Genomic DNA, 288,358 nt, shown 5'->3' with positions numbered 1-288,358 from the left:
GTGCTATGCAGTTTGGCCTCCCTGCTTACAAAAATATTGCAGCCAATTAACTGGCCAATAATTTATTTTGAGTATAGCAAGATTTGATTTTATGCCTTTCTTGGTTATAAATTGCCAAGAACAGAAAACTATACAAACATCAGGTTAATGCAGAAAGTTGTTGAACTTACCATCTTGCATTGAAGATTCTTAAGAGAGGCACATCACTCCTTTTCCTAACAGCATTCACCATTTTTGCCACATGTTTATTTCAGTTATCATGCAAAGGTGGCAACAGTGGTACTGTAATATCTTAAGAAAGGGGGCCATTTTAATTTTTATACAAAGCAAATACAAAAGCTAACATATTCCAACTTTCCTTTCCTTTCCTTATCTCCTAAATCTCCTTTCAATCTGATACTGACCATTTACCTTCAAGCATGTTGGGACAACACTGAGCTACTGACCCAATTGACGTATCACACATTCTGCTGCATTTGTCGCTCTGTGCCGTTATCTGTGAGCTTAGAGCACATCCATGCAAGGTTTGTACATCAAGTATGTGTGGCTCAAGTGTACTAGTGCTGACAGGTAAGTACAATACACAAACAATTAATTGGAGTATGTGGAATATGAGCACTTTAAACTTTTCAGTGGAGTGCCCCCACAGTAGGGATTTTCCCCCGGTTTGTGTTTATAAATTAGCTGCTGCAATGGAAGAATCCAGATTAGTATTACAGTATAGGGAGAGACTTAATCCTTTCTTTTGGCAAAGTCCCGGCCCAGATTCCCTTCCCCTGGAATTCCATTTGCTCTGATAGGAAAGCTTCATTGGCATTAGTGACAATTTTCTTCATGAGTAAATAGAAGTTGCACAAACTGGGTGGATCCACATCTGGACTGAGATGTGGAAAAAAAGTTTAAATCTGATTTGTATTATCCTTCCTTCATAAATGCTTAGTAGTAAGCACTAACAAACATGTGTGGACCAGTTGTGTATTTCATCTTTTTTTTAAGTTTGGCTTTACATTTACACTTAAGAGTTCTCTGCAATTAAGGGAATCACTAATGTACCAACTTTTTCAGGCTGGGGAAGAGGCTAATTGAAGTGGTGGCAGTGACAGCTTCTTGAGTTTCCTGATTAAGCAGAGACTGTAGAAGAAATATAAGGCAGCCAACAAGTGAACAAATAGGGAGATCTAACATGAGCCAGTGGAGTTTATTGGAAAAGTTTAATGGGGAGTCTTAGAAAAAAAAATCCTCTAAATAAAAGTAGCTAACCTGAGAGCTTAAGAGAAAACAAAAGGAAATATGAGCCTTTCTATTACTGTAGCTGCACCTCACAAGGAACGATAAAAATATTTTTGGCCAAAGCATGGAAAGTTTGATTAGGATGACTTTACACTGTTCTTTGAGAGTGGGTGATGAAAAATAAGTTAGGGATCTCAGATAAACACTTGTAAACTGTAGAATGAAATAGGACTGAATCAGAAAGAACACAGGTTTATGAAGTTCATGACCTTCATTTTCTATACAGTGATGCTCACAGTATGGAAAATAAGATGATCTTGAATTCTTATCACAAGAAAGCAAACACAATTTATTAGGTACTAGAGTTCTGATGGGATCTGTCTCATGAGTGGAATATAGTTTGTTCAAAAGGAACAAAAGCAGTAAAAAGGGAATAGCAGTTGCAATGTTCAGTAAATCCTAGCAAAGTTGAAAATAACAGTAGTTGGATTACAATAGATAGAAGAACGTATAAAAGCAATATGGCATCTGCTACCACCCACCCACCCAACAGGACTGAACAAGTCATTCCAAAAGCTATTTGCAGAGGTGTGGACTTTGGAGTACTTTAATTATCCTGACAACTGTTACGATATTAACTCTGCTAAACATGGTCTTTCCAGGAAATTCCTGGCTTGTCTTGTAGGCAACTTTTTCTTTAGGTGGGAAGAGAAAAGGGGAAATGATCAGTTATCTTTGAGCAGAAACTAACCAAAAGGGAAGACTTAGTCAAGTGAATCCAAATATTTCCCTAGGAGCATATGGGGAAAGTAACCATACCACATGGAATATTAGAGCTTTTAATTTTAAAGAAAATTTAAAGCTAACTTTTTTCAAATGTATATCTTGGATTTCAAAAAAAGAGAGATTTTTTATATAAACTCAGAACAATGATAAATAGGATTTCACTGCAGGAAAAGTGGAAAACAAACTCACTTTAAGAGGAAGTTCCTAAAAAAGATGATATTAAATTATTATTATTATTATTATAGAGAAAAAATGGGGGATAGCAGGAGAAGCCAGTGTGAGAAACAGTTTAGTGAAAATCCAAAACCAAAAAAGTGCATGTCTGATGGAAAGAGAGCCAGGGTCTCAAGGAAGAGTACATGTAGTAGCAAGAAAGTTAACGCTCAGAACAAGGATAGGGAAAGTTGCTAAGAAGAAGGAAAACAACTTATTTCTACATGGTAAAAGAAAAAGGATAGACAGACTTAAGTGACTCAAGGCAGAGCTACCTGCTCCACCAAGAAGTGTTGACGAGCAAAATGAAGGGACAGAGTTGAAGACTGTGATGGAAGTATATTCAGGGAACACCTCTAGCTCACTCTGAATGAGTTTAAATCTCCAGGATCAAATGAAAGGCTTTATAGAGCTCTGCAGAAACTAGTTGTTGGTGTAACTGAACCTTAAACACTTAGAGAACAATACAGAAGTTAGCCTGGATTTCTGAAGATGGCTTGCCCAACCTCACTCTAACCTTAAGCCTTAATCAATTTTGACAGTGCTATACTTCTTTATTTCAGCAAAGCATCTGATAAAATGCTCCATGGTATTAAGATTAGGAAGCTGGGTGTGAAGTAGTTGGCATAACAATTAAGTGGATTCACAGCTGGTTCATAAAATTTATTATTGATTTATTTGATTTTGGCACAACCCAACTCCAGAGTGAGCCTGGGTCACTCACAATATAGAACAGAATACAAATACAACAGCATAAATAAAAAAATACAGTAAGAGAAATATCATAATGGCAATCTGGATGACATAAACACAAAAACAAAAAATATCAATAATCTCTAACAAGGGGGTTTCCATCCACCCTACTCCAAGGCCTAGGAGAACAACCAGGTCTTTAAGGCCTTCCTGAACACCATCAAGTGGGAGTTGTCTGGATCTCAGGGGTTAAAATAATAAACAGGCTTATTTATTATTATTAATGACTCCATATTAATGTCAAGTGAGGTATCAAGGTGGGTGCCACAAAGTTCAATCCTGGGCCCTCTACTCTTCCACATTTTTATGATTTGAATGAAAAGGTGAATGGAATCTAAATCTATAGTATTGTTTGTTATTGAAAATTAAAAATATTGCTAAGGTGCACATTAGTTACTTCTAACAATTCTAGAATGAAGAATGGGATATCCCATATTAATAAATCCATAGCAAAAGATCTTGAAGAATATTACATATGTTTATTATGATCTTAAGATGAGTCTTATTCAATGAAATTTTTTCTTAATATTTACTGAACATCACATATAATGTTTTAAAAGGGTTGGTTGTTAACTTCATTGTGCTGGGGGTGTAAAATGGGTGGAAAGAAAGTTATATCTGTAATATGGGCTTCTCCCACTATTTAGGTTTAATATCTGTGAATGTGTTAACATTGTGTGACAGAGATCATCATAGTTTAAAGATGGGAATGAACTCTTGAATTGCATTCCATACAACTGAAATGTGTCACCATAGGAAGAATGATGGATTTATTGAGTGGGTAGGGTCAGCAAAAGTTTCCATTTTGGAAGGACACACAACCCACAATGTACAATACTGGATTGCTAGTTTGTGTTTACATTCTGTTTGATTTCTTCCTCTGGGACATCCAGGAACTCTGGAAGGGACTTCCCCCTGCGCATTGCAGATTCATGGAAGCCACTTCCTGTAGGTCACTGGAAGAACCACGGGAGGTTTCCGCTCAGGCTTAGAGTAACAGGAAGTGAAGCAAGATGAGATTCTCACTTTCCACTTTAGAAGGAGGAAGCCGGGCAGCACTGCCCTGCAAAGCAGCTTTGAAGGGGAGCTTAGCCGGAAGCTTTGTGGAAGCTTTGCACAGTCCTAGTAAAAAGCCATTTCTCTCTCCTCTCCTCCCCAGCTTTCTTTTAGAAATGGCTGCAGGGCATTTTCAGGTAGGTACTTTTATATTCTGGGTTTTCCAAAAAAAAAAAAAGAAAGAAAGAGCATTATATTTTGTGGTTTTTAGACAGTTTTAGATGGACATGTGAAGGATCAGTCAATCCTTCTGTGGGAACAAAGCATTTTAACTTTTAACTTTCTGACCAATCTGGGGTGTTTTTTGGTATAAAGACATCCTTTACAAATCTGTGGTTAACACACACACACACACACACAAGCACAAACACATTGGCTAATACAAACTGCAAATAAGTTGAGCTGCTGAGCTTGCCGATTGGAAGGTCGGCAGTTCGAATCCGGGTAATGGGGTGAGCTCCCGTTGCTAGTCCCAGCTCCTGCCAACCTAGCAGTTCAAAAACATGCAAATGTGAGTAGATTAATAGGTACCGCTTCGGCGGGCAGGTAACAGCGTTCCGTGTAGTCATGCCGGCCACATGACCACGGAAGTATCTACAGACAAACACCGGCTCTTCAGCTTTGAAATGGAGATGAGCACCGCCCCCTAGAGTCAGACACGACTGGACTTAATGTCAAGGGAAACCTTTACCTTTACCTAACCTGCCAGATTATAAATACTTTTTTTAAAATTTTCACTATGTTTAATGGTATCTGTTAGGAAGACTACTGTTTCAAGCAGCATTTTGTTGTGCGGATGGTTCCTAAAAACAGGTACATTATGCTTAATCTGTGTTGATTTGGAGACAGACGGTAAAGTAGGGCCCTTCAAAATGTAGCAGCACAATGCAATGAACCTTTACGGTTCTGTTCAGTACATCTCCATTCACCTCCTCTTCCTTTGATTAAAGAGTCCCTGGATCCAGTTCCCTACTTTTTCAGAACATGCCCTGCAGTCACTCCACTCCCCTGCTTCATGAAGACATAGAATGGTCAGCTTTAGCTGTTGGATGGCACAAATCTCTGCAGGGGTGGAAGACTGATTAAAATGGTTCAGTCTAGTGTTTAATGAAACTGGATAGTTCCTGAATGGGTCTGGAGAGCTTCCCAACACATCTGTGATGATACTGTTAAACCTTGGCTAATCTGTGGCATACAGCAACAGTCTGGGTGGCCGACTTTGTGACTCCTTAAATGCCCCCTTTTCTCTAATCTAACAGAACCAGATCAGTTCCTTGGTTTAACAGGGAGTTGAACCTGGAGAAACACTTAAGCCAGCAGCTAGAGCTCAAATGGAGGAGATCCTGGACTGAATAAGCATAAATGTTGAATCCTGTTCTGTAGCATCTTATGCTCTGCCTTCAAAGTCAGAATTGTAGGTGGCTCACTTTATCCACTTTTACTTGCGGAGAAAGTCAACTGATCTGCTCAATTTGGACTCCACTTTCGAGGCCTGTAACAGTGATATATCCTCAGCAATTGTCTTATTATTCTGAATACCTTTCAGGGTATAGATCTAATGGACTAAGGACTACTGTGGTGGTGGTTTACTACCTTTTCATCTAGAGTGCCATAAACAAAATGTGCTTTAACTCCATTGTTCTGGGTGTCATGTATCAAGGAGATGTCAGCCATTAAACAATGCTTCATCCTCTATTGATTTCTGCCATTAACCCACTATACCAGACTTCTGTCTACTGATCTAACATACACATTTCCACCTATCCCTTTTTTCGTCAATGAAAGAACTCCACAGTACAGATAAGATTTGGTACTTATAAACAGCAATTGTCATGGTAAATCAGTACCTGAATGGAAGTGCATATAAGGCCTTGATTTTTATCATGGAATAAACCCAGGAAATAACTATACTTGATAAATATACATTTTTCCCTAAGTGCTAATGATTACAGGTAAATTACAGGTTACCTATTACAGGTTAGGAAAAGAAGTATGTATCAATACATGATCATATAAAATGATTATTATTAACAACCCAAAAAGAATTGTGCTTTGATAAGAAATTTTATTCTTGTGGCTTTGGTTCTTTTTGCAGAACTCTGTTTTAGCTAACACAATAAATAAAATTATGCAGGGAAAAAAGGAAAATTGTGGCTGGCACCCAGTATCATGTTGGGTGCAACTATGCATGTATTCAGTAAAGGTAAAGGTAAAGGTTTCCCTTGACGTAAAGTCCAGTCGTGTCCGACTCTAGGGGGCGGTGCTCATCTCCGTTTCAAAGCCTTGGAGCCGGCGTTGTCATAGACACTTCCGGGTCATGTGGCCAGCATGACTCACGGAACGCCGTTACCTTCCCGCCAAAGCGGTACCAATTAATCTACTCACATTTGCATGTTTTCGAACTGCTTGGTGTGCAGAAGCTGGGACGAGCAACGGGAGCTCACCCCGCCGCGCAGTTTCGAACCGCCGACCTTCTGATCGACAGCTCAGCGGTTTAACCCGCAGCACCACCGCGTCCCTATGCATGTATTCAAAATGCATATAATTTAAATAGGGCTGAAGTTTTAAATAGAGATGTTCAATCCTTGAAAAGAGGTGTTTTGCAACATGCAAGATTGTGTACAAATTACATCTCTTCAAATCAATAAAGCAGCCACAATTTCTTCCAGGAAGGTTCAGCTGCTTTGTAAGTCACTCCAGTTGTGTCCACATGTGGTACTTCAGTACACATCTTTTCTTGGTGGGGGGGAGACATTCCTCTTTTTTCTCCATTCTTTCAATCACAGGCCAGATAACAGGTGAGAGACAAGAAAAGATAAGGTGGCTGACAAATCAGGAGGGTTGTGGTATAGACAGTTGTAGAGGATGATAGGTATATGGGAGGGAGAGAGAGGAAAAGATGGATTGTAGACTGTAATATTCACCTGGACATTGACTGTGATGATTACAAGCTACAGGTAGTCCTCGCTTAACAACTGCCTCGTACAGTGACCGTTTGCAGTTACGATGGTGATGAAAAAGTAACTTTACAACCAGTCCTCACATTTATGACCTTCATAGATCTGTAAAGCAAAGGAAAGCTGAAGAAAGATTGTAAGCACAGTCACGGTTTCACTCAGCGATCGCTTTGCTTAACAACCAAGTTGCTGGTCCCAATTGTGGTTGCTGAAGGAGGACTACCTGTAATGTAGCTTGTAATTAAATATAGAAAATAGACGTGGGTAACAGATTTCCAGGGAAGAAATGGCAAACTGAAGACAGCTCCCTAAAAGCAGAGCCAACGACCAAGGCGGAATGAAGTGCCAACGAGTAGACTGCCTCTTCATAATTCCTCTCCAGACAAGGAGAGGACTTGAGATCATCCACAAGTGCTCCAGACAGTTGCTCCTCAGGAGGAGACCACAAGACAGTGGTCTCTGGTAGGTTTAGAGCTCTGAGAGACGATGGAATAGCCATCTTGCTCAAACCATGGTCAGTACCTTCAAAAGGACAGTGGGTTCACATACTTCCTTTTCTAATCACTTTCAGAAATTGCTTGTTAACTGCTTTTCAGCTGTTAGGAACCTTTGGATTGACAAGTCTGAAAACACTGGGTGAGCTTCCTTCAATCCTTAGCAAAAGAAGTTTTAAATACAAGTTTAAAGACTTAAAATAAATATTGGGGGGGGGAATAAACAGCAAAAGGGTTATTAGAACTTTGATTTTGGAAAATTACAAATGGACTAATCCAGATGGATTTGAAATAAGATTTTGGAATTAATTGTAGGAATTCTTTCCATGGGAAAATGCTTTTGGTTTGAATTCTTTTAGAAAAAACATGATGGGATGGGACTTTGAAGGTTGGGCATTAGAGGGAACTAGAAGGAACTAAAGATTACAATTAAAGGAGAAGAACACTTAAATTTGACTTATTGATACAGAATGGAGCAAAATATTTTAACATTGGAGATATTGAAGGATATTTTTTAACAGTGGACCCAGAAGTTAATTTTAAGAGTGCCTGCCTCTATAGATAGACTGTGTTTAAAAGATATTATGGAAGAGGAACAAATTTTACCGGATAAGACAAACTGATCTGAAAGCGGATTTAAAAATGACAGGCTACAAGAATGATATGGAAAAGTTGCTACACTGGACATACGAAAGAAACTGGCTGATGTCTTAATAATTAAAAGGGATATGCAAATTACAAACCATGAGAGTGACCTGGATAACTTTCCTATATTGGATTTACAAAAGAGACTTGTTAAAGCTTTGAAGAATGTTGTGAGAAGGGACAAAGAAAAAATGAAAAAAAACAAGTTCTAGGACATTATTTGAAGGGTCTAAAGATCAAGATTGTTAAATGTAAAAGGAAGGAATATAAAGTTGGTTTATTTAATCAAAGATAAAATAGATATGTTATCTTTGGTAACCCTTAATGGACTTTTGCTATTCAGGACTGAAACATCAAGGCTTTAAGGATTCATTTGTTGTATTTTAAGAGAAGGTGGTAAGTTACTAAAATTGTTTATACTTGTGATGAAGGAGATGTTATTTCCTTATATATTTATTTTCTTTTTCTTTATTATATTATTTTTTCTTTTCTATTTTTTTCTATTTTCTTTTTCTTTTCTGTACCTTCTATTTTTTCTTTTTATTCTTTTATTTTTTTAGTTTATATTCATTTTCATCATTGTGATTGTAATTTTTAATATAAAAAAAGAAAATAGACATGGGTAATAGGTAATTTCAAAGGTTGTATCTGGAGTTTTTGGAATGGCCTGATTTGCTCTGGATTGCATATTTCCCCATTTCAACTGCATCTGAATCTACAGGAGGGCTAAACAAAAATAATTCATCCCATTGTCTAGCAATAAAAGCCACACAAAAGCAAAAAGTTAAAGCTGTTTTTGTTTTATTTCGATCTGATTTTCAGCAGTATGGTATGATAATCTTCAGGTAAGCTACAAACTTCATTGAAAACAGTACATGGAGTTTTAAGCTATCACTGTTACCTTTCAGATGAGAGGTTGAAGGATTATTGTGCAAGAAGTTCTTTTCTGCAAGATGATGATGATGATGATGATGATGATGATGATGATGATGATGATGATGGTGGTGGTGGTGGTGGTGGTGGTGGTGGTGTCTTTTCCTGAATGTGGTGGAGGTAACTGTTATGGGTTGAAAGAGAAGAGCATAACTTGCTGCTCTTTGCTATCTACTTCTGTTGAAAGTTGTAGTGTGAAACTGGTAGATATTGTGCCCTAAGCTTTGGGATTCTGGGCAAAGAACTAGCAGTGCTGAAGAAGGCATGGACTGAAGTGAAACATTGCTAGAAATAGACATGCAAAGCACCCAACCTGTGATGCTCCTTGGTATATTGTCACTAGAGGTCCAAGTGTCTCATTAACTTGAAGCACCTTCTCCAATTTTGGTTGGTTCCTTACCTTCCTCCTTTCCTGTATAACAGTAGTCTGGCCACAGGGGTTCATCCTCTGGTAAACACCAGGATTTCTATAATGCAGTGTAATTTCTATGAATTATGGTATATAGGGCTGTCTTTGAAAATAGTTGGGATACTTCAGTTAATACAATAATATTGGGCTGCTAGAATTCTGGTACAGTTTTTTCCAACCTGACATGTTCCGTGTCTGTTGGGGCTGCAACTTCCAAATTTCTCAATTGATATATAAGTATTGATTATTAATTTTATTTATTTTACACAATTGGTATGTATTCATATATTTGGTTTATTTATGTGGTTTATCTACTGTCTGAAACTAGTTATATCCCACCATTCGACTCAGACAAGGAGTAGATACTCAAAGATACTTAAAAAGTCTAGGTGGAACCATATTATATCTGTTCTGAGTAGCTACCTAATTGCTATTGACCCAATTTAATTTGTTGGAGCATACTTTAAAAACAGTACATGGCATAAATTCCAAATATATGAAAGAAACTTTACCCTCAGGTTGAAAATTAACATTGCAGAAGGTGCATCTCATTGTTTAATCTATAGGAAAGGTGTGTTTTATATATATAGCAAAGAGAAAGCTTTCATTCTGGTGGCACCACAACTTTGGAATTCCTTTTTAAGGAAAATTCTTCTGACGCTAACACAATATTGTTTTGGAAGCCAAGTTTGCTTTTGCACTGGTCAGGAGCTTGCCTGTTTTTCTTCTGTTTTATGACACTGTTCCTAATATTCATTTAAATAACGTATTGATTTCAATTTATTGTGCATACTGTCTAGAAGATGCTGCCTCTATATTTAGTAAATAAATTATGACATAAGAGATTTTAATTACTCCATTTTAAAAACTTTTTTGGTTGGATTAAAAAAATAGATAAAACTGCATGACATTGACAGGATAATGCATCCTGGCCACTGTATTACTCATGTAATAGATTCATTATGAAATAGACAGAAAAAGAGATCCCTCAGAGTCGTCAAGCACTTCAGGATTTCTACCACATCTCCTGCTTGGCCCAAGTTGGCCAAAGATAACTGGTATCATCAACATGATAATCTCTCACTCCAAGCTGACTGATGATCTCTCCCACCAGCTTCATGTAGGTCTTAAAGAGAATAGGACAGAGGGCCAAGTCCTAGGGCACCCACATCAGAGTGCCTAAGGATTCAAACACTTCTTCCCTACCATCACAGATGGGAATCCCACTCAGAAAAGAATAGAATTACTGCAAAATAGTATCTCAAAAATTGTTCAGCTGTGATATTGAGTAGTTTAACAGAGACAAGGCAAGTACACCATTTTCATTCACCTCCTGCTGTAGGTCATCCATAAGAACAACCAATTATCCAAGGATCTGAATATTATGTCATCAGTCAACAGTCAGCATTTTCTATACAGTCACTGTGTATATACACAATTTCAATTAATATGTGAAAACTTATTTATGTAATAAAGCAGACTCACTGCTGGACATGGTGGTGAGCAGATGCTGAAAATGGTAGTAAGACTAATGTTCTATAAAGTTAGATGGTTGGTAGATTTAGGATTTTCTAATTGTATAAGTGTAATTTTTGTGACTGAAAATACATCATGTGAAAGGTGAAAGGTCCCCTGTACAAGCACCGAGTCATGTCTGACCCTTTGGGGGGACGCCACTTTTGCAATGTTTTCTTGGCAGACTATAGCGGGGTGGTTTGCCATTGCCTTCCCCAGTTGTCACCTTCCCCAGCAAGCTGGGTACTCATTTCATCAACCTCAGAAGGGTGGGAGGCTGAGTCGACCTGAGCTGGCCACCCGAGAATCCAGCTTCCACTGGGATCGAACTCGGGTCGCGGGGAGATTTTCGGTCGGCACCACTCTGTGCCATACGAGGCCCTAAATACATCAATCAGTTATTTTTTTCTATTGTGTAATTTTAACTTTATTTGTTAACGTTATATGGTGTTGGACCATACCCTGATGGGAGGGACCATTATAAATAATTTTTGCGTGTTTGTGTTAAAGAGCCAGAGAGAGGTGAGCTAGTGGGATAACATAGCATGGAATGAGTTGGTATACAATGGCAATCTCACCACAGCTGACAATAAGCAGCAGTTGTTAAAAAAGGGGAGCAATATACCAGAGTCAGATATCTTTCAGTTGCTTCATATGCTTCTCTGGAGTGTGGCAGTTACTTCAATAATGGAGACTAGCTATAGCATCACTATAAAGCTATTGTTTTCATTCTCCCGAATTTATTATGTTACACTTTCTTGGTTTCATTGGAGGAAGCTCTGGATAGAAAAGATTTCAGATTACGTTCAAGTTCCATTTAGCCTCCTGTATCAAACTGGCGGGGTGCTTTTTCAGCACTCTGTCACTGGATCACTTGCCTTTTAAATGTTTCACTTTGACTTGTCTTGCTAAGTTCCTGGATGCACACTTATCCCACAGCAGCAGCAGGCTTCCCTCCTTCCCCCTTGGGCTGGAAGCTCCTCGCTCAGGGCAACAGAGCAGCTCTAGACCCGTACTTTGGCTTACACTGTCCGCTAGCCCAAACAGATCCCTGCTTCATTTGCCCAAACTGAAGATCACAAACAAATGGATCACAACTGAAGATCACAAACATTCACACCTGAATGTGTGAATGGCTTACAGATCCATGGCAGCAACAGGCAAATTATTCTAACCTTTGTCCAATCTGACGGAAGGCTTCTAATCTAAGTAAATATGAATTCTACACTTCACCATCATATCCTCAGCCTTAGTTAACAGTTTTAGAAAGCATTTTTAAGAAAACTGCAAGCAGATAGAGCTCAAGCATGTGCTACCATTATTTTCTCATTAGAGTGTTTAGTGTGCTTTATTTGGGGCTGACTGCATAATTCTGCCTTTAATAATTTTGCTTCAAGCTTTGTAAATATGAGCATTATTGAGAGGAAATAAATGTAAATAAATAAGTATCTAGAAGGCAATAAACTGAAGCCACTGTAGAACAATCTGAGGATTCTGCAAAATCAGGATTCCCTTATTTAAACAAAACCTACTTTTTAAAACCTTCCGATTAAATAACTATTCCTTCCCTTTCCCTAATATCTTTGGAAAGTGTATTCCTGGGTCAAGATGTGATTGGCTAGAAGAGTCCTTATAAATTGAGTGGCTAAACAAAATATGAATGCAGACAATTAGTTGCTAAGCAATAGCACATCCAGGATACATTAGGGCTTAAAAGTAATTTGCAGCTGTCTCAAAGTTACCATGTACCAAGCAGAGGGTTGGACTACATGGCTTCTGAGGTCCTGTCCAATTCTGTGCTCCTATGTCGAATTCTGTGATTCTATGTCAAAAATCCTGTGAATTTCTTCTACACAAAATCATTTGTATAGAATAATTTATACCAAACTATACGAATTCTGTTCCAACTCCCAAGCTGGGTCAACAACTCCAGGCACATATGAAGAACTGTCATTATCTGGGGGATGACTTAGAACTCTTTCTGGCAGCCAGATTCACGTTCTTTACTGCCATACTTGAACTGTCATAGATTAGACTGTCCCCACATGCTACTTTTACTGAGCCTGAGCATAGAGGCTGGGTAGTGTTGCTACCCTCACAAAAATTAATGGGGGGGGTACTTTGGGGGCAGTAGTTGGTGGAATCCATGAAAGCCAGCTGGGTGACCTTGGGCCAGTCACTCTCTCTCAGCCCAATTCACCTCACAGGGTTGTTGTTGTGGGGAAAAGAGGAGGAGGAAGGCGTATTAGGGATGTTTGCCACCTTGAGTTATTTATTAAAAAAACTAATAAAGGCAGGATAAAAATAAAATAAATAAATCTTTCCCCCTTCCACCTTGTGTCCCCTACTGATGGGAAAATCTGCCACTGACTGCTTTCCTGAATGTGATGGGGGAGGAGTTGGAGGTTCAAGGCTTATGTTTTATTATCTACTACTATGTACCCTTTCTGATTGGGCAATCTATCTCCCAAGAAATTGATAATCTATTTCATAGATGCTGCCATCTAGAGTCAGCAAGATTACCTCAAATAGTCTAGACCAGACAAATACTTAGTATTTACACATACATACATTTATACATTTATACACAGATACATTTATACATAGATACTAATGCCTGGATTGGGATGGCTGGCTCAGGATGTTTTCAAAGCATCAGCAGCATTCACAGCAGGGGGTGTCGTGACTGGCAAGATGGCAGGGGGAGTGTTGCAGTGCGAGCCCCACCCCTTTTACACCTGGGTGCAGCTACACACAGAGAAAAGACGTATTTTGACTTTTTAAAGGTGTTATGTCATATTTCTGCTTAATTTTGTAACAAACGTCATATGTTGGTCTATTTTGGTCATTGGCAACCCTCCTGATAGGCCAGCAAGTTTGAGCCAGCAAAGAAAGTGAGAATTTGCCTGTTTTTTTCCCCCCTTTTTCTTATTCGCTCCACAACTCAGGGAGGTGTGTATGTGAGAGAGACAGAGAGAGACAGAGAGAGAGAGAGAGGTGGGAACAAAGGCTTCTCCCCTGACCAGGCCTGAAAAAAGGTGAGAATTTGCCTGGTTTTTTTTTTTCTTATTTGCTCCCCAACTCAGGGGTGCGTGTGAGGGAGGGAGGGAGAGGGAAAAGGTTTCTCCCCTGACCAGGCCTGAAAAAAGGTGAGAATTTGCCTGTTTTTTCTTTTTCTTATTTGCTCCCCAACTCAGGACTCTCTCTCTCTCTCTCTCTCTCTCTCTGTGTGTGTGTGTGTGTTAGAGAGGGAGAGCAATCTTTTTTAAAATGACTTCAGCAGGCAGAGGCTTCTCCCCTGACCAGGCCTGAAAAAAAGAGTGAGAATTTGTTTTTCTTTTTCTCATTTGCTCCCCAACTTGGGTGTGTGTGTGTGTTCGAGGTGGTAGAGTCATGTGAGAGCTGCAATCTGATTTCAACATGCCTAAAAGTAGATGTTCAGTGAGTGTGAAATTACTGCATCTTGTTCAAGATTTGGGGAGCAGATTTTTAGTAGCAATGGTAATATTTTGTTTTGTAAATTGTGTGAAGTTAAGGTATCGGCCCAAAAGCATTTTAATATTCAACAACATTGTGACACTGCGAAACACAAGAGTTGTTTAGCAAGATTTACCTTCAATGAGAATAGGCAATGTCTCCTTTTCAAGAGAGCTGCTTCTTCAACTGCAGGTTCATCAAATACCCAGTCAGAATTTTGTAAGGATCTCTGTACAATGATGGTTACTTCAAATATTCCCTTAAGAAAATTAGGTAGTGGTAGCCTCAGGCGTTTTTTTGGAGAAGTACACCAGTCACTCGATTCCAAAGGAATCAACTGTAAGGAAAAATTACATCTCTGCCTGCTATGAAGATGTGTTAGAAAAGATAAGATCTGCTGTTGACAAAAATAAGACATGGGTTTCAATAGATGAAACAAGTGATGTAAATGGAAGATATGTAGCCAATGTTATTATCGGCACTCTGAAATGTGACAAGCCTGGTGAAGTATTTCTTCTAACATGTGAAACTCTACAAAAAGTAAACAATTCCACTATTGCTATGCTCTTTGACAATTCTATGAAACTACTCTGGCCAGATGGTTTAAAAAGGGGAAATACCCTTCTCTTTGTAACAGCTGCCGCTCCATACATGACTAAAGCAGCCAAGGGACTTAAACTTTTTTATCCAAAAATGATCCATATCACAAGCTGTTAGGATAGAGACTGAGTCTGAGAATGATGAGGACAGCCCGGAAAAACCTCTAAGCCAAACCGAGGAAAAAACGGAAGAAGACTTACGAGGGAAGAAAAATCTCGAGGGGGAAGAAGCAGAACAGCTGACAAGGCCAGGCAGTGAATCAGGTTCGCCAACGCCAACCAGTGTGCGAGAGCGACACGTGGCAAGGAGGGCCGAACAACGAGAAGCCCGATTGGCTCTCAATCGGCAATGGAGCAATCTTGCAGCCTATAAAAGGCAAATGAACACTCAGAAGGGCGCCGGAGACAACCGATCCTTTAAACCGCCTCACAAATTCTCCTCAGTACCTTCAGAATCAGTTCTAGACTCGGAAAGCGATCTTAATCCTGATAACCCTGGTATTCCTGTAACGTCCTCAATCCTCCCACCTACTTCTTCAGTCACTTTAAATCCTTCAACCGCAACTCCATGAATTAATTCCCTCAGTAATCACTGCTGCTTCTCGAATTCAGAAATCTCCTCAGCGGTGAAGCCTCAGAGCTGTCCATTCCTGACTGTTGACAACCGTCCACTCCTACATTCAGCTCTGTCACAATTAATTTGTATTCTACACCTCAGCTTATGTAAACTTACCTTAGTTTCTCTCCGAACCACCACTGTCTTCGTCTCATAAATTCTATGTCAAGCCAGAATTATGTAAACTTACCATCGCTCCATCTAGTTCCTTACTCTTTTAATCGGATTTCCTGCCTCAGATTCTACACTGCGTCAAGCAATCGGAGCTGCCTGTTATTACCTCAGAGTTAACAGCTCCTAATTTTCAACCAATTAGTAACTCTGCACTACGCAATTAATTGATGTAATCTTGTTTGTATTGCCTGTTGCTTATAACTCTCTCTATTGCTATTTTAAATTGGGGAATTTATTACCAGAGTTAATTACCTGGTTAGTAGTATTTCATTGCTTGTTACATTCATAATTTCTATATGATCTACAGCTTGCTAAAAGAAATTAATAAGTTTCAGTTTTATTATTATTAGAATTTCGGTTAATGTAAATTTTTGTTCAATAAAGAATTTGAATTCATAGTCAGATAGTTAAACAGGACACATGCCTTGCACACGGTTTACACAGTGGCCGAAGAGATTCGAAGCAACTATCCTGATGTAGATAAGATAATTTCGAATGGGAAAAAAATGTCCATTAAAGCTCCACTTCGAGTACAAAAGCTCAAAGAAATTACTCCTACTTTGGCTCTCCCTCCCCAATCTGTCATGACACACTGGGGGACTTGGCTGGATGCGGCTATGTATTATTTCACAAATTATGCTTCCTTGCAGCGGATAGGTAAAGAATTTGACTGTTGTGAACCTTCCTCCATCAAGATTGTGCAAGATTCCTTTTCTGAAGCCTTGGCTGAAAACTTAGCATACATAGGATCTCACTTCAGTGGATTATCAAAAGCAATCACCCGCCTTGAGACTGTAGGAGTGGAACTTAGTGATGCACTGAACATTGTAAAACAAACAGAGTGATTTAAAGCAAGCAAAGGGGAAAGAGGCTGAAAAAATCAGTGATAAACTGCAAAGAGTGCTGCAATCTAATCTGGGTTATTCAACACTTTGCAAAATAAGTAACGTTCTAAATAGACTTGAAGCAAAATTTGAAGACTTCAAGCCAGAATTTTCTCCAGATGAGTTTGCTTTTTTCAAATTTGTTCCTATAACCTCTTGTGATGTCGGAGTTTTTCCACGTATAAGAACATACTGGTGGGCAACAGAAGGAGTTTAGAGTTTGATAACTCCAAGGTGCACGTGGCCATCCAATGCAATTCTGCTGTTAATGAATACTAATCCAAGGATGACCACTTTACTCTCAAAATGCTCATTTGATTCCTTCAATACTAGCACTTCTGCACTGGAAGTGAAGAAGAATAAACCTTTTAATTTGTGTGTGTATGTGTGTGTGTGTGTATGTGTTTGTCTGTGCAAGCACAGATTTTTAAAAATTGGGTGCTGATTTCAGAAAAATTGTAAAGTCATATTTTTGCTTTAAAAGTCATATTTTTGGTTTGATTGGTCATATTTAAATGGTTTTAAGGTCATAAATGCTTGCATATTTCTAACATTTTTAGGTCATAGAAATCCTTACCCTACTGATCATATTTGGAAAGAGACACCACTGGTCCCTGGACTCTCAGATTTTCAGGTGTGGGTAGGCCATAAAAACTGCTGTAATAATTTCTTTTGCAATGTGCATTTCAAGATATTATTGTTATTGTTATTTTCCCCACAATAACAAATAACAAATAACAACAACCCTGGGAGGTGGGTTGGGCTGAGAGAAAGTTACTGGCCCAAGGTGACCCAGCCAGGAATGAAACTCACCATATCCTGGTTTCTAGGCCAGCACCTTCACCGCCACACCATACTGGCTCTCTGTACCAAACTGTATATTGCATTTGCCATCACAACCATTTTCTGATGACAGCTTGAATAATTCCAGCTAGAAAATTGATAGGGAGAATAGAGAAGCCACTGAAATAGTAGAGGATGCTCATTCGTATTTCATCAAGTTAAAAGGCTGTGTGCTTGCTGTTGCACCTGGGGTTGCATTTTTGCATCTCCATCTGAGCAGCTACTCCCATGCAGCAGCACCTAGGTCTCCGTGGAGATAGTGAACATCCTTAGTCAGCAGCACATAGTAAATGAATTGTTGCATTTTTGAGATAGCAGGTATAGCTTTGTGCTGCTAATTTTTCAGATCCAATCAAACTTGCTCCCTTCATAGTTCTTCACCACTTTTTCATTTCCTTCCATAATTATATAAGGGACGGTTCACAAGGGCATTAGGTCAACAAGATTTTTAAATCATTGAAGAATGGAAAGATGTTTTATCTGCCTTTTGATTGTATACAACTGTTGCAGGATAAAGAAGACACAGAAAATTTGGGAGTAGAAGAGATGAGAGAAGACTTCAAATTCATTTGTCTGAAGAACTGTCTGCATCTCCAAGAAAATACCCATAGAAACAAACAACGTCAGCTACTACTTTTTTAAGAAAAAAAAAGTGAAAATGTTTTATGGATCAATTAAGACATCATAATTTGGGATTTCCATTTTTTTCCAGTAATGTATTACTTATAACTCTTATAGTGCTTTACGTCAGAGTTTTCATTTCAATTTTAGTTAATAGTATCCTTTTTTTAATTTTTGTACTGACAGAAATGTAACTATTTCTGACCTCACATCTTAGATTTTTCATGTCATGGAATCTCTTGATCCTCTCTGTGCTACTACACCATTTAGTGACCATTCTGAATGAACTGCTTGGCAATATGCTGAGCCAAGTTGCCATCCCTTCTTTATTCCCACTCTTCCAATAACGCTAAGTGGTTCTGAATTGTATTTGCCTGCCAGGAAATAGACATCACTAACAGAAAAGCCTTCCAAAGTACGATGGGTAGTTACAGTGCAGATGGGAAGATTTTGGATATCCTCCAGATAATCCAAAGAAATGGAGGAGGGGGAGGCATACTGAAATGTGAGTATCAAATAAATATTACTAGATAAAAGCAGCTGATGAAAAACTACATGGGAAACAATTCAATTAATTCTTTCAAATAAGTTCTCTGTGGTTACTGCTAATGCACCACTTTCCTATTATGTGAGTCCCTTACAGACACAGTACATTTATCTGCATATCTCCAATGTGAGTAAACTCATAATAAATGCAAGAAACTGTCTGAAAATTAATTCAGTTAATTGATTAGCATAATATTAGCATATAAGAAAAATACCTTTTCACCACATCACATAATTTATGAAACACAGCTATCAGAAAACACAAATATGCATTGTTAACTTTCAAGAAGGCAAACAACTGGGGATATTGCCCTCCTGATCAGCTTGTGGTCTTAGAAATTTGAATGTCTATGATTTGCAATAAAAGTTGAACTAAATGGATCTTAGGACTCCTTCAGAAAGCTTCTTCATGTATGTTTTCTCACGTTTCCCAATTCTCAGATACTAACCTATTGGTTACTAACGTGGGCATTGCCTTCATTTTTAAAAATCTACTTTTATGTGCTTGGATGAAGTTAAACAATGAATGTATTTCTTTTCCTGCATGAGCACTTAGACAGACATGTATTGGATAAATACACTGCCAAAATCATAGGCTTTATATTTCAGATTTTGCTTGATACTAATAACAGACTTGGTGGAATAGTCTTTGCCCTCCTCCTTTTCTATGTGCAAAGACTTTTTGGTTAAACAGAAGCACTCTGTTGTGTGAAATTCCACCTGCAGCTTGGAGTGCTATTATGCACTCAAAGCTTTCATGTGTCAGTGTGAACTGGGATTGTGTCAGCCCTTCTAGGTAGGCCAGGCCAGGAGACAGGCACCACAAGAAATACTGGAACGCTACTTTACTGAGATAGACCAGTGTTTCTCAACCTTGGCGAGTTGAAGATATGTGGACTTCAATTCCCAGAATTCCCCAGCCAGCATGGCTGGCTGGGGAATTCTGAGAGTTGAAGTCCACACATCTTCAAGTTGTCAAGGTTGAGAAACACTGAGATAGACTATAATAGCAGAATCTTGGCAGCTTGACAGCCCTCCCTCTCACTCCAAAGAGAGTCAAGTGGGACAGCTTTAAGTTTCTTTCTCATGCTTTCTTGTGTGCCCACGCTGACTCATGTTTTGCTAAGGCTCTGGGCGTACCTTCTCTGCATGCATATCTACAGCTTGAGATAGGGTCAAAGTATTCACTCTTGCCTAGAAGTTATCAGAAAACTGGACAGTTGATCAGAATCCCCGAATCAATAATTTTTCTTGCTCATTAGAAGCAACTATGGCAATGCTAGCAGTGGTGAATGTGTTTGGGGAGAAGGGTTGGCTTAGCACAAGGTACAATCCATCCACTGGGCTCTGTAAGTCATTATTTCTAAAGAATCATCTCCAAGTGGGGACTACTACAGAAAGTAATGGAGGAATTCATTACAAACACTGTGGGATGAAATACTGTTTTCTTAGCCTTGTAGCATGTATCTACTTTTCTAAACATTTATATATTTGCATGTTCATAATTGGGTCAATACCCCCTCTCCTCATTTAGCGACAATTAATTCCTTAAATTGGAAGTGATGTGGTCACTAAGCGAACCACATGACTGAGAGAGAGAAAGGCTGCAAAGATCTCTGGTTGCTGTTGTCTCATATAAATTTCCCTCATACAGCTACACTAGCTCTCACTCTGGCATGCGCTGCTGTCAGGTGCAGAAATTTGGGCATAAGTGCATGCACTGGTTGGAAAACAATTTTTTAAAACATTTTTACCATCATATTTGTGAATGGTCGCTAAGTGAGTTAGCTGCTAAATGAGGAGTGGCTGTAGTTAATACTTTTTTCCTGTTGATTTCTTTAGAAATGAGAAAAGAGGGTACGTAAAAGGAATCCTAATACATAACTTACTTTTGGTCTGGCCTTTTTATAGGAAATTAAAGAATTAACTTTAAAAAGGCTCTTCAGCCTCTCCTCCTTTTTATGCTATATTGTTAAGTCCAGCACACTCTGCCTTGCATTTAATTTAATTTATTTAGGCACCACCCAACTCCAGGCAACTCTGGGTGGTTCACAATGCAACAACAATAAAATACAATATAAATAATAGCAAACAAAACAAAAAAAGAACAAGAATAGTTCTACATCTGCAAATCATTAGTACCATCACATCCTCTGAAGCTTTCATTATTTTTTTTTAATATATTACCACTCTCTTCTAGTAGCTGTTCCCTACATGTGTTGGACTTCAGTTTCCATAACACCCAGCCATTAAGTTTGGAGCAGCTCTTCCGTGTATTTCTGCTAATGAAAGAGATGAGAAATCCATCATACCTTCCATTTTGAAGCAAACAGAGCAGGAAGGAGGCTCTATAATGTCTCTTAGGCTGAATATCCAAACTTGAGTAAATGTCCCTGAATTCATTGGGACTTCTTTTGAATTAAACTTTTATAAGTATATTACCTTTTTCTTTAACAGGGAAACAGCAACAATACAGTAACATCTATTCAGTTTAATTATTGAGTCCCATAATCCTCAGCTCTATGCAAGAACCACATTTGTAGAATTATATTTAGTGTGCTTATTTGGCAAAATATATCCCATATTGGTTATAGCAAGGTAAAATAATAATTATGTCATCTTTAAGAATGCCTAGTAGTTATGTCAAGAGCCAGTTTGGTGTAGTGGTTAAGGCACCAGGCTAGAAACCTGGAGACCATGAGTTCTAGCCCTGTCTTGGGCACAAAGCCAGCTGGGTGTCGTTGGACTTTCTTTCTCTCAGGCAATGGCAAACCACTTCTGAAAAACCTTGCCAAGAAAACTGCTGGGACTTGTCCAGGCAGCCTCCAAGAATTGGACACAATTGAATGGATTAAAAAAAATTAGTTATGTAGTTATAACTTGTGCAATTGATTGGTTAGCTTACTAAATATTGGATAATAGCAAGAATACATCAGGTCCCCTAACTTGAATGCCTATGCATGGATCGTAATTAGAAATCACTATCCCATTAGGGACTCTTGTAGTAAAAATGAAACAACAGAATCTTCTGTTTCTGATTTTGTGTGGATGGACAAAAATAAATTGTCCAGAGATCTGATTGATTCTCTGGGTAGTTTCCTTTGTATATTCAGTGTGTGCTTGCCAGGGATACCAGAATCAATTAGAATTTAACAAGGGTAACTCCAAAAGCCTTCTACTAAGGTTTATGCACTGTACTTAAAAGAAATTGTATAACATTAATAGTGTGCTAAACTAGAATTCAACTATGCATGCACATATCTGCTTTCTTATTCTTTACATTTGCTAGCTAGAAGCCTAATATCTTTTTCTCAGCAAAACCCCATTATTGATTCAGAAACCACATTAATTGGGATTACCAACCTAATAAGAAAAAGAGTGAGAGAAAGGTGTGTGGCAAGGCTATACTTTTTTATTATGATTATCAGCATTCACAAGGTAAAATTGGGCTGGGTGATTTGCTGTTGATCAGCATGATTTCAAACTCCTAATAGTTTAACAGAAGTCGTAACAACAAGGCTGTTTTCCTCTTCAATCAGGCTGGTGAAAGTAAAAAAAGCTTGAGAAAAAACATGAGTAGATTTGTACATGAAAGGATAGTTCTCTAAATTACAGTTTTGATAATGAAGGTGAATTCTTAGGATCAGGAGCAGTTTTCAATAATTCTATGTCTCCTTTCAAAGGCGACATATAATTTCATCTGATTTTGCTTTGTGGACTTCAGTGTTTTAGGGCATAGCTACACTTTCCAGTGAAGCTGCTCCTGCTCTGCATTCTTGCTGATTTGACTCTAAACTGGCTTAAGAAAATTCTGCCCAGACTGGCAGCAACTTGGAAGCTTGGCATTCAGAGAAATCAGCCCTCAATAGACTCACAGAGGTAAACCTCATTCACACACCCTTCAAAAGAGACAATACAAAAAACTAGGAAGGAATCAAAAACACATCCCCTCCAGCATCCAACACCTAGGGATTAACACTAGACAAACAATCCAGCAGAAAACAATACCCTAATCAAGGAACTACCAAGGAAAAAACCACACCCCCACCAACACTGGCAGGGCAAGATACCCTCCAGTGGTTTGGGGGCTGGGTGTGAAACACTTCTATCCCAAGAGAATGGAAAAATGGTAAAACAATGCACCACTGGACCTTTTCTTTATAACAAAAAAAAAGGCACATTGAGAGCTTGAGGGGAAAATAGCATTAAAAACATTTCTGCCAGGCTTTAAATCTGCAAGTGTGATAACCCTGTGCTATTATAGCCCTAATGGTAAAAAGCAGCTTTAAAGTTATTAGAGAGCATGGTAAGCTTTGACTCAGTTCAAGGGGCAGTCCTTCCTCTGCAAAGTAGCCAGTGAATTGCTAAGATTAGCCTGCAACAAACCAAAGCTTGCTATCTGTGCCATAACCTGGAAAAAGTATACTTCGGAAGTGAAGCAGAGAAATATGCCCAGGTCAGTTTGATGATTAGTGGGGGATTAATAGTCTGACATCGTTCAGAAACAGTTGCCTGCCTGTTCTAGTGATGGGACAGTATGGATAAGCCTTTAGTGAAAAGCAAATCTGAAACTGAAAGTCTGCCAACCCTGAATTAGGCCATATTATTATTATTATTATTATTATATATGAAAATGCAAGTGAACACTCATAAAATATCTACTTATCCATTTTAGGAGAATGGAGATGCCATCCCAGCTCTATATGAATAAATTCTGGATTATCTCTGAATTGTGAGAAGTATGTTTCCTAATTAGAATTATTGGCCCATCAGCATTTGCGTCTTACTCTGTAGAATATATGTGGTACGCAGTGCCTTTTTATTTATGATCTAAAATAAAGTGGGGTTTTTTCATCTATAATCATATTCCAAAATAATCATCAGATACTAGCCTGAGTGTTCTTGCTGCATATGTTTTTTGGGGCACGGTAGCTGCATGAATATTCTTGCACATACAAAAAGCTCCTTTGGAGCCATTACACAGTTCACACAAGTGAAGATTATCTAGTTGAGTAATGCAGCTAAGTCCCAGAATAGCTCAAGACTGTTGGTAATTGCAGATGTCTTTCCTTTGCAAATACAGACCAGGATAGTCAATGTCACATAATAATGAAAGAATTGTATTTCTCTTCATTTAAGGCTCTGCATTTAATTTGCATATCTCCTGTGTTATAATAAAAGTTGCAGGAAAAGGAAATTGGCTAGGGACATAACGTTTGGTTACCATTCAAGTGATTGATCTCTGTGCATAAAAGAAATGTGTTACAGGAAATGTAGAATAGAAATTATTTTAAAAACTGAAAGAAGGTGTGATTCAAAACAAGAATCTGTCATTGCTCGGCTACCGTTTTAACATTTCTTTAAACCAGAGCTGCTTTTTTTCTGAATTTTACTGCATTAGAATATTAAGCAGGGTTTTAAAAAAAACATTCCCCTTGACTGAATCACTAACACAAAGAGCTATTTGTTTTTCATTTCTCATCCACTCTCTAAACTGGAGCAGAGGAGTGTGAGACTCAAGAGCAAATTTCAAGGGTCCTGCAGCCCCTGACCCACCCTCAGAATGTGCTCTGAATGCTTTGCCAATCTCCCCACTCAGCCACCAGATGTGTGACTCTGCTGGGGGAGAAGAACAGAGGGAAATAGTGTCACACACTCCAAAGGCAGCTTGCCTCTTGCACAGTACCCTCACTTTTACTCTGAAATAGGCAGCGTCTCTCCAAAAGGCCGTAGCTGTGGACTAAGTTGTGAAAACACTTAAGGGATACTAATGCTGCTATGGTTTGTGGATGCAACGTGCACTGTCCATAATTGCTTGGCTATAGCATTCCTAGCCTGAGCCCTCCAGATGCATTGAATTGTATTAAAAATATTGGCTGCAGGAGTACTACAACATAACTGGAAGGCACCAAGATGGAGAAAGCTGCGCTAAGAATCTGCTGCTATGTTTAAAATATAATGTTCAGTAATTGGCAGTCTAATATTAAATAAAAAAATAAATCTAGTGAGTAACTGGGAAATTAACCAAAGGACTGAATTGCAGAGCAGTGTGGACAGAAGAAGGACTATAAAATTATAGAGAAAACTTGTTTTGATCTAATTTTCCTTTATAAACTTGACGAGTACCAAAAGTACTATCTCACAACAGTAAAAGCTAAGAGCATGATCCAGCTTGGATTAAAAACTACAGGTAGTTCTCGATTTACAACCACAATTGGGACCGGAACTTTGGTCGCTAAGTGATGTGGTCATTAAGTGAGGCACTATGTGACCACGCCTGATTTTACAACTTTTTGCTGTGGTCATTAAGCAAATCACATCATTAAGCGAATCTGGCTTCCCCCATTGATTTTGCTTGTCGGAAGCTGGTTGGGAAGGTCACAAATGGCAATCACATGACCCCAGAATGCTGCAACTGGTGTAAATACATGCTGGTTGCCAAGCGCCCGAATTTTGATCACATGACCATGGGGATGCTGCAATGGTCGTTAAGTGTGAGGACTTGTCATAGGTAATTTTTTTCAATGCTGTTGTAACTTCAAACAGTCACTAAACAAATGGTCATAAATCAAGGACAACCTGTATATTAAGTACTAGTAAGATACTTTAAATAGGATAAATTAAATTCCTCCTTAAATATTCTACATCTAAGTGACCACAAGTAAAATTTTTGGCTAGATTGTTTCTTAAACTTCTAAATATAAATAGTGGAAATTATGATTGATCAAACCTGGTTAGATCAGATTAGGACTCAATACCTAATATTAGTCTTTCATTTACACTAAGAATTAAATGATCTATACTGCCAAAGATATTTGGAGATGGAATCTCAGTTCTACCTCCCCCAAATCTGTTTTATATATGCTACATCAGAGAGAAAGAGAGAGAGAGATCGGGGTTCAAATCCTGGCTGGTACCTACTTTACCAGCAGGGGTCCTTGGGCAAAAGCCCCCTAACTCTTCACCTGCTTACCTTGAATATGAGAGTGACACAAACTAAGAGTCATGCGGGCTCAGATGTCATCCGGATTAACAAGGTCCATGACAGATGTTGGGGAACTAGGACAATCTAACAATAAGTGGAACAAACCATACATGGATGAGACAAGAGAACCTGGAAGACCAATTACCAAGGCTCAGTGGAGAAGTACCATCAGATAGTATGCTAGAAGATGCCAACAGAGCCCTCACGACAATCCCTACTACCACCATAACTCAAACCAGTGAACTGGCATATGCTACAGCCACTGTAATCCTGGAAATGCTTGGCTACACAGTCAAGAACAGCAGTACATACCTCCCCCCCCCCAGAAAACAAGGTTGGGGGCTAAGATCAAGGCAATCTGGAGAGAAGTTAGTCAGCTGGTGGAACTACAGAAGGGTGTGGTGAACAAAGGCTCACAGCACTGGCTACCAGGCTAAGTGTGAAGATTGTAATGCCTTAATCCTATTGCCTAAGAACTTTTGCCATAAGCCATTAAGGATAGGATAAAAGTCTTTATTAGGATAATAGAACAGGTGACCGCAAAGCCGGTCAAAGCCTTGAATAAACTTTGTGTGCCAAAAACAGCTCGTTCAAACAGTCTGTACACCCCTCAACCCCCCTCTGCCTGCACATCACAGCCTGGTACTAGTCCATCGTTCCTTGCCTGATTCTCCCCCCTTCCTTTGAAGATTTACAACCATTCCCTAACAGCCTCAATTTGTTTTCCTTTGATAAGGAGTTCTTCCCAAACAATCCCAGTGCCTTTGGAATGCAGGCGGTGCTCTTGCTTGCTGCTTCAGTTTCACATTCCTAATTTCAGCGTCGCTCTATCTAACTTTCTACATGTTAGAGTTTTACATTCAGACACTTATTGTGCCTGAATACTGAACTCTGATATTAAGGAGACACACTAGAGAAGCAGAGGCCAAGGAGATAAATGCCCTGTTCACCAAAGAACCATCCAAGGTGTACTCCCAACTGCAGTGCAACAACACAGTGCCAGCAGAGCCACCAACAGCAGAAACTGAACAGTACTGGAAGAACATATGGGAGAAAGAGAAGACACACAACACCAGTGCAAAGTGGCTGCAGGGCCTGAGAGCAGACCACAGAAATCTCCCAGAGCAGGAACCAGTCACCATCACAGTGGCAGACATCCAACAGCGGTCAAGAACATGAAGAGCTGGACAACACCTGGCCCAGACACGATCCACACCTACTGGCTAAAGAAACTAACAGCAGTGCATGAACACCTAGCAGCACAGATGAACCAGATGCTAGCAGCAGGATCCCACCCACTGGCTAACACAAAGAAGGACAAGGTAGGACAGTGCTGATCATGAAAGACCCCCCACAAGGGAACAGCACCAGCCAACTACCGGCCAGTAACCTGCCTCCCCACAACATGGAAAGGCCTATCAGGCATCATAACCGCCAAGCTACAGGACAATAAGGGCCAGCACCTGAGCACAGTTCAGAAGGGCATTGGGAACAACACCAGAGGCTTAAAATAGCAGTTGCTAGAGCAGTCAACAGAGACTCAAGGTCTAGACAGACCGAGCACAGCCTGGATTGACTATAGGAAAACCTACAATCCAATGCCACACACATGGATTTGTGAATGCCTGGTTCAAAGTCAACAGGACACTAAGGACCTTCCACAAGAACTCAATGGGCCTGTGGAAGGGATTAATACCAGACAAATAATCAAGCAGAAAACAGTACCATAATCAAGGAACTACCAAGGAGAAAATCACACACCACCAAATGCATGCAGGACAGTCCAATTACCAAACAATTTAGAGGTACAAGTTCGGAGTCAGAATCTGACCATACCTTTCATTTCAATCTCGCTGGTATGAGTATGGATAAAAATAAGCCATTTCACATGGAGACTTCCTTAACGTTATAGTGATTCTTACAACAATCAGAGAATTCATGGAACAGATGGTTTTCCTTAATTTAATGCTGCATTAATGTAATCTGCCCTAGCACATCCTAAACCAGATCAGGAATTATGGAATTTGTTCTGTTAATTAAAGACAGGAAAATATAACTGGCTGATATTAACATCCAAACAAGTTTTTGCCAAGTGTAAAATCATATAATGTTCGTGTGTATGAATTTACATATATAAGATTCATCCCTGCCAACACCAACTAAAAGATTTAATTTATCTTGGTGGGACTTATTTCTGAATGGGTATGCACAGTTGTGTTTGAAAATTTGCACATGATTTGGGTATATGGCTATAGTCTCAAGAATGGCAAATCTAATAATTGAGGAACATCAGAGAATATTTCTAAATTCAAATGCTTCCCAATATGTTCAGTAAAATAGTTCAAACTTTAAACAATTCATTTAACAAATTCAGCAAGAGATTTTTAAACACTGCCTGTTGCAGTGATTTTGAATATAGATACCCAACATCGTACAATGTCCTCCAAATTTTTTCATGGATACATATATAATAAACACAATTAATGTATTCAAGTAATTTCTTTGGGCACTAGCAAAAATGCAACAAATTCTAATTATTTTACATGAGGAAAATTAATCATTCACTTCAAAGCACAGACTGTAAAGTGCAAAATTAAATGAAGCCCCAAATGTGTTAGCTATGCAGCTTTAATATCACAGGTTTTTATTACATTTGTCTGCATGACCAATGCCTTTATCTGGGAAAAGCAGGGAAATTCTTATCCATGGGACTCATACCTCACCAGAGCAACAAGGCTTCCATTATCAGCAATGGTCTGGGGCTCTTCTCAACTGCAGTCTATGGATGATGGAGAGTAAGTAGGTTCAGTGACAAACCATGTGCCATGATGCAAATAGTATAACTTACAGACTTGCTTCAGACATCAGGACGCAAGTATGTAAGGGTGGGATTTGCATCATGATGTCACTGTGTGTGTGTACGTCATCATTTTTCCATTATTGTGGCTTGTTGCAAACACCATTGATACAGTGTCTTGAATTGCTCAAGAAATAGTAGGGAATTAAATACAGCTTTGGGGTTGTGGGAACATTCAATTCTGCTAGCTTACAAAGCAGATGTGGCCCAAACAGAGTAGACAGTTGAATTCCAAATTGCTGTTCTTAAGAGACTACAATTATAGAATTAGCAACAAAGAAAGAATAAAGAGAAAGAATACGTTCAAAAAAAGGGTGGAACATATCTTGATTGGCTTCCTGGAAGGATTATGATATTACGGCCCTTGGTACAGCTTGCCAGGAATTTCTCTCTCTGTATATTAAATAGTCCAGCAAAAGGTGCTCCTGAAAGTAATCTTGCATACTGGGGGGTCCAAGGATCAAGTACAGTGGATTATATGCTGATATCATGCATATTAATAGGGACGCAGTGGCACTGCGGGTTAAACTGCTGAGCTGCTGAGCTTGCCAATCGGAAGGTTGGCGGTTCGAATCCACGTGACAGGGTGAGCTCCCGTTGCTAGTCCCAGCTCCTGCCAACCTAGCAGTTCGAAAACACGCAAATGTGAGTAGATTAATAGGTACCGCTTCGGCAGGCGGGTAATGGCGTTCTGTTTAGTCATGCCAGCCACATGACCACGGAAGTGTCTACGGACAAACACTGGCTCTTCAGCTTTGAAATGGAGATGAGCACCGCCCCCTAGAGTTGGACATGACTGGACTTAACGTCAAGGGAAACTTTTACCTTTACGTTTACCTATCATGCATATTATTGAATATGGTAGTCACATTTAAAGTTGGGTTTTGGCCAGACAGTGAGCACCTCCTTTTATTTGTATTTCTGGATTCCAGCCTCTGCCAAGTCAATGCTAAGAGTAACGAGGATACCAGCAGAGCTAGAATTAGCCACAAGGTTAATGGAGTGCAAAGTGGGCACAGGCAGTACAACTATCATTATCCTCAGATGATCTCTCCCAAACTCAGGAATACCTGCTATCAACTACTAAACCTGGAAAGGCCCTAGCCTCAAGTATTACAGATACCAATTTTGTTATTTTCTCCAGAGTATCTCTGATTAGCAACCAGAAGACATCTTCCTATGGTGAAGAATGTATCAGAACTCAAAACTTAACAAAAAGAACAAAGGGGAACTGAGTGACAGTAGTGCAAGAAAGGAACACACAAAACTTTGTATATAAAATGGAAAAGGTTCCTGAGCCATCATTACATGTATCAAGTTACTATCTGGAGGCTCAGATGGAGATAGCAATTTTCCTATATTAAGCACAGTGGCCAGGCACTCAAAGTTCTCTGAGCTGCCTTGAGACAGGGTAACTAACTTGAGCTTCTGGCTTCAGAACTGCTGTAAGAGAATACCTTGACTTTTGCAATCAAAGCACAAGCTTTCTATGAGGAAAGGGCATTGATGCTTGGAGTTCAACAAAAATAGGTCACGTATAGTTCATTATTGTAAAACCATGACTTGATGGCAGACAAAAGCTACTATCACCTTTTTCGTACTAACGAAGTCCTCTGGAAGCTCTGCTGAGGCCTGAGAACTGCCTGGTCTTCATCCATTAATTCCCACTATCTCACTAAATTCAGGCATTCCCCGTGATATTAGATTCCAGAATGACCATCACATGAATACCTGCCATTTTTATGTCATCCAATTACTTCAAGCTGCTGAGCTGTGTAGGAGGAAGACAAGATGGATGACAAAAGGCATCCCCCTGGAGGATATAGCCAAAAAATAAGTGATGTTTATGATCTTTTTACTGTAGTTCCAATGACAAATAATTAAAACAATTTTAATTCGAACAAGAGATAAAAGGCTTTGATTAGAGTTCAAAGCAGGCATAGTTTCAAAACTTGGAAAAACTTTTTTTCAGGTTCTGTATGAGTATAAAAAACCTTGGGTGCTACCCAAATATATCAGAAATCCATATTTCTCAGTGTAGCAAACATCTTGGACTTCCTCAGTAAACGCTGGGAAGTGCTTAACGCAAAATGTATTTTGAGTCCTGGTTACTGCATTTATACAATTTCTTGGTTAAAGGAGGGAAGTGGTTTGCCACTGCCCTCTTGCCAACCGCCCAAGGGGTCTGTCGTCCAGTGATTAACTGCAGCTAACCCTGCTTAGTTTTCAAGTTCACAAAGGTTGGCTATGGACTGTAATCTAGGAGCTATGGGCTGCTTGGTGTTGAGCATGAAAGACAGAAGAGAAAAACAAATTGGAAAACAGAAAAAAAACTTGTTTCCTAAGTCAGGAAGGATTTATTTGGAAATGGTTTGGCTCTTTGGTAGCTTTGACTATAGCTTCAGTCAAATAGCCACCTGGAAATTTATTCGGAAATTTTATAATTAATGCATTAATTTGTCCAGTTTGGGGAGTTTTTTGTTGTTTATATGTGGGGTTTTTTTTCCTTTCCCTCATTCACACTACTCTTTGTGTTCATTGGCTGAAAGTACTATCTTACTATCCCAAATTTAATATCCTGTATTTAAGTGTCTTTTGATACCAAATGTGGGAGGGCATAAAAGTATAGATTATGACAACCATGTTTATCAGTTGTTCCTGCTAGTGGCTTTCTTTGACAGATAGTCAAACAGCTGTCAATTTCTGTTTCTACTGCACAGATTGTAGACAGTGTTATCTTTCCCTAAGATTAGGAAGTACTTAGCCATACAATCAGGTCTTTCCACAGTGTTTAATTAGCCATTATAAAAGACTTCTGCACAAAGAACAGGATTCTCACAGCCTATTCTTGTGTTATGCTGCTTATTAAGTAATTAGTTGGCACAGACAAACATCAGTCTGTTAAAGTGAAGCATTAAAAACCCAGTTCTGTCAAATAATTTCATAAGGGTTTGCACTATGGAATGCTTTACACCAACACAACGCAGGATGACAACATTCCCATAACGAGACCAAACATAAAACAACAGGTATGAGAACATTAAAGAGAAAGCATGACATTATTGCAAACAGAAACTGACCAACAATTTAAATATCTTTCACTTTTTTTTTTTTTACCAGAAGGAAGGGATATTGTTTTGGTGCAAAACAAGCTGACTGGTTGGCAGATGAAGATCAGCTGTTGTTCAGCTATAGAACCAACAGTTATAGACTCAGACATGTAAACATATCTAATCTGCTCAATCCTTGTTGTATTTTAATTGTGACATCCAAAGACTGGGTATTGTCAGGCTGATTGTCTAGAAAAGGCCTCTGACTGAAATATATAATTTGCCTTTTTTATATATACAGAATTATACTAATAAACAAAGTAAATATCTATCCAGCCTAATCTAGCCCACTGCTGATCATATTGACAGATTTTTCAGGATCTCAAAGCCAATTCACTTTATTTGCTACATGTATTTATTTACTAGCTTTTTATTTGGGTTTTCCTTGGTGGCATATATAATATGCCCTCCTCCTATCTGTCTTCCCCTACAGTAACAGCCCTGTGAGGCAGCTGAGGATGACAGACAGTGATGACTCAAAGTCACTCAGTGAGAACCTATAGATGATGGCGTATGGTCACCACACTGTCACTACATCAAACTGATCTTGGTGAAGTGCATGCCAAATTGTCCATTGATTATAATGAAGGTTATGAAGGTAGATAGTTTACATATTATTTGTACCAAAAAACCATACTAGTTTTTTTCAACAGAAGCCAAATGTATCCTTTAAAATCATTTGGTTCTGGCATTGCACAACTTCAGGTATTGCTCTAGGAGTGGGAAGATCTGGGTTCTAGCTCATCTTCAGCCATTTTCTAATAAACAAGAACAAGAAGTATCATTTGGTATGCCAGTATATTTTTTGACAGCAAGGGCAGCGTCAGCCCTGCAAGGGAAACCAGACCAGAAATCAATTCCACAGGAAGGCTAAAACTATTTTTACTGAGAAAGATAACAGAATCTTGCAAGTCAGATTGTGTTTGTGGCTTCCTTTTTATACACCAGTGAATCAGGGCAACATTTGCCTGATTCGCTTCCAAATGTTATCTCATTTCTCTGGACTTAAAGCATGTTTCAGCCCCTTTCGCCTAGGTAATCTTGCATATTTCCATCTCTACAGTCAGGAATCTTTTCCCTTATTTAAAAAAAAATTCAAATGCAGGCACAGATTTTGCCACAGGTAGTCCTTGGGTTACGATAGCAATTGGGATCAGGATTGCTGTTACTAAGCAATGTGATCATAAAGCACAATGTCATGTGACCACATCACTTAGCAACAATCCCAGCAGTCCCAGTTGCCATCATAACCCCAAGATGCACAGGTTAAGCGGGAAGTGGCGGGAATCCCAGGTAAGGAGTGTGGGGGTGCTGCAGGAGGGTAGGGAGTGCCACAGGAGGGTGGGGGATGCTGTGGGGGGATGGGGGAGGCCGGGGGAGGGCTTGGGAGGCCCAGCGCAGGCCATGCATGATGCAGGAAGGTGTGGCAGGGTGCAAATGCAGGAAGGCTAGGGGTTGGGTGGCATGGCACAGCATGAGCGCAGGAAGTCTGGGGGAGACTTACCAGAGTGACATGTGACCTTCCCTGCCAGCTTCCCCATTGACTTTGCTTGAGGGAAGCCAGCAGAGAAGGTTGCAAATGGCAATCATGTGACCACAGGATGCTGCAACTGTCGTAAGTGTGAGCTGGTTGCCAAGTGCCTGAATCATGATCACGTGATCGCAGAGATGCTGTGGCAGCCAGAACTTTGAGGACTGGTGGTAAATACTACTTGTTCAGCGCCTTTGCAACTTCAAACTGTTGCTGAACGAGTGGTCAGTAAGCAAGGACTGTAGTGTAAAATGAATGTGTATCACATCTGATCATAATGTCAAATGGGAACAAAGAAATCAGCTTGCTTGTGAATCCCTGATTAGACCATCTGAGAGCAAGAACATGAGGAAGTCTGCTGAATCAGATCTCAGGCCAATCTAGACCAGTTTTCTAACTCAAGATGCTTGAAGGAAGATCATCAAGAGGATAAAAGCCCAAGGCATCCTTCTATTCATGTTCTCTGGCAGTTAGTATTTAGATGCATTTTCCATCTCATATGTCTCAAGTACTCAAAATGGAGGAAAGAAACTTGTTCAGATTCTATCTTCCTTATACCCATGGGGTTGCACAATATTTTCCGCCTATGTGCACATCACAGGACAATCTGTTGCCCTCCAGATTTTGACTAAAGCTTCCATCAACACTGGCAGTGTCTGATGGAAGACAACAGCTGGAAAATCCATTTTCCTACCTATGCTATAGAAAAACTGCATTTGAACATTTTATATCCAAAAGTAATATTCTTAGTTATTTGTAGTAAAGAATTCTGAACCATAATAGACCAGAATGATCTCTTCCTTGTGGATGTTTTCTACAGATTTTGACTTGGACAATCAATCAATCAATCAATCAATCAATCAGTTCTTCTGTTTCGGAGGTTAATGGAGACTTACAATCTTTTTCTGAATATATGATTGCAGGAGAATGACATCTTTTGGAGCAATGTCATTTGAGGTGGGGTTTAACTGGATGTCTACTATGATGACAACTCTAATTTTTTTTAACATGGAAACAAGACTATTGTATCTTGCAAATACTGGTACTGCTTTCATGGAAATAAGCTTTCTCATTCAGTTCAATAGTAAATCTGATCCATAAACACCAGAGTAAAAATCTCAATAATTATTTAGCAGATTTGATTACATTTTGACAGATGCATCAAGGCAGAATATAGCCCCACATGACCCTATGTACCCTTCAATGAATTTGGCTTTTGAGCCAGAAGAGAACTGGGATGGTCATTTTCAAATATTCTATTTTCATGGATTCTTTTCGACATCCATTTTAAAAACTTGACTAACTGCTGAAGGAGATAATTACATGGCATGTTACATGGAGAAGCTGAAAATTCTCAGGAATGTACATTTGGTTTTAGGAGTTCTCGCCAGACCAGTCAATCTGCTTTCTCTGGTCATTCATTTTGCCCCAGAAATGAGCCCTTCACAATCCTTGCCTGGATTTGTGATTACTAATCTTCTTAGTGAAACTTTAATGATGAGCTTTGGAGACATTTCAGGACTTCCCAGAACAGGATTAGCAACAGTTTTCAGAGGACTGTTATAGAGATTTCTATACATATTATTACTCTATATTATATCTATGATCCTGGATAATTTTCTAAGGCTTATTTATTTTGAATCAGAATGACTTATTTTGAATGTCATTAATGTTGTTTTACAGCCACTCAAAAACAGATCATAGTCATTACTTGATAAATATAAGCAAATTCTTCACTAAGTATTTTAGTTCCCTGTATTTTTCAAACAAAGGAGTGATTTTTGTAATGTATAGATGCCAAGCATAAATTATGGTATGTACATATTGATTGAAAATCACTCCCTGGTACAGTATATATTGCATAAAAGGCCATTAAAGGATTTACTTACAAGAACAGCTAGATTATACTTCAGATAGTTTTCATACATAAAGAAAGTAATTTTGTTAGGCATTCATTCACCAAGCAAATGCAAATTACATCTAAAAAGTTCACTTGAGTTTAAGAAATTCTACAGAAAGACTCATTTACAAACTCAAGCAATGCATAAGGTGGGAAATAAGTTAAAGATCTATTTATGCACATTCATTGACATACAGTGCTGTCTTCATTTACATGCTCCCCAAGGAAAAAAGCCCCTGAATGCTATGGGAATTTGCCTGCAAACACACTACACTCAGCTGAAAGATAAAAGTTACAACTCAGGTTCAAACTATTACAACAGTCAACATGCCCTTCTTTAGACAAACGGTCTTTAATCTTACTGTAGAAAATGACATTTCATGGCCAATCCAGGTGTGAATAGCTCTCCTATGGTCAGCAGGCTGGCCAGCTTGTCTGCCAGTCTTTCCTTGAACCTTTCAGATGAGTCATCTGACCCATAATAGCCCCACAGCTTTAAGTGGTAGAGCCCCAGGTAATCTATTTCTTAACAGAAACCTTTTGCAGATCCAGTGACTGGTAATTTGATCTTTATTTAATTAAGCTTTTCTAATATACTTTTTAGCCCATAGAATCCCCTGGATCCTCAAGGCAGGTAATGTCAATTTCTATGCCCATTTTATGAAGTGAATTATTATATCTTTTGTTAACACGTGGCAAAATTTCAGGGCATTTAATGAAAAAGAAGGGTCTAAACCTGTCTCTCATGGGCACCAAACACAATTATATGCATGTTAGCATATAAAGGTAGTGTCCACTTGGTGGTGTTTCCCCTTAAGGAAGCATATACAGAATTGTAGAAGGACTTTTAAAAAGAGCAGTTTAAACAAGAGTAAAGTGTAACCAGCTCTTATTTAAGTAGTACTGAAGCAGAAAGCTAGTAGTACTGCTTCTTATATGTATTTGTTTTCTGAAAGCTGTATACAGGCAGTCCTTGCTTACCAACTGCCTTGTTCAGCGACCATTCAAAGTTATGATGGTGCTGAAAAAATAACTTTACAGCCAATGCCCACATTTACAATCTTTGCAGCGTCCCTCAGTCATGTGATCAGTCAGTATGTGTGGTCATGTGCTTGACCTGTTGTTTTTCTTTTTTCCCCCCTTGCAGAACGGAGAGATTGGCAAGGAAGGGATTACAAGAGAGTAAGCAGGCACACAATGGGGAAAACAACTGAGCTGTTTGCGTAGTATGCTCGCAGCTGCGAGCACCCGGGCATTGGTTTTGATGTGTATTCCCCATTGTGTGCCTGCTCACTCTCTTGTAATCCCTTCCTCTACAATGAATGTAAATACAAACATTCATCCCCTTCTTGCTAATTATCCCAGGGCCGGGGTGAGCGTTCCAGAGGGCGGGGGAGTGGGGAAAAGGAAAGCACAGTTGCGGTCACGTGATTTCCCACTTAGCAACTTTGCTTTGCTTAGCAACAAGTTGCCAGTCCCAATTGTGGTTGCTAAATGAAGACTACCTGCATTATCAAATAAAAACATTTACAGAATAATCCATTTTTATAAGTAAACAAAATAAAAATTATCTTGGAGAAAGAAATCACACTTCTCACTCCCCCTCCCTGCCCCTGACAAATTAACTAACAAGGGTTATTTCCCACAATAGAAAGTTTTAAAACAATGCAAATAGGCTTCTGAAAGGTAAACTAAGGATTCTCTAAGTGAAGATATTTCCAGTTTGCTCTATGGCCAGAAACGCTTGGAAAATATCAACATAACAGTAAGAGAGCTAGCAAGTGATTAGCATTCTGGATGGCAGAAGGAATGCATAAAAACCTGCCTAAGGTCATGCAGATTTATATGGACCTGGGAGATTTTGCAATGGCTCCCTTACTGTGGTTAATATCATTCCCTCTTGTTTGTGTACTTCTTTATAGTTATTTTTTAATTGTGATTGTTTTTTAGGTATTTGTTTTTTAATTGTGTAGTATACTGCCCAGAGTCACTTTTATGTGAGATGGGCAGGTATATAAATATGATAAATAAATAAATAATCTTCATTCCACTTGTAGGGTTTTTTTTAACTAAAAGCATTAAAATGCAATATATGTTAATATAGCGGTGTTAGAACTACTGAATACATTAATAGTGATGTTCACAAAAATCTTATCCAAATTTCTTATATTTGGTAATTCTGAACTATTTGTAGTTTCTCAGGTAAAACTCTTACTTTTGCTTCTTGTCTGTCAAGCTTCTTTTACACTATTGTGTTTACTCAACTGATTTTAATTTTCAGCTTTGTTCCTGTTCTTCCCCCCTTATATTTAACAATGTACAATAGTTCATATACAGACTGATATATAGGAGGTAGATAAGGCAGAAAGGAGGGTAACCATGTAAGTTATATGCTCTAATTATGCTTTCAACTGTGTGGAATGAAAAGGTTGTATCTTGAATAGCTGCTAATTGGAAAACGATATTCTGATAACTTCTTGATTATCCATTGTGGGTAACTAAATTATTTCTTCCTGAAAAGCAAGCAGAGGATGCTTCAAAGACTGTGTAAGACATATAAGATAGGCCACTAAGTGAGTCACACAATAAGTTAACTGGGCTGCTAACAAGAGTTTGGCAGCAGAGTTTGGCAAAGATCAAGAGAAAAGTGCCTAACAAATTTTCTTCTTACTGGACAATACATAACTACCTACTTTCTACTGGTAATGTCCAAAATAAAAAATATATATAAAATATGGGAAGACATATCTCTGCAGTTGTGATACACAAGGCTTATGACATGCTTTCCTATTGATAAAAACCTGACGTTTGTTTACAGCAATTGCAAACTTACAGTGGTCACTGGAGAGTAACAGAACCAGCAATTGGCTACTCTTCACAAAAGATTATGAAGATTTCTTGAACCAAAGAAAGATAATGCTATAGGACGACCCTTGCTGATAAAATAGGTTCTGAAGAACAAGAGAACCATGCCGAGAGGCTGAATGATCAGAGGGGATACAACTGCTTTCTGGAACAGGATGAAAGGAAAAGTTGTTGTAAATGTATGCACCCTATATTTAGGAACAGTGTGCTGGCCAGAACCAATGACTTGTGAAATATACTGCCCTCCTGAATAGGGATGTGACACAATAGCAGCACAGAGAATTATTCATTCCTGCTCATTCTTGTGGAGACTAATGACTTTGCCAACTTGGACAGTGAAGGACCAGAAAGGAAGCTCAAGAACCTGGACAGGAGGTGTCAAGTGGTGTTTTCATTATTTGTCTATTCGATGACAAAGGATCAGGATGGGAGCAAAAAATATTGCAGATGAACAGAAAAATTCTACAGGCTACAGAAAAGATATTGCTGTAATACTTGGCTCCTGGGAACAAAGCATACATCTTCTGAATTGACTCCTGGCATGAGATAGTTTGCATTTCACGAGCACTAGGAAAAATATGTTTGGCTGAACTGTGGCAAGCTTGATCAGGAGGGCATTAAACTGAATCCTAAAGTTAAACATCACAAAAAGATTGGTGCATGTTGGAGAAATGAAAAAGTGTATCTGTTTCTTGGATATATATCCCACCTTTTCTTCAGGAGCTCAAGGCAGCACACACAGCGAGCTTCATCCTTCCACTTTACCCACAACAACCTTATGAGGTGGGTTGGGCTGAGAGAGAATGACTATAAGCTTCTGTGGCCAAGGGTGGACTGGAATCTGAATTAGGCCCTTCCCCTGGGCCTTATCCAACACCTTAACTATCACACCATAATGACATATACTGGAGCCTCTTAAGCCATGCAATTTAAGTTATACAGTTCATGAGCGTTGTTGTTTATACACTAAAAAAGGTAAAGGTTTCCCTTGACATAAAGTCCAGTCGAATCCGACTCTAGGGGGCGGTGCTCATCTCCGTTTCTAAGCCATGGAGCCGGCGTTGTCATAGACACTTCCGGGTCATGTGGCCAGCATGACTCGGAACGCCGTTACCTTCCCGCCGAAGCGGTACCTATTGATCTACTCACATTTGCATGTTTTCGAACTGCTAGGTGAGCAGGAGCTGGGACGAGCAACGGGAGCTCACCCCGCTGCGCGGTTTCGAACCGCCGACCTTCCGATCGGCAGCTCAGCGGTTTAACCCACAGCGCCACCGCGTCCCTGTTTATACACTACTGGGTATGAAAAATAAACATAAATTATATTAAGCCAGAATGGAAATACAAATATAATGGAGATCTAAAGGGCTGTTCCATGATTGGAATATTGCAAGGGAAGTGTACAGTTTGTTAAAATAATCAAAATAGAAGAAATAAAAGAGCACTTTAGTTGCACTTCCCTTCTACAAAGAAATCCCAAGGAAATGAATTTCTTGTTGCTGGGTAAAAATAAGCAGAAGTAATAGTAAACACAGACAGCGTCTATTCAAATAAGGAGGTTTTGCCTTTGAAAGGAGATCTTTCAAAAAATAGTGATGGGGGACATTAATAACACTGATAACTGTTCAAAGGGGAAAAAAACATGTAAAAGGGAAAAAGGGACAGATAACCAAAGAAGAGTATGTTAGCCTGTTTCCAGAAAAACTGAAGTTAAAATTAAACTAAAATTAGTGGTGATGGTGGAGGAGGAGGAGGAAGGGAGCAACATCTTCTTCAGATATCTTCAAAGTAAAAGGAACAGAAAAACAATATACTGTATAACATGGGCAGAACTATTTTGGCTCAGACTGTTTTAAAAAAAAGATGATTTGCATCAGAGAGCTATAAAATGCAGGGTAATGCAGCAGGATTGCAGTTTGAACTTTATGGGGGCATAGTCAGAAAACACTTTTGAACACTAATCCAAAAACAGCTTTCCTCTTCCTCTTGAAACATTAAAGAGCATTCTCTAGAGAACACTAGTGAGATCTCTGGGGAGTGCCTTTTTCAATGAAGTCGAAGAGAAATATATTTGACCAAGTTTTAGAGCTTGTTTTACTTTTGATATTGCCAGCCAGCCACTTTTTCATTAGGTAACATAATATGTTTGCATTAAGTGTTATGTTGTATATGTGTAGTATCAGTGTATGACTGAACATTTCATTTTAGAAAGCTTAACTGCAAGCATACTGACAGACCGACATACTGTAGGTGTGCTAGGTTTACCCCTGAGTGTTCAGTTATTGACATGGGATCTAAACAATAATCTTTCCACCTGTTAACTAAAATCCTCAGGGACAAGGTGCTAAAGCAGTCATTGTTACTGAAGGAAAATAAACTATGCTTGATCCAGACGACACAAGTGCTTTTAGTCAAAGGCTGGTCAAGAAGTTGCTATCTCCATTTACTGTTATTCTGGAAGAAATGATAGGATACCAATCAGATATTTTCCCTAGTTTGCTTCAGCTATGTAACGCCTACAAGAACTGATGACAGATTAACCTGGGTAACAGATTTATCAAGACAGGTAGGCCTGACCTTGAGATACACTGTACATTACCTCTCTTGGGGTAGCCTGTAGTCCCTCCAGACCTTAAAAATTGCACTACTAATCAGACAAATACACCCATTCATGTAAAAAAAGAAACCCAGCCTGTCAGGAAACTGGATAACAAGACTACCACTCTGCAGATGGTCCTATAGCAGTCCTTCTCCCTCCACTCGCCAGTCATGGGTGTAAGAATTATGGGTTACCTTGCAGGTTGGTACAACACGGGTTTTCAGCCACCATCCCTTTTTTGCAATAAACATGGGTTTCCATCTGTATGCATTCACTGCATATTTTTAAAATGCTTTTTAAATGTTTAGAAACTCAGAAAAAATACCCATTGTTAAATGTCTAACCCTGTCTAGCATGTTCTCAAGGTAGCTATCAAAAGTTAAAACAAAAACAATGAAAAAAATGGCTTTCTCTGCTGCTATATGAGAACACACTGATTTCTGAGCAGGTGCATGTTGTGCTGCCTCAGCATAAAGGCCAACATTGAGATGGGATGGAAAGGACAGACCAAGAGCAAAGAGAAAGGAAAAGGTCCAGCCTCAATTCATACCGTGCACACAGATGTCACAAATGCCCACTTTTAGGCATTACTTAGAATGCTGGATCATTTCAGTAGATTTTCTGGGTACAGTTATTCCTAAAATACCTTATTACTCCTAAAATGACTGTGTCCAAGACATTATGCATAATAGATTACCAATCTTATCAGAACAGACTGAAGATATGTGAACAGACATAGTGTGAATGCAGTTCCCTTGCCAGCCAACAGAACTCAGGCATTCCCTACGGACATTGCCTTGTGCAGACCACAGAGGTTCCCATTCCACATTCCCTCAAGTGACCGACAGTCTCTGTCATGTACACAAAGGCAAATAACCCCAGTCCCTCTGTGAGGCACAGAGGAAAAACAGGTTATTTTACAACAACTTAAGGCAGGATTTGTGGAAAAGCTGTGCCCTCGGATTGGGAAAACTGGGGAACTCAGCCTCTGAGTAAAGTTTGGAATTTCCAAGAAACTGGCATTTGAGTAAAATTAAAGCAGAGAAATAGAAACTGAGGAAATAAGGAATTTGAAAGGAATTTTGGTTCTTTCTCCTGTGTGCTGCTAAATATCATTGTAGTTATTTCCCTGTATAAGTTATATAATTAGTTGCTTAAACCTCAGCTTGGATTCCTACTTCAGGCTGTGTCCCAGATTTTTTTCTCTGTGGAAATCCTCTGTTGATCTATAACACTAATTAGGAACTCTATTTGCGGCCTGCCTGGAGTATCTTCCTTCCTTCCTTCCTTCCCCATAATAGATCTACTTCACTACTCATTTTTTTAATATTTAAAGTTTTTAAAGGGGTTGCATTTAAATTTTCATCTTAGAATAATGTTAAATTATATTTAATGTTAAATTATATTTAAGATTGGTCTATCTCCCATGGGGAGGGCTAAACCATCCAGCTACACACCTTTACCCTATAGAGCACTATTGAATTTGTTGTATTTTGCACCTCTTAATTGCTAGAAAGATAGCATAGTTTGTGGGAGCTCTATCTCTTACATACTATGGTGAGAGGGAAGATGTCAGGTGAAAACAGGTGAGATTAGTAGAAGCTACACAGGCACAACCCCAAAGAAGGCAGATCAAAGTGTGAAGAGGTTTGACACATCCAGCCTTTCTCCTTTCAGGCACAACCATTCTACCATAAAGAATACCACATGCCTACCTCTAAAACTATATAATGGGGTCACCTTCATAACTGCTTCTGAGTTTCCAGAGGTACCATATCAATGGTTTTTATGCAAGATAAACATTCTGCAATATGCTTTTGGGCTGATTTAGCTAAGCAGTTTTTGTGTTCTTATGCTTGGTTGGGAAATCTGCTTTGCAATATTATGCTAAATGTCAGAGAATTTCCATTTTTAGAATGATTATGTGTACTATCTTGGTTTTGTTTAGCATAGGAGATGCACATTTCAAACAGTGTCTTTAAACAGTAACGATAGAATTGGTCATGGTTACTTTCCCATTCTTGAATGGGTTATATACATAAATTTTTGCAATATTTCAATAGCAAAAGTTGATGCAATACAACTTTTGAATTATACATTCCTCCCAGCTTTGTATACACAAGTCACAACTGGGTCACTGGGAGCTGTTGGAAGGACCTGAGTAAGCAACAGGTTTAAAATGAGTGTTGTGAGATAATATTAAAGTATGTGTGCTACTATTTTCTTAAAATACTGTGCCGTGCTTAATTTTTTTGTATTTTTTCAGAACCATGTTGTTCTGAAGTTGACTATCATACAAATAATTGAATCGAGTAACAGAGATGCAGAAATTCCTTTCCGTCCAATAACCAGGTCAAAAACTGCATTAAGGGTCAGATCATAATACTTTTATTAATGCTCCAAAGTAATTTATAGGGTGTTCAATTCACAGCCTTTAATCTTTTTTTTAATCTCTTCAATTGTGTCTGATTCTCGGAGAGCGCCTGGACAAGTCCCTGCAGTTTTCTTGGCAGGCTTTTCAGAAGTGGTTTGCCCTTGCCTCCTTCCAAGCCTGGGAGAGTGACTGGCCCAAGGTTCCCCAGCCGGCTTTGTGCCTAAGGCGGCACTAGAACTCAGGGTCTCCCGATTTCTAGCCTGGTGCCTTAACCACTACACCAAACTGGCTCTTTAATCTATTACTCAGTACCAAGGGCATCCTCCTGCTTTTCCCTTGTGCTTACTCTGGGATTTACTTTATGTTCAGAATTCCTGGTGGCGGTCTCTGGCTAGCAGAGTGATTCCTGAGATAACAAAATCACGTTTAATCTCTGCCGGGTTTTGGAATTGCTATGGCATCTGATGTGCAACTCTTTAAATGTGCATAATACTAGCACTTTGCCATATGCTTAGTACTTTAAAAGCAATTAAGCCACATGCTTTTTGCTTCCAATTTGCTTTCACACATATTTTTCCAAGATGCCACAGTAATCTGGTGTTTTACTTTGAAAAAGAATGACTGTTTATCATAATTGTTCTCAGCTGTGGAACTTATCCCAATGTTATTTTAGCAATTGCAGAGCATTTCCTCACCAGCAGTCCTTGGTGGAACTCGGCTCTTGCTGTGGCAACTGAAAGAGCTGCCAGCATCGGGAAGCATTGTCTTGACTCGCTTTATTCCTTTGTATTTTTGTACTAGCTGGCATTTGACAGTACAAAAAAGGAGCAGGATAAGCGAGCTTCAGTCATGGTCTAGGATGAGGCATGATCAGTGTCACACAAGCAGGAGGTAAAATTAGTGATGGCTGACCATTCCAGTGATGCTGTAAATCACTAGGGATGAAAAGCTCTGGCAGCACAGCAGTTCTGATTTTGTATAAAGAGTTAGTGATTTGCTGCAAATCCCTTCCTGAAGGTTAGATGTTACTGCAGCAGAGAATTAAAGATTTTAACTGCAGGAGCATTTTTGCTTACCGCAGCACGTTCCATTTCATATTGGGGGAAGGGTTGGGCAAAAGAGTGTAGAGATTTGCATAGCAGGGATGTGTCTGTGTGTGTGTGTGTGTGTGTGTGTGTCAGTCCAAACCAATCCACTGAAGAATGAAGGCGTCTTCCTTAAAGTTTGTTTGTTTGTTTATTTAATTGATATCACCACCCATCTCCCCCAATGGGATAGTCTGCCACACAGATCCAGTGCAGGTTGTTCGATGGATGTTACTTGACTTCCCAGTCCATCGCTCAGAATGGACTGGGTCCAAAAACATAAATTCAAGCAACATGGTCCTTCAGTCACTTCATATTATTTCCAAATGTAATGCCAATTCATTAATTAAAACACTAAATAATGACCTAAACTGTTAAGATTTAGCATTCCCCCCTGGCAATCATATATAGCAGGGGCATAAGTAGGGCATTCTGGCCCTCCTCCCTCCCCACCTCCCTCCCCACCTCCCTCTCCTCACCATTCCTCAGCTGCAGGTCCTCTTGAGGTCCTGCACACACAACCAGTTTTGCTGAGGCATAGTGTAAGGAGAGCCCAAGGCCCCAAGGTAGCTGCTTCCCCTTCCTTGGCTGTTTGTAGGACCCCTCATATGTAGAACTCCCCAAAGTCAAAACATCCAAAAACTTTAACATCAATGGGCCAATCACTTCCTCAGGAGGGAGGGAAACCCTGCTGGAGAAAAAAGAGGATTTATTTATTTATTTATCAAATTTCGCCACCACCCATCTCCCCCAAAGAGGGGACTCTGGGCAGTTTACAATAAAGCTAAAAGAATAAAATACAATGAGGATGCATTTTAAATGTAGCATTCAAAGAAGTAATAACCCTTCTTCATACACTGAGATGACCAGACAATTCAGTTTAGTGTATACATCAAAATACTATAGTAATAAACAAACACACTGCCACTAAATGTCATCCAGCTTGTGAACTCTCATTTCTCCAGGCATTAAATATTTTTAGTGCTGTTTACATCTGTCCATATTATCTGGTGATACTTTACCAATTATTCTGCTGATGTTTCAGATCTTATTTTCAGATTTAAATTTCTGCATTTTATTCTTTTAATAAAACAATGGAGAATGCAAAGTATGAGTAAGCATCAAGTAAAACTTGTTACTAATTTTCATTCATTTGCATATTTATTGTCAATCAGTAATTTCCCAAGAGTCCCAACTGAACAGTGCAGAAACAAAACAAAACTCTGGAATTTAATGCTTGGAGGGATTTCTCTGAAATGAAGCAGGTTTGAGTAATGTCAAACACTTCCTGTTCCCTACTGTGCTGTTATGTTGTGTGCAAAATGATTTTATTAATTCATCCACTCTTTTGTTAGATTTATATCCCACCTTTTTTTTCAGAAGCTCAAGGCAGCATTCATAGCACTTCCTCCTGAGGAAGTGATTGGCCCAAAGTCACTCAGGGATCTTCTATCCACCACAGATATAATCAGATGTCCCTTTTGCACAGGCAATACCCCTCTGTTGCTGGTGAAATGGAAACTTTGGAATGGGGGTCAGTAATTTTTTCTGTAAAGGGCCAGATGGTAAATATTTTAGGCTTTGCAGGCCAAGAGGTAAAATCAAGAATATTATGTAGGTACTTACATAACAAAAGAGAAAATACATTTCTACATCTTTTTTATTGACAAATTCCCTCCCTCCACCTCCCTGGCACCCCAGTGCAGCAGTTTATATTCTCTGCATCAAAGCTGCCATCTAATGACTGCAAACAGTTCAGATTTTACAGTTCTGTTGTAATAGTCCTAACAGTCTACAGGAAGTCCTTGCTTAACCATTTGTTTAGTGATGGTTCGGGAGTTGGGCAATGGCCACCTTCTTAAATATCACACGGAAATACATTCACCCAGCTGAATGGAGATCAACATTTAGGAGAAATCTTCTTTCTTTCTCCAGGCTAATTTTACATTTGATTAAGGGTGAACCCATGTGGCTTGAAGGTTGCAGGTTCCATCCCAAGACCCCATTTACAGCTTCACAAAAATGGCTGGACTTTAGCAGGGTTTTCCTTTCATCCCTTCAAGTTAAGGGTTAGAACGGGAGTGGAAAACCATTCCATCTTGAACATCACCCAACCCACTGAAAAGGCCTGCAATCTCAGCTCCACCCCTTCATTTTAGCATCACATCTGCAAATCATAGAGTCCTTGAGTCCAGTCCTTTGCTTACTGCTCAAATCCAATTTAAAGCATCTCATGTTGAAAACTACTGCCTCATTCAGTTTCTTATCAACTGTATTCTGATTTTTTAAAGTGCTATCAACAAACCAGATATCCTCATTCTACACCTGTGCATTTAATTTGTCTCCAATATGAAGAGCTTTGTATTTTGTGCTCCCTAAAATGTTGTGCACCCTTGCACGCTAATACAGCCAGGCAGCATTTGTTAAGAAAACAAAATGAGCAATATAACTTCTCCCAGATTTCTTTGCTTTGTAGAATTATATACAGTATAGGTTTTGTAGATACTTCCTTGTGTTTCCAGCATATTTAGCTTCTTTTTTTAATAAAGTGATTAGCGGGTTTAACTAGAAACTGCTGCAATTTATTCTAGACTTTATTAAGTACAACAAGAGAACAAACAACCAGGGACAAGAGAGGCTGTGGATGAGAATTAAGTGAGATGTCAGGCAACTAAATGAGATTATACTCATCTCTTCTCTCCTTGGTAGTTTGATAGGCTGCAGAGGGAGGATGGGGTACAAAGTTGTACCCCCTAGTTGTACAATGAGAGCCAGTTTGGTCTAGAGGTTAAGGCAATGGGCTAGAAACCAGGAGACCAAGAGTTCTAGTCCCGCCTTAGGCATAAGAGACGGCTGGGTGACCTTGGGCCAGTCCCTCTCTCTCAGCCCAACTCACCTCACAGGGTTGTTGTTGTGGGGAAAACAGGAGGAGGAAGGAGTATTAGGCATGTTTGCCACCTTGAGTTATTTATAAAAATAATAAAGACAGGATAGAAAATAATTTTTTTTAAAAAGGCTGCAGGTTTCTGCTTAGCTTTTATCTTCAGAAGCAATACAGCAAGTCATTGTTCTGCACACAGCCTGCCCTCATTCTTCTTCTTTCACACTATAATAGTAAATTGACAGGCCTAACTTAACTCACTTGGCTACCAAAACCTAGCTTAGGCAGGATATGCATTACTGACATAAAGAGACATCCAACCATGGTTGCACCAAAGATCAGGATAGACTTTATATTGTCTTGATAATGGCCAGTGACACTAGTAAGGTTTTTATGTCCATGAGGTTGGAAAGCAGAGCAGATATTTTCACTCCCTTGACACTCTTAAGAAAAAGATCTCAACTTCCTTGTTTTATCCTTTCTGGCGTACTTAAATGGGGGGCAATACAGCAAATCAGAGCTTGAAGTGCCAGAAAAATTTTTTCCTCTCCATGGATTTTCCAGTAAATTAATTAACAGCCTAGCTAAGGACAACAGCAGAAAACAGTCCCCATTCCTCTTGTCACTTAATTTCCTTTCTTCATGTGATTTCCAAATTAAAGATTCTCTTCCTTGTATTTAATGAGAGATGTTTGTCTGCATCAAGGGGTTAGGGCTGAGCAGCTTTCACTTGGACCCACATATGACAGCTTGAACTTTATTACAAGTTTTTGTTATGAACCTGGCCAGCAGTCAGGACAGACATCATTCAAGTGGCACAGGACAGGTAATTAGCCTGGCTTCTCACAGAGCAGCTCCAGATAGTTATCACCTTTCCCAGACTGAATGATGAAAGCAAAAAATGTGGCTGCCTAATTGGAACAGCCTCAGAAAAACACTGCAAAGTGCTATGTTATTAGCCACCCAGAATCCCTTGGTGACTGGAGGGCCATATAAATTGAATAAAACAAAACAAAATTTCTCTCTGAAGTAGTAAACCTGCAGTTGAGCCACTCCATTTTGGACAGGAAGCTGCATATACAGAGAGGTTCATATGATGAAAGGTTGTGTCCTAGCTTTTTCCTTAGCATTCTAGTTTGCTGAACACAGAGAATTTTGCATACAGAGATGTTCAGCTGTACAGGCCAGGAAAAAAATTATAGCAACTTACTGAGAAATAGCCAGGATCTTGGACCATTAACAAGATCTGTTGTTTGGTCCTATCCGTGAAAAGCACTATCTAGGCTCTAGGCAGCAGCACCTCATGATTTTGGACTGCTGTTGTTCCTCTGGTCACTGCAGCTTACTTTTTTTATAGAAATGATTATTAGCTAAGACAGAAATCCTAAACTGAATTTCACCATCTTGGCTGTGAAATCAAGCAGAACACAGAAAATAGCTTATGACAAAGAGTCTACTTACACAGATACAAAAATGGCATGCATGCAAAATTAATCGGTTTTCTTGTCAGCACTGCAAGGACAAAAATATCAAATGTTTATAATTTTTTTAAATGATCTTAAAACCCAGATGTGGAAGCTACTCAGTAAGAGCCATTGAGAATTCAGCCATCACTGTCTGCTCAGCCTCACCTTAACCACCTTTACTTAATATAAATCTAGAATGGGCAAAAGACCTTCAGATGAATCAAAAGACCAACATGGATCAGCGAGATGATGAAAAGGGTTATTTAAAAGCCTTGAAACTGCAACATTTGTATTAGTGGTAACGGACAATGCTTAAACTGAATTTTATAACTAGGGAATGATAAAACATTTGGCGTTTTTCTGACAAAAAAGATGTGGCATTTTGAAGCCTTGTTTTTGAATGATACTGTTATCAATTCACATGTCACAAAAATCTGAGTCAATGAATACTACTTGAGAGACAGTCAGAAATAAACAAAGATAGTATTCAACGTAACAGATAAGTTTATGACTGCCATGAACCTAAGAAACTGTTGTGACTTGAGGATAACTTATTTATCCTATTATTTATTTATTATTATTTATCTATTGGGAAGGGCTGCAGAAGCAGGTTCAAATAGGAACAAAACTGTGGTAGTTATAAACAAATCAGAAGCAATCTCTTCAATGGGAATGACATCTCTTACTCTACCTCCCAGGAGGTATAACTTGGAGCTTTCTGTAATCTAGGAAGCTAAACTCTGTGAGAAGCCCAGAGAAATCGTCAAATGGCAGCTGCCGAAAGAGCCAATACAGTTTGGGGCTCTGCTGACAGAAGTATCTTGTCAAGATCATGGGAAATGACAATACTGCTCGCAAGAAGGATGTTAGGAACTGGAAGGAGGGCAGATAAGAGCGGTACGGATGGTAAGAGGCTTGGAGGTTAAATCCTACCAAGAGCGGTTAAAGGAACTTGGAACATTTAGCCTAAAAAGAGAAGGCTCAAGTGGGACATGATAGCAATCTTCTCACACTTGAAGGGCCGTCACAGGGAAGAGGGTGTGGATTTACTTTCCAGAACACCCAAAGGTAAGACAAGACCCAATGGGTGGAAGCTTTACAGTGAGAGATCCAAACTATTTCCTGACTATGACAGCCATTAAGCAATGGAACAGCCTGCCTCCTGACCTGGTGGGCAAGGCCGCAACTAGGGTGTCACCTGGAGCAAACATGGATTCCGCATCCATTTTGGCGCCCCCCCAGCACTCATTTTGGTGCCCTCCCAGGGCTCATTTTGGTGCCCCACCAGCGCACCTGGGGCACATGCCCCGGTTGCCCCTCCCCCCCGGTTGCAGCCCTGCTGGTGGGTCTCCATCACTGGAAGTTTTCCAGCAAAGATTGGACAGCCAGTTATCTGGGGTGGTATGAGGATTCCTGACTGGGCAGGTGGGGTGGACTAGAAGACCTCCAAGATCCCTTCCAATCCTATATAATGCAGGAGAATGCAATTGCCTTTGGTGAAGGCAGTCCACAGATACCCCACGGCCTCTGCAGAAAGACACTGGTTAGGAAACAAGGGATAGGAAAACTGACTACACAGCAGTGGCTCACTTTCCCCTTAAACAGGTTGGGACTCCACATTAGACAACAATTTAACAGATTACTGTTTGTAATAACGTATTTACAGGCAGCCAGAATGAGTAGAAATGGAGGAAACAATATGAAATTCAGTGTCATAATTTTTATCTTTGGTCGAGAAAACATCAATTTAAATACCAGATTTTTCACCCAAAAGTTAAATGTGAAAGAAACGTGCATTGCAACTATTTGAGAGACAAGTCCACTTAACCGTATTCTATTACTCTAAATCCGGGAAAAAATGTTCAACAGAAAGCTATTTTTGGTTAACTTACGACTCTAAGAGTATAATTACGGCACAAAATACAGTTTCGACGGGTCTATTCTGTTGGTTTCTAAGTCTCAGTGCAAGAGCAGGTTTAAAATGCGGATGCTTGCTGACGCTCACGTGCACTATCACATGGCGACCCGTGTCGCAAATATGGCCCGGGCAGCCCTGTGGCTTTCAAGGGGGTAGAAAGAAAAGAACCAACCTGGCGGCACGAGGGTGGGGGCGTCGCTCCACCCCCAAGGGGCGTCTCCCCGCGGTCGGCGGCGTCTCTCGTGAGCGCCTGCGGGGCGGCCCCTGAGCAGACCGCTGGCAGGTAGGCGAGCGGCGGCTGCCGCGGCTCGCCTGGAAATGGGGCGAGGAGGGGAGCGGGGGAGGCCGTAGCAGCTACCTCTGTAGCTCTGCTGCGGCGGGAGCAACAAGTGAAGCCGCGTCACGTCCGAGGAGCCATCGGCGGAGGGCTTTGCCTTTCGGCTCCGATTTTTGTTCAGGCCCAACCTGGATGTTGAGATCCTGGGCATACGTAGATTTTGCAGTATGAATCTCTTATCCTCGACTTCGGTGCGTTCCAAGTTCAGCTTCCCTCTGTCCTGACCATATCAATTAGAAGTGAGTTTGCTTTTTTAAAATTTAAGTTGAATGGCCATGCAGTTCCAAGACAAGGTGAGAGCATTTTGGAACTGAAGACGGTAGAAAATGAACTTAGGCATGACATGCAAAGAACGGGCTTTACCGCTGACCTGCGGCTTTTCTTGAGACACCCTACTATTTTCTAGCAGTGGACTCAAATCCAGTGAAATATAAATGTCTCCCAAAATGTCTTCCCCTAGGTGGGAGGAAGTCAGGAGCCAAACAGTAAAGAGCATGATTTGAGGACAACACTTAAGGTCGCCGGCAGGTTCTAGTCTCTGACTCATCAGCTTGCCCAAACTTTTGCCTCTGCTTCATTTTGCATTTTTGGTGATAGTACCTCAGGAACACAGTAAATAGGGATGTGTGAACTAAACATTTTCTGCATGTATAGAAACATGATGTGGGTCATAGTTTTTAGCACAACTTTAATTAGCATGGAAGTAAGATTCCTGCCAATTTAGAAATGACTTGGCTTTAATTTTTTCCTCATGAATAACTGAAGGGGAAAGAAAGATAAACAAATTAAGAAATCCCATGTATAATATAATGGAAAAAGGTGAAAGGTCCCCTGCGCAAGCACCGAGTCATGTCTGACCCTTTGGGGGGATGCCGCTTTCGCAACATTTTCTTGGCAGGCTATAGCAGGGTGGTTTGCCATTGCCTTCCCCAGTCATCACCTTCCCCAGCAAGCTGGGTGCTCATTTTACCGACCTCGGAAGGATGGAGGGCTGAGTCGGCCTGAGCCAGCTACCCAAGAATCCAGCTTCCGCTGGGATCGAACTCGGGTCGTGGGGAGAGTTTTCGGTTGCAATACTGCTGCCTACCACTCTGCGCCACCCAAGGCTGTATGCACTGTATAATATAATAGCTATAATAAATGTGTATGAACATTTTTTTTTTTAATCTGTTCAGTCGTGTTCGATTCTCAGACTGCCTGGACAAGTCCCTGCAGTTTTTTTGGCCAGGTTTTTCACAAGTGGTTTGCCATTGCCTTCTTCCTCCGGCTGTGTGTGTGTGACAGGCCCAAGGTCACCCAGCTGGCTTTGTGCCTAGGGCAGGACTAGAACTCATGGTCTCCTGGTTTCTAGCTGAGTGCCTTAACTATTAGACCAAGCTGGCTGTTTGGCATAACAATAATTGGTTGCTAAATCACCAACTCTGGACTTCAAAAATAAAAAGCTGGAGATGCTTCCAACTAGCAGTTGGCTGGTGGTGGTCTTGGCAGCTATGGAAAGATTTCAGGAGAGCCCACTTTGTTGCAGTTAAGTAGGGAGTTCTACTGCTCCCACCCTTTTGCTTTTCCACCAATTGTTAAAGACCTGGTTGTTCTCCCAGGTCTTGGGTTAGGATGGTGGCTGAACCCCTTTGGTTTGGGGTTCTGCCTTCCAGTTAGCTATGTTCTTTTTCTCTGATGTATATTGTTTTTTCTAACTGCAAGCCACCCAGTGTCACTGTGGAGCCAGGTAGCCTTGAAATAGAAATAATAAACAAACACCTACCTAGGATTGTAATGGTAGTTATTTCCCAATATATGACACATACATTAGTAGATGTTGTCCTAACACTACAGAAAGATAATTCAAAGAAGGATCAGACATAGGCATTCCATGTTGTGAATCAGAATTCTGCCAACAAGGTCAACATTCTGCCATCAAAATAAATAGGCAAGTAAAAAGCACTACATAGTTTCCCTTTACCTGCAATCCCCCTTGGGGAATTTGCAAAATATTGCCTTATTTAGGCAAGGCTGGTAGTGTAGATGGGACTTCTGGTGGCTCAACTTTGGCTTGTCCAGAAAGAGGACCACATGCTGAATTCATGCATGGGCTGAACCCAGCCACTGAAGTTTGTAAACTATGGTTTATTTTGGCATATAGTACAGATGAAGGCATTTATGTTTTCCAAACTGTGCTTAAATAAACTATGGATTATCACTATCCTCGCTTGGATGAGTTGGGTTCTCTCAAGGCCAATCTGCCTCATGTTGTTGAGGAAATAAAATTAGGGAAGATCCTTGTCAGAGAACAGGCAAATATATATGCAGAAAATAGATTTGGTTTTGTTACCTCTGCAAACATTTAAAAAAGACTAGGAAAAAGGATGTTCAAAGAATTACATGGAGGCTAAAAGCTCACCAGAGCTTTCTGTATTCCGTACCCTGGGCATTAGAGTACTGTTTACACATCACCAAAAAGGAAGACAAAAAAGGATGGCTATTGGTAATAATTTTGAATCACCTATAGGTATGAAACAGCATTGAAAATACTTTCAAAATATCATAGGGTTATTTTTATGTTTTTCCCATTTTTGTTAAGGTGTTGGTCTTTGTAGATGGAATGAAATTACTTTTCACTGAATATGACATCATGAATGTAGATGTAGATGAGCTTTCTACTGTCAATAAAGGACACAAAGTTCATGAACATTTTTACTTATTATTACAAGTAAAGCAATTCTAAACCTGGGTTTCAGTCTTTCTGATGGCTGTAGTGAAATTAAAAGTGTTACTTTTGGATGGACTGTGCCCAGCATAATCAAACCCACGTTCTCCAATCTGCTTCACATTTAATCTGTTTATGTATGTACATTTCCAGGTCCAAACTGCTTTGCAGGAACCACCATCATTCCGGCCGGCATCGAAGTCAAAGTGGATGAGTGCAACATCTGTCACTGTCATCACGGGGACTGGTGGAAGCCTGCTCAGTGTTCCAAACGTGAATGCCAAGGCAAGCCAATGGCATAGGGCAAAACCCCAAGCAATGATGTTTGCATACCCATTGTGACAGCTTCCCATGTTAAATCTGCCAGCTGCAGTTGGGTCACCAGCAAAACCTTTTAGGGTTAAATAAGACTATTTTACCTGTGAGCTTGTTCTCTCACTCTTTTCCTCTGAGAAAATCTATATGGATGCCTGACATTACAGCAAGCAACACGGATTGGTAAAGTAGGTCAGGAGAGGAATGTTCTACAGAGCTTCTTTTTCTGGTGATGGGTTATGTTTTCTCCACCACGTGGGGATAATTGGAAAGAAATATGTATACTGTAATAGAAATCAAGCTAAAGCCAACCAGTGTAAGCAGTCAATGTTCTTGAAGGAGATTATACAACCTAAGAAAGTCAACGGTCAAGATCATCTCTCAGCAACACATGCCAGTGTCACTCTGTTGCATTATCGTTTCCCCACCTCTTTGGTTCTAGGCAAGGAGGAAGAAGCTGCAGCTTCCTAGAGAGTCGCTTTTCCCTACTCCATCAGACACAACATGCCTATTCAGGTTAATTTCAGTGACCATTACTGCCTTTTTTGTTCTCTCACCACCTTTGTATAATAGCGCAAATGTAGAAATCAACTGGTCTTAAGAGATAATATGTACATCTCTACTGGAAGAAACCATCTGACATGGAGTTGCGATTCACGATTATCCAAGTGTTACTTATCAGCACAAGATATTTTTGTAACATTTAACACTGAATAACATCCCTATAAATTGAATGGGGTGGGGTGGGGTGGGGGTCACACAAGAGATTTATTTGACCAGGATGTCTGGAAACCAAGATACAATCTAATCCTATTTTATTGACTCAAGAGCCCAAAGAAAATTAACTCTGCAAGTTCCCTGAATTAAATTTGTTTTTCATTTTTCCTCACAATGTACATTTCTAACTCCAGTGAAGATGTCCTCCTTGCTTGAGCTTACAAAAGCATATATTTGGGGCTAAATTAATACAAGCTTTTGTCCATTGCTCCATTTTCTCCTAGGTAAGAATATCTCAAGAAATAAACATCAAGGTCTAATTTAAATTTTGCAATTTCTTGGAAAATGTTGAGAGCATTTCCCATATAATAGTTTTCTTTGGGACATTAGTATAGATAACAAAATGTTCCATGGAGGGAAAATTGTGTTAACTGGAAAGTGACTGAAACACCAAAGTCACAGAAACGTGTACTATATAATTAAATTTTCAATCTTCTATCAACCATTTTACTGAGTAGGCAAAATGAGTCACACCCTGTTTGTGCAACCTGCAGAGCTCCTAGAAAGGATGTCAGTAACCACCATGGAACAGCAATGTGATTTCACATTTTTTTTCCACCAGGAATGCAGACACTTGCTTAACATATCAAACTCATAACATATCAAAATACACTTAACCTCCCTGCCCCCCTTTTTTTAATCCAGGCTCTATCCATATATGGCTTCAAGCAAATGAAATATTGCTTGCTTCTGTGTTAAGAGGTTATAGTACACACGAAGTGCAGATAATCATGTTTTACACCCTAAGAGTAGAATTAGGTATTAAAGCAAGAAGATACACCCTATAAACAAAAGTATAAAATGTAAAGTTAATAGCTACTTAATTACGGGAGCAGTAATGGCTGAAAGTTAAGCTCAAAGTTCCACATTTTAGCAGTTCAAATAAATTGTGTCAATGGTAAATTTAAGTTGGGATCTTCTGCTTTTTATTTACTCTAATCCCCATAGTTGCCAATTGTTTTTAGCAATTGGAAAGTCCAGCCACAGCTCCAGTTTTTATGTAATTTGACCTTAAGAGTGTATGAAATAAACACCAAATGCCATGTAGGTTTCAGCTAGCACCTTACCTTGAGTGTTGTGGATTCTCATCCATAAGCTTTTTTCTGTGTTTTAGTGCCCTTCATATGGAAGCACTGATAGGGGCTTTATCCTATTATATGAGCCAGCTAATGTGGCTTCTCATACTAATAGGAAGCCTTAAAAGCAACAGTGCTCTGACATGAGAGAGACCTATACCTGCTCTGTTCAGCTGACATCATACCAGGCAACTCAGGTTTAATAAACTAATTTGAAGAATGGTTGGCAGCTGTGGCCATGAATTCATGAATGCAGTTTAGTAAAATCATTCACGTGTCATTTTTCTTCCCTACTAGCCATCTTTCCACAAGGAGCAGAGATATTCCCATTCCATAAGAAATTCATTCTCTGTTTTTGCTGCTGCTTAACTACAAATAAGCTAAAGCACATCTTTGAATAAGAAATCACATACCTGGGCTTTTGAGAAACCATAAGAATGCTAATTAGAGCTATACATTATTGCAACCTATCTTTTATTAATAAACTCCCAAATATTTGGGGGAAGAGAGAAAAAATAATTGGCTAAGGTCCATCAAAGGGGTTCAGAGAGTTTATTGAGGCTGAGAAGTTTGAATTTACACAAAGTAAACTTTAGAGAGGAGAATGCACTGGAAGGTAGTTATGTATTACCGCACAGAGAAGACTTGTTAACAAGAAGTCTTTGCCTAGAATGTAATTACCATGAGCTACTGTGAGGGGCATTTCATAATATCAAACGAGGTTCAGAGTTACCACCTTACAATTTGGGAACGAGCATTTATTTTTGATTCATTTGCCTTTCTGCATGGAAAGAGTCATGTGAAAACTTGCTTGTAGAGCTTCATTGAGGCTTGAGCCAGAATTACAGTATATATTTTGTTGCCTCACTAGAAGGCCAGCTTGAGAGGCATTATAATTATATTCTTTTGCAAGGAGACATTTAAAAAGTCCTCACTTATGCAGGAGGCACTATTTTATAACACCATAAGTGGTAAATGACCCTTGAATGCCATTCTTGCTTCACAGGATTTTGGATTATCTATTCGTATCAGTCAGAAATTATTAAGGAACTTAAATTAATTAGCACTGCTTTGGGCTTTTCTCTTCAGTCCAATTTTCCCCTTGCTTCCTAGGCCTCCTTTTAGTCTACCCCTCTTGACATTGATCAGTTAGCTCCGCTTTTGCCCTCAGCTACCTCTCTGGGAAGAAAGGAAGCCATACAATTTTGGCTTATTTTTCCCAGTGGAGGAAAAGGCAACTTTTGGCTTCAGATGGCTCAACAGCTGTGCCTCTTTCCCAAATCCTCCTCCTGTTATCCATGCAGTATCTAGACCAGCTTTAAATCTACCAACTTCTGGGATCTGCTCACCTTTTTCACAGCCAGATGATCCTGGGAAAAGATGCAGCTGCTTTAAAGAGTCATCAACAGGTTCTGTGAGACCACCTCTGTGTGCATCAAAGCACCTCTTCAAATTTGAAACCCTTCACAGCCCTAGGGGTTTTTCCTGTTACTCTGAGAACCAATCGGAACAGTAAAAAAAAAAATAACACCAGGCCTTTTTTTAAAAGAAAGTCATGTGGCAAGTGCACCAGGTCTGAATGCTATTGAAAAGACCACTGATTAAATGCTTTATGCAGTAAAAAAATAAAATTCCATGTCAATAGCACATCAATCAGACTGACTTCTATCCTTTTTATTGCATTATATGTACAGCAAGATTTTCTTAATATGGAGAAAGCCTTTTAACATGCTATTCCCATCTGAATGGACTTGTCTGGAAAAGCTGTACTGTAGGATTTTTTTGTGTGTAATACTGGATTTTAAGGAAATCATCAACTGCACTTGGAAAACATGGATAGTCACCCTTGCTTTTATGTCATACACCATTTCTGTGGCACGTGAAAGCCAAAGATATTCATATTTTCCCTATATTTAGAATTCAATAATTAAAATAGGCTGGATTGATTTTATTAAAAGTCTTGTGCTGTGCTCTTAAGGGTTAGGGTTATTCTCTTTTTTCCATCTTCCCTGGAGTAGGCTGCCAGGTCTAGTGAACTGGTAAGAAAGCTCTGCCTTAGTCATTTCCAGTCCTTCTACACTACAGATAATAGCTACACTGTGTTGTTCAAGCTGCTATGAATAATTGCTATGTCATATGTTTGTACATAAATGTCTTGCTTGATTGAAGAATTACTCATGACTGACTCTCAAGCATAGTGTGAGTTTCAACTAATCAAAAAAGTATGTTGGCAACTTACAAACGTTGGCCATGTATACTGATCATTCTGAAATTTTAATTTATGTATTTCTTTCACATCATGCTTTCCTGGCATGGAAATCAAGTGTTCTCCCCTTCAGTTACTGACCAGACACTATCTGCTTAGTTCCAGCACAGATACTCTAGCATGTGCCTTCAGATCATACCCTGGATGAGCAGGCATGAAGGAAATTCAACAGTTACCCTAGTAGAAAGGATGGAGAAGCTGATTGTCCTTTTGCACAGCTTCTTCCACCTGAGGTCCTTCAGGTATTCTGTACTACAAAGTCCTACCCTACTAGACCATTGGTCACTGATGGGAGCTTACTGGAATCCTAGAAGGACTGAAGGAACATTGCTTACCACAAGCTCTGGAGCTCAAGAAGTTCCCCAAGCATGTGCATCTGAATAAACGTACCTACCATTATATAGAGGTGGATCCAGTGCAGAGTGAGGCTCCAGAAATTTGTACATACATATACATGCCATAGCATAGGGCCAGATCATTATGTTGGTATAATTTGATCTACCTGTTTTGAATAAAGCTGTGCTGTATCCTACTTGCTTGGAGATCAGATTAAGTAGTTAAACTGCTAATGAAACAGAGGGACCTGTATTCTTCATAAAGAGGATACCTGTCAGATTTTTTACACTTTTAAACAATAGTGTGCCTGAAAACTAGTGAAAACAAAACACGCTACTGTAAAAAAAAGGACTCTAAAAACAATATTTGAAAAACTATATTATTAAAATATTTTGTTAAATATAAAATGTTATCCAGCAAATGTCTCCTGTGTTCTTCCTTGCACTACACCTATAGGCTCCTCTTTTCAATTTCACATGAGTGCTGTGGGAAAAACACCCACTTAAGAAAGAACCAAAATATTTGGAGAAAGACACAACAAAATACATTGTATTGGAATGCACAACTACAGTGATCACTGGACTCTCGTCAGAAGAATGGGAAAGAGGCACAAGGTCCCCAAGGTTACAGGTTATATACCCTCTAGAAATGATACATAGCAATTACAAGATCAGTTTAAGTTATAAAACAACCTTTATTGCAGGAATGTAGGATCTGATAACAACATGGGTGATCCTGCTAAGGGGTGACCCATGCCTCTACATTTTGCCCTTCTTTTTGTTTTTCAAATAATTTTTAATTAAAAGCTTTAAAAAGAAGATAAAAACTAACAAGAACTAATATAAAGTAAAGAAAAGAAAAGGAAGAAAGGAAGGAAAAGAAAAAAGACAAAAGTGCAAAAAGAAAGATGAAAAGAAACAAAAGTAGCTTCCAATTTTCTTTACAGCAAATACAAGTATGGTTACAAAATTACATCTTACTCTATAGTTACAAAAAGAAAAGCTCTTTTTTTCTATTATCTATTTTTTCTAGTCATCGAAACCACATATCATAAATTCATTTTTGTCTGTTTCATGTAAAAAGTCTATAAGGGATTTCCAGTCAACAATAAACATAGAAACAGTCCTCAAATTATGACCACAATTGGGACTGGAATTTCCATCACTAAGCGATGTGGTCGTAAAGTACAATGTCATGTAACTGCATTGCTTAGTGATGGCAATCCCGGCACTCTCATTAAGTAAATTTGGTTGTTAGCCGAGGACCCACCCCAATCCAAGCCATTCCAGGCTTGGTCCCTCATAGCCCCGAGCCTCAGTAAGGTAAGGGACTGCCTCCAACTGCCCCACCCCCCTATCTCCCCCTCATCTCTGCCCTTTTGGCCACCCTTCACCCTGCCTTGCAGGGCAGCAAGCAGCCCTGGAACCATGCAACCCTGGGGCTGCTTGCCACTCTCTGGTTCAGGGGCTTCTTTGCTTGCTGCAGCTTTGGGGCTGTAAGAAGCTCCTGAGTCACAATACAGCGTGAGGGTGTCCCAGGAAGCCGCAGCCACTCCAGCCCAGTCCCAGCTCCAGTCGCCCTTGCCACCACGCCTTTCGCCGTCCCAGCTGACCTTTGCCATCTTGCTCCTTCTGCTGACAAGGTGTGCCTGGCCTAGCACTTTGCGCCAAGAAGCCCCTTTGCGCTGCACTGCTGGACCGGACCAGGGCTGGGCTTTGCATTGTGCTGTGGCTCTGGGGCTTTGCAGGAGGAAGAAACAGCCAGCAACTTCCAATATGAGCTGTGGAACATGTGCTGGAAGCACCCCGGAGAGTCTGCCAAGAAGCCCCAGAGCTGCATGGTTCTGGGGCTGCTTGCTGCCCCACAAGCCAGGGTGCAGGGTGGCCAGAAGGGCAGAGATGGGGGGGAGTTAAGTTGGTGGACAGTTGAAGTGCCCCTGCGGTCATAAGTGTGGGTGGGCTGCCAAGTGCCTGAATTTTGATCACATGACCACGGGGTGGGGGGGCTGCAATGGCCATAACTTCAGGAACCAATTGTAAGTCCATTTTTTCAGCACCATTGTAACTTTGGTCGCTGAATGGTCATACATTGAGGGCTACCTGTATTATCTTTTCTCCGGTCAAGGAAGTCAGTTTGGCCATCTCTGCAAGTTCCATTATCTTTCATCAACCATTCCTCCATTGTGGGTAGTGCTGAATCTGGCCACTCTTGAGCATATAATAATCTCACTGCAGTTGTCATATATAAAAACAAAGTTCCATGACTTTTTTCCAGCTGTCTGTTCATTAATCCCAGAAGAAAAACTTCTGGTTTCAATTGTATATTAGTCTTTAAAATATTCTGAATTAATCTTTAAAATCTTCTGAATTTGTGTATTCTTCACAACTTTAAAATTTACAGATTTAATTTATATTCTTTTGTGGATGGAAGTTGTCTTGAAATGAATGCTTCCAAAGCTATTCAGATTCTCTTTTCTTAATGTTCTCATCCTTTTTGATTAATTGTAGCACTGGGTTTATCAGACCCATTAATTGTTTTTCTCATTTAGATCTTTCAAAGGTGCAGTTGCTGATGGAATTTAATTGTTTAACCCACAATCAATAGCAATTAAGAGCTCTTTTTAAATCTCATTGAAAGGGTTGTCTTCGGTTGTCCCTTTGATCTCAAGGGTCAAAGTACCGATCTAGGACCACAAACATCTCTGGAGTTGCATTTTATTGATAAGAATTAAATTAAAAGTCATGCTAAAATGCTACATGGAGAATCTGCCTAGTAAGAAAGCAGCTTTTCTCCAAATCTCCTTTTGGAAACTAAACTGAATCAGATCAAATAGTTCCTGGAGTAGGTTGGCTATTTCCAGAGCCTCAGCTCCCACCCCTGAAGCATCTGATAGCCTCTGGACACCCCTAATTTCCTCCTGTTAGTAGACAAAGCAATAAAAGATGTGGAATAAAGGAAAGAAAATAGTTTTTTTGCCTTTCCCTCCTGTTGATTCAAACCAGGATTGTCCTTTGGGTGAGATGATTTCTCTATCTTCATATCTAGAATAGGTTTAGTTTTGCCCAAAAAGTCAGAGGAAGATATTTGAGAACTCATTATAAATTTATCTTAAATTTTAAAATCTCATTATTTAATAAATTTGTTCCCATCTCTTAATATGAGCGGACTATGGATAAAAAAAATCAGAATATAAATTGAAATTGTTATCATCAATATATTGTTCAGAATAAACTTGCTGAATGCAAATAATAGGCAGGGGCTTTAATCTAGCTCAAGTTTTTGTGACATGGATCTGAGGGCTCACATTTTATCACTTCAGATGGCTGGTGAAGGCCTACAGGTTAAAGGGTCCTCTAGTTTAGCAGAAAAACAGAAACTAAAGTCCAACCACCACCCTAGGATAAAACTCTCCATCTGTCATCTAATTCAACAGTAATGTTTAAAAACTAATGTATAATGCTTCAAAAACCAAACTACAGTAACAAGAAAGTCATTATATAATCCTACACTACATAAACCATTAAGGCTTTGTTCTGTATAGAAGTTATCCATGAATATTGCCTTTCTCTTTCATGTTGATTTGGGTCTCAGGAGAGATTTCATGCAAGCTGACATTCAATAGAAGCTCTTCCCCAATCACTTGAGAGATCTCTTTCCAAAATTCACCTCCCATAGTAATTTTACAGGCAGAAATGCCCTTCCTCCACTCTAGTCCATCACAGGACAGAAAACTAAACAAACTCTTTACAGTTTACACGACATACAGTATATGAGGGATTTCTTTTATTACAAACTCTGGCTTTTGAAGCTTGAAGCCATTCTGAAGCCATTTTTTAAAAAATCGCATAGTATATCACTATAGAGTTCAGCACATTTTTCTGGCAGCTGCAAGACAGGAAGAGATTCAAAACCCATTCTAATATATAAAAAGGGATGCCTGCATGCTTTTAATCTTCTTTATGGAAAAATTGTGTAAAGGTATGTAAGTTAATCCTTGTAGTATATTCAGCTATATGAGGATACATAATTGGAGAGGTACACTTCTGGAATTCTCAAAGGTGATTTTACAATGCCCCAATACAGTAAAAAAAGGCACAATAGAGCTTTCACAAGCATCAACTTTCATCCATTGCTCCTGCCTGAGGCAGAAGTACAGCATTTCTCTACTCTTCTTGTATTTGTATTTGCAGTTGCAGTTTTAGTGTAAATTTCAATGAACATATTACAACACATGACTTAGCATAAGTGGTATTACTGTGCAGGAGATGAGGTGTTGATATTGCTTCTGCTAAAAGACAGCTGGACAGAGGGAAAGGGAAAGGAGACAGGAGTGAGAATAAAAGTGGCACCATGTCACTAGCTGAAGATCACCCTGTCTAGATGTTAGATGCATTTACTATGTCATTCGTCTCCCTTATCAGTTAAGAAATACAGTTCTTCTGGGTAATTCAGAAGATGAGAGGGCAGAAATACAGTGCAGAATTGATGAAACAGAATGCTATTGTTTCAAGGCCTTGTCCATCCTGCCTGGGGCTGTGGAAGATCCAGCAACATCTGTAAGGCAACAGGTTCTCTACAGATATATTGATTCTTGTGCCTTGTAAGATGACATAGAAGTCCAGAGAGGGTCAAATAATGTTTCTGATACTATGAACTGTAACCCATTAATTAATTAATTACTTAATTAATTAAGCAAGCTAGGGAAAGGCAACAAAATGTGGTCCTCAGTGTGCAGCTGAATTCTAACTTCCATTAGCCTGCCCTCCCATAACATCTTGATGGCTGCAAATTACCTCCCCGGCCTAACCCGTTTGAGAAAGCTGATCCCTATCTTGTTCAAGTTGCAAAACAATTTGATTCAATTCAACCCTGCCTATAATTGAAAGGACTCTACTGATTGTGAGTACTGGTTATATTGCGTTCTCTCTCTCTCTCTCTCTCACACACACACACACACAAATGCAGCTTACATTTAAATAAAAGTCTTACATGGTAATGCTTCAGAATGTGATTTATTATTTGTGATATAGAAAACACTAAAAGTGAATGAATCTCTCCCAATGGAAACATAGAAATCATGATTATAGACAAAAGTAATCCCTTTAAATAAGTTTAATGACAATCTTAATTTCACCATGTACAAAAAGGAAAAAAAATCTTTGATAATTTTAGCATGCTGAAGCTCATATTAGGATCACAGTAATCAGAATAGTACTGACTGAGCTTTCTGGGGATTTCATAGGATTTCAGGGCAGAATGACCATAATCTCAGTATATCCAATAATACTTGATGCAGTTTACAGAAACACCAACAAAAAAAGGGACCCCCCCTAATATCAACATACAATAGATTATGGGAATCTGGGTCTACAGTTATTATTATTTTTAAAAATATACATTTTAAGAGTTGAGAAGTAACTCAATTTTAGTATACATACTTCTCTACGAATAAGTCTAAGATTTAAACAAAAATGTCTATTTTTTGTTTCAGCATGTAATTAAAGCATCTTTTAATAACATTTCAGTGAAAGTGAAATCCAAACGATTATGTTATCACAATGCTGGGAAAATCATTTCTTAACAGGTAAGAGTTGAAATGACATCACACAGTTGATAAGCCACCTGGAGGGTGCTTCCCAAACCTTTCCTTGACGAACTTTCTGTGGTTTGTAGTTAGAAGAGGCATCATAGATTATATATTGTGTGCAGAAACTCTGGTCAGAACTAATGTCAGCATGATAGGCTACCGTATTGATTGTCTGTGTCACATCATTATCTGACTTAGGCTTCCTCATGAGAATCTGTCCCCCTCCAGCTTTCACCAATTCTTTGAGGTCATCTTTCTCGTGCTCTTTAAATATTCCCAGGAAATAGAAGTAGCAGCCATCAAAAAGTTTTGGCAACTGAAATAAAGAACAGATTGTTCTTATCTATACAGCTGACAATTCTGAGATGAAGCCGTAATTTCTTATTTATTGAACCTCTGTAATCAATTCTTTTGTCATGCCCCAGTCTGAATATTAGTTTAACTAGTTTCTGTTGATCTGTGAGCTAACTGCAACAAATAATACAGTTTTTGTATGGCATGTAAAATACCAAATCAACCAGGAGCAAACTAAGAATTAGCAGCTGTTGAAAGGAAGTGGGTAAGGGTAGAAAGCCCGGAACTGACAAAAATGGGAAAGAAAGCTCATCAACAACAAACAAGGAGCCAAGAGGAGTACTTCCAAAGGAGGAAGCAGACATGTAGTCTAAAAAAAGGAGTCAACAGTCCTGCAGACGGAAGAAATGGGATCAGGATAGCAGAAAACAAGAAGGTCTTGTTTTCACAAGAGGTTTTTGGAACAGTTGTGCTGTAGAAAAGAGGGATAGGAAATAGATCAAATAGGCCAAAAAAAAAAATCATGTGGAACTTTGCTACAGAAAAAGCTGTTGGAAACAGGTGGAGGTAATGGAACTTCATATATGGATTAAAAATAATCTTTGTGCATGTGTCTAATCTTAATTAACAAATAATTAAAAAATATTACTAAATGTGGGGGGGGGGACCAAACTGAAGATTCAGTAGGACATGTTGACTATATTTTTCATTTTCGCATGCAAATGTACACAGGGGAAGGGATGAGGCTTTCAAAACGTTTTGCAAACCACAAACACGGATGTACTAAAATTTATGAAGGATGAATCCAAGGTAATAGCTGTCTATATTTTTCCAAATATTTGGAAAATATTTAGCAGTACTTATTGACAATAGAAATCCATTTATGGTTAGAAATTACTTTTCTAATTTAATTTAGCTGTCAATCATCTCTCAAAACCAAATTCTGGAACGAAGCACTATTCCTCCCTTATTTGGAAAAAAAGTAAAATGATAAAAATTCCAAGCTATAACACCAAAGTAACTGAAACATTAGCAAAGAAGTCCTCACAAGCTGTTCCTTGTTCAGCCGGCCTTGTCGAGGACCACCATCTATTTCATATTTCTCTTCTTGTTCCCAAGCTCTTCTCTTCAAGCTGGCCTCTACCCCTATAAGTAGGAAAACAAAGTTTAAGAAAAAAAAATGCGGTTGTTTCCTGCAAACTCAGAAGTTATTTGGGGGAGGGGAGTCAACTGAAGGACTAGGCAAAAAATTATGAAGACAACGCATGGCCAGAAGATGACTGGCTGATGATCTTCCAGCCTCTGTTTGAAGACCTCTAGCAAAAGAGAGGTCTCATATAGCCACCTCTTCCACTGATTGATAGCTCATAAAGTCGAGAGGTTCCTCCTGCTATCTAGTCTGAACCTCCTTTCTTGTAATTTTAACCCAATGGTTCTGGTCCTACCCTCTGGAGCAATAGAGAATAAGTCCACTCCCTCTTCTGGGTAACAACCTCCAGATATTTAAAGACTACTATTGTATTTCATCTCAGTTTTCTTTTCTATAGGCTAAATATACCCAGATTCTTTAACCATTTCTCATAAGTCTTGGTTTCCAGATTCTTCACTATCTTGGTAGCTGTTTCTGAATTCACTCCATTTTGTCAACTGTCCTATTTGAACCTGGTGCCCAGAACTGGACAGAGTACTCCAAATGGAGTCTGACCAGGACACAGTAGAGTGGGGCAATTACTTTCCATGATCTGGACTCTATGCTCTCGTTAATGCACCTGAAGATAGTGTTTAGCAGCCGCATCACACTGCTGGGTCATGCTTAATGTAGTTGACAAGGACACCAGCTCTCTTTCACATGTACTACTGCCAAGCCAGGTCTCCCTCAGCCTATACTTGTATCTCTCATTTTTCCTACACAGATGCAAAACTTGAAATTTCTCAATTAAATTGCGGCTCACAGCAACTAAACAAAGAAATCACAATAAAATCAATAAAAGATAAAGATAAAAGACGGCAGGTACAATGAAGCAAGGTGTCTTGCTCTCCTCACCAAAGGCCTGGTCTTCACAGCTCTTCTAAACAACAGCAGAGTGGAGAAATCTAATTTTTATAACAATCCTCTAAGATAGATTTCTGTTATCCTATTGTGTATAGGAATTTTACCAGAGAGAATGTTTCCAAAATGGCCAGACAAATTAGGATACCGTTGCTTATTTCAAAAGATTAATTCTCTCTCTTTTCCAAAGGCTAGTATTTACTCTTTCAACTTGCATACCCATTTTATTTTTACAATACTGTTAACCTACCCTGGCAAAATCAGAGCAGATTATGATTCTTATTTATTGCTATCTTGCAAGCAGTTTTCGATAATCAATTACAATTAATGCACACTGTACATGTTTTGTACTGATCTCAAAACAAAACTGTACACAAAACTGCCTCAAGCTTGGAATAACTATTCTAAGCTTGGAATTGTTCAGGTTCAGAACATTTTGAACTTTAGGGTTATTGCTTCTGAGAAGTGTTTGAAAAACAGAATCTGTGCTACATTGCTGTTATCTTTGGGCCATCTCAAACATACGTTTTTCTTAAGTACCAAAATAAGTTAATTACTTACACATAAATGTCAAGATCCAACATCCAGTTAAAACTGCCAGCATGCACTTCATAGTAGCTCGCACAGGATACGCAGGAACAACAACGTGTGTCACTACAATGAGAGTTTGCTAAAATGTTTAAACCGCAGGATGAATTCTTCCCTGTGTAAAGAAACCACAACTGATCCTTCACACCCAAAGGATAATTCAATTTTACGGCCGCTAGCCTACAACACAAGCAGAGTAGTTCCCACGAAAGGGAGAGAGGCATGGGCAGTTGCTCAAGGGCTCCCTGAATGGGAGAGGAAGGATTTAGGAAGACAGGGAAACAGGAACTTGTCAGATGTGAGCAGACAAGTATATGGACCCATTGCCATTATTTTCAAGTTTTCAACCTCTGAGAAATGGTTACCAGAACATCTTCAGTTGCTGTTGTATACACTACGCTTGAGCTTAGCCAAAAGGCCGAGAAGTGATAAACCCTGATGATTTGAGGAGGAAAGTAATGATGTGTATCTTTTTGGTCCTTCTTACCAGTATGTTACAATTATCGTTACATTCCCAATCTACTCTATAATCCAATAGCTAAAACTCTGTAGTTACAACGTTACTTTAAAAAGTTCCAAAATATTAGAAACCAGTGTGCTTAAATTACAGGGAAGTAGAATTAAATTGGACATTAGGAAAAACTTAATAGTAAGAGCTGTTCAATATAGCAAGAACTGCCTCAGGAGATGATGGACTCCCATTTGCTGGGGTTATTTACACAGAGGCTGAATGGTCTTCTATCAGAGATAATAGCAGATTCCTATACTGGAGAGAGTGAGACTAGATAACCTCAAGTTTATGGTTAAAAAAAAAAGAAATTAAAAAAAGAAACATGCTAGTAATAAATAGCACAGGAAACTTAAAATGCACTCTTCCACTATACAGCAGGCACTTAAAATCAAATTAAAAAAACATGTTCATAGAAATGCCGAGGAAGAAGTCCTGGAGCTGAAAACACATTAGCATTTTATTCTGTTCTAGCTTCATACATTGCTCCATTTGATAGGGGCACTCAGATAAGGGAGAATACATTCCATGAGATTCCCTGGCTTCAAGGAATTCAAGGCTGTAAAAATCAGCACAAAAACCTTGAATTGAACCCAGAATGAGAACAGAAGCCAGTAGAACTACAAAGCATTGTCCTAATATGATCATATTATGCAATCCAGTTAGAAAATGTTCAGTTGTTTTGAACTGATTGAAACTTCCAAACTGTCTTCAGGGATAATTTGCCAAACTCCTTTTTCCAAAGGAGAGATATTCTTCACAAAAGGTGGCCCTGGCTGTGCCGGTGCAAAGTAAGGTGCTGTGAAAGAAGGCCCCAGCCGCTAGTGACATGTGGTGCAGCAGGCACAGTGGCAGGCAGGACAGGTGGCAGGTGGCAAAAAGGCAGAGGTGGGGGGAGACAGGTCGGGGGGAGTTGAAATAGAGGCAACCCCTTACCTTCTTCCAAGAATGGCTTGGATCTGGGTGGGTCCTCGCCTAATGACCACATGGGATTCAATCAATGACAGCAACTGGGACTGCCACAACTGCCATCGCTAAGTGCGGGCGGTCATGTGATTTTTGCTTAACAACTGTGTCACTTAGCAACTGAGTTGCCAGTCCCTAATAGGATCATTAAGTGAGGACTACCTGTAAATTTCAATTAGAGGTCTCTTGGATTGCACAACTCACAAATTATATTAGGAGTTGTGGTCTCCCTGTTTCTTGGCAAACTGTCTCTGGAAAACAAGTCAAAAAGATTGCCACACAAAGAATTTTGCATATAGAAGCTCAGAGAGATATACAGTAGTTACCCTCAATAAGGCTGGCACATTGAAATGGATGAGCTGATATAAACGCACCTTCCAAATTGCAAAAAGTTTAAATACAGAAGTGCCCAAGAATCTTAGGGGGGTATTTACTTAAGCAAGATTTGAGCAGCTGGACACAATGGTTAAATATGGAAGGTTTAACCAAGTTCCTTATGACAAGTGTACATGTATTTGTAGAACTCCAGAGACAGAGGACATAGTTCAGACATTATTTGAATGCCAACTGTATAAGAAAGAGAGAGATCAGTATTTTGGATCCCACATTAGACAAATACCCTACTGGGATCCATACATTAAAACAACGTATTTAATGTGTGGCCAGAACCCAAATATTACATATAACATGGCCCTTCATCTGAACGTAACAGTACAGTACAGCACTCCCTAAATTGTAGGAGTATATATATATAGTGTATGATGAGTACATGACAAGAGAAAAGGCAAATATATACACACAGTCCACGCAATTATACACAAAACTTTTGCAGGGATACAGCAGTAGCCTCATAACGGGATGTCCAGTACAGGGAGCAAAAGTTACCTGCGTCTGTAGCATTTCTTAAGCTACATGCGCTTCCTGGGTGGTGCTAAATGGGTGACAGTGATTTGATGCAGCCGTACTGCCCCTCTGGGCCTCATGGCCATGACAATCAGAAGTGTACAAATTGTAGGAGCGATACAGAAATATGATTTGTATTTCCTTTTAGTTTTGCCTTTTACTCTGTTTTGTTATACATGGTCTTGTATTCTGCTAAGCAACTAGATTCTATGGTCAAATATGGATGATTCCACCAAGTGCCTTACCTTGAGAGAACATGTGTTTGTGGAGCATCTGAAATAGAAGACACTGTGCAGGTCTTAATTAACTGCCAACTATATGCCCCAGCAAGGGCTCAGTACCTCCAGACACTACTTGACAGAACCGTATATTGGGACTATAACAAACAACTATGTTACTTCCTCCAGGGCACAAATACATATGTGGTCGATAGAACTGTTATAGTTAGGGCTGTCCAATTGAGAACACAATTTATAGAACACATTGGGGTGGCATGTAAAGGTGATGAATTCATCTAAACATATATTGTTTTTGTATTTTATTACTCATTTTATTATACAGTATTTTACACTTTTATCTTACTCTTTTATCTCTTTTTTACCCTACTGTATTTTATCATATTTTATCTCACCTTAGTATAGTACATAAATATATGTACTATATTTTATTGTGGCTGATGCCCAACTTTTTGATATGGTCAACTGACTAATCAATAAAGTTGTATTACATTACATTGTATTCTGCTATGGCCTTATGGCTAAACAATAAAATATTATTATTTTAAATAAAGCTTACAACTTACCACAGCTGTTAAACTCTGTACATATTCTAGCCTTCAGAACTGTAGCCAATTTGCTTAACAGTAGTTGTTGACCTGGATCAAGACCACTCCCAAGGAGAACAACAGGCTCTTTTTTACAGTAATTTAGGTTTATGGACTAAAGACAAAAGAGAGAAACATTACATTCCAAACAGTCTATATTTCTTTCTCCTTTTTTAAAAAAATAACAAAGCAAACTTTACTCAACAGTTCTATTACATAAGAAAGAACTATTTCAAAATGAGCTTAATTTGTGGTATAATTTAATAAAATAGCATTAATAGGATTTTATATTTTATATTGCATTTTATATTTGTAATGTGTTTGATTTTTATGAGATTTTAATGTTTATTGTTGTAGCTTGATTTTATTGTAAGCTGCCCAGAGTCCCTCTTTTGGGGGAGATGGGCAGTAATAAAATTTGAATAATAATAAATACATTTTATGATTATCAAAGTCATTTCAGTTGGCTTTGATAATCATAAAATCCTATTAATGCTATTTTATTAAATATATTTCACCTATTTTTATCTGTGTCCTGAAATTACACCACAAATTAAGCTCATTTTGAAATAGTTCTTTCATATCTATATCTATATCTATATCTATATCTATATCTATCTATATCATGCCTATATCTGTATCTACAGATTTTAAAAATAATAAAAGATAATACAAACTGAAATAAGAGAGAAAAGATAGAAATAAAGGAAATAAAAAGAACAAAGGAAAACAGGAGGGAAAAGGAAAACAACAACAAAAAAACAGTATTTAAAGAAGTGACTTCCTATCTTCATCACAAGTACAAACAAACTTAATATTTTTCCACCCCTTAAAAAGTTACATACATGGATCACTTCCCATAACCCATCCCTTATCCATCCACAAATCCATGGACCATTAATGTTTCTGTCCAGATGACAGCAAAAATTCTGTAAAGGGTTTCCAGAATTTTATAAAGATATGTCTTATTTTAACCCTGGTCAAACAAATTGATTTTGTATTCCTTTCTTTTGCTTCTAACAATCTTAGTCCTTAATTCATTCAGATGCTGTCGCAGGATCTGATCTCCTTTCAATTTTTCTTTCTCCCATCTCAAAGGTTTCTTCAAGTTTTTAAGAACCCTTGTAAATCCAGTAAAAAGTCATTATCCAGATCATTTTCTTGGCTTATCATTTACATTTTCATTTTGACTGTCATCTCTGTTTTATAATCTAGAATTCCTTTATTTTCCAGTATTTCTGCATCAGGTAATATTTGTTTATCCCCTTCATCCTGTTGGTCTTCCAAAATATTCTCTTTCACATCTTTCATTTCTTCTTTAAAATCTTTTGCATCCATATAAGCAAACATTTTTGCTGACATTGTAGCTACTAGTTTCTGACCCTATTCTTCAAAAATCTCCTGAAATGTCTCAAATGTCATAGCATTGTCTGACATTTTGTAGTTCTCGAAAGGCAGGCTTTTCTCTTCCCCCGCCCTTCCTTTCTCTTGTCTGAAGTCTCTAGTCCCCTCTAGGGTTGCATTTCTAAAATTGCAAAATCTCAAATTTCTATTGGTTTTTTTTCTAATAGACTAAACAATTTATGTTCCCACAAAGGTACTGTTTTATTTAATTATTTCCCAAATCTTTTAGCAAAAGTCCTAATATTCCAAAGTTGTCTGGTCTCTTAATTCATTTGTAACTTTCTTAGATTAAGTTCTTATTAAGCTTTTTGCTGTTTACTTCAATTTCTTTAAATTCTTTAGGCTGTAAGTTAATTTGTCTTTTGTACTGGAACAAAGGTTAACTCACAAGGTGGTTTTTCAAACTTGTTGCTTTGAAGATCTCTTTCAACTTTAAAGTAATTTTATTTCAAAGTTGTTTAGAAAGTGAGGCTTAACAAACCTAATGTCCCTAAAAGGCTCCACTGTGGTTGAGAACTTGATGGCTTCCCTCAACTCCTGGCACTCAGACTCACAGGAAACTGCTGTTCTGCAGTCTCCTCATGAGGAGCTCCTGTCCAGAGCACAAGTGGCGATCTCTCGTCCTCTCCGTTATCAGGAGAGGTTCTATTAGACTGGTTCATTGCCAGTCTGTTGGTCCTGGCCGTAGTGTTGTCTCCGCTCCTCTGGAGACATCTAGTTTACCATTTTCTCACTCAGAAGGCACACTCTAGACTATCAAAGCCATTTCTTGTTACTTAAGATATCTCCCATAATTGGATAGAGAAAACTGTTCATGGGACTCTGAAAAACTAGCCCAGAGTCATTTCCTGTGAGATGGATGGCCATATAAATTTGACTGATAAATAAATAAACCTGATTATACCTTCAGCAATTCAGTTGGTTCCAGGAACATGGCCAACTAGGGTACAGCTTTCTTATAACTTCAAAAAACAAAACAAAACACCTTCAAACAGTTGAAGTGTTGCATTTTTGTTGTTGTTTTAGCTCTATATGTAAATGTAATTTTTGTACATAACACAGTCTGATCTTATGTACTCTAATTGTGAAGCCCTTATGGTAGATTAGCACAACTTTAATATGGAACTGAAAGAGTTAAGATGGAACAGACTTTGTTATTAATACTGGTCATTCTGAATATAAATGATTTATTTTTGTCTTGCAAGAACTAGGTTCTCTGCATTGCCACCTGCCACTTTCTACAATCAACTCCAATCTGTGGCTGTAGAGGGTAAATGCTTGCCACTGGGAGCTTCTGCTGCAGAGACATACACCAGGAGATTTAGAGTATGGAAAATCATGGTACTAAATGTTGGGGTGATTTTATATATCCTTGCATTATTGTTTTTCAATTGTACAATTGACTGGCAATTATTTGATATGAAGTTGCATACCATTGCTGCAGGGATTACATTATATTACTGTAGCATTTCCTAACTCATAGTCCGTGGATCAGCGATGGCCTGTGAGAGTTTTGCAGTTAGTTTGAGGAGAAAATAATCAATATAATTACCCTGTGTACTACTTACGTATTATATTAAGGATTATACTATTCACAATGTAACTTGTTTCACATTGTTGTGTAAATATCTTTTATTATCTGGATGTACCCAGGGGCATTTTTGCATGATAGCAATCCAAACTCACATCTTTTGCAAACTTGGCGCTTAGAGCATGGGAGACCATGTTTCTACCTCCCCATTGGAAACAAAGTATAATACACCCAATCTTCAAAAAGGGCAATAGGCTAATTATTGTCCAATTAGTTTGCTAGATATCTCTTCTAAGATTTATGCCAGACAACTTCTGAATAAATTAGAAGATTGGGAGGAAGAAACAAAATTCTTCCATCCAAAACATTAGGATTTTGAAAAGGACACCGCATAGCAGATCACCAAGTCACTTTGAAGGTTCTTATTCAGAAATATACCAATGGACATACAAAACAACTCTATGTCAGAGTTACCTTATCTCCTCCTTTGATTTAATTGACATGTCTTAACTATGGGAGGAACTAGCAAGGACAGACATCAATAGGTGCTTTCTTAAATTAATAATTGAATTACATAGTGACATTACAGCCAGAGTAAGAATGGGCCCACAAGGGTCCTTATCAGACCCTATTTAATTGGAGAGAGGAGTCAAACAAGGCTGTTTACTTGCTCCTTTCTTATTTAACTTTTATATTAATGATATCATAGCAGCCATGAAGTCACAAAGTTCCCCCCCCCTCAGTAAATGGACAGAAAATGTCAATGTTAATGTACACCCACAACATGGCTTTTATTTCCTGTACCAAGATTGGCCTTAGAAGAGTATGGGTCAGACCAGCTGATTACTGTGAACCAGCTGATTAGTGAGGATAAATTATAACAAAATAAAGGTGGTAGTCTTTGGCAGAAGTAATACTAAATACAGATGGACAATTAATGCCCAATAAATAGAGCAATGCCCCTCTTTTAAATATCTAGGCATCACTTTTTATAAGTCCCTTATATGGAAAACACATTTATCTACTTTCTTAGCAACTGCCCAATGTAAAGTGGGCACTATACTAAAGTTTTTCTATTCTGAATGAAGGCAGCTGGTAGCCCCTGAACTTTGAATATTCCAGGGCAAGGTGCTCTATGGGGCTGAGATCTGGGAGTGGGATGAGAAAGTTATTGCCCAAGTAGAAGTAGTCCAAAACAATTTTATAAGGAAGATTTTGGGCCTCGCCCACTGCTTATCTAAGGATGGAGGTAGGGCTGTCTTCCATCACTGTTAGAGTAGATCTTGCATGGTTGGGGCATTATAAGAAACTAGAAACCCTTCCAGAATCTCACTTCGCCAAACTGTTTTCTCCCTTACACAGTTGGGAATCACTGGACCAAAGTTTTGTTGCACATCCTACAAGTGTGTTCCCTACCACCTTTGGGAGAACTTAGCTCTTAGAACAGAGAAAATATTAGAGCTAAGCTTTTTGAAAGGGATGCCAATAAAGATGCCACTACAGTATAGTCATCCAAATTTTAATCTTGGTAACATCACTATAAAAAACATAGAAGCCTCTCCCAGTACCTGGTTAATATTACCAGTTCTTCACTGAGAAGGGCTTTTACATTCCTCTGCCTGCAAACCATGCCCTCAGCCTATCTTGGGGAGATTTTTTTAAGCGCCCTATTGCACCACGTCTCTGTCCTTGTGGTGTTGGTCAAGTGTCAGATGTTATTTACTGTATCCTCCACTGCCCCATTTACAGTGAGTTCAGGGCCAAATTATTGATGGTAGTTAAACTCAAGGGCTTGGACTTTGAACAACTGAACTAACTTCTTGTAGTTGTGTTTCCAACTATTAGTAGTCAGGTTGCTACTTTTGCTCTGTTGTCATTTAAACTTAGAAAAATATTGAAGTTAGTTGTAACTCTGACTTTATCTTGCTTTAACTTTCTTATATCTAACACTCCTTTATTATTTCATTTTATAATCTTATTATTCTATTGTATTTTTTGCTATGCTATATTGTTATGACCTATGGTTACAACAATAAGCTTACTTACTTGCATGGGAGACCAAAATTAATTTGTTTCTTTTATCAGGCAGTGGTTCTCTATGGTTTAATGAATACATAGTGGTCACATAAAAGGAAAGGTTGAGAACCTCTGTTTTATATCTTCTTTCTTATTGTATTATAATTTCTTATTTCCTATGACTTAGGTACTTTGATAAAATAGTGAGAAGCATTAGAAATAATATTGTTGAGATTAATACATTGCCCTCACTTAACAAAGCTAGCTTTACATCATTCTAAACTGTAGTTTGAAATGAAATGAAATGAAGTAATACGTACTTGTACATACTGAATAACTGAAGTTGAATCATTCTTCACTGGTAGCGTTAGGAGGGATTTCATCTCTTCTGTTTCAGCATAATCCACAGGTTTGTGACCATATATATTACTAGTAAAAGAAGCACAGGAAGTAAACAAGGGGTGAGACTAGATTACTAATCACCTGATTTTAACTGCACTGTAGGATTTTTATCTTCTTCATACACTATTTCTGGGAAAAACTGCATAAAAAACTATTAAACCACTAACATTTATGATAGATGTATAAAGAACAGGAAACAAATAGAAAAAGGAGGCAACACATGAAGATTGCAAACTTCTAACTAAGCAGGTCCTTTTAGAGATCTCACATTATGCACTGACCAGTTTCAACATGGTGATTGGAGTAATACCAAAATCAGTGGAAATAAAATTTCTACCATGAATTAAAGACTTTCTTCCCTCTCATCATGGCCATGCCTGCTTTTTTTCTGAACTAATTTGTGCAGCTTATTTACAAGGAAATACGGAACTCCAAAGAAACTACCACCTAGATTGCCATATACTCTTATCTATCACAAATAATTGCTCTTGGTCTGTTATTGTTTACTCCCAGGTATAGTTTCCTGTGAACTTGGTTGCTTTACTACCTTCCCTCAAATGTGTCCGGCTGGGTTTCAGGCGTGGCACCAGCCGAGACACCAGGGCAGGGGAGGAGGGGTGGCAGTTGTCATCCGAGAGTCTCTGGTGGCCTTCAGGGGCCCTGCTCCACAAGTGGCTGGTTGTGAGACCCTGTTCTTCAAGTTGGGCTCCCGAGAACAGTTGGGAGTGTTGCTACTGTACCAGCCTCCCTGCTGCGTAGCAACCTCCCTGCCTGAGCTGCTGGAGGCAGTGGAATCCCCCAGACTTATGGTTCTGGGAGACTTCAATCTGCCTTTCCTGGGGTGGGCCTTGGAGGCAGCTTGGGAGTTCATGGCAACCATGGGCCTGTCCCAGATTATTCTGGACCCGACTCGAGACAGTGGCCTCACTCAGGACTTGGTTTTCTTGTTGGAGCAGTGGCAATGTAATCTGAGGGGAGAGCCACATCTGTCCCCATTGTCATGGTCAGATCACATCCTGGTGACCCTGAGATTCTCCTATGCTGCCCCCCTCTGGAGGGAGGCAGGACCTATTCGGTTAGTCTGCCCCCGGCAACTGATGGACCCAGTGAGGTTTCAGAGGGAGCTGGGGTTATACCCGAGGATCTGCTGCACAGTCCAGCAGAGGCCCTGGCCACTACCTGGAATAGGGAGGTGGCCGGGGCCTTGCACAGGATCGCGCCTATGCGGCCTCTCTTGCCTCATCCTACCTGACACTCCCAGTTTACGGAGGAGTTGAGGGTTTTGAAGAGGCTTAAGAGACGTCTAGAGCACCGCTGGAGGAAGACAAAGACTGAATCCGACTGAACACAGGTTAGAGCCGCTGTTAAGGCCTACCTTGTGGCAGTAAGAGCGGCGAAACGCCAATATTTCTCCGCTCTTACTGCATCCACAGAATGCCGCCCCACAGCTCTGTTCAAGATCACACATACCCTTTTGGGGAAGATGGGCCCAGTGGCCCACCTACAGGGCCGTGCGGAAGAGTTTTCTGAGCATCTGCAGGATAAAATCGCTCGGATTCACTCCAAGTTGGACTCCAAGCATGAAGCAGGATCCGTGGAGATGCTGAGGGAACATTCTTGCCCAGTTATCTGGGAACAGTTTGATCCTGTTGTACCCGAGGAAGTGGACAGGATCCTCCAGATTGTGAATGCCACCATCTGTCATTTAGATCCATGTCCCTCCTGGCTGGTGAAGGCAGCCCGGGAGGTGACATGTGGTTGGGTCCAAGCGATGGTTAATACATCATTGGGAGAAGGGGTGTTTCCGGCTGCCTTTAAGGAGGCGCTGGTGCACCCGCTCCTCAAGAAGCCATTGCTGGACCCAACTGTGCTGGACAATTTTCGTCCATTCTCCCACCTCCCCTTTTTAGAGAAGGTGGTGGCGTTACAACTCCAGAGAATTCTGGATGAAACAGATTATCTGGACCCCTTTCAGTCAGATTTCAGGCCAGGATATGGGACAGAAACTGCATTGGTCGCACTTATGGATGATCTCTGGCAGGAGCGGGATGGAGGTAGTGCATCCATCCTGTCTCTTCTTGACCCTCAGCGGCTTTCCATACCACTGACCATGGTATCCTTTTGGGATGGCTCAGGGAGTTGGGGGTGGGCAGCATGGTTTTGCGCTGGTTCACCTCCTTCCTCCAGGGCCGTTCCCAATCGGTGGTGATTGGGAGTGAGAGATCCAACCCTCGGCCCCTCCATTGTGGGGTGCTGCAGGGTTCGGTTCTCTCTCCTCTCTTATTTAACATCTGCATGAAACCACTGGGTGAGATCATCCGTCACCATGGGATGAGATATCATCAGTATGCTGATGATAGAGGTATCATCAGTATGCTGATGATACCCAATTATACATCTCCATCCCGGGTGAGGTAAGTGATGCAGTGACTGCCCTGTCTCAGTGCCTGGGGGCTGTGGGGGCCTGGATGGGGAACAACAGGCTTCAGCTGAACCCTGGTAAGACGGAGTGGCTGTGGGTTGACGGCTCCTCCGTTTCCAGGAAATTGTCATCTTTAGTTCTGGATGGGGTGGCACTGCCCCAGACAGACCTGGTGCATAATCTGGGGGTTATTCTGGACTCACAACTCCTGCTCGCAGAGCAGGTGGCAGTCGTGGCCAGGAGGGCCTTTGCTCACCTTTGGGTTGTGTGCCAGTTACACCCGTTCCTGGAGTGAGAGGCCCTCCGAACAGTCACTCATGCCCTTGTCATCTCCCATATCAATTACTGCAATGTGCTCTACATGGGGCTACCCTTGAAGAGTATCCAGAAGCTTCAGCTGGTCCAGAATGCAGCCGCGCGGGTTATTTTTGGTGCCCCTAGATCGGCACATATAACACCTTTACTGAGCGAGCTGCACTGGGTACCAGTTTGCTTCCGGGTCCAATTCAAGGTGTTGGCTTATGACCTTTAAAGCCCTACATGGCATGGGGCCAGGCTACATGAGGGACCGTCTCATCCCCACATTGACCTGCCCCACCCGGTCAGGCAGAGAGGGCATGTTACGGACCCCGTCGATAAGAGAATTCCATCTGGTGGGGTCCAGGAAGCAGGCCTTCTCTGCAGTTGCCCCCGCCCTTTGGAACATCTTGCCCCCAGAGGTGAGGCAGGTGCCTTCACTTCCGACCTTCAGGAGGGCCCTGAAAACCTGGTTCTGCTGCCTTGCGTGGGGTGGGAAGGTGGGCAACCATTCATGGGGTTGGCTTGTGCCTTAGACCCCCTCCCACCTGATCAGAATTTTTAACCTCTTTTATACTTATTTATATTGTATTTTATATTCGTAAATTGTTTTTATAAGATCTTAATTGTTTATTATTATAAACAATTAATTTTATTGTAAACCGCCCAATTGGGGGAGATGGGCGGTAGCAAAATTTGAACAACAACAACAACAACTTAGGCTGACATTTCATTTTACTGCTCTGCTGACCTCCAGTGAACAGATACATGGTAAAAGTCATCTGGTGAAACCAGCAAAGCATACAGGTAGTCCTCAACTTATGACCACAATTGGGACCTGAATTTCCATTGTAAGTTGTCGCGGTTGTAAGTCGAGTCTCCATGTGGACCTGATTTTACCACCATTTTATGGCAATCGTTAAGTGAATCCAACTTCCCCAGTGGGTGTTTTTTGCTGGAAAATGGCAAAAAAGTTGCAAAACATGATCATGTGACACTGCAACTAGTTGTAAATGCAAGCCAGTTGCCAAGCGCCCGAAATGGATCATGTGACCGTGGGGGTGGGGGTGCAACATTCTGCGATGCTCAGAAGTGCTTTATAGGCCATAAAGCACCCATTCTGAGGCTGCTGTAACTTCAGACGGTCATTCTGAGGCCGCTGTAACTTCAGACGATTGTAAGTCGAGGACTACTTGTAAATCCTTGTTTCACTCAAAAGAATCTCATCAAACCAGTAAGAGCTTATTATCAGGGGAGGCACTTGATCTTTTGCTAATTTAAGTTAGAAATAGGGAATTTTCTTATTTCTTCCTTTTCTTCCCTTCCTGGAGAGTACACTGAGTTAGTGACATTCTGACATCACTAGAGTGGCTGAGACAAAGATTATTGGACTTGTCTCTTTAGCTTTGGGTTTTCTTCTAAGATCACAAAATCTACCAGGCTCAAGGCTTCCTTTGATACCTTAACCCCCATGGAAGTTAAACCTTTTGAGTTTTCAGTTCTGAGAGATTCTAGGGATTCCTTACAGAGTCCAAACAATTCAGCACTGTCCATCCTATGGGGAGATGAAGATATGGGAGACTGTAGGTACTTGTCCACCCTGTTTGAGGGTAGGGACTGCTGGGCTTGGAAGCCTTGTGCTATGACTGTACAACACAAACCTGAATGAACTATACCCGTCCATCTGCAACTGCTTCAAAGCAGACATCAGTGCCTTGACATCACAGTTGGAAACATGCAGAGAAAGCCTTGTTTTTTCTAGTATTTTTTTAAATTGTGTCTTCTGTTGAAGAAAAATTCTACCAAAATCAAAGAGCAGAATCCAACAACATCTTCCATATTTCCTTCCTTTTCCTCACTTTGTTCCCCTATTTTCTTAAATCAATTTTAGAAAGGTAATCACTAAGTTTCAATATAAAGTTTCAGAGAAGCTTCCTTTTCCATATCTCTGATGCAAAGAATTTGGATGCAGTGTAAAATCCTATAGGAATCCCCATTCCTCTTCTGCAATCTTATAACCAAAGAATATTAGATAAGCATTCTCTTCAGTCCCTCACAGTGAAATGGCAGACCCAGATACAGCCTGAATAAGAGATGTGGACAGTGTTGAGGTTAATAATTGGAAAACCAAGCTGATTTCCCCTTGCTTCAGTCAGTGGAGATTGATAATTTTGTTGATTCATTTGTTCCAACACTTTATTTGGGTGATCTATGTTTAACTTTCTTGAAGAGTTTCAGTTTTCCAAATCAAAGGATTCTAAAACTTGATAGGGCTATAGGGCTCATTTGTTAAAGGTACTGATGAACTTAACAAACTGAATGACTATTCTCTCCACCTCTCCATTCAGCCATATCATTGGCAAGCTCTTCAGAATTCTAATAAACAATCCCTATGGCCCTGTACATTTAAATTCACTTAAATTATATGGATTGTTTGCTTATAATGTTTCTATCAAACTCAGTGTTGCCACTTCATTTTGCTGTTCACATTTGCCTGGTGGATTGAAAATAATATAATAAAATTTAATCAATGTCTAATACAGATATAGGATGGAGGGAATCTGGCTTGATAATCATACATGTGAAAAGAATCTTGACTGTGGCTGGTCACAGGCTAAATTTGAATCAGCAATATGTTGTGGCTGCTAAAAAGGAAAATGTAATTCTTGGCTGCATCAACAAAAGTGTAGTTTCTCTTGCTGCATTCTGCTGTCCAATTCCTTCTCAAGAAATGTTAAGAGTTCTAGGTTCCATAGAACCACCCCCACCCACGGTCACATGATCACATTTCGGGCGCTTGGCAACTGGCTCGCATTTACGACAGGTTGCAGTGTCTTGTGGTCATGTGATCATGAGTTGCAACTTTTTTGCCATTTTCCAGCAAAAAACACCCACCAGGAAAGCTGGATTTATTGCACTGGAACAGGTTCTGAGAATGGCAGCATAGATAATTAGAAGACTGGGAACTAAATTTTAGGATAAAATACTAAAGAAAGTAGATGTGTTTAGTTATGAGGAAAAAAATGACTGATATGACAGTTTTCAAGTATTTGAAAAGGTGTCCCTCAAGATGATGATGATGATTATCCTGCCTTTTATATATTTTGGTCAGTCAAGGTAAGGTTAAGACCTATTCGCTCCCATCCTAGAATACAGGACATGGAATAATAGTCTTAAGAATGGCACAGCCTGATCAAATATTAGAAAAACCTTATCAGCAAGAGCTGTCTGCCAGTAAAAGCCATTACGAAGGAAGGTGGCAACTTCCCTTTGCTGAATGTTTCCAGCAGAGGCTGAACAGCTGTTTCTTGAGGATGCTTTAATTTTGATTCCTGCACTGAGCAAGGGGGTTGGATTCAACGGCCCTTCCAACTGTATGATTTTATGGCAATTCGTTAAAAAGTGTTTTGAAGAAGTCTCTGTAGAAAGGAAGTTTGTTTGCAAGTAGAGACATCATTGTCAATTGCATACTCATCTGAATCAGTTATATTGTCAACAGCTTGTCTGGCAAATGTATTCCAGGAAGCTGATACCTCAGTGTAACTATTCCTATTTATAAACAAACAAACAAAAAAAAGTAAACATATTCTAAAAGTTTCAGGCCTGTTAGGTCACACTGCATCTGAATTGTATGGTAACTGGTACACATCTTCTACATAAGATGAAAGAATGGAAGGAAGTAAATGAAGACTTCAGAAAAAGAGCACCAATGATCAGTTTTGCCTTGTAGCAATTAGCTGTGAATACAAAAACATGTGAGGCATAAAGACGTGCTGCTTTTGTGGATTTATCATCTGCATTTCACTTTGTGAATAGGTAAAGATTGTGGACAACATTGTTAAACATATATGAACTTAAATTACTGATTTTGATGTAGAAACTACATCATTATATAATTATTTGCAGATGAAACTGGAGCCTTTCCTTTCTATTGGTAGAAATAAAAACTGATAGATAGGTTTCAACAGGGATGCATTTGGGCCTACTTTCTTTCCAGATTAAATATTAACAATGTATATCGGAATGTTCACATCTGTCTTTTTGTTCATCAGCAATAAAATATCAGAATAAATCAGTTCTCATTTCATTCATCCATCCATTCGTTTGGCTGCCCAACTACCAAAGGCACTCTGGGTGGGTAAAAATAGAATAAAATTACAATCCATAAAGCAATAAACAAATTGAGGTGCCTAAAAAATCTCCATAAAAACAGATACATCCGCACCAACATCAGAGCTCCTTTAAAACCCTGGCCCCACTGCCTGGCAGAACAGCCAGATCTTCACAGCTTTCTGAAAGGCAAGCAGAGTCAGGGTCGACTGTCCCACAAAACAGGCATGACAAAGAAGGCACGCTTCTGAGGACACTGTTTCACCAATGGGACCTGGAGCACACCCACTCTGGACATATGGACATAATGGACATATGGACTTCAGTTACCAGAATTCCTCAGGCAGCATGTAGATTGCTAAGAATTCTGGAATTGGCCCATACATCTGGAGGGTGCCCAGGTTGGGGAAAGCTGTTTGAGAATACAACCTTGTTCCAACATCTATAATAATACAATATGGCCAACCTACATTAAAAATTTATATAGGGAAAGCAATCATTCAAATTTATCTGGCACACAGATATAAGGAGCAAATAAATGCCGGCCTGAAACTTTACGAAACAATTTCTCAGTAATAATATCACAGACAAAGACAGGTCTATTATCTGTTAAGATAAGAATCAACAAGTCAACTTTGCATTAATATGGTAGGCTGATTCAGATTCAGAACACCACTGCTGTGCCTTATGGTATTTAGAAACAGTTGAGGGGCTGGGCACAGATTTGAAAAACATATTTCAATGTTATACATATTCTTCCTCATTCCCCTTCACAATCACTGTTCATTTATCCCATGATTAGATTGAATGAATGAAGTTCCACATCTGGAGCCAGAAGTATTTTTTTCTTCCTTTATCAGATTTATATCCTGCCTTTTCATTCAAGAGCTTAAGGTGGCATATACAGCATCCCTTTGCTCTTTTTCCCCACAACAGCACTCCCCTCTCTGCTGACAGAGGATGACTGGCCAAAGTCACCCCATGAGAATCTATGGCTGAGTGAAGCAGAAGCTGGGTCTCCCCACCCCTAGTCCAACACCTTCATCAGTACATCACACTGGCTATGTTATGCGGTTATATGTATAATTATGATTTGGCCGTTAACACAAGGATTATAAAATACTTACAGATTTTTATATTGTATGTGTCCCTTAAAAATCACAAAAAACAATTTTATATCCACAGCCTAACTCTTCTATGTTGAAGGGTCATTTCTCTTCCATGTTGAAGGGTCATTTATCAGGCTTCAAATTTATTTAAGACTTCAAATAATTCCCTATGCAATGATTGATGGGAGGCATGCTCAGACTTCCTGAATGCCATTTATGATTTTGTGGAAATGGAGCTATTGAAAATCTTTCCCATTATCTACTTTGCTATGAGATTTATGCTGACTCTAGGGAAAAAACAGTCTCATTTTATCCAGTAAAGGAAAAACATTTGGTAGAGCAGTTAGTCATCAACCTTTCAGACATGAAGGTTCTTCTGTCACCTATGAGAGAGCAAATTTTTGCCTTCTTTATTTGAACAAAATAGCAGCAGATTAAAAGGTGAGGAGCACAATGGGTAGAATAAAATAACAATGAACCCATGCTTCCAGAAAAGCATGAGCTGCAATTTTCAATACACTTTAGGCTAATTTTCATAGAATAATTTCCATTACAACATTTTCTGTTGCCCTAGAAAATTGTCTAATTCAGTATGTTCATTTTATTTTTATTTAATGATAGGTATACCCTATTATTTTTTTTCACATTACACTACAAGCATTTCACCAGAAACACCTGAGGGAAAAACTTTAAACATGCTTAATGTGGTTTAAATATTATACATATACATTTTTTAATGTAAAGATTTATAAAGACAATGGCACTTTGCCATATGTTACTTGAAAATTTGCCCCCAAGAATTGAAATTATTGATAGACTAATACTTGTTAGGAACCCCAAACTATGCATGCTCTGTTGATAACCACATATCTATTTCAGAGTTCAGTCCTTTTCACTGAGATATATCTATTTTTGGGGGTTTCTTTGAGTCAGTGTTGACTCCTGGCAACTGCCTGGACTAGTCCCTGAAGTTTTCTTGGCAATATTTTCAGAAATGGTTTGCCCTTGCCTTCTTCCTCGTGCTGGCCCAAGGTCACCCAGCTGGCTTTGTCCCTAAGGAGGGACTAGAACTCACAGTCTCTTGTTTTTTAGCATGGTGCCTTAGGACATCTTAATTTCACTGTCACTATTTATTCCATATTTACAAACGAACTTATGAAACTGAATTTTTCCCTACAGGTTATTTTGCTCTGTATTTGGATTTTTTAAAATCGAAAATTGGCCTTTATCTAGGAGGAGGAAAAAAAAATTCTGGGGAAAACAGCAACATTCCAAATGAATGTAATCCAGAGGAAAATATTACTCTGGTAGCTAACATGTCTGTCTGGGTGGGAATGAGATGAAAGAGTAGAGAATATGTGACTGGGTCATTTGAATGTGAACGGTGACTGCTTGATAGCATCCACTCAGAAAAAATGTCTTCTTCAAATACATGATTTAAGCATAAGCCTATTCATATATACACACATGGAAAAGGAATGAATACAAATCTTTAAAAAGACAGTTTACAATGAAATAATAAAGGAATTAGTGAAGGATAAAAAGGTGATTAGAGTTTCTGAATGTAGGATAGACATTTATCTGATGGTGCCAAGAATGGATCTTGGGGAAAAATGAACATGGGAAAAAAGGAAAGAAACAAGAGTAAAAACGAAATGACTGAAGGAGGAGAAAGTATGGGTCTTATATGAAAAAAAATATTAGAAGACAGATTACTCTCCCAACAGAATGAACAGAAAGTGAGCATGAGAAAGAAGGATATGGAAGCTGCTTGGAGTTTAGGATACGGGTGAACCAGGGCTAAACAAGAGACCTCCAAAAAATGAAGAGAAATGACTTGGGGTGAAACTGAAGGGGTGGAATGCTAGAAATATTTTAGAAATGTGTATAGGAAAGACAGTCCTATGCCAAAGAGTAGAACTGAAATGAAAGCTATAAGTATTAGTGCCCAAGAAAGAAACTGATATAAAGGAAGTCATGAATTCTGTGAGAATGTTGAAAAATGGTAAGGCTCTAAGTGTAGATGAAGTAATTGGAGAAATATTAAAATATGGATGTGGTTTATGGAGCAGCTTTATAACCTGTATTACTGGCCAGGCAGGATGGGCTTGCTTCAGGTCCCGTTGGCCACAGAATGCTAGTTGGGGGGGCCTAGAAGACCTGCCTTTTCTGATGTAGTGCCCACCTTATGGAACATTCTGGCTCCAGAGATCAGGATGGCCCTGACTCTGCTGGTCTTTCATAAGGCCCTAAAATCCTGATTGTGGGCCTGGGCCTGGGGCCCCAAGCGTATGCAGGGACCTGCTTCTTTGTTGTGCTGGTGATTTGGGCTGTTGTTTCTCAGCTGTAATATTTTAACTATTATAACATTTGTTATTGTTTTTATTTTAATTCTGTTCGCTGCCCAGGGTCACTCATTAAGATGGGGGGCCATATATATTGGATAAACAAACAAACAAACAAACTTGTTTAATCTGCTTGTGAAGACTGAATCTATGCCTGACAACTGGAAAAATGCCATAACTATTCCTCTAGATAATGGGAAAAATCGTACAGGGAAGTGTGCCTGGGAAGGTGTTGGGCAGCATTCTGACTGAAAGGATACAAGAGAGGAAAGTGAGCAACTCTGGAAAGTACAATATGGCTTTATGTCACAAAGAGGATGTGCACACCAGATGCTTGCTCTTTGGCAAATCCCTGACAAATGTATGAATGTGAGAAAACAAATGTATATTTGGTTTTTAAAAAGCATATGTTAAAGTGAATAGGCCTGAGTTATGGAATGTTTTGTGGAACTGCCCAGAGTCCCTCCACTCAGAGGAGATGGGTTGTGACAAATTTGATAGATAGATAGATAGATAGATAGATAAAATAAAATAAAATAAAATAAAATAAAATAAAATACATAGTTAAAGGTGGTAAGAGCAATACATATGGTAGTTAAGCATGTATGCAAATAAATAAAATGCTTAGTGAATGGTTCAACATTGAACAGGGAATAAGACAGATTTATGATATGCCCTTGATACCTGAATGTATTCAGGGATTATTGTATATGGAGTGCTTGTGCTTAAATCAGAGGTGTGTTGTTTGGGATTGCAACTGTATGTATATTTTTGTGTGCAAATGATAATTTGTTGGCAGAGAACCCGAATAATTTGCAGCAAATGTTAAACTGAAGGATGTAATGAGATATATCTGTAAACTAAGGCATTAAGGAGCAAGGTAGTTGTGGCTGACAAAGAAAATGGGGTGAATGATTGCAAATTATACATAACTCATGAAAAACTAGAGCTAGTACATGAATTTGTGTATTTCAGACAGTGAAACAGACATAGCAATTGTCAGATATGCAAATGGTCATAGGTAGCATGTGACCTATAGTGAAGAATGATGCTTATCAAAAGAAACCAAAATAGCTGTGTATAACAGCATGCTTCTGCCCATTTTGTCATATGGAAGTGAGAACTGGGTATGTTAAAAAACACAAAAAGCAAGTTAGTTGTGCTGGAAATGGGGTATCTGTAAAGTAAAACAAGAGATAAGAATGAATGGGTACTGAATGAATGAGGATTGAATATAAAAGTGAGTGACCAGCATGAAAGAAGTACTTTGAAGCAGTATGGTTATATAGAGAGAAGTAATGAGGATTGATTTACAAAACAGCTAGATTAAGAACAAGTCAAGAGAAAGTGTGTGTAAAACCAAAACAATTGTGGCTGGATGTAGTTGATGAGATCTTGGAGGAAGAGAAGTTTAAAGAAAGAAGTGCTGCATGGACATATGGAAGCAAGATGGCATGCATAGAGCAAGTAAACGGTGTTGATAAGCTATATTTTCTTCCCTTTTGTAATCTCATGCCTTTGATTTCTTTGGTTTACTATGTTTACTACTTTTCTGCCCTCTGCATAGAGATTCTTATCCTGAAACTGTCCCTGCCACAGTCAGATCACGCTCTTGGTAGCTAACAATGCAGCATACCATAACATAATCCAAACCATGTAACTAAAACATCCATGGGGAAGGATAATTTAAATTAAAAACTAAACCAATAATTTATACAGAATTTGAGGTATCACAAGACAACACAGTATCAACACAATACCAATATAGCAACAGGGAGATGCATGTCTCACTCTCCATAAACTCTCTGGAAAGGTCCATTTTTAATCCCTTCCAGAAAGACAGTGAGATGGGGATAAATCTCATCTTAATTGTAATTGCCAGAGATTATATTAAGTATCTAGGACTTTATATCCCTAAAATATTTCTAAATATGTGGAAGTAAATATGTTTTAGAGAATGTTGCCTTAGATATTAATAGCTGGATCAAAATTCCATTGTGTTGCTGGGGTAAAATTAATGTTATTAAAATCAATATTGCGGCAAGGTTCTTGCAATCTATGTATTAAGAGATATTCCAGTGTTAATCCCAAATAAATATTTTCTTTGGATAGATAAGTCATTGAGGAAATGTATATTGCAAAACAGACCACTTAGGATTCAGTTAGTTAAACTGACATTATCTATTGAGGACAGTGGTGATTTTCGAAAATATCATTGGGCTTATACTTTATCAATTAAATCTACTCTATATGGAACAGACACCTGTTAGAACCTCAACCTTCCTCTGTGGAAAGTCTTTACGTATTTCCATTAAGGTCCTGGTAATTGGTAGGGTCAATATATACTGTAGCAGATTAAGTATTTTGTTCCCTGATTTACGAGCAGCCAGACATGTTTAGGTCTTGTTGGGTTGTAGATTGGGTTTTGATGTTGAGGTTCATGAATATTCAATTCTATGGAAAAACTCTATCCTAAAAATAGAAGGCAAAACTTAGAAGATGTTGGTGGAACATCTTACTATTTTAAAGATTTTTCTCAGCTTCTGTCTCCCTAACTCACAAGAGTGGAAATATATTCAATTCAAGCCTATTTTTAATGTCTCAATATGGACCAGATGCTTGGGCTGCATCCGAGAAACTCAAGGCGTTAATTTATTTGATGGAGTTGATGCTTGAAATTAAAACCACATCTTTTTGTATCAAAAACTAAAAAACATGTTTAAAGTTGACATTTAGGACATTTATGCTTCATGGATTAAAGAAGTGAAACACCCAATAAGGGAACATCAATGGTTGCAGGTTTTAAAAAATGTTAAATTTGCTTTAATGGATTTAAAATTAAAACTAATTCATCAAAATATCTTATTTCAAGTTTACTGGACACCCCAAAGAATGTATTCGAAAGGATGGACATCACTCTTTGTTGGCATTATAAAAAATTTGATGGACCGTTTGACCTATATGATTTGGTCCTGTGAATCATTCACATCCTTTTGGAAATATATTTTAATGTACATAAAAAGATTTATGGGTTTTTTTTAGTATTAAACATACTAATATTATGTTAAATTATGGCTATGTTTAAGGAGTTATGGTTGTGTCAGGCCTAGAGTGTTGCTAAGGGAAGTATTTTGAGAACTTGAAAAATTAGTAATTTTTCTGATATTAAGGATTGGATTCAAGAGATGTGTGACTTACCCATTTTTGAAAAGACAATTTTATCTGTTAATAAAATGACTCAATATGTTTTTCTATGGCATAGATTTTATGATATTTTGCAAAGTTAGACAATCATTAATTAATATAATTTCCCCCTAAGGTAGATTCAGGAATCTCTCATAAATAAATAAATAAATAAACAAATAAACACATTTGATTAATATGTGACTTATATCAATAGTTTCCCCCTTTTCTGTTCCTTGTTTGTTTCTTCTTCTTTTTGTAGTTTTTCATGTATTTCTTTCCTGGATTTTTTTTTATTTTGTAGTTTTTCTATTTCTTTCTGTAAAACTTGTTAAGAAATAAAGAATATAAAGTCTTTAAAAATTAAAACATATTGTTCATCAATGAAGGTTACATGGAATGTTAATTACAATTTCAGAAGCTATTTTGAATAAATAAGTATTTTGGTTCCAATCTTATACATGTATCTGGAATTAAATCCCATTTTACTGTCTTGATTTCTAAGTAGGCATATGTAAGACTGCATTGCTGCTGGATAAGAACACTGATAATTTTAGATAAGACTTTTTGAGGCAATATAATTTTATAGGCAGAGATTCATGAATAGAATATTCCCATAAAATGATCTTCTAACCCAAAGGAGAAATTAATCAGTGTTAGATTTGACTGGGTTTCCATCTTATTTTTTAAATTTCCATGGGATTTCACCGACCATGTTAAATTGACTTTAACTCACAGGGAAGTTTTTTCATTGAACAATTACATACTAGTGACTGTTTCCTTGAAGTGGTTTGACTCCTAATGACATTATGTACATGACCACATGGTTTTGCTTTGACAAAGGTGGAACTGCTTTCTCCAGTTTTGTTTCCATAACCTTTTGGATCTGGTACAGCAGGCATGCTCCAAATTCCATAGTCAAAATTGTATTTATTATCTTGATGTGCCTTTTCTGTGGCCATTCTTCCCCTGTGGACTAGTATTACACACACACACACCCTACACCTCCTGCCAAAAGACTGCATGGCTCCAGCCAAGTTTTCATTTAGGAAAGCCCTTAGAATGTGGCTCTTTCAACAGGCCCATGAGCCCTGGGATTTTACTTCTTGGCTCTAGGTGTTTCCTACCCTGGTATAATATTATATGTTGGGTTTAAATGTTTTCTGCTTGTTTTATTGTTTTAATTGCCTAAAGTCACTTGGACAATTAAGGCAGCTTATAAATTGAACAAATGAATAAATGATTATTTCTCCCAGGGCTTCATATAGATGTTACGCAAAATAGGGAGAGGGTTTTGCCCTGAGGTTCTTCACATCAGCATCTTGATCCCTTTTCCACCACTGCTGACAGGAACCACTGAAGGCAATGCCTCCACCCCCACCCAGGGCCGCAACTAGGGTCTGTGTCACTTGGGACAAACATGGATTCCACACCCATTTTGGCGCCCCCCCAGCGCTCATTCTGGCGCCCCCCCAGCACGGCGCCCGGGGCACATGCCTCACTTGCCCCCTCCTAGTTGCGGCCCTGTCCCACCCCCCATCCTGGAAAGCAGTCAGTGATGGCAAGGGCAAATGAAAGATTTAAGAGGACTAGAAGGGTTGCATTCTCCCCATCAAATATGACCATGTAGGTGATCCACAAGAGTGACCAATGCAGTTCCTGTCCTATGCCCAGTCCTGAAACCAAACTGGCAAGGATTTAGGTAATCTGCTTCCTCCCAGAGCCTTTGTAACCAGACCTAACCACTTTCTTCAGAACCTTTCCCAAAAAGGGAAGGTTAACAATGGGATAGAAGTTGTCCAATATTGCCAGGTCTAGAAATGGCCCCTTCAGGATGGGAGAATCCTGAAACCTCTCTTTTAAAAGGCTTGCAGTACCCCTCGCCCCCACAAAGAAGCATTCATAATTTCCCTGATCTGGCTCCCAAGCTTGAATAAGTTGGGCAAGGCAGGGATTCAGCTCACAAGGGGAGAATTCTTGCTGCAAAGTACCTTTCCACTTTTTCAGGATCCACAGAGTCAAACACATTCCCAGGTAATCTCAAAGATTTCACTCCAGTCATCTGATATCAAGCTCCAAGGGGATAAGATGGATGGATGGATGAGCTACAATTCTCCAAAAGGCTTGCAGCTAGAAGGTATCTAAGCAAAGCACTGGCAAAGGAAAGCAGCATTATCTGATCTTAAAAAATGTTTCCAATAGCTTTCAAAAAGCAGATTCAAACTTTTTGGCTTCAGATTCATTCTTTTCTAAAATTCATTCAAATTCATTCATTGCTAAAAAATAAGGAAGCAAGACAGCTTTTACTAAAGTTAATCACATTGTGCATGGAGGAAAAGATGGAAAAAGAGCCAATTTGAATGAAATATGTTATGAACGCAAATGCCAAGAGTTAATTTTTCACGTCACTTGGCCAGCTGTGAAGCAAGACAGGCAGGAAATTCAAGGGAGCAAACACAGACAAAAGCTATAAAATATAAATTAGCTTATGCAGAAGATTAACTTTAAAAAAATCAACTAGGCCAAGCAGAGCAATTAATAGGACCACCGATTCATTTAATAGTTTCTGCTGGTGGTTTGATGTGTTTTGCTAGTCAGAGAAAACTTTTAAAAAGTAGGACCTTGCAGATTCCAAGGGAGACATATCTTTGTTATTGTCAAACTGGACCTCTTGAGTCAGCCCACAGAGATTTTTCCCTATCCTATTTAATTAATTGTCCAAACACATTTTTCCAATAAAATATTGGAAGCAGAGAATCAAATAAGACAAGCTTGTTTAAAGCTTATAAGACCAGTCAGCAACTTTTCAGGTGGTAAACACCATTGTGAAATTTGGCACAGTTCCATGGGTGCCCATTTTTTAAACTTAAAGCAACATAAATAAATAAATAAATAAGCAAGCAAGCAAGCAAGCAAGCTTGCAAATTCTCATGTAAAAACACAGATCTTGTGAAATTTCAGTCAATATACACAGCCACATATTCTTGCTAGTCACAAGCATTATGTGGTATTGTGAGTATCAGAGAAGCTACGGGCACCGTTCCAATCCCTAATTTTATTTGTTTGTTTACAAGATTTATAAACCTCCTCACTCCAGAACTTCCAGGCAGTAACAAAGTCACATTATATAATTTTGTAAATAGGTGTGGTCACCAGTTCTATATCACAAACTGCCTACCTCAGTCTCCAGCTCTCTTAGGCTGCTGTAAAGACCACAAGCTAAAAGCAGCCCTGGACGCATGGAGCTTCTTCCCCCCACAATATCTAAACAGCATGCTAACATACACACACGCGCACACACCTCTCTACATCCGCACATATTGTAAAATCCATACTAAATTCAGAAGAATTTCAGATGAGCTTTTCAAGCTGCAAGAGAAAACAGTATAAAACCGAGGAATATCTATACAGTATGCTACAATTCATCATCTGTGAATGGTATATCAGATTCGTATTTCCTCATTACTACTAAGGAGAAGTTGATCAAAAGTTACTGATTAACTGATGTCACTAAGAAGCAGCCAAAGAAGAAAACTTCCTCACAATCTCTATTTCAAACATAAAAAGCATCAGATTAATTGTTCGACGGTCCAAATTTTCAGAGGAGGAGATACTTGACAAAAATACACCAGCTTCAGCATACAGAATGTATCTCATACACATTCTGGTTTTCTGATTAAACAGGATCTTTACTCACAAAGACAATTATATTCTCATTCAAACTGCAGAGGTTTAAGGCTCTTAACTCTAATTTTGTCCCTTCACAAAATTGGCCTGACTGTGGGGGGAAGAGAGTCAGATTTTTAGGGTATGCTAGAAATGTCCTAAGCCTCCACAAAGGCTGTGGGGCACTATGTGGCCCCAAGTTGCCACTCCATGCTCTACAGATTGCCAGTGCTGGTTAAATACAACATCTTTATTTTTGAAACTGCAGTTAGGATGAGCACAATACAGAAGACAGACATTTTGACTCAGATGAGGGAGATATGGATTCAAATTCTAATTAAAATCTTGGGGAAACTTAGAGAATTCCATTTTTTGCAAAGGTTTGTTCTCTGTAGTGGTAAGTTTTGACTGCCCATTCAGATGGTAGCTAAGAGTTCACAACATGTGCTCCTCCATACAAATAAACAAAGCACTATCAATAAAAAATTAGATGCCAAAGGGTATTCTTCTAGAATATAGGGATGCAAAAACAACAACCCTCAATTCATTTGTTTAAAAATAGATAAAGCGCTCTTAGTTACTCACACTGCATCTTGAGAAGCTCCATGCAAAAGCAACAGTTCCACAATTTCTCTATGTCCATTCCTGACAGCATCATGAAGTGGCATATCATTCTGATACCCAGTCACATTCAGCAGTGCCCCATGTCGTAGGAGTAACTCAGCTACCTGCTTATGTCCATGATTACAAGCTTCATGCTAAATGTTGAATTGGGTAAAAGCAACACAGAAGTGATAGAATAAGAATTGGCTTAATTAAAAACTAAAGTTTGACAAAGCAGGAAAATTATGCCCCTTAATTAATTAATTAATTAATTAATTAATTGATTTCATTCATTCATTCATTCATTCATTCAAACTGAGACTGACTCCCAGGTAGCTTACAGCTATAAGTAATCATTCTAGGGATCTTTGCTATGAGCAATGGAAAAAGCTGATGTTTGAACTTCATCTGGCAGAAAAAAAGTGAACACAATAGCTCTCAGTAATATATTTTCACAGTTTCCAGAGTCAGCTTAGACTTTTAACATCCATTTCTTTTGCTTATGAAAATGCAATACCAATTCACTAGAAGAAGACGACACTGCTTTGTTCAGACACAACAAAGTAGGAACAAATAACAGGAAAAGCAAGAGAAAGAAGATCTCAAAACTGTTTGAGTTTATTAAAGCAAATGCAGTTTTTCCTTCTTCAGGGCAATCTGAGACAAAAAGTTGATCTAAATCACCCCTTGTGTCACTTAGTGTCAACAAGAGTGAGACAAAGAACAAAGGAAGAAGGGAAAGAATGAACCATTTAAATTACCAGTGGTGTCCAACCAGCATAGTCTTTAATGTTGGGATCAGCTCCTTTTTTCAACAAGCCTTCAACAGCAGAAAGATCCCCCTAGAAAAAGGAAATAAAAACATAAAGCATTAAAGGTTATTAAACTTTAATAAACTATTTAAGTTTATTGAAGAAATATAAACCCAAAATAAAAAAATAGGAACACCAGTAAGGGAAGAAGGAATCAAAGATCCAAGAGACAAAAAGTAAAAATGAGGAAGTTTTTTTAGACAGATTTTTAAAAATCACTCTTTGTATTGAATAATGCTAAATACATGCTGCAGATAAAGGAATTAACATTCTGATTTCTGAGCAGTTTTGTTTATTTCCTTCATCTAGGGAATTATGCAATTGTTACAATCCCTTCTTACTCCTCTTTTGAAATTAAATTTCCCTCTCTATTAATGAAAAATGCCTGAAATAAAGAGGGTCAAAGAATGCAAGTCTGGGATAAAATTATGCATCACAAACATGATAAAAATATGATTACCCAAATTAACTGCAATCATGCTAACTGACCTGTGGCAGAACTAACACATACAGCCACTGCTGATTTTCAGCCACAGGCCTGGCTACACTCAGAGTCCGCAGTCCAGTTTACAACACCTGTCAGTCTCCTGTCCTCTCCCAAAACAAGTCTAGCAATCACTAATGTAGAAATATGCATTACAGTCTTGCTAAATAATCCCATTTATTTAATTATACCTTTTTCTATCCTGCCCCTAATTAAACTCAATCCCAGGTTGGGTAATATCAATGCTAGAACAGTCATCAATAAAATCATCAATGCATCAATTAAATCAGCCAGTATAGAAAAGAAACAGCACAGATTAGATTCCAATATATTCGAGATTGTAATACTAGCTACTTAAATGCCTGGGTAATGATGCAAGGCCACATCTTGTATTACCATTGAGTGTATATTCCCTTAAACCGCTGAGCTGTCGATCGGAAGGTCGGCGGTTCGAAACCGCGCGGCGGGGTGAGCTCCCGTTGCTCGTCCCAGCTTCTGCACACCAAGCAGTTCGAAAACATGCAAATGTGAGTAGATTAATTGGTACCGCTTCGGCGGGAAGGTAACGGCGTTCCGTGAGTCATGCTGGCCACATGACCCGGAAGTGTCCTATGGACAACGCCGGCTCCAAGGCTTTGAAACGGAGATGAGCACCGCCCCCTAGAGTCGGACACGACTGGACTTTACGTCAAGGGAAACCTTTACCTTTACCTATGGGGCAAGAAGATAGGATAAAAGAGGCTTCTCCCTTCCCATGCATACAAGATAGGCATTTCTGCAGGCATGTGGGCTATGTAGCAGTCCTAGCATTTGAATTAAAACCATTCACTGTTTTTAATGCTTTTTACACATGCACACATACACACAGCCAGCATGAACTTGCACTGATTTACTCTCTAATTTCAGAGATGCAATTTCTGGAGGATCTGGGGAAAGCAAAATGGGGGGTTGAGGGCTGCAATTTTCCCAGCCGTGTGTGTGTGTGTGTGTGTGTGTGTGTGTGTGTGAGAGAGAGAGAGAGAGAGAGAGAGAGAGAGATGCCTTCAAGTCAGTTTTTTTTTACTCCTGGTGACTGCCTGGGCTAGTCCCTGCAGTTTTCTTGGCAAGGATTTTCAGAAGTGGTTTGCCATTGTCTTCCTTCCTAGGGCTGACAATGAGCGACTGGCCCAAGGTCACCCAGCCGGCTTTGTATCTAAGGCGGGATTACAACTCACAGTCTCCTGGTTTGTAGCCTGATGCCTTAACCGCTACACCAAACTGGCTCTCTAAATAATTGATTTTTTGTTTTTGTTTATTCGTTCAGTCGCTTCCGACTCTTCGTGACTTCATGGACCAGCCTACGCCAGAGCTTCCTGTCGGTCGTCAACACCCCCAGCTCCCCCAGGGACAAGTCCGTCACCTCTAGAATATCATCCATCCATCTTGCCCTTGGTCGGCCCCTCTTCCTTTTGCCTTCCACTCTCCCTAGCATCAGCATCTTCTCCAGGGTGTCCTGTCTTCTCATTATGTGGCCAAAGTATTTCAGTTTTGCCTTTAATATAATTCCCTCAAGTGAGCAGTCTGGCTTGATTTCCTGGAGGATGGACTGGTTTGATCTTCTGGCAGTCCAAGGCACTCTCAGAATTTTCCTCCAACACCACAGTTCAAAAGCATCGATCTTCCTTCTCTCAGCCTTCCTTATGGTCCAGCTCTTGCAGCTGTATGTTACTACTGGGAACACCATTGCTTTAACTATGCGGACCTTTGTTGCCAGTGTGATGTCTCTGCTCTTAACTATTTTATCGAGATTTGTCATTGCTCTTCTTCCAAGGATTAAGCGTCTTCAGATTTCCTGACTGCAGTCAGCATCTGCAGTAATCTTCGCACCTAGAAATACAAAGTCTTTCACTGCTTCTACGTTTTCTCCTTCTATTTGCCAGTTATCAATCAAGCTGGTTGCCATAATCTTGGGTTTTTTGAGGTTTAGCTGCAAGCCAGCTTTTGCACTTTCTTCTTTCACCTTCATCATAAGGCTCCTCAATTCCTCTTTGCTTTCATCCATCAAAGTGGTATCATTTGCATATCTGAGATTGTTAATGTTTCTTCTAGCGATTTTAACTCCAGCCTTGGATTCCTCAAGCCCAGCATGTCGCTAAATCAATCAAAGATTGCTTGTTATGGGGGCTAGGAAAGTATTCTGGAGGCAGGGCTGTTTTTCACAGGCAACTAGGACATGAGTACTGGCTATCCAGATCAGGAGCCTGTGGACAGGAAACACAAAGTGAGAACTGCCTGGGGAAGAAGCACTGAAGGATCCTCTTGATGTTCGGCTTGGGAGCAGAAAGCTGTCAAAACTCCTTTCTTACTTTCAGATCTCAATAAGAATCACAGTCTAGGAACTTGCCTAAGTTATTAAATGAGAAGAGAACATGAATAATCTTGTTTTGAAAATCAGATAGTTATTTCTTTGAGCTATCACTCAGCTATATTTTAGACTTCAACTTAAGAGTCACATCTGTCAGTTCTAATAATTTAGACCTATAATGTACAGGTTAGAACAGGTCAACAAGCCACTAAAAAGATAGTTATTTTAACCTATGAAAGTCAAGGAGTACAGTGAAAAAATGGGACTAAGATCAAACATAAAGAAGATCAAACTAATGACAACAGGTATTAGAATTCACAATGAAGATATTGCAGTGGTGGATAGCTTCTGCTTTTCAATGATCAACAGTAAAGGAACCAGCAATCAAGAAACACACTGCAGACTAGCTGTAACGGTTGCCTAATCCCAAATACTCAGTCTCACAAGCTCGGGCTTAAAGATAACTGATTTATTAAAGGAATAGTATGCAAATACAGAGAAAGCTGAGAATGAGCAAAAGCGCGCCAAATACAAACTTAAAAGCCTTGCCTGTAAGCAAGTTCCGCCCCATCCCTCGTCAGGACGCTCCCCCTCCCAGGTGCTAGAAGCCGTTAGACGCGCCTGGGAAAGTAACCTTGAGCAGGAGCGCAAACCCAAACATACATTCCAAGCCCTCAAAACAACGGAGGGTGAAGGAATGGAAAAACCCCGGGTGAAGGAACACGGAACAGAAGAGGACATGTGAAACGTTACAATGTTAACAGCACATTGAAATGAGAACATGACACTAGCACTTGGTAGCAGTGAAGGCCTTGGAAAAGATATTCAGATGCTGGGATATGCGCTACTGATGAAGATCAGAATCATGCAGCCAATGACCTTTGTGACTCTCTAATGGAGCAAAAGTTGGACGTTGAAGAAATAGGATAGAGTATTGATGTTTATGAATTTTGGTGTTGGAGAAGACTCCTGAGAGTACCATGGACAGCCAAAAAAAGAAACAAATCAATCATCAAATAAATCAATCCAGTGTTCTACGGAATAGATAAAAACCCAGGCTGTGGCCAAAAATGCCTTTACTGGTTTCAGCACAAGAAGCATTTTATAGAAAAGAAACAGCCAGCCAAAAAAAAAAAAAAAAGTTAGCATATCAAGATTTATTAGTACAGGAACATGGGGAGCTTAAAATGAAGTCAAGAGAACAATTGACTGCAGAGAGATTTAGTTTTCATATGCACAATTGAGAGATTTAATATAAATCAAAAAGTAATTGAAATGGAAAAACATAAAATGGAATTTGAAACTGAACTGTGTACAAATGATGAACACGTGATTGCTAAATATACAAACTTTTGCTCAGATTTGAAATGGAAAAAGTTAAAGAGCGCATGATAAAATGGGCTAAGAATTTTGATTATAATATACAGATGGACCAATGGGAGAGAATGTGATTAAAAGGACTGAAATTCACATTGTGTTACAATTTAAGAGAGCGCTTTTACAAAATGATGTACCATTGATACATGTCACCAGAGAAATTATCCAAGATGTATAAAGGTACTTCTAAAATAGTGTTGGAAATGTGGAAAACATGAAGGGTCATTTTACCATTCGCGGTAGACTTGTGAAAAAAGAAAAAAGAAAAAAAAAAGGATACAAATACATATAACGATACAAAGAATTCTAAAGACTAATATTCAGATAAAACCAGAACTTTCTTTCTTTTTACTGTGACTTATGGATAGCCAATTAGAAATGACCTATGGAAGACTGGTTTTGTACATGGTAACTGCAGCGAGACTATCACAGGCACAAAAATGGAAGAATATTGAAATACCCACAATGGAGGAATGGATTGTGAAGATGACAGAATTTGCAGAAATGGAGACACTGATCAGTGATAAGACAACAAGTACCTTTATTAAAGACTGGAAACCCCTTATGGACTTTTTGCTGAAAATGGAAAGAGAAAAACTGGTGATTTATGGATTTGCTGATTAAAAAGGATTAAATATAGGAAGAAGGGAATTATGATGTAAGTTTAAAAGAGGGAGGAGAGAGATTAAGTTTGTTGGTAACTGCTGTGAAGATCAGAAGTCGCTTCTTCATATATCTTTTTTTTTTAATTTGTACTACTTTTCACATTTTAATCTTACTCCGTATCATTTGAGGTTTATCTTTTATTTCTGTAAAAATCTTTAATAAAAATTATATATATAAAAAAGGATCCTTTCTAGAGAGGGCATAGCTTGATTTGCTATGAATTTGTGCTCAAAAACTGCCATTCAATGAACTCTTGTGTCTCTATTTCAGTTCAGCAGCCAGGTTCCTGACCTCACAAGCAGCTTTCTATCTCGTGCTGTTTATTCTAATGCTGTCTTACATTATAAACTATTTTCCAGACTTCTTACCCTTATTTTTCCTTGCACAAAAGTTAACTGTTGGCAGTCTGTCCGAGGAACATGAAATCCAAGAAACAGTGCTCTATATTAACTGTAATGACTGTTGAACTCTGAAGAAAAGAACTGATTTCTTACTCTGTGGTAACCGTATCCGCCAAAACTGCAGAAAATCTCCCCTTGAATCAAGCTCAGTTCCCGGCAACTACATGATCTCATCCACACTTGTTTTCTTGGCAGCAGTATGGAAACGGTTTCCTGTTACCATCTTTCAGACTGGCTTTCAGCACCCTGGTCTAGCTTATGCCCTGGAATTCCACTGCTGTCCCTGCACAAATGCTAAGGAGGTCTAACTCTTTTTACCTTCCAAGCCCAGATCAGGTCAGCCAGGTGCTGTTGCTACCTGCTGAAACATCCACACTTAATAAACTTCATTTGCGGTAGATGTTAGGTAGTGCTTCCATCTATGAAACGGGCCTGGATACTTGAGAACTTTAAGTTTGATCTGTGGGTAGTTATCAGCGTTAACACAGATACAGAGAGTCTTATCTCAATACAAAAGAATACAGATCTGCAAGGGTCTGAGATCTTCTAAAACTGTGGGGTACATTTCCACCTAAATGGGGAAAAAAAAATCCAAAGTACTCCTTGGCCACTGCCGTAGCTGCAAGACACCCGGCCTTCTCTGTGTACAGTATCAAAAAGCATGGAACTGAAAAGCAGAATCATGAATCATTTTGCAAAACCACTTTTACTGCTTCTTGGAACGTGTGAACCAACAACGAGACTAGTTAGAGGTGTTAGCTTCTCAGCGACTTTATCCATAGATCTCTTGCTTTATTTGGTTTCAGAACAATATTTTAGAGCAGGCTTTTGGTGCGGTTGCTCCATGATCCAGTTCAGTGTATCCATATACAAGACGAGCTTTCTATTTATTTACACACTTACACAAAGTAGAGCAATTCTTGCAAAAGATCAAGAGTGCATGACATGTTTGCAGGAAGGAAAGTTAGAGATTTTGTCTAGCATGAAGCTGTTTTTAAACTATTCATTTTACTTTTAATGAGTAATAAAAAACATGGATTCCAGTTTACTATGCAAATAGCTACACTTGTTTCAATTTATTAATGCAGTTCAACTGCAAACTCATCGAACTTTGGAATCCTTTTTCAGAGCCAATGTGCTTTTGGAATATTTATGATGAGTGTCAAAGCTGTAAAATGGGAAAGACCACCCTGCAATTCCAGTTTAGATTGATCTAGGATACGCCAACACATTCGATTTTAAAAGCCTTTAACAGTCTTTCTTTAACAATTGAAAAGTACAACTCATTTAATTTTCATTAAGTCTGGTGTATTAAGCCTTACAAACTAATGAAAATAATATAGATTTATTTGATAATTAATGAAGTCCCAGAAGAATTAAACGTAACTTCCATTTACACTCCCATGAGATTGTTTCTATTATACTGACAAGCTTAATTGGGTAAGAAATTCAGAAAACATTTACAGCTATTTAACAGTGCAATCCAAATGGAACGATCTATGGCTGGGTGGGGAACAGGATGGAACAGGAAACTTTTCCTGCTAGCTAATTCCAGACCTTTCAAGACAGTGTCTTTCCCCAAAGTGCTGTATGTATGCCTTTTGGTTTTTACTATGTACATGTCTACTTGCTGTTTTTAGACTTCAGTTTGTATACCGTCCACGATTACTCATGTGACTGGGGTGGCATATATAGGTTGATAGAAATTATCATCCTTCTCCCTCATAAAAGGGTTTATCGTGCTTTAAAAGTAGTCTTGGACATTTTTCTTTTCTTTTCCATTTTCACAAGTAAAAAGTTATTTTAAAAATTTAAGGAATTAACTGGGTAAAAGCTGACTATAAATGAAATCACAGTTGGACTGTATGAAATAAAACCACATGTCAATTCCACCTGTGATTATGCTAGCAGAAGTTCTTGATCAGCCTTATCAGCAAAGCCAGGCTAACAAGGGAATCCAGAAAAGGCTAAAGAGGGAAGAACCAATTCCTGCCACATTTAAACTCCCTTCAGACAAGAGATACTTAGACAAAGGGCAGCCCTAATTAATTACCAACAAATTTAATCCAGTGGGGACTAAAAGAAACAAACGAACAAACAAAAATCCTAATTTCCCTCTTAAAGCACCCCCATCCTGAATGGCAGGATTCGGCAGCCTACTGTCAACTTAGCTGGCCTCATTTTGGCCGGTTAAGATTGGGGCTATGCAAATCTTTCAAAACTGCTAAAGTAACTGTGTCCATTTCCAGATGCTGCTCTCATCTGGTCTGTATGTATGTGCAGACACAGCCACTTTCGTTTACTGATTTAGGCTCAGTGAAGTGGCTAATATAACAACCTGTAATTTTTGACTTGGTTTGGCAACAACTGCATATTGGTAATAGCAACCTCTTCCTTTCCCAAATTTATGGTACGTGCAGAAAATATGTGAGAAAAGCATTTATAGGAGGTGCAACCGCAGCTTTATTTGTTGTCACCCCCATCCATCTTTGGAAAGAACTAGGAGAAAGGAATTCCATCATATTACATAGCAGAAAACACCTGCAAAATTTGAGAGACTTGGTTCCTTGAATTTCACTTCTAAAAATCACATGAGAAATGGCCTTAGAATTCCAAAACTGAAATAGCAAGGTTTTGTTCATTTATAAAACCATCTTGTGTTTTCTTGCACAAAGGCAATCTAATACTACTGTAAATTACAACTGCTGGTTGCTCTAGCTCCATGAATCTCCATGTCCTGCTCATTCATTTAGTGTGAGTTTATTACCTAATCAGTAATCAATAATGATTCAATTCACATAATACTCCAAAGCAAAGTTTTGAGCATCCTGAATGTGAGTGTGCACACTCCTGACTCTTATGGACTATTCTGAGTCCATACCTTCCGCAACTGTTCATGGATGCTGTCACCAGGCATAGCCATCATACCCGTTGGGAAATGAAGACTAGCAAGCAGAGGACTTAGAAAGGAACAACACTAAAATTCCCCTGTGATTCCCATCCTCCTTGAGGTCCCTCGGCCACTCCATTCTCCACCCCATGGTTCTTACATGAACAGGACAACACTCTGCCGCTTGTTACTGAGAATCCTAAGAGCATAATGATAATGCACAAGGGCCTGTGATGCTTGTCCTTGTCCCATCTGATGCAGGAAACAACAGAAAGAGAGGAAGAGAGTAGAGGCTGGAACAAATAGGTAAGCAATGGAGAGCTGTTGCTGACAGAGTACTTCCAGAGTAGGAAAATCACTTCAGATGCTTTTTAGACATGTGTGTCCCAAGCAAGCCTGCTAACGTTTTCCTCTTATACAAGATGTGGAACTATTTTGGTTCCTTCGACATTCTAGAAGGAACAAATAATACTGATATTTAACCAGAAAAAATGAACAAAGCAGTACAGTGAACCGTACAATGAACTGATCAGCCATGACTCAGAACCTGTGTTTAGGGGGGAAAATATGCACGCTTCCTTCCATCTAGTTAGGGTATATGCAGAATGGTCTCTACCCTTTTTCATAGGTCAGAAACATGAATATTTATCTAGGGTCATACAGGAAGATCCAGGAAGAATACATTATTTAGAACTCTAACTTCATTTTTCTTATCTAATGTATTTGCAAAACCAATTAATTACCTAGATTTATGTGACTTTCCTCCAAAAAGCAGAGTAATAGAAAAATAATGCAACTGCTCACATTTCTCACTCCCACCATTATTATACTGTTCTTCAAAATATACAGCTATATTGCAAATCTGAGGGAAAGAGATTTTCATTAAAAGAAAGCTGCTATACCAAGTTGTTTTCCAGAATAGCCTACAGTACTTCAGCATCTTTCTTTACAAATAACTCTACAGAAAAAGTCCAGGGATAATTTCTGTGTGGCATTTCAATGATTTCAGAATGCTGATTTCAATGAACCAAAACTAAATCCATCTAAGTAGATACACCCCATCATACAATTTTGTCCCACAACGAATAATAAATTATTTCAGGTAGGGAATTTATATGCAATAATGCATAGATTCTATTTCCAATTAAAACAAAACATTTGGTTACACAAACATCCAGTAAAATTGGTTATACACATACAGCAAACTATACCAGATGCAGCAGTGAAGGGATCAACCAAATTTTCAGGCCCTGGGCAAAACTGCCCAATGTTACTTGAGAGTCTATATTCCCTTCCTGTGAATAGCCTGAAATCTCACAAGACAGCCAATATTGAAAGATTTTGTAAGCTTTGATAACCTTGAAATTTGCCATTTTTATTTTTTTTCAAGCTGAGGCAGCTGATGTGCAATTTGGGGATCTCCTGGACTCGCAATCCTCACTGGAACAGCAGATAGAAGCCGAGGCCAGGAGAGGCTTTGGCCAGCTCAACTATGAGTAACTATGAAACTCATTTCTATAGTGCTGAAATGTGATTTGACACCACACAGATTCACGCCTTTCTTATCTCTCTGCTAGGCTACTGCAATTTACTTGGGGTGGGGTGGGGGAGCAGGCCTTGAAGACTCAGAAATTGCAGCTGGCCCAGAATGCAGATGTCCCCTTGCTGAGGCTAGCCCGTTCAGCTCTGGGCCTAATTCAAGAGGCTTGCAGTTCCCTATAAAGCCCTATATGGCTTGAGCCCTTTTTAACTTTGGGGCTGTTTTCTCCAGGTAGCTTTGCTAGCCCACACAGCCTAGCAGGGAGCAGATGCTCTGGGTTTTTACCCGGGGAGAACCAAAGGATATGCTTCTCAGTGGCAGCATTTGGTATCTTTTTCTCCCCAAGGACAAATTGGTCCCCAATCTTTTGCCCTTCAGGAAATTGGTAAAGAGGATTCTCTTCTGTAGGGCAGAGGGAAGTGAACGTTTTAATTAGTACATCAACAGATGTCATACAAATGGGAGCTACACACACGAGCACACACACACACTAAGGCTATGCAAATCCTTTGGAAGATGTGCTTTGCAACCTGCAGGAACAAGTATGAAGCATTTCTCTTCTAATCACTGAAACAGCTGTACATGCACTCCCAATGTGGAAAAGCATTTCTTTGAAAGACTTTACATGACTCTAATATACAGAGAGAGACAGAAAGCATGTATGCATGCATTTACTATAGTGCGGTATCTCTGAAAAATAGGGAACTTAGACTCTGTTACACGGATTTAACGATTTAGAAATATCCCTTGCTCTTTTGTAATAGAGAAACAGAAAAATTATGTTGTTCTATACAGAAAAAAATTGCAAGAGCAGAGGTTAGCTTACCTCAATGGAAGCAGTATGAAGTAAAGACTCCCCTTTATAGTTTCTCTTGGCTGATATATTATTGGGAGACTTTTTGAGGAAGGCCCCCCTTTCAGCACAATTTCTGGACAGAGGTTGCACTTCTGGAACTTCTGGATCACTGGCATGTGGAAAATCTTCCGAGTTTCTCAGAGGTGATGAGATTCCAGCCAACGGTAGAGATGGGGAAGAAACTGCACAGTCCCCAAAGGGAGAGGCCGCCACAGGGGAATTCCCAGGCAACTGCGGTGGGGCCCCTTTTGGCAGTCGTGATTTCCGGCGGCGGGTCAGCTCTTTCCTTTTGCAATGCTTAGACAAAGAAATTGGAGATCCGGCAGGCTGCCTGCTACACTTTAACCGAGCTGTTTTCCTTGCCAAGGAAAGCCACTCTTCAGAAGTCAGATCTCCCCCAACAACGTTGGACACAGCAGAAAAGTTATAATTGCTGGTCTTCTCTACAAGTTTCACAGATCTACCACCACTTGTAATGAGTTCACTCGCATTCTCTGCAAGGTCTGTCCCGGTTATCAGCCTCACTCCTGAGGTATTTTTTGAGCCAGACCTGGGGATTGAATCTTTGCTTTCATTTAGGCTCATTTTATGCCTCCCACTGGAGTTTTCCTGCTGGCCCCTGAAGGAGTCCCTCTGTTTGTTGAGGTCTGTTGAAGTCTTTTTTCTTGGCTCCTTCTTACATTCCTGCCGAGGTGTCTTTTCCTCTCTGAAAGGCTTCTGATGAGGAGGCGAAGAAAGAAAGTCATAGACGGAGGTTAAGTTACAAGGCCAGCTATCTTTGACTGGTTTCTTCATCTGCTCTAGTTTCTTTGGGCTCGTCTTCAGGGTGAATCTCATCCTCTTACTGTGAGGACTGAACTTCATTTTTATTTGTTTCTTTTTAGCTTCTGCCTCTCCAGCTTGCTTTCCCAAAGGAGACAGGTTATCTGCAGGGCCTGACAAGGAAACAGAAGGAAGGGAGAAAAAACATTAACAGTTGTGTTATATGTGAACCGCAACAACTTTAACTCTTACTGGTGGGATTATCTGTATCTACACTCTCACTTCAGGCCGCAGTTATGATGAAATGCTTCTCCATCTGCCAACAATCTCTGGCATGCTAGTTTTCTGTATGTAAAAATTTCTGTCCCATTTCTCCACAGTTCCTTATCATGTTTGGGTATGACATCTGACCAAAATGTCTGCGAAGAATCAGAATAGTTTCACACACCCATACATATAAAGCTAGTTTCCATGCAAGATCATATCACAACTCAGCACTACAGAGATGAGTATTGTGGTCCCCCACAGTACAGTATGTCCTGTTCTTCCTCCTCTTACCTAGATAACTACTTTCAGGTTTGCAGCAAAACGTATGTTGCCATTACGTTAAAGTAAGGTTTGCCTCCAAACAAAAAGCATAGGAAGGAGGATAGGGCTGTTGTTCAATGGTACAGCCCATTCTTTACTTACAGAAGATATGAGTTTGGTCCTAGTCTATCCAGGCAAGCCTCCGGAAGATATCTCTTGATATGCCTAGCCAGCCACTGCCAGTCTGGTGAGCTTCATAGACCACTGCTCTAACTGTAGATGTGTATGTTCAGCATTTCAGCAGAGGATTCATATCTCCATTCAGTTGGAACTCATCACATTATGCAATTCTTCTAGGGATATTCTGTAGCTTCCAGTACTCTATGCAGCTCATGTACTGTCAGTCTCTTCTCCTTTCACCAAACTCGCCCAGCATTGTAAGCTTTTCCATGGATGCAACAGCACCCATGGTATATATAGTACCATGCATATCTGTCTCAGTGTCACCTCTGAACATTCATGATACATGTTCTCTCTATCTAGTTTTAGGACTTGTGTGAGGAGATCACATTTTAGGTCATATTTATGCAGAAATACTGAAAATTCAAAAGGGTTCACCAACTTTTAAGCATCATCGTACTTCCATTACTACAAACAACCATAGAAGCTCAAATACTACATAAGTATCTTGCCTATTGCAAAACTTTTTAAAAAGTGAAAGGCAAGGACATCATATATTATGGAAGGTTTTAACTACTTAATATACTGGGACATGGACATCCAAGTTGAAATATGCAATACTTTAAAAATTGGAATCCATTGAGACTAACTGAATTTAACATTACTTACACCACACTGCATTAAAATCCCAGTTATGTATTTTTAGGGTATTTTATTAACAAGTTAATGTAACCAGAGGAATAAAACGTATAAACATTTCATTTAAAAGAAAGATTAAAATTACTATAATCAAACTACAATGGCCCTTGGCTCCTCTTAATGCATTTGTGCTCAACGGCTCTTATTTTAATTTTCTATTGTAGGTATTTTATTTTTATGGCTGAAAATCTCTTTGATTTGTGTCTCAAGGGCAGCATATGCAATCTAAATTTGCAGAGTAAATTAATAGAACATAGGGCATCATGTTGTAACTTTCGTAACATCCTATACAAAATTGAATATATTAGATTTAACACAAATTTGATATTTGTTGATAAAGGATGTTGCATAGATAAGTTATTAACATAGCTCAAAGCAATGATGACCAATTAATGTAGAAACCTTTCATTGGTACATTTAGTCTCGCCTATTAAAGCATTGGCTGGAAGCCATGGGTAGTACAAAACAGAAAGAAAAAACAAGACATTGTTCCATCACTAGGAAAAGTTTAAATAATATCTTCCAGTCTAACAATAGCATCTGCGAAGCCTGATTGCCAACAAGCTTAGAAACACTCTACAGATGATATTTACTCCTCTTATTCTCTATTTACCTTCGTCAAAAATAATTGCAAAATATTTACCTGGATATAAATATTCATATCCAGAAAACAGGAAGGGGATTGCTGTCAACTTTGTTTTTAAATGCCTGCATTTGTAAGCAAATATTTTTATTCTTCACCAAAACCACACATTTGCAGAGACTCTGTACATTTTAGCCATTAGTGAAAGATATGTATATTTAAAAGAAATTATGCATGGTTTTATTCAGGCATCGTATCCATCTTTGGCTAAAGAAGCTGAGCTGCAATTTGGTACAATGGCCAAATTAAGAAAATTAACATTTGTCAAGAGCAAAAAGAGATTTTTTTTTTAAAGGATAAGATTTGTGCTAATGGGTTCATATTTAATGCCTGAATTGACAAATTGTACTTGCAGTTATAAACCTGCTGCACAATGGAAATGGGGAGAAGCTTTCAAGACAGAGAAGGCCAAAATTGTTTGTATTGATGTGTACTGATGATGCATATTTAGCTCCATAAAGTACTACACCTAGAAAATACAGTTTTGATCTCTCTCAGGAAAGAGTCATTTGGAGTCAGCTGTTCAGAGGCAGCCAAGAATATGGGATATTTATTTCTCAATATCTTTGGATTACGCCTTTTTGGAATACATGCTGGATTAAACGAGCTGACCAAGCAGAAGACTTCCAGCTTTTTAAGGCAAACATAAAACCAAAGTTCAAGGTCCAGGACATCAGGCTAATTAATAGAAAATGAGCACCTATAGTCTTTTTCAAACATGATCTTCACCAGCTGGCTGCTACTACCCCACATTCTGTTCTTCCAAACATCTCCTCACTGAATACTGTGTTCTCTCTCCTCTAGAGATACACTCTTCACCTTACAGCTCTGATTACATGGCACTAACTGCTATAAACTGGAAGATGATTAAAAGCAGTGAAAGAACTCAATATTCCCTAATGCACCTTTGACTCCAGAAACTGCATTCACCAATCCATTCTAGATACGAATGGTATAGTAAAATATCTGAACACATACCTATTTCCACGATGTTTAGTCTGGCCTTAACCTCAACACAAAACAAAAGTGTGTTTATTACATGAATATCAACTCTTCAAAAATGAGGTTTACTAAATTTAGTAACGATTTCCTAATTTTCAATAGTTAAAAAAGACCTGAATAACTGAATACGATTATTAACATTAACACAGGAAAGGATTTATTTACAGTTGTTAGGTAATAAAACCCATCTACCAAAAAATTCTGTATTATTAGATTTAATAACCCTTTCAATAATTTAATTTTTAAAAATAACTTTTGCCCAGACTGAAAAGTAATACAACAAAGTCACCTCGCACTGGTATTTAATATAATTCTTGAATTTTAAAATACTTCAAAGCAGAAAAATGAGAGCTACAAATATTCATAGCTAAAACATTGATTACCTTTAATTTTCCTCTAATGCACAAGTTAAAAAGTCCAAGGCATTTTTAAAAAAACAATTAACTGTCATTATTCTGTATCAAAAGATGATAATGATGCATACTATGTGCCACTGAATTTATTCCCTATTTTGGATTTTGAGAAATTGGTCCTACATATTAAAAAAACAAAGAGAACTACTTTGATACTATTTATGTAATATTAGTACCTTCACAAAATATGATTAATTTATGTGCTAAGCATTCAAAATTGAGGGGAAATAAAGATTAGGAGAAATTTCCAGCTTTTTAAACATTTGTTTTGAAAACCTTATCAAATAACAGAAAAGCATTAAAACTGCCATCTCTGTATCTCAACCAAGCAAGATAAAATTAGGACCATTTATTTATTGTAGTCCTGTCTGCCTGGATTAGAATGCACCTACTCATTCTGTTTATCTACCTATTTTAGGTAGCTAAAAAATATTTAAGTGCTTCATTAGAGTGAAGAAAAGGGTAGTTAAAAATAGCTGTCAGACAATGAATACGTAAAAAGACCCAAAAGTATTGGAAAGATATACATAACAGCATTCAGAAATTTTTAGGGATCAAATTTGAAATGAAACCACATTTTTTTTTCTAGGTATAATTCCAGAACACATCTGCAAAAAATGCCATAATTTATCAAAATACATGCTTATGGCTGCGAGGACAAGCTTTGCACTACATTGGAAAATTTGATGGCGATATCTGATGGAGAAAACATGCAGCGATAGTGAAATTAACAGTATGTGTGTGTATGTCTGTGTGCACGCACACACACACAACAAAAGTTCAGTTAAATTTAAGCAAGAATGGCTTCCGTATATATTATATATTATGCAGCAAGATACATAAAAGCTCTTGGATTCTAAAGTCTAGGCCAATAGGTACTGCAAATCAGTTGGAGTATAAAGAAGGGGGAAGTCAGAAATTAATTATTTATCTATATTATTTATAGGGGTGTTTTGTTTTTTGAACATTTATAAATAATAATATAGTGGAGATTTTGGCATTAAGCTTAAAACTGTATACTTCTTTTTTATATCATGAAAACAACTCAATGTGTTTGGTATCTTTTATTAATGTTATATTGAGCATTAATTGAATATTTTCAGTAATTATCTGTCTACTTGCAGATAAAAATGTATTTTCAAAAAAGATATTGTCTGAAATATTTTTTCAAAAAAAAAATCCTGTCAGACAATTACTTCTTTTTAAAATACATAGAACCAGAATAAACTTTGGAATTTCACCCTGAAAACATTCCTATAAATCAATGCTCTTTAACCCTAGTATGCAACATTCATTATGACACGCAATAAATAGATTCTTCCTAATTACTCTCCTTAATTGCACTAATTATGCTCTTCAGAAGGAGCAGGAAGACCCAGGTTCTAGTCCACCTCAGCTATGGAAGCTCCCTGGTGACTTTGGCCTAGTCCCATGTCGCTCACCCCAACCACCTCACAGGGCTTTTGTTGTGGGTAAAAACAGGAAGAGGGAGTGCTATCTATGCTACCTTAAGATCAGAATAAATAAAGTAATTCTAATTCTCATAAATAAATAATAAATATATACAAGTAATAAGATTCACTTGAAAAGGTAAGTATACATACAATGAATGAGATTAGATAAGACAGACAGACAGACAGACAGACAGACCCAACCTTGGAGGAAGGAGAACTACTGCAACACCATCCAAACCACCCCCAACCTTTAAACTGGTCCAGAAGTATACCATGATCAGTGGTGTTGAGCACCAAGAAATAAGGCAGGCCAAGGTGAATGTACCACCCCCATCTTGGTCCCTCACTGAAAGTGGTTAAACCTATCTGGGCCTTGCTAGACAGAAAATTGAAATTTGATATTTCTTCTTGGAAGAAATTGACAGTTTGGAATAATTATTTTAAAAGGACTGGCAATACATGGGTGATTTTTGTTTTTAGTCATTACTTTCATTTGGTAGTTGTTCTTAATTAGATTATTTTTGGTATTCTGATCTTTAGTTGAATGGATTAATAAGTGGGATATTGGCACTTATACCTATATCAGATCATTCCATAACTCTCAATTACTACAACAAATGTTCCATTCTTTTCTAGATGACATTTAATTAAATCTTTATCTTAATGAAGCAGATGCAACATGAAACTGAACAACGATAGACTTTTGTACTGGTGTCTGCAATGCCTTTATGGCATGTGTGCACAGACACACAAAATAGCTTTTGCTTCATGGAAAAAGAAAGCCCAAAAAGTGAACCAAGAGCTCCTGAATGAAAGGCAGAATATAAATATAACAAATATATTTGGAAAAAAATGTAAGGCACTTTGAAGCATGTATGTGAAATGACCTACATCAGATTTATACAAAGTTTTTATGAGTACTAAAAACAGGAGTTTAATTCCCTTTTGAAACAGATGATTCACTGAATGGTATAAAGCAAAGATACTGGAAGGGAGGTGAAAAATCTGACAGATTATTAGCCTCTTGGCTGCAACAACTGCAACAGTTTTGATTATTAAAGACACCCAGGATAAAATGCACAATGAGTCTGAATAAATCAACAATCTATTTTTACTCTTGACTATAATGAATACTAAGTTAGATGTAATATAGAAATGAATGCATTTTTTTTATAATATTGGTCTCATGTACAATCAAGCTGCCTAATTAGCTGCTCCTTTATGTCTCTCCAAGAAATAAGATACCAATAAATCCATGAAAACAGAAAAAAGTTCCTGGTCTGGATAGTTATCCTACAGAGTGGTAGATGACATTTATTTGTTTGTTTGTTTGTTTGTTTTTCAAATTTCTATTACCGCCCATCTCTCCCAAAAGGGGGAGTCTGGGCAGTTTACAATAAAATCAGAAATTAAAAGCATATAAATTACAATATACCAACCAATGAATAAAGATAAAATAGATATAAAATCCAAGAGGCAACGATCTTAATTGTTAGGGAGAGATCTATGATACTAGCCACCTCCAAGAAGAACTGGTGCCCCTCCCACTCCAGGCGAGGCGGCAGAACCTGGTTTTCAAGTTCTTCCGGAAGGCTGGAAGCGAAGGGGCCTGCCTCACCTCTGGGAGCAGAATGTTCCAGAGGGCGGGTGCCACTGCAGAGAAGGCCTGCCTTCTGGACCCCACCAAGTAGAATTCCCTTACCGGTGGGGTTCGCAGCATGCCCAAGCTGCATGACCAGGTGGATTAGATGAGACGGTTAAGGGGGTGAGACGGTCCCTCAGGTAACCTGGTCCCATGCCATGTAGGGCTTTAAAGGTCATAACCAACACCTTGAATTGGACCTGGAAACAAACTGGCACCCAGCGCAGCTCGCACAGCAGTGGTGTCACATGTTATTGGGGCACCAATAACTGCTCATGCGGCCACATTCTGGACCAGTTGAAGCTTCCAGATACTCTTCAAGGGTAGCCCCATGTAGAGCGCATTGCAATAGTCTATGTGGGAGATGACCAGGGCATGAGTGACTGTTTGGAGGGCCTCTTGATTCAGGACATACACTGAGTTTTGCCTAATATTACTGGAGGTTTATCATTTTGTCTTTTAAAATAAGTTCTTTTCCCACTTCCTTTAAAGACCTACATACCTGTGATATTGAAGTCTGATTAAGTCTCTGCCAACTGGATTAGTGATAATCCAAATTCAATGTTAAATGCTGACACAAAAATATAGAGAAAGAATCTGGTATATAGACTATATTGTCAAGTGTCTAATAATATTAATTTTTGTACTTGATATTCTGTATATATAAGTAGTCCTCACTTAATGATGGTAATTGGATCCAGAATTCCCATTGCTAAGCAATGCAGTTGTAAAGTATGATGTCACGTGACTGTGCCACTTACTAATGGTAGTTCTGGCACTTCTTGTTGTCATCATTAAGTGAATCCCATGCCGTTGTTAAGTGCGATGCCACGTGGTCACTATTTGAAACCTCCTGCCAGCTTCTCCATTGACTTTGCTTGTTGGAAGCCAGAAGTGAAGGTCGCAAATGGTGATCATGTGACCGTGGGATGCTGCTATGTTGTAATTGCGAGCCACTTGACAAACGCCCAGATCGCAATCATGTGACTGTGAGGATGTTGTGACCGTTGCAAGTACAAGGACTGGTCATAAGGACCATTCATTCAGTGTTGTTGTAAGTTCGAACGGTTGCTGAACAAGTGGTTGTTAAGCGAGGACCACCTGTACATTCAGCAAAGTTGAATATCAGCAGAAGTGGTTTCATCTTACACAGAAAAGGCCTTTCATATAGTGCAGTAGAAATTTCTGAAAAAAGTTCTCCTTCAGTATGGATTGATCAACTGATCAATTGGATCAATATATGGTACTCTGCTCCACAGAACTTGTGAAGGACATCCCTTTTCTGCTCTTATTTTTAGCTGGTTTTGGAATTGTGATTAGACAAAAGTGGAACATCTGGGGTATAACTGTGGCTGAAGTTGAATATAAATGTTATATACTAATGATATATCACATTTTATTTTTAATATAAAAATTTGATATTGTGCTGCAGTTTAAAGACCTCATGAGTTATTACAAGAGGATTTTGGTTTGCCTTTTAGGTAAAGAGCACGAAAAAGCAAATAAAACATCTCTTGATTTCACAATTTGATCTTGATACATTAGCAGGGTCTAAACTCCCAAATTATTAGCAGTAGAAGTATTAAAAGTCCTTTAAGATTATTCTAAATCTACAGTATTTTTAATTGTTCTTTTAAAAACCAATTACTATTACTAAGCAGATATTAGTCATTTACAAGAACTCTAGAATACAGAGATGGGCTGTCCTATATTAATCAATAAATAGCCAAGAGTCCAAAAGAATATTAAGCATATTTCTTATGGTTTTAAAATGAAATTAATTCAAGGAAAGATTATTTTCCATGTTTACTGGATTCCCCAGAGAATGCTTTAAAAGGGGTAGCTATTGAATTGATAATGCCTAAGTATAATACTTGCACATTTGCTCATATGATAAAGGCTTATCGTATAATTGCCCCCTTTTGATTTAATTTCCATAAGACTATTAATACAGTGTTACAGTGAATGTATTTTTGAATTCTATTCCAAAAATATGGAATATCATTTTTTAAAAATCTTATTATATAAAGAATTGTGGAATATCAAGCATTGGGAACAGCAAAAAAAATAAAATAAAATCATGCTTCAATGTTGAAAAAAATGTGACTCCAAATTTAAAATATGTATACACTTTTGTTTTTAGGAGCTAGCATTACACTATATTATACTACATTCAATGTAGTATAATAATATCACTATTATTTTCTATGGCCAAGCTGTAATGATTTATTTAAAACCAGGCTGAATGATTTCTTGCATGAAATATGTTTTTTCTGTTTTTTCTGATTTTTTGTTCTTTTTTAATATATACAAGTGAACATTTTTTAGAAAGAGTACACACTAATACAGGAAAAAGATGATTGATCTGCAAGAGATTCTGCAAGAAGTTTTGTAAGTCTCCAGATGCAATAGAATTACTCATGAATAATGACTATTAAAAGAATACATCACATACAAATATGCAATACATTCAGCTACCTTGAACTTAAGTCTGCAATGAAAAATTATGTAGAAACCCATCCTCCATCATAAAGAACGGGGAAGTTAACTGATCACAAGACAGATGGTCAACTTGTGGAGGTTAATATGCACAATGGGCAAGCTAACCTCAGAACCTTCAGCATAAGAATCCAACAACCTATTTTTGCATTGGCAGTCATTTATACAATGCAACACTTCTATCTAGATTTGGCAGATCTTTGTGAATTATAGCATTAGACTTTCCCTTTTATTTTACTGAACATCTCACTGGATTTTGGAAAAGAGAAAAATACATTTGGATTCTGCAGTAAATTCCCAAAACGTTGCATTAAATTGTCCTTTGCAATAAGATCTTTTTGTTCTTTCAAACTACATCATTCCAGATTTCAAAAAAGCATTATTTCACTTACCTGAGAAGTCCTTGTCCTGCAGAGTTTGCAGTTTGCTGTAGAGTTTGATGATGTTGTCTAGCTTCCTGTTTATTTTCACATCTTTTTTCATGGCTGGCACCTGACATATTGGGCAAGCTGTGCCAGTACAGTTGCCTACACAAGTTCTGAAAAACATAAACAGGAGATTTTCACATGGACAACAAGCAACAATTTCTAACATGTGGTTAAAGAAGTCTTTACCTTAGAAATTAAGAATACATAAGAACAAGACAATCATTTACAATTCACTTAAAATGTAGAAGTCTTCACTGATAGCTCGAATAGGTTAATAGTTTGATACATTGGCTATCTTCACACATCACACTAAACTTTAATTTAGAACAAAATGCACAAGAAGAAATTATAGACAGGAAGACAACGTTTGCATGCTCCCTTCTTATGTGTGGATCATATATTTTAACTTTCAGGTGTCACCAGGCACAATTAACTGAGGTTATCTATTTCAAACACGCTAGCTTCATACTTGCTTCTGAAGCTAACTTGTTTATATGAACCACAGTTAGTGATTATTACAATCCCTGGATCAAACAAGAAACTCACTGTAGTCAAAACAAATCAGTCATGGTTCTCTGAAGCTCTATTTCTGATACTTCGTATTGTTAAAAACAATGTCAGCTCAGCTGCTAACAGGTTGCAGTATATTAGGAAATTGTGGGTTCACTTTATTTCATTCAGTATTTAACAATGGTTAAAATGTATTCAACTTATACAACATCTCAGTACTTCATTAGAGAGCCAGTTTGGTGCAGTGGTTAAGGTATCAGGCTAGAAACCGGGGACCATGAGCTCTAGTCCCACCTGAGTCACAAAGCCACTGGATGACCTTGGGCCAGTCGCTCTCTCTCAGCCCTAAGAAGCAGGCAAGGGCAAACCACTTCTGAAACACCTTGCCAAGAAAAATGCAGGGACTTGTCCAGGCAGTCTGAGTCAGACACGATTGAACGGATAAAACAAAATACTTCATTGGTATGAAAACTATACAGTTGCTTTGAATATTACAGTAGGTTTTGTTTTTAATAATATGTTTTAGCAAGATAAACATGTTATAAATGAATTTTAAAGACAACTAAATCTGCTTCAAACAAAAAGCAAACTTTTGTTTTCTGTTAGAAGCCCTGGTTCAGGAACTGTGCCGAAAGTGGTCATGATCCAGCTAAGAATTAAGTACATTTTAAGTCTGACCAAAATAACAGAAAATCAGATGTAAGTTATCAATGAGGTGTTGAAATGCTTAATTTTTGATAAAATACATCTTAAATGTTTTATAATTAGGCTGAAGAAGTTTTGAGATATAAAATCTGCAAATTAGATTTTTAATTCCCATCCTATGTAATGAGCTCTGGTTAACTTTTAGAATGAGAAAGGACTTTGTAAGGTCCTATTGTGTAAGGTAAAAGAAAGCATAAAGACAGATACTAGAAAAGAGACTCTCTGCTCAGGGAAAAGCCATCTCTGCATTAAGATAAACTGTTCAATTTTCTTATTGTGCCTACAGAGTATCCTTAGCTAAGGCTTTTCAGACTTATTCCCAACAATTAGAATCACAGTGGTGGAAAAGGCAATTTTATGTCACTGAGTTTTTTTCAATGCAAGAATCCAAACTCAATCATCTCAGACAGATGGCTGTTTTGCTCTAATTGAGCATATCCAATACGGAGGAGCTCACCTCCTCGCTGCTTAATTGGTTCCACTGTCATACAGTTCATTCAGTTAGAAAGCTTTTTCTACGTTGATTAGAATCTGACTTCCTATAATATAAATCCATTATTCCAGTTTCTGCACTATGGAAAGAGAGAGAACATGTCTTGGCCTTGTGTGATGTCCTTTCAGGTATTTGAAGAATGCTATCATATCCTCAGTTGTCATTTCTCAAAGCCAAACACAGATACCTTCTTCAATCTCTCTTCATAGGACTCCATTTCTACTCTCCTGATCATCCTTGACAAGCTTCTCTGAGCTTGTTCCAGTTAATCCAGGGTTTCTCAGTCAAGGTTCCATGGAATCCTAGGGTTCTATTAGAGGTCACTAGGGGTTCCCTGGGAGATCACGATTTATTTAAAAAATTATTTCAAATTTGGGCAACTTCACATTAAAGAGGTAAGTTTCATTCTTTATTTTTAGTTTAAGAACACTGTTAACACATATATACAGGCCTACACATGAAACGAATATAATTGTTTTGTAACTTCTGGCCTATACTTGAGCCTGAATGCGCAGGGGTTCCCCAAGGCCTGAAAAATATTTCAAGGGATCCTCCAGGGTCAAAAAGTTGAGAAAGGCTGAGTTAATCTGAAACGTACTTAGTGTGGTACCCAGAATCAGATACACCACCAAGGTGAGATCTGACTCAAGCAACATTTCCTTCCTGTAATTTGGACACTTTCTGTTGTTGAATGGCATTTGTGATTTTTGCAGCCACATCAGATTGCTGGCTCACATTCAACTGACTATTGATCTTGGTCTATGACCATAAATAACTGAACAATAAATCATGTACTATCATTAATAAGCCCCCATGTGCATTTGATGTTTGCTTAAGTGAGTATGTCTCCATTTGTCTTTTAAATTTTATCCTTTTGCTTCATCCCATTTTTCTACCTTATCAAGATCAGTTTAAATTTTATTTATAAAATAAAATTATACTTTTTACTTATATAAAATTATTTATACTCTAGATTAGCTATCCCACCCAATTGTGTGTAACATGCAAATCTTATAAGCATTCCTTCCAACTCTCCAAGTCATTAATACAGATATTGAAGAGTTGTCAGCCTTACAAGTAGATGGCCCAGAACTGAAACTGGAGGCACCCTCTTGATATTTATCTCCAATTTGATGAGGAACTATTTATGAGCACTCTTCCAGTGTTATCTGGAACCCAATCAGCCCTTGCTTAACTAGCTTGCTAATCAGCATATCATGCAGAAAATGTTTTACTGAAATCAAGATATATTATGCCTACAAAATTCCTACAATCTATTAATGAAGTTAACCAATTGAAGAGCCAGCTAAGATTAAACTGACATGCTGATTGCTGGCAAACATGACTTTTTGCCACATTGTTTTCAAGATGCTTAGAGAATGAGCTCTTTACAGTCTTCTCTAGGATTGTCCCAGGTATTACTGTACAACAGATTTTTAAATATATATATATATATATTCATATATTCATATCTATATCTATATTCCCCATTGTGTGCCTGTTTACTCTCTTGTAATCCCTTTGTCTCCAATTTCTCTGCTTTGCAAGGGAGAAAAAATGAAAAACAACAGGTCAGGCACAAGACAATATGTACGTACTGTAATGGCAATCATGTGACTGAGGGATGTGGCAAGGTCATCAATACAGACATTGGTCATAAAGTTATTTTTTCTGCACTGCCATGATTTTAAATGGTCACTGAACAAGGCAGTTGGTATGCAAGGACTACCTGTAGTTTGTATATATAGGCTTTGAGTGCTTCATGAATATTGTGGTAATAGGGTGATGATTCCAGAAGAAGTGTGTGTGCGTGTGGTGGGAGGTATTTAAATGGAAAATAGGTACATCAAGCCTAAGGTAAAGGTAAAGGTTCCCATTTAGTCATGTCTGACACTAGGGGGCGGTGCTCATCTCTGTTTCTTAGCTGAAGAGCCAGTGCCGTCGGAAGACACTTCCACAGTCTTGCGGCCAGCATGACAGGCACGGAACGCTGTTACCATCCGACCGAAGTGGTCCCTATTTACCTACTTGCATTTGCATGCTTTCGAATTGCTAGGTTGGCAAGAGCTGAGGCAAGTGCGGGAGCTCACTCTGTCATGTGGGGTTAGGATCTGGAACCGCCAAACTTGCGACCTCCCGGTCGACAAGCCTGACATCTTAACCACTGAGCCACCATGCCCCATATACATCAAGCCTAGCAGAGGCTTAAATAATTTTATCTTGATTTCATCTACAATGGCAAAAAGGAAAAAAAGCACCACAGCAAACCAGTCTTTTGATGAGAGGGACAGGTACACACAAGAAGATATAGTTGTATGCTGCAGCCACAAATTAAAAACAACATATTAAAGGATATTTAGAGAAACTTCAGACTAAAAACATGATGAAAATAGACAAGTTTGGGAGAAGATTCTTAACAGCTTATTATGTCATGACTCACAGACAGAAGACATGTTCGCAACTTCCTAGGTTCACAGGTTTCTTCAGAATGTTACTGCTGTCAAGAGAACAGATTAGATAGAATTATTTCTGTCCTAAATATTAGAATCAACACATTTCTAATGCTTCCCCAAGATAAATATCAAGATAAACAAGCTATAATAAACAATGTTTTCTTCTACATAAAACATAAAAGAAAAAAACTGTATATTAAGAAAAAATGGTGTTCATTCGTTTCTACTAAAATAACGTCACTCCAGGCAGCTGCTTGTTAGGAGAAGCTTTCCATGCAAAGGATTCCACCTCCAATATAACAAAACATGGCTGGCAATGTGGTGTCAAGGATGAGCTGTAAATCCCATGGGCGTGCTTTTAGAATCTGGAGGACTGTTTAGGCTTCCCTCTAAAGCAGAAGCAAATGGGTTTACAATAATTAAAGAAAGCTTTGTTTGGTTATGTCAAGGCACCTCAAACTCATTAGATTTCTTAACTGCTTGAAATAGACAAGGGATTTTAATCTGTTTTGGTTGGGAGCATATCTGGAATTTTGAAATTATATTGTTGGCTCACTCACCCAATGGCTACACAGTGACTCCAGCCGGTTACAAAACACCCATTTAGTAGCAGCAAAGCAGTTAAATTACTTGCTACCATTCCCTCTAACCGCCCACTGCTATTGATCAAATGGGCACATCACCCCCCAGTCCTCTTTTAATAAGCAACACCTTGTTATTTTTACTTTTTCAAAATGTCTCCAGGGAATATTCAGAATTTAGAAGCACTGCTGAAAATAATGATTATGCATCAGGCTGGTACTTTGCAGTACATTAGCTTCCTAATTATTATTATTTAATTAAAAGAATTTGAAAAATAAGATCAGGTGAGGCCCAGGGTCCAGTAGGAACAGAGGGATCCACAAAATCCCTATTAAAGACCCAGAAAGTAGAGTCTTCTATGTGCTCTCTCACAATCAATTCATTACAACATTGTTCAGAATATTTCTCATGGTATATTCTTTGGTATAATTGGAATAATTTGGAATAGCACTCAATTAAAGTAACCCCATCCAAAATTATAAAGCTTCCATTTCAAGGAGAACCAAATCTTAAAAACAAAAACTGAAAGAATTTTGCTTGCAGTACATCCCTTGCTGAGAGCCAGTTTGGTGCAGTGGTTAAGGCACCAGGCTAGAAACTGGGAGACCGTGAGTTCTAGCCCTGCCTTGGGCACAAAGCCAGCTGGGTGACCTTGGGCCAGTCACTCTCAGCCCTAGGAAGCAGGCAATGACAAACCACTTCCAAAAAACCTTGCCAAGAAAATTGCAGGGACCTGTCCAGGCAGTCACCAGAAGTCAACACTGACTTGAATGCACCAAAAACCAAACAAAAACAAACCAGCAAATAAAAACATCCCTTGCTAACAGCCAGATACTGTCTGTGCCACTTGATTCTGCTAAAAATGCCACTTGCTGAACATTTTATATGGAGCAGGAAAAGGCTGGAGTAGATCAATACATATGATGCAGCCTCAAATTAAGAACGCTATTGACAAGCTTTACACAACTCATTAAACAATATGGTCTGTTGGCACAAGTAAGTTAGGATGACCAGTTCTGGGCTGCAAATATCCGGACCACCACTGGATAGCAGCAAAGGGATGTACTTCTTTGCTTGCCATCCTCTGGATGTTTGCAGTCGTGACCTGTTAGCCCTGTCTTAGCATGATGTGTGAAACACAATTATAAAAATTTACTCCATAAACTGTGATTAAGAAAACCACTGCCTCGTTGTTTAGTCATTAATTTCAAACGTGCAACCCTTTTGAAAGAAGTGCCCGTTGACCGAACCGTTTGTATACGTCAAATAACCATTTTCACTTAATGGGACTGTATTTCCAAATCTTTTTTCCCCATCCAAAGCCTCTCTACCATCCCTTCCGTCCTCCTTTTGTTCAGGGTAATCGGTTACCAAAGGGAGCAGCTCAGGCACTCCGCCAACCGCCTCAAAGCCAGCCGCGTCTCCTTCCACGGGATTCCGGGCTGCGGATGCTGCTCCTGCGCCATACAGCCGGCGGGCTCATTACCGGAACGGCTCCGGAGTTTACCGGGCCGCATAATTCTTTCCTTCCCGCCCAGCTACAGGCCAGAGGACAAGACATCCAGCCCCAAAGAGCTGGTTCAAATTCTGCGCTTTCCGGCTTCCGCAAGATGCGCATGTCAGTTGCCGAGGGCGCACGCGTGGGACTGTAGAGAGGACAGAGATTAATATTCTTAGGGATTCTGTTGCTCGGTTTCCTGGCCCGGCTTCAAGCTTCCTTTTTTAATTGGCCCCTGGAAATAATATAAAAAAAAGTGATTTCATCCTTATGACAATTATAATCCCCGCTTAGTTAACGGAGGGAAGAAAGGGCCAGTGACACATATAAATTATCTCTACGGTGCATTAGGCGCGGAGCGATTACAAAAAACCTTCGCTCCGCCTTCGGCATCCGCGCGGGAAAGCCCTACGAAGGGAACGTTCCCGGGCCCCGGAAAATTTTGCGTGTGTACGCATGCGTGTGCGATGACGCTGCCGTCTTGCGCCTCTGTTTGATTGTTTCATTAACTTGCTGGGACCGTGTGATGGTTTGCTCGTTTGCAGGTTTATTGAGAAGGAAGTTCCTTTGTGTCTGTTCTTTTGATCGTGGAAATGAAGTGAGCGCGTATGCAGAAAGAACGGAATTTGCTTCCGTTCGTTTGTGGTGTTAAGCCAGCCCCGTGTGGCTTTTTTCCGAATACTTTCGTTAATTGTTGTAAAGCTGAATAACGCAGAAGTGGTCTTCTAAGTTTTGAGCTAACAAGATTTTTTTCCCGCAAACGACAATTTAAGAAAAATACAAGAGAGACATCTTTTGAGAGGACAAAAGATACCATAATCTCTGGTAACATTTATTGATGTCTGGAAACGCGTGCATTTTGTTACAGTTGCAGATTCTGTGCGTGGTAAAGTGTTCCTTCCAGCAGCATTATTTATTTATTATTTTATTTATCAAATTTTATCACTGCCCATCTCCCTCCCAAGGAGGGACTCTGGGCGGTTATAGTTTAATAATGAGTGTAATAACCACATATATAATCAGTATTCCTCACCATACCTTTGTTTGAGGTAGTCTGAAATCCCAGCATGAAATTAACGGATTCTGCCGTGGCTTCACGCTCCGCCTAATGAACCGTGCTCAATTGATTAGTCCATGAGCCCCGATGGCAGCTGGGCCTGCCTCTGGAGGCCACCTGCTGGGCACGCACAGTAGCAGGCTCCCTTGTGCAGCTGCTTGGCCATGGTGAGGACAGGCTGCTGCTGGTCTTAGGACGTTTCTGGACATTTAAAAAAGGAACCTGACAATATGACTTCCACCTTTATCTGCAATTGCAGAGCTGTAGGTATCTTATTAGACATGAAGGCTGGTCACTCTCTCAACCCAATCCACCTCACAGGGTTGTTGTGGGGAAAATAGGAGGTGGGAGCATTATATACTGTATGTGACTTCGAACTGTACAAAATAGCAGCAGGATATCAATCCAATAATTATAATACAGTGCTATACAACATGATAAAATAACATGATATTTCAAACACTGGTACTTTTTCACTGATTACACTACAACTGATATTTATATTTATTGAATTTATTAATTTGATTTACATCACTTCCCTTTTACATCTCGCCATTGTGACTCTGGAAAAGTTTTTTGTACTGTTTTTATGTGGTCTTAGCTGTCCAGAGTCACAATAAGCAGCTGGATAGCGTAGTGGTTAGAACGCCACCTTTGGAGTGGGAGACCGGGGTTCAAATCCTGGCTGTACCTACCTTACCAGTAGGGGTTCTTGGGCAAAGACCCCCTAACGCTTCACCTGCCTACCTCAAATATGAGAGTGAAACATGCTGGCTTGGATGTCACCCAGATTAACAAGGTCCACGTCAGATGTTGGGGAATCAGGACAATTTGACAATAAGTGGGCTACTGGAACAAACCATACATGGACGAGACAAGAGAACCTGGAATTGATGGGATGCTACTACAACAGCAGACCTAATGAAAGGGGATATATGAAACGCATGAGGGAACTATGGATGGACAGAAGACCTGCATCCACACTAACTGAGAAACAGCTAGTTACCCAACGCTTCAACATAGTGAAGAGGAAGCTGCTCTCACAACTTGAGATACACCAACTACACATTATATCCCAGACTCAAGAAGATCCGGAAGAACAACTGGAGGTGCAGCCAACACCTGAAGCTGGAATGTTGCTGCCACCCCCTCCATTACAGAGCACAGCAGCTGATGTGAGGCAAAACATCATGGATAAACTAGCTACAGTCAACTCTTGAGACCAATTATCAAGGCTCAGTGGAGAAGTACCATCAGATAGTATGCTAGAAGATACGCTACAGGTGCCGTAATCCTGGAGAAGCTTGGCTATACAATCAAGAAGAACAGCAGTACGTACCCTCCTCCACCCCCCGGAAAATGAGGTTGGAGGCTAAGATCAAGGAAACTCGGAAAGAATTTAGTCAGCTGGTGGAGCTACAGAAGGGTATGGAGATTAAGGATACAACTCGGCTACTGAAAAAGTACAAGGGCTCGACTCCATCTGAAGCCCTACAGACTGCTAAACAAAGGCTCACAGCACTGGCTACCAGGCTAAGGAGACACACTAGAGAAGCAGAGGCCAAGAAGATAAATGCCCTGTTCACCAAAGAACCATCCAAGGTGTACTCCCAACTGCAGTGCAACAACACAGTGCCAGCAGAGCCACCAACAGCAGAAACTGAACAGTACTGGAAGAACATATGGGAGAAAGAGAAGACACACAACACCAGTGCAAAGTGGCTGCAGGGCCTGAGAGCAGACCACAGAAATCTCCCAGAGCAGGAACCAGTCACCATCACAGTGGCAGACATCCAACAGCGGGTCAAGAACATGAAGAGCTGGACAGCACCTGGCCCAGACACGATCCACACCTACTGGCTAAAGAAACTAACAGCAGTGCATGAACACCTAGCAGCACAGATGAACCAGATGCTAGGGGCAGGCTCCCACCCAGACTGGCTAACACAAGGTAGGACAGTGCTGATCACAAAAGACTCCAACAAGGGAACAACACTGTCCAACTACTGGCCAGTAACCTGCCTCCCCACAACATGGAAAGTCCTATCAGGCATCATAACTGCCAAGCTACAGGACCATAAGGGCCAGTACCTGAGCACAGCTCAGAAGGGCATTGGGAACAACACCAGAATCTCCAAACACCAGTTGCTCATAGACAGAGCAGTCACCTGAGACTCAAGGTCTAGACAGACCAATCTGAGCACAGCCTGGATTGACTATAGGAAAGCCTTTGACTCAATGCCACATACATGGATCTGTGAATGCCTGGCACTATACAAAGTCAACAGGACATTCAGGACCTTCCTCAAGAACTCAATGGGACTGTGGAAGACAACACAGGAAGTCAACTCAAGGCAGCTTGCACAAGTGGCTATCAAGTGTGGCATATACCAAGGTGATGCAGTGTCCCCACTGCTGTTCTGCATGGGCTTGAACCCCCTCAGCCAGTTTATCATAAGAACTGGCTATGGATACAAGTTCAAGAGTGGAACTACCATCAGCCACTTCCTCTGCATGGATGACATCAAGCTATATGCTAAGAGTGAACGAGACATCGACTCACAGATCCACCTGACATGGATCTACAGTGAGGACATTGGGATGTCATTCAGACTAGAGAAGTGTGGCCAGATGGTAGTAAAGAGAGGGGAGGTACTTAAGACTGATGGGGTGGAACTACCAGCAAGCCACATAGCAGACATACAGACCAGTTACAAGTACCTTGGTATCCCACAGTCACATGGGAACCATGATGAGGAAGCAAGGAAGACAGCAACATCCAAGTACCACCAAAGGATAAGACAGGTCCTGAAGGGCCAGCTCAGTGGGAAGAACAAGATCCATGCCATCAACATGTATGCCCTGCCAATCATCAGATACCCTGCCGATACAGTAAGCTGGCCAAAGGAGAACATGGAGGCTGCTGATGTGCAGACTGTGCAGAGAAGCCTGAGAGACAGTCCAACACATAGTGGCAGGATGTAAGATGCAGGCAGGAACAGCATACGCTGAACGGCACAACCAAGTAGCTGGCATTGAGTACAGGAACCTCTGCGCAGAGTATGGGTGAGACCCTCCCAAGTCCAGATGACAGAAGGTTGTGGAGAATGACAGGGTTAAGATCCTGTGGGACTTCCAGATCCAGACAGACAGGCAGGTACTGGCCAATCAACCAGCAAGGACCAGAAGACAGTGGTAGTGATAGATGTAGCAGTGCCAAGTGAGAGCAACATCAGGAAGAAGAAGTATGAGAAGCTGGAGAAGTACCAGGGCCTGAAGGAGGAACTAGAGAGGAGGTGGAAAGTGAAGGCCAAAGTGGTCCCAGTGGTGGAAGGAGCCCTCGTGGCTGTGACTCCCAAGCTGAGAGAGTGACTCCAACACTCTCTGTCCAGAAGAGTGCAGTGCTAGGAACAGCTAAGATACTGCGCAGAACCCTCAAACTCCCAGGCCTCTGGTAGAGGACCCGAGGTTGAGGAAGACATACCACCCATAGGGGTGAGAAGGGAATCTTTTTTATATATCTGGCCTATAATGACAGCTGAGGCAAGACTCCAATGCACAATAAAATGACCACAACATATGGGCTTTGAACTAACTTCCTGCCTCCCATGCCTGGGAACACATCCAAGTCTTTAGGGATGGTGTTCCAAAAGATATTATAAAAACAGTGCATGGTGCATTCTGTTTATTAATGTGTCCACTAAACACCAATTTTGTTTGAAAAAGTGCTGCCACATAGCAGTGCCTCAGAAATAGAATTGATTAAATCCTATACAATATTACAGTATATGATCACAGAAAACACAATTATTCTAATCCATTTTATAAGAATCAATTTTCTAAATGGAAGAAAGACAATGAAAATATTTCCTCATCTCCAGTTGGTGGAGAGAGGTGTTTGAAATTAAATTCATTGTTTGAAGAAGTTCTAAGAATTAAACATTTTAAGTGCTTGATCCAATAATATGGCTAACAATTTAATTCACACTATTATCTATGTACCCAGTGTCTTTTGCTTCTCACAGAGCCAGATTCATCCTGCTGCTACACAGGCACTTCCTCCATTCCAGCATCCAAACAGCTGCAAGAGGTGGTAAAATAAACAGTGTAGCAAATCCAAGTTTAAGCAAAATTTAAACTTGAGTATTAAACTGCATAATTGCTTTTTTGGATAAAAGGGACAAAAATTGAGTGGAAAATAAAAACAGTCTGTTTTCAATACCCATATTTAGTGCTTGAAAAAGCTGTATGTTACAGCATTATTAACATGTATTTTTCTATACATCTCATTTATCAAATTATGGGCATTTTATTTTTTTTTGCAGTAACATTTCATGGTTCAACCCATCCTATTTTTTTAACTGAATAGTTTTTTTTAAAGACACTTTTGTAGAAACCTGCATATACAAACTTCTTCCGTATATTTGTAATTACTGAAGCATACAAAGCAGTTTATAGGAGAATTTATCACTTTCAGATAGAAATACCCTAAGCCCAATAAAAGATAGAATGGGGATGCCAAAAGTAATTTATAACAGGCTCACTGACATTTTGTGTCATGAAATCCTACCTCAAGTCATAAATCTCTATACAAATGTGTTTAGAGCAGGCAAGTTATTCTTAGAGGGAGCTTCATCATAAGAATTTTGTGATGCAGAGCAGTAAAATCTAGTTGACAATATTCCTTAAATAACAACTGTCAGTAGAACGTAACAAACAGCTCCCACTACACAAGCAATGGAGACTTATTATATTACATTATTTTGCAGTTGAGGACCACAGTTACTGAAGAGAAATCTATATATAGACAAATAAGTAAAAAATGAATTCATAACGAGTATATATCTTTAATTAAAATGTCAAGAAACCAGAACTTTTCTTGCTGAGACTAATGTACAGACAACTAGAAAAGACTTATGGATGATTGTTTTTGTACGTGGTAACTTCAGCGAGACTATTACATGCACAAAGATGGAAAGACTCTGAAATACCCACAATGGAGGAATGGGTGGTGAAGATGACAGAATTTGCCGAGATGGCAACATTGACTTGTTTGATTAGGGAAAAGATAATAGCTACATTTATTAGTGACTGGAAACCCTTTATGGACTTTTTGCTGAAAATGGAAAAAAATAACTTGTGATTTATGGGTCTGACGATTAGGAAGGGTAGAGTAGGAAAAGAAGGGAGCCATGATATAATCTTAGGATAAAGTATAAATGCATTCATAACTGCTGTAAAGATTGTACCTTTTTTCTTTTCTTTTTCTTTCTTTTTCTTTCTTTTCTGTCTCTTTTATTTCTTGCTTATTTTATCCCTTTCCTTTTTATTTTCTAAATTTGTATTGTTTTTACTCTAAAATATCCCTTCAATAAAAATTAATTTAAAAAATGAATTCATAACTACTGTAGTATGTATCTCTAATTAAAATGTCAAGAGAATAAATATGATATGTGAAAGACCTATCAGCGAAAAGGAGGAGAGTGCCTTCTTCCAAACTACTATGGCTGGCTGTTAGGGTGAGATTATTAGAACAGTCCACCAGGCTGTGTACATATGTAACAGTCTCTTTCCCCTACCAGAAGCATAGACACTCCCACACAGCAGTGTTACATCTTCCTTCCAGTAATGTGGAAGAAAGAATACTAAATTGATGAGTCAACATAAACAACTAGCATGGGAAAAAATATTCCAAACAAACCTTTATATAAGGTGAGGTTTAAGCTCAGATCCTTCTGTTGATCATTATCAAAGATCTGTTGTTTCAGCTCCAGCAAGGTACTTTCAAGGCCAAGCAAAGTCAAGAATTGAATCAATAAGCCATAAAATTTTAAATCCTGGTCAATAATCCATTTCTTCCATGCTGAAATAAAGTTAACTTGTAGACTCAGAGACCTGTCAGTGAAGATTAATTTGAGCCAGAATTTGGGGGCAATGGAGCCTTGATATAGTTTAGACCAGCTTTTAGTTGTAGATGGGGACTCACCTAGGAACTTGCAGCTTAAAAATTGCACCGAATAGCTTCTCAAGGGCTTACATCTTAGTAATTGGGGATTGTGCTCCATATAACAAATAACTAATTACTTTTGTTCTGAAAATATTTATTGTGGTAGATGGATATTTGCTGTTGTTCCACTTGGCATAACACAAAATAACATTTGCAGCATGAGCCTAAACATAGTCAACCCTTAGTTGATCTGAAATATCTGATGACTAGAAGGAGACACCCAAGTGTTGAAATGCCTTAATTTGATCAATAGAGAAATAACTGACTTTTCAGGAGTAATGGAAATGGCAAACTTTTTAGAAGTTTTCTCTATCTGTAGAGAAAAGCTGCATAATCAAAATATAACAGAACCAAAACAGGTTGGTTGCCCAAGTCAAAACCTGAACCAAATACTTAATATGAAATTTAAAAGACGGAGAGCCAAGAAGCATCCTTGTTTAATCCATTTTTGAATAAGAGTAGAAGAATTTTTAAAAATGGGGCCCACCATTCCACAGGAGCCTTGGGCCTTGGTCAGGTCAACTCTAGTTGCTTTGCATTTTTCACTTATAAAATTGCTACATCTTTGAGGGAGAGACAGAAAAAAATAGCAAAAGATTCAGGGTATAATTCCACAGGAACTTAGTGACCAACCCTTAGCTAAATGGCCCTAAAATGTTCAACTCAGATCTCAAAAGAAATAGGGGTAGGTGGTTCAGCTAGAGCTTTTGGGGAGAAAGGTGCAACAAAATGCCAGAAAGCAGAATTCTGTATCTGAGTGAACATCTACCAATTATTGCATTGGGCTTTCAGCTGTTTTCTTTTTGGCAAGCCATCATCAGATTTTATTTCCTTGCAAGAAACAACTCCCACAGCAAGTAGTACTAGTTCTGAATGCTCTCTGGTTCTATTTCTTAATTGAAATCTTCTTGATATTATTAATTAAAAGTGGGGCCCACAGATGGGAACTGTTTAAACACCTTTCCGTTTATTTGGATATATTGTAATGTTTTTAAAACAGTTGCTCATTAAGTGACAGGATAACCATCGGTTTCTTAGAAGGAAAATAGCTTAAACACAAAAAAAGAGGAGAGGAAAAGAGGAAAGGGTGATTAAAGATTGTAACGCATAAAATGGGAAGAACAGACAAAATATTTTTATTAGAGAGCTAGTTCATCTATATTCTCAAGTGCAGCCTTTATATAATCTTTCTAGAGGAAATAACACTGTTTTGTATTAGAATCATAAAATCCTAGGACTGGAAGGGATCGCTTAGCCATTGAGTCCAACCCCCAGCTCACCGAAAGCAACCTGGGGACGTGAGTCTCATGATTGGAACACTGTATTGCAATTGAAGAAATCAACTTGCTCAAAAAGAAGAGAAGAAATAGAAAAAGTGAATGAGTTGCACCATATCTATCTGTTCTTGCTCTGAAATCCATTTGGGTTAAAATAATTGAGGAGTGCATAACAACAGAACTGTTGGTGCTTAGTATCACCCATCCAGCCAAGGAGGGTATGGTTGATGCCTTCCAAAAGCAAATTGTTGATCTTTTGTGGAGATTCGAAACAATAATGAAGGGGACTTCAATTATCCCAACACCTTTTCAGTCAGAAATGCCAAGGATAATCCTCCAGATAATTCTTGTTGACAACTTTCTTCAACAGTGGCTGTAGAAGTCACAGGAGGATCAAATATTCTTGACTTGATATTAAGACAGTCTTTTAAATCCACCTCTTTACCAATTAGTGAACTCTTGGAACAATTTAAGTTCTTCCCAGAACAGTTGAAACAGTATATTTGTTTCAGTTTTTACCTAATTTCATTTACTGATTCATTCACAAGCTTATCAGGAATGGAAGTAATAAATTAATGAAGGTAGCTCACAATCACCAAAGCATCAGAAAGAAACTGCTTTGAAGCAAGAAAACAATCTTGCCTTTCTTTGCAGTTTCATTCTCTCACACATTATTCATGATTATAAAGCAAAGACAATTTTGGTGCAGCAGGTTAGGAGATAAATAGAGTGCCAGGAAAGGCAGACAAGTAAATCTATCACCAGTACTTCTTTGCTATAACCTGGATATTAATACTGGATTTTACACTTTATTTTACTTCAAAACTGTGAGGGACACTCAAAAAGAGAGTATTTCAAGAAATCACATCTTTCAAATATTAGCTGTGAATTTGTTCAATTTTAAATTATAATAGACATTTATTTCTTTACTAAACTACCATCCTCATAGTGAATAAATGCAATTATATTCAGATTTTATATCTGCCACAAATTCATTGAAGTAAGTTGTGGGCATTATAATGTTTATTATTTATTTATTATTCAAATTTCTATCACTGCCCATCTCCCCCCGAAAAGGGGGACTCTAATGTTTACCTTTCTGGCAGAATATTTGCTGGGGTGAGAAGATAGTGGATATGATGTACTATGGATTCAAATACCGGAACAAACTGCTGAGTATTATTAGTTTAACATTTTTTAAAGATTTTTTATCTTGCCTTTATTATCTTTATAAATAACTCAAGGTGGAGAACATACCTAACACTCCTTCCTCCTCCTATTTTCCCCACAACAACAACAACCCTGTGAGGTGGGCTGGGCTGAGAGGGAGTGACTGGCCCAAGGTCACCCAGCCTTTCATGCCTAAGGCGGGACTAGAACTCTCGTACCACGCCTGATTGGCTCTTGGTCTAAGCAAGAGGGACTGGCCCAAGGTCACCCAGCTGGCTTCCGTGCTTGAGGCAGGACTAGAACTCTCGGTCTCCTGGTTTCCAGCCTGGCTCCTTAACCACTAGACCAAACAATTTCTCACAGAGCAGTAAATTGTATATGGTTTTAAATTCAGCATATGTGAAATCAAAAAAGAAAAGGTCAACTAGTCAGAATCATTAGAGAACAATTTTCATTGAGGCTTATAGCCATAGGAAAATGGTACAGTATATCAGCAGTATAGGAACACTTGTGCATGACCTAACTTGACTTCAGTAATTCTAACTTTGCAACAATTATAGAAGAAATTCCAAGAAGAAGCAGTACAATTAATTTAACTTAACAGGCTTGGAAATTGACTCAAATGCAGCAGGTTATGGAATCCAAATAGGATTTAGTAGACAATCAGATTAGTTCTTAGGGGTGGGCATTTGTATCTGACAAAGTCTTGTATAATTGGAATGGGATTTAGCTAAAGCTGTAGTCCATTTCAGAGACAAAACTACCCATCTTTTGCTTTTTTGCAGTTGTTTACTGTAACAGCAGTTTACTGCACAACATTTTACCATGTAAAAGTTGGATACCCAGCTAGAATCCTTCTATTTTAGCCCATTTAAAATCTTTTCATGGTGCAGGCTTCTTTGTAAAACAGAATGGCTTCATATCATTTCCACAGATGTCTTCTGGGATACCTGCATTTTCAGTCAGGTCCTGTAGACACAATGGGCCACCTTGCACCTTATTGTATGGTATCACATCTCTTCAAATACCAAAGGTAATTACTGTATGCAAGAAGAGCATCCAGCATTGAAGATTGTAAGAGCTGCTACTTTTTAGTTCTTAGAGAATATGTATCCCCAGAGCTATCAGAATGGTATATACAGCCCACCTTCCCTTAAGCACAGATAGCCAGATGTTATTCTATGGGGCTCAAACCCTCTACCAGAAATTGGACCTTTGCACTTTAGATGGGTATATACAGTGGATTAGCTTTAGATGCTATCTAGATCCTGGCGCTCAGTGTTGGTAGGAAGGGATGTCTTAAAAGCTCTGGTTAGAATGGTACATCGAGTCCACCTTCCTTTGAACTCTCAGAGTGGAATAACATCTGGCTACCTGTGTCTGAAGATTTCCAATAAGGATGAAACTGGTAATATGGTGCCTTCCAGTGTATAACATGTATCCCCAGATGAATCTGAAGACTCTTGTCAACAGAGTAAAGATCAAGTCTGTCATCTAGAGACTAATCATGCTGCAGTTGTGCTTAATGACAGTAAGTGTGTGTGATTTCTTTTCAGTTGAGACTAATTGACAGGTGATTAAAAAGAACGTAGAGCAACTGGTAGTAGTTTTGCAGGCTTTAATGGCTGAAAATTAATTGATAAATCAAGCCTGCCACTGCAATAACATGACAAGTGTGAGAGCTCAGAATTGCATCAGAAATCCATTGCATAACCAAGTATTACTGGTAAGAGAACTTTTTAGGATACTCTCTTCATGCCTAAGGTGTGTGGTGTTTTTACTACTTGTATGTGCAGCCTAATACAGATTCAAATAGTTATCTGGAACAGTTTTGTTAATTGCCCAGGCTGAGAAAATGCAAAATAGGTTCAACAAACAGAAGCCCTTCTTAATTGGATGTTGTGAGGATTAGACAGGGAATTTCTTATGCATGCTGGGGAGGCTATCTAAAAGCTGTGTTACAGAAACATAAGATGGTGAAACCCTAAGCTGGGCAAGCAGGATTGCATCCATCTCCTGGCAGAGGAGATGCTGTTGGGTGGTAGAGGAGGAGGACAAGTTCCAGGAGATCCCACAACCTTGACTAGTATTGTTTCACTTTGGGGGAAAGGGGGGATATGGAGCAAGGGCTATCTGGTCCCAAACAAGAAAAGACTCTAGGGACCAGGCGAGCAAGGGTGGCAAAAAGTGGAGGCATCAGCTAAAGCACAAAAGGTTGCTAAGTTATCGTTTGTAAAGTCAGTAACTGAGCTGTCCTGGAAATGAAGGGTGGGGAGGACCAGGCAGTGATGGTTGCCAAACAAGGAATCAGAACTCTGGATACAACAGGTGTGGTGGATGCCTTTGACATCTCAAAAGAGTTTGTTTGTCCAAAACATCAGTATTGATGAGAATCTTCTGGGCTCAAAGGTAGTACTACCTGCACAACTGAAATTGGATGAGATAATTAATGATGCAACTAAAGAAAAATGGCAAAAAGCAGAAACGGTTTCTGGGAAGCAGCTGATAGTCTGACAGAAAACATTATAAATCCCGTTGGCTGGCATCTGGGGATACCACATCTGTGGAAGTTAAGTAATAAATTAAACCCCTTGCAAAACATCTTTCCTCCACAGGGTCATCCCATCTGGCACTTGCCAAGCAGGCGAGAGAGAAGGATACGTAATCCCCACCAACCAATGAATCTGACCTCTCTAAAACTCCTACACTGATGCTGTTGCCTAGTAGGGCAATGCATTGTCTGTAACCCCAAAAACCCAAGCTTGGGAACTGCAACAATGCAACCGTTTGTCTTTTCTTTGTTTCTTCCTCCTATGGAACTCTGCTGTCAAATTCTGGTTAGCTTTCTTTGTTTTGCTCATCATCTCTCCCTCCCCGCAGTTTCCATCCCTAAATACCCCAGTTCTTCTGAACATGTGTGTGCCTACATTCACCCTTAAAGGAATATATGTTATTTATTATGCCTCTGAAATGGACAGGATATACTGGTAATGGGGGACAGACCAGCCACCCTGATATCTGCTAGAAAAGGAACCCAGCTCTCATGCTGACAACTTCATTTTTCAGCAGGTGAAAGAAGAAACAAGCGGGTCAGCTATCCTGGACCAACAGAGAAGAATTGATTGATGGATGAAAATACCAGATACCTTTGTGGCCTGTGACCCCCTCGTGTTGGAGGGAAGGTAGCTAGGGGAGGAAAAGCTGAGAGAAGTCCGTCACATTGCTTGGAGTTTAAGAAGGCTGGTTTTAAAGAACTCAGGTGGAGGCAGCATCCCATGGCTTGAAATCCTAAAGTATATACCCAGTAAAAGTGAGAAGATCTGGAGAAAGTGAATACTGAGGGCCCAGGCAGAAAAGATCCCCATGAGAAGGAAAAATGCAAAAAGCCTTAAGAGATGCAAAAAGGAGATGTACTGGAAATGGAAGCCAGAGACTGTTGGACTGGAGTCAGAAAGGCTAAAGGTGAGCTGGTGAGGAATAGGAGGAGACAGGGTTGGGACTTGGCTAAGGCCTCTCACAACACCGAGCAGGACAGTTTCATACCTGGAATAGAACAGGTAGGTTTCAACCCATTTTAATTCTGGGCCTCCCTGAAGCTTTTATTACAGCCTCGTTCTTTAACACACTGATGTGACAGAAAAGATAGCAGAGCTGGGGAGGGAACCATTCATGTTTTACATAAAATGCCATGGCAGGGAATAGAGAAATGGACAGCATTGAGTGCACTGATCAACAGATCTGTTCTGAAATCTCACTGATCCTGGTGATCAGGCCACTTGTGAACCTCCCAGCAGTCTTGACAGTAGAGAGATCTTGGAAGAAAGATCCTTTGCCTACCATTCCTTTCATTTCATTGTTTCTCAGTGTTTTGTACTGAATGCTTATCTAATGATACTGTGTTAGTTGCAAGATTAAGTGAGCTATCCTGCCAACTGATTTATTCTACCAGTACGTTCATCCCTTATGCTGCTTATATTCCAATTCACTGAGCATTCAGGGAGGGTATGATCTCTTTTGTATGAAATCCACTCACCTAGTTGACTCAAATTTGGCAAAGTGTGCCCCACAAGAGACTCCGTAATTGCCAGAAATGTAATATTCTTAGGTTCCAGCCAATTCAAGTAAGATTTCAAAGAAAAGTTCTGCTTAATTTGGTAACCCTCTGCCCTTCATAATATTCTACCTTATCTGCAAGTGGCATCCTATTTGCTAAAAACCAAAAAAAAGTTACAGCCATTTGTGTTTTCCTTACGTTAGCCTATGGGAGAATGGTGCTATACAATCCAGTAGCACTTCTGGCTTGTGGAACCTCTCCTTATGAAGCCTGTGAATCCAATTGCTGGGAGGATGCACCTCATTGGACTCAGCACAAGAGTTTTTCCATTTTCCTTTGTAGCTCATATGACAGCAGGAGCAGTGAAAGGATCATGGGGTTATTTTTCCCCACCAGTGGACAAATGAAATATTCACTGGGAGAAACATGTGCTGCATTGCACATGGGCTTGGACTAGATGACCTTGAAGGTCAATTGGAACTGTACGATTTTATGATCACTGGATGGTTGGGTTGTGCAAATGGAAAAGCCATCGGCACTTGCTTTCCTGCCACAGGTGGGAGGGATAAAGAAGCAGGGAATCCACCAATCGGGAGCTGTGGTAACCTCCATCCAGACAGAACACCTGGCTGGCATCATTGCCAAAGCCTAAAATCTGTGATTTCATTTCCAACTGGTAGCAACATGGGAGACAAGCAGCTTAAGGCTGCTGTGCAAAGTTGCCCTAAGTAGCTGAAATAAGGCTATTTAATGAAGTAGTAATTTGAGGGCTGTATCTTCAAGTAAGAATTTCTTCTTTAGAGAGCTGCTACTATTGTATTTATTTGTGAGATTGATAAACCACCTCACTTCAAAGGCTATAATCTTTATCTCAAAATTGTTATAACAGCAGAGTTTTTGAATCACAAACCCTGTGTGGCTCAGGATTTTTCCTTTCACATCTGACATTTCTTTGTGCCACTGCTTTGAAGAATGGCAGTATTTCTCTGTCTTTTCCAGAGAATATACGCATGAAAAGTCTTTTATGCATTAGCGACTGGAAAAATGATGATATGCCATTATTAAAATGGGGAAAATAATACAATATTGTGAGTTTTAAAAGTCTGAAACCAAACAATGATTTGTTATCTTGTTATTCTTATTTTGTGTAAGGTTTTCTTGAGAGCCAGTTTGGTGCAGAGGTTAAGGCATCAGGCTAGAAAACAGGAGACCGGAGTTCTAGTCCCGCCTTAGGCACAAAGCCGGCTGGGGGACCTTGGGCCAGCCACTTTCTCTCAGCCCTAGGAATGAGGCAATGGCAAACCACTTCTGAAAACCTTGCCCAGAAAACTGCAGGAACTTTCCAGGCAGTTTCTGAGAACTGGACACGATGGAGTCAACAAAAAAATTCTTATACCAAGGAATAGGATACATGCATATTTGATTTAATCACCTTCAGACCTGCTGGCATACTAGTCAGAGCACTGCATACTAGTCACTAATCTTCAGTGCTGAGAAGAATATCCATAAAGATAGATTTATAAATGCATACTGTACAGATAAAAAGTTTATGAACTGAGACCAAATAGGATGTCCCTCCTGAAGCTCACTAGCCAATGAAAGCAGTGAAGGGTTGCCAGAAGCAGGTCCTGGGTGGTCTGCAGCCTCCCTCTCTCACTTGGACAGTTTCTGTATCTTTTGTACCTGTGAAGTTCTGTTCTGAGGAGAAAGGCCCTGCCTCCTGCAGGAGTCTTCATTTTGTCCTAGAATTCATCCGTTCCAAATATCTGACATGCTGCCATTGAGACCTGTCCCCTCTTTGAGACTGATTCACCTAAACCAGTAAGAATTTATCAATACAATGTGCCAGAAGGGAATTGAGTGGCTTTGCATTTGATGTGCAAGGTCAAAGAGAAAATGTAAGAAAGCTCATTGTTTCTGCATCGTGACAGCTGCAGCAGAACAAGAATAGGGCACTGGGTTTCGTTCATAATGAAACTTGCATGTTAATAACTATTCTGCGTGGCTGAAACAGATTTTGAATCTGTTTCCTGATGAAAGAGTCATTGAGGACGTAATTGTATATGCCTGGAAATGCAAATCGAACTCAAAATCGGTAGAAATGTTTTTTTTCTTTGTTTTGTATGGGCACTTTCCTGGATACATAAATATTTATAACTGTACAGGGTGCTCCTTTTCCTTGATTAACTTGCATACCTCCTAGAATAATGGCAGTTTAAGTCCCTGCAAATCCTCCATGGCATTGTATGGGCAAGTTGCTGGCACACTGCTTCAGTAGCTTGCTTGCGGTTTGTGACTGACCGTGCGGCGGACGTTGGCTGATTCCATTAGCACGACTGCAGGCCCGGCCCCTGGATATGAGGTCTTAGTGGTGCTTCTTCAATCATGGGTCCCCAGTATGGTGCCTGCAATACTTGAATTGGGAGAAAAGCTTTACCTCAAAAACTCTCCTCCTCTCAAGAAAATCTGACAGGGACTTGATTCCCAACACCAGAAAGAACATTTGAGATAGCAGGATCTAAAGAAAACTCCCTGTTGGAAAAATGCTCTTTACTGTATTTTATTTTCCTATTCCTTCCCACTTGACCTCTCTTTTCATTTGTCACATTTTTCAGATGCTTTCACTGTCTCTGATGCTCTTTTCTCTGGCAGAGAGGAGTTTTTCCCCACTTTTTTCTAGTTTGAAAGGGATAATTTTCCATCTTACCAGGATTATGATAAATAATTCAAGTCACACATAGTGTCTGAATGAGCAACTGTACTTTAATGGAAATCAAATGTTCAATAAAGTTTCTGTCCAACTAACTTTCAGAAATTGTACATTTTTTCATTTCATTTTTCATTATTTTCAAAGTTTCTGAAATAATGTAGATTCCTTATCTTTGGACTTTTCAAGAAGGAGGTAAAAGTTATACCAATCTGCATAAAATAGACCTTTCCATTTTGTTTCCCTAATAGTTTAAATTCATAAATTATCTTTTCCATAAAACCTAAGTTCTAAATTCTGGTGCACCAAACCTTTGATGAAACCCCTTTCATGTACTTCTAGTACTGACCCATAGCTTGCCTTGCTGCTGTTAATAAAAAGAGAAATAATCTAACATTTTGCTTTTTTCCCCCCTTTCTTAAATATTTGTTCTCTATACTAAATATATTTAAAAGTTTGAGGTGTGGTGTTTTTATTTGTCAGATTTATATCCCACCTTTTCACTCAAGAACTCAAGAACTCAAGGCAGTATCCATAGCATACTCTCCTCTTATTTTTCTCCACAACAACCCTACGAGGTAGGCTGAGAGAGTGTCATGGTTCCTGTTCCAACGTTCCAACGTTCCTGTGAACATCATAACCAGTTCCCATGCCATGCTGGTGCTGACACGTGCTTCTGTTTGGGAGGGCGCTGCTCTTGTTCTTTGTACCAGGCACTTTGTAATGTCTATTTGGGTTCTCTCGCCTGTTCAAGGACACTTTCCCGAAGACTGGCAGGAACCGTTAGGAACACCTGCAGGCTGCAGGGAGTGGACTCTTTCTGACTCGGGGGGGAGGGATTGGAACTGTCTAAGCTTTAATTGTTTGAAAGACCTGCACTTTTGCCATTCTCAGCTCTGCTCTTGAACTTGCATACTATCCAGTAATAAATAAGATATCCATAAGCTTCTTGTGTGAGTCTGGTTGGAAACTTGGGTAGGCGTTCATCACAGAGAGACTGACTGGCCCAAAGCCATCTAGGGACGCTCCATGGCTAAGGGTGGACTAGACCCTGGGTCTTCTTGTTCCTATGCCTTAACCAGTGATCAAACGTGCCTTCAGAAAGGCTTCTGATCAAAATGTCTGTAGAAAACGAACGTAAGTCCCCATTTGCTGGTATCTTCTCCTATATAAAACTGAATAGTGATTGTCCTATGAGAGATTTCTATCAGTGTAAAATACAATCTATAAAATATTTTAATTTAGTATTTATTTTACATTTCGTATATTTTTGCTGATAACAAAATTGAGGTTTTCCTCACTCCAAATGCAAATAATGTCTGTTCCTTAATTTCAGCCACAGTATCTATTCAATCCTTCTTCACTATTTCTTCAGGGGCTGTAGCAGTCTTGCCATAGTGTCCTTGGGTATTGGTATATTTCTTCCTAGACACGCAATTTTCTTATAAGCTAATGGGGCATTCATTAGTTTAAGTAAATGCTTGGTGTATGTGGGAATGTATAAACATATAATAGTTCTGATTTCTTATGATTCTGATGGCCCTGACACCAAGGCAAAATTCTGAAAGTCTTTCGGATTTGGCACTGCTTGTTAAGATTATAGATTCTGCAGAAAAAGTTAGGAAATACTCTACTCCATAATTTTAATATCCCTATCTTTCTTGTTTGCACATAGGGTGACCAAGATGATTTGATGATAAATGTAATTAATAGTGGTTACAGTGGATATCTCTTTTTCACCTTTTTTTCTTCTTAGCTGATCAGATTATTTTCTTTGGTGTGAATGTTTTAATGATCCTTAACTGACTCATAATACCTTTCATTACTCACTTAATTGCTTCCCATTGAATTAAAATAGATGTTTCAGCTAAATCATTTTCTTTTAACCAGTTTATTAAAATTCTATTAATATTTCCCTTTGTTGATTGGATTATAGGATGGGATTAAATTTCTCAAAATAAAAAAAAATGCCTACCTACCACTGGCTGCATTTCCATTAAATAGTATGATCTGTAATTCAGATATGCCCAGTTGTGGCTCTTTGTACTGTTTAATAGTGATTTCGATTCACATATAATCTACAGAGAATAAAGGTTAAAAGTTCCCAGTGTTTCTCTTTAACTATTTAAATTTGATTATATCTTACACTTCTTTCCCTCTATTGATCTCTTTTCAGTTTATACCTGTTGCTTTAATATTTACATCTCCCCCACTATTAGATTTTACAAGTTAATTTTTTTTTTTTACTTTCTTACCATTTTCTGTGAGAACTGGGTTTGTGCAGTGGTCTTGGTGAATAAACTGATGCAAACGTGTACACTTTTCCATTTAAACAAATAAATACGTATGTTTAACATATATATACGCATATTCTCTCTCATATTTAAAAACTATATTGTTTGATAAGAACAGTAACCCCCTTAATTGTTTGACCCTGGAGCAAAATACTGTTTGCCATAATATTTATTCCACCCAACTTAAAAAAAAATTATTGAAGCATAAGTACACATCTTAAATAAAAAATATTTTATAATTTGGTATTTTTTTAGTGTATTTCCTTAAATTTTAACATTAAAAGATGTTACTCCAAACACCTCCACCATCATAATAAACTATTTACAAGCTTCACATACTTCTGAAGTCTAAAATTTAAACATTTGTTCCATTACTAAACTGCCTAGCAAGCGATAGATTTGACTGAGTTGCTTAAATCCCAACCACCTAGTAGCTCCCCCTCTCCCATTCCCCATTACGCAATATTATATTTCCAATCTCAGAAATCACTCTTACTGTTATGAGAGCCAAGACACACATCAACTATATGGTCCCAACACAAAAACTGAAGTTGCTGTTTGCCTTGCTAAGTACATTTATTACACATAAAGGCGCAAGGGAGGTAAAGTCTCTCCCTAAATTTTATCTCTGCAGTGCAGCTAGTTACTTCTTTTTATAATTACTAAATAAATATAAGTGACTGTTAACAAAAGTTTTGAAGTGCTTTGAACAAAGTAACCTGGTGTTTTTACTTAATTAAATTGTTTTTTGGTGATGTCTCCTAAAAGCTGAGATTGTTTGTAGTTTATATCTAGAAACTAGAATATAAAGGGGTGGGAGTCATAAGATCATTGGCGAGTAACGAATTGGCAGCTAATGGACTGAATACAGCTGCAAAGTGAAGTGTTTTAGAAATTACTAATTTAGCAAAGAAACAAAAGAAATACAGGCATAAAGGAAAAGAAAAACTGAACAAAGGAAACAAGACCCATTCTTTTCAGTGTTCCATGCCAATGTATAAAGTATGAGTAACAAACAAGATGAGCTGGATTTTGTGGAGCACAAAGGCAAGTTTTATATAGTAGGGATTATAGAAACGTGGTGGGATGACACACCTGTGGAACATTGGGCTTGTTGGGTACACTTTGTTTCAGAGGAACAGGCAGCACAAGAGAGCAGGTTGTATGTATCAGGGATGAACTTACTTGTACAGACTCCACTGGACTGATGGTCCAGTGTTGGAGTGTTGAAGCAACTGGGTTAAAAAAAAGGGGGGGCAAGCTAACAGAAGTGGGGGTCTTGCTTGGAGTCTGCTACAGGTCACCAGTCAGAAAAGATAGATGAAGACGTACTTAATCAGGTAACTGAAGCTTTAAAAAATAATGAAGTAGTGGTGATGGAGGATTAAACTCCCCAGGCTTTTATTGGAAGACTAATTCTGTTAAAAATGTCAGATACATTCTTGACTTGCATTGGTAATAATTCTATTCTATTTCAAAAGGTTGAGGTGGGCAGTGAGGGGAACCATGCACTGTTTAACAAAAAGCTTGGTTTAAAAGAAAAAAGTAAAAGGATTATTTTTGTAAGTAAAAAAGAAATAGTAAGAAGATGCCTTCAAAGACTTACAGTATAGCCAGCAGGTACTGTATTTGAAAAAGAAATTAAAGAGATATCTAGGAGATATCTAGAGGAGCCAACATGGTTGATTGGACAACTTACAAATGAGCTGAGACCAAAGAAGGATGCTTAATGAGAATGGACAGAAGGACTAATAGCCAAGGAAGTATGCAAAGCTTTTCAGCTCAGAAATGTAGGAATGAAGTCAGGAAAGCAAAGGTGGAAAATAAACTGAGGCTAGCAAGAGAGGCAAAATCCAGCAAAGAGGATTTCTTTAAATATTTCAAGAGTGGGAGGAGGACAAAGGAGGCAGTGGGCTCATTGCTCACTTCAAATGGAGAGATCTGAACAGATGACCAAGAGAAAACACAGGAACCCAACTCCTATTTTGCTTCCATATTCACTCTGAAAGGAAATGGTAATTTGAGTGGAATGGTGTGGGAGAGATGCAGGTCAGAACAGATGTGGTAAAAGATCCTCTTTTGAATCTCTTTAAGTCCCTAGGCCTAGATGAAATTCACCTTAGAATATTGAAGGTACTGGCTGAAAGCTATCAGGGCTTCTGTCAATTATCTTTGAGGAATCCTGCAAACTTGGGGAGTGTCAGAGGACTGGAGAAGGGGAGGGGGAAAAAAGAGGATCCCCATCTATACCTGAAAAGATGTTAGAACAGATAATAAAGCAAGTTGTTTGTAAGCATACCTAAGACAATGCCATAATTGGTAAGAGTTAGCATGACTCTGTCAAAAATAGGTAATGTGGGACAAAACTTGTCTAATTCTTTAACAAGTTAAGTATTTTAATGGACAAGATGCTACCATGATTTCAACAAAGCTTCTCACAAGGTTCCAGATGACATTTTCATTGACAAGCTGCTAAAGTGTGGTTTGAATGGTGCTGCAGTGAAATGGTTCCACAACTGGCTGGCTAACCACACTCAGAGAGTCGGTGCTAATGGTTCTGCATTGCATTGGACAGCAGTAATCAGTGGGGTCCTTCATGGATCTGCCTTTGAGCCAGTATTATTCAACTTTTTATTAATGATCTAGGTAACAGGATGGATGGGTTGCTGATCAAATTTGTGGATAACTCAATACCTAGGATGACAGAATGAGACTACAGTTTAATCCAGATAGTGTGGAAGACTGGACTAAGAAGATGTCTTTTATCAGGGAAAAATTACATTGTGGCGGAAAAATGGAACACATTTAAGATGGAGGATTTGTAGCTTGGAAGCACTACATTGGAGTAGGGGACATTGACAACAAGCATAACAGGAACCATCGGTGTGGAACAGCTGCTAGAATAGGTAAGAGACTTTTGGGCTGCATTAGAAGAAGTGTATGAAACTCTTATTCTCCTCTATTCTACATTGGTAGGATCATACCTGGAGACTCCAGGACTCTGGGCACCACATTTCAAGAACATTTTGAAACATCATTCATCCATTAGATACTTTTTCCAAAATGTAAAAAAATGCATTGATGTTTTGAAGTCCTGAAGTTAAATAATACAGATGAAAGCAGAGGGCAAAAGCAAATTGCTGAAGAAAAAAAAAGACTTCTAATCACAATAATTGGGTGGTATCCATGATGAATTCTCCTCCTGTGAATGTCAAGTTTGTAAGGGGTATCTGCAAACAGAAATGGCATGCTTATTTTTCAATCTTTCCTAAATAACTTTTATATTAACTTTGGTAAGTAGTGACTGTGAATTACAAATAGATTTTTGCATCTCATCTTTAAGGGAGCCATGTTACCATTGATTTTATTTTTCATTTTAAAGAGGAAAGAGAAGAACCCCAAACATACAGGAGAAAGAATACTGAGGTTAAAGAAAGAATGTAGCTCTAGATACAGAATCTTAAAGGTTGGAAGGGGCCACTTAAGTCACTGAGTGCTATCCTTTGCTCAGTGTAAAAATCCAAATTAAAGTATCTATGACAGATTGTTATGAAGAGGAGCCCACCATCTCTCCAAGTAATTGATTCAGTCATGAATTGCTCTAGGTGATAAGTTTTTCTAACATTCAGATAGAATCTGCCTTTGTATAAAGCCACTATTTTGACACTTCCATTCTGGAACATTAGAAAAAGGGTTGTGATATTCTTCTGTGTGACGTCCTTTCAAGTATTTCAAGAATGCTATAGTACCTGAGTCTTTTCTTCTAAAGGCTGAACATGGTCAACTCCTTTAGTCTCTCTATATAGGATTTACTTTCGAATCCCCAGAACATCCTTGTTGGCCTTCCCTAAACTTGTTCCAATTTCTCTAAATACTTCTTGAAGTGCTGAGTCCAGAATTAGACTTAGCACTTGAGTTGGGTTCTGACCAATGCAAAATGAAGTGAAACTATAACATCTTAAGTATTACTGGAAACTATACTATGAGCTTAGATTCATTTAAACAAAATTGTGGGTGCACTAATTTTAGTTTTTTTCTCTACTCGGGATGTTAGACCTGGAATGGAATTGAAAAAATCTCATTCTCAGAGGATGATCTTGGACTATCTTGAAATCTTCTTATATTGTATCTTCTGTTCATTGCCAGGCATATGCATTAAGCTGCCACCCAATTAATACTTAATTTTTAGTTATTAAAGCTAGAAATGGTAACAGTAATGCCATCCCATATTCCAGAGTCTTACTGAATTTAATGAGACTTAACCCAGGATAAGTGGACTTGTTTTCATGTAAGTGGTAATGTAATGTTACAGTTTGTTAAACCATTTCAATAGATTATGTTTTCAGAGGATGGCTTTCTCATTCCACCCCTCTCAATCAAACATAAAACAGCACAGGACAAATCGGAATGAAGACTCCTCTTCTACCTAGCATATGCCCCTGACATCATAAAGAGAAGTGCTGCCTGGAATTAGAGATTGGCTTCAAAGCATTAGCATTCATTCCCTGAACCCTTTGCAGCTACAGCAAGTCTATCATTAAAGAAATGGGTAATTTGATGCTGTGTGTCATGCAACGGAATGCAAAATGTGAATAGCAATAATACTGAAAAGCAGAAAAAGAGCTAGGAAGCACTTGAAAATGCATTATGTTGTTTTCCGTAAGTAGCTTGTTGTAATTCTGGTCATGTTATCTATAGTCTTAGGGCTATAATAATTCAGTCCTCTGCAGAATTTGAGGAACTGAATATAGTTTCATGATGTTTTTGTTTGGAGTTTGGTTTTGGCATAGCAAAATAATAAGATTTAAGAATAAAGTAGCATTTGGAAGAAACAACATGAGCACAAGCAGTTTTTAAGAAGAAAATACTATTTTGGATTTAAAAATTGACTGAAGCACTAAAATAGTTTTGAAAACAAAATACAGTTCTTTATGAGAAAGGTCTTGATAGCAGCATATAACCAGTTTTTGGAAACTAAATGAATGAAGATAAAATATTTCATTGGCTGTTAGGTTGGTGATTCCCCTACAGCCACCCAAATCTCAGGGTATTGTGCTTTCTCATGATGTAGTCTCTTCTATAAGAGCCAGGAAAAAAAAACAATTTGGATTGGAAGGAAAAAGGAAGAGCAAAGGCAGGTATTTCTGTAATCTTGAAACATTTCTAAAACCTTTTAGAATTTCTAAAGATCACTTTCTAAAAGACTTCTAAATCTTTTTTAAAGATACTTTTCTGAGTTTCAAAACATCAACAAATAAAAACACAAGGCTTGTGCTTTTGAGTCTGTTGACTCCTGGCGACTGTTTCATAAGGTCCCTGTGGTTTTTCTTCTACATGTTGCAAAAACCATGGCAATATTTGCCCTGTCCCCACGAGCCGTGCTAGGGTAGGAAGGGAGCAGAGAGACCTTCCAAGCTACAAGAGGAGGCAGAAATGGGGTCCCAAAGCAGTGTCTTATTTTAATTAAGCCAAAATATTCAAGATCTAAATCCAAGAGGCATAAACCTAGGCAAAATCAGGTAGAAGCCACAGCAATCCAGAGGTTCAGGACAGGACTGCAGGTAGCTAGATGTTCCCAATGCAGGTAAAGGTAAAGGTAAAGGTTTCCCTTGACGTAAAGTCCAGTCATGTCCGACTCTAGGGGGCGGTGCTCATCTCCATTTCTAAGCCTTAGAGCCGGCGTTGTCCCTAGGGACACTTCCGGGTCATGTGGCCAGCATGACTCACGGAACGCCGTTACCTTCCCGCCGAAGCGGTACCAATTAATCTACTCACATTTGCATGTTTTCGAACTGCTTGGTGTGCAGGAGCTGGGACTAGCAACGGGAGCTCACCCCGCCGTGCGGTTTCGAACCGCCGACCTTCCGATCGACAGCTCAGCGGTTTAACCCGCAGCGCCGCATCCCTATATCCCAATGCAGAGTCACCCTAAATATTAAGATTCATAGCCCAGTTTCCAAGCATCCATCCACCCAGTCTATGTAGCTACCAAACTACATTTGCTCATCAGATCTGGTTTACTTGGGAGCATTGGCTTTTCCCCACAGCCTTGGTCTTTTATTCCTCTCAGACTTCAGATTCTCAATCCAATGTCCCCATGGACTTGAGGTGGTTTTTTGAGGAGTCCAAATTTTGGGGGCATTTTATTAACAGATGCCACTCCTGCTGGATCAGAATTCATGACAGTAAGTGCCCATTCTGGTCTGCTTCTGCTTCCTCCTCTTCTTCCTCAGTGTCTAAGAGACTGAATTATGGTAGCAAAATGTTTATGCTTTCTTTCTTTTGGAGAGAGGAATTAGAAAACACATACATTTGACTCTCTCACCCCTCCTATCACTATTCTTGTCTATCAATATCGTGGCAGGGGAATGGATGGTGATTGTAGCAATATTAGGACACATTAAGGACTGAAGAGGAATGCGTGGCATATTTATATTGGTACTACATCTATATAATATTGTTCAGCAGGTGAGAGAAACCAGCTGGTAGTGTGTGGGCCCCGGAGCTAAGCGCCATCAGGCCTGGTAGATGGGAGATCTAGAAAATACTAGAGCCATAGGCTTGTCTGGGAAGTCAAAAACATCCCAGAAGGCAATCACAAACCTGTTTTATCCTCTTAGCACAAAAACTGCATGCATGTGATTTTTGAAGTCACTAGGAATCAGCTCAAATGAAGTTTGACTAAATTCAGCTGTAACTTTTAGGGCACTTCCACTGTACATTTCTTCCACTTCTCCACTGCTGATTCACCAATTTAACACGGACTTGTGATTGCTTTCCCTTCCACTGATCTTGAAATGTACCAACAGGCAACGACCACTTTGAGCAGATCACTGCTCTCTCTCCAGCTCACCAACAGGAAGAATGGGAAATATAATTCACAGTGCCCTGTCCCATCAAACTACTTGCAAATGCTGTTGCAGTAAAAGTCCTCTTACTCTTCACTCCATACACAGGAGATAAAACAATCTGTTAGTGCTCATGTATGTTTACAGAGTACAATGTATGTTTTTGTTTATTTGCAATGAAAAAAAAAGTACTTACTACAAAGAGACAGGTATGAAATGGTGAAGCCACTATCAATATTATGCAATATTACCCAAAATTGCATGCAGGCTATACTATAGGTGGCCAAATTTTGGCCATTGTTAAGGAAATATCTTTTGCCATGCTTTCATACATCCATCCATACCCATCATCTTCCTATTCCCTTTTGGGTAAGCAACACTGTGCAAAGATATGGAAAATGAGTAAGAAAAAGACAATTAAAGCATTTATAGAAAAAGGAAAGGAAATATTCCTAAAACTAGTTTATATCCACACCATTTGCTAAACAACTCCATACCTTTCTATCCAAAAGACTCTTTTGCCAAGAGGCTAAACAGAGGTTCTAGAAATTAACAGATTATGCAGTCATTTTCAATAGTTTTATTTAACATTGTTATAATCCATATATATAGCATATTCCTGAACACAAAGCAGCTCTTCTTTTTTAGTGAATATACTTCTTGGGAACAGGAGGGGGGGAAAAAACTTCACGAACACATGAAGAGAAATATCTGCTATGTATTCTTTGCGTAAGTAATTCATGAAACTTGGGAAAGAAGTAAAAGACCAATCTGATATAAAGGGGTGTTCCTTCATTCAGGATTCATGGTCAGGATTACAAAATGAATACATAAAATGACTTGCAAAAATAAAGCCCTAACACAGCAGTTGGGAATTTTTGACATAAGGCTTAGTAAACAGCAGTTAAGTGTTCCCTTAAGCTTCAGAACTTGTATTGGAGATTGCATCTGAAATATCAGGGCTAGTCTGAGCTTTAGCGAAGTTGATGAAAACCTAAAATGAAACAGAAACATACATGAAATTAAACACGTTCTGTTTTACAGAAATTTTCTAAATGCACTTCTTACACCCAGTGTACGTACCTACTTATGACAACAACAAACATTATAGTCAAGGAGCAGAACAAAACAAAAACATAATAGAAGTCAAATAAAATGTTTAACTGTATTAAACAAAACTAATGTAAGATTAAATAAGATAGATATTTGACAGTGGTCTGGATATTAAGTCAAATAAACATCAATATAATCATATGACAAATTCTTCAATTCAATTCAAAGCTTACTTCAGTCAAAGACCAGTATAGAAAAAAACAACAAACAGTTTAAAAGTAGAAGACAAAGGCCAGATATCAAACACAAGCAAAAGACTACAACAGAATATTATGACTGTTTTTACCAGTATAAACTGTCTATAATGCTAGGAAACAGGGTTTTTGTCTTAAGTACTTAACATTAGTGATGTCAAATTAAGATTCTAAGACAGAACTAGGCAAAATGTAAACTCTATCTATATATTTATTGCAAGTTATTCAAGGGTTAGCCACAATTGTGCTATGTTACAATTGTGGGGGTCAGTCAACTTGGATCTTATCTTGTGGGCAGCATAATAGTATTTGGCAACGTCCAGGGAGGTCGAGTCTCTTTGGTCCGAAAGAAGAGTTTGTACACAGAAGGTATGTCAAATCCTTGTAACTAGAAGGCAACATTTAGCAGCCAAAACATGATTACCAATCACATTGTTTTTAAAAATCAAATACCAGATATTTGGAAGTGGGAGCAGCGTACCAGGAGATACAACCTTCCCTCTCTGGTCCAGTATCACTAACAATTCCACCCAGATTTGACAGTTAGTAATAGGAAAAACGGTACCATTAGCACCAAGGAACCCCACTCTTTCTCATGTCGATTGTTGTGCATGGAGGAGTCTGAGGAACATTTTTTTTAAAAAAGAGACGGGCTGTGAGTGCCATCTGGTATTTAATTTAGCAAACTGCGTTACCTGATGTGTTATCAACACACGTCAGGATATTTATGAGCAAGTGAAGATAATTATACTTTCCCATTAGTTAAGACATCTTGCTTCTCATAAACCTTGTGTAATTTCTTGCCATATGGATATATGTGTACATACGTGTAACTAGTTTATGTATGAAATCTAAGCATTTATGTCCTGGTTGCTAAAATGAAACAGTTGCTTATCAAGGACTAAGAAATCTGCAGATACTGCTAAGATCTCTCTTACCTGGCAGCTCACATATCACATTCACAACATTCAACCTAAATGAATGAATGCAGCACACTGTGGCTCCTTCCTGTTCAGACATCAGATGGAAGGAATCTCATGCAAAACCAATTAGCTCACGTGCCTCTGGCTGGTATCAATAGATGATTCCTGTGCTGGGGGCCCAGGGCTTACATTCCACCCAGAGAGGTGGAGCACAAATGAAGTCTATATGGAAACACATCTCCCGTACACAATAGACCTTCACACTTCAGCCCTTACTCCAAACGACCTTTGATGATAAAGATGATTGTCCTTTTGCTATGGAATTCTTTCCCCAGCTATCAAGGGTGTTATTTTCTAGGTATATGGCTACAGTTCAACTATTCTTTCAAGTCCTTGATCATTAGGAATACTGAATACATTAATATTCAGGTTGTACTGTTCAGATGTTAATATGGTATTTTATGTTGCTTGTAATAGCAATTTATTATCTACTTTGAAGATGCACTAAAATGAGATGGAATATTTTAAAAGAAAAAGAAATTAATTAGCTTTCTTGTAAATTTTTCAGAAATGGACTTAAATTGCTTATGTCAGGAAGCTTTAGTTGTAAGCTATCTTGCCTCAAACTAGGGAAAGAGACTCAGTGTCCCAGGGGCTACAATCCAGAAGTCTTTGTCTCTTACAGTTTAACTCTGTTATGTCAACAAATCAGACAAGTTTACTGCTTACCTCTTCCAGAGTTGTTTGACTCACAGAAAAGTGTTTAATTTCAAAGACTGCTTTGTTCATTTCCAGAAGTTGAAATATGTTTGCCACACCTCCTGCAGACACTGAGATGTGATATTCCACCATGTTCAGTTGATGGTCCTGTATAAATAAGATTTATGGCAGACAAATGTCGATTTGGAAGTTAAATATTGATGTCCACCTGACAGTGTGTTTCCAATCTTGGTCCACTTGTGCCTGGCATTTTTCCAGGATTGTGCCAGTTGTTTCATAACACTAGTGTACAGCTATTCCCCAGGGCCTTCTCTATTAATCCTGGATGCTTTTTCACAACTACTCTACAAGGAGCTTGAGAATCAACTGAGAGTCAGAGTCATTATGTGCTGGATGACCTTGCAAAGGAACCTTACAAAAGTGTGAATTTTGACTTCTGTTTTCTTCTTTTTGTAAGAATATAATGAGATCCTTAAAGATGAATGAGAAAAAAGCCGTAAAGCTCATGGCATGCTCTAATTTTATACAAAAATGACCCTTGTGATATTTGGCTGGTAGTATTACCTTGAGTGCTACAGTTAATTCAGGATACTAACAGTTTCTATCACAGCATTAATTTATTAAGAATCATTTGGCCTCTTTTTAGTTTGTGGCTGGATTGAACAGGCACTCACATTATTACGTACTCTTCCATACAAAAAAATTATTGTAGTTTTTTTGCACTTTAGGGTTTAGGGTTTGCACTTAGCCTTATTGATATGTTGATACAGTGCTCATTTAAGCGCATGAAAGAATATTCCATCTTGTTAGAAATCTCCCTGCAGCCTGGAGATGTAACCAGATTTCTAAGTGAAAACTTGACCGTTGTTAATGACACACAGACATTTCATAATATAGGCATGTAAAAATATGTACCCTTAAATGTGTATTTGGAAAGTTTGTTTGCAAAAATTGTGTCAGCTTCTCAATGCTGTCTGCACTGTTATTCAGATGCATCTTCACAGTGAATCCTTTTCCAAATCTAGAAGAAAACATGGAAAATATATTTTATTGAATAGAAAATGAAATAAAAATTCTAATCCCAAGCAGTACTTCTAGAAAACCAAATGAATCTAATTTCTAGTACAACCAAAAGCACATTAAGGATCTGGGTCAGCTTCAAATTTCAGAAGGTTAAAATTATCTGAGTGCTGCAGTGTAGGTGTTTTGCATAGGTAGGGCTCCTACCTATGCTGAGTCTTATGCTGCTCATCTGTTGGTGCTTGAATATGATAAATCATGCTCCAAATTATGTAAATTATGGTACAAAGATGTGGTGTAAAGCAATGATATCATTATATCAGATGCCCTTGGTTCACTTATCCATAAAGCTAAAACATGACTTGTTCAGTAATTTTTGAATAATTTCCCCCCTTAGTCCTATAACAGAGCAAAAATTGCTCTTACATACTTTACTCCTTGCTCAGCTGGGTGGCACAGTAACCTGTAAGAGCTGTCACAAAAGAGACATTTTACCAACCTGCTTTTTATGTGCTGCAGTGAACCCAAGCACTGGAAATGTCCATTTACCATGATAGCCAGGCGTGTGCAGAGAGCCTCACATTCCTCCATGCTGAAAGCCAAAAGGAATTGCAGTGTCAGCATAAAAAACTGGAACAATGCCTGATGATTAGAACACACCTTGTTCTCTGCAATCGTCTCAAAAAAATACCCAATCTATACATCGATCAATGATAAGCAAGGGGGACTGAAAAGTATGAATTCCTATCAGTTTAGCAGGATAGTTGTACAATCCAGTTATAATCAGAAGCACTGTTCTCTCACAGAGAAGATAGTGAGAATCACATTTCACAAGATTTGGAAGAAGGATTAGAACTGCTTGAAAGGCTACTCAAATATTCAGAGGAAGATTCTCTTAGAATGAAAACACCAGGAACAGGGAAGAAAATATGTTTTCTATTAATTTAGTAGCAAATCACTTAGAATCAGTGCTCTTGCTAATCAACAGTGGAACCAATTTTCAAGGTGAGTTCCCCTGCTGGATGTGTTTAAGTAAAGGCTGAGTAGCCATCTGTCTGGGGTTAGTTTGGATTCCTACATAAAGCTGGGAGTTGAACTCAGTGGCCTAAATGGCCCATTCTCTGTGATTCTAATCTCACTCTCCAACTGTTTTCCTCAACTTGCCACATTTGGTTTATCCAGGTCCTGCAGGATAGGTTCTGCTAAGGGCAAGGATCCCACAAGTCTATACTGCACTTGGACAAATGATGAATCTGCTGTGCAACAGTAATATGGACCTAGGAATGGAGTTGAGCTTACAGATTTTGAAGAAAAGAATAGACTTCCCATCTTCTATTGGGATGAAGATCAATTGGCTAGATCAGACAATGAATTCTTTCTGTCTAAAGGCAGAAAGGTGGGATTAAGGCATTAAATAAAAACTTGCTATTTCATGATACAACTTGTTTGAAGACAAATATGTAATTATTCATTAATTAATGTTTAATTACCACTCAAGTTCAATCATGATTTTTTCCCTACCTTTCTTTTTACATGCAGTTTTATAACAACTGTCCCTTTGTGCAATGTAGACTTCTGAGGATCCATGGGATTTCAGAGCTGGAAGGGGCCATTAAGGTCACTGAGTTCAATTTATTTAATAGAGACATCCACTCAGAAGAATTGCAGAGTGGGGCAGCCAACCCTGGATGTTCCCTCCACTCCACCCTAGCCACTTGCCAGCCTTTTGCTTATCCCATCTTTAAACCATCTGGGGTCATGGAACCTTCACAGATTGGACTTGAGCCCAGCCAGCGTGCAGTGATCCCAAGTGTGCAGTGATTCCCAGTATGCAGAGGCCCATCAGAGTTCTCCACTGAGTTAGACTTGCCATTACAATTGTAAGGAGGTTGCTGGACTAAATTCCTCCAACACATTGCCTTCTTTGAACTTCTCTGCACTATCGTCTTAAGCTGCTTGACTCCCATACGTAAACCAGCTGGAAATGAAGACAGTTGAAGAGTTTCCTTTCTGGATTTTACTGCTTCCCTCCACTTTGGCTGCAATGACGGCCTGGTGTTCTCCCCATACTGCACTTACCATACCCCCAACTGGTGGATTCCCCTGGTTCTTCACCCCTCCCACCTGTGCCGGCAGAGCAAGCACCAACAGCTTTCCTTTCATGCATGAGTCTTTAAGGACATGTGGTCTCCATGATAGACATTATTTATGAGCTGCCCTCTGTTGACTGCCCCTCATACTTGACACCCTTTCTGTTGTATCCTCTAGTGGACTGGGAAAGAAAAAGAGAAAGAAAACATCACCCTTTTACCATTCTTCCCACCACTTGGGTTGGGAGACAAAACTGGCATAAGTTGTGTCCATTTTACAGGCAGATCGATCCTTAGCCTTTGGAAGCACAGTCTTCCTGGGTCCCTGAATTGCTCCTGTAGATGTGTGCTCCAGAGCCTGGAAGAGCTGGCTTTCTCTGATTGGGACCCCAAATCAGATAAGGGGTCAAGTTTCTGTCCTTTGAACTGGTATGAGTTTCCAGAGCCAGGGGAACCTCATGGCTTCAGGAGATCAATGAGCAGACCCTGCCAAACAACACTGGCAAGCAGCTATTGATGGGGACCCACTATCTAGTTGTTTATAGACTTGCAATGCTTTGGATTAGATTGGGAAGTGGTGTTTTGGAGCTTTTGCAGCACAAACACGGAACCAATCTGTGATTTACTAAATCAGCTGCATCCACGATCGCACAGCTGCTTTAGTGAGTCATAGATAGCTGTTGCATTCAGATTCCTGCATACTCCAAAGCACCTCTTCCTGATCATATCCAAAGAACTGCACAGCTATATTAATTGTTGCTTAGATCTACTTTTATTTGATTCTCTTCTTGCTGGTCTGCTGGTTCCTCTGTCAGATCTTGTTGCATTGCCTTCTTTTTTTATTCTGGTATGTCTTCATTTTTGCTCATCAGCTGAAGTGCAGCCATTCACTGCTCAAATCCTCTAACTTTTTCTTGAAGTAATAGTGACCTGGCTGCCACTATATGGCTGGATGTTTTCAGGCAGGAATGCAAACATACCACAAGCACTGCAATTCACAACTGTAGATTCCTGCCTATTCATCTTCTGCTTCTCACAGAAATGCTTTTATTTCTTGTTCTATCCTCAGTCACTTCAGTTAGCTAAAACTTGAAAATTTATTAGGGACTTCCCACTTGAATTCCCCCACTGAACTCTCCTTTAACTGAATTTGCACACTTCGCTTGCTCTCTGAAAACCGATTACCTAATATTCCTCCGACAGGCTCTGCAACGGCAGGAAGATTCACTGTTATCCCAAATGGGAAATCATCAGCAACACCATGAGGACTGAGAAGGCACAATCAGGGTATTAGCCATGTTCTGGCAAATGCTACTTTTGGAAGCCCACTTTTCTTATGATGTGGATGGCTTGTCAAAACATGGTTTAGCAACATGTTTGTGTTGGCTTGGTTAACTTGATTAGATATGCTTTCATAACTGGGTTTTTTCATATTGTGAAATGCTTCATTACTATTATGTATTTTGATGGTGGAGAACGCAGTATGGAAACTCCTCCAGTGGGAGGAGATGGGCAGTGACAAATTTGATAGATAAATAAATAAATAAATAAATAAAATGGAAACACTATACAGTATATATACACAGGTAGCAGCAATACAGGTTTGGATTAACTTTGGAACCTGTCTAAGGAGTTGCTGTCTGGAAGGCGCCTCTATTTAGACAGCTACCAAAGGAGCACCATCAAAGAAAATGTGACCCTTGGAGTTCAGCTGAGGACTCTGGGCTCCAGAAAGTCTGCTGAATTGGTGAAAGCATGGAAAGCCATGTCCAGAAGATCTTCTCAATATTTGTTCTTCTATTGTTCTATCATATTTTTGTGTTTGGCTGTGACCTTCCTTGGAGATTAGTTTCCATAGAAAAGTAGGATATAAATATTAAATGCTAAAATAGGTAGTTTTTGTTGTTTATTCGTTCAGTCGCTTCCGACTCTTTGTGACTTCATGGACCAGCCCACACCAGAGCTTCCTGTCGGTCATCAACACCCCCAGCTCCCCCAGGGACGAGTCCGTCACCACTAGAATATCATCCATCCATCTTGCCCTTGGTCGGCCCTTCTTCCTTTTGCCTTCCACTCTCCCTAGCATCAGCATCTTCTCCAGGGTGTCCTGTCTTCTCATTATGTGGCCAAAGTATTTCAGTTTTGCCTTTAATATCATTCCCTCAAGTGAACAGTCTGGCTTTATTTCCTGGAGGATGGACTGGTTTGATCTTCTTGCAGTCCAAGGCACTCTCAGAATTTTCCTCCAGCACCACAGTTCAAAAGCATCGATCTTCCTTCTCTCAGCCTTCCTTATGGTCCAGCTCTCGCAGCCATATGTTACTACGGGGAACACCATTGCTTTAACTATGCGGACCTTTGTTGTCAGTGTGATGTCTCTGCTCTTAACTATTTTATCGAGATTTGTCATTGGTCTTCTCCCAAGGATTAAGCGTCTTCGGATTTCCTGACTGCAGTCAGCATCTGCAGTAATCTCCGCATCTAGAAATACAAAGTCTTTCACTGCTTCTACATTTTCTCCCTCTATTTGCCAGTTATCAATCAAGCTGGTTGCCATAATCTTGGTTTTTTGAGGTTTAGCTGCAAGCCAGCTTTTGCACTTTCTTCTTTCACCTTCATCATAAGGCTCTCAGTTCCTCTTCGCTTTCAGCCATCAAAGTGGTATCATCTGCATATCTGAGATTGTTAATGTTTCCTCCAGTGATTTTAACTCCAGCCTTGGATTCCTCAAGCCCAGCATGTCGCATGATGTGTTCTGCGTACAAGTTGAATAGGTAGGGTGAGAGGATACAGCCCTGCCGTACTCCTTTCCCAATCTTAAACCAGTCCGTTGTTCCGTGGTCTGTTCTTACTGTTGCTACTTGGTTGTTATACAGATTCTTCAGGAGGCAGACAAGATGACTTGGTATCCCCATACCACTAAGAACTTGCCACAATTTGTTATGGTCCACACAGTCAAAGGCTTTAGAATAGTCAATAAAACAGAAATAGATCTTTTTCTGAAACTCCCTGGCTTTTTCCATTATCCAGTGGATATTGGCAATTTGGTCCCGAGTTCCTCTGCCTTTTCTAAACCCAGCTTGTACATCTGGCAATTCTCGCTCCATGAATTGCTGAAGTCTTTTGCAGGATCTTGAGCATTACCTTACTGGCATGTGAAATGAGTGCCACTGTTCAATAGTTTGAACATTCTTTAGTGTTTCCCTTTTTTGGTATGGGGATATAAGTTGATTTTTTTCCAGTCTGATGGCCATTCTTGTGTTTTCCAAATTTGCTGGCATATAGCATGCATTACCTTGACAGCATCATCTTGCAAGATTTTGAACAGTTCAGCTGGGATGCCGTCGTCTCCTGCTGCCTTGTTATTAGTGATGCTTCTTAAGGCCCATTCAACCTTACTCCTCAGGATGTCTGGCTCTATCTCCCTGACCACACCGTCAAAGCTATCCCCAATATTGTTATCCTTCCTATACAGGTCTTCTGTATATTCTTGCCACCTTTTCTTGATCTCTTCTTCTTCTGTTAGGTCCTTGCCATCTTTGTTTTTGATCATACCCATTTTTGCTTGGAATTTACCTCCAATGTTTCTAATTTTCTGGAAGAAGTCTCTTGTCTGTCCTATTCTATTGTCCTCTTCCACTTTCGTGCATTGCTTTTTAAAAAATAATTCCTTGTCTCTTCTGGCTAACCTCTGGAATTTTGCATTTAATTGGGCATATCTCCCCCTATCACTGTTGCCTTTTGCTTTCCTTCTTTCTTGGGCTACTTCTAGTGTCTCAGCAGACAGCCATTTTGCCTTCTTGGTTTTCTCTTTCTTTGGGATGTATTTTGTTGCCACCTCCTGAACAATGTTGCGAACTTCTGTCCATAGTTCTTCCGGGACCGTATCTACTAAGTCCAGTCCCTTAAATCGATTCTTCACCTCCACTGCATATTCCTTAGGAATATCTAGCTGATCTGTGGGTCTTCCCTAATCTCTTTAGTCTGATCCTAAATTGTGCAAGAAGAAGTTCGTGATCTGAACTACAGTCAGCTCCAGGTCTTGTTTTTACCGACTGTATAGATGTCCGCCACCTTTGGCTGCAAAGGATGTAGTCAATCTGATTTCGGTGTTGTCCATCTGGTGAAGTCCATGTATAAAGCCATCTCTTAGGTTGTTGGAAGAGAGTGTTTGTTATGCAGAGTGAGTTGTCTTGGAAAAATTCTATCAGCCTATGTCCTGCTTCATTTTGTTCTCCCAGGCCATGCTTACCTGTAATTCCAGGTGTCATTTGACTGCCCACCTTAGCATTCCAGTCTCCTGTGATGAAAATAACGTCTCTTTTAGGCGTGTTGTCCAGTAGGTGCTGCAGATCCTCATAGAACTGCTCTACTTCAGCTTCTTCAGCATCTGTGGTTGGGGCGTATATTTGGATCACTGTGATGTTAGATGGCTTGCCCTGAATTCGAATTGAGATCATTCTATCGTTTTTTGGATTGTATCCAAGCACTGCTTTAGCCACTTTACTATTAATTATGAAGGCTACTCCATTTCTTCTGTGGTCCTCTTGTCCACAGTAGTAGATCTGGTGGTCATTTGATGTGAAGTGGCCCATTCCAGTCCATTTCAGTTCACTGACGCCCAAAATGTCTATCTTTAATCTTGACATCTCACCAATAACCACATCTAATTTGCCCTGGCTCATAGATCTTACATTCCAGGTTCCAATGGTGTGTTGATCCTTAGAACATCGGATTTGCCGTTCATCACCAGCACCGTCGGCCGCTAGCCGTCCTTTCGGCTTTGAGCTAGCTGCGTCATCACGTCTGGGGCTAGTTGAACTCATCCTCTGTTCCTCCCCAGTAGCATTTTGACCATCTTCCGACCTGGGGGTCTCATCTTCCAATGGTATACCGACATATCTCTGGTTGTACTGATCCATTTAGTTTTCACGGCAAGAATACTGGGGTGGGTTGCCATTACCTTCCCCAGGGATTGCATTTAGTCTGACCTCTCTGTCATGACCTTCCCGTCTTGGGTGGCCCTTCATGGTTTAGCTCATGGCATCATAGAGGTGCTCAAGCTCCAGCACCACGGCAAGGTAACGATCCTTTGCTGAAGAAAATAGGTAGTAATTATTCTAAATATTTATTTATATTCATATTTCAAATTTCGTCACTGCCCATCTTGCATGAAGCAACTCTGGGCAGCTTACAATAAAACTAAAAATAAATACAAATTAAAATACACTAAAAAAACCATACTACTTAAATACAAATATACTGTAGATGTAAGTAGAAAATATAAAATATAAAATCCAAATCCAGGATGGCAGTATTAACAGTTCTTAATTTAAATGTGTAAATTCATAAAATCATGGAGCCTCTTTAGGGTGCTAACCACCCCCAAGATTGGCTTCCCTCCTTCCTGCCCCAAGTGAGATGGCAGAGCCAGGTTTGTACCCCTTTCTGGAAGGCCAGGAGAGTGGGGCCTGCCTCACCTCTGGGGAAAGGGTATTCCACAGGGCGGGTGCCACAGCAGAGAAGGCCCTCTTCCTGGGCCCTGCCAATCAACAATCTCTCATGGATGGGGTCCGTAACGTGCCCTCTCTGCCTGACCAGATGGGATGGGTCGATGTAATAGGGATGAGATGGTCCCTCAGGTAACCTGGACCCATGCCATGTAGGGCTTTAAAGGTGACCTAGAAGCAAACTGGCACCCTATGCAGCTCCTGCAGCAAAGGTGTTATGTGTGCCATCCTTGGGGAATTCAAGACTGCTTGCACGGCCGCATTCTGAACCAGTTGTAGCTCCCAGATACTGTTCAAGAGTAGCCCCATGCAGAGCGCATTGCAGAAGTCTATGCGGGAGATGACTAGGGCATGAGTGACTGACTGGAGGGACTCCTGATCCAGGAAGGGGCATAACTGGTGCACAACATGAAGTTGAGCAAAGGCCCTCCTGGCCACAGCTGCTACCTGCTCTTTGAGCAGGAGTTGTGAGTCCAGGAGGACCGCCAGATTCTGTACCGGTTCTGTCTGGGGCAACGCCATCCAGAACCAAAGATTGTAAATTCCTGGATACAGAGGAGCCCCCAACACACAGCTATTCTGTCTTACCAGGGTTCAGCTGAAGTCTGTTGTTCCCCATCTACAGACCTCTACAGCCTCCAGGCACCAAGAGAGGGTGGCCACAGCCTCACTTATGTCACCCAGGATAGAGATGTATTTCATTTCATTTCATTTCATTTCATTTCATTTCATTATTTTATATCCCGCCTTTATTATTTGTATGCTACCTCATCCCATGGTGATGGATGAGTTCACCCAGTGATTTCGTGTAGATGTTAAAAAGGAGTGGGGAGAGTACTGAACTGGATCTCTCGCTCCCTATCAGGACCAATTGGGACCGGCCCCGAAGGAAGGATATGAACTTGTGCATCAGACAACAAGAATAGAAAGTTAACTATTTGTCAAGGGCATACATTTTAAATCTGTTTTCTTGTTAGACATGAATATAAATCTCAGCCCTCCAGTGCCACAGTCACTAACAGTTAACAACATAAGCTTCCCAGACTTGACACAAATAGGTAAGTTCTTTGTTGCAGAGAAAGAGGTCACATTTACTGCAGAATACAGGAGTCAAGCCCTAAATATATGTCACTCCCAGTTTTTAAATCCTAGGCCTTTTCCGCCTGCCCTTTCAGGTGAATGGCTCTTTGGCCATTGTTTTCCCAGCCTTGAGAGTTGGAGAGGTCTTACTTTACATGACTCTGGCCTCAGACTCATTGTTTCCCACCTTGTTGGCCTCATTTCCTACTCTGCTACTTGAACTTGAATGAATAAATAAGCCAGAACACCTAACAGGTGAACAGAAATATATTATACCTCATAAAGAAATACTGTATGTAGAGCTGAACATTTTCATTATGCATCAGTTTATATATGCTACCTGTGTGAAGTAAATATCACTGAACACTGGTTCTGCACTTCCTCGGTGATGATTTTCCAGAGATGCCTCTTCGCATTAGGATCCATGCCAGAACTTGGCTCATCCTAAAATAAAATCATTTGACAATGAATATTACAAGTAAAGAAAAGGGTTTTTTCCTTAATATTTTTAAAAGCACTACTAGCCTTCATGTTAGTTCTTCCAGCATTTGTTGAATGTTTTCCTAAAAGTTTACAACATAATTTCTGCTACACTATGGTAAAGAGTGAAATTCTTCACTCACTTGTGAATAAGGCCATCTTAGGAGGGCTTCCTATTGAGTAAAGAGTCATAGGACTTCACTGTTAAGCAACAAAAATGGCTAGACATTGTACAAAAGAAAGAAAGAAAAAAGATGGGAATTCTTAGCTAGGAAAGATGAGTTTCTGATTTAATTAAGGATGAGCTGAATTCCATTAGATCTGAAATACAACTGGTTGTTTATTTTTTCCTTTTTTCCTTTTCCTTTTATTGACTGAAAACAGAAAGAAAAATAAGCAGTACATGAAATGAAGTTCCTTCTTCCTTTTTTGAATTCTTCTCAAAAACTCAGGGGAGACATGTTGTGCCATTGTAATGTCAATACACATATGGTGCTATGAGGCTAGATGTCATACAATGTACACCAGCACTTACTTTTTGTGGGAATATGTTATACATACTGTATTGTATAACACAAACATAAAAGGTGGTATCCAATGTTTGTCAAGCAGATACCTCTGATACCCTTTCTTCAGTCCCTCCAAATATGCTTTGAAGGTTCTCCCAACACACCAGAACAGATGCATGAAGTGGAGAGTATACAGAAGACAAAAGGAATCCATAATGCCAACAAGCTTATCCACTGCCCAATGAGCAATAGAATGAAAAATATGTCTTATGCATATTTATTTTTTGAACTCAGTGGGACTTATACTCCATTAAGATGCAGAATTACTGGATACACAGTGCTTTTAAATGTCCGATCTCTGTTTTGCTGTTGGCATGGATAACTGTGAGTAAGGTGAGTGATAGAAAAAGCCATTTAGCAAACCTAGATCTTGAGAGGAAATGGGATTTTTTTGTATTTTTGCAGCTTAGTCTATGTTGCCAATCTGTTGTTAATGCACGGGTGTTTGCCAATTTAAATACTGTCGGTTGTCCATAACTTCAATGTGCTCAGGAGAGGGGATTGAAACAACCTGGATGAATATAGAAGAGGGAGGGTCCAAATGGGGTCCCAGGAGTTTCTAGGAAGGGGTGTTAGCCACAATTTCATCTAAATAAGAGCAATCCCTGGAGATTTAATATAGATCTTTGTATGAATCCAGGGTAGCATAGAAGATTCAGACTTTATATCAAAAACAGCAGTAAAATAATGAGTAATGTCAAAAATGTTTTTAATGGCAAACCTGAAGTCAATTCTAACCATATAATAGATGAAATTATTGTTGGATATAGGCACATAGTATTATAAAAGAGATCTGAAGAATATTACAGGGTTCAGAGTAAATGTAGCAATGCAAATGGGTAAGACTGGAAGCTAGTAATAGAGTTAAAAGTATTTGCTGATAAAGTATTATCCAGACAGACACAAGACAGTCTAATAGTCAGAAAGTAGGCTAAATGCCATTCCCCTAGGGAGGAAATTGTTCCCCCATTCATTATAGAAACTTTCCCCACTGATACTTGAGTCAGGTCCTCTTGTAACCACTGTTTTTCTATTTATATGGCGCCTTCCCACAAATAATTTATTTATGAAATAGTGTTTTTTGACTAAGTGCTCATTTCCACATTCCTGCCCTCTGTGTTGACATAAAACATTGTCAGCATAACTTCATTGCTCCCATCACCAATTCCTAATCTGGCTCTATTGCCCCTCTTGTGGATCCTACTGAATTATGTTGTCCTGATTGGTAAGTGTGCCCCTCATTATTGAGTAGTGTGATTGGTTTTATCCTCTGGTTTTGCTCCTTTCAGCACATGACCATCCAGCAGGGGCAACGTTCAGAAATGGGGCAAGATAGAACAAACGGGAATGATGTCAAGACTGTGTTAGGACTTCTCTGTCCTAACATATCCCAATCAGGGGTAGTAAAATAATATGAACTCAAGAAACACATAGGAAGAGAACAGGGCAGAAAAAGCCTGAGAGGATGGAGGCAGAATTTTAGTTAGAAGAACTATTTTGTCAGTTTTACAATTATCAGTATCAGTATCCTATCCTTATCATTGTGGAGCTAGCTAGATTCAATAGAGCAGAATAACTGTGGTTGGGTAGCTGATGAGCCACGTGGTCTGGCTTTGGGAGAGGAGGGGAAGTGATTGATACCATCTCATACAGGAAAATTGGCAAATAAGCAAACAAAAGCCCACTTGGAGATCTTCCATTATTATCCAGCCCCTGCAATGAGAAATAGTGAGGCTGCTTGTTTGAAGGCCAAAGAGAAACTGGTTTCAAAAATATTGAGGGAGGGAGCGAACGTGATAGTTATGTGAGAAGAACTCAGGAAATAATGATAATAGAGAGATGAAATGCTGGCTAGTGTCCAAAAGGAAGGGAGCGTGTTTCAAAGTAACCCCACCACAAGTGGGCTCATAATCTACTTCCCTCCAAAACCATGGGTAACCTTGCAGTTGTGGTGGAGAGTGTAGGCTTAATAGTTCATTCTGTTAAACTGTTAAAAAAGTGGCTACCTAATAATGTTTATCCAACATTGTGCAACCAAAAAAGAAAAGGTGGAGTTGTCAGGATACGTGGATCAGATCCATAGCTCTCTGGACCAGGGACAGGAAGTTTAAAGTTAAAACAGAAGCCTGCAAAGTCATGGAGCACTAAATGAAATTAAACAAAAGGAAACTAAACACTTGCCTATCCCTAGAACCTCTTAGTATTAAATAGCAGGAGACTTTAGAAAAGAAAATTAGTGGAAGTAGGACATTTTCAGTTGTGTTAAGGGGAGATTTTCTCTTGTCAAGCTCAAATAAGCCCTTCCCCCTCTTTCTATGCAGAACATTTGTGTCTAAGCATGCTCAGCACAATCTCTGGCTTTAACAAAACAGTATTCTCTCATCTTGTTGCAGCTATTACTTTGCAACAGTTCAGATAATATGAAAAACCACAATAATACCACACTATATAAAGTTTGCATTTCATACCAACAGTAAAATTGATGGTTTCCCCAGAAGGGCTAGAGCAGCTGATAACTTTCTGTTGGTGCCATAGCTACACATAGAGGCAATTCTACATCGGTAAGGCATCAGATTAAGTCGATAAAGAAGGTGAAGTACAATCTGTGGGGAAAAGAGATTCAGAAAAATCATTCTTCAACAATTATGGTATGACAATATAATTAGTCGTACATGAATTTTAGTTAGAAGAACTATTTTGTCAATTTTACAATTATCAGTTGTGGGCTTTTTAAAGTTCCTCCTTAATGTTAATTAACCAGCAGTGTTAAGCAAACATATTAAAATCAAACATAGCTAAATCTGCAGCAATCAGTTTGGGATTAGAAAAGATGTAACTGTGTGCACAAGACTCCCAGACTAACTTTGTTTTGTAAGGCTGTATTTTTGCAGAGCTGTTCCTGTGCCACTTGAATTTGGCTCCCATTCTCCCCCCTCCCCCAATCCATGTAACATATATTGGGCAGTAAATCCAATCCTGACATAGGGTCTATCTTTTACCACTCTCCATGATGATTCAGAACTTTTCAGAAGTTCTGTATATCTATATTTGTTCAGTCAAATTACATATACATACTTTTTCTCTTTATTTTTAAGTATACCCTTTTTCAATTTTAAAAATTGCTTCTGGCAAGTAGTAGGAATGGCCTCCTAATCATGTACAGTAGCTTCTTTATGCAGACAAGAAAAACTTTCTGCTGCCTTTAAATGTTTATATGGTACTACCTTTATATTCCCATCCCTGTTTTTAATTATATGCATAGTCATCCAAATTAGAAAGAATTCAGACAGTGAGCATTTGGAATATAAGGCATTTTAAAATCTTTTAAAATGAGAATTTAAAGATAGCTTTGGTAACCTTTTGCAGGAAACTCCTGCAGTTTAAGAGTAAAAGATTGAAAGGGGATACTCAGGACAATAAGTCCAGTCATCTGCTCAATGAAGGAATCTAAATTAAAGCGTTTCGAGTGGATGAATGTCTAGTTTCTGCTTAAACACATCTAGTGAAAGAGAGCCTACCACTCTCTGGGTGGTAGTTTTCATTGTCATACTACTCTGATCGAGTTTTTTTCTAACATTCAATCTTCCTGTAATTTATATCCAGGATCCCAGGTTCCCAGGGTGAAAGGGAACAAATCTTGGCGTTCTTCTGTGTGACGTCCTTGAAGACACTTAAAGAGATCTGTCTTAAGGCTAAAGGTTTCCAATTCCTTCAGTCTTGTTCCCTAATCATCCTCCCCTGAATATATTCAATCTCTCTAAATACTTTGTAAAATGTGGTACCCAAAATTGGACATAATACTCAAAGTCATGTTTCTTAAAATGTGGTCCCAGGATCCCTGGAGGTGACCCCAAGACCCTCTCAGGGGTCTGCGAAATCAAAATTATTTGCCAGATATTGAAGATACTTGCAAAAATTTAAAGCAATGTCACTCTTCTCATTATTTTTTTTTATTGGTTAAAAATAGGGTTTTTAATGAAAAATATGTTATTTACATTAATATCTAATGGGTTTAATATTTTTACATGACGTAAGAAATATTTTATGAATGTGTCAATTTTAATTTTTAATACTGTAAATATCAATAAATATAACCCATACAAACAAAAGTCCTTTTGGGTTCCTCCATAATTTTTACAAGTGGGAAGGGGTCCTGAGAGAAAAGTTTAAGAAACACTGTTCTAAGTGGTCTTTGATTAATGCCAAATGAAATGGAACAATTACTTCCTGTGATTTAGTAGGAGAGCTGTGTTAGTCTATGGCAGCCAGAAATCAGAAGGAGTCTGGCAAATTGATGGCTAGATCTGTTATTTGCTGCTTAAGAAGTGATCGGACTTCCACGTAGCCCAGAATAAGTTACAAGTGGAGAAGAGAGCCCTAATAATGTTAATTTTGTCAACATTGATCATTTCTATGAGAAATGGAATTCATCCACCACCATGAAAGGAGCTAAGTCCATTGGGAAGAAGGATAATCTTAGCCAAAGATAACTATAGACAGCCAAACTCTGGCCTCCACTTTCACCAAACCTGCTTCCAAATGCAGGCCAGCATTTGAAATGCAGTTGGGACCTGATATGCAACTCTTGAAAATACAGCCTGGACAAGCCCCAAAGGGGAAAATTAAGAAAGAGACCCAGCTGAACACCATTCAGAAGTTACATCAGAGGACTTTCAGTCTAAAATATGCATTTGACTACATTCATTTTTAAACTTACTTAAAAGCAAAACTCCAGCATTACACGGTCACTTCCTAGCAAAGCACCTGCTACTTCCACCTAATCCTAATTTTACTTACCCCTTTAATATCTTCCTCTGGGATGCCATGTAATCGTGCATAGTAATACATGTGTTCTTCAACAGTCAACAAATCATCTAGAGCATCTTCTTGAGGACAGTACCCAAATCGTGACCAGTGTGCATCATTAATTTCACTCAAGGATCTGAGTTGCAAAAATGGATTCTTTGATAAGCCTGGAAAGGTTAACTGTTCTTGGAAGTGCTTAAAAGTTAACATTAGCAGCAAGCCCTGTGCAAACACTTGTACAAGCATATATAGGAGGAAGAGGAACTCTGTCCCTGACATTGCTGTCTCATCGTACGTGACATCTACATATCTGAGATTGCATCTGGATAAATCCACATTTATAGGCTTATAAAACATGATTTTACTTTCGCTTAAGTCAGTTTATTGCATGAATTTTAATCAGCTGAGGTGGGAGACTGGCAACTGTGATCTGCAGGTCTTGTGAATTTATTAAAAACAACATTGTTGAATGAGAATTACTCCAAAATACTGTTAATTTAGCAAAACTTTGGTTTAAGTTTCACATGGTCTCAATCTCTGTATTATGGATAGGAAATACATTACAGAAATAAGCATCACCAAAGTAATTGGAAATTATTCTACTGTTTGGATTTCTTTTTAACACAAATTATTTTGTTCCATATTGGATTTATTTTCTCAGCTAACTTGCTTATTTTTCTTTGTGGAGAATGAATCCGGCCTCCATACCCAGTTTCATCTTGCACCAGTAGCTTTCCATCACTTGGACCAATGTCTCCTGTCAGCATTTTGAAGATGGTGGTTTTCCCAGCCCCATTCACACCAAGCAAGCCAAAGCACTGAATTATGGAGGGGAAAGACCAACATTTAGTTTTAAGGCATTCATAGTTTTCTTGACTTAAAATACATTTGAAACAAAACATTTGTATTATTCATAGTATTTGCCATTTTAATCAAATACGTTTTAAGCAAAACAAAAAGCCCAAAAAGTGTAAAAAACAGAATGCTTATATGCACTCATACCCTAAATAGCTACCAAAATATCAATTTCAAGGGGGGAATAGCAGGAACATTCAGATGGATGCTTCATCTTTCTTTGCAGTCCTCCCATCTAATCTCTGAAATGATTGAGTTCTGTGCAGGATCAGCTTCACCCTGATAGAGTAAGGTATCTGCCTTACACAGCAGATTTTGATTCATATGAAATGAGTGCAAAAGGTTATTTAATTGCTTATGTTTATATTTGTTGCTACTGCTGAACATAACAAGGACAAGGAGAGAAATGAGCAGGCGGTGTGTGCCTCATGCATTCAGGTGAATGCCTGATGATGGCGCTTATGCTATGCGCAATTTTTTGTGACTAACTACATAAATACTAAGAGTGCTGATCTCTCATAATTCCTAATTTTGAAATAGTTTTGGTTTACTGATTTACCTCTCCTGCTGGGATTCCAATGCTGACATTTTTTACTGCTACAATCCTTCGGTGGGGAAGATGGTAGATTTTGGTAAGATTCTGGAGCTGTAACACATCATAATCTGACAAGCCCAGTGTTACTCGCTCTCTTTCCGCTCGGACATCCTTGTCTTCCTCCCCATCAGTGTCTTCAAGATAGAGTGGAGATTTACCATGCACTTTATTAAATAAGAATCTACCAAAAATTAAAACCAAGTTTCATTATTTTTATCTCCTTATTTTTAAATGTTGTTTTATGAAATATTATTTTGTGGATGTAACAAGAGTCCTTTGCAGAAGCTTTTTAAAAAATCAATGATTCAGTACCAGTCAATATACTGTACAATATTACATATTTTGTGATTAAGCATTCCAGGAAGGCAGTGTCCCGATTATAGATACAGTCCAATCAAAATCATTCTGTTGATTTAAATGGGAAGCCTATGCTTCTCTACTGAAAAGTATGTATTTCTGCATTTTGTTTAACATCAGGTTTTTTTTTCATATACTCATGAAATGTATAAAGCAGGGCTGAGTTTGTAACCACTGCTTATAATTCCCAGTTGTTATGACTGGAGAGGAGACATTGTGGTACTCCAGGTACTCCTAAATTAGGCTTCCTAGCAGTCCCAACCAGAATTGCCAGAGATCAAGAGAACAAGTTCCCCACCCCTGCCTTATACTTTTAGCTGATGGTGTGTCATGTTTGCCAGTGCAATGTTTGATGTACAGTAACAGGATTGATAAGAGCCACAATGGGGAACGGTCCGATGAATTTCCATTGCAGCTTGCTCAAACCAGCTCACTCCTCCACTCACTGGCATCCCCAACCTCCTCTACCTGCTCCAATCATGATTGATGGCCAGCAACACTTTGAAATCAAAGAGGTCGACTCCCGCAAGCTTCGCAACTCCCTGCAGTACCTAGTTCGCTGGAAGCACTTCCCCCACCCTGAGTGGGTGCCTGCTCGCCACGTCAATGCTCCTGATTTAATTCGCTGCTTTCACCTAGCTTATCCTTTGAAGCCGGCGGCTTAACTGTTCCTTTCATCTTAATGGGGTTTGCTTTCTTTTGGGGAGGCGGTATGTCATGTTCGCTGTTGCAATGTTTGATGTACATCGTAATGTTTCGCATGCCATGGTGCTGACGCGTGTTCCGGTTGGGAGGTGTCATGAGTGCCGTTGAGCTGAAGACATCAGCGCAATGGCACACATGACAATAACAAGGAAACAGGGGAAGGGGCTCAAGATAAGTAGCCATCAACTTACAAAGACTGAAGGACAAGAGACAATGGCTAAACGGATCGCGAGGCACACCCAAGCTGTTAGCGCTAACGCAATGGAGATCGCCCAGCTGACAGCAATCAACGGAGGAATAGGGAAACCGATGATGGGCGATCCCGGAACGCCAGCGGGGCCTCGCAACCCCTCACCTACCGGCAGGACAGCGTGTTGGACAAAGGGGGGTGATGTAACCGCGAGTGAGGGGGCGCTGACCGGCGCGGGGTATTTAAACCCCGCACCGGCGCGCTCCTGTCACTCTCAGCTTTTTTCCTATACTGTATCTACACTGCGAATAAACCAGAGCCTGTTTCACGGAATCAGCGTCTGTGTATTACTCGGAGGTAGGCAGTGCATGACAGGAGGGAGCTGCTGGGAGACCTTGTATCAGGCTGTCTATCTGTTTTCATGGGGATGGAATGTGTTTGGGTTATCATTCACGTTCAAGGTCTTTTTACCCGTTGATTAGCAGAACTTGTTAGGAGCACCTGGGATGGGGAATTTGAAACAGTTGTATGGGGGGAGGGCTTACTTTCGCACCGAGGGTTTTTAGTTTGTATTTGGCGCGCTTTTGCTCATTCTCAGCTTTCTTTGTACTTGCATACTATTCTTAAATAAACCAGATTTGATTCAAGCGCTTGCTTGTGAGTCTGAGTACAATTTGGGATAGGCAACCATTACACGGTGTGATCTGAGCTCATATAGCCTATGGCCTTGGAATTCCCCTGTAATTTCCCATCCAAGTACTAATCAGGCTGACCTGATTTAGCATCTGAGCTCTAGTGAGAGAAACCAGATGCTTCCACCTACTATTGAAGCTTGGTGGGGCCTATGCTTAGATGAATAGATATGTGCCTTAATCTAATCTGTAGCCCAGGTTAGATTAAACCAAACATAACAACTACTTGCTTAATTGTTTTGTGGATCAAAGAGCTGCCATGAGGACAGAGATAATTTCCTCTTGTTTCTGGCATTTTGGCATTGTAATAAAGCAACTCCATAATTGCATGTATTTGATGCAGAAGAGATTTTTGCCCCCAATTTAATAATATACTGTACTTTACTATTTTAATTAAACAAAGCATTTTATAAAGCCTGGTTAAAACACAGCAAGTTTATGTCCTGCAACTTACTATTTGTCAATCCCTCATTTTATTTGCAATTTTGGAACTTCCCACATATACTCATGGTTACTTACTCTAATATTTTATACCAGATTTTCTGAATTGTTCCATCATCAAGCAAGAGGCGGATTGTAAAAAATAGCGTTCCCTGAATGAACATGCCAAGCAGTTTGGAAGTTGTCCTGTCCAGTTCGAATGTTTTGTCGGGGTAAACCACTCCATAGGCTTTCAAAAAGCCCATCAGGGCATGGTGCTGGGATAATTCGATTAACCCATAACCAAAACAGAATTGTGGGAATATCAGGAAAACATGTCTCAGTGTTTCAGCAAGGTCATGCAAGTCCTGGAAAAAAAAACATTCTTTGGTCATTGGACTTTTGTTTTGTGGTTACAAAATAACCTGCACCATTAAAAAAAATCTGTTTAACAGACTGAGTTTTAGAGCTCAGTATTTTATTATTGGTAAGCAGTGGTGATCATTAATCAGGTAGGTTGGGCTGAGAAAGAGAGACTAGTGCAAATATACTAGTTGTTGATGCCATGGAGGGTGGAGTGACAGTTTTGGAGCAACTAAAATTTCTCCCAAAAGGAAAGAAGAGGAAGGAGAAGCACAAACCCACCTACCCAGGCAGAGATATTTAAGCTATCCTGTTCAACTACTTTGTGATGGGATCCAACACACCCAGGGAAATGGAGTTCAATACTTTCCTAGGAAATTGGTCACTGCTGACCTGCTCTTATTGTTAAGAACATTTTCTCTAACATTTAACTCCATAAACTAAAAATCATAATTCCATGCCTTGTCGTCTGGGATAATAGAAAACCACACCTGATGCCTCTTTGGATACTTAACAAATGTGATTACATTTCCACTCAGGCATCTTTTCTGAAAGCTAAACATACCCAGCTTCCATTTCTTCAACCTCCCCTCACAGGATTTAGCTTCCAGTCCCTAATCTCTCTTATTGGTCTCCTCTGTGTCTGTTCCATTTAGTCTGATTGGAACAAAACACAGTACTTGAGAACGAATCTGACCAAGACAGAGCAGAGCAGATGGAGTCTGCCTTTATTTCATATCACATTGCCGGCTCATATTCATATGCGATACTACATTTATCCCAAACCCTTTTCAGACGAATCATTACCAGTCCACATAAGGGATAGCTGTTAATTTAATTTATTCTCCCTTAGTGAAAAAAATTGCATTTGTCCATATTAGAATGTATTCTTTTTTAAAATTCAATTTTCTCCAACTTGTCAAACAATGTTTAATGTTGTTTTTGCCCTCTGGGATATTATTGTAGTTATTCTGCCCTATTTTATACAATCTGGAAAATTGATGATTCCACCTCCTCAGCCAAGTCATTAATTAGTTGTCGGTGCCAGTGACATGCTTGCAGGTTTATTACCTTATCAGTAGCTTTTTCTTGGGAAAGTAAAAAAACAACTGAATGAGTGATGATCGTGTTGATGCCAAAGAATAAGTTGATACAGACATAAACAATAAAGGCCATCCCAGTTTCCTTAAAGATGCCAGCGAGCAGGTACATCCATGAAAATGTTGCATATCTGCAGATCATTAAAAATAGCAAGTAGAATAAAGCAAACAATCCAGAATAGCAAAGTACTTAATTGGCTTCTAGTCCAGTTTGTCTGTGAGCTATTCTGTATAGCTAGAAATAAAAGGGATGTTTCATTCATCTTTTCTTGACAAAAACTTAAGAACCATAAATTGTCTGCTGTTAATATGACTTTTTAAATGTAATAAGTAGAAAAGATGAGAAATAATAAATCTTCTTATTTTGGAGCTAATTTAATTGCCAAGGATCTACAGTCATTCTGACAGCCATAATTTAATATTTATTTGTACCTTCCTACTCCTTCCTACTCAGATAGACATGCAAGGCAGTATATACCCTTACTATCCAAGACAAAAAAAAAAAGCATTTGCTAGTCTCTCTCTCTCTATATATATGTATATATCCTTCGAGTTGAAGTCAACAACATGTGACTTCTTGGGCATTCATATTACTTTTTCTTGACCACAATACCAAACTGGTTTGCCAGCATATTTTTTCAACATCCCAGTTTAGCTTTCAGCTGTTGTATTTCTCAGTGGTCTCCCATCCAGTAATACCTAGTTCTGACCCTGCTTAGCTTTTTGAAATCCATGAAGCTCAACCAGATCCTGCTATATAGCTGGGTATAGGCATGCCTTTAGGTAGATAGAGATAGATAGCCAATAGCTAGAAAGGGCACTCATAAAGAAACAAAGAAACACAAGAAAAACTGCACTAATTATAGCTTTGGGCTAAAATGGTGTTCCCCTGTCTCCCAGAGCTCTGAACCCGCTGTCTTTCAGTCTCCTCGTGAGGAGCAGCTGTCTGGAGCACTTGTCCCAAGTCCTCTCCTTATCCAGAGAGGAATCATGAAGAGCCAGTCCACTCGCCAGCTCTTCATTCCATCTTTGGTTCACCTTTTCTTCTCCAGAAGTTGTATGTCCTGGCCTTTCGAAGTAGTTCTTGCTGTGTCTTTAGTCTACTCATGGGGTATGAATGGACTACATCTGCATATGTAATTTTACTCTTCCTATATCTCCAACATGAAAAGCATTTAAAGGAGAGGCTAGTGGAGAGATTGTTGGATTTATTATTTTTCTCATAAGCTTCCATACTTTTATCAAGCTTTGTCTTATAATACGTCCTTTTTAAATTTTTGTCCTCTTTCATAACTCTGTACCATAAGTTTCCATGAAGCCCATCAACTAGACTGGCTTCTTCCAATGTATATGCCTGGTTGGTTTATTTTTATTTACCCTGTCTTATGCTTTGTTTATGGCTAGCTACCTAAAAAAAATATAACATAATTAAAAAAAAATTAAATAACTGCTCAGAACTATAATTGGAGATTCAATTCAAATTGAATTAAACTGAACCAAATCCTTACCCAAATAAGAGAAGAAGCAGGAATACAGCCAACAGGTTGCTGTCATTGAAGAAAGCTGGTATCTGAAATGCTGAAATAACTCCTATTGAGAGTGTAACAGGCACCAGAAAGTAAACCTGTAGAACGTTATAAATGCAACTGGTTACCACAGACCAAATACTAAGCCAGTTTATTATAGTACTACGTATAGACTACATATGGATCAAATGTGGCTTAAGCTGCATGGGAAAAATAACCTTCCTTTCATAGGATATAAATACAGAATCATCCATTTTTACTTTGGAATAATTACCATTCCCCATTATTTACTCAGTCATTATCATGGAATTGAATTACCATTTCAGAGGGTTGCCTAAAGATTTGAAACAACTGTATTTTCTTCTAACTATGGAAAAGCTAGGTAAGAAAGGAAGTAGACATTATTTATAGGGGTCTTGGAAAACAATCACTGTAGATAACTTTAACCTGGAGACCAACAACATTTCTAAAATAGCTCAAAGAATTTGAGAGAAGCAGTGTGTTTCAGAAGGATGAAAGCATTTGTGTCTGCTAGTTGAACACATTTTGAAATGGTACACAACCTGCCAACCAGAAAGAAAAATGTATTGATCAACATTAATAGCAGCTCCTTTTCATTACATTACATTTCATTACATTTTCAACATTAACAGTAGCTCCTTTTCATTATGCAGAAATTACTGGTGTGCCAGCCTCTTCCATACTGCATTGATAAATACTTTGTTATTAATTATTTTTACATGTCCAGTCTATGAAAAAAGGAGTACAATAATATAAAGTACATTTTAAATTGTAGAGCTGGGCAAGGCTGTATCACTCAGCAGACAGCTTAAAGAGACTATTTGGTTTTTGTTATTACATTTTACATATAATTTTATAAAGTCAGTTAGGCATGAAATGGTAGCAATAATGGGAATAGAGAAATGGGTATATATTTTTCTAGAGAGAAATGGGTATACACATTATGAAAATGTGTGTGAAAAGATTATTAAAAACAATTACGTTTACATTTAAATATTATGTCATTGTGTAACCTGCCAAAAGGCCAAATTCTGCAGTTTAGTTTTTTTCACAAAACTTTTGCTGAGTCAAGTGTCTTGACTTGAATTTATGTTGATGTTTATTTATTTGAAATATTTATAAATCACCCCATATACAAGATGGAATGCAATCAGCCAAAACAGTAAAATAGCTAAGCCACTAAGAACTTTGTCTCACATTTTAGAACCTTTTTCAATTCTAGGAATCTGATTTCCTGAAATATACAGCATCTTAGGTGTCCTTAGGTTAGCAACCCAGGAAAATTTAATAATTGGGCCACATTAACCCTTGAGATTCATGCACATTATTTCTTTTATTCTGAGCATATATAAATTATGAAGGGCCACAAGCAGCATGGATATTGGTGTCTCGTATAGTTCCTATCCTGGTTCCTCATTAGCAGAACCCACAAGATTTTCCAGTTCTTCTCCTAGTAATGAGGATTTTTTAGCAGCAGGAATTCACCGAAAGGTATCAAGTAGCAGCATATCACCACGTTAATTTCAGTCTGCCAAATGCTGGCTCCAGTTAGCTCGTTTGGGATGCCGTCCGACAGAAAATGCATAAATGTGCCATTTCAGACCAAGCAACCAAAGCATGAAAGAGGCAGACCTGTTACAGTGAGTTTAAATCCAAAAAAATGTGTTTGGTTGATTTTTCAGTTCTAAGTAGCTCTCTGCATCTTGTTTGAACTGTACAGGCCTGTTAGAAATGGTTTGTGACAATTCCTTGAGAAAATATTTCAGATTTATTTAATGATTTGGATGTCACTTTTTAAAGAACAAAACAACTGAATTCACATGTGCTTAGCCATAGTTTGTAATGCTCTACCAAAAGCTGTATTTTTCACACATCATGCTAAACTACCTACATTTTGGCTCATTGTGATATATGAAATACAGACAAAAGGAGTATAGTGTATCTAAATGCTACCCTGAGAACTCACGACGATGCTTTTGCCTAGTGCCAACCTTGCCTGTTCCAGTACTGTCATGAGTGCCGTTGAGCTGAAGTCATCAGCGCAATGGCACACATGACAATAGCAAGGAAACAGGAGAAGGGGCTCAAGATAAGTAGCCATCAACTCACAACGACTAACGGCCAATAAACAATAGCTAAACGGATCACGGAGCACACCCAAGCCATCAGCGCTAATACAACGGAGATCGCCCAGCTGACAGCAATCACCGGATGAATAGAAAACCCGATGATGGGCGATCCCGGAACGCCAGCGGGGCCTCGCAACCCCTCACCCACCGGCAGGGCAACGTATTGGACAAAGGGGGGTGACGTGACCGCGAGTGAGGGGGCGCTGACCGGCGCGGGGTATTTAAACCCCGCACCGGCGCGCTCCTGTCACTCTCAGCTTTTTTCCCGACGCTGTACCTGCGCTGTGAATAAACCAGAGCCTGATCCACCGAACCAGTGTCTGAGCATTATTCAGAGGTAGGCAGCGCATGACATAAAGCCGAGAGTCATAAACTCAGCCTCGCCGAGCCCCACCGGACGACAACGAGCCGCGGGAGGAATAGACGGCGAGAAGACCAGCAAGATGAAGCCGGAGCGACGCGGGCAAGGAGGGCGAGCCGCACGGCAAGAAACAGAGGAGGACCGACCGAGGCCAGAGGCACCGCGGACTCCCGGAGCCATGGACGCCCACCCCACCCGACCCGAGCCTCAGCTCCAACCCCAAGGGGAGATGGCGACGGAGGCAACCCGACCGCGGGAGGGAGCAACATACCTTCCGAAACCAGTGGAGGACCCCGCGCCCCACATCGCACCCCAGCAACGGGCGTGGAGCGACAGCCCAACGGAGGAGGACGATGGAGACACCCAGCAGACGGCGGAGGAAGCGGGCCAACGGCAGAGGGAGGATGAACCCCGCCGGCAACCCACCCCCGCCGACACACCGACGGAACCGGCCCCAGCGGCGGCGCGGACCGTGGACGAGGAGGCACGAGCTGAACTCACGGCCATGCGGGCCCAACTGACGGAACTCCGGACCATGCTCCAGTCGCTTATGCCCCCCGCGCCACCCAACGACGTCCCCGCACAGGCCCACACCCCGAGCGAAGCACCGAACCCCCACGGGCCAGCAGAAGGTCAGCAGACGGCCCAGGCGGACGACACCACAGGCCGGGAAGCGAGAGGAAGGGCCGCGCAAAACGCCCGGGCCCCAAAGGACTTCCCCATCTTCTTCGATGGGAACCCCACGAAACTGTCGTTCTTCATAACGAACGCCAGGGAGTTCATGGGGAGGCACGGACACTCCTACGACTCCGAAGCCGACAAGATCGCCGCCGTGGCGATCAAACTACAAGACAGGGCGGCGGACTGGTACGTCCAACTGTACGAGTCCAGCTCCCCCGCCCTCGCCAACTTCCCTGCCTTCATCAATGAGATGAAAAACTACTTCGAAGACCCCCTAGCCAAAGTGAGGGCGAAAAGCGCACTCCAAAGACTTAAACAGGGCACACGCACTGTCCCAGACTACGCCCTGGAGTTCAAAGCCCTCGCGGGGAAGGTCAGCGACTGGTCCGAGACCACCCTGCTGGAAATGTTCAAAAGGGGGCTCAATCGCGACGTTCTCCAATGGGCCCTCTACCGCGACGACCCAGAAACGCTACACGGGTGGATCCACCTCACGGGGAAAGCCGAACACGCGCACCGCACCTTCCTCATGACAACCACGGAAGACACAAACTATGCCTGCAAAAAGGTACCCGCACCACACGTGGGGATGGCCGGCCCCATATACCCAAAAAAGAAATTCAATCGGGAGCCCTGCGGGAAGTGTGGCAAACTAGGGCACAAGACGGTGGATTGCTTCGCCAACCGACCGCCGACCAGTGCGCCTAAACCCACCCCGAAAATTAGCCCCAAACCACCCAACCTGGGGCCGCCCCCGCACCGCCGAATGACCGTGGCCACAGCGACACCAGAGGAAGGCTGGGACGCCTACTGGGGGGAAGAGGATAACGTAGACCCCGACCAGCCGGCGGGAAAAGCTCCCCGCCTGCCCTGAAACGCGTTGCGAGGCAGGCGGTGGGACAGCAGCGCGGACCACCTCGACGGAACGACGAAAGCCCCGTAATAATGGCGGCAATTAAACTCTCTGCCGGCAATGGAGCCACCACGGCCGCGGCACTAGTGGACTCGGGGTGCTCAAAAAACCTCATCCACCCCGACCTAGTCGCCAAACTCGACCTCCGCTGCTTCCCCCTCCCCACGCCGTTGGCATTCCACCAGCTGGACGGCTCTACAGCGGGAGGGAAACCAGCCACGCTGCAAACCGAGCCGGTCACCCTGCAAATGGGCACTCACACCGAACGCACATCGTTCGTCGTCACTCACATCGGACGGCCCATTGCAGTCCTGGGGATGCCATGGCTCGCGACAAACAACCCGCGCATCAACTGGGAGACCCGCACCTTCACATTCGGCGACGGCGAGTATCGGGCACCAGTTCCAGCGGGCAGAACCAACCCCACTGTAGGACGAGCGGAGGCGACTACACAGGACAACGCCGCTACCATAGCAGACCTACCGGAACAATACGCCGACTTCTCCGAGGTCTTCGGAGAGGCGGAAGCTGACCAACTACCCCCCCACCGCAAGACGGATTGCCGGATCGACCTGCTGCCCGACGTCCCCTTACCTAGACCAAAGATCTACTCGATGACCCCGAAGGAGATGGCAACCCTCCGGGAGTTCATCGATAAAAACCTAGACGGGATTCATAGAGCCAGCATGCTCACCGGTCGGAGCCCCCGTCTTATTCCGGGAGAAGAAAGACGGCACCCTACGGCTCTGCACCGACTACCGGGGCCTAAACGCGGCTTCCCTGTCCAACAAATACCCCTTGCCCCTGGTGAAGGACATGCTCGCCCACCTGTCCACGGGCAAAGTCTTTTCCAAATTGGACCTTCGCGAGGCGTACTATCGCATCCGAATCAGGGAGGGGGACGAATGGAAGACTGTGTTCAACTGCCCCCTAGGCGCCTTCCAGTACAAAGTGCTGCCCTTCGGACTCGCGGGGGCCCCTGGGGTGTTCATGCAGCTCATCAATGAGGTACTGCATGAACATCTGTTCAAAGGGGTCCTGGTCTACATCGACGACGTCCTTATTTACACAAAAACGCACGAGGAACATGTGACCCTAGTCAGGCAAGTCCTCGACAAGCTCAGAAGGGCGCAGCTCTATGCCAAGCCTACAAAGTGCGAGTTTCACAAAGCGCGCCTAGACTACCTGGGGTACCGAATCTCCGGGGACGGCATAGAAATGGACCCCGCAAAAGTCGAGGCGGTGCTAAACTGGGAGCGCCCCCGCAACAGACGCCAACTCCAGAGCTCCCTCGGCTTCGCGAATTTTTACAGGTCATTCGCCCGGGGGTTCGCAGAGATAGCCCTCCCCCTAACGGACCTCCTCAAAACCAAAGGGGTGGGGGACACCCGACGCGCCAAGAACCCGGGCACAGTGTTGAATTGGACTCCCGCGTGCCAGACCGCATTCAACAAGCTGAAAGCGCTGTTCACCACGGAGCCAATCCTCGTGCACCCGGACCCAGAACGGCCATTCGTGGTCCAAGCCGATGCCTCAGACTTCTCCCTGGGGGCCATCCTACTCCAAAAGGACCCCACGGGACTCCTGAAACCATGCGCCTACCTGTCAAGGAAGTTCTCCGAGACAGAAAGGCGATGGCACGTCTGGGAGAAAGAAGCCTTCGCGGTAAAATCGGCGCTAGAAACATGGCGACACCTACTTGAGGGAGCCACCCAACCATTCGAGGTCTGGACCGACCACCGGAACCTCGAGGCCCTACGAACGCCCAGACGCCTTAGCCCAAAACAGGTCCGATGGGCCCAATTCTTCAGCCGCTTTAATTTCCAGCTGAAGTTCATGCCGGGCAAAAAGAACTTCCTGGCCGACACCCTCTCCCGACTGCCCCAAGACGAAGAGCCCGCCCCAGACACCATTGGGGCGGTCCTATCCGCCTCGCAACTGGGGATGGCCGTGACCACCCGAAGCGGCGCTCGGAGGCAGCTCGACTCTATGGCGCAGCCGACGGCAGGACAACCTGCGACCAGACGAAGCCAACCGCAACTACCAGGGGGAATGCGCACGGACCTCGCCGCCGCCCTCAAAACCGACCCCTGGTTCCTGGCAAACCCCGACAAGGTAACGATGGCACAGGACCTGGCATGGGGGGAAGGCAGAATCTATGTCCCGGACTCGCAACGCCAAGTGATCTTGCATAGGTCACACGACGCCAAACAAGCGGGACACTCTGGGTTCCTCAAGACCCTACACCTAACACGGCGTCAATTCTGGTGGCCCGCGCTCAGGCGAGACGTAAAAGCATACGTAGCGTCCTGCCCAACGTGCGCTAGGGCCAAACGGGCACCAGGCAAACCCGCGGGGCTATTACAACGGGTGGCAGAACCCTCCCGCCCATGGGAGGAAATCTCTATGGATTTTATAGTGGACCTCCCACCCAGCCAGAAGAAAACGGCCATTTGGGTGGTGAAGGATTACTTCTCAAAGCAGGCCCACTTCATCCCCTGCACGTCAGTCCCGTCCGCACAACAACTAGCCAAACTCTTCCTCATCCACGTGTACAGGTTACACGGATGTCCCGCACGTGTGGTGACCGACAGGGGCACACAGTTCACTTCTAAATTCTGGCGGGCCTTCCTAAAACTGACGGGGACCCAACAGGCCCTATCCACTGCCTGGCACCCCCAGACGGACGGAGCCACAGAGGTCCTCAATGCCACCTTAGAGCAATTCATACGCTCATATACTAACTATCACCAAGACGACTGGGCTGAACTGCTCCCGTTCGCCGAAGTCGCATACAACAACGCCGTCCACACGAGCACGGGGAAAACTCCGTTCGAGGTAGTCTCGGGGCGCGACTTCGTCCCCATACTGGAGCTACCTCAACCCCCGGAACCCCAGGTGGACGCTAGCGACTGGGGACGGAAGATCGCAGAATCATGGCCAATAATCACGGCGGCGCTGAAGGATGCACAGGCAGCCTACAAAGAGCAGGCCGACAAGCACCGGTGCCAACAACCGACGTTCCAAGCAGGGGATATGGTCTACCTATCCACCAAATTCCTAAAGTCACCCCAACCCTCGAAAAAACTGGGGCCTAAGTACATCGGGCCGTTCCGAGTCACGCAAATAGTGAACCCGGTAGCAATACGCTTGGACCTGCCACACAACCTACGGAGACTCCACCCGGTGTTCCACACCAGCCTCCTGAAACCGGCAACCACCTCTCGATGGCACCCAAGCACGCCACAGCCCTCACCGGTGATGATCGACGGGCAACATCACTTTGAGATAAGGGACATACTCGACTCCCGCAAGCAACGAGGAACTCTACACTATTTGGTCAGGTGGAAACACTTCCCCCACCCGGAATGGGTGGCGGCGCACAACGTTAACGCGCCTGACCTGACCCGGTCATTTCACCGGGCATACCCCGACAAGCCACAACCAAGGTTAGCAAGCCGTCCCCTGCAAAAACCCCCCCGCGCCCCCCCCACCTACCGTGCCCCAAGGGAAAGGGCCCCCCCAGGCCCGCGACTTGGGTGGACCTCCCCCCCCCGGGACTCACTCCCCCTGCCCCGGGCCCACGAGGCAGTGACAAGCGTTCGCCAGCACCCTCCCCCCGCCCCCGGCCCACGGGGGAGTGGCAAGCAAGTCAACAGGGCAACCTGGGGGCAACGCCCAGGAGCACAAATAACAAAGGCGACGCACTTTAAATAAAAAAGAAGGGCCCTACCTGGAGCTGATAAGCACCCGACCAACCACGCCTCTCTCCTCGCCGAACTGAGCCAAACAAACAGGGTGTGGCTGGAGCATGCGCACGCCAGGGCGTGACCCGGGCATGCGCACTAAGGACACACCCTGGGAAGGCACGTGGTAGAGGGAGGAGCAAAGGGAGGGGCGACAACTACTCCGGCGGGAATTTCAAAAAAAAAAAAAAAAAAAAGTGCCGTTTGACAGCTCCACCGAGAAAAAGAAAAAAACCAGAAAACCGGGGGGGAGCACTATTCGGACAGGGGGCAGTATGTCATGAGTGCCGTTGAGCTGAAGTCATCAGCGCAATGGCACACATGACAATAGCAAGGAAACAGGAGAAGGGGCTCAAGATAAGTAGCCATCAACTCACAACGACTAACGGCCAATAAACAATAGCTAAACGGATCACGGAGCACACCCAAGCCATCAGCGCTAATACAACGGAGATCGCCCAGCTGACAGCAATCACCGGATGAATAGAAAACCCGATGATGGGCGATCCCGGAATGCCAGCGGGGCCTCGCAACCCCTCACCCACCGGCAGGGCAACGTATTGGACAAAGGGGGGTGACGTGACCGTGAGTGAGGGGGCGCTGACCGGCGCGGGGTATTTAAACCCCGCACCGGCGCGCTCCTGTCACTCTCAGCTTTTTTCCCGACGCTGTACCTGCGCTGTGAATAAACCAGAGCCTGATCCACCGAACCAGTGTCTGAGCATTATTCAGAGGTAGGCAGCGCATGACAAGTACTCGCTTCCTGATAATACTTCATATTAAAACACTTTTTGTTTTTCATCAGAATGACTAAGTACCACTGTATTCAAAGTCTGAGGATAAACAAACATAGACATGAAATAGGCTCCCAAAGATTTTATTGTTTTTTATAAAGAGGCCTATAATGGGATCTGAAAGCACGTAGGGAAACTTTTTTTCTCCAGGACTACCTTCATAGCAAAATCCTTTCCCGTCAGTGCTTTTCCCTCTTTTGTAGAAAAGAGAAACGTTCTTTTTCTTTGAAGAGTGGAAAAGCATTTTTGTAGGATGGGTAAAACAAATTTTATTCTAGAGGATAAAAAAATTAGCTCGCTTTTCATATCACATCAAGTCACAGTATTTTTAACAATGGTGGATTAAGACAATATGGCTGAACATCAGAGTTCCAAAGAGAAGATTTTTATGGGATGCCTCTTAAGCCTGCCTTTTTGCCAGTCATTTTAAAAGTCAACCTAAGGGCAATTTTACGACTTACTAGTTAAATATAAAATGAAATTCTGTTCTTAGTAGTAGATTGGACTATTATAAAGGTGCTGAATTTTATGCATATAGTATAGCAACAACAATAAAAGAGCGGGTGGAGTCCACGTATTCCCAAGCAGGTTGCAATAGCTTAATTCTAAGATTTTAAAAATTGTACAAACCTAGCATGGAGTTTCATGAGTCAGAATAATAATTCAGACAAAACTGAACCCTGCATTTTTAAAATGTAGTTTCTTTGCTGCATTTCATCACATGGTATTTTCCATATTATATTTAAGAGATAAGCTACTTACTATGTCATAAATGAAGTTAGTCACCCAGTAGCTGGTCACACTGAGGCCAGAGATATGCTGTAGCTGTTTTGCTTTTGTCTGATGTTCCTTGACCACATAAAGCACAAAGCTAGCTGTTGTGATGGAGTAGCCAATCAGGACTGACATGGACACTATGATATCTAGTAAACTACTAAGCCTGAGGGGAGGAAAAGGTAATGAAAACATTTTAAAAATGAACAGGCAAGCCATGGCCAGCTTCAGCTTTGAAGGTGTTCTATACAAAGAATCTTCCAGTGGGCCTGGCTTCTGCTGGAGTTTTCTCGTGGGCCCACTTAATTTCCTGCATTGCCCAGAGTAAAGCTAGGCTGAAGGCATTGTAAGAAATTCAAAATTGGTTGGGGCTAAGTGTCTATTGTTCCTTAGAAAGTTGATCAGGAAATAAAAAAGGAAGAAGGAAAGTTAAGCATCAACTATGAGCCCTATTAGGATGTCAGATGTTAATTAATGGCATCATATGCAGATATGTTTTATTTCAGAGGTGTAATTAATAAAATATAAACGTTTATTTGTATTTCATAATTCCCTTTTCATAATTGAACTGACAATTGCAGTCAGAAATAATTCAGGATCAATTAATATGTCAGAAGAATGATAGATAAATACGACAACTACTAACATTAGTAGGTCTGAAAGAGTTAATGCCACATGATTTGGTGCCAAAACACTCCCTCCATCTTCCTAAATATCACAGAGAAGTGTTCTCTTTGTAATGGAGAAACCTGCAACTCGAAGGGATACAGCCCAGGAATAAATTGAAGAGCTGGGCAAACAACGGTTTTTGCACATGGTACTATTTCCACTCCGCACTATTTCCTTCCAACCAATTTTGATGCCGGTTGTATAACTCTTTTCACTCCCAGAAACTCTGGAATGCAGGGAAACTGATTGGGTTCAGCCACGAACTAATCAGTGCTCTCTCCAGCTGACCAGTAAGTGAATATAAAAAGTTAGCACTCCACCCCAAGCTACTGCAAGCCCTAGAGAAACAAAAATCCTCTCATTCTCCACTCAGTGCAAAAGGAAATAAAATCATTTGCTACCCCTCTCCTATCTATGCTTCCAAAACTTGTGTGTGCCCATCTGCAAACAAAAAACCAAAACCCTAAGCTTAGTGTTGATGTGAAGCTGTGAGTGTGGAGAGTAAGGTCTTGGAATAACAAAGATCCTTCACCCCTTGCACTCCACACAAAAGGGAAAGAAAACAAGTTCCAAGCAATTTCCCCGACCTCCAAAAAAAAAAGCAGTTTGGTGCTGTGTAAAGTACCAAAGAAAAGGGAGAAACAGGCAGAATTCTGGTTGAATTTCACTCTTGCTTGCTTTACTTGGGCTATGAAGGTTGTTGCTAGAGCAGAATACAGCAGCTAGATTCCTATCTGAACATTACTTAGAAAACATATTATACACTGGCTAGAAATACATATATTATATATGTTAAAGGTAGTAGTGATGGTCTTTAAACCTTTGAATAGTTGGAGACATAGATTATTTGAGGGAGCAGCTCCCTTGGTAGACATCTGCCCACCCTTATACCAAGGTCTGCTGATAGGACTGTCTCTTAAGAATATACAGTCGATTCTTGTTATTTGTGAATTCCATGTTTGCGAATTTGCCTAGTTGCTAAAATGTATTTGTAACCTCATAATCAGTACTCATGGTCATTTGCAGACATGCAGAGCAGTGAAAAATTTGAGTTGCCTAATGCGCATGTTCCCAGCTGAAGTTTCAGTCTTTGCTAATTCAGTGTTCTTGGTGACTTTATAGAACTTTGTACTGCAAATAATAAGAATTGCCTATATGTGGAGATGTAATAGTGGGTCTTCTTGGCTATGACATCCTGATTATGGAATTTCTTCCTTCCTGGAGGCCAGACTATTACTGAAATAGGTTCCAGTGCCAAGTAAAAACCAGGTTATCAACCTATGCTTTCAGTTGCAGTTATAACAACTCAGTTTCTACTCTATTTTTAATCAGATGATTTTACTTATTTTTTGTTGCACTGTTTATATGGATTTTTATGGATAGATAGTAAAAATTACGGAAGTTTGTAAATATTTAAATACATATATACTAATCTTCAGGGCTATGCAACTCATCCAGGATACCTTGTCCTACTGTTCTGAATAATATTTATGATCAATTAATACAAAACATAAGCAATCCCTATTCACAATGACTGACATGCATATAATGTAATCTAGATTATGCTTCAAGCTATCTACTGTGGAAAAGATCAGTCTACTTTTCTTACAATTGTATTATGGAAAAAAATGATAAAATTAACAACTTACATGGCTTGCTCCTGACTCTCTCCACCAGGATAAGGATGAGCAACAACAGAAATGCCTACAATAATAATGAAAACACATTTAGGAGCTTTCTTTACTTCACTATTGAATACAGGTGCTAGTTCAAAAACTGAAAGATTAACAGATTTGTATTTCTGCCACTAGTTGCTATCTTCTGCAATAAAGGTAAAGGTAACTAAAATGATCAGTGACTCAAACACCGTGAAAGAGAAGATTTGGGAACCTAGTTTAGAAAAAAGATTAATGAATGGGATCATGATTAAGATGTATAAAACCATGAGTGTCATTTAGAAAGTGGACGAGGGAAGTTGTTTTTTTTCCTTTTTCAAGTATCAAATGATCAGGGTCATCCAATTCAGCTGGCTGGAGGAAGATTTAGAACAGACTAAAGAAACTTCTTCATATAATACATAATGAACCCATGCAAAATGTTCCTCCTACCCTTTCGAGTCAAAGGGCATTCTTTTCCCCGTTTTGATAGTTGAAGACATCTGTTCTATGTTAACACAGTGATTCTGTCTGGCTTGAGAACTGTTGATTTCCACCCCATCAGTGAGTGCTGGACAGAATGCCTCCAAGTATCAGTTGCAAGGGAAGAGCAGTGGGAAAAGTATGTCTCCATTTAGGCATATTTTCATAATGCCACAATTATGTGCAAACTGTCTACGAGAAGATGTGGGTTTTATCTCTGCCTAAGGAAACTTCACTGGCAGCCCCACATAAATTGGTCTGAACTTCCAAAGGAAGTTATTATTAAACATAATAACTAGGATTCACTTGAAATATAAAAGATCTGATTTTCACAAGCCTGTGTCATGTGAGAAAGTAATTAAAGTATTTAATAGCTATGGTTGCATCTTCTTTAAAAATATTTGGTGGTTAGAACTAAAGGGAAACACAGGAATGAAGTTAATAAAAAAGGGCATGTTGGTGCCAGAACTTGTTGAACTGGAAGAAGATGGTATATGTAGACAAAGAACAGATGCTGAAGGAGACAATATACTGGAAGACCAAAGATGCAGAAAATAGGAAAGAGCAGTCAGGTGTTGTCTGCAATGGAAGCAAACAATATTTATATAAGAAAGAACTCAGATATGGGGTTCTGATTTATGGAATGCATGACCAAATTCATTTTAAGGGAGTGAGGGTGCCATTATTACACATATGAGATCTTTTGGCATTTGTTGGCTTGTGTTGCCAGCATCATTTGCAACATTTTATCCATGATACATATGTATTAATGTATGGAAAAGACCAGATGATCTCAGAATAGTGGTAGATTGTGAACTAAGCACAGTCTGAGCCAAGAGAGTGATGGGAACACAAGAAAAGGCAAATGCAAATTTGGGCTGCGTTAAACAAGAGCATAATTTCCAAATCATAGGAAATAATCACTCTTCTTTATTTTGCTTTGGTCAGGCTCCACTCTGAGTACGGAACAATTAATAGAAATTGGAACAAATTCAGAGGAGGGCAATCAGAGGACTAAACGAAGAGAGAATGAAGACGCTGTGTATGTTCAGTAGAGCTATGTATCGATTGAGAACTTGCATTGGATTTAAGAAGGTGTTGATAGAGGTCATCCTTTGCATGCTCTAAATTACTTTCCCCCTACAAATCTGGATTGCTGCACAACCCTTCAGCCTCAAGAAAAAACGTCTGAGGGAGGATAAGACATCACTCTTCATATACCTAAAGGATGTCAAATGGTTGGAGGCCAAGACCTGTCCTCTCTCATTCCAGAGTGTGGGGCAGGGAATGACAGACTGAAGTTACAGGAAGGCAAATTCTGGTGGAATGTTAGAGTCACAGTAAGAGCAAGTAAGTAAAAGTCCAGGAAGCAGTAAAAGTCCAGAGAACAATGAATGTGTTAAAATGGAGGCAAGGAATCCATCTGTCTGGGATGCAAGTCCATGACTTGGGATGGAAAAACGCTAACATCATTTTATTGTAGAGGGAGAGGTTTTTATTAAGCAGCTAGAGTCTCACACTTGGAAAGTGGACATCTGATTTCACAATTTAGTGATGAAGTTCACTGGGCAGCTGCCAGCCTCATCTTGTCCTGTTTCTCATTGCATTTTTGGGAGAATAAAATGGGATGAGAAAGACAAAGAAATGCAGTAATCGCATTTTTCAGATTTCAGACCTATAATAATTAAATACTTATTCAAAATGCCTAAATGGATTTTCATGAACCTACCTTTTACCTCCAGTCAAAATTATCTGGACTGAAGCTAAAATACCACCAAGGGAAGCTTATCAAATACTCTAAAAATCCATTTCCAATACAAAGTGTTACACAAAACCTAGATCTAATTCTACTGCCTTTTTCAGTATCTGGAAAATTAAACAAGGTCATTTATCATATTATTTAGGTTTAAAGCTAGAATCCTACAATGTGGCTGATACTGAGGTCATTGCATGCAAAAATGGAACCTTGAAAATGAATGAAATTAACTTAAAAACAAAAAATAGTAGAAGTCATGTTTTGAAATTAATCTATTTTTTATGTTCTATTTATGCCTACCAAGCTTCTAGCTACCATCATCCCTTTTCTTTTTCAGTTGGCTTAATAGGAAAGGTAATCCTTCAAGAGCAATATTGCCTTGGTGCTGTGCTAATATCTTGCTGCCATCCCATGTTGAGGATCAGTATTCGTTTTGCTTGATAGTATCTCATTTTCTGAATTGCTTCACTGGAGAAGCCATAGACAACCAATTTTTCTCTGATGTATATCTTCCACATTAATTGGAAGTTTTCCTTGCTGATCAGGGATATCAGCCCCACTGGGGCAAATGTTAATTTCAACCAGTGCTTAAAAACTGCAATCCAGATCTTGGCTTCTATCCTAATTCTAATCTTAAAGCTGCACTGGGGATTAAAATTAGGAAATACAATGATAGAGGCCAGAATCTGGATTGTTGCTACCTATTTTAAACCAAAAAAATAATAATAGTTAACTTTTATCTGGACATTTCAAGAATTCCTGAACTGTCTTTTATCAAAGCAACATATGCCATTGGCTACCTTAAAGGGGTGATGGCAAAAGTCCCTTCAGAGCACCTCTTCTGTTTCAAATTCATTGTATATTATTACATCCCTTATTACTTAAGTATATTTAATTTTTTTAAAAAAGGATGCTTCATTGTAGGATTTTCACCTTTAAGCAAGGCAGACCAATTTGTATTTTGTCCTACGTCTTATAGCAGAATTAGGAAAGGAATAAATGATGCCCTGAAAAATCTAAAACCTGGATCAACTATTCTGCAATTTTGCACATTCATTTACACATCACAATGTATTAAACATAGGCAGAAAACAAAAGCTCTCACCCTGAAATAGAAAACTACGTGGTAGGTGAATACCTACCATATCCAGAGGAGTTTCCGTCTGGCAAGTTAGCATGGAGAATGAAGTTATTCAAGCTGTTAAGGTAGGCTGGGAGGCTATGATATCCTTCTGGATTATACCAGACCTATATATAAATTTCAGACATAAAAATAACAGGCAATATATATGTATTTGTAATTTTTTACAATTTCTCTCTAAAATTGAGTAGATTTCAGTGAAGCTTAGATCTTAAGTGAGCAAGGAGAAAGACTGTGCCTGCAGCTCTACTCCATAAAACAATGGTAAGAGTCATAAAGTGTTTGTTAGTTTGTTTGTGTGTGTTATTATTTATGTCAGTGGGGATTTTGAAACATCTGGAGGGCTCTAGGTTGTGAATCTTCATAGAACTAGAGTAAGAGAACTGTGACTTATCTAGGTTCAACTGTAAGTTCATGAGTTGCGAGGTAATAGTTCCAATCCATAGTTCCAATTTTAGGGTCTGTTTAAAGAGACGCTTCTTCATTTCGCAGAAGCAAAATAAAATTTATATTGGCCAAAAAAATTATTTGCAAAATAGAAACACAGTTCTTCTCAAAAATCAAACAAGGTAGCAAGAGAGCAGGTCCTCAAGGTGCTACTCCAGTATTAGTAGAGCCAGAGCTCTTTTGTCCACCAGACAGAAAGTGCATTTAAAAATAACTAAGCTGAAAAAGCTCAGATAAGAATCAACATCCAGTTCCACTAGGCCTGAAGCAAGTATAGTCAGAGGAATTTTCTAGCACTGACAGGCTTTCTCAGCACATTAGGAGCTGACAAACAAAAGTTCCTTCACTAAATAAAGGCTGATACGGCCCAAAATTAGAGTTCCTGCTCTGACAGCACATACATTCCTTGAAAATTATGAGAACAATACACTGGAAAGAAACAGAAACTGCAGGTGGCACACTTGCTAGAATGGTCCTTCCCAAAATGGACCATTATCTCCTAGACCAAGGAGTCAAGGGAAATATTTTATGCATATAACGTACTGATATAAAATGTAGCTTATTAATACAAAATTACAGTAGAGTTGATAAAACACAGTGACTGTGAATCTGAGCTATGAATCATGAAGTCAATCAGTTTGCATCTCATGCCTTTCAAGCACTTGCTAAGTTGCCTTAATAGAGCCCCTCTCTCCCAGTCTCAGTTCTTTTGTCTACAACACCAAAATAGTAATACTGACCTACCTGAGAAATCTGCAATAAGATCCTAGCTTTTATTGCCATTAAATAGCGAACTTTAACAAGATATTTCATATACATACTAAATTTAATAATCACCTAACAGTTTGCTATATTTTATGACAATGCATTGTTCACAGTTTACCTTTGTTAATGTTCTGTTAGCAGGCACTGGGCTTATATCAAATTGGAGACTACTAGTCAAAGGCAGCCCAAAACTCCAGCCACCATATCTAGATGTGGGAGGAAAAAAAGAACACCTTAGAAAATAAAGTTCTCATGATTTAGACACCTTAATCTCATATAATCAAATTCCATGGAAGTTATATGAGTCATAAATTGTACTTCACTTCTGACAGCTTGACATAGTAGGGCAATGGCCAGTGCTTTCTATTACCATGGCACCATCAAGTTTTCTTTCTTTAAGCAGTCTTGTGTTCAGGACTCAGGTAAAAAGAAAGCCCAGACCATTCTCAGGTCCTAAGGAGATAAGGTATTCACCTGCACCAAGTCGTGTTTTTTTTCAAAATACTGGAAGAAATGTATAATCTCAAGTTTTGAATCAAAACCAAATGTACATTTTCATGTTTATCTTTCAAGATTTATGGACTAGCATTTAAAAAACGAAGAGAAACAAAAGAACTTTAGAATCGTAATTTCTTACAGACTTTTTAATCCATATTAAAGATTATGGCCGCAGGAGCAATCTAAGTAACCTAAGTTCCTTCTGTTCAGTGAACTGGTGACTAAGAAATTACAGAAATACAACATGCCAAACACTGTCTTACATCTTCAGAAATATCACCACAGATTACTCCTTTAAATTAATTTTAACTGTGTGATACAACTGAAAACTATCATTACTGAAAGAAAAGCAAATGCTAAGGAAGGCGCTGACTGAGAAGAGGTGTTTTTACCATATGTTGGACTTGGAATCCCATTCTCTCCCTGAGCTGGTATCAGGAGAGATGGTGGCAACCAGAGGCATCAGGAGTGGTGGTGGGGATCTCAAGGGGGCAATGATGAAAATAGCATCACGCTGTTGCAACGCAGGTTCTGCCCCTTTTGTATATTCATCCAGATAGTGTATATACAGTATGTAAGAAAGGGGCGGGGCTTGCACTGATGGTACTATGTTGCTTTGGCAGTAACACTTTTGGCAGTAACACTTTTATTCGGGACCTTCTGTTAAAGATGAATGCTTGAATAGAGCTAGCAAGAGACAGCAATAAAATAAAAGGGATACCTCTTCTGTATAAAATCTTTGGCAGTAACTAGAAGGTAAGTTTCTACATTGTGCCCAGTAAGGTTATATATTGTCCTGGAAGAGAATGTCCTCTTGTGAGGTGGTGTAAAGTTCAGCTTTGGACAAGTCTAGAAAGAAAAGGAATTTTGTGAACATGGAAGATTTTTATACCTAAAGATTACATTATACTGACAAATATTACTATAAAATATTTTTAGTGTCTCTATGCAATATCATCATAATGCATAATACTTCATGCAATTGAAACTAGAGAAAGGTTTTTAAATTAGAACTTAATGTTCCTTTGCTTTTAAAAATTAAAACATGTAGAGACACTTATTTTCAGCTGGGCACATACATTTTTGTATACTGTCTAGCAATGATTAACTACATTTATTGGTTAATTGACTAGCTACCCCTATGAAACCCATCTAAAATTTTAAAAACTGTAAGTACTACCTACATATGTTGTTCTTTTAATCTCAAGAACCATGACATTCAAAGCAAGTAATTCCTTTTTTTTTTCTGCATGTTTGCTTTCCTTCCATGTGCAGTATGGATCAAACTGATTTTAACTGTGCAATTGCAATTAAATGCACATAAAAAGCCCCTCTAGTCCAGCTTAATGGCTCTGGCCATGTAGTTTTCTTAGCAGCAATATAGAAGTAGAAGCAGTTTGCTAGGATATTCTCAGCCTAGTCTCCTACCTGGGTTTTCTGATTCAGCCCTGCTGAGATCAGTCAAGGTCAGTGAGGAGCTGCCAGCTGCTGGAATAGTTTGAGGGGAAGGGCAATTCCACACTACAGCCTAAGGTGCTTGCCTCCGCATGCTGCTCCCAATAGTTTTTGAAGCCAACTTCAGAAATTCCAGGCTAGATTGCACTGCAAAACTGGACTGGTTGTTCCCCTGCTTACCCTTTCCATCCCTACAGAGGAGGCAAAACTCACTGACTGGCTCCTGTGCGGACTGGTCTACCAGCGCCTGCTTTTTCCTTTTAGGGGTTGCTTCCTCCTTCCTTTGCCCCACCCCTGCCCCCATTCTCCTCTGACACTAAGACAGACCCCTTCTTTTTTCCTTTCTTTCCCTTATGGTTCCATTGTTGCTGTGATGCTACAATAATCAAAGCCATCAAGAACAGCTTGTTCTTTTACTCCTATGTTCCTCTGTAGCTCCATGGAAAAGTTATAGCAAGGAAGTACTGATAATTCAGCTTCAGAGAAACCCAGCAGCAATGTGCCCACATTGCAACCTAAAGTTGTAAAAAAATGGGAAGGGAACAAAAGCTTCACAACAGAAACTGAAAGCAGCCCACAGGAAGAAGTAAGTGTTGAATGGTGCATGAGCTTCTAGGGGTGTGGATGGTTTATTGCTGTAACAGGCCATTACATTCTGGCTCCGGTCAGAAGAAGCAGTTTTGAATCATAGCTGGAAAACATGGGAAAACAAGGGAGCATTTGCAATGACCCAGGAGTGGGAGGAGGACAACGCCATCCATTCTGCCCTCTACAGGCAGTGGGTGGCCTGTCCTAGCAATGGGCTGAGCAGAAAGTATGGATCTGCCCCAAATCTCAAACTTTCTCAAGCCTCAAAGCCAGGGGTGGGCCTCGTGAAGTTTTACACTTCCTTTCTCTATTACCACCCTTACAAAAACTTGTCCCCAGAAACTCCCCTGTAATGCAAATTACAGCTTCTGAGAGGGGATTTTTTTGGTCAGAATTATGTCAGAAAGAGAGATTCCTACCAGACTCCTACTATTCCCCAAACTCTTAAGCTTCCCAAGGCTTCTCTTATAAGACAGAAATTAACATTGTACTTATTTTTGTCTCAAAGCTGCCATTGTAGTTTTGATGTTTGAGAAAGTGAAGGAAGGATTCTATTGGAAGGAACAGCTGTAACCATAAATTACGATGTCATGCATGTTATTAAGTATATTAATTGGCAGTTTGGGAAATTAGCTTCTACAAAAGATGGACATTAAGCATACCTGTTATTTTTTGTTCAAAGTTGGGACATAGTCTTAGGGTGAAAAAGTCATTTAATCTTCATTGGAAACTGCACTTTACTTTTTGTTTTTTTATGAACTCATCAGTGAACTCGTCTCATGAGAGTCTAACTTGAATTTACCTCTCTGAGTGTGCAATTGCAGGCAGCATACTGGCCACTCTGATTCCCACTGAATATCCACTGATCAGCCACATCTTCCTTGACACATGCTCTGAAAGCAAGCAGATTTAACACTGACATTTCTTATAAACTTGCATACACAGCATAGTGGGAAATTCCTATGTAATGTAGAGCACTGGGCAGGAATGCCTCACTATGTATTAATTTTCTAAAGCATTTCCAACTTGTTTCAAGGAAAGCTAAATTCAGTAAGCCCTGTTGGGCTCTTAATCTATTCCTCTGTTCATCTATTTTTATTTGTTCAATACTAAAATTGAGTGGAAAGGTTTAATGACACTTGCTTTACTCCACAGCAAAACATTACAGGCAATAACATTGAATTAAAAAATATATATTGAAAGCAGAAGGAAATCCTGTGCCCTGAGACTGTCTAATACAATGATGGCAAACCTATGACATGCCTCGATGTTTTGGGTTCACCAACACCCGACAACTATTCTCCCTGTTTGAGTTACCACAGAAACTGAACCAACAAAAGGCAGTGCAACTTCCCCCCACCTTTCTCCCCCCCCCACATCTCTGCCCTTTTGGCCACCCAAAACTGGATTGTATTTTTTAAAAATAAATGAATATGTAAAGATTTGTTTCTCTTTTCTTTGGGGGCGGGGGGAGGTGACATGCCAGCAGAATCAAGTTAGGCATTTTCTGAATTTTTGACACACCAAACCCAAAAGGTTTGCCATCACTGGTTTAATAAGTCCTTGCCCATAAAATCCTGTGATACGTTACAACTACTGTATGTATAGTACAGTATACATACATACCACATTTATGAAAAACAGACAAAAATAGTTATAAGTACAAATAATAAAAGGGCCACATATCACTTTTTTGTAGTTCTTGAGAGCCCCATCCAACAGCAGCTGAAAATCAGAGGCATAATTTTTGCCACCTATGGTGGGGAACACACAAAAACTGTAGTGTGTGCCTTTAAAACAGATTTAACACAGTTTGGAGAACAGAAGATCAGCAAAACCCTGACTCGGTCCACTTTGCATTCTCGGCCTATCTACTACGGCCTTCACCCACCCCCAATGCTAAGAGCTACTAGAGGCACACAAAGCTTGCCTATTCTTGGTCTACCCAAAGTTCCCTCAAACAGCAAGGGTGGCAACTTTTTCAGGTGCTGGATGCCTTTACGTGATGCAATATGATAGTGAAGGCACTGACAACACACAAGTAAAAATGACTAAAGACACGTAAGATGTCATCCATTTCATCACTGAGATTCTCATGCTAGAACATCAAAATTGCAGCTTTCTTGCACAGAACTCTTATAAGAGCACACATGAGAATGCGAGAAATGTCACATACTGTGATGAACAGAAGTTTTCAATCTTCTTTAAAATTAACAAGTAATTTAATTTCGGCCATCTATAGACACCGTACAAAACCTACAGCCCCTCTTCCACAAGAATCTTCACACCTCCCTGTTTCAACCCTCCTCTTCTATCAGTGACTATAACTTGGGAAACGAAAGCTGCAGCCTTATAGACCCTCTCTGTCAATCCTGCTTAATTCAGTGGGATTTACTTCTGATTAGACATCTGTAGTAAGGCTATATCTATGCTTATGTAACCTCATAATGAGCTCCATTAACTGGAAATAAGCAAGCACTGATAGAATTTCTCAGCTAAATGTGCCTTAGATTGCAGTTGTTACAAATCACCACCTGATTGTAGTTAGAATATTGTTCCAATGTGACCCCTGGGTACCACAGCTCGGCAGGCCATCCTGATGACTCACAACTTTCAGTCATTTGTCTTCCTAGATTAGGAGTTGTTATAAGTAGGGAGGGACAAGTGGAGAAGAGCTACTTACAAATTACTTCTGTTTAGGCAGGTATTATCTATTCCAGGAAAAGAGAGCATTGAAGCAACCAAAGCATCTGTACTTTGATTGTAATTCCTAAAGTTAAACACACAAACAAACCAAATGGTTAACTGCAATTTCAAGACAACCATAAGTAATAAAGAGGATAGTCTAACATTTTTTTGAATCCCTACATCCCATGTTAAAGTTAATACCTCTATAACAAAAGCTTTGTCAGATTCAATTTCAGGTCAGGAATGGTCAACTTCAACCGCAGAGCTTCATGCAGCCATCAGACTTGCTCGCCCGCTCACTCACTCACTCTATCCTTATGAATAGAAGAGAATATCTGTAGCTCAGGGTTGAACTGTGGAGTCCTTGGTGCTCTCTGAGCTTGGCTGTTTGCTTGTAGACATTTCGTTGCCTGGCTAGGCAACATCTTCAGTGCTAGAAGGGAGTGGGGTTTGCCCTTTAAGCTACTATATATAAAAAGAGAGGAAACCCACTCCCTTCTAGCACTGAAGATGTTGCCTAGTCAGGCAATGAAACGTCTGCAAGCAAACAGCCAAGCTCAGAGAGCACCAAGGACTCCACAGTCTATCTGTATATTTTGTGCTTGTGTGTGGGTTTGTTTATGTCTGGCCATGCAGCTGATTTCAATACATGTTTGCTGAAAACAGAAAATATAGTTTCTTGTTATTCTGAAACAGGAAACACACAAAAGGCATAAAATACTTGCCACAAATCAAAAAACAAAACCCAACTCTGAGCTCCGAAACAGGAAAAAGAAAAACCCAGAATCCATTTTGAAGTACTAAACTCACAAAAATAAAAACAGATTTGCCCCACTTAGCAAAAAATAACAACAAAAGTGTAGTTCTTCTATAGGGCCTATAGAACCGTGGGTATTCAAATGGGACAAGGGTGAGGGAAGCCTGTATCATAATATGTAAGAGTCCCATCATTCTACACCTCCTGCATAATAAAGTTGATAGTCAATCCTTTTTAAATATTCCTTGAGATGTCCAATAAATAAATGAGTAATAGTTAGGTAAATCTCCTCTTTAGATCCTAAAATACATACTTAATATTTTTAAAATAAATTCTTGACTACTGCTTTGGTAACAGAGTTTTCCAATACTTTACTGGAGTAAAGTAAAGTATTTGGAAATACTCCAATACACCAAAATGCTTGTAAATACTGTAACCAATACCCCCCTTAAAAATTAGTTGTCTGTTAAAAAATGTAGACCTGGAATCATTCAAAACACATTTCAGGGCTGATAATAATTCTAGAATTTTAGATGCGGCTAATGAATCTTGACCATAGAGCCAGTTTGGTCTAGTGGTTAAGGCAACAGGCTAGAAATTGCTGCCTTAACCACAGGAGGCTGTGAGTTCTAGTCCTGCCTTAGGCATGAAAGCCGGCTGGGTGACCTTGGGCCAGTCACCCTCTCTCAGCCCAGCTCACCTCACAGGGTTGTTGTTGGGGGGAAAATAGGAGGAGGAGGGAATATTAGCTATGTTGGCCACCTTGAGTTATTTATAAAAATAATAAAGGTGGGATAGAAAATAAATAAATACCGTGAAATCAAATTGTAAAATTCAATATATTGCAGTTTTAGGCAATCCAAATTCCTCTTGCAACAACTCAAATGGTTTAAAAACCTGATTGGCAATAAACTGATTTAAGTACCAATGCTTCTATTAGACTATGAATTTCAACAATATATATATTTACTTGCAATTTTCAAACTGGAATTATCCCAGAATATAAATTTACCATGGGTATAAGGGATAAAATTATACCTCTGTCGTAACAACTTCCAAACATGTCTTAAAACCTTTAATACTGAAAATACTACTTTTGACTGAGAAAGGAACCAAGTCCCTGCCAAGATACCATTGTTGTTTTTTTTAGTTGTAGTGAGTGCTCAGAGTCACATATGTGAGATGGCAGCTGTGCAACCTGAATGAATGAATGAATGAATGAATATCAGAGGAGCAGAATAGTAACTTTCTAATTATGCCTGTAATAGTTTTTGAATTTGGTTACTTGGATTCCATAAAGTATCTTAATAATGTATCTATCTGTTTGGCATACTGTAAAGAATTTACAAGGGGATGCCTTAAGTCCATTTATCAATCCTGAAACTATATTAATTTTTACAACATTTATCTTTTCCCATAACCAACTGAGATTTTGAACCATCTATTTATATAAATATTAATCTGAGAGATATTATTTTTTAGTTCAGCAAAAAAAAATCATCTTTAAGACTGGACGCCTCAAAGATATTTTTAAAAGGTTGGCTCTCGTCCTTTCTATGCTACAGATGTAATAAATTTGAAGAAACTTTGGTACATTTATAATGTGCGTGACCATTTCTAGTATTCATTTGCTAGATGTTATTACTATAGTGAACCATGTAGGAAGGCAGTTAAGGGTTAAATATGTTAAAGTTTGTTAAACTATATTCCAAACTGGAATCTTTTAATCTATGAAGAACTTTAGATATATTGAGAAAAGATCGTTACAAAAAAAGATGGTTATGTACTCATGGAAGAATGTTTAACATAATTTGTTAGCTCTCAGCCTCTGAATCAGCTCTGCACTGAAGGAAGGGCAAGACCAGACAATACGTTTTCACAAGATCCAGGTTAAGTTCATTGTTTAATAACAGTAGATAGCGTAGGGAATGGCCTTGAAGGACAGGAGGAACAGCTGCTACCAAGGCAACAATTAGACAAGCACAGCTTGAATCCATTCCAGGAAACTAATTTGAAAAAAGTCTCTAACAGGCCTTTCCCTAGTTCATACAAAGATAAAGTGAGGGAGCAGGGAAGCACAGTCAGACTTGCAAGATTCTGTTGCTATAACCGCGACAATAAAAGTAGTCCTGGCCTATATGGCATTGTTTCTTGGTCTGGTCTACCTTATGGGACTGACAAAAACTGAATGACAATGTAAAATAAAGAAAATTATATATCCTAACACATGATAACATTATACCTATATCTATATCTATCTATATTTATATTTATACCCATACATACCATTTAAATATTTGCATATATATACTATTTTATATATATATAATATTTAGCATTAGATATAATTTAATGTAAGGGTTTTTTTAGTTTTAATTTTTGGTTGTTTAGTTGTTCCTTGTTTTTAAGGGATGTTTTTGCTTTCTAGGAGGGTTTTATTTTTCCCTTTCTTTTTTTTCCCTAGGTGGTTTAGCATTCAGGGTTTTTTCCCCCCTCACTTTATACTTCTTTTCATATAATGGTTTCTGCTTCTTTTTTAAGGGATTTGGTATTGAATACAATAATCATGCAGTTATATTGCTATTTAGTTTAAATACAATGTTATAATTTTTTAAAAGAGGTTGGTAAAGAAATATATGTAATGTTTCCAATACTGAATTTAAAAAAAAGATGTCGGCCATTGAAATATTTGTAGCTAGAAACAAAAATATTTTATTTTGGATAATTATTCTAAGATATTTAAAATACCCCAAATGCTTAGTAAAACCCCAATTCATAAATGGTTCGATGGATATATAAGAGCTATGGCAAGTATATGAGATTTGCTCAAATTAATTGAATAACCTGATAGTTTACTGAATTGGTGGACTGTATTGATAAACCTTGATTATAGTAAGTTCATAATTTGCTTTATTCTCATAACTCTAGAAAGTTTTATATTGCTGGGTTTAACAAAAATTATTTTTTTCTCTCTCTTATCCTTCCCCAGTCATATTCTTAGCACATCTCATACTGCCACACAAGGAAATATACTGATTCTAGCCACATTGGTGAAGGTTTGGTCAGGCCCCTCACTCCCAGTGCACCCCGTCCCAACAAGCTAAGTAAATAACTAAAAAGAGATAGTCACCCAAAGAAGTCTGACTGGCTGGAGGAACCATACAGGCCTGGTGAGAGATGGAGAGCTGGGTATTCTGCCACCTTTGTTCTCAAGGTGCCAAGGCCCATAGCAGCTGTCACAAAGAGTACTGGAAGGATAACTTGGGCAATAAAACCTTTCACATTGCGCCGAGTGTGATGGAATCGTTTAATGAACAAGGCTGTGGCCTTCCTCAGCAGGAGAGAGAGATTGCTTGGCTCTCCCACCTTAACCAGCACTTGATCTATTGATCAAAAAGGGAAAGAGATACAATAACCAGTAAGTGCTTAGTTCCATTTCCTTATTATGCTTAGTTTTACCCAATTCACCCCACTAGAAAATGTGAACCAGTTCGAAAAGTATTATTTCTATTTTTAAAATCCTTGGCAATCCTAAATTCTGGATGCTGCCTTATTAGCAGTGATCAGGACCCACACTATGATTCTTCCTTTCCAAATTCACTTCTGGAAGTGGCTGGGTTTTGTTTTTGTTTTTGGCACACCAACCAGTCAAAGCCCCTCATCCTGGGTTGCCAACATTCTCTCCTTAGGCCTGCATTGTCCTTATAATGGAAAAAATGAAGCTACATGATCAGCAGATTAAACAGCCTCAGCGATTATGGAGGCCAATCCTAGGACTATGAGGAAGTGAGGAGCTGCTGCCAGATATACTGGGTAACTGAATGTCTTCCCTACAGCTAGGGGGTTCTAGGTGTTAGAGGTCTGGTTTCCTGAATCAGCTATGGTTCAGCTAGCACCACAAGGTATACTTGTGAGGATGGGACAATCTTTGGCAAAAACAAGATCTATGAAGTTCGTGGTAGCCCCTTGTCATTCATTGCTCTTGTTTCATATGGTAACTAAAAAAGACAAGTGTCATGTTCCCCGTTGCAAGGCATAAGTGCATCACAACGGGTAACATACACATCAGGAAAGAGGAAGGGATAACCATTATCCTCTAAACACACACATCATCCACTAAGCACCCAGACCCATGAATAAATCACCAGGACAATAGAAACGCACCTCGGACAGGACCTGGAAACCATTAACAGACCGGGGGAACTCCCACCCATTACCCCGGGGGACGCACCTGCACCGGACGAAGGCAAGGAGACAAAGGGAAACATCGGAGATCGCCCGAATCACCCATCAGCAGACCCATAACACGCTAATCACCCATCCGGACCTGACTTGGGGGACAATGGGGGGTGGAGGAGGACAAGGTCCGCCAACAGGGTATAAACGGGGTACCCTGCTACCACACCCGCATTCCCGTCTTTTCTCTGCACGCATTCTGTTTCAATAAAGCCGGAAATCCTTAGACCCTCTAAGTGAGTCCGTGTTTTATTCGAGGCGAGGCTGCCCTGACAACAAGGTAATTTGGGAGTTTGTGGATTGCTACCGAGTAGCAGCCCTGTACTTAATTAAAACCCAGCCCATGTCTCAATAACTGATCATTCTGGAAGGAACTGTGGCAGGTTTTTTACAATTATCTGAAATGTAAGTAGCAAGTGGATCCATCCCTTAACCCAGGCACAGGGTTCTCTTAGATGATGTCAGCATTTCCACCTTCTCACCAATGTCTGAGGTGGAACGAGCTTTTCTTGGTGGGCTAATTTCTCAAGGATCAGGCAGATTTAGTCTAGGATGAAATGGCACAGAAGAACTGCCCACTATTTATCTAGCCATGGTCAGTGTCTGATTTCAGGTTAAGAGGGACTTGAATACAGATATTCAAGTACCTTGAATACAGATAAGGCAGCCTACAGATAAGGCTGTCTTATCTGTAATTGCAGCCTGAAACTGTTCCATCACCAGCACTACTGACTGATTCTGCCCTGTCCCCTCATTTTATCATCAATCCAGCTTCCACCTCGGTGAAGTCAACCTTGGTGAAGTCTTTCACAGCCTTATGCCTTGCTAAAAAGTCCCATCCTGTTCTTACTCACTGTACACTGTTCTAGATACTATGAGTTTTTCCTTGGTAAAATTTCAGCCAGTGGAAATTTACAGTATCTTAATACCATCTTGTTCAGAGAAGTTATTATAATCCATAGACAAGCGATCATTATCCATAGTAAAACTGGGCCCTTCTTGAGACAACTCTGCATCAGTTTGTTCATCTTTTACAAAATCTTTGGTCAAGTTAAGAAACACCTGCAAAATAATAATATAAAAATATTTTCATTTCAATTCTTACAAATCCTACTTTAACACAGTTCATTTTTTTGACAGCACTGCTCTGTTCCTTAGCAGTATTTAAGGTGGAAACAACAGAGCGGTCATGTATCCAGTTTTAAAGAGGGCAGCCATTAAACAATTCTGCTTTAACAATAAAGTTCCATTAAAAAGGAAAGCAAGGACCTTGAACTCGCTAGTAACAGTCTTCTATCCAAGACTGAGCACACAGGCAGCGTCCCCCTTACATAGTGAAATATATCCTACTTATGTTTAACTTAGACTGATTGTTTCCAGTTTGTGTGCATAGCTCTGTAATCAACTTTCATCCATACTGTTTTCATTTTGCAAATGGGCATCCTCACAAAAAGCCATGGCATAGATATAACATGCAGATATAATGGAGAGAGAATACTAATTTCCTCTATGGAGATTTTTGTACCCAGAATTTGGCACCGACTGACAAGAATATATTGCTAAATAAGGAACACCCTACAATTAGGGGAGGTGTCACTTTTGTTTCCCATCTTAAGTTTATTCCTTCATTTCCAGATCAGTTTGCAACTTTAAAAAAAGTCCATATGAACTTGATGCACTTATGCACTTTATGCACATTTTCTTCAAATGGTTTCACATGCAATTTTCTTAATACTTCACTGAATCTTGTGATGCAAACTACATGCAATTTTTAAATACCTATTTTAGTATAGAAATTATGTAAGTTTTTTCCCATTTATGTATACATTTCAGATGTATTAAGTGAAGTCTGAACAAAATTTGTCTCCTATCTTTACATGTAATTAAATATTCAGTGACCAGTAATAACTAACATTAAATCAACAGTAAAACAACTAAAGGCTTGCTTCTGTGGGATGGCATCATCCTATCATCAGCTCCTGAAACAACTCATTCTGTCCTCTCCCTCTGGCTGAAAGAGAGTAGAAATTAATGGAATGACTAAATTCTAGTGGCCACTGGCCATGCCTCTACGCATGGCAACTTTTCTATTTGTCCTCCACTAAGTCTGGTGGCCACACTATTTCCTAATTCTTCGTTTCAGGTTCTTCTCTTCAAACTATGTCATGAATTGTACAGTACCAGAAAAGGCTGCCCTACATGCTTCTGTTCCATGATTTTATATTTATGTTGATGGACTGATGAATCAATTCAATATATACGCATATTTAATTTTCTTCATCATAACCTTTTCATTCTGGGAAGATTTGTTTCATACACATGCCCTCACTCACATATTCATTTGCCACCCTTTAGACTACTTACAAGATTTAAAGCATAAAATAAAACATAAAACAAAACAATAAAATAAAATAAAATGAATTGAAATAAATATAAAACAGCAACAATATTAAGAGGTCATCTGATTGTTAAAAAAACTTTTAGGTGCTCACTTCTTCTACAGTGCTGTCTGAAATTCCATAGCAGCCAATACGAAGATCACTTAATCTACTATCCAGGCTTCTCAGAAGAGACTGATAGGATGAAGAGACTTTACTGTTAAATGGAGGAAGTACATAGATAAGTTCTCCGCCAATATCTTCTTTGAGATAGGCTTCTGGAAGATGAGCCTGTATCATGGCTGTCACTGTAGAGGTATTGCATTCTTCTGCCACATCCAGAGTTGAGCTCTGGGGAAGCATAAGGAGACAATAAACACCCCATTGTGAGATGTTAATTTTCATTATATCATCAAAATCATGACATTATGAGAAGGAAATTAATTTTGAAATGACTGAATAAAACTCCCGCATATTCAGGCATTCTGAGTGTGTCAGTAAACTGTTATCTTCTAGTTGGTGGGATATGGTTTGCAAGAGAAGCCTCTCGATTTGAGGTCCTAACTTGCACAAGCTTTGGCCAAAAAGATTCAACATGGGCAACATGTGAGCCTCTTTATGGAGGGTGTTTTGTTATGGGAGCCTAGCTACAAAGAAGCAGAAGGAAATGCTCTTAACCTTATTGTCTCATGCTGAACCTTCAGAAAAGAGCCTTGATAAAAGATTTTAGCAGGTTGCTATAGGCAATATTGGACTTTAAATCATAAATATCAGCCCCCTGAACAAAGTCCAAAATTTAATAGGTATCCAGTTAAATTCTTTTAAAACATGCATAGTATGTATAAACCTGATCATGTTGAAGTTTGGTATTTAATTTGTTTTTTCATTAATTACTGTTTTAAATAGTCCATACAATGCACATATTTAAATACACGTATTTTCTTTTAAAACACATATTTAAAATATATTTTGCTGTGTTCAAATTGTACCACAACATTTGGAAAAGTCAAAAATTTGGTGGGTAGCTAAGTTCCCACCCAAAGAGTGGCATTACAAACCATATAGGCATTATTGGATATTTAATTCCTCAAGCAACACAAGCACTGAACTTCAGTCATCTTAAAAGACAGATATCAAAACATATCTTTTTTGCCTAGACACTCAAGAAAATCTGTTCTTAAAAATTAACCATAAAACATAGTGTCTTCTCACACTCTGAAAGAAATTCTGTGTGAACGAACAACTGGCTACTTCTAGAGGAGCAATTTTCCCTGAGGAGGGGATAGGAAGCAAAGAAAAAGGCTGGCAATTGAGTCAAAGTGATTCATCAGCTGACCATACATATCATTACCGTGCTGTATCCATAGTCCTGTACTGACAATAATATTAGCCAAGTTGGGGACTTTCATAAATTATTATTAAATCCATCTCTACTGATGGCTAGCAGAATGTCAGAACATCCCGGGAGGAGGCAATCGATGCAGCATGACACGGGGATCCCATACGGCAGCGGTTCCCAACCTTTTGGGCACCAGGGACCGGTTTCATGGAAGACAATTTTTCCAGGGACCGGGGTGGGGGGGGGGATGGTTTTGAGATGATTCAAGCACTTCCTCTTTTTCCTGACCTTTTTTTTTTTTTTCTTCATGCCGTTTGGAGATAGCAGCCAATGGGCTTGCTTTCTCTGACAGGAGGTGGAGCTTGGGTGGTAATGTGAGCGATGGGGAGCGGCTGTAAATACTCAGGCTGTAAATTTGCTTGCTCACCCACTGCTCACCTCTTGCTATGTGGCCTGGTTCCTAACAGACCACGGACGGGTACCGGTCTGCGGCCTGGGGGTTGGGGACCCCTGCCGTACGGAACTCTCCATCTCCTCCTGCATGAAGAACAGCAAAGCCTCCCTTCCAGATTTTCCAAATGTTTTAGGGACAAAGTGGCCAAAGCAGAGCTGTGTTTCCATGCACTGAGCATCAGCCACAAGCAGGGCTCTCAGTGGCTTTAATAACTGTACCCTCCCTCAAGGAAAAAGTACAAGCTAGAGAACCTCAGTGTTCAACCTGTCAGGGAAAGGAAGAGTTCTCACTCAAGGTTTTCTGGACTAAACATTCCCCACCTCTAGAACACCTCTAGTTCAAGAATTACAGATATCATGAGAAGCAATGGTTATATTCTCTGTCTCCAGATTTCATCTTCCCTGTCATTAAAACCTACGCTTATAGCCACTTTTAGTAACATTTTCATGAAGATACTCTTTTTTTTTAAACCTGAGGTTACTTTGGTTTTGAGCACTGCTAGAATTTACTACAATTCATAAGAACTTGACAGTGTTTTGTGTTACTGTTCCAAACCTTTTCTTTAGTAAGTGTCAGGTGGTATCCACTGCCATACATTTCCTTGAGGTAGAAGGGAGACCCGCAGCACTTGAGCCCTCCATGTTCCAAGAATGCAATCCTGTCACTTAACACTTCTGCTTCATCCAAGTGATGTGTAGAAAGAATGATTGTCCTGCCTGAAAAGAACATATAAAAAGGGCAACACTATACAGGTTCTTGAGGCAGCAGCAGAATTGCCAAGTGGAAAATGAGTTGCTCAGACTCCAGAGCTCATTGGGTGCAAAGACCAGGAAAGGATTGTACCTCTCCTTGAAACCACTGGGAAGAACAAAATAACCACTGACAGTTTTCTTTCCTCTTTCCTGGGGAAGAGCCAGCCAGCATGTGACAATGGCTATTTAATCCAGTTTTCTTCTAAGTTCTTAGAACAGTTCAGGCTGCAATGTTGTGTGCAGGCATGGTGCCTTAGTAATGCTGGAGACTGGCTTACAGAAATCCCAATCTGAGATCTCCTGCACATTTCATCATATGGCTGCCTACTACTCAATTCATCAGCCTCAATTGTGATCCGACCTTATACTCATTAAGAGCCACAGGGCTGCTGGTTCTCTGTCCACAGCGGAGGGTGGCACTCAACTGCAACCCGTTGCCTCTTCAGCCGCATCATGCCTTTTGCTCTGTAGCAACTAGCCCCAATGGCAGACCATTCCTTAGTCTGGAAGGCCTTCAGTGAAGAGTTTGATCTGCTTCAGGACTTGCAACATGTCCAGTGATCCTCCTCCACCCTACCCCAGGGGGGTATCCACATCATTCCCAGAAGAGAAGGATGGCTTCCCTTTCCTAGCAGGTACAGTAGGTGCTCTCCAGCTGTGGTACAACTGCCTTCAGATATTGGCCCCCCACTCTATGAAATAATACTGCCACCCCAGCTGGGCTTCATCCCCCCACCTCTGCCAGCGGATAGCCCAATGCCCTAACTCCCCACTGGTGACTACTACCTTCCCCCAGGACCATGTGTTCCCATGGGCTATTACCCTCCAACTGGCCTCTGCACCCTGCAGGAGGGCAAACAGTGACCATTCTAATGCCAGCAGGGACTACAACCATGGCGACGGTCCTGCAGAGTGAGATCTTCCAGGCTGCCCCTATCCCAAAAGTGTACCTGCACTATCAGCAATATCACTTATGAAATTGGCTTCATGAACTTTCTGCTGGGCTTTTGCTGCTTTATAGGGTCAGTTGCTGTTTTATCCCATGACTGACAGATGAATTCAAGGACGTGACCCATACCTGCCCCAACTGCATGTTAAAGTGCATGTGCTAGCAGTGCCTGCTGAGCCAAGAAACCTCTGCTACCCCCTCCTCCCCCTGCCACTGGTTTGGCTTCCCCATGTGTAGTGCTTCTTTGCTTGTCTCATTTCTCTTCTTCCTTCACCCAGAGAGTTCAAGAGGGCTGTGGCACCTCCAAGGCTGCCTGGGGATCTGCTGGGCAGCTGCCACTGATGGGGAGGCTTCTCGGAAGGAGATGGGAAAGGGAAGGTGCACCAGACTGGTCTTTCATGTGTGTGTTGGTTCCCCCCCAAGACAAGGAGCTCCTGGTGCCTGGCTACAGCTGGCCTTCTCTGTGATGATCCCTCACCTGCTGGGCCCAGCCAGGCAATGACCCCTTGGCCTCTGATCTGCATCACATGGAGCAAGAAGGGGCAAAGTCCATCAGACTGCCCTTCTGCAGGAGGGGAGCTGCAGAGGCCTGTCCTCCTATCAAAGGGAAGGCCTTGAGGCTTAAAAGCTTCTCTTTAATGTGTGTTTGTGGTTCCCACGTCTGTGATTGTATTTTTTTTTTATACTCATTCAAGCTTATCCTGTTATTTCTGTTAATAATATTACAGTATTACATGCTATTGCTCTGAAAAGCTAGAATGACAGTATACCTGCCCATATTACCTTTTCTGTTCTTTGATATGATCTCCCAAATGCCTCTCCTAGAACAGGGGTCAACTCCAGTGGTTGGTTCATCCAAAATGACAACCTTTGAACCTCCAAGTAGAGCAATTGAAATTGACAGCTTCCTCTTCATCCCTCCTGATAAAGAGCCAGTCAACTTGTGACGATGGCTATATAATCCAGTTTCCTTCAAAATCCTTCAAAACAGCACCCAGAAAAAACATAACTTTGCATGTGACGAGAAGAAATGATTACATAAAGCAAGATGCTCATCAAGAAAAAGGAACAATGAGTTTAAGTTACAAGGAGGTAGATTTTGGTAGGATACCAGGAAAAGATTTCCTAATAGTAAGACCTGTTCAACAATGCCACAAAGGTATTACATTCACAGTGTACTTGTTCACAGGGGGAGACTAACTCTCCTTCACTGGAGATGTTTAAACGAAGGTTGGACAGCCACTTGTCAGGGGTGCTGTAGGACTGTGTAGGAGTGTTTCTTCCACCTTGAACGTTCTATGATTCTTTAAAACTGGAGGGAGATGTCATGAGTAAGGATGGCGAGCAGGGGGCTCCCATCCAGGCTGTAAAGCGCATGCGTAGCACTGAGGAATTAGGTAGCCATTCAAAGAGACACAGATCGGGACCGCCTTAACCTTTGGGGTTTATATGGCTGGGTTTTTCCCACACTTCTTCAGTTTGTTAGGATTCCTGTTATGTACAAGCAATAAAACATTAGAGACCAGTTCTTGTCTCAGCGTGTTTCCTGGCAGTTAGGACAGGAGGCCTTGAGTGAGGCACTACATAGTTCAGTCATAACTACAGAAATAAACATTTTTAAAGCACAACAATGTTCCTGAAATATACCTTAAACTACAATCACTTTCCTTTATTTACTACCCCTTCCTTTTAATGACATATCTTAGTTCTAGTATGAAACCCCCCAGCCAAGGAAGAGGTGGAAAATGTTACGAGTTATTAGCACCCAGCTGGTTTTCACTGAGAATCAACCAAATACTATTTAAATGAGGTGTTTCATTATGACACACTACTAAAGAATTGGTGGCAGGATTAAAGGACCTTAATGCCCACCTGTGCAGTGGACAAATGCCAGCAAACTCAGCATGATATCAGAACACTGCAAGACTTCCATCAAGTGTGTAGTAAGTCCCAACTATCTATACACTGGAACTTGGCCAACAGAGCAAGAATGTTAATGGCTCGGAGTATATTTCCTTGTAAGAAAAGGCTGTTCTATTCTTTTGTCATTTCTTAGAAAATCGTAAGCTGACTGAAGGTGAATAAAAAGAAAAGAAAGAATGCAAGTATTCACAAGCTGTTTCCTGCTTAATATATTGATTATTAACTTGAATGTGGAGGTGGAGAAAATGCTTATCAAATCTGCAGAGAGCAAAAAATGGGATGCAATAACTATCATGATAGAAGACAGAAATAAAATTCAAAGCGATCTTGAAGACTTAGAGTAGTATTTCCAAGCCTTCTGAACTTCCAGATGTATGGACCTCAACTCCTGGATTCTCAGCAGTGGCCATGCTGACAGGGAAATTCTGGAAGTTGAAGTCCACACATCTGGAATTTGCTAAGGTTGAGTTAGACAAATGGGCAGCAAGAAATGCGGATGAGAAAAAGACATTGAATAATGTATATAGAGAGTTAAATTAATGAATGAGGTTTGAAGGAAAAAGTGAGTGACCTGTACAGCACAGATGACATATGTTGAGACATTTTGGTCATACAGAAAAATTGAATAAGGTCTGAGCAGCAAAGCAAATATATGAAGGAACAGTGAATGGGTTGAAAGGAAGCAAAGACTGAGAAAGTTGTGAGACAACAGAATTGATGAGATCCTCAAGAAGAGAAAGATCAGTTTAAAGAACAAAAAGGAATGTACGAATTAGTGTGTGGATGTAGTAGAAACAAGGATGGTTTGCAAAAATGAAAGATGTGGAGAAGTACTGTATAGTGAATGGTGTTAAGAGTAGACTGGATTTACTTTTATTTTATTTTCTTCTTATGCCTTTGATTTCTTTTGTTTATTGTTTCTGATTTTTTTAGTTTGTTTAGCATACTATTGCTTATCTCAAAAGGGATTAGCATGACAGGATGGATGGATGGATGGATTTCCCCCAGGTTCAGTCCTCAGTGATAAACTATGCTAGGCCAGGGATGGGAAACATGAAGCCCCAGACCTATATTCAGCCCTGCACTTCTCTCTGCTTCAGAACGCCCTCCAACTACAATGACTGAAAACTGACAGCAGTTTCCTGCCGCTCTAAGGTTGTCAACTCATGCAAACTATAGCAGAAGCCCTAAAACGCATAAATGTTTTAGGGCTTCTGTAACAAAGAGGAAAAAAAAGTTGAATTCTCTGAAACCCAGAGAAACCCCCATGAAAATACTAGTCCAACTTATTATGGTTCTTGGATCTCCCGAAAATATTAAGAGCAAAGCAATCCACATATTAAGGGTAGATATTTTGAAGGTACCAATATAAATGTACATGACCAACAGAACATTTTTAGCACTACTAAACTAATTACACCATTACACAATTTTTGCAAAAGGAAAAGGAAAATTATATAACAAATATAAAAGGAAGAGTGTTGCATGCTGTTAACGAAACTATGACATACCGTTCTACTTCTTCCTGTAACTCTTCTTTGTTCCAGTGGGGCACCTTGATATAGCCATATAAAAGCAGGTGCTCCTTTGTGGTGAGGTAATTAAACAATACATTGTGCTGCATGCAAATTCCCATATTTTTCCTGATGAAATCCTGGTCAGTTCTGATATCTTTCCCATAAACAAATATAGTGCCAGATGAAGCAGGAAACAAACCTGTCAGTATAGATCTACGTGGGGGAGTGGGAAGAAAAGTTGAGAAAAGTTACCAACATTTTACCCTGCAGCAGTTTAGCAGTTACTGTAGTGTAGAGACTGAAAGGTGGGAAAAGCAGACTAATTCTAAGTGGGATCAGGGTAAAGCTGATTTACTGCCAGTAATTCTTTGCAATCGTAATTCATCCACTGCCAATGCAGCTTGACCTGGATAATCTGGCTGCCTCGAATGGCCATCTAGTGGAATGGGGCAGTTTTGGACCCAGCAAAGTGGAAAGCAGTTCTTCCCAGCCTTGGCGATAGAAAAGTAGTCAGAAAAGACTGATACACGCACTATACGAAAACATACATCCAAAATAACCCAAGGACTTTTCTTCTTCTGAATTCTCCAGGGATGGGGGAGGAATCGGGGCAGTCCAGAAATAAGGTCAAAAGCTTCAATCAGTTTTCAGAGTGACTCTCAACATGGAGATTGTAGACTGAAAACGTTAGGTTACAGAATTCAGAGATAGGGGGGAAAATGGTTGCTTTCCACCATCCTCAACCCAGCTGTGAAAGCAAAACGATCCCCTGAGCTCAGGGAAATGTACTGGGTCCCAGCTTGGCAGATAACAGAAATAAAGGAACATTACATCAATGTTATATCAATAAAATATTTTAGTCATTCTCAGTCATTTTTCTTCAAAGAGAACTTACATTGTGGTAGTTTTTCCAGCTCCATTATGACCCAGCAATGAGGTGATATTTCCTTCATAAAAGTTCAGGTTGAGATTCTGAACAGCAGCTTTGGATTCATAAATCTTTGTTATTCCGTGCAGAGAAACTCCCACTTTGAGATGAGTGGGCTCAGGTTCAAGGTTAGAAGGCAAAGCACTGTGAACATCTAAAAAAACCAGAAGATGCCAAATTTGTAAAGAACTCCATATAGCATCTCTGTCCACATCTCTCTCCTCTACTTGACTCAATCCAGGGACTCCAGTTGAAATGTCTTGTCAGACTTCACAGAGATTTTGAAAGTGCAAGAAGCTGTTTATAAGCTGTTCAGGTCTCTCAATACCTAACTGAATTGAACTGAAATATTTTATGTTGATTTAGTACAATGAAAGCTTTCCTGAGTTAAGTTAAATTACTGCGTCCAAGTGAGAGCCATGCCTCTACTGACAAGCTTACCCCAGGAAAGGCCTCTTTCAACTCTCCTTTCCCTACCTGTTGTCACCCCCCACCCCAAATTTTTATAAAATGTGTGTAGACTGGAGCGGGGAGGAGGAATGCTACTTTTGAACCATGTTTGAAGTTAAAACCATGTCTAGCTTTTGATTCCAGCATTTCTCTGATCAACTCAAGTTGAAAGGATCCGCCGTGCCTTTTTCCTTCCTGCCTGTCTTACTGCCAGCATTTGCTGCACTGTGCAAGAACTGTTCAGGATCTCAAGAGGTTCTGAGCAGGGAAAAATCTGTGCAGCAAACTCAAACAAAAGGAGAGTTATCCCCATAGATCACTGAAACACCTTTTAATTTTCTGTCTTGTCATCCATTCTTCTCCATTTTATCCCTCTTCTTTCTAACAAAGAATATTTCTTCCTAAACCTTTTTTACGCAGCCCTTTCCTAAATTCTGGTGCACAATAGCATTATACACAGTCAACAGGCAGTATGTATTTTAAATAAATTAATATGAATGCAAGGGCAATTCTGGCCTTCATAAGCACCACATTTTATACAAAATTCAAGAGCTGTCTTATTTTTAACTATAGAAGGATATAGTTACCTATAAAAGTTTAAATATAAACAATTGCCTTTCCAAATGTCTGTGAGGATAAGTTCCCCCCAATCAGGGTTCAGATCTAAACTGACCTTCACATTTCCTGATGAGGATTAGCCAATCTGTTGTAAACTAGGAAATGTATAAAAAGAGGCAAGTTTGTATGATAAATACAAACTGTTTTGTAGAATGAGAATTTCAATTTGCCCTTAAAATTTATTTTTGCATCTCATAATGCTTAGATGTAAGTATTTTGAGTTCTGACAAATCTCCATCCTTTTAAAACAAGACTGTAAACCCCATCATCCACAGAAATCATGCATTGTCAAAGAAGGCTGTTCTATGGTAAATTAATCAGCTCTCCCACAGCCTCTTATCAAAGTAATTACTATTATTAGATTGTGATAGGGCATAAAAAGTAATCAAACTGGATTTGGCATGCAGGGTCACCTAATAACTTAAGTCGAATTTCGAAGACCTGCAGACTGAGGAATCCAGCAGCCTATTAATTTTCACTCATCTGTCCCAAGAGAGCCAGTTTGGTGTAGTGGTTAAGGCATCAGGCTAGAAACTGGGAGACTATAAGTTCTAGTCCTGCCTTGGGCACAAAGCCAGCTGGGTGACCTTGGGCCAGTCACACCCTCTTAGCCTTATGAAGTAGGCAATGGCAAACTATTTCCGAAATCTTGGCAAAAAAACTGCAGGGACTAGTCCAGGCAGTCGCTAGGAGTCAAAAAACTGACTCAAAGGCACATACACAGACACACATATCTATTCCAAGTATCAATGGTCCTCTTCTAGAGTTCATCTTAATGCTCTCCCCTCACCATTTTTAGACAGAATATACTATCCCAGTCCCCCCAGAGTAGGATTACCAGATGTCTGGCAAAAGGAGGACATGTTCTCTTCTTTGTCCTCCTGTCCTCCATCTGACAGGCATAGCCTTAAAATCAAATACTGTCCAGCTTTTTGAATGTTTCTGGTTTTTTTTTTTAAAAAATTGGACTGTTGGACTGTAATCGCTCACACTTTTGTGCATTGTGACCTTGTAAATTTTCTCTTCTTTCTTTCCCTCATCCGTCAGCCTAGATTTCTGTTATTTAATTTATTTCTTGATTCCAGCAGTCAGCTTCAATCCAGCTCCTTCAAATCTATGATGTCTGTAGATCACATGACTCGTCATACATTTCTACGGTGGAATTTGAAAAGCAGGTTGTCGATTCTATATTATTGCTAGCATAAGTTCTTGAAAATAAAGATTTGGGGGAAAATATTGTGATTGAAAAACCAGTCTTTCTGATGCTGGAAAAAGTAATTTCATATGCATGTAGGCCTAAGTACATTTTTTGCAGCTTTTTGCTGTAATTTTTGTAGTGGATGCCAAGAAAGTTGAACAGGGTGTCCTTCTTTTCTCCCCATTTTTCCTCCTTTCCAATTGTCTGTGTTCTCCTTTGCCTGTTCAGATATCTGGTAACCATACCCCATAGGCTCTACCTCTGTAAATCAGGAGAGGCTAAGACAATTGCACAGATTCTTCTAAGTGGAAAATTTTATCTTGACCCTTGGCAAAGGCTAATCCAGCCTTCATTAAATAGGTTTTCCAGGCCACCCAGATAAATTTCACAGGTAGTATCTATTCAGAGACAAAGACTTAAAAAGTTACATATTCATTTGCAAAATGTTGACATACAGCTACAAGGCCTTGTAGCCCTAGGACTGAAATAATTATGTAGAATTTTAGGACAAGATTTTTAAAAGTTTAAATACAGTGATTTATTATTATTATTATTATTTAATCCATTCAATGATGTCCTATTCATTATTATTTTACTACTGCTTTTATCTATTAATTTGTGGTTTCTACTGATTTCACTTTAGCTGCACTCTGGTCTAAGACAGTAATAAAATTTTCATTCATCCAATCTGTCAAAAGATATTCTTTACACTTAAAAGCTTAGAAAACATACACATCTTTTCAGGGAAAGTGGGCTGTTTTCTCAAGAAGAAATTGGTGAAAAGATAGCCTTTTAACTTCTCAGTTGACAATGGAAAATAACCATAGCGCTCGGTCCAGTAAGATGGAAGGAGTGGAAAATACCATGGAGCTGCCATGCCATACTTCCCTGTAATGAGAATAGTGACAAAAAATAGGAGAGAGATTTGAAAAGTTCTGTAGTAGCATTTTGATATTATCTCAACAACATCAGGCCCAAGGAAAGTAATAGATGAGTTTTGTGTGATTTCATCATCTCAAAGTATGAGAATACTGTTCTTTTCCCAGAAAATGAACAGCCAGATTATTTCAACTGAACACTTGGCTGCTAAATATTTATGTGAAATTGAAGGCAGGCATTCCTGAATTTATCTGAAATGAAATCTATGAAAATAGAGCAAGAAATAGTGTGATGCAGAATTCATTTGAACATGCCTTTGTGAGATCATGGACACTTCCACATAGCAGTTGTTACAACAGGAAGCACCCTGCCTGCTACGAAGAATTAATTCCTTCTATTTCTGTTAAAAAACCCTCTGCTAACTGGAGGGTGAAGCTGGAAGGATAGCATGATGGCATTTTTGCAAACCAGGTTTCAGTAGACAATCTTGACATGTGGGGAGATAGGTGGGACGGAGAACAACGGCTCATTTTTTTTCAGGGACTCTTGGAAATGACCAGAAGGATTAAAGTCACATTTGCTGATAAAGCTACTTGTTCTCCTTTCCCAAAGAGTTTCAGCAGCCTCTGAGCAAGGAAGAGCAAAATCTGTTGAAGGACAGCCCAGCCCAGCCCAGCCCAGCCCAGCCCAGCCCAGCCCAGCCCAGAGTCAGCAGAACAAAACAAACCTGGCTCTGGCTTCAGATAAATCAGTGCGGAATGAGAAAAAGACCAACTATCATGAGGACCAGCTATCCAGAGCCAATCTAGGAGTGGCATGCAAAGTACGTTTAGAGGGGCATCATATCTTCAGATTAGAGCACATATTATGTCACCCTTAAAATGCTTCAAAAAGTATCTCTCCATTGTCAACCGTTGTTACTCTGTATGTAAGTACTAACACAATGATACTTACCTTAAACTCCCATTAAAATCTTTCCTTTTTCCAGCATCCAGAATCACCAAATATAGTAATCAGTGTGATACATACATGCCATTTGAAGGAAGACAATGTTATGCAGAAGATGGTTTTAGTGAATTCCCAGAAATAATGACAGCATGGATATTATAGTATAATTTTTACATTTTTAATTGTCAAATGGTATCCATCAAAATCCAGTATTTTTAATATACCACGTTACATACCTGGAAAAACATTTCCGATGTACCAGCCCAGGATGAAATAAATAAAAGAATCTATCAGAATTAGCCAGCACATCCAGCTAAAATTAGTGTTGTCCCCTGACACTGGTGAGTTGTGCATATTATCCCACTGCAGACCTATAAAAAAAGGGAGGAGGGTTACACAGAATAACCACTGCATTAGCAAATGAACATATTTCATTTGGGTTATTAAGAGATTTTTCTTATAAAAATGGATAGATAGATAGATAGATAGATAGATAGATAGATAGATAGATAGATAGATAGATATACCAATGCCCTGTTCTTCATAGCGGGCAATATACTGGCTTGCATAGCTGAATGCAGTTGGAGATAACAGGCTCTGGAAAAAAGCAGGAAGAAAGGTAAGTAGCTGAAATATTTGCAAACATGTGGAACATTACAACGTATTTTAATCAGTCTGAATAACAGAAAACATAGTAATAGAACACAAGGAGAAAAAAATTAATCCTACAGGAAAGGCATTTCCATTTGGCTCTGGTTGTGATGATCTGGTTATTTAAACATGTCTCCAAACTCATTATTAATAGTTATGGATTTTAATTTAGGTCCCATCTTTCCAAAAAGAAGCATGTTCACAACTAACCTTGAGGTAACTGGGTTAGAGGCAGTGACTAATTTTAAGTTGCCTAATTAAGTTTCATAGTCTAGCACAGAATTAACCAGGACTTAATATATCCAAACTCACCACACTATCATTATACCATATGTTTAGAAAATAAATATTTGTTGAAAATCAAATTTTAACTTGATTTAGAACTGATGCATGCAATATTCACCTTCTCTGTAGGTAACAATCACAGACATCAACCTTCTGAAGACATTTATACCAGAGTAAGCAATTTTTGGAAGGAATTTTAATAGTTTATTTAGAACTCTCACAAAATAGCTTGCCTATTCACAAAATTGTTGTCTGGTTGATAATACAGAATTGAAAGGATATCATTCCCACCACTTCTATATGTTGAAGACTCCTCAGTGTGTTCTTCACTATCCAATTTTATCTTTGTCTCTTTTTATGAATATGGATATCTTTCCCAACAAAGCAGTGGGCTAGAGGCCCAGAGACAACCTGGTACATAAAGATGCGACTGGAGCAAGCAATACTGAAAAATCAGGCGTGAGAGGGTTTGGCAGGGATCCAAAATTGTACCCTGGTGTCCATGGGCACTTTGTTAATAATATATTATCAGTACCCTTTTAATTTGATGGCTATGTTTTTTTCTTTTTACTACTCTCAAAACCAGTACTAAAAGGCAAAAAAAAAACCTATTTTGTTTACCTGTGAAATAATTTTTTAAACATTTCCATATTAGATGCTCAGTGAGTAAGGATTACAGTAGTGATGGGGAAGCACCATCACAGAAGATACGTTTTGTGTGGTCAAGGACCCAGATTCAATACTTGGCAAGTCAAATGAACAATTCAGAACTCCTCAACAATTTCCATCTCAAACAGAGAAACAGTGAAGCACTGCATCCAATTAAAATAGGTAATACTAAGTTGGATGGGCCATCTCTTGACATACTACAAAAACAGTTTCATATGTTCATACTGCTATTGCCTATGGTTGCAAAACAAAGCAAAGCAAACCCAACTCTATAGGTAAATTGCTCCCCCCACAAAAGTCCAGTTGTGAATGTCCCTTTTTTCAGAAAATTCATATAAGGACAGATTTACCAGTAGGCTCTTGACGGTGAAGCTCATCTGATTCTCAACAACAAGTAGGACAATGAAGGGGAAAAATGTCAAGATGTAGACTAGGCACCCAACCAAAGCAGCAATGTTCGTATTGTTGAAGAAAACACTGATAAGGTAGCACATGGCTATGATGGAGAAACTGTAGTCCAGAAGGTACAGGAACAAAATCACAACATTTATTTTTGGAAGGACATTCCCAAATTTGAGGACAAAAATAAGAAATGTGAGAGTAAGCAGGAGAAATATGGTACATTCGATGAACCAAGCAAAGAAATGACTGCTGGAATTTACACCCATCATCTTCATATACTATGGAAAAGAAAAAAAATGAAAACTTCTTAATGAGTAAAACACAATCTGTACTTCAGTTGTAAATACAGGGTTATTAAGACAGATTTCATCACCTTCTCTTCTAAAATAGAAAGGGTCAATAGTAGCATGCTTTATTAATTTTCATTTCTACAGTCTTGGAAATGCCAATCTATAGGTCACATGCAAATGGCAACCTTCATGAACTGTGGATCAAATCCTTTTCCAAGCCCAGTTCCTATTTTTCAGTCTCAGACCAAGAGGCAGCCAGAACACCTATTATGTGCTTGTTTTACATGGCCAGAGATCAAATATGCAGATCAATGGATTGTTCCTGGTCTACCATATGCTCTCTCCATAAAGACTGAGTTATCCATTAGTTATCATTCAGCCAATTTGTGTTGGCAAGTCCTCGTCCCTGCACTAAACATTAAATAGTGAGAGGAATGGGAGTCTCTAGCTTGCAATGAACTGTACCCCCCCCCAAATCAGCCAAATAATTAAATAGTAAATAGTTTACCTCCTATCTTGGAAAAAGCAACCCCTGACTCTAGTAGGAGCCAATCCATTGAACAAATCACATAGCTCATTCTGAAATACAGCCAACTTAAATTTCCTAGGGGGCTTTTTGTCTTCTCTATTGCAAACATTCATAACTCAGTCATTAGCTGGTAGATTGTCTTAATGTGAGAAGATTTAATGGACTTCAGTGCTACCAGTGAGGTGAAAAGTACTTTGCTCTGGTTACCTCAAATGTTGCCTTCTTATCTTTAAGTACAGGAATTCTAAGAACCAGCTTTTTTCCTATGCTGTATTTACAGTGCAGAGTACTAAGTGTAACCAAGGTCTCTTACAGGTAATAAAAAAATATGAGAAATCCTGAGAATGAAGCTTAAGATGTGATCGCTCCTTATGCCATCATACTTACACTAGATTATGATGCAGAGTGTCCCTCACTGGGAGGAGGTTAGGTTATTTGTTTTTTAAAAAATCCCTACTGTAGTGGACCCCACATGGGGCTGCCCTTGAAGGCCACTCAGAAGCTACAGCTGGTCCAGAATGCAGTAGCTCAGGGAGTTATGCATGTGAATCAGTTCAACCACATAACACAGCTGCTCTGAGAGCTGCACTGGTTACCAGTTAGCTTTTGGGTGTAATTCCGAATGCTGGTGTCCACTTTAAAGCCCTTCATCTTTTAGGACCTGGGTATCTTTACAACTGCCTGTTCCTAGTAGTTTCTGCCCATCTGTTAAACTCAGGAAGAGAGGGCTTTATGCAGTCCCCTCTCTTACAAAGTGACATCTGCTGGGTCCATGGAGGATGGACTTCTCTGTTGCTTCCCCCAGTCTCTGGAACAAGATTCTCCCAGAGATTAGGTCAGTCCTCATGCTCCTAAGTTTTTGAAAAGATCTATCCATCTCCCTCTCTCTTAGTTTGTTCAGTGTGCCTTTGGAACTTGATATGTTCCTCTCTGCAGCAAAATGTTTGTACATGAATTGTTTGCTAATGGTACCTGGAGTATTTTAGGTGTTATTCTTATGTATTGTTTGACTGTTGTGTTAAGTATACACATTGCTCACACTCTGCTACAACTGGAGCAACTTATAAGCCAAGTAATAAATAAAGCACACACTGCAGATAAGGTATGTGTTAAATGTGTATCCAATACTCAAGAAGCATTCAGAAAGAAAGACTGAGTGTCCTAGAGATCCACTAGCAGCACAATATTCACACGTGTGCCTCTTTGCATTTGCAGAGGACTAATTCTATTAGCCTCCCATTGAAACCCTATGGGCAGCCAACCTAAGCAATAAGGTCTTTAATGTTCTCAGAACGTTATCTATGCCATAGCCGTGCCTCTAATAGCAGTTCACAGTGAATTTGCTTGTACTGTTTGGAGGGAAGATAGGATTTTCATTATCTCTGTGAACAAGTCAAGAGGGAGCTTTGCTGCCCAGAAAGACTATGGCTGGATCTCTTCTGCACTCAGGCAGCCCAATTTTGCAGGACTAATGTGCAAGTAGAGTTGCAGGATTTGGCAAGTATTCTAAACTTCAGCCTACCTCATAAAGCCTCAGGTCTTTTTCTTGAACAAGCTTTTTCACAAAAGCTGCAATGAAAAGTGTCCAAGCAGCCATTAATGTAAATGGAAGCGAGTAGGTCACACTAGTCAGAAACCTGTAAAAGGCAAAGTAATTATTTAGGTAAATGCAAAGTAGTTTCCCTTAGTGAATTATAATTAAGATTATTTTCAAAATAAAAGCCTCTGAACAGTAAAAATATGTTTTCTCTCACACACAGCCTATAATTAAAAAGTAGTCGATCATTTTAAGAACAGAAAGATATTTTGCTGTAAAATAGAAAACTACATCAAATTTAATGGTCATATGCAACTTCAGCCTTCTTTGACTAATATCCCATGTCTTCCCTCAGCCTGTAGTCACACTGGTACAGGGATATGAACCTTTGCTCTGCAAAGCATTGCACAATGCTATTTATACAACCATTGGCATCTTGCATCACTCCTGATCACTGATGTGGTTTTTTACTTCCCCCCTAAAAATCAAATAAAGGAACAAATCAATCCAAATCAAAAATCCCCAACAACTTTTAATAAGCCATGCAATGTTTAAATTAAAGACATAGAAACAATGTCTGGGAGGAGCTGAATTGTCAAAACACATCTGAGCTCCTGCTAAGAACTATGTGTGAGTAGGCAACAAGATTTTTCACAATTATTCTGAAGTAAATCCTACTGAACTCTGAGAATGTCTCATTAAACTGTTATTTTACGTTAAGTGTGAAAATTCTTGCAGAAGTTTGTTTATATCTCTGTATTAAGATCAGCGCCTAGAACTGAGTTTGAAACTTCAGCTTCATAATAAAGCAAATTCAAGAGTCTCAGTATTTTGCAACTAACATAATGAGTGATGGAATTAATGCAAACAAAATAAATCAAATGGAATGGAATGGAAGTGGTAAAAAGACAAGAATTTCTTTGTTGGGAGAAGTTATAGAGGCACTATGGTCTGTGGGAGAAGTATTTAATAAAAATAATATTTTCCCACTGGTAGGCTAAGTACAGATAAATGTGTTTTGCAGATGATATAGGCTTTTGTGTGAACATATGAAATTCTTAGAAATAGCTGATGTAAGATGGTCATCCACAAAAGCCAAAGTTTGGAATCTGTTGTCCTGTATTTCAATACTCTCCCTAAAATTCAATATCTAATTGTGTGTTCAAAATATCAACATATTAATGCCCACATAACACTTTACACCTTTTCCTTTCATTAAAGATCCCAGACCAGTGCACAGTGAAGCCATCAGACTACAATGGTGTAATACAGTAACATATAGTGAAGTCAGTCAATAAAAACATTGAAGCCATGTCATATCAATGATTATTACATATAGCTGGCAGTGAGGGACTCATGGAAATGACCAGGCAATAGAACTCTCATTTTTGGCTCAATGCCTTCACATCTGTAACCTTCCTGATCATAATGGGGAGATCGTTCCATATACTGGGTTTTGCAACAACAAATGTTCTCCTATATGTAAGCAAAGTATCCTATGCAGAACATAATGACCAGATAGATCTTATATGAAAGACAAGTGAGGTGGCATATGATAACACTCTTCAAATACCTGAAGGAGTCCCTCACAAAAGGATGCTATAGCCTGCTCTCTGCCATCCCAAACTGCAAGACATGGAATACTGGATTTAAGTTAGAAGGCAGACTCCTCTTAAATGTTAGGAAAAAAATCATTAAAGTAAAGATTAGTTTGACAGTAGAGCCAATTATTAAGGGAGGTGATGAGTTGTACTCAATCAAGCAGAAGCTTGATGGCCATCTGTCAAGAATTCATGCAACCAAACAGGGGGTTACATTCATTGATCTAACTTTATAAACACAGCTGTGACTCAAAATAATTTATCACAATCAATGTTAATAGAAAACATAACCCAAATTTTATCCCAACTATCATTTATACTTGTTTAACATGCAACACATAGCTGAGAAATAAAAAAAAATTGATCTTACTGTTAAAATCAAGAAATAAAACTATCTAATTTATAGGGTTCAACTCAAATAAGTCAACAATTGGAAGAATTTTGGAGTGGAGGAATATATTTTCCGAGATTTTTTTTTGTATTTTGTTGTTGCAATGTATTACATAATAAAGCAAATCATGAAAGAATGGGATGATTGAATAGAGGCTCAATGCATTAAATTTTTTTATTCTCCATGATTTGGATTATGCTAAGGTTTGTTATTATATCCAAGCCAACTGCTATTTGAATGAACTTTCTCACATATGATTGCACATCATAGTTTGGAAATCTCACTCACTCATAATTTGCAAGTTCAGTTGTAAAAGAGTTTTGATTAAAAAACAAACCAACATGTATTCTGTTAGTGGAGCCTCACTAATTAATGAAGCTTTAGCTTTTTTTTTTCTCGTCCCACTAAGATATTAAATACTCTGCCAACCATCACAGACTTACATGTCTTTATTATAACAAGGGTACGGTGTAGCCTGAACTTGTACAGCTATTTCTTCTGCACTTTTCCCAGTCTGTAGTTCAATTATTGCTCTATCAATGCTGTCCTGGATGTAGACAAATGCTCGACTGTAGATTTGGCTTTGTGAAGCTGAATTATGTGGTCCCACTGTCCAAATTTTTTCCCGTATTCTTTTTGTTGTTTGGGAAATCTTGCTGCTCATTCGGATGGTATAATTGACTAGTGGTGGAAGGGAAAGTCCACTAGGTGTTATACGTTTTCTTTTCCCATTTGAAGGTAACTTGAAAATAACACCTTTAAAAAAAGGGGAGAAACATTTGCAATTCCCAAATATACCTAGCACATGATAAAGATGCATGTTTATATCTGAGCCCAACAGAGGCTTCTTGATGATCCACCATTTTAATTTCTTTTTAAATTCATTGCACGTTTGTTACTTCAAATTTGTTCAGCAGCAATCAAAGACAGAAAATCCAACAAGTTGGCAATTTGACTCCAACTAAGTTGCCCAAGGTATCAACAAACACAATGGGTTTTGAACACATTACAACTGTTAATTGGTAAGATACTTATAATCTGTCTCATATGTAACCTACATCTGCCTAACCGATCTTCTACTCCCCCCCCACTTCATCTCAATTCAAATCCTACATCAATCTAACCACTCTATTCATCTGATGAAGTGATCTGAAGTTCACAAGAGCTTATACCATTCAATAAAACTGATTGGTTGGAAGACGTGCTACCAGAATCTTTCTGATTTTTGGCTACCATAGACTTAATATGGCTCTCCTCCTACAATAGCACTTCTATCAAGAATGTCCCAGATGTATTAGTGGAAGTCCCTCCAACACACAAGGACAAACTGCATGATCCTTTAAATATTGTGGAATCAAATTTGCTATTAAATAAGCAAAATCAGATGTCAGATATTAGAAGATTTAGCAGATTTATATAGACAACCATCTCACAAAATGTGACTCTTAAAATTTTGTCCCAAATCCATTATATATTTGTGATGAAGATCTTTAAAAATAGGTAACATTCCAACAAAAAAACATAATTTTGGCCACAGAAAATTGATACCAAATAGTTTGGAATTTTGCTCTATTGGCAAAATGAATTCAACCTCCAGCAGTAAGCCAATAAAAAGGTTTTTTTTAAACTAAATATTTTATTCTGTTTCTTAGGTTAATACTGAAGCCCCATGATTCAAGAGAAAATTATTCAACATACATTATTTTGTAATGTTCTTGTCACAATGTAGTACTCACATTCCATTTCTGCTTATCTAGTAAATGGGGTTAATGTATATGATTCTATGTGGAGATGCAGGAAAGAACCATTTTGGTCTATGGCAACAAAGTAGACGTGGAGTGTGGTAGCACATTCAAGACTAAGCAACTTTATTAGCACATAAGCTTTGCTGAGTAATAGTTTACTTCATTAATTTGGTCAGCTCTTTTGAGTTTCCCTTGAGAAACAAATGTAGGGAGAATAATAAAATAAAAATGAATAATGTCAGAGTTAAGTTGGTGTAATTTTCACCTGACTTCTGTAATTCAGATACTACAGAGGTTTCATTCAACCCAAATTCTATGCCTGTTCTCATGAAACACAAGTGTTTCCAGAGGGCCACAGTGAGGTGTACGTAGTCTGCTGGCTTTTGCACATACTGTATATGTGTTCCAGGATAGTTTATTTGTTGCTTTGACTCACTGAAAATGAAAAACATGTCATTGTGCATCAGATTTGATTGGATGAGTACTTTTAAATTGTAAGCATGGCAGATTAGATTTAACTCAAGTAATATGTATGATCTTGATATTTCTTTAAATATGATTTAGTTCCAGTGGGAAAAAAATCTGAGTTCATATGATGTTACTTACTTGCCAAAAGTTCATTTTTCAAAAACAGATCTTTTGCCATCAACTCCATTTTCTCCACAGTTCTGCCTGGGTGAATGCGATCAAGCAGGATACATGAAGAGGCATTTACTAATAGTCTTGCTAAAATGTTAAGTTGATGTATGATGTCAGTGCTATTCTGTAGTTCCAAACGTATATCATCTGAAATAAAAGAATTTAAGCAAGAAAACTTTAATCTCTAAATTATAATGTCTCACCCACGTTAAAAATTCACAAAAAGTCCCCAGATTTTCAGGAATTAGTTTAATAAATTGAGTTCTGAAACTCCTAAAGCTTTAAACACTCTGCTCTTTGTCAATAGACTTGTTCTCATAAGATGATGATAATAATAATAATAATAATAATAATAATAATAATAATAATGAAATAATTCAGCTGCTGCAACTGTGATCTGTTTCAGATTGTAGACAAGGGACTTTTCAGTAAATGTTCCTCATTTCCTTATTATTCATATGAAATATTTTCTTCACACAGAAAACTGTATCTTAGCATTCTATCCATGCAACTTTCTACATATAGGTATACACATACATGAGTATATGCCTAAGGTAAAGGTAAAGGTTTCCCTTGACGTAAAGTCCAGTCGTGTCCGACTCTAGGGGGCGGTGCTCATCTCCGTTTCAAAGCCTTGGAGCCGGCGTTGTCCCTAGGGACACTTCCGGGTCATGTGGCCAGCATGACTCACGGAACGCCATTACCTTCCCGCCGAAGCGGTACCAATTAATCTACTCACATTTGCATGTTTTCGAACTGCTTGGTGTGCAGGAGCTGGGACGAGCAACGGGAGCTCACCCCGCCGCGCGGTTTCGAACCGCCGACCTTCCGATCGACAGCTCAGCGGTTTAACCCGCAGCGCCACCGCGTCCCTACGAGTATATGCCTACATATACACAAATACTCATATAGCAGATTTTGTCTTAAGCAGCACTCTTCAGAGATGCTTCACCAATGGCTAGGTTTGCCTCAGAAATCTCAGAGTTTCTCAGAATCTTAACACATTTCTTAAGAGGAAAATAAAGAGTTGCAGGACCAGCTTTTGTGAGAGTTTTGCCACAATTTCTGATTATCCTCTAAAATGAGATGTAGTTTGTAGTTCATTTTTAATTTATATATATAAATTTGCAGTTAAACCCTTCCCAGAATTCTCTGCAACACAATGATTCCTGAGAATTTAAGTATTCCTAGCAGAAACAATCTGGAACAATTTTCTGGAAGGTAGAACTACTGAAACTAATCAAAGCCTCTTTTTAGGAAACATATCTTCACACACAGGTACAGTAACTGTGCTTTATTATAAAGGACAGTCCTTTATTTCAGAAAGCTGTCCTTTAGATTTATTTATTTTTCAGAAACTCACTTATGTCCTTTATTTTGGTTATTTAACTTTTACCACACAAATAATAACACTTAATGCAGTCTTTCACATTTGTATGAAAAATATGGAAAGTATCTTTTTAAAATAAATTTACATATATAGTACTATTTGATTTTAGATATTTTTATTAGAATATGTGTTTTCATGTTTTGCTCTTGAATGTTCCTTTGTAAAGCAAAGTTATAAACATAAACAATTTTTTTTATCTGTATAAACCTCTCAGATTTGTCCCTTTTTCAGGTTTATCCTTTGTTTTTTTCAAGATAATATGGTCATTGTAGACATAGGCCTTCTTAAAGAGCAGCCATCACCATCTAAATACTATGTGCCACAGAGAACAGTGGTGAAAAACTACCTTGCAGAGGATTCAAAGGGATGGCAATTTATTGTAAGCTTCTCCAGAGGAAGCCAGCCAGGTTCTCTTTGTGAGGACTGGGTTACATAATATTAGGGGCAATTGAAGGAATCATTTTCCTTACAGATGAATGCCAAATGTCCACTTATGTGAAAATAGTAACTGAAAATCAGGGGCTAAAAGCACCCTTTGCTTCTAGTTGTCTCTGTTTTCAGTCAGGAACAAGTCTGACCTATTCTGTAATTGAAGTTTAGTCATGGTGCACTATAGAAGAAAATTGGAGTTCTGTTGTAATAGGGCCTATTACAAAATACAATGAAAACTAAGAATGGCTCATAAAGTTTATGGCTATCATTGTCTATATACTAACGTTCCAAGTAGGGAAAATAGACAAGAAGCTTGGACTTGTACTACATGTCTAATTTACTAGGTATAATGGAAAGTAGGTGGGTTGGGTCACATGACTGGCATACATAAAGGATATCGTTTGTTCAAAAGGAATAGAACAACAGAATGGGAGAAAAAGTTGCAGTATATGTTAAAAGAATCCATTCCTGCTCAGCCATTGGAGTGCATGGGGTCGGTAAGAGTGGAAGGACTTTAAAGAAATATGCAGCTATAGAAGATTTTAATTACCTTGAAGCTTAGGTAAAGGTAAAGGTTTCCCTTGACGTAAAGTCCAGTCGAGTCCGACTCTAGGGGGCGGTGCTCATCTCCGTTTCAAAGCCTTGGAGCCGGCGTTGTCCATAGGACACTTCCGGGTCATGTGGCCGGCATGACTCACGGAATGCCGTTACCTTCCCGCCGAAGCGGTACCAATTAATCTACTCACATTTGCATGTTTTCGAACTGCTTGGTGTGCAGAAGCTGGGACGAGCAACGGGAGCTCACCCCGCCGCGCGGTTTCGAACCGCCGACCTTCCGATCGACAGCTCAGCGGTTTAACCCGCAGTGCCACCGCGTCCCTCACCTTGAAGCTTATTGGGAGACAAATTCTGCCCATGTTCCTTCCAAGAAATTTTCACTTGCACTATTGACAACTTTCCTCTTTAGAGGGCAGAGAAGGCCCCAAACAATCAGCTATTCTTGACTTTATATTAACCAAGAGGGAAGACTGAGTTAGAGAGGTGAAGTAGCAAGTACATTGGGAGAAAGTGATAGTATAGTTTCAAAATTAAAGGAAAAGAAAGGAATTGGTATATTAGCTGTTCAGCAAAGATGGCAAAATAAAGAATTACATAATTTCTGTTTACTATTTTGTCTATTTTCTTCAACCAGAGAATATATATTCCATAGAATTGTGAACAGCACAATGAAAGGACTGAAGCTTGAGACTGATAGAAACAGGGTCAGGAATATCTGTTTATATGTCTCCAGGGCCAACTAAATTGCATCTTAGAGATTTGCTGATGGTCAGGTTGAAATCTCCGTTATTATCTTTGAGAAATCGTAGAGAACTGGTTCCTTGCCAGATGATTGGAAGCCAAATCATATCTTCATAAAGGAGAAAAAATAATTTAAAAATGATCCGGGGACCTACAGACCAGTCAGTCTGACATTAAAATTTGAGAACATTCTAGAGCAGATCATTAAGAGACTGATCATTCTGTAAGCACCTTGAAAACAATGCAGAAATTATCAGAAATCAGAGATTATTATCAGCCAGCACTGATTTATTGAGAACCAGTCTTGCCAGACTAATATTTATCTATTTTTTTTTTATCAGATGACTTCCTTAATAGAGTATGGGTATGCTGTAGACATAATATATTATGATTTCAGCAGAATATTTGAAAACCACTACATGACATTCTTATTTAGTGTGGGCTGGATGACATTAGAATTAAGTAGATACATGGCATTAAAAAAGAGAGAGTGAGCCAGTCTGATGCAGTAGTTAAGGCACTAGGCTAGAAAACAGGAGACAGAGAGTTCTAATCCTGCATGAGGCACAAAGCCAGCTGGGTGACCATGGGCAGTCTCTCTCTCTCTGTGCTAGGAAGAAGGCAGTAAGAAACCACTTCCGAAAATCTTGCCAAGGAAACTGTAGGGATTAATCCAGGCAGATTTTTTTTTCATGTCAGAAGCACCTACCAAGGCACTTCTGGTAGTTCTTGAAGTCCAGGCAGATGCCAGGAAACAACACTGACTCAAAGGTAACATTAAATTTTAAAATAAAATAAAATAAAATAAAATAAAATAATATAATATAATATAATATAATATAATATAATATAATATAATATAATATAATATAATATTGATTAAAATGCTTATTCATAATTCCTCATCAAACTGGAGATGAATTCTTGATCAAACCCAAATTGCACAGAGTTCCACAAGGTAGAGTCGTGGGTCCTCTACTCTTCAACATCCTGAGTAGGATGAGGAACATTTTGGAATAAGCATTCTCTCCATCTCCTTATTGGATAGACAATACTCTAGAACACAGAAATATTTTTTTAAAAAAATATTGGTTAGAAAAAGTGACTGAAATTACAAAAAAAAATGTAATGGGGATAAATGTAGTGTTCCTTACTCAGTAAACAGAACTCAAATGCTTATCGTTAACATTTGGAGTATTTGGTTTGGCAATAGTGAAAAACATATTGGAATAGAAATAAAATCTCCTTTAAGTCCATTGCCTGCTAGTGACTTCATGGACATGTCTGTGTTGCTTTCTTGGTAGATTAGATGGAAATGGTTTGCCTTCTTCTGGAATGTTTTATCAACTTCAGCCTTGGCATTCCATAGAAGTCCCCAATCCAGGTATTCACCCAGCTTAGTTTCTGACCCCAGGGAAGACTGGCCAGGTACTGCTACCTACTGAAATCTTGGAATAGTAGCATAGGTGTCTGAGGGGCATGTGACAATATATGCATTTTGAGATCATGATGCACATTTCATCATTTTGGAGTTACCATTACTAGCTGCAGACATCTATGAATAGAATCTGATTGCAAACTGAATATGGGTCAGATCAGCAATATTATGTAGCTTTAAAAAAGGGCAAATGCTAATTTAGGATACATCAACAGAGCACTGGATTAATCATTCCACTTCATTCAATGTTGGTCAGTATTCAATATTATGTCCAGTTCTGGAGACCATTCTTTAAGAATTCAAACTGGAACAGGTTCATAGAAAAGCAATGAGGATGATTGGGGGACCAGAAACTTAACAAAAAATTGAAATAACTGCAGTTGTTTAGTGCAGAGACTATAATTGCAGTTGTTTAGCCTTGAGACTAAACAACAGTCTCAACAGGTGGCAGTGGGGTTGAGGTATGATGGCACTTCTCAAAGATATCACTTGGAAGCAAACAAAACCTATTCTCTGTCTCTCCAAATACAGGACACAGAACAAGAGCTTTAAAATACAGGAAGGAAGATTTCTGATTAAATTCTTAAAACAACATTCCTAGATTCCCAGTTTGACAGTGGAATTGGAAAAGTGTAGGCTCTCCTTCACCAGAGAGTGCACAACCATCTATCAGAGATGTTTTAATTTCAGTTTCTGCACTTAGCAGAGGATTGGGTTCAGTGACATACAGTAAATTACCCCATCCAACTCTTGAATTTTGTGCCATGGATATTAATAACCACAGAGCACTGCAATGTCAGGGATTTGGGGGAAGTGCACCACAGCAAAGGAACATTTAGTTTCCTTCCTCAGAAAAGGAGTAACTCCAAGAATCTGTTTCTTTGTTTTCTGGGCAAAAGAACACAGTTCCAACCGCAATCATTCTGTGACTATGGTGATTGTTAGAGATAAGCTCCCGAAGCTTCTTATCTTACTGATCACTAGGAACTTTAGCAGTAGAAATATTATAGCAAGCAAATATTTCCCCCTTTGTTCCTTTTTTTTAACTTACTCTGCTTTCTCCTAATTGGAAGATTCTCCCCCCCTTCACCATATTGACATAAAACAAGTACTTTCCCATTTCTCTCCATGGCCAAAAGCTCAGATATGGAAGCTTATAGCACGGAACTTCCTTGATTAATCATACCTATAATTCTGAACCTTAAGCATCTATCTCTATCTACTGATAAGTGCTTGGTTCTATCTACTCCCGAGCATGATGAAGGGGAGCATTCTCACAGAAGCGATAGAAGTAGTTGACCAGAGAATCTCTATGATATCACCTCTGTCCAAACAAGAACCTCAGCAAAGGGAGGTTAGTCTGCATATGCACTGCTATGCAAAAAGTCGTCACTTTTTTCTGGCATGGAGAAACTGGTTTCCATCCTATCTTTTCCCTATTTCCTTCTTTTGGTCTCCTTTTTATTTTTATTTTTGTATGGTACTTAGCTAATGTAGAAAAAAAATCTACAACTTTATAACTGTTACTATTACTACTACAACTGCAATAATTTCAACTACAAATATGTTTCCAGCTTGATTTCTATTCTCTTGTTATAAGGATGAGAATAAATTAGGAAACTCAGCCTTAGATATACAAATTCATAGAACAATTATACTCCAGAGAAGGAAACCGGTGATGTAAGGATTAATGTAGGTCTTTTTCTCTGATAATTTGTCTCACTGAGATTTTTTTTTCCTGCCATTCAATCATGTCCGATTCTCAGCAACTGCCTGGACTAGTCCCTGCAGTTTTCTTGGCAAGATTTTCAGAAGTGGTTTGCCAGTGCCTCCTTCCTAGGGGTGAGGGAGAGTGACTGGCCCAGGGTCACCCAGCTGGCTTTGTGCCCAAGACGGAACTAGAACTCACAGTCTTCCAGTTCCTAGTTTGATGCCTTAACCAATACACTACGTTCTCTCATTGAGGAAAATGTACACTCAATGCAAAAATCATTTATAAGAAATATATAGTTATTTTCAGCCCTTCAAGTAACTTGTTACATTACTATGGCAGAACAGCATACTCCAGTGGCTAAAAAAGGTTAAGGCACTACATAGCAGATGCTTCATTCAGTGAATAGAATTTTCAGGCATTTCTGGATGAAACAGACTCTGAGCATTAAGGGGGAAAAAAAGAGGCAATGCAGAATAGGAGGCAGGCCAGTGGATCCCTAAAGAGCAAAGAGGATGAAACTGCCACAGAAGAAGAAAAACAGAAGAGTCATGGTAGTTAGTAACTTGCTAATGGAGAATTGAAAGAAACATAAGCCAAATGGAACTTCAATTTTTCAGGAACAAGGGTGTGACAGGAAAAACTTCAAAGATTTATCAAGCCCATCAACAATTATTCCTTTCTGCTAATAGATGTAGAGGCAAATGATACTACAAAGAACATTTACAACCATATCTCCATGGATTTTGAAAAGCATTAACAGGAAGCTCAAGATCTTGGGGGCTCAGGTGGTATTCTCATTTATCTCTACAAACCATGGAAGATGACCAGCAAGGGAAAAATAATATACTGTAGGACAATGAAAGGGTATGCAAACAATGTCAGTGGAAAATACTGGGATTCTGGGACCCTGGTCTGAATTGCCTGCTGGCGCAAGATGGGTTGTAGCTCACAAGCTTTGGTAAAAATGTGTTTGGCCAAAGCATAGCCATCTTGATTAGGAAAGCTTTAAACTGAAACCTGAAGGGGTTGGAAATGAAGTAGAGTCCTCAGCTAAACTATAAAAACTGGAAGTATTGTTCAAACGGGGCCTCTCAAACCATTCAAAATGATCATCAGAAGAATGTGAGCTCATAAAGGTCATGGTCTTTACTGTTTATATGCAAATGGTCGGAGTGTGGTAAATAAGCAAGATGAACTTGAACTTTTTATGCAGAAAGGCAAATACAATTTAACAGGCACAATAGAAACCTGGTCAGAGCCAGTCTGCTGTAGTGGTTAAGACATCAGGCTAGAACCCGGGAGACCATGAGTCATAGTCCTGCCTTAGGCACAAAGCCAGCTGGGGGAACTTGGGCCAGTCCCTCTCTCTCAGCCCCAGGAAGCAGGCAACAGCAAGCCACTTCCAGAAACACTGCCAAGAAATATGCATGGACTTCTCCAGGCAATTGCCAGTAGTCAACTTGAAAGCATGAGAAAGTGTGTGTGTGTGGGGGGGGGGGCTGGTGGGATGACTTCTATGACTGGAATAAAGCAATTTAAAGGAACAAAGCAATAAAAAGGGAAAGATGTGTTGTATATTAACAATGATCATTCATATGTCAAAAATATTTCTGCTCAGAAATGCACAAGAATAAACCTACCAACACCATATTTTGGGGGGCACCTACTATCAATGATGGAAATGCAGGTTTTTTAGGTATGTTCAAAATAAAAACAAAGAAAAGAATTAGTATATTAGAGCTCAGTGAAAAGGACAAAGGAAAGGGAAACCTACTGAACTTCCATTTGGTCCAGTGTTCTCCAAGAAAAAACTATCTGTACCTTTAGCACATTGGATGAACAGGATGTAAGGATGGTATTGAAGCTTGAGATTGGCAGAAACATGGTCAGAGACCAACTCTTTACTTCAAATGAGTTTAAATCTCCAGGATCAGATGAACTGCATCCTAAGGTACAGAAGGAACTAGCTGATGGTAGTTTTGCCAACTACTATATAAATGAAGCAGAACTGGATTTACATCACTACTTTAGTTCATTTGACTTGACTATCCTGAAAAGACAGTCATTTTAATTCAGTATTATGAAATTAGAAAACTATGACCCAAAGTGTAATTCGTTATTTAACAATCTCAGTGCTTAGAATTCCCAGATCCCTAGTGTGATGGAATGCGTCTATGAAGGGCGAGGTGATGCGACGGACTATAGTAACACAGCTGGTTCTTAGGAAGGAGGGAGCACATTCCAAGGAGGGGAACAAGATAAGAGACAACACAGCTGGACCGTGGGAAGACTAAGAGATTGAGTAGCCACCAGGTTATTTCCCTCTAGGTTAGAGTAGAGTAGGTTTAGTCTGGCAAGATTCTGTCTATATGGTGTGAGCAAATAAAGAACTGAAGTTTGGCTGCATCGCTTCTTTATTGTTCTTGGGCTAGGCCTGATACCTAGTCACTTAAAAAAACATCCCTCTGCTCTTTTGTCTTAAATCTATTTTCAGTCTTTCAACGTGTATGAAGAATGTTGAAATGTTACGTCATGAGTACTGATGGTGAGCAGGAGGGGGCCCCTATCCAGGGGGAAAAGCACATACGTAGTTTACAGGCTTTGAACTTTCCTTCAAAGAAACTCAGAGCAGACCCGCCTTGAGTTTTGGGTTTATCTGTGTGGGTTTCCCACGCTCCTTCAGTTTGGCAGGATTTTCTGTCTACTAGAGTAGGACAATAAACACTAGAGACCAAGATACCATCTCAGCGTGGTTCTTCGCTCTAAGATAGGACATGTTATATGTTCATACTCCTAATATTCTTATATTTTCAGTTTCCTCATCTACCGCCATCACCATTCAGACAAGAATCTATACCTGATTGGTAAGATGAAAGTATGTAACAACTTACTCAGCTCATTGATTTGGTTTAACAGTTCAACAGCATCCAGCTTCACCATGAGTTTGATGAACACTTGCACAAAAGGATTCTGCAACGTATTCTGTCAAATGATAGGATGAGTCTATTTAATATTCAACTTCAAGTACATGAAGCCATTTTTCAAAATTGTGGTTGTCAAAAGAGGAAATGATTCCCTGCAAATAAAAAGTTTGACTCTTCCCAATAAAGTGTCCTTTCAACCAGACCAAACTTTAAGAATTATTTATTTATTTGTTCATTTTATATTTCAGATTTCATCACCGCCCATCTCACTCAAAGTACGACTCTGGGCGGTTTACAATAAAACTAAAAATAAATACAGATTAAAATACAATAAAAACAGTATTTCTTAAATAAAATATAAAATCCAAGATGGAGATATTAAAAGTTCTTAATTTTAATTCATTAATTCACGGGGGCCTCTTCAGGGTGCTAACCACTCCCAGAGGTGATTACCCCACCCCACCCCAAGCAAGATGGCAGAGCCAGATCTTTACCCCTTTCCAGAAGGCCAGGAGAGTGGGAACCTGCCTCACCTCTGGGGGAAGAGTGTTCCATAGGGCAGGGGCCATGGAAGAAAAGGCTCTCCTCCTGGGCCCGACCAATCAACAATCTCTCATGGACGGGGTTTGTAACATGCCCTCTCTGCCTGACCAGGTGGGATGGGTCAATGTAATGGGGGTGAAAAAGCTGCTGCTATTATTCTTATTCTTATTATGAGTCAGTTTGGTATAGTAGTTAAGGCATCAGGCTAGAAAACCGAAGACAGTGAGTTCTAGTCCTGCCTTAGGCACAAAGCCAGCTGGGTGACCTTGGGCCAGCCACTTTCTCTTAGCCCTAGGAAGGAGGCAAGGGCAAATCACTTCTGAAAAACCATGCCAAGAAAACTGCAGGGAGTTGTCCAGGCAGTTTCCAAGAATTGGACACAATTGAACGGATAAGATTATTATTATTATTATTATTGGAAAGAAGGAAGTTAGTTCAGCATGGAATTAAGAGCTGGGAGCAAGATTAGTCATTCTTATGTAGAGGATCACTTCAGAATTAATCTTATTCTGTAATATTAACTACATCACAAATAAAATAAATGAAACATTTGTGGTTGTTATCCAACTGCACTCATATGCAAAAATGACAAAAAAAAGTTCTCTACAGGTAGTCCTCATTTAGTGACCACATTTGGGACCAGCAACTTGGTCATTAAGCAAAGCGTTTGCTAAGTGACACATCACAATTTTATTATCTTACTTCAGCTTTCCTTTGCTTTATAGACCTGTGAAGGTCGTAAATGTGAGGACTGGTTGTAAAGTTTTTTTCCCCATCACCATGGTAACTGCAAATGGTCACTAAACAAGGCAGTCTCTAAATGAGGACTACCTGTATTTCTGACACAAAATCCTCTCATAAGACTTGTTTTCCCCATAAGCTATGCAGCTGTTGATAACTCAGTGGAAAGCAAGCACACTCATAAACTCACTCCATAAATCAGTTTTTAATTAAGTAAATGAAAATATGATATGATAGCTAAACTAGGGTGGAATCCATGGAAATGCTGCCATAAAAAAGTTATAAAAATAACTTCTCTCAAAAACAGAAAGGAAAGCACTTTCCTAACCCAAGTAAAGAACTCTGTTACTAACAGCTCCAACAAGCATCTTTTGTATGAAGTTTTCTAAGGGGCATTATTTGGGACAAAAATTACTACTACTTCATCCAGCCATTAGGAAGGGCCTACATTTTCTGCTACCCAAATAATTCTCAATGTCCTAAAACATAAAACACTTGAAGGTTATCTATAAGCCTCGTTATATTGAATGTGCTATATTGACTATCATTAATTTCATCTGCTGCTATGTAGGAATAAAGACAGCAAGATTGACTGCAACTTCATAATAAATATGATGAAGCACCAGAGGAAAACAGAAGCCATATCTGTATTTTGGGGATTAAACACTGACTTATAAAGAAATTTTATTCCTGAATTTTATATTTTTAATTCAGACATACTGTGATTTTTGATACAGAATATTCAGTTCTCTTATTTCTCATATCTAGTGCTTACTGTAGAAAAGAGAATACATGCTTCAACAGTCTAGAGAAAAGCTTCTAAAAGCTAATTAATGGGGGGGGGAATGAAACCTTTAGATTGCATTCTTTTCCATAAAATAATAGCATAAATTGATGTAAAGTAAGTTTCTAGACAGCTACATATATAAAACTATCTGATACAGTCCAAGAGCTCTGCAAAATAATTAACAAACAGCCTGGTAATTCAAAACAAAAGCTAACTATCTTAGCTATTTAACTAGAGCTGTTTATTTATTAGAAAATGAACCACAATGGAACCCAGCTCCAGCTGCTGACAGGTCGTGCAGCTTCCATGTCTTCAGAGGTTGTTCCTTATAAAATCCAACAGTAGCAAAAATCCTGCACCATGCATGCATATCCTAGCAACTCAAATTTGAAGTGAAACATGGCAGGCACAATAAAAAATTTAAGGTGATAAATCACTGTTACCCTGACTGCTTTCAGCACCTCTTGAAAATATATCAGTGCAACATCTCACTGTCATTATTATAAGGATGCGGACTAATGCCCTGGATTTCAGGCAGGACATTTAGATAGTTATGCGATCGGATCGCAATGATGAATCATTTTAGGTTCCAAATTTATTTCTTTTGCTCACCTTCCTCTATCCATCTTTCCATCTATCCATGTACATGTAACATACACACACAACTACAGTACATACAAATAAAGGCTCATCTGCTTACTCTAAATTATTTGTTTGGCCCATTTCCATCCATGACTGTAATGCTGGAAGCAAAGATAACATTCTCTGTTATGGACAGTTGTTCCTTATGAAAAGTTTTCACACTTGGATACTTGGGCGATAATGCTTCTCCCTATCTGAAGAGGTAACACTTTTCATATATCTCAATATCTCACCATATAATTTACTGTACCTTCTGGATAAGATCTGCATATTGAATGTGCAGAATAATTACTAAACCAAAATACTGTAATTAAAAAAAGAGAGTAACAACTTCACAATAGTCAATATGAAATGACATTTCATACCTTCACCGTTGGAAGAGTGTCATTTAACACGGTTAGTGAATCCATGAACAACGGTGAATGGTCCAACCACTCCTGGGCTTTTTGTGTTAAATCATCCATCAGTTTCAGTGTTGAATTAGACTTACAGAATTGAAACAAACAAATTCAACATTAATTCACTTTGTAGGTAAGCAAATAAGTGATTTTAAAGATTAATGCTTTTAGCACAAGGTTTTGCTTTTGTGCTGTCATAAAAACAAGCGACTATTGCTAATAAGATAACAGTAGCTCTGAAGACAAATATCCTAGTACAAATATTCAGAATCTGAAGCTTGGAAAGTTTAGTTTAGTCCCCAATTAATCCCCTTCTCATTTCAGTTAAGAGCAATTTCTGAGTTGCTGCTTTTGTAAAACCCACCAAGTTACATATTCTAGAAACAGACTAACAGAATTTTTCATGTGCCAAGTCATTGTAGAAGCAATCTTCTAATCAGTTTCTGCTGCCTTATCAAGAATATTCTAATCACAGTGAATTGTTAATTTTATTTAATATGGCATTACCTTTTCCATGATTGCACGTGTTTCAGGGGTATCTGGAGAATACAGAATCTTCCCAAGCAACATGGGCTTTAAGAAAGACCAAATTAAAGCCCCTGTAGGTGTCTTAACCAAGTCCAGAAACAACGATGAGCAGAAAGGTGCTACAGACAAGACAAGAAAAATATTGGCCCAACCAACTGAAGCACACACAATTCAGTGAAGTACACTGGTCTATTAGTAACATAAACCTGCTGGATCCTCTCGTAGCCCTGAAGTCACATACCAATGTAATAATTTCTAACAAAGCCAACCGTCCCCAAAAAGGGGTTTTGCTGAACTCAGCCAGAAAGATTTAATGTTCAGGAAAACCCTCTCTGTTCAAGATTAAATGGAAATTTGGAAGGACTAACTGCCAGTACAGTGTCGGTGTTTCCCTTTTCTAAAGAATGCCTGTATCTATGTAGAATTAGGCTGTGCCAAAGGTTCTTCTCACTTACTTACAATCATGCAAAGCTATCACACTGAGTGAGACTGTTAGCCTGTCAAGGCCAGTTTCTGACAGCAAAGCTCTCCAAAGCCCTGGTGATAGATTTAACTCAGCTTCCTACTTGAAGTCTTTACATATGCCAAGTAGGGGCAAGCCACAAAACAAAGGTTACTTTTTATTTCATCTTTTTTTTATTAAAATCTTCTCCACATAACTTTCTCAAAAAAGAAAGAACAGCACAATTTAAATATCACTTATGAAGTTAGAATAAGATTTGATTTCTTAAGCCTTTAAAAACTTGTCATCCCTCATTGTATGAGTTTAGGAAATGGTCTAGAAAGATATAAAGTCCTTGCAAGTTAATTATACTGAACAAAAGGACCCCTTGATGCCTTTGCTTTATTATACAGGCTATACACCATCCACACAATGACCAGATCCAATAAATAAGAAAAGAACATTGTTTTGTGTAGTTTTAATTGTGCTGAAGTCCTGTTGAAAACCATGTAATGAAGTAAAATAAGATTATCCCACACTCCCACTGATTTCAATTGGTTTCTGCTTGGTCATCTGCTGGAGGGGGCCATTAGATTTTTGCAAGGAGCTTCAACTGTCAAACTTACTAGAATCAGATGGAATACTGTATTTCTTCATAATACGTTGCACATGTTCATCTTGTGCAGAAGAATGGTGAGCATTCTGCTCCTCAAAATCAGGTAGCAGAGACTCAAAAAACAAGGGAGTGATTTCTTGGTTGCAGAGAGTTTTTGATATAGTTTTAAACATTCCAGTATTTATTGTTAGATTGCTAGCCTCCAACAGAGCCTGTGAAAATAAAAAGAAGGCATACTGACAGAAAGGAAAGCAAATTAAAGAGGTAATTAATTAATTAATCCCTGGAATGAGTTCCTCACTGAGATCCAGACAGCTCCCATCCTGATGGCATTCTGGAAGGCCTTAAAAACCTGGCTGTAGGGGTTTTTTTGTTTGTGTGTGTGTAGGGTGGGTGGAATCCCTTGTTAGATGTGTTTATCATATGTTCATATATTTTGATGTTAATGGTCCTGATTTTCCATTTTGTTTCTTTTCTTTATTGTATTTTTTATTTATCTGTTTGTATTTGTTTTTTATATTGTGGGCCATCTGGAGTTGGTCTGGAGTACACGGTACCAAGGTGATTGATTGATAGATAGATATTTACTTAGGATATAACACTCACATGGCACTATCTAACATTAGAAGCCAAAATGGGGTGAAAATGGTTAGTACTGGGCTATATCTGACTCTGGGTCATGAAATTCACATAGAAATGGCTTTGAATCTCATCCTAGTCTGCGATACAAATAATATGTATGTGTATGGACAAAGAATACAAGAACAGTAGAACAGGTTCTACAACAAAACAATAAATTCTTAATACTGTAAATGTAACAAAGACAGGATGAAATATTTCAGTGAAAATACACTAATTACCATGTGCTAAACCTTATTAAAAATTAAGAGTAATTTGTAAACTGTCCTCTATATTCAGTTGAATTACACAATCCATTCTTACTGAATCCTTCATGAATTATGTTAACACGTTTTCATCCTACTAAGATGTGTCAATTTATCTGTACCAAAGTAACTGTATTTTTATTAGCACTGCTTTGTGAGTAGTCATTTTAAGAATTTTGCACAACATAATTTTCACAGTTGGTTGGCTTTGCATTTCATCTTCTTCTTACCTTGTTGTTTTACAACTTTTATCTTCTGCTAACACAGAATAACAGTTCATGTATCAAAGGAAATTGATTTTATCCCATGGGACATTGTGCCACAATAACTACTGTATGTCAGCTGTTAAAATGTTAAAAAAAAATATTGTTGTCTAGTTACTTCCTGCTCCTTTCAATGGAAAAAAGTTGTATTTATTTGATGATATATATTACTAAAAACTTTATATTACCCTTTTTGGAAAAGTCACCATGGTGGTGCTCATGAATTATAAAAATTCAAAGCTAAAAGCACTGCAGCAGGATGCCTAAATCATTGCAACCCACTGTGAAATCAGCTGCCTATGCAGGAGGTTCTCAAAATCAGCAACATGTGAGTAAGACTGCTGTGATGCAAGCCACACCTCTTTTGTGCACATGTCAATGTTGCATGCATGTTCAAAAGGGGTAAGGCTTGCATCATGACACTCCATCACCATCTTGCTGATTTTGACACACAACCTCCACAGACGCCACTCTGTGAAACCACTAAAAAAATGAAATAATAGAATGCAATATATTAAAGGCATTACAATTCCAAGTTAAAGGGATAGCTAACAAGAGTTTGGCAGCAGACTTCAACAAGCAAAGAAAACAAAAAGAAAAGGGAATGACTGGAGAACTGCATGACTGTGTGCTCAGCTGTGTAGGGTGAAAAGGTCTTCTCCCAAATAGCTACAGATCGTTAGAGGTATATCCTGAGAGCAGCTGATTGCGTATAAGGAAGAGAATCAAACAAAGGAGCAAGTCCAGTGGGTGAGAATGGCAATCAGGTATAAGAAATGTAGAAAACATTCTAAACAGAACCCATTAACAGAACCTTGCAGATGAAACAGGTTCTGAGCCTTCAGTAGAACAAAGATACACAATCAGATAGGGGACCAAATAGCGGATCACTGAAAAGCAGAGGAATACAGCCTCACCTTTCAGGAAAACAGAGACAGTTGTGGTAATACTGTGAGGAAACGAAAATATATGTTCTAACTGGACTGATCAACTTGTGAATTACCAATGACTGGAATTAGGTAATTGACAGAACAACTTCCAAGATTTAGCAAATCCACCTACAATTATTCCTTTATCCTAATCAATATAGGGACAAATAGCACTACTCAGATTAGCTACAACTGCATCACCTTAGGCTTTCAATCTAGAAAGGAAGCTCAAGAAGCTGGAATTTTCAATCAGGTAATTAGGTAATGTTTACATTAATCAAATTAATTAATCAAAATTAATTAAATATTTAAAATCATTAATTAATCATTAATTCATTAATTAATCAAAATCAAGTAATGTTTACATGTACCTCAAGAGGACTAGAAAGAGAAAGAAAAATATTGCAAGTTAAATGATTGGCTATGTGAATGGTATTGGTTGGAGAGATGGGTTTGGGGACCATAGCCTGACTTATCTAGTTGAAGAACTACTGGCACAAGATAAGTTGCATCCCAGAAGCTCTGGTAAAAATGTGTCACCAAAGTGAGCTTGATTAGAAAGGCTTTAAACAGAATCCTATGGAGATGAAAACTTAGAAGTAAGAATTGTTCTGTATGGTACAAGTAGTCGAAAACCACCTTCTCTCTGTTTTGTTAAGGGAAGAAATGATGATTGAGAAAACTACAGCTTAGTTGATCTGACATCAAAATCTTGGAATTCTAAAGTAGATCACAAAGAGAATGATGTGTAAGCACCTTCAAACAGCACAGTAATTACTAGACGCTGGTAAGAGCAAATTTTACCAGACTAGCCTTCTCTTTTCTCTTTTGAATCAGGTAATTTCCTAAGTATCCTGTGGAAATGCTGTACAGACATAATATATCTTGATTTCAACAAAGCATTTCACAAAGTATGCCCACAATTCTGATTAGCAAGCTTGTTAAGTGTAGGCCAGATGGCTGCTTCGAAAACTTTGCCCTCAAGTACTCATCAGAATGTAACGGGCATTAGGTGCTACAAGTTTCTTCCCTATGATTTCTACTTTTCAATACTTTTATTAATTTGCATAATTAATAAAAAATCTGCATAAATTGGGTGGTAGGGCTAATGTCTTGGAAGACAGAAATTAAATTTAAAATCAATTGGGCCAAAACCAACAGAAAGAAATTTTACGAAGATAAATGCCATGCTCATCATTTAAGGAACAGAAAGCACAGGTAAAATATAACAGATGCCGGAGGACAACAGAACTTGTACAAAGTATCTTGGAATTTGGTATTTATTGGTTTTATGGATCAATTGTTTTTAATCTTTGGTGTAAGATTTATTTGCTTAGGTTGGTTTTTAGAGTCTCTTTTTAATCCTTTCTTTTAAAATCAGCTTTACTCTTTTTATAGGAAAGGTAGGGTACAATAATATGCAAATAAAAAGAAGCAAAAAGTGGCAATATTTCTCCTCTCAAATGCTGAAATATATTAGTTCTCCTTCAGTGTGACATTGTGGCTTCTAGTCTCCTAGTAACAATCCTTCCCATAATATACGTTGGAGCTGTTAATCTGACTTCTGTGCAATACACACTTTCTAGACCTCTGGTACATCAATTATTTTGCAATTCTAATTTCTAAGAATTAACACATTTTAAAAACAGACCTTAGAAAGCGGTGCATGTCTTGACAGCCTCAGCTTTTTCAGGGAATGAATTGCATATAAGAGCGGATGAACATCTGACACAACCTGCGTCCTCAAGTGATCCAGGTCTTTGAGAAGTTCTAATCCCTTATCCAGAGGAATTTGTAATTCCTCAGGGAAAAGCATCTAGAGAAGCCCACAAAACATACAATATCATAATCCAGACTAAACATATCTTTCAAAAGAGGTACATGCTAGGAAAATTTTGATATTTTTCATTCTATTGATTAGAATGATTTTTCGTTCTACTGATATTTTTCATTCTATTGATACCAAATGAAGCATTTAATTAATTCTCTTGCTCAATCCAAAATATAGCAATAATTAGTAGTGGCAATAGTTACACAAAGATTTTGAGCATAATCATAAATTAAACTCCTTTAGGGTATTGTTTTTAAATGATTGGAATAATTACAAGTGGGAATCCAGAAAAAAATACTTAAGTAGTGGTTTTTTTATTATTCTTATTTCACTGGAAGGTAAAATAAAGTCAGAAAAAAACACCTCCAAAGAATCTCGTTTCATTCTCCCAGGGACTGCTTCAGAGAGGGAGTGAAGGGATGTGACCCTTCCATCCACTACCAAAGCAATCACTGAAGAGAGAGAAACAGGCTTGGAGACAGCACCTCAAACTCTTACGTCCTCATCTTTCAAAATCTTCTATGGTAAAAGACGGCAGCTTCCTTTCATCCGCTGCGTGCCTCTGCTCAGGTAGATGAAGGAAGATCAGTGACTGTATACAGCAGAATGGGGAAATTAAGCATGGTCCTCCTTAAACCAAGCCAAGCTCCTGGTGACTACAAGGACATGTCCATATGATTCCCTTAGCAAAAACATGGATGTGCTTTGCCACTGCCTTCTTCCAACATGTTTTCTCAACCTTCCAGTCTAGCTTATAGCCCTCAGATTTCCCAATGACCTCTCACAGAAGTTTTCACCAGATTTAAATCTGGCTAGCTTTTTGTGATCAGTCCAAGTCAGCTAGGTGTTGCCACCTACAGTGGCATATAGGAAACATTCAGGCATAATTCTAATACAATCCTTTTAAAGCAAAATGGCATCTATGTGTGTGCAAGAGTGTGACATTCAGGCCACTTTACGTATTTTGTAAGTATAAATAGTCTGTTTTCTGCCTTCTGCTACATAAAACATACATACCTTGTTAATGATCAAATAAAGAAATATTATGTGTTAATGTATTATAAATACTACTGCTATTATCACCTTACTTTTCACTTATGGGACTCAGCAGTTTATATGAAGCATCCTGTGCTCCATAATTCTGTCTGCCATCTCTTTATTGGGGAGTATCCCTGGTGGGATTTCCTTCCTTCCAAATAAACCTGCTAAAGATTATGTCTTCCATCTCTAATCATATTGATAATATTTTAGTTTCAATCACGTTGGAGCACAGTGGTTGCTCTGACTACATCTGGTCCCATTAAACGGATGTATCCACCACCCATTAAAACAGGCTGTTGATTCCACAGATCTTTTTCCCATTATGGCAAGAAAAACCAAACACATGTTGCATAACACACGAGACAAACCTTATAAATGAATTTGTAGACATCTAAGTAGCGCAGAAGTGTGATCCCCAAAAGATAAGATTTGTGAGCCCTTTCTGCAAGGGAGAGGTTGCAGAATTGCTCTGTTATAATTTCCAGCTTAGCATCAGCAGCATCTGTTTCACAGGACTCTAGCTGCAGTATCTGAAATATCAGCTGTATTGGCATGGGAAAAAGCAGAATGGTAAGCAGTAAACTCTGATGAGGATAAATTAAGCAGCTCTCTTTAAAACCACTGACCTAGACCACCTAGCAAAGCAGCAGAAAGATACCATTTGTCATACCAGGGGGCTTCTGAACCTCTTGTAAGCAAAACCACAAATCAAAGCACCCTGTTTCTTGGGCTTTTACTATTAATATATTAATTTTTGTATCTTAGTGTTTTAAGATCAAGAACAAAAAGTTACTGATGAAAAGCAAGCAATACACCATATTCCTGCTTCCAATACTGTTCTCTGGCCACTCTTCCTGAGTTGGGTGTGGTCTCACATAGGTTTTCTTTCCTCTGGTGAACACACAGACACATCTATTTTTTTATTGCACTGTGAAATAGGCTGTGCGTGTTTACCAGTTCAAAAACCTGCCCTGCATACTTTCCAAAAGTAAAACCAGAAACATACACCATGATCAGGAACTGTTACTCAACCCACATTTAAGGTAGCATAGCTTTGTACTGACAGATAAAAATGTGAAAAACAGAGGTTAAACCTTCTGGAAGGCACTGCCTTGTTCTCTGTTTGGGACTGTCAGTCTGGGACATTATCTGACATTCAGCCAGTTTATTCTTTAATGACCCTTTCCCTCAACAGTTATCTTTCTATCAGTAGTCCTGGGATTTGAAGATTTTTTTCATCTATGTATCAGCATCACTTTTTGCCTGCTGAATAGACTGTCAGACTATCATAGGCTGAAATATTACAATTTGATTTAGCAGGGAACACACTTTATAGACAGATAGATCAGAGAAAAAGATGAGCTACCCACTGATATCAATCATCTTGTCCCACCTCAGTTTTTACACAGATGAGTGTGTATGATACAAGCTCTGTGAAAAGTCAGCTAAGGTTATAGCTATTATTCATAATAAACTTGCCTGTGTTCTGTTTTCTGGAAGAGGCATTTCTGTCAAAGCATTGATACTTTCTGTAGACATTCCTACAATATTTCTGAGATCATTCTTGAGGCCATCAACATTTTGGAACAAATCTATGATCATATCTTTAAAACATCACAGAACAAAAGTTTAAAATTAAAGTCTGTTTTACTTCAGAAAATGCTATATAAACAGAGTACATAAAATATAGTTTGGAAAAGAAAAACTCTTTATGCTACAAGGTGAAACTGAACAAGAAAATATCCAAAACATTTATTCCCCTATTTAAAAATAATATGTATTTCTATACCAAAGAGAAACTTGATATAGATATAATATATTCCAGAAACCTAAGAAATTAATCTCTTTAAATGAATTTTTAATTTCCTTTCTCATTTAAATCATATCAACTGAATATGTTTGGTGAGCAGCAGCATATTCTATTTGCTTCTTTACCAGTCCCAACTGAAAAAAAAATCAGTCTTAATTGTTATAATAAATTAATTAAAATTAAAAAACTTTATGCCATGTAAAAATACTATTTTCTCATCAACAGGTTGAGCAATCTATAATAATAATATACACAGTATTATTAATCAGTAATTGTATTTTCTGAACAGATATGGACAGCTCATTTAAATCTCTTTAGAATAGTACTTGATTTTCTTTGGGTTTTTTGGGGTTTGCCCTCAAGTCAGCCTTGAATCCTGGCAACTACATGGACAAGCCCATGTAGTTTTCTTTGCAATGTTTTGGTAAGTGGTTTGCCTTCTTTGTTCGACTGAGAGAGAATGACTGGCCCAAAGTCACCCAGCCAACTTTCTGTTTAAGGTAGAACTAGAACTCACAGTCCCACAGTTTAAGTTGGTTGCAAACTGAGTATGAGCCAGCAGTGTGTTGTGACTGCAAAACCAGCATGTGCAGTTGTAGGTGCATCAACAGAAGTATAATTTCCAGTTTTGGGGAAGTAAGCATTTTAAGTAAGTATTCTGATTCAGTTAGACCTCCCCTGAATTTCTGTGTCCAGTTTGAGGCATGACAATTTAGGAAGAATTCAGAGAAATTAGAGCAGGTTCAAAATTACAGTTTGGGTGATCAAGGTAGTAGAAAAGAAATCCTATGAACAGAGATTGAAGGAGCTGCACATGGCCAGCTTTGGGAAAAGGCAGTTAGAGAAGGGAGATATGACATCCCATAGATAGCCATGCCATCTGTTGTCTGTAGTATTTGTTGTCATATTGGAACAATCTGGCTTTTACAATTATTTGTTTGAACTTAGTTCAGAGTGGCCTTAGGGTGTCCAGTTATTCTCAAGTCAGGTTTGTAAGCATTTCAATGCTTCATTTGTTGAGACCTCATAAATGTCAAAGCCAACATTTTCACAGTGTTGCTTACACTGGCTGTTTTTAACCTTTCCACCAATGGCTTAAATGGTGCAATCGCACTCTTTGATTTGAGTCTGTGATTCCCAATTGTAAGAAGGAAGTGTTTTACTGTCTCTGCAGAGGCAGTTTCTTCCCTCATCACAAAAAAGCTGAAACATATCCAGGGCAAAACCCACATGGACAGATGGAGAAGGTATGGGAGTAGATCTTCCTGTAGGTAGCTTGGGCCTAACTCATGTGTGGTTTCACTGTGGGACCTTTAAATTAGGCCCACCGACACCCCAACCCAGTAAACATCCAAGGATGTTGCTGGAAGCTTGGAGAAGCACCACTGACCATCTGGGATACTGCATTCTACCCCTTCTTCTACTCTACCTCCTGGATCACATTCTAGGGCAGCCGCCCAAAAAACACACTGCAGTCATTTTCCTTCCCCTCCCCATTTGTTATATTTCATTTCGCATTTCAAAATCTAAAATGCCAAATAAAGTACAATATGTTGGGTAAATATATTGGCCCCAAAGGGATTTTTTTATAATAACCAATAGGTTCTATGGTAATATTTATTTTTTTTAAAAACTATTTCAGGGACAGAATTCTGAACAGAGTTTTTATCCATTACAGTACAAGTATTCGATCTGCATGGCAAAACTAGGTTTTTATCTAATTACGACTTTTGTGTTTGGCCAGCATACCTAAAATACATGCACGTAAGCATTGTACAGAAAAGTCACATGGCCTTTCCTGTGCTTGACTGATTTTAGCCCCACTTTTCACAATTTTTCACTCTAGATTGGAGACTGGTAACCCAAGGTTCTCCCAGTCCTATTCTTTTTGCCCTTAATATACCCCCAGATAGTCCTGGCAATTTTTGGTGGTGCAGTTTTTAGCACACATCCCTCATATTAAATGAAACCAATCATCTACACACCCCCACCAAATAAAAAAGGAGCTTTTTCTTTCAAATGTTACTGACTATGCCCCCCATTAGAAATTTTTAAAAGTGGGGGGTGTTTCTGGTTGCAAAATCAAGAGACAAAATGGGTACATCTAAACTTCATAAGGTTTAACCCACCTATCTTACTATTTCTATCTAAGTTTTCCAAAAAACATTAGTTTAAAACTTTAGAAAAATGGTAAAGGTAATAGGCATAAAACCAAAATAAAGAAAAAGCAATCAATAAATAATTGCTGGAAGCAAAGATTACCTTGTTTTCTGGAATGTGTTGTATTCTTAGTGATATTCATTATAGAATTCAAGGAAGAAATAAGCTTAGAGATATCACGGAAATATTTAAGTTGAGGGACATTTTCTTGTAACCTTTTTAAAGAAAAGAAAAGGAGTAAGTATTGGCCCTCTCAAAGAGATAATAATTGCCACAGATTACTTGCAAAAGGTCTTACCACTGAATTTGTTGCAGAAGCTTTTGGGGATTCCCGACAACTATTTCCTGAAATTCTCCAGAGAGGCTTCTGTGGCTAATTAAATTGGTCAGCACACGATCAGTTTGCTTTCCACTGTGAAGAAGCTTCTTGTGGAATGCACTTTGAGTGCACAACTCTGCAAAACTAACATTGGGGAGCTGGCATGTTTGTTGCAACCATCTAATGCTCTCGTAATCACAAAGGAGTGATGTTAAGTTTTGCAGGCGGGTTAGCTTTAAACAATCAAAACGGAGACAAATTAGCTACAAATGAGTTATAAAAAGCAATGAAAAAAAACTAGCCAATATTGGAGGGAAATGCTATTTAATTAGAATGGTGAAAGCCTTTGCATAAAGTCAGGGCCGGTTCTCGGCCTAGGCAAGCTGTAAAATTTTAGGGGGCACCAAAATTAAAAATACTTCTAAAATACACAATATGAATATATTTCCTCGTGGCTTTACATTTTTTTCTTTCTACACATTTTGAAAACACCCACAAAATCTGTGTACTAGTAGTGAACAGCACACTAGCCAATGTTGCAGGTCATGAAAAAAATGTATTATTACAGCTATAGACCTCAGGAAGCTGATAATAGTACCGAAACAATACAAATGTCTGACAGGAAGGTCCTGATCGAACAAGTTGTGCAACTATCAGCTTATCAAAGTTACAAGAGGTAACAGCGCACTTGGTGAGCCAGTGTGCCTGCCGAAGGGTTAAATATACTTGTGCAGAAAGAAGCCATATGACAACAATCGGTGGAGGTGTAATTAAAATTACTTACTGTGTACATAGGGTGAAAATGTCCAAGAAAAGAAAAAATAAGTCCGGGGCTGAAAATCATAAGGGTAGAGCTCAAAAACACAAAGAAAGAAAGGAACAAGGAGATGCCTTTTTGAGATTCCTAACAAAATCGGAATTTTGAAAAATCAGCATTGGCTAGTGTGCTGTTCACTACTAGTACACAGATTTTGTGGGTGTTTTCAAAATGTGTAGAAAGAAAAAAATGTAAAGCCACAAGGAAATATATTCATATTGTGTATTTTAGAAGTATTTTTAACAATCTCAGATATGCAGATGATACCACTTTGATGGCTGAAAGCGAAGAGGAACTGAGGAGCCTTATGATGAAGGTGAAAGAAGAAAGTGCAAAAGCTGGCTTGCAGCTAAAGGCAAAACTGAAATACTTTGGCCACATAATGAGAAGACAGGACACCCTGGAGAAGATGCTGATGCTAGGGAGAGTGGAAGGCAAAAGGAAGAGGGGACGACCAAGGGCAAGATGGAGGGATGATATTCTAGAGTGATGGATTCGTCCCCGGGGGAGCTGGGGGTGTTGACGACGGACAGGAAGCTCTGGCGTGGGCTGGTCCATGAAGTCACGAAGAGTCGGAAGCGACTAAACGAATAAACAACAACAAAATTGGAAGACGAGACAAAAAGGGGGCGCCAGAATATGACTTTGCTTAAGGCGCCTAAATGTCTAGAACTGGCTCTAATAAAATATAGGGTGAAGAACTGTTTTCTTCTAGCGCTAAAAAGAGAGTTTACCCTTTGTCACTTGTGCTCCAAATTGAGCTCTGTGCAGGACTTCAGATGCATAGCTGAAGAAGCAAAGGGCAGAAGAATTTGGAGCAGAGAAGCAGCAGGTGGCAAACACTTCGCTGTCCTTTTCCCTTGCAATGTTATTTTTCTCTAAGAAAAGAGGCCATTTGAACTTCGAAAACTTGTTAAGCCTTAATACAGTAACAGCTCACTTTCATATCATTGGTATTTTTCACATCTAAATGATACGTTTACTTACTTTTAACATCAGAATCTCTGGAATTGTGGCATTAGTATTTTGGGAAGTAAAAAGGACTCCTTTTAGCTCTGTTATTTTTGGAGGAAGAGTACAATTTCCTGTAAGAAACAACACCAGCTAGTGTTTTGTAACTACTACATTTCTTTTTGGCAGATTTCCACTATCACTAACAAACTCTACAGGCATTTTGAAAACTAGCAAAAGCAATGTTGTTCCAGCAGGCTTTTGTTCCTGAGATAAGTTTCACTGAATGGCAACTATGATGTATTTGATTTGTTGTTTAAAATAGTTGGAAGTGAAACAGTCTCCCTACCCGTATCTTCCACTTAAAGCTGAAACTCCTTTAGATAAAAACAGAATTGGAAAAAGTATATACATTTAACCATCATGAGCCGAATCAAGCTTTAAAAGACAAATGTAGGAATCAAAGGCCCAAACCACTTTTTTTTCTTACTCCATTTCATGTTCCAGCTCTTTGTCACAAATAGAAAAAAGTGTTTGCATTGGCTGTTCATTTCCAAAGAACTTTCTAAGGTTCATCCAGGGGGTAAACTTTCTAAACCAGTAGTCCATCAAATATTTTAATCAACTTTGGAATGCTTTTTCTTTCATCAAATATCTTTTCCTTTGAACCTCAGAATGTATTTTCTTACATTCTAGGTTTAACCTAGAGCTGGTTATCTCAAATAAAATGCTTGAATGTAAATCATGGCAAATCAATCTGTGTTAACTAAAACGATGAAGTTTTCTCTCTGTAATTCACCAACTTCTAATTCCACTGCAATATGGGATCTTCAGTCACTCTTCTTAAGATAAGTACCCAATAAAATTTTCTGAAATAATATATCTACCACAGTTGCATTAAGGCTTATGCTACCATTGGTTTTGGTGTAGCGTAAATGGCAGATGCACATTTATTATATGTGGGGGGAACAGACCCGGTAGGATTCTTCTTGATCAGGCTTCCTGGCGTTTATCTGGGCGTGAACTGCAATCGGTGTAGCTGTAGAGCATCAAGCTGCCATAGGAGGCATTAAACTCTTTCACAAGGGAAAGATTTAAAAACACATACATTGTATGCTATTATCAAAATATGTGTTACCTGGCAATTCACCATCTTGCCCTTCAAACACATTCATTATGCAAATGAAATATGATGAGAAGTCACCATTAGAAGATGTTTTTAGGAAGACATTTTCAAATTCTGAAAACAGAAACCTGGGACAAAACAGAACAAAATAAAAAACAGGCCAGTCTCATGTGAAGCTGCACACATTAAAGAATGGCTCACAATCAAAGTCTTTAAAGAAAGTCTGCAGCTTACTTAGAATAGCACTAAGCCAATGTAATTCAGGAAATGTACCAAAATTTTGCTTTATAGTAGTTAACAAATCCTAAATAAGAAGAGTTCTACTTATTTCAGTAGACTTATATCTCTGAATACTTTAGCCATAATTAACAAATTACTAAGAATGATCTATTGTTCTCTAAACTTCTGAGTTTTGGGCTCAGAAAAAGCAATAAGACTCTCCCAGTTCTTTCCAAATGAACATCTTAGATATTAGTGCAACAAAAATTTTCTTATCTGTAAACAAACCAAATGAACAGATCTAAAAATCCACTGGGATTAGAGAGTTGTGCAACACAACCCTAAACAAATTGGTTCTGATCTATTCAATTGGATTTTCTTCTGAATGAGTTAAAGATTGCAGCTTAATCCTGAAACTACTGAGACTTGCTTAGTAAAATGTTTAAGACTGGACTGCTGCAGTTATTTTAACTGGAACTAGGAAAACACAATTTTTTCTAAGCTACATCAAAGATCTTGGGCCACACCTGATCATTGTCACTCTCAAAGATTGTAAGACAGCTCTTTACAAAGTGTATATCCTTAAACTCTAGGACACACACAATCTCTCTCTTGCTAATGCAACTCACGAGAATTGCAGGAGAGTTGGGTAATAAATGCATCTGGTGCAAATTTGTAGAGCTTTGCCAGGAAAAAATAGAGATGTTAGGGATCTGGTTGCACAGGGCTGTAAGTGGGAAAAGGTAAAAGCAGAGGAAATAGGATGCTCAGATATACTATGGTAATAGAGATCACAGGAAGAGATAGGGGCTTCTTGGCAGACAGCATAAGGGAAACAAGGAAACAAGAATTGGAGATCTACAGAAGGGAGTTTCCCAAAGAATAAAGAGGGAAGAAACAAAACTTAGATCAGCTAGGAAATGTATAAAGAGCTGCGGGTGCATGGGACTTACTGTCAAGCCCCACAAAACTGGCCGACTCAAGAAACAAGAACCACTTTGATTTTTGGCAAGATCTTTATTTTTTTTAAAATTATTTATTTTCTATCCCGCCTTTATTATTGTTATAAATAACTCAAGGTGGTGAACATACCTAATACTCCTTCCTCCTCCTATTGTTACTAGGGTAATGTAACAGGATCTTGAAAGCCTATCAAAGCAATACTCCTGCTCAACTTATACCCAGCAACTTCTATGCAACTTCTGTATTGCAAAGAAAAAACGTAAAAGCAGTTGTTTAGAGTTGGCCAACTGAGGACGTTTCTGCAGGTTACAATTATGTAACAGGCTAGTCTTACCTCCCAATTCTCAACTGTCTATGCATTGCTAAAGCACAGTTGAGGTTATATATCCCATACATTATATGAATCTGAAGGACTCCATTTTGTGGTATACTGTAAGTGAACAGAGTTGCTCTGGTGCTTCCCCCCTCCTCTGGGCTGAGGTGTCTCTTTTGTAAGGGTCTTGTTACCATCTCCACTTTCCCAGGGTCTGTTAGACACTCCATCACGCTAACACAGACTCTTATGTGCACACGCCCGGGAAGAATGGAGAGGACCAAAGAAGCACAGCCTGGGAACAATGGCTAGGGGAAGGGAAAAGGAAATGGTTAGCCCAGTGGGGAACAAACTGGGAGATAAAGGGAATCTGAGATAATCCAAGAGAATTAAGACTCATAAAAGGGAGCCAACAGTACTGGGCTTGGTTGGTACTGCAGCTATACCCCCTGTGGCTACAGAGGGAATGAGCAAATTGGGGTAGGGGGATCCAGTTCAGTTGGTGACTCGATCAACTTGAGTAGAGAGACCGGCAGGTTTATTATCAAGGGAATCACCCGCTTAACTCTGCTAGGGAGGGGATCATACCTTACAGAGCTGAGAGGAAGAGAACAGGCTGGAGGCAGATGGAGGAGGTGCTGCCAAGAGCAAAATAAGAGAAACTGCTACATGGGACTTTTGTAAAGGCAGCTGTGGCTGAGGGGGAGACTTGGTTTGTTTCCAATAGTCCTAGTCTAATCTCCTGTTTCTTTGGCCCTCCTCCTCTCACCCTAGACTCTATCCTTCTGTGCTCCCATCCAATACTCTAGAAGTCTCCTGAATAGTTCCCCATAGTCATACCGTCCTTGCACTAATTGAGATTGCAGTCCTTTGCACATCGCTGAATGCCACAAGACATTTCCAGCTAGGTGGACATAGCATGGCAAGGATCTAACCCAACAGAAAGAGGAAATAAAGCAATTCCTATTTGATCAGAGAATGGATTTTGGCAGTCACATGAGGTTACCAAAAGGTACACAAGTATACGAAGTCCCTCTCTGCGCTGTAGTAAGCTCATCCTGTCCTTATCCTATACAGAAAAATACATTAAAAAAAATAATTATGAACCAGATCTCTAGTTCTGCATCATTCTGAATATTTTCTATAATGTTATTTATGTCAACTTCATCTCAGAAATACTTCTTTTCTGGTTATTTTAATGTTTGCCTAAATTTCTCTTCATTCAATTGATTATGAAACACATTACTTACTGTGCAATAAAATTGCTTGGAGATGGTGCTTGTTCCCATTCTTTCCAAAATGTCTTATTCAGAAGTGTTTCTGCAACCATGACAAAAGGATGCCTAGTATGGCCAAATTTATATTGCAGCTCGGTTCTTTTTGACAGCAAATTTGGATCTGGATTTGCTTTAAACTCCTTCAGCAAATCCAAATAGCTTAAAATAGAAATACTGGCATTAAATATTTCTGGAACTGATTCATTGTGATCCAGAACTTTTCCCATAATTTCCAAGCTATATCTTGCATTCTCAGTTTCTGTATGGTACCACTTGGATAACGTAGTCCAAATCTGTGAAAAATTACTTCTTGATGGAATGGAGATTTCTTCTTCATCTGTTTGTGTGGCATTGTTCACAGGGATGTTCAGATGTACGTAATATTGAAGCAGCTTGATGAATAATGATAAATCATTCCAGTCTACTAATTTGTCACTGAAATTTTGTATATAATGTTCTGTTTCATTACCTGAAAAAAGCGAGGCAATTTTTGAAGGATTATAACTGACATCATTTATACCATCAAGAACTGGGATGAAACAAGTTGAAGTACTTGATGGTAACTCCTTAGAGATTGTGGTTAAAGTTGTATACATCTCCTGTATCCAAGGATGTTGGAAATCAAAGAGTATATCCATTTTCAAAAGCAAGCCAGAGGAAAATTGTAGTGATTTGATGATGCATAACAAATCATTTGAAAAATACACATTATTTTTTTGGTAAAGATTTGTTAATTTTAGAGTCTGCTGGAAATTTCTTATGGAGAAAAGGAACAGGTCAATTAATGTTTGATTTGTTCTGTCTTCAAAGTCCATGGAAGTAAAAAGCAGTTCACAATGGCTTTGGTTAAGTGCCTCAGGGAGAGTGATATTTTTAAACAGCACTTGAAAAATTACATGAATTACCTCTTGGGCATTACAATTATGTGGCACTCCAGTTCTTTTGTTCCAAATATCTAAAAATGGACTCAGAGTTAAATACAAGACATCCACTATTTTTGTTTCTGCTGAATTTCTATGCCCTGAGAAAGACTCACTGAACTCCTTTTGAAACAGAAATTGTGAGAAACCATACAAGGTGGCAATTTTTCCTCTATCAGTTTCTTCCAATTTGCTGTCAGAAAGTATTATTGCTCCTTGATTCAGTATGTCATGTATACTTTGAATGATTGTATGGCTGTTATTAGCCAATGGGGAGATGGTTTCTAACTGACTGAGGTTAAATTGATGTCCAAACTTTTGCTGAAATAACAGATTCCTAACAGCAATATTGATGACTTCTGAGGTGTTACTCTGTGGGTTTTCTTCATCATATTTTTGTAGTATGTGGGATAAAAATTGAGTTAACTCTTGCAGTTCTGGGTTCAGAGGAAGACTAGAAGCATTATTCAATAAAGAGAAGTGTTTATACAATGTACTTAAAGTAAGTGTGTTATGCAGTATTACAGATGTTAATTCTCTATGAATATTCACAAAGGCCTTCAACTCATTTGACCAGGATTTTTTAGTAGTATTTTGGATTCTTTGCATTGATCCTGAAAGATAAGTACTCAACTTTACACTTGTATTACTACGGTAGTTATTCTGAACGGTCAGGAATGGCTCCAGAATGGCTTTTATCACTGACGTTTTAAGAAAAAAATCTGAAAATGTCAAAGGAATTTCTTCTCTTGCATCAAAAACCCATGGTATGTCCTCTGGAAACCTGGTAGCTGCTACAGACATCATGTTCTGGATAATTCTCCATATTATTGCAAGTTTTAAATTGATCTTATTTAAAAACAATTTATTTGATATTCTTGTTTTGTTTAATGGCTGTTTGATTTTTTCTCGATAAGGATTAATGTAGAAAAGTGTTTGAGAAAAAGCATCAATAGGTGATAAAAAAGTATTATTTTTTTTTCCAAAATAAGTTTTGTAATCTATGTCAGAACTGGAATTCAGGAACAATGTTAACAAATCTAATATCTCTTCTAAAGAGGAAACTTTCATCCCCCAGCTTAAAGTTTCAAGGAATTCGTATGTTTCTTTTTCCTTGTTGGCTAATCCTATGCCAACAAGAATTAGTGCTTTTCTGGACATTTCAAGCAGTTGAACATACTGTGCTGTATTTGTCACATTCTGTTTGGAATTCAATATTTCTGCAGTCTCACTCAAGATCTCTGAGAAATCATTCCACTTTGATTGATTAACAGCATCTTTGCTCACTTCTAAAATCTTTGCTACAATCTTTTGGTGTTTATTATGTAGCAAAAAAGAAGGCACAAATGTTTGATTCCAAACTGATGGGTTATCCAGGAGATTTTGTGCATCCACTTCTGTTCCTTTCAAAATAAAAGGACTCTGAATGTGTAAAGCAGAAATTTTGTCAATGATACTGCTAAGCAATGGCTCTCTGCAAGTCAGATTACTTTGATACAGGTCAAGAGAGAGAGCTCTTAGATTTTTATGCATCTTTTCTATCGAGGGATTCTGATATTTATGGAACCCAATTAATTTGGACAGAAAACCTGATGAAACTTGTAATGATTTGATGAGACACTGAAATTCATCTGAGAAGTGCTTCCTTTTGTTTTGGATGGTCTCAGAAAGTGATGCTGATTTCAGATTTTTTATTGCAAGCTGAAACAATTGGGTAAACATATAGTGATAGGTTGTTTGGTTTTCAGAATCCAGAGAAGAGAAAAGGAAATTACATTTGCTTTCTCTTAAGGCTTCCTTTAGTGTCGCATTATTGAAAAACACTTCAGTTGCAATGAGATGGAAGTCCTTGACAGTGCAATTTGAGAACCTTTTGCTAGTCTGAATGTCTCCCATTAGAAGAAGGCTTGGTGTTAAATACAACAGTTGCAACATTTTTGCTTGTATTGAAGAATTATGCCACACTGGAGTCATATATAAATCCAGCAAAGATAATGCTTGTGAAAATCTGAGGAGGGTATCATTTTTGTTAATATTAAATACTTCTGTCAGCCTGGGATCAGAAAGCATATCTATACCCTCCTTAATTATCTGAAATAATTTTTGTAAAGTTTCATTATTGGTATTCATTAGTGGATTAACAATAATGAATTCACTGATGTACTCTTTCTCCAGGTCCTCTAACACTTGCAAACTTTTCAAGATAGTGTTTAAAACCATTGAAACATTTACTCCCTTGATGCTCCCTACATCATTCTCTTTCAATAAATGGTTTACAAATTTAATCATTTGTTCAAGTTCTATTTTCAAAGGAAGTCCAAAGTTATCATGGCTGACATACAGACTGTCATGTAATATATCTAAAATATGTCTATAGATAAGGATGTCTGTATCTCTCCATTCTGCAGACCTCAGTTTTTCACTAATATGCCAATAAGTATTGAATTCATTCCACTGAGATTCATTAATGGAATTTTGGATTTTCTGCATCATGTCAGTCAGGGAAGAGATCAGTAGATAGTTATGATTTGTGCTGCTATTTGCTATGATAGCAAAGATTTTCTGAAGTACCAGGAGTTTTTCAGGAAAATTTTCAGTTGTTGCAGGTTTAAGCAGAAAGTTTACAAACAATGATGGCACTTCTTCCATTGAAGTTAAGTATCTTCTATACTTTTCAGACAGGAAAGGGAATTTGAGGACAGTACTCATTTTAATAGCTTGCCATGCCTTTTTGGCTTTAAAAATAACCTTATTTAAAAGCACTAGATCCCTGATGCTCCTATTTAAATGGTGGATATTTTGAATTTCTTTTAAGTCAGTGATTAAGTCAAATAATGGCATCTTCTTCAAGCTATTCTGAGATTTTGTAATTTTTTTAAAATCCTTTAAAAAGTAGTCAGTCTTAAAATCTTCATCAGCAAAATCAAGAGCTAAAAGATTCCTGTAATAAAAATATACAAAAATATAAAATCAGTGTAGTATTTTCTGTGCATAATTTATCTTAGAACAAAGAAGATGAAAGTGTAATGAAATTTGTTTTCCCTTTTAGAGTTTACAAAACAACTATCTTGGTGTCAAATTTTTGCCTTTTTGTGGTAGTCCTTTTATGACCTGTCTCCCCACCCACCTCCTCCTTACACCTTAAGTGTTTGCTTCTGTTTTTAATCAATCGTACTTTGCCATTAAACATGAGCCTTATGTTTAGAGCTGGTTTTAAATAAGATTCCGGTCAGGCATGGGGAATGCTGGCATGAGAGCCAAATACTGTTCCTCATGGTTCCTGACCCAGCTTTTTGTCTTCTTCCAAAGCACTGTCACCTTTTCAACCCCCAGATTCCTCTTCTCTGCCTGGCCCATCTCTTCAAACCAGAAACATTAAAAAGAAGAAAACTCTATTAATAGCCTCTATTAATGTCAGTAGATGGTATCTTAAATGCTTCCTGCAAACGATACAGTTGCTGATGTAAAGGGGAGAGCTAATCTGCTCTTTCCTACTGCTTCAGTCAAGGTGCACATAGTGGTCCTTGCTGTTTTAAGGCACATTGATACATGGGAGCATTGTCAGGGGAAGTAGGTACCCAGGAAGTAGCTCCACATTCAGCTGAAATGTGGCAGTTCAAAGTTCATGCGTGTTCCATTGAATTATATTTTTATGATGTTATATTGTCATATGCTGAAATCATAAATCAATTTAATTAATTAATTACTCCACTGAAAACAATGGAACTCATTTCTGGGTAGACATGCACAGTTGTCCTGTTGATTTTGTATGAATACTAGCTTTCACATGTGTTTGTTTCAGTCAAATGCTGGTAAGTTTATGTGCCTGTTTTCTTAATAATATAACAGGAAATAGAGAAATACTGAAATGATTGAAAGAGAACAGGGTAGTTTCTGGAAAGTTCTCCACAGAATATCCATTCCTTTTGAAGTAACATTTTATAGCAGCAGAAAGAATGACTTTGACTCAGAACTTACCTTAAAACATCTTTCATTTTAGCAAATAAAGTCTGAATCCTTTTCCAGGAAACAGGTTGTTCACAAATGTAATTTATTGCCAAATTATTTTTGTCTACAAAAACAAGCCAACAAATAAACAAGTTAAATCACTAATTTAATTACTATCTTTTAACTGTGTGATGATATTATTATTTTATTACTTTAAATGTAAGTGCTACCTCTCTGCCCATAAAATAATAGCATTGGAAGGAACCTCACAAATGCCTCTCTGAGATTAACCGCTTCTTTTATGGTTTTTCAGAGAGTCAAAGCATGTTTTCCACCTTAAGTTGGCTAGTGTGTGTCTTCAGGGTTGCTTCAGGTCATTATGCGGTATCTGGTTTGTTTGTTTTTTGAAAAACCTAGTTAGGCAAACCGGGACTGACATGCCATTGCCAATATTTATCAGGAAGAATGCATGAGGGGAACCTCTTTCATACGTAACAGAATAATAAGAATCTTACACATTGGCTGCAATATTGCGTAGTGATGTCAGCATTTTTCTTGCCAAATGTTGTGTTGGGGGAAAACTTTCTCCATGTTCAATTAACTATCTAAGACACCTGAAGCAAGAACATGGTTTATTACAAGTCTGAATGCAGTGATTTTGATTTGTCTTAACAGGAGTTTCCATTAGCATTATTTAGGTCTCTGATAAAGGCATAACCAAATCTTACCTTGTTCTGAACAGTTCAAAGTTGACAGCCAGCTAATCATATTTAGAATCATTTGGGGACTACTGTCACTCTTCCCTTCCATATTCATAAGCAGCCTTCAAAAAATGAAAATGTCCTGAGTATAATCATGCAACTAGATCAGGCATGAGCCAACCATGGCTCATAGCACATGCCCGCAGCTCCACTTTTGCAATTCCCCCATATTATTCCACCAAAAAAATGTTAATGTATTTTTTTCATTCAAAATAAAGCACAAATTGAATATGTCAAGCCATCGTGAAATATCATGTTTGAGGAAGGGGACACAATTTTCAGCCTTATTCAACCTCTATGACCCTCAGAATCTAAAAAATAATGTCAGAGGATAAATACTCAAAATTGCTCATCCATGATTTTTTAAAAACCTATTCAATCATGTCCAGTTCTCGGAGACTGCCTGGACAAGTCCCTGCAGTTTTCTTGACAGGTTTTTCAGAAGTGGTTTGCCATTGCCTCCTTCCTAGGGATGATAGAGAACGACTGGCCCACGGTCCCCCAGCTGGCTTTGTGCCTAAGGCGGGACTCAAACTCATGGTCTCCTGGTTGCTAGCCTGGTGCCTTAACCACCACTCCAGACTGGCTCTCATCCCTGAATTGGCATTGGAACACTGCAGTCAACAGAGACAGTGATAATGATAACAATGCCTTTCAAACTTATTTGAGCTATGGGGAGAGACTCTGCTCTCCCATTTGCTTCTGGTCTCTCTTGGTCCTCATTTATATATTAGTCTTATCAGTTCTTATAGAGAAGAGTAGAAAATAGGCACTTTATTCTTCTCCCCCATATCTGACAAGATTGTGAAATGACACACCCAGCTACAGGAAGCCTTATTTCTTCCATTTCTCCTCACCCCTCTCCTTATACCAAGAGGAACTGCATAAATAGGAGCTACATGGAAGCAGATATCATTGGCAGGGAGGGTCCAACCCACATATTTACAGAAAGCTATAGTCAATCTGTCAGTTCTCTATTCCATTGTCTTTTCTGTGCCTTTCACTAGTCCTGTCTCCCACTTCCCCTAATTAATGTTGAGTTGATGACCAACTTCATTGGTGTTAAATACAATGCAATGTGAGATTATCGATCACTTGAGTTTAAATGCTCCAGTTTCCTTAATCAGCAGGTTCCTCCTCCATCTCTTACCTTTAATTTATAATGGGTTTGTTTGTTATATTTCTTTATATACATTGCTTTTCTGTTTCTTCAACAATCAAGGCAGCTTACAATGGTCATAATGAAAAATATAAACTAAAGCAACATTAAAATAATTTAAATTGGAATTTAAATTGAACATTGAAATAAATCAACAATAAAAGTCATAGCAGATAAGATGGGTTTTTACTATCTTCCCTGATCAGGGGTGGGGGGGTCAATGTTTTTCCCTAGGGAGCCAATTTCACAGCCTAAGAACCACATAGGAGAAGGCCTTTTCTTGCATGCAAGATAGTTGGGCTTCTGGCTATGAGAGGACATTCAAAAGCACTTCTCGTGTTGATCTGTAGCTCCATGTTCAGTGCACTGCAATACTTAAGGCAGATTATAAAAGGAATGAATAACTGTTGCTAATTCCAACCAGCTCACAAAGGATCACAGTTGGCATATTAGCCATAATTTGCTACCCATAAATCCACTGAGAGCTGTTTAGCTGTTTATGTTCCCCTGGTCTCAACCCAGCATCCCATAAATCCTTATTAATGTAAGCAGTTCAGTCCATTTTAGAAACCAGCTGTCCCTTTTCAAGAGGCACCACAGCTTTCTCCTCCTTTCAAGCTATGGAAGCACCTTGATCCAGCCAGGTCTTCCATGGCTCTGGGATGTCCCCCCCCTCCCCCCCGATCCTGATACCAGCCCACCTTCATCTCTTCCTCCCTCCCAAATCTAAACTAATCTCCCCTCTCAGCTCCTAACCAGCCTCAGCAGCACTCCCAAACTGCAAATGTACTCCTTCTGGGGAGAATACAACCCCATCCAGAACCAGCCTCCCTTCAATTCCAGAGTCTAGCTTCTTCCTTACCAACAACAACCCCCTTGCCGGGATTTAGTTTCAGCTTATTCTTTCTCATCTAGCCCATTACTGAGATTAAGTATCTTTCAAGGGTACCGATAACTTTCTTGGTATTAGAATATAAGGTGCGATAGACAGCACCCCTCCAAAGCTCCAAGTAATCTCCAGTGGTTTCCTGTGTTGAACAGCATAGAGAACCCTGTAGGACACCTAGGTGTCAAGCAGTGCATCTTTTCCATGCATCCTGACTGGTAGGACCAGAACCATTGCAAGACAGTGAGCCTGAATTCCAATGCGTCCAGAGGACGCATTGACCAGAGTACATTGACCGGACACCATGGCCAATTGTACTGAAAGCTGCTGAGAGGCCCAGGAGGCCTAGCAGTGTTACATTCTCCCCATCTAATTTCCAGCACAGACCATTAACTGCAGTGACCAGAGCAGCCTCAGTACGGTATCCCAGATAAAATCCCATGCATCTACTTTCTTGATCACTTGCCCAAGAGTGGAATATTTAAACTAATCTATAATTAAAAAGATTTTTCAGGTCAGGGGAGGTCTTTTTGAACAAAGGTCTGAAAACAGCTTCCTTTAAGTGTGCACAGATACATCACAGGGATTCACTCCTTAACCTGGCTAATTTCATCATCCTGCTACAGGAAATGGTGGCCCTCATTTTTCCACTTCCTGTCCACCTCCTCCAGCTCTACGAGCCAAAAAGAATCCATATGAACCTGACAAGTAGGTACCAAGGTTAACTCCCTATGGCCTGTCCAAAATAATGCATATGTAATATATCCAAAGAAGCTAACAGTTTTCCATGTAAGGGACATGCCCAGCTCCTCTATGATAGATACTTTTAAAAAACATTTAAGCAATGTCTCTGAAGAAATCCCAAAAGAACTAGAAAAACAACGTTCACATAAAATTTACAGCCAGTCCCTTGTTCCATTTCTAACCTCTTTTGGCTGCAGAAAATGTTACCATGAAAGACCCAGAAGAGACTGGTTTAAAACAGCATTCTCATCTGTGGCTTTCTTATATAACGAGGCACCAGTGTAATAATATATGAAGAGGCCTTTGAGAAAATGTTGCAGAATGTGTAATTGGTTCCTCATATTTATTTCAGTGATTCCCTCCCCCCCCCCTCCTTTCTTTTCTTCCCACTGCCTGACTGCAGGGACTTGTCCAAGCAGTTGCCAGGGGTCAACACTGACTTGAAGGCAAAAAAAAAAAAAAAAGATTTTGACAGCATGGGAGCTGTTTCTGTTGGCTCTTTAGAAAATAAGTTACTTCCAAGCAATGCCTAAGGCATCTTAGGAAGATAAAATGGCAGCTGCCAGGGGACAGCCACTAATGAAACTGCTGCCACAGAAAGGAAGCATCCCCATCAAGAAAAATGAGATAATGAGAATGAACTCAACTGCACTCATTTAATTCAATTTTCCATTCATTATAAATTAGAGGCAGATTTCTGTTGTCATATTCCTTCATGAATGTAACGATGCAGGCCTTTTTCCTGCCAAAATTTAATTTCACCATGCTTTATAAAAAAATCTTATTGAATGTCTATAAAACCAGTATAAAGTGATAAACTTTTCCCTCCTTATTTTAATTTCATTACCCATTGGGGAATAATTGGACACGATTCGATACGTAGAAACCTTAAAATGCTTCCATTCTCCAAAACTGAATTCATTTGTGCAACAGTCAACACTACTGTCAGTGAATTACTGAGCACAACAGTTTTTAGCTTCCCTCTCTTTTACCTTTTTGTGCTCTGAAGGGTATCAACCATATCTGTCACTTTGGTGGCACCTTGAATGATATCTGGGGCGATGAGGAGAAAGTTCCATATAGAAGTTTCATTCTGCACTTGGGAGATGAGTGATAAAAATGATGCTGCTTCCTGGACAAAAGCCATCTGATAAGAAGGATCCTCCTGTAACTAGAAAGAGAAGCCAAAGGGCATCTTTTTAAAAAGGAGTAACAGATTGACCACCCTTTTTCCTGCTAGACAGGCAGTTCTTAGGTTACATCCATTCATTCACCAGTCCTCAAATTTGCGGCCGTCACAGCATCCCCACAGTCGTGTGGCGCTGAGTGGTAGGTGGCAGTATTGCGACTGAAAACTCTCCCCACGACCCGAGTTCAATCCCAGCAGAAGCTGGATTCTTGGGTAGCCGGCTCAGGTCAACTCTGCCTTCCATCCTTCCGGGGTCGGTAAAATGAGCACCCAGCTTGCTGGGGAAGGTGACGACCGGGGAAGGCAATGGCAAACCACCCTGCTATAGTCTGCCAAGAAAATGTCACAAAAGTGGCATCCCCCCAAAGGGTCAGACATGACTCAGTGCTTGCACAGAGGATCTTTCACCTCATCACAACAGATTGACCACCCTTTTTCCTGCTAGACAGGTAGTTCTTGGGTTACATCCAATCATTCACCAGTCCTTAAAAGGTGTGGCCGTTGCAGCATCCCCACGGTCACATGATCACAACTCAGGTGCTTGGCAACCAGCTTGCAGCCTACCTTCATCTCATCCCCAGTCCCCAGAGTGAAACAGCTGTAAGATGTCCATAGTTCTACTAGCATTACATGTGTTTCCCCTACTAAAGTGCATGCCCTTCCCCTCCTTCATCTGCCACATTCTCCTGTTGTAATACAGCAGCACTCTGCTGTAGGCCCAGAATTGTGCATAGTGCTAGACTGCTCATGTAAATCCTTTGTAGAATGTAGCACAAGGCTGAAATGGTGAAACGGAGTTATGGGATCAAAATCCCTCTTCAACTCCATTGACTTTTATTCAGCCCAGGTATGTACAACAGAATGGGGTATGGAAGGAGGGGCACCGAAAAGAATGTAGAGGTGTTGGGTAGAGTCCTGCAGCCAGTCCCACCCCAGTCCTGCTGCTGTGCTAAACTTGATAGGTGTTTTTTTCCTGCAAGCTGGTTATATGCGGAAGACAAAGACTAGCTAAACTGGAGGAATGGATTTTGCACCTTGCTTATCATACTCTGCATTAGCACCATCAGGACAGTATGACTCAGCAGTGAGGCAGGACGCAGGCAGTGGAGGCAGAATAGGGATGGGCAATAGGGGCAGCCAATTTCATGCTGGCATAGTTTTCTGCTGATTTAAGAATGACTCCAGAATAGGGGATGCCTTTTACTGAAATATTTCTCAGGAATTCCCATGTCGCCTGGGATGGGAAGGGCAATAGTTCTTCCTGGGGGTGGCTGGCGCCGTAGTGCCCTCCCCACTGAATTAGATCTCATTGCTATTTTATATTTATTTTATTCCTATTTATATTTGGCTGTTTGTACTGTATTTTATATGTTTTATGGTTTTAATTGTTAATTTTATTCTAAATCACCCAAAGTCCCCCTTTTGGGGGAGATGGGCAGCAATAAAAAATTGAAAAATAAATAAATAAATACAGAGCTTTCTCTCCGTTGCATTTTTTCCTCTCTCTTTAGGGTTAGGGTTAGGGTATGACCAAGAGACACATATATATTGGTGGCAGATAGTAGAAAAGCAGATTTCTTTGAAAAGGGGGGGGGCATACAGGTAGGGAGAATCAAACTCCTCCTATGACTACTGTACTTGTACTTGTCTTCCTTCTTTCCTGTAAATTCCTACCCTGAAATTGGATCAGTGAACAAAATGGCCCCTTCTAGCTCCCTGATTCTATGATTCCAACTCAGCTCACGCTGATTATCATAACTCAACTGAAAGAATTTCATCGAAGCTAATCACAGGAAAAGGAAAACTCGGTGGTTCTTGTTCACCTAATTTGCTAGCTATCACAGCAGACTCCACCCACCCATCCCTTCTTTCTCAATGACAGAGCAGACCAGTACTTAAACACCCGTACCTACTGTCATCATATGGGTGAGCTTCTATTTTAACAACTACTTCCACCATTTTTCATCTTCTGCTTTTATCCTTGACCTGAGAGAATTTCTATTCCTGTTTTCAGACAGATAAATGCCACTCTTTCATCCATGACTCTTTTTCATTTCTTGGAATTTATGATACCTCTTTTACAAAATAACCAGCTTCAAGGTTGTGCATGCAGGGTGACTAAATAGTTAGAGAGTGGGAACCCTGTTAGGTAAACTGGATGGGGGAGCCCTTTTCTAAGCAGTGTGATGAAGGTGATCTGTAGTAAACTCTTTTTCCCTCAAAGGGGAGAGGGAGGGAGGGAGAGAGAGAATGAGAGATGGATGGATACTTACTTTGGAAATCTGAGTTCTGAATTCTTGAAAAAATGACTCCATAAGAGACATGTTGTTGAGGCAGAATGGCTGATAGATGTTTTTTCCAAGGGTTTCCCAAAGGAGACTTTGCAAAGATGCATTCACTGATATAACCTCACAGATAGCAACTTTAAGGTTTGCTTGAGAAGAGTTTTGCATCTGCATCTGCACAGTAAAGTTACGTATAAGAAATAATGAAATGGAGTTATTTTGTTCAGTCTGACTAGATACAGATTTTCTAAAACCAGTTGATCAAATGTTTGGAAGAGCATGACATTTAGTATAAAGATTAGAAAATAGGCTAACCACAGGATTTCAGAAGTAATAAGAAGCCTAAAATAATTATATTCTTGCTTTAAAATGCTTTGAGGATGGTCCTATCCATGTCCTTGAAACTCGAGAGTTTGCAGGGGACGTTATCACCCAGTCTGTGCTCGCTGTTTCTTTCTCCAAGTTCAAAAATAGCTCAGCGTCCCTCCCATTCATCAGGACGGTGAATCAGGTTTTCTTCATCCCTTTCATAAAAATGAAGAAAGCTATTTTCTAGAATCCCCCCAACCTAAAAAATCCACATACACTCCATGCTTTTGTCTACGTGTAGTCGTGCATATTTGTCCCAGTCTGTGTGCAAGAGAAGCTCATTTGAACAAAGTAGAAATAATGCATTTAGAAGTCTCAAAAGTCTTCTGGCTATAAGGTATTAAACTGTGTGGAAGGAAGATATGTTTAAGCAGTTCATCCACATACTGATCACTATGTCTTTGCATGCTTTCAACACCCATAAAACTGTGGAGTCCCTGGTGCTCTCTGAGCCTTGTTGTCTTCTTGCAACGTTTCATTGCCAGACTAGGCAACATCTTCAGTGTGAACAGGGAGTGGGCCTTCGCTTCGACTGGAACCATAAAATTGCATAAAATTACTAGAATTTCATCCAGTGGAAAACAGGGCACCCTTTGCAACTGGGGAATTCTTCTAAAATAAGAAATTCTTGGCATTGGAATGGTTCCTTGCTAAATAATATAATATAATATAATATAATATAATATAATATAATATAATATAATATAATATAATATAATATAATATAATATAATATAATATAATATAATATATAAAATATATATTACATATCTTCCTTCCACACAGTTTAATACCTTATAGCCAGAAGACTTCTGAGACTTCTAAATGCATTATTTCTACTTTGTTCAAATGAGCTTCTCTTGCACACAGACTGAGACTGTATATATATTTTATATATATTTATATATATATATTTATATATATATTTATATATATATATTTATATATATATTTATATATATATTTATATATATATATATATATTAAAGCAAGGATCCATTGGGTTGTGACTTCAAGAGTGCTGGAAAGATACTGAAACTTAAAGCAAAGATGGAGCACTGTATATGCCACTGTGAGCACTGTGAGTGTGAAAGGCTGGATATAAATCAAATCCAATCAGTCAAGTGTTTCTTTTATTGGAAGAGAGGGAAGTACATACATTGCTCTACAAATGGGATAGCTGTTCAATATCAGTGCAACCAGCAGGTGGCAAGTTCTACTGGGGATGAATACTGTACTATTGATACTTCTGCTGTATGGAAGACCTCTTAGTCAGGGTAATGCTCCCTGTCCAGTCATCGAACATTACAGTTGCTATGGCTTCCAAGTACATATAGCTTTTTAGAAATAGACACTTTTCTCTCTCATCTTATGTTCACTTGGAAACCAGACGTAGCATGAAGTCTGAAGCTGCTAGAAAAGATGAGATGCCCTAGCTTTCTTCAGAATGGTTAAGGTTTCAGTTATTTCTCGTTTAAACAAAATAACTCCGTTTCATGCTGTACTGTTTGCAGCACTAATATAAATTGTTTTTTTTAATTTGAAGATCAGAATTATCATTTATATATATTTATATATATACCGCCCATCTTTTGGGGGAGATGGGCGTAATTAAATTTGAATAATAAACAAACAAACAAACAAACAAACATACAGCTTAAGCAAACTAAATTTGGGTGCTCTTTACAACTAGAATACTTGTTTTATTTCCTTATAAAAATGTTAGAATGCATGTACCTCTATTAGCATTAGGTAAAAATGGGCATTTTAAAGATGACCTACATATAGACAATTACCTCTGCCAGAGTGAGAATCTCGTTAAGCAAGTATATTCTGGCATAGCTGGTTGATGATGAAATATTTTCAGTAAAGGCTTTCAAATTGAATGTTGAACCAAGTATCTCTGTAAACAAAAGAAGAAAATGTTTCATATGTTTGCTTTTGCTGATTATTTGCAGAAGTTTTATCTCACCATTAATATAAGGCTTGGGGTGAAATATAAAGAGGAAGAACCCAAATCAGTCAAGCTGACTGAATATTTGAGAAAAATATATCCCATGAACATTACTGAGGCAAGAAGTATTTCATGGCCCTGAGAGGTAATGGATAACATGGAAAAGAAGCAGATCCCCACTTCCCTACGTTGTTTACCTATGAAAAATATGAAGCTCAGGTATGTCCAAGATAGCATATTTTCCGGAGTACTGTTTTCTAATTTGTATAACTTTGGCATATAATTTATCAGGAGAAATAATCAGTGAGATTTAAATACTTAAGTGGAGGTTTAGGTGCTTCAAACAGACATCACTCTATCTCTCTGAGTTGCCCTGTTGTTAAATTATCATTTATTAAATGAAGTTTCGATACATAATCTGTTATTGTGCTGATATAACATTAAAAACAAGCCCTCTTGTTTTAATGCAAGAACTTGCAAAATCCTAGCTACACGGAATTCTTCATCCGGTATCATTTATTAATGCATCTATATATTTTATGTCTCTAATTTTCCAGCAAGTCATTTTCTGCTCATGTCCTCAAACTATGTCTAGATGTGCACAGTCTTTCTCCTCCTAGAAAATGCGCACTATTTGACAGAATCCAAGTTTCAGTCCTGAATTTGTAAAGTCTAAGACATTTCTTTGCGGATGTTTTAAAAGCAAATCTTAACTATTCCCAACAGTTTAAAATAATAATTTACGGAGCAAGTCTAACTACCACCATAATCAGTTTTAGGAGTGGAATTGGGATGGGAAGAAATTGATACCACAAAGGCCCCCTTTGACAGCTGCTGTCTTCATTTTCTTTTCCAACCAGAGTGAGGAAAGCTATGAAAACAAAGTTCTATGTTTTAACATTAAAGTGCCTACTTACTCACATTTGAGTATACATTGAAAGCCAGGAAATTGTTTTTAAAAAACTCACCCATCTTGAAAATTTCCCATGAAGAGTTTATCTTGTAACAAGAAAGGAAGCCTACTAAACTCATGTAGAATTGAATAACCTACCCAATGGACCATTCCTGTTTTGGAGATGAGCACTCCGGGATGATAGGTTGCTCTCCTCCACCAGGTTAGCTGACCGTCTCTGTCTTCTGATAAGAAAAGAAGAAGCAAGAAGAAAACTATATCATCCTTTGTATTTAATTCCCCCCCCCCCCACACACACACTCATGCACGCACACCACTTGGTCTTAGCCAAAAGACCAAGAATCTATCTCTCTCTCTTTTTACATCCAAAGTGTAAAAAAAAATAATTGTAACTTTTCATAGCAAAATACATTCAGGCGTTTCTGTCTTATATTAATTATTCCAAAAGTTTGTAAATTATAACAATTTGGGTAAATATATTATTGCTTGAATTGTTTTAACATCCAACAAAATGCTAGTTAATTTTAAAAGCAAAATTAATTCCATATTTTCTGATAGAGGACATACATTTAGGCGCTTTCCAGTGTGTTGTTGTTTATTCATTTAGTCGCTTCCGACTCTTCGTGACTTCATGGACCAGCCCACGCCAGAGCTTCCTGTCGGTCGTCAACACCCCCAGCTCCCCCAGGGATGAGTCCGTCACCTCTAGAATATCATCCCTCCATCTTGCCCTTGGTCGTCCCCTCTTCCTTTTGCCTTCCACTCTCCCTAGCATCAGCATCTTCTCCAGGGTGTCCTGTCTTCTCATTATGTGGCCAAAGTATTTCAGTTTTGCCTTTAATATCATTCCCTCAAGTGAGCAGTCTGGCTTTATTTCCTGGAGGATGGACTGGTTTGATCTTCTTGCAGTCCAAGGCACTCTCAGAATTTTCCTCCAACACCACAGTTCAAAAGCATCGATCTTCCTTCGCTCAGCCTTCCTTATGGTCCAGCTCTCGCAGCCATATGTTACTACAGGGAACGCCATTGCTTTAACTATGCGGGCCTTTGTTGTCAGTGTGATGTCTCTGCTCTTAACTATTTTATCGAGATTTGTCATTGCTCTTCTCCCAAGGATTAAGCGTCTTCTGATTTCCTGACTGCAGTCAGCATCTGCAGTAATCTTTGCACCTAGGAATACAAAGTCTTTCATTGCTTCTACATTTTCTCCCTCTATTTGCCAGTTATCAATCAAGCTGGTTGCCATAATCTTGGTTTTTTTGAGGTTTAGCTGCAAACCAGCTTTTGCACTTTCTTCTTTCACCTTCATCATAAGGGTCCTCAGTTCCTCTTCACTTTCAGCCATCAAAGTGGTATCATCTGCATATCTGAGATTGTTAATGTTTCTTCCAGAGATTTTAACTCCAGCCTTGGATTCCTCAAGGCCAGTGTGTGCAATAGTTATTTTAGCAGTCTTAATATAATTAACATAAATCACAAATCTGCATATTCCACAATATCTTCTAATATTTCATGTAAGAATAAGTTCAGTATTTACTGAAAATTGGTAGCTTGACATTCACTGAACACTATAATTTAATATGTACACATGATGAGAACATATAACAAAATCTGTCTTTATATCTGTAATACTTCCAACACCAGTCCTGATCATCAGAATCATCATTGTTATATTTAGTTAAAATTGCACCAAATGCAACCAACACAACAGCTCAAATATAATATTTATTGTTTAAAATATTTTTTTCTGTTAAGCTTGCACCTGAAATATTATCTGGTATATTGTCAAGGATCCAAGTTGAATTGCATTAATTTATTTGTATATTCAAATCTTTGCTTTGTTTCTTATTAAATAAACTACATGTCATTTTATTATAATCTGTTAATAACAATACAATATTCTGATTATATTCTTAATAACAGGAATCAAAATCTGTATTTTAATTTTAGTCAGTTTGGCAATTGTCCATATTTACTAAATTTGGTAATATGATGAATTTTGAATCCAATGAGCAGACATTCATGCATGTGTATAATAATTCATCATATGAAATTATCTTATTAGGGGTTAGTGTTAAATTCTCCCCAGCAATGCCAAACTAAATATATTCTGCTCTACTTAAAGGGCCAGTGTGCTGTGCCAGTAAAGTGGCTGGACGAGGACCCAAGAGACACAGGTTCAAATCCTCCTCCTAATGAAGATAGGCTGTCTGAAGTAATGATATCGTTTGCTACAGTAGCAAATAATTTATCATCATTTTTTACAGAAGCATTTAAATTTGAGTGCATCCAAACCTCTAAATATTTCTGTGAGAACCAGTTTGGTGTAGTGTTTAGGGTTAAGGCTAGAGGCTGTGAGTTCTAGTCCTTCCATACACCCACACACACACATATTTGCTATAAATACCTTTCTGCAACATTTTAAACACTCTTTCTTGTAAAAAAAAAAAAAGATGCACCATCCATTTTGGCCTGAGGGCTGCACTTAGCTACTCTGTGGCTAAGTGGTGCTATACCCCAAAAAGTGGGTATGACCAAGGGGGAGTAGTCCCTTGGTCAAACCCAGGGATACATACACAGGATAAAATGTAGTTAATTTAATTTAAATTAAGTTAACATTAAAGAAAACAACATAAACATAGTTATGATTAGTGCCTATGTTTAATAATTTCTTCTTTCTGTCAGTTTGCAATAATTTTGTGGGACAGACCCAAGACTCTGAGGCTCTGAAATCATATTGTCTTTAAAAAGAAAAAAAGGTTCTCTGCTTACAATTTATGAAACAAAAGCCATGTCATGAGTGCCGTTGAGCTAAAGTCATCAGCGCAATGGCACTCATGACAATGACAAGGAAATAAGTGAAGGGGCACAAGTTAAGTAGCCATCAACCCACAACGACTAACGGCTAACAAACAATAGCTAAACGAATCACGGAGCCACCCAAGCCATCAGCGGCAATACAACGGGGATCGCCCAGCTGAAAGCAATCAGCAGAAGAATGGAAACCTGAGGATGGGCGATCCTGGAAACCCTCAACCAATGGCAGGGCAACGCAGGGGACAAAGGGGGGTGACGTGACCGTGAGCGAGGGGGCGCTGACCGGCGCGGGGTATTTAAACCCCGCACCGGCGCGCTCCTGTCACTCTCAGCTTTTTTCTACCAACGTTGTACCTACCCTGAAATAAACCAGAACCTGCTTTGCAAACCAGCGTCTGAACGTTATTCAGAGGTAGGCAGCGCATGACATAAAGCTGAGAGTCATAAACTCAGCCTCGCCGAGCCCCACCGGACGACAACGAGCCGCGGGAGGAGTAGACGGCGAGAAGACCAGCAAGATGAGGCCGGAACGGCGCGGGCAAGGAGGGCGAGCCGCGCGGCAAGAGACAGAGGAGGACCGACCGAGGCCAGAGGCACCGCGGACTCCCGGAGCCATGGACGCCCACCCCACCCGACCCGAGCCTCAGCTCCAACCCCAAGGGGAGATGGCGACGGAGGCAACCCGACCGCGGGAGGGAGCAGCACGACTTCCGAAACCAGCGGAGGACCCCGCGCCCCACATCGCACCCCAGCAACGGGCGTGGAGCGACAGCCCCACGGTGCTCAACACGGAGGAGGACGACGGAGACACCCATCAGACGGAGGAGGAAGCGGACCCGCGGCGGAGGGACGATGAACCCCACCGGCAACCCACCCCCGAGGACGCGCCAACGGAACCGGCCCCAGCGGCGGCGCGGGCTGTGGACGAGGAGGCACGAGCTGAACTCGCGGCCATGCGGGCTCAGCTGACGGAACTCCGGACCATGCTCCAGGCGCTTATGCCCCCCACGCCACCCAACGACGTCCCCGCACAAGCCCACACCCCGAGCGAAGCACCGAACCCACACGGGCCAGCGGAGAGCCAGCAGACGGCACAGGCGGCCGACACCACACCCCGGGAAGCGAGAGGCGGGGCCGCACAAAACGCCCGGGCCCCAAAGGACTTCCCCATCTTCTTCGATGGGACCCCCTCAAAACTCTCGTTTTTCATTACCAACGCTAGGGAGTTCATGGGGAGGCACGGACACTCCTATGACTCCGAGGCCGACAAGATCGCCGCCGTGGCGATCAAACTCCAAGACAGGGCGGCGGACTGGTACGTCCAACTGTACGAGTCCAGCTCCCCCGCCCTCGCCACCTTCCCTGCTTTCATCAAAGAGATGAAAAACTACTTCGAAGACCCCCTAGCTAAAGTACGGGCGAAAAGCGCACTCCAGAGACTTAAACAGGGCACACGCACGGTCCCTGACTACGCCCTGGAGTTCAAAGCCCTCGCGGGAAAGGTCTGCGACTGGTCTGAGACCACCCTGCTGGAAATCTTCAAAAGGGGGCTCAACCGCGACGTTCTCCAATGGGCCCTCTACCGCGACGACCCAGAAACGTTACACGGGTGGATCCACCTCGCGGGGAGAGCCGAACACGCGCACCGCACCTTCCTTATGACAACCACGGAAGACACAAACTATGTCGGGAAAAAGGTACCCGCACCACACGGGGGGATGGCCGGCCCCATATACCCAAAAAAGAGGTTCAACCGGGAGCCCTGCGGGAGGTGTGGCAAATTAGGGCACAAGACGGCGGATTGCTTCGCCAACCGACCGCCGACCAGCGCGCCCAAGCCCGCCCCGAAAATTAGCCCCAAACCACCCAACCCGGGGCCGCCCCCTCACCGCCGAATGACCGTGGCCACAGCGACACCGGAAGAGGGCTGGGACGCGTACTGGGGGGAAGAGGACAATACCGACCCCGACCAGCCGGCGGGAAATGCTCCCCGCCTGCTCTGAGACGCGTGGCGAGGCAGGCGGTGGGACAGCAACGCGGACCACCTCAACGAAACGACAAAAGCTCCGTAATATTGGCAGCAATCCAACTCTCTGCCGGCAACGGAGCCACCACGGCCGCGGCACTAGTGGACTCGGGGTGCTCAAAAAACCTCATCCACCCCGACCTAGTCGCCAAACTCGACCTCCGCTGCTTCCCCCTCCCCACGCCGCTGGCATTCCACCAGCTGGACGGCTCTACAGCGGGAGGGAAACCAGCCACGCTACAAACCGAGCCGGTCACCCTGCAAATGGGCACTCACACCGAGCGCACATCGTTCGTAGTCACGCCCATCGGACGGCCCATTGCAGTCCTGGGGATGCCATGGCTCGCGAAAAACAACCCGCGGATCAACTGGGCGACCCGCACCTTCACATTCGGCGACGGCGAGTATCGAGCACCGGCACCAGCTGGCAAAAGCAACCCCACGGTAGGACGAGCGGAGGCGACCACACAAGACAACGCCGCTACCACAGCAGACCTACCAGAACAATACGCCGACTTCTCCGAGGTCTTCGGAGAGGCAGAGGCAGACCAACTACCCCCCCACCGCAAGACGGATTGCCGGATCGACCTACTGCCCGACGTCCCCCTACCTAGACCAAAGATCTATGCGATGACCCCGAAGGAGATGGCAACCCTCCGGGAGTTCATCGATAAAAACCTAGACAGGGGATTCATAGAGCCAGCATGCTCACCGGTCGGAGCCCCCGTCTTATTCCGGGAGAAGAAAGACGGGACCCTACGGCTCTGCACCGACTACCGGGGCCTAAACGCGGCTTCCCTGTCCAACAAATACCCCTTACCCCTGGTAAAGGACATGCTCGCCCACCTCTCCACGGGCAAAGTCTTTTCCAAATTGGACCTTCGCGAGGCGTACTATCGCATCCGAATCAGGGAGGGGGACGAATGGAAGACGGCGTTTAACTGCCCCCTAGGCGCCTTCCAGTACAAGGTACTGCCCTTCGGACTCGCGGGGGCCCCTGGGGTGTTCATGCAGCTCATCAATGAGGTACTGCATGAACATCTGTTTAAAGGGGTCCTGGTCTACATCGACAACGTCCTCATTTACACAAAAACACACGAGGAACACGTAACCTTAGTCAGGCAAGTCCTCGACAAGCTCAGAAGGGCGCAGCTCTATGCAAAGCCTACAAAGTGCGAGTTTCACAAAGAGCGCCTAGACTATTTGGGGTATCGAATCTCCGGGGACGGCATCGAAATGGACCCCGCAAAAGTCGAAGCGGTGCTAAACTGGGAGCGGCCCCGCAACAGACGGCAACTACAGAGCTTCCTGGGATTCGCGAATTTCTACAGGTCCTTCGCCCGGGGGTTCGCTGAGATAGCCCTCCCCTTAACGGACCTCCTCAAAACCAAAGGGGTGGGGGACACCCGACGCGCCAAGAACCCAGGCACAGTGCTGAATTGGACTCCCGCGTGCCAGACCGCATTCGACAAGCTGAAAGCGCTGTTCACGACGGAGCCAATCCTCGCACACCCGGACCCAGAACGGCCGTTCGTGGTCCAAGCCGACGCCTCAGACTTCTCCCTGGGAGCCATCCTGCTACAAAAAGACTCCACGGGGCTCCTGAAACCATGCGCCTACCTGTCAAGGAAGTTCTCCGAGACAGAGAGGCGATGGCACGTCTGGGAGAAAGAAGCCTTCGCGGTGAAATCGGCACTAGAGACATGGCGTCACCTACTCGAGGGAGCCACCCAACCATTCGAGGTCTGGACGGACCACCGGAACCTCGAGGCCCTACGAACGCCTAGACGCCTTAGCCCAAAACAGGTCCGATGGGCCCAATTCTTCAGCCGCTTTGATTTCCAGCTGAAGTTCATGCCGGGCAAGAAGAACTTCCTGGCCGACGCCCTCTCCCGGCTGCCCCAAGACGAAGAGCCCGCCCCAGACACCATTGGGACGGTCCTATCCGCCTCGCAACTGGGAATGGCCGTGACCACCCGAAGCGGCGCACGGAGGCAGCTCGACGCTACGGCGCAGCCGACGGCGGGACAACCGGCGACGGAAAGAAGCCAACCGCAACTACCAGGGGGAATGCGCACGGACCTCGCCGCCGCCCTCAAAACCGACCCCTGGTTCCTGGCAAACCCCGACAAGGTAACGATGGCGCAAGACCTGGCATGGGGGGAAGGCAGAATCTACGTCCCGGACTCGCAACGCCAGGCGATCTTGCATAGGTCACACGACGCCAAGCAAGCGGGACACTTTGGGTTCCTCAAGACCCTACACCTAACACGGCGCCAATTCTGGTGGCCCGCGCTCAGGCGAGACGTAAAAACCTACGTGGCGTCCTGCCCAACGTGCGCTAGGGCCAAACGGGCACCAGGCAAACCCGCGGGGCTATTGCAACGGGTGGCAGAACCCTCCCGCCCATGGGAGGAAATCTCTATGGATTTTATAGTGGACCTCCCACCCAGCCAGAAGAAAACGGCCATTTGGGTGGTGAAGGACTACTTCTCAAAGCAGGCCCACTTCATCCCCTGCACGTCGGTCCCATCCTCACAACAACTAGCCAAACTCTTCCTCATCCACGTGTACAGGCTACACGGATGTCCCGCACGTGTGGTGACCGACAGGGGCACACAGTTCACCTCCAAATTCTGGCGGGCCTTCCTGAAGCTGACGGGGACCCAACAGGCCCTATCTACGGCTTGGCATCCGCAGACGGACGGAGCCACTGAGGTTCTTAATGCCACCTTAGAGCAATTTATACGATCATATACGAACTACCACCAAGACGACTGGGCTGAACTGCTCCCGTTCGCCGAAGTCGCATACAACAACGCCGTCCACACGAGCACGGGGAAAACCCCGTTCGAAGTAGTCTCGGGGCGCGACTTCGTCCCCATACCGGAGCTACCTCAACCCCCGGAACCCCAGGTGGACGCCAGCGACTGGGGACGGAAGATCGCGGAAGCATGGCCAGTAATCACGGCGGCGCTGAAGGAGGCACAGGCTGCTTACAAAGAGCAGGCCGACAAGCACCGGCGCCAACAACCGCCGTTCCAGGCGGGGGATATGGCCTATCTCTCCACCAAGTTCCTAAAGTCAACCCAACCCTCGAAAAAACTGGGGCCTAAGTACATCGGGCCGTTCCGAGTCACGCAAATAGTGAACCCGGTAGCAATACGCCTGGACCTGCCACACAACCTCCGGAGACTCCACCCGGTGTTCCATACCAGCCTCCTAAAACCGGCAACCACCTCCCGATGGCACCCAAGCACGCCACAGCCCGCACCGCTAATGATCGACGGGCAACACCACTTCGAGATCAGGGACATCCTCGACTCCCGCAAGCAACGAGGAACTCTACACTATCTGGTCAGGTGGAAACACTTCCCCCACCCGGAATGGGTGGCGGCGCACAACGTTAACGCGCCTGACCTGACCAGAGCATTTCACCGGGCATACCCCGACAAACCGCAATCAAGGTCAGCAAAACCAACCCCCCCCCCGCAGGCCCCCCCCGCCTCCCGTGCCCCAAGGGAAAGGGCCCCTCCCAAGCCCGCGACTTGGGTGGACCTTCCCCCCCCCGGGACTCACTCCCCCCGCCCCGGGCCCACGGGGTGGTGACAAACGATCGCCAGCACCCTCCCCCCGCCCCCCGGCCGCGGGGGAGTGGCAAGCAAGTCAACAGGGCAACCTGGGGGCAACGCCCAGGAGACACAACAAAGGCGACGCACTCTAAATAAGAAAAGAAGGGCCCTACCTGGAGCTGAGCAGCACCCGACCAGCCACGCCTCTCGCCTCGCCGAACTGAGCCAAACAAACAGGGTGTGGTTGGAGCATGCGCACGCCAGGTCAGAACCCGAGCATGCGCACCATGGACACACCCTGGGAAGGCACGTGGTAGAGGGAGGAGCAAAGGGAGGGGCGACAACTACTCCGGCGGGAACTTTGAAAAAAAAAAAAAAAAAATGTGGCGTTTTGACAGCTCCACGGGGAAAACCAAGAAAACCGGGGGAGAACACTATTCGAAAAGGGGGCAGTATGTCATGAGTGCCGTTGAGCTAAAGTCATCAGCGCAATGGCACTCATGACAATGACAAGGAAATAAGTGAAGGGGCACAAGTTAAGTAGCCATCAACCCACAACGACTAACGGCTAACAAACAATAGCTAAACGAATCACGGAGCCACCCAAGCCATCAGCGGCAATACAACGGGGATCGCCCAGCTGAAAGCAATCAGCAGAAGAATGGAAACCTGAGGATGGGCGATCCTGGAAACCCTCAACCAATGGCAGGGCAACGCAGGGGACAAAGGGGGGTGACGTGACCGTGAGCGAGGGGGCGCTGACCGGCGCGGGGTATTTAAACCCCGCACCGGCGCGCTCCTGTCACTCTCAGCTTTTTTCTACCAACGTTGTACCTACCCTGAAATAAACCAGAACCTGCTTTGCAAACCAGCGTCTGAACGTTATTCAGAGGTAGGCAGCGCATGACAAGCCATTTCATATTGGTTTCATCTTAAATATTTGCTTTGCATCTCAAACATATGCTTTGATTGTATAAAATGGCAGTGTTTTTCTTATAGCAAAGAGAGTGACTCTACAGAGCTGGAAGAATAAATCATCTTGTGATGCAAAAGAATGAAAAATAAATACAATTTCTGAAGAGAATGTTCTATTCTCTAGAACATTTGGTCTAGAGAATAGATGACAGAAATCTGAGACAAGTTGGTCAGATACCCTTGCAGTATTTGGTGCTTTAGCTAATAGACAAATAAACGGTACAGTGGTAGATTCCTGCACTGAGCAACACAGAGGTTGGACTAGATGATCTGCAAGATCTCTTCCAACCCTTACGTCTTATGGTTCTATGAATAATTTTGTACTGAATGTTTTATTTTTCTAATGTACTGTAGGTTCTTTTTAATAATAGAATGTATAATAAAAGACAGATGAACTAAAATCTCATAAGGTTAATTGATTCATTCACAAAATACAGTTTTTTTCTTGCTGCTTTAACTCATAACTGTTCTCTTACAGTGCCAGAGGCAACAGCAACGTATTTGCATGAATAAAATTACTACAGCTGTATTGATTTTAGCATACAGAGGTTTCTTCTGGCATAATTTGTGAAAATATCAGTCGGTCAACCTCTCCCGAATTGGTGAGTTGGGCAGAAGAAATTAGGTGCCCTGATGTGAGCGGATGACATCAACCCTTCCATCCACCTGAACATTGTCAGAATATCATTCTTGATCTGGGATACAGAAGAACCTAAAGAATGGATGCCATATTCTATTGCTCCAGCTGTAGGTTCTCTCAAGTCCAGTTGCCTACAAAATGGATTTCACCCAAAGCCTCCAGTGCCTCAGGTAACAAGTTATTTTGCAAACATGAATACAAAGAAATATATAATGTAGCCGTTCAACATACAGCAGTATATTGCTATCAGGAAAGTGAATGTGCCAAGGGTTAGAAGTCTGTTGGTAAAAATGCATTTCCAGCTCTGATAACAAATGGGAAGTAAACAAAGGGAGCACATCTAGAATATACAGAGGGTAGAAGGACCTCATTTTCGAAGTCCTGAGTTCATTTTCCTGAGGGGGACCAGGAGAGAAGCCCTCCTTTTACTGGCCTGCCAAAGACCATCCAGTGTCCTGATTGCTGTCTGGGTCCACGCAGTATTCCGTGCGGCCACAAAAAACCTTGCAGATCATAAACTACGTTCAAGGCCAGAAAACAGTTCTCCATCTCCTTGCTCCATATGTCACCCAAGCAAGAGATTGCAAAGGGATCTCCAGTTAGCAGGGATTGAGGTATCTAATGTAATTTTGTGGCTTCCTTTTTCAGGACATGAAAGGAATTTCCCAATATTCCAGGCCACGGTAATAACAGAATAAGACCCTTTTGCACCAGACTGCACCCATACATACAAACTATGTGTCCAGTCAATATTGTCTTTGCTGTGCACATGGAACATTATTCCATTCTTTCAGATATGAGACACTACTTTGGAAAAGTCCAAGGGGTCCATATTAACATATGTCAAATCTGTTTCAAAGGGATCAAATCCTTAGTGGAATTCCCTACTGATTTTGACCCTGCCTAGTTTCATGTTGCTCTGTGCTTTTAACAAAATAGAGCCCCAAAAATGCTCAGTCTGGATCTCTCTGACAGAGGCCACTTCTGAAAGAGTGCACCTAACTGAATGCTCCTCCCGGAAGAAAATTTCTCCTCTTAGAAAAGAGCATGTGAGTCTGAGGTTGAACATCCAAGAGAGGATGACTGCCTCAGTGGGGACTAGGCCAGTGGTCTCCATGTTTCATCATTTTAATTAGCATGGGTATAAACAATATATTGTGACATGTGTAGTTGTAGTAAACCAAGCAACTTTTTTTTTTTTTACCTGCTTATGAGTGAAATATTCAGTTTGGGGAGCAGATCTTCAGGGGTATATGGTGTACTTTTGCATGTGGCATCAGAACTGCAAATCACAGTTTGGAGAAATGGCAAAAAACCTGTACTGGGAAGATTCCGAGGGGCCAGGTAACCTGAAAAGGATGAAATCAAAGATGACCATGAGAATTAGTGAAAAACTACTTATCAGGGTTTTTGTTTAATTATTTAAAGTTTCTGACAAAAAAATAGAACAGAATCATACACAAAAAGAAATGGTACAAATGAAGAAAAGGATTTTTTTTAAAGCAGAAATTCATTCAGTATAGAAATGAAACCTACAGGGAAGACTGTCCTGCTGCTGCAAAGTGACTGTTCACTTTGGGCTCCTGCCACAATTAATTCTAGTGCAAACATAGACTATAACTTGCATAAAAGGAATAATGCCATTACATTACATTGATTCAATTCATTACATTTAAATTAATCCAAATTCATCAAAATCCATAGGTTGTATCCAGTATGTACCATGGATCCACTGAAATACAGGTAGTCCTCGTTTTCTTGGGACCGGTAAATCGATCATTAAGCGAAGTGGTCGCTAAGTGAAACCGTAACTGTTTATGATCTTACTTAAGCTTTCCTTTGCTTTACAGGCCTGCGAAAGTCATAAATGCAAGGATTGGCCATAAAGTTACTTTTTCATCACTGTCATAACTGCAAACAGTCGCTAAACAAGGCAGTGGCTAAGTGAGTACCACCTATAACTGATTAAACTAGATGTGATAAACAGAAGCCCTGCTTATTTCAGTGAATCTACTCTAAGCCTAGAATCCTCCTATCACTGTAATTAAACACTTACTGATCTGAAGCATACATACAGTATATCAAGATACATTGATAAGACTTAAATGTAATAATGAGTATGGAAACAGATGTTGAATCTATTTCCTGTCCCCATTTTTTTCTCCCCCAATGCTTCTTTTCCATACCTAGTTTAATATAAGAAAACTACAGAGTGGATGAGCTCAGCACACGTACCCCAGTGACACTGAAGCTTAAACACAGTAGAGGCAGATTTACATAAAAAAAAAAATCACAGCAACAACTATTCTTAGCAAATTTAAAATGCTTAAATAGACTCTAGTCTTAATATTTTTCTTGGAGGTTTTTTTTAAAAAACAAAAGGTATCACAGAATAACTAACATGGAAAAACAGCAATTAATCGAAAATATGTAAAACAGTAAAGTGCAAATATGAAACAGAACAGCAAAAAGCATCTTATATTCAATAGACCCAAGATGTAGGGACAGTATCAACCAGAGAAGAAATCAAGTAAAATAGGCCCAACGTTTCTCACCGGTGTGTATAGTGGTTCTGACCATAGCTGTGCCACCACATACTGTTTTTCTTCAAAAAGCATTTAAATAAATAGAAAGTGATGGTGGCCAGGCAACATTTCAGAACAGGAGGAGGAATATGGGTATTGCAGTTTCTTTCTTTCTTTCTTTCTTTCTTTCTTTCTTTCTTTCTTTCTTTCTTTCTTTCTTTCTTTCTTTGTATTTCTCTCCCTTTGCCACCTGTAGGGATAAGCTCAACAAAAGAAGACCTTGGATCTAAGTGGTGCTTGCTCTCATGGAGGCAGTCTTCTTTAAGCCCAGATCAAGAAATGCATCTAGATAATAGGTACAAAGCCAGCTGAGTGACTTGGGGCCAGTGACTCTCTCTTAGCCCTAGTAAGAAGGCACTGGCAAGCCACTTCCAAAAAATGTTGCCTAGAAAACTGCAGGGATCTGCCTCTGTAGTCATCAGGAGTCAGGGTTGACTTGATGGACCATAAGAGCAACAATAAATGGGAACAACTGCAGCTGTAATTATGGGCTTTTAAGTGGTCACTTGTGAATTCATACTGATGGATTGTGTCTGCACAAAGCTCTGATCAGACCTTCCAAACTTAGATTTTGGTTAGAAGCCCTACTCTCCATTATGACCACACATGTCCTGGCCATAGCTCTTCAACTCTTCAGTTTACTTTCTGTAACTTGTATTACTGGGTGAATAGCAAATTGCCTAACAGAAAGAGGGTGTTATCAGAAGGAAGTACAGCCGTGCTGGTGCTGTGCAGTTTTTGGCACAGAGGTCAAGCTTAGAGTGTTGAATGATGGTCAAAGGCTGGGACCAGGTTCCAAGTTGCTTGGTAGGGCTCCAGCAGAGGGAGTTACGTCTCATAATAGCTGCCAATATAAAAACAGTCCTGGAAAACCACTTTTTAATTGGAAAAGGGCTAAGGCTACTTTCAAGCTGCTAAAAGAGGTCATCGTTGCAACAAACCACTTGGAAAGACGCTGCCCTTGAATGCAAAGAAATGTTCCTCTGAAATGGAGTCGTGCTTTTCAAATAAAAACCCCACCATGCTTCAAATACTGAGGATATGCCAAGGTCTGTACAGGAGCACTGTGCAATCAGGATGTGGGAAGAACAGTCTCTTGAGCCACATTTGGGGGGAAAAAGTATGACTGGGCATACCTTGAGTTTCTTTGTTAGTATGCCACTCTCCTTCTTGTAGCCCAGAGTAGCAGATACAAATACACAGTAAAAGTCTTTGGTATTTTTATTATGCTAGATTATTACTTATATCTCAGTTGCCTACCCTGATGACAGATAAGGCTTTAACAGTTAACATTCATTTTAAAATATTGTCTTAAAAAGGCAGTCTGGCTGGAGCAGCTGTTCCCAGCAAAAATTTCTCTCTCCAAAGGGAAGTTCAGCTGATTACCTGCATTGTCTATTTTCAGAAAAGAACTGAAGACAGGCCTGTTCATCCAGCCATCTGTAGGATAACAACTATTCTGGGGCCAGATACTCTTTCAGATTGCCTGTTATGCTGCTTCTCAGGTTTTTAAATTGAATTTTGTTTTATTTTTGGTGCTTACTGTTTTAAGTTTTACTGTAATGGTTTTATGTCAGATGGCATTCATTCTGTGAGCTGCTGTGGGAGGCAGAATGTCATAGTAAACACATATACCTGGCAGAACCTGATGCGCTGGAAAGTAGCCACCCATTTATATAAGTAATAGAATTGGATGGAACAGAAAGTACTTAGTTCACTCAATCAGTTCAAGCAGCAACCATTACCAAGCCTGTTTTTCAAGGATGAAGATGGAAGGCACGTGTGGTCAGAGGCTCCCAAGAGCCTTAGACGCAAGGCTCCACATTGGATTGGGAGGAGTGGTGTATCTGTTTCAGTTCTTTCAGCCTTTCACAAAAAGCTTCAGCAACAAGTCAGAAAAACAGGAATGCCTATTCAGGTCTCCACACAAGTGGCTCCAAAATGGATTTGGGGAAGGGGGAGCAGTGGACTGGGGCAGATCTGGTCTTTTTCTCAGGGAAGGACACAATGAATTAATGATTCTTCCTGGACTGGGAGGCAGTGATTTCCATAAGTGTTCCACATCACTTGAGAGAAGGATTCCATCCCATGATTTTTTCTGAGACAAACCATGTGACCCTTGGAGTGAGAAAGTGTGCTCTGGCACTTACAAAATTTCTGCACTGGGCCTGGAAGCAGTAGATGGTCACTTACTGGAATCTCCTCTTAAGAACATATTGTCCTCTCCTTTATTTTGTAGGCTTTCCAAGAAGGAAACAATGAAAATAGAGCAAGAAATAGTAAGAGGAAAACAACCTGAAGAACGGGCTGTGTCCCTCAAACAAAACTGAAGAGCTATACAGCGTCCAGGATATACAGTGATGGAGGGCAAGCTTTGGGAGGCTGGAACGTGCAGGTGCAGAACATGGGAAGAAGACTGGACTGGAGGAGCAGCTGCCTCATCCTCTTGCTGAAACAGCCCTGCCGCTAAGACCGTATTGTGTTTCAGGAGAGAAAAGTGGAGAAGAGAGATTGCATCATAGCAACAGCAGCGATGGAGAAGCCGGTTACTAGGACACTGGCACTGATTCCCAGGATTCATCAACCCTTATTTTTGTAGGAAGACAATGCCTTATATTTTATAATGGCACAACTATTCAAGCACAGATATAATCCTAATCTACCTGACAACTTGTTAGCCCATCCAAATGTAAGTTCAGCTACCTCAGATTCATCCCATGAAGAGAAATCTCATTTCTATTATCAGCAACTGACAATAGTTTTTAGATTTCCAGACTTTAAAACATCATGAGTTTATCAGGATACATAGATGTTTGGGGACTGATTAACATCATTGGCATGGCTTTCTTTGCTGTTATTGATCAAATATATTATTTTTAAAGTATGTTTATGAAAGTGTGTATCTGTGCTTTTTTCTTCACTGATTTCTGCCAGGAGTTAGTTCTTTGGATACTTAGGTTGTTCTTGATCTGTGTGAAACACTCGACATCCACCACCACTCTGAGCCCTCTCTGTCCACAGTGCCTATATGCAGGTAATCCTTGTTTAGTGACTGCAGTTGGTTCTGGCAAAATGCTTGCTAAGCGAACTACATTAGAGAGAGAGAGAGAGAGACGCTGCAAAGATTGCTGGTTGCTGCCCTCTCATTCATATAAAGTTCTCTCACACAGCGTCCTGTGCTTGACCTCCCCCCCGCTTTTGTTTTTGCCCCCTTGCAGGGTGGAGAGATTGCTTAAACAAGCAATCTCTTCCTGAGCTGCTTTTCTCCCCAGCACAGTGTCCCCCTAAAAAGTGCTAATCACAAGTTAACAAACTCAGCTCTGTGACCTTAATTAGTTGATTAGAACCCTCCTGCTTCTTACAATTGCTACCTGAAACTGACCAGAGCTTAATCAGTTTCACACTGGAGGCTTTTGTTGTCTTTAATGGGCAGGTTGGTCAGAAAATGATTTTTTTATTACTGTTTATTACAGTCGTACTTGCGAATGGCCACTATCTGAGGCAGTTGCTGAACAAAGACATAAGAAGAAAATTGTTTAAGTCACCTATGAAAATTCTGCAAAAGGTCTAATGCGACAAGTTAGGCAAAGCATACAGAGCACATACACAGAAAAACCCACAACTAATTCTGAGCAACTTTATCCAACAGGTGTCTAGAATAATCTTCACAGCAGCCCTGCAAAAGTTCCCACAGCTCCTCCTTGCCCACTGGCTGGCTCTCTGTGGACACAATAGGGGTGGAGAACTAACTGTGCTTTGCCACCCTTATTGCCACAAGGTAGTCCTTAAGGCAGCTTGTACCTGTGCTCAGTTGGGTTCACCCTTTGTTTTTCTCCAACAGCACTCTTAAGTTCCCTTATGCTGTTTCATCACCCGGAACTCCTCCAAAAAGCTGGGACCTGCTGGGTTCCACAAGCAGAGAGAGGCTGCATAGGCACAATCTGTTCAAAGGCCAAGATCACCCTCTCGTTCCAGGCAGCAACCAAAGCCTCGGTTGAACTGTGTACCATGAGCTGGTCCATCAGGTGCCTGGGGCAGACCATTTGAATAGCCTGCGGGAAAGTGTGACACCAGAAAACTCCAGAGCTAGCAGAGAGTGATCTGTCCATGACAAAGGACTGATGGTGTCATTCCCCTCTTCCAGATCCCTTTGCCATCATCCCGAGATAAAAATCAGTTCTGATGTGTGGCCTCCTCTGTGAGTTAGGCCAGAGACGACTTGGGTCAGGTCCATGGTTGCCATGGTGCGCATGAACTCCCAAGCTGACTCTGACTCTGTGCCCAAGGACAGCAGATCGAAGTCCCCCAGAACCATAGGTTTCAGGAACGCCACTGCCAACCCAGCCGCAGACTCTAGCAGCTCCGGCAGAGAGGTTGCTGTGCTGCAGGGAAGCTGGTACACAAGCAACAGTCCCTTCTGATCCCTACAGCCCAACTGCACAAACAAGGCCTCCTATCTGGCAATCTGTGGAGCAACACCTCTGAAAGCCACTAAGGTTTTCCAGATGAGAGTTGGCACACTTCCACCCCAACCCTAGGTTTGTTGCTGATGCTGCACATGAAACCTGGCTGGGCACATCTCCAAAAGGGGAAACTCCCCATTCTGCATCCAGCCAGGTTTGGGTAATGCAAATAAGATCAACCCTCTCAATTCAGTCATGGATGAGGCAAGCCTTATTACAGGCTGACCATGCATTATGTAGCAGCAGCCAGAAGCCAGGGTCCCTGGGGCCCTGATTACCAGGCCTTGAGGTAGTGCCCAGGAGCCTGGAGGGCAACATTGATATTAAGCATCAAAGGCACCTTCCCCCAGAGTGGCACCCCTTGTCTTCTGCCATATCTCCCTCTGTTACCCTGTCTACATAATTTATTTCTGGCATTCCATTGGGTTGGAAAGAGTGAAAGATACATAAATCACTTAACATGAGGGCAAGAATTAACATTTTGTTCAAGATTGCCAATTAATCATTTAGCATGGGATGGTGAGCCACATGGTCCGCAAGTCACAGCAATCAGAAATTATACTAACACAATTCAGTGGCACCAACATTTTATTCAAAATAAGACAGCAGCATCTCCTTGATTGATGTGTACATTAGCAATATACTCTGCTTCGGTAGGAGAGAGTGCTACTGAAGCTTCTTCTCTGCTAATCCAACTGATGAGTCTTCCTATAAGCAGAAATAGATGACTGGTAGATTTTTGGTCAGTCCCATCTCAACCTCAGTCTGCATCCATGTAGCCAGAGTGATTGCAGTCAGAAGTTGCTGGAAGCCACAACCTAAGAATCATAGTTCTTTTTTATAATGCCTAACCCTTTTTACTGTTTTCTAGTTTTTCTGGTTTGGCATGGAGCATTCTTTTTACCACTCCAATAGTAGGTATTTTTAACAGTGGCAATTTATCTGACCAAAACCAAAACAGAGTAGAACAAATAGTTTTTGAAAATTATACATCTGTTGTTGCAAATTAAACATAAATTTTTAAATTTTATTTTCTATCCCGCCTTTATTATTATTATAAATAACTCAAGGTGGCGAACATACCAAATACTCCTTCCTCCTTCTCTTTTCCCACAACAACAACCCTGTGAGGTGAGCTGGGCTGAGAGAGAGGGACTGGCCCAAGGTCACCCAGACGGCTTTCATGCCTACGGCGGGACTAGAACTCACTGTCTCCTGGTTTCTAGCCTGGTGCCTTAACCACTTTTCTTTTTGAGACACTTACACTACTAACTTATATTCAGTTTGCAACCAACTATATTCCAATATTTTTTTAACAGTTGTTATTACCAAGCCAAGTATCCCATCCCACATCCTCCCATATCTCTGCATTTGATTTCAGTAGTTCCTGAATGAAGTACTTTATGTTTGTCTCTTTAAAACCATCCTATTACTTTATTTATTTATTTATTTGTTTATCAAATTTGTCACCGCCCATCTCTTCCGACTGGAGGGACTCTGGGCGGTTTACAGCACAGAATAAATATACAATAAAAACTCAAATAAAAACACAGTAAAATTCCAATAAAATCCCATTAAAAACCAAAACAATTTCTTAACTACCCCAGCTCATAAAATCCAGATGGCTATGATCTCTTCAACCATCATGTAGGAGGGGCACTTCAAGGCACCAGCCAACCCCAAGTATGTCGATTCTCCTCCCTGCCCCAAGCCTGGTGGCAGAGCCAGGTCTTCAACTTCCTCCGGAAGGCTAAAAGCAATGGGGCTAATCTTACCTCTGGGGGCAAGATGTTCCAAAGGGTGGGCACTACTGCCGAGAAGACCTGCCTCCTGGACCCCGCCAGATGGAATTCTCTTATTGACGGGGTCCACAGCATGCCCTCTCTGCATGAACGGGTGGGACGGGCTGATGATACGGGGAAGAGGCGGTCCCTCAGGTAACCCGGTCCCATGCCATGTAGGGCTTTAAAGGTGATAACCAACACCTTGAATTGGACCTGGAAGCAAACTGGTATCCAATGCAGCTCATGTAGCAAAGGTGTTATGTGTGCCCTTCTAGGGGCGCCAAAAATAGCCCGCGCAGCCGCATTCTGGACCAGCTGAAGCTTCCGGATACTCTTCAAGGGTAGCCCCATGTAGAGCGCATTGCAGTAGTCTATATGGGAGATAACAAGGGCATGAGTGACCATCCGAAGGGCTTCCCGATCCAGGAAAGGGCGCAACTGGTGCACAACACAAAGCTGTGCAAAGGCCCTTCCAGCCACGGCTGCCACTTGCTCTTCCAGCAGGAGCCGTGAGTCCATGAAGACCCCCAGGTTACGCGCCGGGTCTGTCTGGGGCAGTGCAACCCCATCCAGAACTAAAGATGGCAAAGTCCCGGATACGGAGGAACCCTTAACCCACAGCCACTCCGTCTTCCAGGGTTCAGCTGAAGCCTGTTGTTCCCATCCAGACCCCTACAGCCCCCAGGCACCGAGAGAGGGCAGTCACAGCATCACTTACCTCACCCGGGATGGAGATATACAATTGAGTATCATCGGCATACTGATGATACCTCATCCCGTGGTGACGGATGATCTCGCCCAGCGGTTTCATGTAGATGTTAAATAGGAGAGGAGAGAGGACCGAGCCCTGCGGCACCCCACAAAGGAGAGATCGAGGGTCGGATCTCTCCCCCCCATCACCACCAACTGGGACCGGCCCTGGAGGAAGGAGGTGAACCAGCGCAAAACTATGCCGCCCACCCCCAACTCCCTGAGCCAACCCAAAAGGATACCATGGTCGATTTCAGCCCTGTTTTGTAACTGACTGAGAACACTTTGAGTTTTGTCTCTATCTTCTAGGATATTATCTACTCTACCCAATTATATTCATCTTCAAATCTGATAAGCATTTCCTCCACCTCGTTGTCCAAGTCATTAATAAAGATAGAGTATGAGACCCAGGACCGAATCTCTTTACAATCAGTAATTGTTGATTAGACATTTTTGTGTGCGATTTTTGAACCAATTATTTATCTATCTAATGTTCACATCATTTAGCACACACTTAACTAGCCTGGACACAAACAAGAGGTATAGGAGTGAGAAGAATAAGGGGAAGCTCTGTTGTTTTAAATTGTATTAAATTTCTGCTAGTTAGGTCTAACCCTATCTTCTCAAGATAGCTTGGAAAAAAACTACTGTACTTACGGAGTTCTGTAGGTTATCTGAGTATTCTAGCTATTCTAGAAAAATACTGTCATCTTCCAATGGAAAGCAGGAGGTGGGGATTCAGGTTTGGAGAGGCAGGTAGAAGTTTCTTTTTCTCTAGCCAATTGTGGGCTGTGGGTCTTCAGAGAAGCAACTGCTACAAGAACAAATGTCCAGAAAAAGGCCTAAAAGCCTTGGAAGAATTGGACTCGGTATGGGAAATTTGTCAGGAGAAATACAGGTAAAATCCTCAGGGGTGTTGTTTTCTTTTCAGTGCTGCTCTGCTCAGTTAGGTAATTTTACTCCCATTTTGTCCCTCTAATTTTTTGTTTGTCTGTTTTGCTGACTAATGATTGCTAGTACTGCTGTGCAGAAAGAAGGATTCCTATAACTTGGGGCAGCTTTCATGTTCCCCAAGTACAGACTTCGTTGGATTTATTAAGATAAAAAGTCCTTTACTCATTGGGCCCTGCTAAACAGGAGCCATTTGTTTGAAAGCTTAGTCCTGGGAAGGTGGGATCTCCTGTTCTGACTCGTAAGGTTCCTGAGAAGCATGAGGAAAGGGGTGCATCTTCCCGTTCACTCAAAACCAGGCAGCAGCAGTGTGACTCCCTTTTCTGGGTGGAACGTTCTACCCAGACACCTTGAAACTCAGGCAGAGGATGGGTGAGGGAGGAGATTCTCAGAAGGAATCTGGCAGGCTTGTGCCTTGTGTTTGTGACAATTAATACCTGCCATAATGGAATGAATGAATGAATGAATGAATGAATGAATATATATATATATGAGTTAGTTTTTATCTTTCTTATTTGATAAAGTTATTACAGAATAACTCATTATACCTCATCTCACCTTGGAAATTTAAAGATGGATCATGAATAAGAAAAATGTGCCTCATCCTTAGGCTCCTTTTCCATGGGCAGCCATAATGACACACACTTTGGCATTTATAAAACCAGAACTAATATTTGTTAAAATAATTAAGGAATAAAAGGAGTAAATCCATATTTATAATGCCTATAAACAATTACTTACAGTTTGATTGGGCTTCTGGAGGAAATTGGATTCGAATGACAGCCACAAGAATGAATGAAAATACAGGCCAAGAAATTAACACGAAAGACCAAAGCTATGAAGGAAGAACAAATTATATTCAAGTTTGATGTATTTGAAACATTTTAACAATATTAATCACACAAAAAGAACAACTGTTTAGCAAGTTGGTTTTCATTTTAGCACAAAGAACAAGCTTTCCTTATAGAAGGCCCCAGGTTCTGCTAGGCTAGGAAAGATTAGTGCTGAAAACTCTGAAAGGCCCTGCCAGAGAAGGCAGGCATGCTGAGCTAGATGGACTCATCTGATAAACTATTAGGGATGGGGCAATGATCTTATGACATTGCTAGAAAGGCAAGGCTGGACAATTGCTTCCTTTTTTGCCTCCTTGGAAGAGGTTTTTTTTAAAATGGTTTATTCGTGCTTTAAGAGCATTGGAGGCTGTTGTTTAATTTGACAGTTAAAAGAATCTGGAAATCAGTGCCATTATTGGGTGATTTATTGCAGAATTTCCAGGATATGAACTTAGGTAGCTCTATAGGGCTAGGGGCCCATATGAAGAGCTATAGAAAAGCAAAGCAAAAATGTAGATACCCTGTAGTCCTGCTACACAATGTGGCTATGATTTTAATTTAATTTACACCACTGCATTACAATTCTCCCACTAGTGCTGGCATTTGATCGTTTGAGTATCCTGCCCTCCCACCCTGCAGAATGAAGTAATATACAATGTACGCATTTTTTTGTTAAAGGGTTTTTGTACGTAGTGAGCCTGCTGTCTCTGACATTGGTCTCGTTAATACATCTTGGGCCATGCTGACTGGGTTTTCTTGGTGTTCTCAGAAAGAGAGACAGTGGAGGCCCTCCCCCTTCAGGCTTAGACTGAATCCCAGCAAGGTGGGGTGGCTGTGGATTCAAAAGCTGCCTGAGTCCAGAGAGAATCCATCTTTGACTCTGGATGGGGCTGTGTTCCTCCAGATGGAGCTGGTTTGCAGTCTGGGCCTCCTCTTGGACTCACCGCTTCTGCTTGAGCAGCAGATGGAGGCTCTGGCCAGGATGGCTTTGTTATATTTTATGTGTTAGTTGTGGCCATTTCTGGAATAGAAGGCTTTGTGCACTGTCAGTCATAACCCTGTCACCTCTTGGCTGGGCTATTACAATTTGGTCATCATAGGGCCATCCACGAAGACCATCTGGGAGCTTCAGCTAGTTTAGCATGGAATAGCCCAGGTAGTTATGGACACAGCAAGGTTTGCCCATGTAACACTGTTGCTGTGGGAGCTGCATTGGCTACCTATTAGCATTTGGGCACAATTCATAGGACTGGTTGTCAGTTTTAAAGCCTTACTTTAATCTGGGCCTGGATACCTCTGAGACTACCTTTACTGAATTGAATCCACCCACATGGTAAGATCAGGGACAGGCAGCTTGCCAAGGGTTCCATCACCAAGGTGAAGCCATTTGCAGGGACCCCTACGGTCAAGACTTCTGTGATGGAGCCATCCTTTGGATGCCTGGCTATCTGGACTATTTATTTATTTATTTATTTATTCAATTCATATAGCCTACTATGTATAGACTACCTTCTGAAGAGCATGAAACATGACTGTTCAGAAAGGCATTTATGTCATGAGTAAGGATGGCGAGCAGGGGGCTCCCATCCAGACTGTTAAGCGCATGCGTAGCACTGAGGAATTGGGCAGCCATTCAAAGAGACACAGATCGGGACCGCCTTAACCTTTGGGGTTTATATGTCTGGGTTTTTCCCACGCTTCTTCAGTTTGTTAGGATTCCTGTTATGTACAAGCAATAAAACATTAGAGACCAGTTCCTTGTCTCAGCGTGTTTCCTGGCTGTTAGGACAATTTGGGGATGAACAAGAGTGTAGAACTCCCAAATGGTGGCACAGTGGACTGGCTGTAATTTTGTCATTTATGTTTCTTATTATTAATGTTAATT

At 39.9% G+C, this 288,358-nt stretch overlaps 3 protein-coding genes and 1 pseudogene across 4 annotated transcripts in view; 2 read left to right on the top strand and 2 right to left on the bottom strand.

Annotated features, from left to right (window-relative positions):
* VWC2L (von Willebrand factor C domain containing 2 like) overlaps positions 1-54,416 on the top strand; it is an 89,796-nt gene extending 35,380 nt beyond the window's left edge. Inside the window, exon 4 of the mRNA XM_063291682.1 lies at positions 53,517-54,416. Coding sequence (XP_063147752.1) covers positions 53,517-53,665 — 149 coding nt within the window. The 3' untranslated portion in view covers positions 53,666-54,416. The remainder of the gene's footprint in view (positions 1-53,516) is intronic.
* Positions 54,417-63,578: 9,162 nt separating this feature from the next.
* On the bottom strand, positions 63,579-120,889 carry BARD1 (BRCA1 associated RING domain 1). Of its 2 annotated transcripts, XM_063317910.1 has the most exons (11): positions 120,675-120,889; positions 118,709-118,765; positions 114,525-114,670; positions 104,281-105,245; positions 93,702-93,782; positions 92,923-93,095; positions 75,124-75,232; positions 69,832-69,967; positions 66,626-66,718; positions 65,063-65,160; positions 63,579-64,036 (listed from the first exon to the last, which is right to left on the bottom strand). In XM_063317910.1, exons 1-11 carry the CDS (start codon positions 120,818-120,820, stop codon positions 63,704-63,706), a joined length of 2,337 nt encoding a protein of 778 aa, XP_063173980.1. In that variant the 5' UTR covers positions 120,821-120,889; the 3' UTR covers positions 63,579-63,703. The 2 variants fall into 2 exon arrangements, with proteins under 2 accessions (XP_063173980.1, XP_063173981.1); XM_063317911.1 differs by lacking the exon at positions 66,626-66,718.
* Positions 120,890-146,807: 25,918 nt separating this feature from the next.
* On the bottom strand, positions 146,808-277,687 carry ABCA12 (ATP binding cassette subfamily A member 12). Its single transcript, XM_063302960.1, has 51 exons — positions 277,663-277,687; positions 276,312-276,456; positions 265,216-265,301; positions 264,007-264,113; positions 261,830-262,009; positions 259,360-259,538; positions 249,923-253,810; positions 247,190-247,305; positions 246,088-246,185; positions 244,263-244,516; positions 244,067-244,179; positions 241,474-241,598; positions 240,363-240,536; positions 238,774-238,938; positions 235,057-235,258; positions 233,968-234,107; positions 233,428-233,547; positions 230,317-230,407; positions 221,120-221,299; positions 219,212-219,524; positions 216,762-216,876; positions 214,369-214,698; positions 212,941-213,010; positions 212,650-212,784; positions 211,319-211,474; positions 208,288-208,474; positions 207,387-207,605; positions 204,736-204,932; positions 202,807-202,967; positions 200,573-200,809; positions 199,010-199,142; positions 196,975-197,227; positions 193,083-193,169; positions 191,202-191,292; positions 189,078-189,205; positions 187,977-188,064; positions 186,648-186,753; positions 183,261-183,315; positions 180,931-181,108; positions 171,506-171,621; positions 169,969-170,128; positions 168,634-168,902; positions 166,135-166,351; positions 165,429-165,538; positions 164,712-164,856; positions 162,383-162,517; positions 159,206-159,309; positions 150,685-150,777; positions 150,081-150,186; positions 149,175-149,312; positions 146,808-147,209 (listed from the first exon to the last, which is right to left on the bottom strand). The coding sequence occupies exons 1-51, from the start codon at positions 277,685-277,687 to the stop codon at positions 147,132-147,134; spliced, it is 11,298 nt and encodes a 3,765-aa protein (XP_063159030.1). The 3' UTR covers positions 146,808-147,131.
* On the top strand, positions 203,554-204,115 carry LOC134488585 (cell death-inducing p53-target protein 1-like; annotated as a pseudogene).
* Positions 277,688-288,358: the final 10,671 nt, after the last annotated feature.

This window comes from Candoia aspera, chromosome 1 (assembly GCF_035149785.1).
Source record: "Candoia aspera isolate rCanAsp1 chromosome 1, rCanAsp1.hap2, whole genome shotgun sequence".
Taxonomy (NCBI): domain Eukaryota; kingdom Metazoa; phylum Chordata; class Lepidosauria; order Squamata; family Boidae; genus Candoia; species Candoia aspera.
Note: the sequence above shows the minus strand (reverse complement) of the source record. Positions and strands in the feature narration are given on the sequence as shown.

Coding starts and splice junctions, on each gene's coding strand:
- BARD1 (XM_063317910.1), bottom strand. CDS start 120,820: ATGCGGCCCGGTAAACTCCGGAGCCGTTCCGGTAATGAGCCCGCCGGC. Junction 93,096..93,701: donor ATGCTGGTTGGACACCACTG/GTAATTTAAATG, acceptor TTCAACATTTAG/CATGAAGCTTGTAATCATGG. Junction 69,968..75,123: donor CAGTTATTCAGTATGTACAA/GTACGTATTACT, acceptor TTTTGTCTTTAG/TCCATAAACCTAAATTACTG.
- ABCA12 (XM_063302960.1), bottom strand. CDS start 277,687: ATGGTCAGAACCACTATACACACCG. Junction 211,475..212,649: donor CATCGGAAATGTTTTTCCAG/GTATGTAACGTG, acceptor TTCTCATTACAG/GGAAGTATGGCATGGCAGCT. Junction 199,143..200,572: donor CAGACAGCACTGTAGAAGAA/GTGAGCACCTAA, acceptor ATTATTTTGCAG/GTGTTTCTTAACTTGACCAA.